The sequence below is a fragment of the Lissotriton vulgaris genome, chromosome 9 (assembly GCF_964263255.1).
Source record: "Lissotriton vulgaris chromosome 9, aLisVul1.2, whole genome shotgun sequence".
NCBI classification, from domain to species: domain Eukaryota; kingdom Metazoa; phylum Chordata; class Amphibia; order Caudata; family Salamandridae; genus Lissotriton; species Lissotriton vulgaris.
In genome coordinates, this window is record NC_141697.1 from 1,196,130,576 (window position 1) to 1,196,418,933 (window position 288,358).

The following is a 288,358-nucleotide window of genomic DNA, read 5'->3' on the forward strand; positions in this document are numbered from 1 at the left end:
TACTTGGTCTGACCACCACCTGATTTCCTTTGCTCTTTCCATTCACCCCCCGGTCAAGCCCTCACTCCCCAAAAACATCTGGGTTCGTGCTTGGGGTCGAGTGGACCCGGATAGTCTATCCTCCCTACTTACCACCTCCCTTCCTTCCCTGCAAGGCCTATCTACCCGTTCCCAGGTCACGGCCATTGAACAATGGCTCTCTTCAGGCTGTGACTCCATTGCCCCCTTGAAACGGGTCTCAACCAAACGAGAGAAGGACGCCAATCAGTGGTTCAATCAAGATCTTAAAGCCACTAAATTGGCGGTACGTCGAGCGGAGCGGGCCTGGAGGAGAAACTACTGCCCCTCTTTGCGTTTGGAGTTTATTAACATCCTGACTCTATATAAAAAAATATCCTGGAGGCAAAAACCATCTATTTCTCCTCCAAAATCCTCGCAGCCGAAAACAAATCGAAGGAAATCTTCTCGATCGTACACAATCTGGCGTTTTCGGACAGAACCTCCCTTAAACCCACCCCTTCCCAGGAACTTTGTCACTCCCTCAATAACTTTTTTATTCAAAAAATTGCTACTATTAAAGCTAACATCCCCCTTCCTTCCCCTACTTTTGTGGATCCCCAGTGTCCTCCCCCCAAGGAACATCTTACCGCCCTCCCACCTCTAACTAAGGAATCTCTGACTGCCATAATTCCACTCGTCAAATCTGGTTCCCCGCTAGATCCCTGCCCGGCCCATATTCTCCGTCACATCTTTTCTAGCTGTCCAGACCCCCCCCTTCACCTTCTCAACAGCTCTCTCTCCCAGGGCGTGGTACCTAACTCACTTAAATCCGCTGTCATCGTCCCCATTTTGAAAAAAACGGGCACCGATCCCTCAGTTCCAGCTAATTTTCGCCCCATATCCCATCTCCGTTCCTGGCGAAAGTACTCGAGCGCCACGTCACCTGCGCCTTGAGCTTTTTCGTGGAGAAGAACGGGGCTCTCGCCCCCCGCCAGGCCGGGTTCCGCCCCGCACGCTCTACGGAGTCCGTAGTGCTTTCGGTCCTTGATAACCTCAGGGAGGGAATGGATACCAGCCAACCTCAGGCCTTGGTCCTCCTCGATCTCTCAGCCGCTTTTGACACGGTGGATCATTCCATCTAGCTTTCCCGTGTCAGGGCGGCGGGGATCGGGGGCACTGCGTTGGTCTGGTTATCCTCCTTCCTGAGGGACCGCACCCAGGCAGTTCGCCTGGGCGATTTTACTGCGGACTTCCGCGATGTTCAGTGCGGGGTCCCCCAAGGTTCCTCCCTTTCCCCCCTCTTATTTAACCTTTATATCTCCCCTCTTATCTTTTCACTGCAACAAATGGAAGTCGCCGTATTTAATTATGCGGACGACCTCCAGCTTGTTTTCAATCTTTCCTCTTCCCCCGATTCTGCTCTTAATTTTCAAACCATCATGATCCACATCCGAGACTGGATGAACCACAACCATCTTAAACTCAACCCAGACAAGACTGAGCTGGTGTTGACGGGTGGTTCATCCAGCCCCTGGTCCCCCATTTTTTGGCCCCCTTCCCTTGGTCCCCCACCTGCTCCCTCTACCTCAGTTAAAACTCTAGGCATCAAGCTCAATTCCCAACTCACCCTTCACTCCCAGGTCAGCTCTGTGGTTTCTTCTTCTTTTCTGTCACTGCGTACTATACGCAAGGTGTCCCGTTTTTTTTCATTTGATGCCCTAAAACTGATCACCCTTGCCATAGTCGTATCCCGCCTGGATTATGGCAACGCCCTATATGCAGGTATACCTGCTTATAGTCTTCGGCGTTTGCAGCAGATCCAAAACCAGGCGGCGCGCCTGGTGTTCAAACTCCCAAAGTCCCACCATATCACTCCTCTCCTAAAGTCCCTACATTGGCTTCCTGTCTGTGCTCGTGTCCAGTTTAAGCTTGCTTCTATCACCTTTCAAGCACGACTGGGCACGGCACCGGCTTTCATCTCATCTGAGATTATCCCCTATGTTCCCTCCAGGGAACTGCGTTCATCTACCCAATCCCTTCTTATAGTTCCACGGTTCCGGAGAAAGAAATGGGGAGGCTCGAAATTTGCGACCCTCGCTCCGATTTTCTGGAACTCTTTGCCTCTGGAGCTCAGAGCTTCAACCTCGTACCTACTGTTCCGGAAACAGCTCAAGGCACATCTTTTTGCTAAATTTTTTAATTAATACATTAGTTGCTCATTTTCTTTTTCCAATTTTAGCTCCTGCTCTCTTGCCCAGTTCTCGGTCAGTTGTAGCGCCTTGAAATCGCTGGTGTACGTGCGCTGTATAAATAATTTTAAATAGAAATAGTTATTAAGAGCTCTGAAAGAGGTCAGCAAGATCTTATACAAGATCCTCTTATGTAAGGGTAGCCAGTGTAAGGTCTGGAGTGCAGCCGTGGTGGAAGATCTTCTTGGTAATTTGAGTACCAATCTTGCCGCCGCATGTTGCACACTCTGCAGTTTTTTTTAGCGTGGCTTTTTTTACTCCGACCATCAGGTCATTACAGTAGTCTAAACGCGATAATATCACCGCAACCGCTACCGACTTTCTAGAGTCAGTAGGCAGGAAGTCAAAAAACTTTTTTAGTGATTTAATAATACTGAAGCAGCTTGCCGTATTCCTTCCATGCTGGTCAAAGGAAAGAGCAGAATCAAATAGTACACCTAGATTTCTTGCAGTTTCCACTGAGCGGGGAGGAGCAGGTGAATCCTTGGGCCACCAGTCCTTGGGGCAAAAGTGGACATCTTTACCCAGAGGTAAGATTTCAGTTTTGTTGGTGTTACATTTTAGATGGTTATTGTCCATCCAACCGAAAACTTCAGTCAAGCAACTCTTGAACTTTTGTTCCTCATTCGTGGAATTTTTATCCATGGAGACAACAAGTTGTGTATCGTCGGCGTATGATGTTACCAGTATCCCGTGTGACTCTATCAATGTAATGAAGGGGACCATATAAACATTGAATAGCAGAGGGCTTAAAATGGAGCCCCCTGGTGGACCCCAGATAAGACCTTTTTTTAGTTGGATAGAAAAGGGCCCAGGGAGACCGTTTGAATTCTATTGGTCAGGAAAGACACTATCCAGGCCAGGGCAACTTCAGTTACACCTATATCTCTCAACCTATCGATTTGGATTTCATGAGAGATCGTGTCGAATGCTGCCATGAGGTCCACAGGATCAGGACAGCATTTCTGCCCTCGTCTTGTAAAAATTTGATGGAGTCAGTGAGCTCAATAAGGGCGGTTTCGGTAGAGTGCCTAGGTCAAAAGCCCGACTGTTGGGGATGTAGGATATTGTGAGTGTCAACTAAGTTTTTTAACTCTTGGAGTACCATCTGCTCGGTTATTTTACCCAAAACTGGGAGAAGTGATATTGGGGGGAGATTGGACAGGTCGGTGGTGAATTTATTGGGTTTTTTCATAAGAGGCTTAGCAATCGCCTTTTTCCACTCTGGGGGGACCACTCCTGAACATAGTGAAGCTTTGACAATCGCGTTGATGACGGTATTGACTACATCAATTAACTGATGGAGTATTAAAGGGGGACATGAGTCAGAGGGAGCTCCTGATTTACAGGCCAGGATGACTTCCCTGGTCTGTAAAAGAGAGGCCGGTTGAAAGGCACTCAGGGTATATGGCTTGTTTTCTCTCTGCTCTCGCTGGCTTGGGGAGGGGGGGGGGTGAGGTGATTAAAAAATGCCTCTGAATGATTACAATCTTCTCCTCAAAGAAGTCCGCAATTTCATTGCAAAAGGCTGCGGATGGAGGAATTACCGGCTGAAGAGCTTTAGGATGAGTGAAGGACTTTACTATTGAAAAGACCGTTCTTTGCTTCTGCTGTGCCTCATTGATGGCCTTGATGTAAAATTCTTTTTTTGCCAATTTAATGCTGGTCAAATAGGATTTTCTTTGTTGGGCATAGAGAATTTTGGCTGATTGATCGTAGGTTTTTCTCCATTTCTGTTCCATTTTCCTACAAAGTAGATGACTTTCTGCCAGCGCCTGAGAAAACCAGGGGGCATTTGGTTTTCCCTCTGAGCCTTTATATTGGCGTCCTTTGGGCGGGACGCATTCTTCAATGACTTGGTGCATCCAGGAATGGAAGCCTCTGGAGTCCTGGGTCACATCTCCCGACAGACTTGGGGCGTGCAACAGTTGGGGAGGGTTTGACTTAATATGGTCAGCCACCTTCTTCCAATTCATATCGTTGGTAGGCTGCCGTCCCTTCCTAGATGTTTTTACCTGTTCTTGAAGGCAGACATTGAAAGGAATCAGGCTATGATCTGTCCAAATTTGTGGGATCGGGGTAAGTGTATCCAAAGCCGGAAAATTGGAACAAACACCATCTAATGTATGCCCTGCAGAAGGGGGGGGGGGGGGTAGTTTCACAGATTGATGCAAGCCAAAGATATCCAAGGTCTGGTAGAAGCTAATAGCTTGCGCATCATTTTTGGATTCCAAAGGAAGATTAAAATCTCCCGTAAGAGTGAAATGGGGGTAACGTAGCAAAAATAGCCCTAAACTGTCCCCGAGAGAGTCCAAAAATGGGGTGGCATTTCCAGGGGGGGCGGTAGACCAAGCCTCCCGAAAATGAGGCAGAGGCATTCAGCGTGATGGAAAAGCCTATTCCCTCCACCCCTTTGAGAGGCTCTAGGTCAAATGTGTGACATTTAATGGAACTTCTAATAATTAAGGCCACCCCTCCCCCTCTTCCACTCGATCTGTCATGCCTAAAAATAGTAAAGTCGGAAGGAAGGGCGATCGCCAGGTCAGGATTGGAAGTATCATTGAGCCAAGTCTCGGTCACAAAGAGGAAATCCAGTCCGAGATCATGGATCAGATCTCTAAGGTCCTGACTGTGGCAGGACATAGAGCGTGCATTGATTAATCCACCCTTAAATTTAGACAAACTTGGCCTTGTGGAGACTGTGCTTGGTGGGGACTCAAATTGGGGCCATCGAGAGGTCCATTTACAAGATCTACACGAGAAAGGACCCCATATCTGCTCCATGGGAGGGCAGCATGAACATTTGCCAGTGGTTTTATATGCTAGCAAATCACTCACAGTATACTTGTGAGTGGATTGAGTTAGTCCAGCATGTCCTGCACCTGTCGCGGCCGTGGCGCGGCCGGGCTTGCCTTTGGTGCACCTTTGGCGTGCCGCCAGGCGCCCGCCCGCTGCGCCGCCGGGGCCAGATGTTAATTTTATGATGGAGGGGGGGTGGGAGTAAGCGAGCAACTAGTGCGCTGCCCAGGAGTCTACCTAAGATGGCAGGACCCTTTCAGAGAGCGTGTCAGCGCCGATTCTGCCTAGTGGAGAGCGGGTGTTTCGGTGCAAAAAGAGCGAAGTGCTATGAAATTTAAAAAACACTGAGGGAAGGGTCCAAATTGTAGCAACAAACAATTTAATCAAATAACAGTTTTAAAAGTTTTAAAAATAGCAAATAGCTGCCTAGAACCCCCGGCTCATGCCTCAGGGGAAAGTACAAACACACGATCTCTGGTGTAGCAGCCCAAGAGGCATGCGGTGTTGACTGACCGCAATCCCAAACTCAGGGATGAGAATACTTTCTTCCCGTACTGCTCATACCTCTTGGATTCCCGATCGGGGGAGCTGTCAGGAACGCGGTCTGGGAGATAGAGGCCTGGATGACCAGGCTCTCTGGGGTGGGGTGGGTGGACAGGAAAGCAGGGTCGCCCGGAGCCAAGCTGTGGCGTCTGGCCACGTTCCTATCTACAGGCTGACCTGTAGCGGGCCTGGACCAAGTGCTCAGAAGAACTTCAGACAAGGCCTCATTAAATGGCAGCAGAGGCTCGGCCGATCTTGCTTGCGGTTTAAGGACCTCAGTGAGGAGGTTAGTCCTCACGGCTGCCACGGGGAGCTCAAGGTGCAAGGCCTTGGCTGCCCGCGTCACCACCACACTATAAGAAGCCCCCTCCTCCGTAGCCACGGTAGGAGGGGAGACAAAACCAGTGTCTGGCGAGGTGTCCAGACCACTGGCGTCCCCTAGCTCACCTGACCAGTCCTGATAAGACTGGCACTCCCGTGCCAGATGGTCTTCAGACCCCTCCCAATACCCCTCACCACCCATCTCCTGAGACTTCAGACCAAAGGATGGGGCCGGGTCATAGAAGTATAAATTTCCTATCGGCGTCAGATACGGCGCCGAGCAGCGCCAGTCCGGCGCCTGACCTGAATCGAGGGAGGGATCGGGGACGGCATCCCCTGGAGGGGGAGACACCCTGGGGGCCGACGGTGTGAGGTCGTGCGGTCGACAGGCGGCGACCCGGATCCGGATCCTGCGGGAGCCTGCGCGCCGGGACCGAAGTCACCGGCGGAGTCGGACCGAAGCACCCAACGGCGTCTGGGCCAAAGCACCCAACCCGCTGGGACTCCCAGTCGGGGCCGCAGAGCCCGAAGGCGCCGCAGAGCCAGACGGAGGAGTGAGCAACCTCATGGCCGTGAGGAAGGCCTCGATCTCCTCCGGCGTCGCGTGCTGCCCAGGAACCGTCTGGTATGAAGCAGGCCACGACACCCGCAGCTCCAGCGGGGCCACGCGGGCAGTGTCGCCCGAAACCTCAGCGCGTCGGAAGAGCGATGACTTCTGTTAGGCTTCTTGTGCTTACCTGAGAAGCCCGAAGACTGTGGACGACTCCCAGAGCCATTGTGGCTCCGACCCTGCGACCGGTAACTCGACCTCCTCGCGGACCGGGACCTCGAGCGGTGTGGGGCCGACTGCCGGAGCTCGAGCCGCTTGCGGGACCGCTCCCGCCTAGCCTTAGACGTCAGGGCTCGACAGTCTGAGCAGGCCTTGTCGTCGTGGTCGAGGCCTAGGCAATGAAGACACCGGCGAAGGGGGTCAGTAACTGACATCAGTCGGGCGCAGTCAGAGCAGGGTTTGAACCCGGGCATCCCTACCAGCACCGTCTGAGTCTCACAGACTTTGAAGTAGATCAAAAAAGTTTAGTCAAAAATTGACTAAGGGTACCACTTAGTCTGGATCGGCGTTTGCTGGCGCGGAAAAAAGAAGAATTGACGTCAGTGCGCGAGGGCTGCGTCTAAGTACTCCGGCGACATCATTCAGGCACCGCCGACGACGGACGCGGAGCCGCAGACGGCACCTACCAAGGGTACTGCTACGCAAAAGTTTCCGGAACCAGTCTGACGCCTGGGGATATTCTAAGGTAAGGAATCTAATATTAACTTGTTTCTGTCAGATATGGACAAATACTGTATGTATGATTTATCTTACCTATCACGATGATGTCAATGATGATTATTGCACAATTCCTGGCATTTCTTTGAGTACTCTTTTCCTAATTGATTGCTCTTCCCATACATTTGGTCTCTTTCCATTACTCTTTTCACAACTAAACCGTCTGCATCTCCACACGCTTCCTGATCAACCGCACTCCTTTATTTCCACTGACAGTTGCCCCTCAAAAATAAAATCAACAACAAAAAATCCACACACCGTCACTTTCCTAACCCGATCTTTTCTTGCCCAAACCCTCTTTTTGTTTCTCTGATGTTTTTCCGCTTCTCCTTGGTTCTTCTCTAAATCTCTTCCCCCATATCCTTTGGTTCCACCTTGTTCCAACTCTGCCGGTCACTACCACGTTGTTTTCCATGTATTTTCACTCCTCGTGTGGAATATTTTGAAATTCCTCTAACCACCTCCTCCTGGATAATGACCTTTTTCATTATTGTTGTAATGATGTAATATTGTTTCTACTATTGACACCCGATTACCGCGTGTGTTGAATGTACAGACCTGAGGAAGCCCCAGGCCAATGTAGAGGGTGAAACAAGAGTTGGTCGTTTTCTTTTGTCGCTTCTGGGATCTCTGATCCATATCTGTTCTGTGTGACTTTAAACCATAACTGAGTCAAACTTTAAAACTAATACTACTGAAGTAATCAAACTGAATTATTTCCATTTCAAAGAATATATTAATTTCACTTGTTCTGGCCTTCTCTGAATTTTTGTACAGTGCTGTGGTGCAGAGTGCAGTAGAGTTGAGTGCAAGGATGTAGAGCGCAATGGTGTAAAGTGGAGTATAGTGCAGTGGTTCAGAGTAAAGTGACATGGAGTTCAGTGGCAAAGTGTGCAGTCTTGCAGAGTAGAGTGGTAGATTGTAGTGGTGTAGATTGTAGTGGTGTAGATTAGAGTGGCGTAGAGAGTAGCGACAGAGCACAATGGTGTAGAGGGGCGTAGCGTGCAGTGACAGTCTACACTGCACGAGTGGTGTAGAGTTCCACAGAGAGCAGTGATGAGAAGCAGAATGGTGTAGAGTACAGTGGCATAAAGTGTTCTAGACTATAATGGCATAGCGTACAATACAATAACGCAGAGTACATTGGTACAGTGGCGAAGAGTGCATTGGTTTTAAGTAAAGTGGTGTAGTGTGCAACAGTGCAGAGTGGAGTGCAGTAGAGTGCAGTGGCATAGAGTACATTGTAGAGGGGTGCATGGTAGAGTACAGTGGTGGAGTGGATTGGCATAGAGTGCGGTGCTGTAGAGTGGCATGGTGTGACATGGAGTGCAGTGGCGAAGAGCGCAGTAGTAATTTTCATACTTGTATATCTGCACAGTTAATTTACAGACATTTAAATTTAGTTGTGCTAGAAACCAAAACATTTTACAGCTTCCTCAAGCACATTCCCCCAGTACCCAGTATGATTGTCACAAATCTCACTTTGAAGTCAGACAAAGAAAAATAAACACCAAGCTGCCTAGAAAACGGAGCCTGAAATTTGAACTGTCTTTGAATGCACAGCAAATGTGACATACAAACAAGATTTAAAGGGCTGTTTACAGAAATCCAGTACTGGTGGAAAAATACAGTAAATACAGTTTGGCCCCCGGAAGGGGATGACTCAAGCTGAACAGCCTAAAACAAACAAGCATTTGCAATGCAATAGGTCTCGCATTTGTGAGATTTTGAGCTATTGGCATTGTAAATGGGAAAGTATTTTATTTAGGTGTTTAAAAAACATGCAATGATAAAAGACATTGTAATTTACAATACCAATAGGTCAAAATTTTGAAAATGCGAGACCTATTGCATTCGCTTGTTCCTGGTGTAATCTGGTGCCAGCTGCGGGGCTGGGCAGGTAGCATGCAATGCGCTGGACCGGGGCAGATTGGCAGATAATTATTTTTATAGAGTTTTTATAGGGTTGAGAAAGCTGAAGTCTTTTTGAAATAATACAGCCTGGCTGTGACCTATGTGTGTCTCATCCTTACTCTCTCCTGAGGGCTTATATGTTTTCCTAGTCTTCATTGCTTGGTTTTGCTCACGAGAAAGTGCCACTAAGTCATTGGATTGTTACTCAAGAGTACATTGAAATTATCAAAATGTCACCATAAGCAATCTGAAACCTTGGAAGCTATGATGGTTCTAGTTTTATACACGTAGCGCGCCTGCTTGTTGCCCATGTAACACTGTGCCCAGCAGAGCCTCTACTGCTTTTCGCTGGATCAGCACGCACACTGCTGAAGGGATCAAAACAATCGGCCCTATTCGAGGCAGAGCACAGCCAGCAGTATAGTACCCAGCTCTTAATTTGAGCTGGTGGTTAGAGGTGTGGCCCACCAGCACTTATGTTTGGGCACAGGCACATATTTTTCTTCATCAGAGAGAAAAAAACAAAAGGGTGAAAGGTGGAGGAAAAGAAAGACAGAAAAAGTGTGACAAAGGGAGAAAGTAGGGGCAAAAAAAAGAACGTGCAGGAGTCGGTTTAAGGGGCATGGAGTGTCTGGTGATGGATTCAGTATGCATGAGGGTAAATCATGACTATGCAGAATTCTTGATGCAGATTCTTGGCAAAACTATCTTAACCAACTTAACTTAAACTGCTACTTACTTACTCCTTCCCAAGTATTAGGCTTAGGTCAGGTACACCGGGGTAGGCGTAGTTAGAAGCACCAGTTGAGTACGTTAGTCAATGTTTTTATGTATGTATATATTTTATCCATTTTAAAGTACCAAATGGCTAAGAAAACGTATCAATGCTTTTACAGTATTATTTCGTAATACTACTTTTACTGTACGCACTTCACTTTATGATAAGTATTGCAATTGTGGCAATTCCTTTCTCTTGCATGAGAAAGAAGACTGCTCAATAAATAACACCTTTTTATTGAAAACTCCCGTCTCTCTATTTCTCTGCACTCTGGTGAAACTAAGTACGCACGATTGACTGAGTGAAATAGCTGCCTATTGTTTTCCCACGACTCTAGAGATACACTCTTATTCTGAGGGAGCAAAGTTGTCATGTTTATGCGGTTGTCAGAAACTGAATCCTTTCTTGTCTGAGTCAGGGAAGTTCACCCCTTCCTATTCATTCAAGAAAGTTTCTAGTGACCTCTGAGCTAGCTGGCGCAAACCTGAATTAAGTTTAACATAGTCAGTAGAGACCTAGATGACCTCAGTCCTACGTCTACACTGCTGTTTATGTTATTCCAATGCGCAGAGCCTATTGGGAAAACAGGAACTACACTACATGGCGCCCAACGTTTTGTAAGGCGATAATCTAACGCAAGACACTAGAGTAACTCAGTCGTGCTTTTTCACACAGACCCCTTTCTCCCGTAAAAACTCCAATAGACGTCTGGAGTGGGTGAAAGGTTAATATCCACTGGAACTTAGTAGGATGAGAATCCTATGTATTAGTTTTTGGTTTAGTCAACGTTGAAGGATACAGTGTTCCAAAAATATTGTGCACCTAATCTTTGTTTCCTTGAAACTTGATCTGCAACAAACCTTTGTCAGTAAAATGGGAGAAAGTGAAGACTAAAGAGAGAGAAGCCTTAGCAGCTCGACTCTTAGAGGAAGACACAAGTCTCCAGCAAGAAGACCTGAATGCTATAATCATTGCGGTCAATATAAGAAAAACTATAACTCTTAAACTCATGGAAAATGGACTATCACCATGAGGTGGTACGGTCATATTCGTGATAGAGTCCCATGAATATCAGCAGACAGAGGTATTCTATACCTGTGTTACGAATAGTCCTCAGGATCGGTTTGTTGAATGGTAAGCCCACCTCTAAATCGAGCCAATGTCTGAATAGCCGTGATGGCACAGAGCGTTGACAAGATTAAGTGAGGGGATAAATAAACAAGACCAGGGAAGGAAAGGAAGGGGACAGCAGGGAGGGAGATCTGGAAGACACAAACAGAACACACGCATAAGACCAGATTCCTGTACCTAATCAGCACATTGTTATGACAAAAGACTATAACGATCTATACCTGTAAAATAAGAATAAAGCCTTGTGGATGTGTAGAGGCGACGTAGGGGTCGATATGGTGTAACTACGTAAATGTACAAAATACAAGACAGATATGAAATACTTGGCAATGAAGAATCACATTCATATACCCCACGTACTATACATGACAATGTAACATACCCAAGTAATGAATCCACTAAACCTCACAGGGGCAGAGTGTAGCCACACCTCCAGAACCCCTGTTAATAGAAGATTCAAATACACAGTTACTACCTAAAACAAGGTTAAGCATAGAGTCTATCCACACAGTTCAATGGCACCCACAAAGCTCAACTGGAACTCTTGAAGTTCACAATACCAACTAATGCCTCTTAGCTGGATTAGGGTTATTATCCAAAAACAAACCAAATGAACCAATCCGCCTGTGATGCTATCCAAAGTCCGAAAGCACCCCAGTAAACCACCACCGTTGGCTGAAAATGCCAACCGAGACAAATCCCAGAATATCCCAAAAGCAAATGTAAGAGTAACACGAGCAAAAGTGTTACCACCGGCTTCCTTCAGCCAAACAGGACTATTAACCAGCGCACAGCAAAAGCTGCGAGTAATTAGCGGTGCAAGCACCCTTACCGCACAGGACCAAGAGTCTTAGGACAAGAACGAGCCACAGGACAGGAATTCCCGACACCGATCCCCGGCCGCCATTCTCTTTATGAATTCCTCACGAGAATGAGCGCGTCGGAGGATCACGGGATTTGTAGTTCTATCCCAGAGCATGCCGGGAAATGTAGTTCGCGAACATCGCGAAGCCGCGAACATGACAGTACATCCCTCTTTCAACAGCGGGGTCATGGGCCAGGCTTCGCAGGACATCTTTGAGGAAAGGCAGACACCAACCTGGGGGCATGAACTCGTAGAGCGGGCTCCCATGAGTTCTACTCCGGCCCGTATCCTTTCCATGACACCAAGTACCACAATTTACTCCTCCGATATCTGGAGTCCAGAATCCGACGGACCTCATACTCTGTCTCACCCTGCACCAGCACGGGGGGAGGACGATGTTGGACCTTGGATAACGATGGTTTCAATAAAGAGACATGAAACACCAAATGAATGCGGAGATGGGAAGGGAGTTTTACTGCCACCGGGTTAACGCGTTTCAGCACCCTATATGGCCCAATGAATCTAGGGTTGAACACACTGTTACTTGAAACGCATATTCCTAGTGGACAGCCACACCTCATCTCCTGCACAGTACAGTGGACCTTGTCTCCGGTGTTTATCCGCCGCAGCCTTGTACTTGAGTTTCACGGCCTGCAACTGTTCCTGCAACTGTTCCTGCGCTTTAACAAGTGTCTCCTTAATATGGGCCACCCTATGAGCTACCCCTGGAAGCAGGGAGTGTGGTGTCGGCTGCACAAAGGGAAGAAAACGAGGGTGTCTGCCATACACACAATAGAACGGAGTGTGCTTGGTGGAACTGTGCGTGGCGTTATTGTAAGCCACTTCCGCCAGCCATAAATAGTCAACCCAGTTCTCCTGGTCATTGTCCACATAGCATCGCAAATATTGCTTAAGGGTCTGATTTAACCGTTCGGTCTGGCCATCAGTTTGCGGGTGGAAACTGGTGGAAAGGGCGGAATCTATGTGCAACGAAGAACACCATTTCTTCCAAAACTGGGCAGTAAACTGTGACCCTCTGTCGGACACAATGACACTTGGCAGACCATGTAACCACACCACGTTGACCATCAGCAGTACTGCCAGCTGACCCACTGAAGGTACTTGTTTACAGGCCACAAAGTGTCCCATTTTGGACAGATAATCGACCACCACCATAATGGCCGTACAACCCTTGTCAGCTGGAAGACCCACAATGAAATCCACCGATATCCGATCCCAGGGGATCGTCGGGGTAGGGAGAGGCTGCAACAACCCCTGCGGGCGGGTGTGGTCTGATTTCATCCTCGCACATTGAGCACAGGCGGACACCCATCGCCCAACATCAGGCCTCACAGAGGGCCACCAGAACTGTCTCAGTACACGCTCCAGAGTCTTGGCAACGCCAAGATGTCCTGCACTAGGTGACTCATGGCACCATATGTAGACCTGCTTCCTCAAGGCCCAGGTAGGCACCAGTAACCTGTTACGAAACATTGGCAGGCCCCCATGCAACCTCCATTCCCGATGACAACCAAGCCAGGCCTTCCAGACGAATGAGTCCCCCCCCCTTTTCTGACATCTCTCAGGAAGGTATCGGGCTGCAACACACACCACTCTATCTGGAGCCACGATGCTAGCCTCTGACTTCTCCACACAAGGAGTACATGTCGACTGGCGGGTGAGAGCGTCTGCCTTTCTATTGTCAGCTCCAGGGCGGAACGTAATGATGAAATTGAATCCAGAGAAAAACATCATCCACCTGAGCTGTCTAGGTAACAGATGACGCGCAGCAGACATGAACTGTAAATTCCTGTGGTCAGAATTTACAGTGATCACATGCCGAGCACCCATGAGGAAGTGTCGCCATTCCTGAAAAGAGTCACGTATAGCCAGCAACTCCTTTTCAGCAATGTGATAGTTCAGTTGTGCTGGAATTCAGCTTGCGAGACATATACGCCACCGGGTGTAACTGACCCATGTCCGTATGGCATTGAGATAAGATCGCCCCAATCGCCACCTCCGAGGCATCCGCCTCCACTATATAGGGCTTATCCGGGTCTGGATGGGACAACACAGGAGCCGATACAAACGCATCCTTGAGGGCCGTGAAAGCGGATTGCGCTTCCTCCGACCACACAAATCCTTTCCCTTTCTTAAGCAGCTGAGTGATAGGCGCCACCAACCGAGAGAACTGATTAATAAAACGCCTATAGAAATTGGCGAAGCCTATGAAACATTGTACATCACGGACATTGTTTGGAACAGGCCAATTCCTGACTGCAGCCACCTTCCTTTCAGCCATCTCTTGACCCTCCGGACTCAACATTACCCCCAAAAACTCCACAACCTGAACATTGAAATCGCACTTACTAATTTTACAGTACAGATGGTTAGCCTGCAGAATAGCAAGTACGTTGGCTACATGTTGGCAGTGCAAATCCTCTGATTCTGAATAGACCAATAAATCGTCTATATAGACAATCACATATCGGTCCAAAATGTCACGGAACACATCGTTTAAGAAATATTGAAAGGCTGCAGGGGCGTTGCAGAGACCGAAGGGCATGACTCTGTATTCAAAGAGTCTGTATCTGGTTTTGAATGCCGTCTTTCATTCATCCCCACTACGCATACGAACCAGATGGTACGCCCCCTTCAAATCAAGTTTCGTGAAAATACTGGCCTTCACTTGCTCCAGTAGAACACTAATCAAGGGTAAAGGATACCTGTTTTTAATGGTAATGGCGTTCAATGCGCGAAAGTCAACACATGCGCGCAACTCTCCATTTGCCTTTGGAATGAAAAATAGAGGCGAGGCGGCTGGGGATTTGGATGGACGTATAAAGCCTAACTCTAACAATTTGTCCAGATACTCCCGCAGGTGTTGATTTTCGGGTTCCGTTAGAGCATAGATCCGCCCACACGGGATAGTCGCACCCGGGACCAGAGCGATTTGGCAGTCATACTGTCGATGCGGAGGTAGCCCCTCTGCCTGTTCTTCATTAAACACTTTGCCAAAAGACTGATACTCCGCAGGGAGTTGAACGTATTTTTCTGCAGCTGTAGCGATACAAGACCCACCTGATAAGGCATGAGCAGGTTTCATAGCACCCTGAAAACAATGTTGCAGACAATAATCGGAACCCATCTGCACAGTTCTGGTGTCCCAGTTTATGCTAGGGTTATGTTTCTCTAACCATGGCAACCCAAAAATGACCCCGTATTGAGGAGCCCTGATGACCCCAAAGGTAAGGAACTCAGAGTGTGTGTCTTCCAATATCACCTCAATTTCCTCAGTTTCATAGCTAATGGGACCCATGCTAAGCTTCTCCCATCCACAGCATAAACTTCTTCGGGCATATCTTTTTGTACCAGAGTTATGCCCATGCGTTGAGCCTCTTGCATATCAATGAACATGCCCGTTGCCCCTGAATCCACCATAGCTGATGTACCTACTGCTTCCCCTGCCAACATGAAGACTATGGACACAAATAGATTGTTCGTCACCTGTTTTGCTCTGCCACTCAATGAAGGGACATATTTAGGACTCCAAGAAACCCCTTCCTGTTTCCCAGAGACAATTAGTTTTCCGACACCTTTTCTGCATCCGCAGCAGCCACTCGATTACCCCGGAATCGGTTGGTTTTAGGTTTCACAGGGCATTCCCTCACAAAGTGGCCTTTTTTCCCACAATATAAACAAAGACCTTGTTTACGCCTTGATTCTCTTTCAGCTGGTGTCAACGCTGATCGTACTGCCCCCATCTCCATAGGCTCGGACGAGGGAGCCAGATTCCCTTGATTTGATTTGATTTGATTTGTCAATTTATACAGCGCAGCGATTGCCCATGGGCGTCTTGGCGCTAAGATAAATCCTTTCCAGCTAGATGGCAAAGTCTGATGTTTATTCGGAGAACAGCCATGTTTTTATTTCCTTCCTGAAAGTTTCTAAGGATGGACAGGTTTTTATATACAGAGGCAGTTGATTCCATGTGCGTGCTGCATGCAGCAGGAAGCTTCTTCCTCCCCAGTTCGCTCTTTTAAATCTAGGAACAGTAATTAATTTCATTTGGCCCGATCTTAGAGGTCTCATGGGTTCATACTGTTTCAAATGATCCCTTAGAAACTTTGCACCCTTTCCCTGAAGTGCCTTGTATGTTATACAGAGTGATTTGAATTTCACCCTTTTTTCAATTGGTAGCCAGTGTAGACTTTTCAGTCTGTGTCTGATCGGCTCAAACCTGGGTATGTCCAGTACCAGTCTTGCTGCTGTATTCTGTAGACGCTGTAGTTTATCTGTGATCTTTTTCCTGGCTCCGGCGTATAAACCATTTCCATAATCCAGTCTTGCTAGAGCAAGTGCTGTGACTACTGTTTTTCGAGACTCTTGTGGTAGATATGGAAATAGTTTTTTTATCATTTTTAAGATGTACCAGAGTGATGATGACAGCTTGAGCTTCGAATGATAGATTCACATCAAGAGTGAAGCCCAAATTCTTCACTTTCTCTGATGATCCAGGGCATCTGCCCATGTCCGTGGGTGACATGCGTCTCAACCCCTGGTTTCCTCCGATTGTCCCCTTTCCGCTCACCCAGACGATGGTCTAAACGCAAGGCCAAATTAATCAAGCCTTCACATGTGGTGGGCTGTGGATCTATTTGCGCGATTACATCCTTGAGTTAATCGGTTAAGCCTTGATAAAATATAGAAGCCTGTTTGTTTTCAGGCCAGGTAGTCTCTGTGACTAGACGCCTGAAAGCATTTAAGTAGGTAACCAGATCCTTTTTTCCTTGCCTTAATTCAAGCAATTCCCTGTCAGCAGTATAAGAATCGGCCCTTCTGTCAAACCCCCTTAGGAATTCTGTTTTAAATGCTTCCCAATCATGTAACAAAGGATTGTTGCGATTGACTAACGGGACCGCCCACTGTGCAGCATTGCCCGCCAGGTAAGAGATCAGAAAGGCCACCTTAGCTTGATTTGTGGGGGAAAGATCTAGGTTTACAGGAATAATGTAACGCTATCTGGGTGAGGCACACCTGAACTTTATCCGAATCCCCAGAAAAACGTTCAGGTGAAGCTAATGGCACAGACACTGGCATCTCTACCACCACAGGCTGAGGCGTGCCCCCCGCATCAAAATGATTGCGTTGGACAACATCCACACGTGCCCTTAAGTCCGCCGTCTCTAGCCGAGATGCTGCTACTTCTAACTGTAACGCACCCAGGGCCTCTATCACATCCTCCAAGGTGGCCATACCCGCACAACCCGACCGGGAGGACAATAATTTGTGGGTCGGAAATTGTTACGAATAGTCCTCAGGATTGGTTTGTTGAATGGTAAGCCCACCTCTAAATCGAGCCAATGTCTGAATAGCCATGATGGCACAGAGCGTTGACAAGATTAAGTGAGGGGATAAATAAACAAGACCAGGGAAGGAAAGGAAGGGGACAGCAGGGAGGGAGATCTGGAAGACACAAACAGAACACACGCATAAGACCAGATTCCTGTACCTAATCAGCACATTGTTATGACAAAAGACTACAACGATCTATACCTGTAAAATAAGAATAAAGCCTTGTGGATGTGTAGAGGCGACGTAGGGGTCGATATGGTGTAACTACGTAAATGTACAAAATACAAGACAGATATGAAATACTTGGCAATGAAGAATCACATTCATATACCCCACGTACTATACATGACAATGTAACATACCCAAGTAATGAATCCACTAAACCTCACAGGGGCAGAGTGTAGCCACACCTCCAGAACCCCTGTTAATAGAAGATTCAAATACACAGTTACTACCTAAAACAAGGTTAAGCATAGAGTCTATCCACACAGTTCAATGGCACCCACAAAACTCCACTGGAACTCTTGAAGTTCACAATACCAACTAATGCCTCTTAGCTGGATTAGGGTTATTATCCAAAAACAAACCAAATGAACCAATCCGCCTGTGATGCTTACCCAAAGTCCTAAAGCACCCCAGTAAACCACCACCGTTGGCCGAAAATGCCAACCAAGACAAATCCCAGAATATCCCAAAAGCAAATGTAAGAGTAACACGAGCAAAAGTGTTACCACCGGCTTCCTTCAGCCAAACAGGACTATTAACCAGCGCACAGCAAAAGCTGCGAGTAATTAGCGGTGCAAGCACCCTTACCGCACAGGACCAAGAGTCTTAGAACAAGAACGAGCCACAGGACAGGAATTCCCGACACCGATCCCCAGCCGCCATTCTCTTTATGAATTCCTCGCGAGAATGAGCGCGTCGCGGAGGATCACGGGATTTGTAGTTCTATCCCGGAGCATGCCAGGAAATATAGTTCGCGAACATTGCGAAGCCGCGAACATGACAACCTGGATACATTTTCCAGCAGCACACGCTGTGACAAAAGACTTCCACTATTACAAAATAGAGGAACCTCCGGGAGTATACACTCCTTTCGAGGAGATCGAAATCCCACTAAATTACCAAGAGCACCTGCTCTGGTTTGAAGGCACCCTAAAACATAATGATCACATCACCAGGCTCGGTCCACTAGATAGACCAGGAGCAACGTGGCCGGTTCTAGCCAACTACGCAACAGACCCCGACATTGAAACAATGTCGGGCGAAGAACTCCTAGTTAAACTAAAAGAATTAACAAAGGCATATCGAGAATTAGTTCAATTGGCAAGGGAAGATATAAAGTACCTCCCGAAATTGAAGGAGACAGATATAACAGACCAACCATTTGAGCTTGCTAAAATCATAGAAAAATCCTATGAAGAATTAGGAAGAGATAGTTTGGGTGGTAAACCGGCAAAACCCTAACTAATTGAAAATCCTGAAAAAACCTATATTAAAAATAATCTAAATACTCTAAAAAAGAGTTTGGATGGTGATAAACAATCCACTCTAAAGGAAAAACGTTTCCAGTCCAGAGGAAGGTCTCCTCAACGGAGAGAAAGATCTCCTGCTCGAGGAAGCAAGTCTCCCCAAAGGGAGCCCTCTGAGAAAAGATATATCCTTAGAAATAGGGATAATTTAAAAAAACCTGATTGATATCAAGACGTTGATACACGTCCCTCTCGATCTTTTCAGACTTCCTCACAGAAATCAGAAAGGGAAAGGAGAGGACGGCCAGAACACAGAGAAGAGCATGTCAAGTCCATAGACAAAGAACCTGCTCATCAAAGTAAGAAATCACAATTTCCCAGAAAGAAGGTAGCGAGTGGAGTGGTGTGGCTCACTGGTTAGAGGCGGCAGACCCGTAAGCAGAGAACGGCCCGGGACCAGGGTTCAATTCCCGACGCGGCAGGGTCATGGACCAGGGTCAAAACGGACTCGATATTTCTCGCCTTGGTGCCTACTCTAACCAGGGAACACACTCGGCAACTCTGGGCATTAAGCTTGCCTCATCTCTACAACGGCCCCCCACAGACGCCGGGGATGCCTGGTTTCACCTTGGAGATACCCAGAAAGGGACCATCTCACAGGGAAAACCAGGACGGGTTCCCCAGCGGTCTTCAGCGCCAGGATACTCCATGGAGTCGCAGTGCGCTTTACAAGTACACTTACAAGTATTAAAATTAATCATGCCGAGAATTCTGAGGACACAACTGAGAAACTGAGCGTGGGCCCAGACAATGCTAGACAGCGCAGCCGAAGTGAGCATAGCTCGCAAGATCCTGATGAATCTTCTGGAGACACTGGACACAAATGAATCCATTCAGGTGGAAACTGCAGACACACAAGTTAGTGTGCCCCATAAACTGTATGAAATAACATTACATATAGAGAGAGATAAAACTAGGAAAATAAAAGGTCTCTTTTGGGAAAAACTTTCTAAAGGCTATGACATCCTGTTAGCTGAAAAAGACTGGCCACCAGAGTTTGTCAGGGAGTGCCCTCATGGCGAAGAAATGATTATGCCTGCCTTCTCAAATCAAATTCCGATTTATAAAAAATACACATTGGCAAGAAAATGGGCAGTGGCCAAAGCTCCTGCTTTATACAAAAATCATGCAAGATGGGATGAGGACTCTCCTCACCACAAAATCCAGTTAAAAAAATCAGCCCACTGCACAAAGGCAGTACCCAATCAAACAAGAAGCTAAGAAGCAAGTCAGGGAGATCTTAGATCAACTTGAATATCAAGGGGTGATTGAAACATGCACCTCTCAAATGAACAATACTTTGTTTCCTGTCTCCAAGCCAGACGATTCATATCGTCTAGTCTTGGACTATAGACACCTTAACTCCTGTTGTAAAACATTTGCAGTACAAAACTCACATAGTGCAGCACTAATGAATAACATTGTGCGCAAAAAATATAAAACAACATTAGACATCTCTAATGGATTCTTCTGTCAAAACATTGCACCTGAAAGCAGGTATTTGACCGCTTTCTCAATAATGGGATCGCAAAAACAATTTTTCTGACTCCCACAGGGATTCAAGAATAGCCCAGGATTATTCTCAGCAAGGGTAATAGAGTTACTACAAATATATGACGATGAGGCATTATCATATGCCAATGACATCTATCTCACAGATGATGACCTGGAGACTCACTTAAAAAGAGTGAACACCATAATTCTTGGTTTCACATCAGAGGGTTACAAATTCAACTTTAAAAAGTCAAGAATTGCCCATCAAAAAGTCCTATTTTTAGGATATGAATTATCAAGTGAAGGCAAAAGCCTGGCAGACAATTTCTTAGAGAAATGTGCTGTACTCCAAGCACCAAAAACGCTGAAGAATTTACAATCAATTCTAGGTTTCCTGAATTTCGGAAGAACATACAGTCTAAATTATGGAGAGGGTTAAACCTCTCTATGAATTAATAAGACCTGATTTCAAACCAATCAATTGGACTCAAAAACACACAAAGATTTTGAGATCATTGCAAACAGACATGTTAACCAAAACAAAAATTGCAAACTCGCGACAACATACGCAATCTTGTAATCCGAGTTATCCCAGGAAAATGCGGATTCACATACCGGACCTCCAATGAGGGAGAAACGGTACCTATAGCTTACATGTCACATTTGTACACTCAAGCTGAAATGAAATTCAGTTCTACAGAAAAAATTCTGACAGCGGTTCAAACTGCTGTAGCAAAAGAAAGAGCCCTAGCCCAAGGAAAGAGAATATCTGTTTTTACAGCGGAATCAGACCTTGAAGCATTAACAAGTCCACGCAATCTGAATACAGTGGCATTAGATCCAAAATGAATACAATGGGAAAATTATTTTGCTACAGAAGACGTGAGATACTATTTTGACCCGAAACTGAAAAAACTAGATGATCTAGAATATGAAAAAGAATATCCTCTGCCAATCGAAATTCTGCCTCTGGAACAATATACCTGCGTAAACTATATGGACAGATTCGCACAACACTATGATGTAGATAAAAAATCCTACAATGCAGTGTGCGAGATTGTTAAAGGTCGCTGGCGCTCTGGTAAATTCAAACCGATGATTACCAAAACTGAATCACTCAGAAACTGTTTAGCTCAGCGAGCTGAAATAAGATCTTTAAAGATGGCGCTTGAAAATGCCGATCACGAATTCCCCACACTAATAGTGTGTAATTCGTAATTTTGCGTCAAGTCATACAACTGTGACATGCAGACATGGAGTGAAAATAGTTACAAAGATGACACAGGTGCCACAATAAAGCATAAATCGTTTAGGAAGAAGTAGTTCTTTAGCAGAAAGAACTACAAAAGACTCACGTGATACACGCACTGAGTCATCAACGTGATGGTGTTCACGTTGCAGGGAATTCATTGGCTAACACAGCCACAGCGGCAGCGGTTCAACCGGCTTCCGTAGCCACAAAAAAGCGTTCAGAAAAACACATAGATGGAGAAACCATGCTGGCGGTAAAAGCGTCATTAAAAGGCGATTTTGCAGCATTACGTCTCAATATTTTTGTCCACCCTAAGCGTGGAAGGGTATTCTCAGATGTGAGACCCTTGCTCATTGCACCATCAGGATTCAAGCAAACCGGGCCGAAGACGGCTGTAATGCCAGAAACCGGTCCCCGGGAGCTTGTTTCCTTCCCAGTGTAAGAATTGGCTTTTGTAGTTTGGTTTGCCCTGTTCCCATCATGCACTGGGACAGGAACAGACTAATTTGCATACAGCCAGGTTCTGATACTGGGATGGTGCAGTGAGCTAAAAAACGGTGTTGGATCTTGCCCTGATCTCTTGACTGGGTGAGAGCTTTCTGCTTAATTCAGAGACTCTGTCCCTCACCACCCCTTGTTGTAAATATTTTTGTCCACCCTAAGCGTGGAAGGGTATTCTCAGATGTGAGACCCTTGCTCATTGCACCATCAGGATTCAAGCAAACCGGGCCGAAGACGGCTGTAATGCCAGAAACCGGTCCCCGGGAGCTTGTTTCCTTCCCAGTGTAAGAATTGGCTTTTGTAGTTTGGTTTGCCCTGTTCCCATCATGCACTGGGACAGGAACAGACTAATTTGCATACAGCCAGGTTCTGAAACTGGGATGGTGCAGTGAGCTAAAAAACGGTGTTGGATCTAGCCCTGATCTCTTGACTGGGTGAGAGCTTTCTGCTTAATTCAGAGACTCTGTCCCTCACCACCCCTTGTTGTAAATATTTTTGTCCACCCTAAGCGTGGAAGGGTATTCTCAGATGTGAGACCCTTGCTCATTGCACCATCAGGATTCAAGCAAACCGGGCCGAAGACGGCTGTAATGCCAGAAACCGGTCCCCGGGAGCTTGTTTCCTTCCCAGTGTAAGAATTGGCTTTTGTAGTTTGGTTTGCCCTGTTCCCATCATGCACTGGGACAGGAACAGACTAATTTGCATACAGCCAGGTTCTGAAACTGGGATGGTGCAGTGAGCTAAAAAAACGGTGTTGGATCTAGCCCTGATCTCTTGACTGGGTGAGAGCTTTCTGCTTAATTCAGAGACTCTGTCCCTCACCACCCCTTGTTGTAAATAAGTCATACAACTGTGACATGCAGACATGGAGTGAAAATAGTTACAAAGATGACACAGGTGCCACAATAAAGCATAAATCGTTTAGGAAGAAGTAGTTCTTTAGCAGAAAGAACTACAAAAGACTCACGTGATACACGCACTGAGTCATCAACGTGATGGTGTTCACGTTGCAGGGAATTCATTGGCTAACACAGCCACAGCGGCAGCGGTTCAACCGGCTTCCGTAGCCACAAAAAAGCGTTCAGAAAAACACATAGATGGAGAAACCATGCTGGCGGTAAAAGAGTCATTAAAAGGCGATTTTGCAGCATTACGTCTCAACTATCCACTCAGTAATGCATACATAATTGATGCAAACTCCGTTCCGTTTGCTCGAATCCCTGGAGTGAGGGATAGAGTAATTCCAAACCCGAACCGGAGAGTCTTCTTACTTGAAGACGCACACATGGGATTCGGTCTGAGGCACCAAGAGATATTGAAATCTCTGATAGAATTACAATCACAATACTGGTGGCCGGGAATGAGCGTAGACATTTACAGTTTTGCAAAAAATTGTGAAGACTGCAACAGAGATCGCAGTTGTGAACCAGACCAGGCAACAGCCCGGATACCACTATTAGAGAGCATCAGGCTATCTATAGCGCAGAAATCCAGCCGGAAAAATGCGTCCCATAATTATTAAGACTTGATTCACTTAAAAATATAGACACCAGCGCTCGGCTGACGCCAGAACTGTTATAAAAGATGTGCGAGTCTTTATCAGCACATACGTAATTGGCATGCTACATTCTGATCAGGGTCCTGCGTTTAGCTCTCGAGCTTACAAAGAGGCCATGAACAGCATGGGCATTGCATTGCGGTATTCTTCTCCCTTCCATCCTGAGGGAAATGCGGTAGTGGAAAGAAAAAAACGGGACATAAAGCAATCTATAACGGCGAGGGTATTAGGTTCAGGTGTTGGGTGGGTCAAACATTTAACAAGTGTCCAACGTAGTCTTAATAATCTGCCAAGAAATTCTCTAGAAGGTCTCACTCCATACAAACTATTGTTCGGAACTAGAATGCTCAATCAGGATCTTGATAGTCACACTACAGTGGTAGAAGAAAAATCCTTTGATATCAAAGACCGTTTGGCTGTTTTACAGGATTTAAATGAAACAAGAAAAAAACCTGAGTAACAAAGTTGAAACAACAGCCGACAGCCACTAAAGAAAAACCACTTGTCCCAGCAAGACCTGTTTGGATTCCAAAGATTGGGGAGCTGGTCAGAGAGAAGAACGCGGTAAAGAAGGAATTTGGGCCTTCTTACAGAAAAGCAGTACCTGTCTTAGCTGTCAACGGAACAAGATCGGTTTTACTACTGCCCCTTGCTGGTAAAAGGGAGAACAGAGTTGTATCCATCGACCTGGTAAAACCGCAATCATGTGGCCAATAATAAGTAGTAGGCCCAGTGGACTCCCAAGAAATAGCAGAATACCAACATTTGCTACAATTCAAGAGGCTCATACTGAGAGACTAATCGGATTTGAGAAACCTGCAGTGAATAACAAAGGACTATGCAATAATGCCATGGAACTTGTGCCTCTTGAAACCCAAATTGCAACAGTTCGTCAAGAAACACCAGTCTACAATGATGTAGCCTCTGAATACGCTGATGAAACACATAAAAATGCAAAAGCAAGTGAAAATCCGGAAATAATTCCAAAAATTGACAGAACTGCATCTGGCTACTTCATCAACTTCGACGACTTTTCTGAAGATCCAAGCGAACATGAAGACACGCCTGCAACAAAAACTTTCAAAGACAAAGTAATTGAACTTTCTCACCAACTAAAAGAAACATATCTGATTTCAACATTTAATTGAATTTTGGATTGTGTTAGGGATACTTACTCTCCTGCTTTGGCTCATCATGGTTCTATGTTTGGGAAAATTCATAGATGGAAAGTATAGTACAATGGACACAGCAAGTCAGAACATCAACTTGGTCCTAAAGCCTCACAAATCATCCCACATCGTGAACAGAGAACTGTCATCAGTAAACATCTCTGCAAATCCAATACTCGGTGGGGTAGCATGGGACAGAACTGATTATGACACTTTTGGCCCGGTGGAACTCTTGAAATATCCACACCAGTTCAAGGTTTCATTAAGTGACTTTGTGACACCAAGTACCTTCTCTGTTGATTGGGACTTTGAAAGTATTAATAATATGATGTCAGATTTAGTAATGTCAGCCAAATTTACAGAACATGATTACTTACAGGGTTCATCGAACCATGAGGAGTTATACTGTTCTATTCATTATGGTGATCACTATTTGCATAAAACTGCTCAGCCCATAAATGTTTTTTCTTATAACCAATGGGAACACTGTCCAACTCCGCCAAAAGGCAGCTCGAAAACATATTATGATAAATTCCAGTACTTCTCAGGGTTTAATAACAGTGATCCAGAAACGTTTTACTTTAAAATGTTAAGTAGGACAGGAATGAAAACAATGTTGACAAATACTAAATTGATTTATTCTGAAAAATGTTATGACAAAATGTCTACATTTGGTTTCGAATTTTGGAAAAACACCATTGAAACAAAAACGATCTGGGGTTCCAAAGATTGGCAAGTACAAGGCCTAGAAGCATTATTTAGGGCCTGCATGATCCCAGAACAAATGATATGTTTGAATGACAATTCAACAAACTACTTGTCTTGGCCTAGCTAAGATAAAAGACTTAAATACACCGTCTATTCCGAAACCCATGACTGATAGTGACAACACTGCAGATGTGGAGATCGACGTATCCCATATTTTACACCAAAACAGAACACATCCTGATTAGAAAAAGTGGTTGATCTGGCCAACAGACACAAATAACTGTCAAGATAGATTCCTGACCAAAACACAGGGGTTCAAAATGACCAGACCAGACCCAAGATACTCCCGTGGACAACATCCAGGGATAGTTACAACATACAGTGTAGGGAAGCTATGCCTAGAGTGGCTAGAGAAATCCACACTGGCTGAAATTAAGCAACACTTGACTTTACTTAAAGACGGTGCTGACTTGGGTGATTTCATATTGGGACCACGCAAACAGCGTCAAAAACGTTTCATAGCGGCCGGTATATACGCTGCATACAACGAAGCTTGGAAAGTAATGCAAATTGAAACTGCAGAGAAAATATGAGAAATTGATCGTATAAATTTGGAAAAATCACTTTCTGTTGTGGACAATGGGTTAACGACTGTCTTTCAGATTATATTCATTGGACAGTTTGTATGCAAGTATTGTATCCACACAGCAATCCAGATATGGGGTCTGCGTTATGGCCTTCCTTGAATATCTCTTCTATTCGAATTGATACTTTAAGCAGAATGAAGTCTATTCTTTTACAGACAACTGTGCCTTTAACGTCATCCAAAGAAACGGATGTTCTGCAAATGGCAAGGACATCGGCAGAGAAACATTCCCTTTCATCAACAAATTGCCCCGTGCATTTCGTAGAAATGTTAAGTCAAATCTTAAAAATGTCTGATACCAGTGGCATCGCACATGTATTTAAGACAATTTTTTCGGGATGTTAGCACCCTTTGAAACAGTTCCGGGCATCTTCCCGAATTTTGTCCATTCTCTTTTTGGCGGCCTACCCTTGATCTTGGGACTCGTGGCAGGAATTTTATTTTTGCTCCTTCTGCACCGATATGGCAAGCCAATCCACAGACAAGACTGCAGCAACGATGGAAGAAACGATCCTAGCAATACGATTCGAGAACATATCACTAAGGTCCTCGGATTGACCCGGCTACGAGATCCGAGTACAACCTGGTTCCTTTCATTCAGACCGATCTGGCAGGATTGAATCTTACCTGTGCTTCGATGTCTGCTATGCGGAGAAGAATGCGTGTTGGATGTCTGTCTTACACTACCATCAGCAAGACCAATGGATATCGATACTTTGCTAGGTCCTGTAAAGACTCATGCATCGTGGTGTCCCCAGCGGCTACCCATTCTGATGACAGCATTCGTTGAGACTTCACCACTACGAGTAAGTGGCGGTGAGGTATGAGAGGAAAGCAGCACCAAACAGGTACAACCTTCTGTGAGCATTGCTGATCCTAACATCAATAATAGCAATCACGCAGAAAACTGCAGAGTTGCGGTATTTTGGAACTTGGTCGAACTTTCACCTGATGTGGTAGACCAATTCTTTGAGAGTCTGTCTGAAATAATGTTCTCCCCTGAGCAACGAGAATGAAAATTTTTTACAAGCACACAGCGTTCCCTGAACTCTGATTTCGGCCTTCATTTTTGATAAACAAAAGCAACCAAAAATACTTGGAACTATTTTTTCCCCTGAAAGGGAAATTATTTTGTCCATTGTACTCTGCTTAAAGTAGAACTATTCTTAGAGAACAGAGCTTCTATTTTTAAGATACTAGAGACAATATTTTACCTCAGCCTCTAGCACATATACAGTATTTTGTATAAATATGTGATGGAATGGTCTCGACCTTCTTTTCTGTATTCAGAGCAATTTCATGTGTAATTTTCGCAATTCATTCAGCTGATATATATATGCATTTAACTGAATGATGACACTGCTTGAAAAGCGTACAGTACCGACACTCATATCATGCATTTACCATATACCATTTCAACTACGAAATAATGTATTTTGGGGTGGGTTGGAAAACACACATGCATCGTTATAGGTTTACTATTGCTTCGTTTTTTAGTAATGATGGACATTAATCCGTGGAGTGGGTGTTCTGTTTATATCTAGTACCCTAATTCGATATTCCCGATTCATGCCCTTATGAGGTTATAATCAATAATGTCCTGATAAAGGCATAAGAATCAGATCAATATTCAGTAATAGCCAATGCAGTCCAAAGCACAGCACGGCTACTCCCATCGACTCCTAGAAAGCACAACACGTTCTTTAAACAAACCAAGCCTCCAGCAGCCCGGGAAATTCCCCGAACTTTTGTTTTGATTTGAGCAAGAACTCCTGGATTCCAGAAAGAACTGTTAGTTCTTAGTGACTTCTTATTTCCAACCTTACGTCAACCCGGCACCTTTCAGGTATAAATATACTAACGGTTGCCTTAAGCAAACACACGGTGGTACGGAGCAGAGCGGCCATCTACTTGCCCGAGAGCCCAGCTGATGCGAGAGCCCACGGAAAGCCACCCCTCCCGTTTGACACACAGAGAGACGCTGTCTTTTTCCAGCCGAGAAAAGACAGCTCCGGTGTTTCCAGCCTACTCTTGCGGGTGGCTGGGATATCGAGTCCTGAGGAAAGAGATACCAGACCTCCCACATTCTATTACCAAGGTACGGAGCCGACTAAACCCGTAAGAGAATTCTTGATGCAGATTCTTGTCAAAACTATCTTAACCAACTTAACCTAAACTACTACTTACTCCTTCCCAAGTGTTAGGCTTAGGTCAGGTACACCGGGGTAGGCGTGGTTAGAAGCACCAGTTGAGTACTTTAGTAAATGTTTTTATGCATGTATATATTTTATCCATTTGAAAGTACCATATGGCTAAGAAACGATATCAATGCTTTTACAGTATTATTTTGTAATACTACTTTTACTGTACGCACTTTACTTTATGATAAGTATTGCAATTGTGGCAATTCATTTCTCTTGCATGAGAAAGAAGACTGCTCAATAAATAACACCTTTTTATTGAAAACGCCCGTCTCTCTATTTCTCTGCACTCTGGTGAAACTAAGTGCGCACAATTGACTGAGTGAATAGCTGCCTATTGTTTTCACACGACTCTAGAGATACACTCATTCTGAGGGAGCAAAGTTGTCATGTTTATGCGGTTGTCAGAAACGGAATCCCTTCTTGTCTGAGTCAGGGAAGTTCACCCCTCCCTATTCATTCAAGAAAGTTTCTAGTGACCTCTGAGCTAGATGGCACAAACCTGAATTAAGTTTAGCATAGTCAGTAGAGACCTAGATGACCTTAGTCCTACGTCTACACGGCTGTTTATGTTATTCCAATGTGCAGAGCCTATTGGGAAAATAGGAACTACACTACAGCCTACAGGCCAGGTCCGAAGTTCTCTGCCCATGATGTCATGTTGAGCTTCTACAACCTGCACCTGTTTCACGTTATCAAGGACAGTTCTAAAGCATATGGCCATGTAATGCTGTACCCCTACACCACCAGCATCCCTAAAGCGCTTTAAGCTCCAGATCAGACAGAGCCAATGAATGCCCATACTGCTCCTGTGGACACGGTGTGAGCTGAGTAGAGTGCAGTGGTGCAGAGTAAAGTGACATGGAGTTCAGTGGCAAAGTGTGCAGTCTTGCAGAGTAGAGTGGTAGATTGCAGTGGTGTAGATTAGAGTGGCGTAGAGTGTAGGGACAGAGCACAATGGTGTAGAGGGGCGTAGCGTGCAGTGACAGTCTACACTGCACGAGTGGTGTAGAGTTGCACAGAGAGCAGTGATGTGAAGCAGAATGGTGTAGAGTACAGTGGCATAAAGTGTTGTAGACTATAGTGGCATAGCGTACAATACAATAGTGCAGAGTACATTGGTACAGTGGCGAAGAGTGCATTAGTTTTAAGTAAAGTGGTGTAGTGTGCAACAGAGTGGAGTGCAGTGGAGTGCAGTGGCATAGAGTACATTGTAGAGGGGTGCATGGTAGAGTACAGTGGTGGAGTGGATTTGCATAGAGTGCGGTGCTGTAGAGTGGCATGGTGTGACGTGGAGTGCAGTGGCGAAGAGCACAGTAGTGCATAGTATAGTGTGGGGTAGAGTGCATTGGCTTGGAGAACAGTGGGGTAGAGAGGCGCAGAGTTAAGTGGTGCAGAGTAGAGAATGCAGTAGTGTGGAGTGGGGTAAAGTGAAATATGCTTGGTAAAGTAGCGTACTGTCATTAAACACAACACATCTAAATTAAAATTACTATTACAATTAAAGAGACAGCCTTATTGCTAAAGTACACAGTGCATAAACATTGTGTGGAAATGTCATCACCTAGTGTATTGATTTTCTCAAATTAAAATGTTTACAGCAACTTCAGTTTCGTGCTTTTGTAATTCTCATACTTATATATCTGCACAGTTAATTTACAGACATTAAAATTTAGTTGTGCTAGAAAACAAAACATTTTACAGCTTCATCAAGCACATTCCCCCAGTAACCCAGCATGATTGTCACAAATCTCACTTTGAAGTCAGACAAAGAAAAATAAACACCAAGCTGCCTGGAAAACGGAGCCTGAAATTTGAACAGTCTTTGAATGCACAGCAATTGTGACATACAAACAAGATTTAAGGGGCTGTTTACAGAAATCCAGTACTGGTGGAAAAATACAGTAAATACAGTTTGGTCCCGGAAGGGGATGACTCAAGCTGGACAGCCTAAAACAAACAAGCATTTGCAATGCAATAGGTCTCGCATTTGTGAGATTTTGAGCTATTGGCATTGTAAATGGGAAAGTGTTTTATTTAGGTGTTTAAAAAACATGCAATGATAAAAGACATTGTAATTTACAATACCAATAGGTCAAAATTTTGAAAATGCAAGACCTATTGCATTGGCTTGTTCCTGGTGTAATCTGGTGCCAGCTGAGGGGCTGGGCAGGTAGCATGCAATGCGCTGGACCGGGGCAGATTGCCAGCTAATTATTTTTATAGAGTTTTTATAGGGTTGAGTGAGCTGAAGTCTTTTTGAAATAATACAGCCTGGCTGTGACCTATGTGTGTCTCATCCTTACTCTCTCCTGAGGGCTTATATGTTTTCCTCGTCTTCATTGCTTGGTTTTGCTCACGAGAAAGTGTCACTAAGTCATAGGATTGTTACTCAAGAGTACATTGAAATTATGAAAATGTCACCATAAGCAATCTGAAACCTTGGAAGCTATGGTGGTTCTAGTTTATTACACGGAGCGCGCCTGCTTGTTGCCCATGTAACTCTGTGCCCGGCAGAGCCTCTACTGCTCTTCGCTGGATCAGCACGCACACTGCTAAAGGGATCAAAACAATCGGCCCTATTCAAGCCAGAGCCCAGCCAGCAGTATAGTACCCAGCTCTTAATTTGAGCTGGTGGTTAGAGGTGTGGCCCACCAGCACTTATGTTTGGGCACCGGCACATATTTTTCTTCACTAAAAAACACACTACATAGAAGAGGGTCCAAGGGCTAGTTTAAAGACTCAGTACTAGATACGCGCCCCTAACACTAACATGAATTACACAAGAAGAATCTAGGAGTCAAAGAAAAACTCTAATCACAAACAACCATTGACATGACAGGAAACTAGTATTGTGAATTAAATTATTCAGTAACACCACATGATATAATATAACACAATCCACGTGATTACTTTACTGGGAGACACATACCCAAGGATAGGTGAGAATTTTCCCATCAGTTGCCGATCTGTTCCACCACTTTCACATTATATGGGTTCTCCTTACCCAGGAGTTAGTGCAAACACAGTCACAGGAGTATGAAAGGACTATGAGAGTAAGAAGACCCTGTGTTTTTATCTAGTGGGTGGTGTCCGTGTGGTATGACAACTGAAAAAAGCAGTGCAAATAAGTGATTAGTGATAGGATAAAATTAGGTAAGACTGAGTAGAAGTGGAAGTTTTAATGATTTCTCTCAGCTCCCCAAACATAAAAACAATCGAGAGTTAACAGATTTGACAGAATATCTGTTCAGCGAATAGTGGTCAACATGTTTCTGCATAAAAGGAAAGTACCAATGCATTCATCAGGACCTAGATGTTGCTACTGCTGTTAAGTTTAGTGTAAAAGGTAAAAAAGAATATGTGCATATATTGATGGCAATATCAACACCAACATGCAATAGGTTATTGTAATATATGGTTGTATGCACTCATACGGGTAGCCTTTTAATACATATACAATCGCTAGGGCAGTGAAATCAATATCTGCCAATAGAACCGATATAGCGATTAATGGGTGTTCCATTTATAATAAGATTCAAAACATAAACTGGTCACAACCTAGAACAGTGGGCTAACAAACATTCGATTAACAGTCAACTTGGTAGTCTAATAACAGAATTCCAAGTTGTGGGTCTAACTCGAAATGTATTAACAGCGGTCCAGGTCTGTCAAGACTTTGGTCTATTATCCATTACATGAATGCGTGAGATCATTTTGTGTCTCATTCAAAATAGTCAAATCGTTTGATTCTGAAATTCGCATTGTGGTTTTATTTCAGTCAATCTCTCTAAAAAACGTATCCGATATCCAGCTAAATCAGAGGGGATATGACAGAACTCCACTAGAAACCACATAGTCCAGCATCCCATGCGCGATCACGCGCACGCATGGAAAGACAAACTAACAAATAGTCCGCGCTCTATCCGCTCGGTGCCTCCCCAGTCAAGCGCAGAGGAACGCCTGGAGACACCGATGGATAGGTGAGCATAGCAACGGTTCCGTCTTTCTCCTGGGTGTGTTTGTTTGTTTTTTACAAGCGCTCCACGCAGAGTCTGAATGTTTGTATTGCGCGGTACAAAACGAGTGATGTTACAATATTTTACAAAAGGGAGATAATAGCCACTCGTGTGATTGTCGTTTACACGCGCTCCGCGCAGAGAGTCTGATTGCTATAATCGAGCGAGACAAGTGATGTTTTCAATATTTAACATAAGGGAGAACATAGCCGTTCGTTCGGACGGTGACCTACTTTAATATCCAACCACCTGGTCGAATACTAACCTTTATGTTTTCGCGCACCCATAAGATTGCAGCATTGCCTATTGACATATTTTGAGCTGCAACAATAATACCGCCTAAACTACCTTCCGTCCAAATCTTTGGAATGGAGGTGGTAGGGCTAAACTTTGAAGGGAAATAATGATAATATTCTATCATTCCATGATAAACAGAGTTCATGCATGTCATGATGTATTACAAGACACTATATACAGTCTGTGTCTTGGGAACTTGATCAGTAAGGCTGATTTTATTCCTCTATGGGATAAACGGTTGAATGCTTATGTATATATGTGTCTTTTCAAAACAGAGCGGTGCTCCTCATTACCTGAGCTGCAGCCAGGTGAGGCGCGATCCCCACACGAATTGGGTGAGTGATAACATGTTGATATATATGTGTTGACATGATTTGAAGCGGATTAATTAATACATGTCAAAAAATACAACTACTGATGAGTGTATTTTTCACAAAATGGTTTGTCTCTTTTCACTTTCTTTTCTTTTTGACGTGACTATATTTTAGATTGTGGCGGAGTTTCTGAACCTGAAAACAGTGATATGAGTCTTTTTTACCTTTTTCACTAAACTTAACAGCAGTAGCAACATCTATGTCCTGATGAATGCATTGGTACTTTCCTTTTATGCAGAAACATGTTGACCACTATTCGCTGAACAGATATTCGGTCAAATCTGTTAACTCACGATTGTTTTTATGTTTGGGGAGCTGAGAGAAATCATTAAAACTTCCACTTCTACTCAGTCGTACCTAATTTTATTCTATCACTAATCACTTATTTGCACTGCTTTTTTCAGTTGTCATACCACATTGACTCCACCCACTAGATAAAACACAGGGTCTTCTTACTCTCATAGTCCTTCCATACTCCTGTGACTGTGTTTGCACTAACTCCTGGGTAAGGAGAACCCATATGATGTGAAAGTGGTGGAACAGATCGGCAACTGATGGGAAAATTTTCACCTATCCTTGGGTATGTGTCTCCCAGTAGAGTAATCACGTGGATGGTGTTATATTATATCACGTGGTGTTGCTGAATAATTTAGTTCACAATACTCGTGTCCTGTCATGTCAATTGTTGTTTGTGATTAGAGTTTTTCTTTGACTCCTAGAATCTTCTTGTGTAATTCACATATTTTTCTTCAGAGAGAAAAAAACAAAAGGTGGAGGAAAAGAAAGACAGAAAAAGTGTGACAAAGGGAGAAAGTAGGGGCAAAAAAGAACGTGCAGGAGTGGGTTTAAGGGGAGTGTCTGGTGATAGATTCAGTATGCATGAGGGAAAATCATGACTATGCAGTTTTGATTTTCGGCACCACAACTGTCTGCATCGCTGGTAGCAGCATCCAAGCAAAAAGGTCTGGGCCCGGCACTTATTATTTCACAAATTAGGCACTGAATTACTCCCCTAGCAGCTTGCATGCACAGATAAAGCTTTCTACCCATTTAACTGGGAAAAGCGGAGTCTGTGCAGTCTCGCCATGGTCCCATGGCACTCGGTGCAACGCAGAGCCTCTGTAGCCTCCTCCTGTGCCTACAGGCCGGGTCCGAAGTTCTCTGCCCATGATGTCATGTTGAGCTTCTACCACCTGCACCTGTTACACGTTATCAAGGACAGTTCTAAAGCATATGGCCATGTAATGCTGTACCCCTACACCACCAGCATCCCTAAAGCGCTTTACCCTTTAAGCTCCAGATCAGACAGAGCCAATGAATGCCCATACTGCTCCTGTGTACACGGTGTAAGCGAATTTTGTGTATCTGCATGCCTCTTGCAAAACTGCCTGCCCTAACATCCTGGTGGAAATGAGACTATGAGGGCAGCTAAAGCCGTGCAGTGCACAACTTATGCAGCAAGAGACAGCTGTGTGCCTGAACCATTGCACACACAACTAATATCACACAGTAGTAAAATAAAAATTTGCATCCACATGTCCTCTACTATTCCTGGGGTGAGTAGTCCTCGTTTCTTGTCCTCCACAATCAGAATATTTAAACAGCATCCTTTCACACCTTCCTGAAGATCCTATAGACTTTTCAGCTGATTTACTTGAAATAAGTGCAGTACAACGAATGATGAAGCACCATTTCTTAAAAATCTACTTGACACCCTGCTGAAGAGGGTCATCCGCTTTACGCACAACTCGATGCATTGATTTTTATGAGGGCCCATAAGCATTCTGGAGGACTTCTATGATTTGAACCACATTTTCTTGAACTGATGGGTGAAATAGGCCATTTAGGCACATTGTTTTCAGAATTACAGGGTGGGGAGTATCCTCATTTACTTGGGTATATGGTCCAGAGTGAGCATATATCATTTTTCAGGCTACTCGCTGGAGTCCAGCCCTGGTCTCCTTTCACTTTTAGATACGAGACCATGCATATCAGAGGGAAAATCCAGAACACATTTCCTCCAGAGGGCACAGATATGCATTTTTAAAAACCAGGAATGGATTACCAACACTAGTCTCGGTCACTGGCCAGGCCAAATTAATTCCTCTTTGGGGGATTGACCAATGGGCCACTACACCTATACTCCAGAATATGCTTCCCACTTTGCCGTTTTAATTACAGTTCATTTGGCCGCTTCACAAATTCAAACTTCCAAACCACCCACAGTTAAACTGCGAAGAGGAACTGTGGTCCTTCATGGAGTAAGATTGAGAAAAACGGATACAACTGAATCATCCACTCCAGTTCTAGCAACTTCCCATTAGATTTTGTTTACAGGTGATCCAATGATGGGTGAACTAGGCTCATACAGAGCTTGATTGGTCAAACACCAAATGATGGAACTTGACTGAAGATAGATAGCCCAAGTAATTGCTTCTGAACTATCAATGTATTTAAGGGCTGGTAAAAGTCTATTCAGAATTCATTCAGATCATGTTTAACCATCATGAATTCCACTTTAAGTCTATATTACAACATTGGGGAATGCATTAAATCATTGGATTTTGCTTTTCTGCATATAACTTGAATACTGTTAAAATGGGCAACACTTTTCCTTAGTGGGTGGTCAAACTATCAAGTTCCCTTTTCTATTGGTCTTTTCTACTGTAAACCAATCAAATGAATTATGGTTAAATAGTTGTTTTTGTATTAACTCACTGACATTGAAAAAGGCCAGGAGGCTGAAACGTGTTAGTCAGTAGGATCGTGTTTGCGTTTATTTAAAAATACATCTTCTGAAGTACAGCCGGAGTGTGCAGGGGTCTCAAACTGTGTATACATTTATAAATGTTGGTCCTTGCCGACCGAAGGATGCGGCAAGTTAGCGTTGCCCATGGGCAGGGCATTAATTAAAAGCAGGTTCCACCTCTGCATAAAGGAAGGGGTACTCTAGGATACAGCAACTATAGTTTGGAGCAGGAGACCCCCTAAACTTTTCTTCAACTATTGCACGGTTCAGTTGGATATTTCAGACACGATTTGGTAAAATTTGATGGTGATTTATGGTTTCCCGGTATTTGTATTTTCCTTTTACTGGCTTTGCCTAATAAGGATTATCTATAGAGACAATAATTGGACTATTCGGATCTATTCCAATTTCTAATTACCAGTGGTCCATTCATTCTGGGACAGTTACTAGAAGCAAATCTTGCCCCATGCCTGCTAGGGTTTATTCATGCATGTATAGATTTTTTTGTCTCTTGAAACACTATTTTCACTTTATATTTCACTTCATGTCTATGTTCGATCTACGATCTTGGAGAAATGTGCCCTTCGATGTTCAGATATGCTGGACCGGAGTTTTATATTAATGCAATTTATGATGTACATCTGGAACTTAATCTATACATTTGGAGCATTGATATGGAGATAGAAATGCGAATTGTACGCTATTCTAGCGAGAAATGTTTGACTACATTACCCAACATGCAATTTTGAGGTTATATGTGGTCTGGCTGATAAATTAGAGAGATACGATTATTTTGATTACTCGGAATGTTATTCTATACTAGGCTAAACTGCATGTATTATCACATATTTTTGGGATTATTTTTCACAAGCAGTATATCAACCATGTAGTGTTCCAGCACTAGACCTGCTAACCACTGTCTGTAACGAACAGTTATTTTGAGACTTTTTGTAACACCACATGAAATTGCCCAAATTTATCTACTATTTTCTTGTTTTTTTGTACATCAGCACTGTGATTTGGCAGCTAGGTACATGCGAAAATAGGCCACAGCAGTAGCACAAACAAGTCCTGTTCGGAAGTAAATTTTTGCAGCAACAAGAGTCAGTGTGAGGGAGAGTTTTCCTTCCATCGTTGTTTTGGATTTTTGCTTCATATATTTGCCAGTGGGTTCGTTCAATACAACACTACCTCTCATGGGCCCTGGTAAAGTATCAAGCCGATGACTTTTGTGTGTGGGTGTATTGGATTTTTGCTTCATATATTGGCCAGTGGGCTCGTTCAATACAACACTACCTCTCATGGGCCCTGGTAAAGTATCAAGCCGCTGATACATGTGTGTGAATAAAAATTATATATATATATATATATATATATATATATATATATATACACATACACACAGACAAACATTTATACATACACACAAGTTTAAACCTTTTTGAGATCATGAGTAAGGGGCAGGATAAAGCGTGTGGTGTGCGGGAAAGAGTTAAATGAATAAACGCAATATCTGGACTCTCATTGCCTGTTGGTCCTTGCTGAACGAAGGATGCAGCAACTTAGCGTTGTCCATGGGCAGGGCATTAATTAAAGCAGGTCCCGCCTTTGCTCAAACCGAGCCTAATAAGGAGTCTGTCCTGTAACTCCAGTTCTGTAGTAGGGGTATCTCTGTTATAGTCATAATCTAGTGAATAGTCCCTCCCATGTGCGTGGACCCCGGAGCAATAAAAAAATAATCTCTTAAGTGGTCAAACAATGCAGACCTGCACAGACACTTGAGGGATTTAAAGACAGATAATGCAGCCTATATCTACAGGCTACACTGTCCAGTACTTCAACTAGAAATTCCACCAAACACCCACAAACAGCACAGTCTGTCCAGTGTTTTCCACAGAGAAAATCCTTCCCCTACCAGCAGAAGCCTCTGGAATGATCGAGAAAGTGGTGGACAGACAAGCCCCATAGGCTGCCATTATGTGGCTCAGAACAGGAAGTGCCTTTAAGAGAACTTTCCAGACTCTCAGTATCCCAGAATGCACATCAGGTCCCTTTTACTTTCAGTTCTTTTTGAAGGCGTAACACGCCAGACCAGTAGCATTCCTTAAATGAAAATCCTTCTCCACCGGGGAGGAGGGCAGGCGCTTATGATTATAACAGAGATACCCCTACTATAGAACTGGAGTTACAGGACAGAAACTACTCCTTCTGTAGTAGGGGATCTCTGTGTATAGTCATAATCAAGTGAATAGAATGGCAAGCCCATCCCCACACCAAAGCGGCGGTGGAGAGAAGAGAAACAATACCACTACTGTGCGAACAGATTTCGCAGCGAAGCCTGCCCAACCTGAGCATCTGTCCTGGCATCAGTGTCCAGACAGTAATGCTAGCAAAGGTATGGACCGACTTACAAGTGGCCGCCTTGCAGATTTCTGCAATTGGAACATTAGGCAGCAAAGCAGTCGTGGCAGCTTTGCCCCTGGTGCAATGAGTCTTCGGTTTTCCCCCCTAAAGTCTTATTAGCTTTTTAGTAACACAATTATATACAGGACACAATCCACCTAGAGATGGACTGTTTTGAGGTAGCAAGACCGGTCCAGACTGATCCATAATTGATAAACAATTAGTCTGACCTACGAATATCCTCGGTTTTATCCAGATAAAATTTCAACACCCTCCTCACATCCAGGGAATGTAGAGACTTTTCTGCTGGAGATGAAGGATTCTGAAAAAAGTAGGTAAAGTTATGGTCTGGTTAACATGGAAATCAGAGATAACCCTTGGAAGAAATTTAGGAGGGAGGGGGGAGTACGCATAACAACCGTAGCAGCATGAAATACAGTATAAGGTTCTCGGCAACACAACGCCTGAATTTCACTCACCCTGCAGGCCGATGTGAAGGCCACGAGGAACGCCACCATCCAGGACAGGTGCTGCAACGAAACCTTATGAAAAGGTTCAAAAGGCTCCTTCATCAATCTGGACAACACCACATTCAATTCCCATGTAGGCAAAGGAAGCCGGACAGGAGGGAACACTTTCTTCAAGCCTTCCAAAAAACCTTGATCACAGGGATCTGGCAGAAGGAAGTCTGTGAAGGGCATTTTCTGTAGGTAGTCAGCGCAGCCAGAAGGACCTTAATGGAATGGAAATTAAGCCCAGACTGCGCCAAGTGTAGAAGATACTGAAGGATGACATCTTCCTTACATGTTGTTGGATCATAGTTCTTGGACTTGCACCAGATGCAGTACCTCTTACACTTGTAAGCATAGGAAGTCCTAGTGGAAGGTCGCTTAGCCTCCTTTCAGTAGGTCCATACAATCTTCGGGTAGACTCAAATGGCCATATTGCACTCTCAGGAGCCATGCCGCCAAACTCAAAGACGAGAGGTTGGGGTGCACCATCTGCCCCCCGAACTTCGTGAGAAGGTCTGGCCGGCACGGCAGTCGTATGTGAGGAAGGAGAGACTGGTGAAGCAGGTCCGTGAACCACCACTGCCTGGGCCATTCCAGGGCAATCAGGATCATCCGCGCCCTGGACTGGACCAGCTTGATGAGCACCTCCAGAGTCAGGGGAATAGGTGGAAAAGCGTACAGAAAGCTGTTAGACCAGTTGATCCATAGCGCATTCCCCAGAGTCCCCTGCTGGTAGTACCTGGAGGCAAAGTCACGGCATTTGTACACTTTCGGCAGTGGCGAACAGATCTACGTCGGAAGGCCCCCACCTTGCGAAGACTTCTCCTAGTACTTTGTAGTTTATGACCCATTCGTGGTTTTCCTGAACCAGTCTGCTCAGTGCGTCCGCCTGAACATTCTGCACACCTGGTAGATGGGTAGCAGTTATCGTCAGTCCTCTGGCCAGAAGCCATCGCCAGATCGCCTGCGCCTCCTGCGACAGTGCGTGATCTCGAGTCCCCCTGCTTGTTGAGGTAATACATCGTGGTCATATTGTCCGTCTGTACAAGCAGAGAGTTGGTCTGGAAGGATGGACGAAAGGCCTTCAGTGCCAAGGGAACAGCTCTGAGTTCCAGGAAATTTATGTGATACGTGGACTTCGTTGGGGACTACATTACTTGAATCTGTAAGTCTCCGGAGGGCGCCCCCCCCAGCCGTGGAGAGACACATCCATCACGATAGTCTGTGTGGGAATGTCTTTGTGGCAGGGAACCCCTCTGAGGAGATTCTCCGCTGACCACCACTGCAGAGACTGAAGAGCATGCAGAGACAGTCGTATCTTGTCGTCCCAAAACCCTTTCCTCTGATCCCACTTATCCGCCAAGCACTCCTGCAATGGTCTCATGTGCAGCCGTGCGTGTGGCGTGAGAAAGATACAAGAGGCCATCGACCCCAGTAGAGAAGACACCGTCCTCACTGTTGTAGATAGAGTGGTCAGAAGAGCCTGAGCCTTCCGAAGGAGTGATAACCGTCTATCCTCCGAAGGAGACACGCTTGCTGACAGCATATTGATGGGAGGCTCCCAGGTACTGTATGCACTGGACCGGAGTCGGGACTGACTTGGACATATTGATGTGCAACCCCAGCTTGTTCAAGAGAACACACGTCTTCTGGAAGTGCGCTTGAGCTTCCGAGAAGGAGGAGGCCTTGATCAACCAATCGTCCAAGTACGGGTAGACAACCACCTTGTTCTTCCTCAGGTGTGCAGCTATCACTGCCATGCACTTCGATAACGTTCTGGGCGCAGACTTCAGCTCGAATGGCAGTACTGTGTACTGATGATTGGTGCCAACTTGGAATTGTAGGAACTTCCTGTGTTTGTGTGCAATGGGCACATGGAAGTAAGCATCCTGTAGGTCTATAGCGCACAACCAGTCTCCCTGTTGCAGCGGAGGATAAATCGGATGCAACGACAGCATGCAAAATTTCTCTGGAAATCTACTGGTTTGCTTGTCGCAAAGCCAGAATGGGCCTGAACTCGTTCTTGTCCTTCTTGCAAACCAGAAATAACAGTGAGTACAGACCTCTTCCTCTTTGAGACATAGGTAAGTCTTCTATCGCCCGTTTCCTTACCAAGGTATCAGCCTCCGCCTGCAGCTCACGCAGTTGAAACTGAGTTGACCGGTGGAATTGATGGAGGCGGGCTGCTGAACCGAAGACTGTATCCATTGCAAACAATATTCAGCACCCACTTGTCCTGAGTAATTTTTCTTCACTGCCAGAAAAAATTGAATGCTCCCCCCCCCACCCGAGTAGGTAACGGATGCAGGGGAAGTAACAGCTCAGGGACTAGACCGGGCCGGGCCGGGCCAGGCCTTTGTTCGCTGCTGTGGATGTTGCTGCTGTCCCGAAGCCTGTCCTCGCCCTCTGCCCCGAACCGTCTCTGGAACAGGCGGTAGGGCTTCTCCAACCAGACGGCAGTCAGGGTCTCGGCCTCAGCTTTCATGCGGGCCATTTCCTCATCCGCATGCTTGCCAAACAGGGTTTCCCCTGAGAAAGGCAGGTTGGCCACCCGCTGTTGAGCCTCTGGCTTGAGGGATGTAAGGCGAAGCCAAGCGTGGCGCCGTTGGTTGATACCATGGCAGTACCCATGCGCCGCCAGAAGAGACCTCAGCAGCCGCGCTGAGTTGGTTAGACACCAACATCCCCGCATTCAGGATCTCCTGAAAGTCTTCTTCTCTCAAGGAAGGAGCTCCACGAATTGCTAGAGGGGGGACTCCCATAGGGCTTGATCATATCGCCCTAGAAAAGCCCCGGCATTGGCCGCCTTCATCGTGATAGCTGTCCCACAGACCTTACTGCCAGCCGAATCAATCCAGCGGCTTTCCTTATCAGGAGGCACCGTAGATGACGGGGTGGTGGCGTGCTGCTTCCTAGCCGCCATCACAATGACAGAGTCTGGTGTAGGATCCATCCTAAGAAAGGCCGGGTCAGCCACCGGAGCCCGGTATTTGAGAAGTCTTGAGGGGTCCGCCTTTGTAACTGCCGAAGTGAGAAACAACTCCTCGGCGGGTTCCACCAATCCTGGCACTAGAGGCCGCAAAGGCAGAGACAGGTGCTTTTTATGCAGCGTCTCGAAAATCACAGACGTCGTGGGCGTAGGCACCGTCACTGCAATGCCCAACATAGCCACACCCCTCAGTAGTATATCTTGTAAGGAGACGATTTCTACCGGCGACACCCTCGTCCCCGGGGATTCCGACAAAGTCGGCGAATAATCCCTGGTCTCAGAAGAGTGCGTGCGGGATCTTGACCTGTGCCTCCTACGGCGTCGTCGCGATCTTGTTGACGACCGGTGGAGACTCCGCAACCTACCCCTCCTGTCGGAGCGAGAGCGTGGTATTATCGGTCTCGGACGTTCCACCGGCCTCACAGGAGCAGGAGACTGCAGCATGACCTGGCGCCGCGGTTGAGGGGTCCCCTTCGGAGGCGTCGGGTACCGAGGCAGCGAAGCGGTCGTAGGAAGTGGAGGCGGGGTGGGAGTCCACAGGGGAGGGCCCCTGGGCAACAAAGGCAGAGGAGTAGGCGTCCTCAGTTTTGGAGGTGTATATACACCTCGGAGTACACAGAGCCCTGTGACTCCCTTTTCTTAGGCGGCGAGGGTGAGGCAGAGCCTGTCGGCGCACGCCGCCAGCGAGTCCCAGCGGAACTCCTTCTGCGCTTCTTTGGCGTCGAAGAACGCCGCCTCGATGGCGACCGTCGTTCTCTCGACGCAAACGCCTCCTCAACGGCGAACGCCACCTGTACGACAAACGTCTCCTCAACGCCTAACGTCTGCGAGACTTCCACGCCCCTAGACGTCAAGGATCCCCCTCGAAGCAGACCTCTTCGGCGACGGCGAAATCGCCTTGACGGCGAGCGACGACACGCCTCGACGTCAATGACTCAACAACGATGCAGACGACGATGCCGACGACTACGATTAAGCTATCGTCAACTGTGATCGACCGCGGTCTAGTCAGGTCCCTTGACGTCGCCTCGACCCAGAGCCCTGGGGAGACGGGGAACAGACTGCAGTCATCCCTCTAGATGCCGTAGTCTGTGCAATCGACGCGGGCGGAGAACGGGGACGTTTGATGGACTTCCTGCCCTTGGGGAGCCCCCCCCAGAGGCCTCAGCATGGGCAGACCCACCTTGTGCCTTCAGTCTTCAGGCCTTGGAGCCTGATCTTCAATCTGTCCCTCAGGGTCCTGCTGGTAAAGGACTGGCAAATGTTGCATTCCTCAGGGGCATGAGATGAAGGAAGAGGATACACATCTCATGCGGGTCTGACTTGGCCTTCTTCCTCGAGCACTCCGGGCATTTATCGAATAATGCAGGCATATTTGACAGAAATAGAGTGCTCAGATGATAGAAAAAAAAGGAAGAGGGCACCAAAACACGTTGTGTGAAGACTCTAAAACACTTAAAAGTGCAAAAAATTCTTTAATAAACTCAAAAAAGGGAGAGGTCAATGCTCCAGGGTCCTGCTAGCAGGAGCCGGAAAAAAGAACTGAAAGTAAAAGAAACCTGCTGTGCATTCTGGAATACTGGGAGAGTTCTTAAAGGCACAGTATCCTGTGCCGAGCCACATAATGGCAGCCTATGGGGCTTGTCTGTCCACCACTTTCTCGATCATTCCAGAGGCTTCTGCTGGTAGGGGAAAGATTTTCTCTGTGGAAAACACTGGACAGGCTGTGCTGTTTGTGGGTGTTTGGTGGAATTTCTAGTTGAAGTACTGGACAGTGTAGCCTGTGGATATAGGCTGCATTATCGGTCTTTAAATTCCCCCAAGTGTCTGTGCAGGTCTGCATTTTTTGACAACTTTGGATTGCTCCGGGGTCCACGCACATGGGCGGGACTATTCACTAGATTATGACTATACACAGAGATCCCTACTACAGAAACTGACAATGAAATGGGCCAATATGACCCTTGTATAGTGCATACTGAACTGGCCCGCCTCTAGATGAGCGCAGAGTGAGGATGTGTTCATGACAGCAGAACACAGTTGAGAGCTCTAGATTTGGAGAAGGAAAGGAGATTTACCTATTGCACCAGTCAGTGGGTCAGCAAGGTATTAGATTACATGCTCAACCAAAACCTGGACTTTCTGCACAATAGAGCAATGGCTGCATTATGTGGCAATTACAATTTTTATGTCAATGTGTGTGAAGGAGCTATACAGAACTGTTGAAATGTGGACAACCAGTGAAAAGAAAATGCTGTGTTTACACATGTTATGAGACAGAAAAGTGGGGTATGTGGGAATGACGCAAGAAAGTTATTCTATTGGAAAACTGACTCACGAAACAGTGTACCCGGAAACGCCGCACTACGGTGCATTTACCGATATAACGGCATGGAAACAGTGGAGTAGAAACCAACCTATCCCCACCCTGAAACGCCGCACTATAGTGCATTTCCCGATATATCGTGTACACGGCTTGGAAACAGTGGACAAAAAACCAACATATCCCCACGCCGTCGTTCAACACGTTTAGACCAAACAACAAGCTCGCAGTTGGATCGTTATGGCATAACGCTACATAATTTAGATCAAATCTTTTCCGAAACCTGAATTTCAAGATATTGCGGCTTCGCTTCCCATGGAGCCATAATTTATATGAAAATTATCGTCCTAAATTTCAGGGCAGTCGCCGTGTAGTGGACTCTATTGATTCCATACTTTTAAAAAGAAAATCGAAACCTTTAGACAAAATATAGTTATCAAATTAAGATAACTGATTTTTTGAAATCGGAATATCCAACTATACACCAGGTCATATTGTCCTGCTAAATAATATTAGAAAGAATTAGGATGGTAAAAGTCCTGATGAAGGCATAGTTTGTATGTCGAAACGCGTCGACAGGAAACCATCTACCTTTTTAAGAATAACCTCTTTTATTGTGAAAACATATGTATTAATACAATGTTATTTTATCAATTTTGATCAATGTATTGATTTTTATCATATGTCTTTATCATATTAAAAATGTATTTTCTCATATTGAATTAGTTGTTTGTTTGCCTAGTCTAGTGTGCCATTGCCTTGGTTGTATGCCTGGGATTGTTACTTCGCATACAAGGACGCAAGAAAGTACATGTAGGGCAGGTGGAAACTGATGAAGTGCAAGAAAGGGGAGAGAAAAGGAGTGATCCAACCGTAAGGAACTGCAGAGGTAGTGGAGTGATTGACACTTAACACCACTACCCCTTTGCTGGCCTTAGTACTGTTAAATTCTGTCTCATTTTCATAACTGGAACATGTTCTATTCTAATCACTCAAAATATGGTGGTTATTTATCTGATACGGCTGAAAAGCACTGGCAAAGCCAATAGGAGTATGTTCATTTTATGTGATATGCATGGACACAAACACTCATAGTTGGCACATGGCACACTGCTTCAAGCACTGGATTCAAGTTCTTACCCACAATCTGGCCTCATGGCACAGTGAGCCAAGCACCAGATTCTTGTTTTTACCCACATACTGGCTAGCTGGCACGATGTGTTGAGCAACGGATTCTAGTTCTTATCCACATAATAGCCAGATAGCACGCTGCATCAAGCGCATGATTCTAGTTCAGACGTTTTAGGCCACAGTACTTGAAAAGGGAGTACAAATGCACTTTGTCCACACCACTTTTACAGACCCCACTTCATCTTTTATATTCCAATTCAAGAACGGTCTATGGGCATTGTGAACTGCACTGGTGGAGGTGTGCAGTTTCTTTTGAATCAATCAATAGAGGTTATTGTCTACTAAATTCTCTTTTTGTGGCTACTCCATGACATGTCATTACGCCCCCGCCCAGTAAGGCTACCTTCCTTTATTCATGATGGTCCCTGCCTGGAATTAGAAACTAGTCCATTGGTCTTTTGAGGTCAGCAATGACCCCCTTTCTAGTGTATGCTTAGTGATGTCATGTGAGGCCCTTGTGCTAATAGAAGTTTTGCATTTATTCTGAAATTAGTGTTCCCCTCGACATGTCCAAATGCACGGTGCAGACAGCGTACGCGCTCTTCCATGCATCAGGAAATTTGCATTCAGTGGTCTGGAATGGCTATTCTTTTCAAAAACACTGATACTAATTTCGTGACCCTTGGAACAGAATAAACAAGGTCAGATGAGGTGGTTTCACTGTCCATGGGCACTAAACTAGGCCACTGCTCTCCAGACCTAAAGGGCTGCAGAATAGTTGATGGTCTAAAGCGCTTGCCTGGCAAAAGTCATATCTGTATTTAGTGGGGTCTTTGCTTTTTTTTTTTTTAATGTTATTTCCAAGTTACAAAATACTAATACTAATACATGCATCAACAACTGCAATCAATACTAATGTAGAATGCATTATATATCAAACTATTTCAGTAACCACGACTCCATAGTTTGTGCTCGCTCTAAATAGTATACCAATGTATTAAGTAAGACTCTATACAATTTAACTTTTTTAGCACCAACATGTTAATCGCTTAAGTTGCTCAGTCATACTTCAACACCTTGTATGGGCCACTGATCATCAACGACAGACATTACACGTCAGCAGCATAAAACAATCACTTAAAAACCGTGACATCCTTCAACTAGGTTTTTATTTAAACTCCAAAAGAGGTAAACTGCAGATATAGTTACAAATATTTTAAGTCGGCATGTGATACAGTGCATTTATATACAATCCTCCGAAACATGGCATTGGACGAACAAATCCGGGACCATAATTTAGTGGATAAAACATACTTGGTTTATGGGCCGAAGTAACATGAAATTGAATAGATCATTTACATACACATGATAAGTATTCTGAATAAGAATGCTAACAGCTTCTTTCATTCACTTACTGTGAGGAGTTGAGCAATACACACATTTCAAGAACAGATGAAGTGAAACTTCAATGAAAAAAGTGTCGAGAAACTGTGAGGGGTATTTTTTCCCTTTACAGAAACCCCCATTAATGATTACCAATATACATTTTACTTAAGGATCCCTAAAACAAAGAAGCCACTGTTCAAGTATGCATAAACAGGGGACGGCTGTACAGTTCAAGAATACACTCGAGGTCACATTCTCTTGAAATTGCAGCATATTGTTCTCCGAGTAAGGTGCAGCTTAAAAGACAATCTGCTTTTGCAAATAAGATTAGTTTCAGGTATCCTTAAAGAAAAAGTATAGTTAATATGTACAGATGTTGTATTAAGTACTATTTGATTACATACACTGCCCCTTGCAATAAAAATGGGAGCAGCGGCAAACATTTTAAAATGCTTGCACAAAGCGGTCCAGAGACTGTTGCTATGTGGAGGCAGACAACTTGTTTGGACACGTTAAATGAGGTTTTCCTACGTAGCATTATACTACACTGCACACATCTGGCAAATATCAGCGATGGGATTAAACTGCACGAGTTTATGAAGTTTCTTTTGTAGAAGCGCAGTCAGAAAAGAGGATATTCCTTGATCCTGCAAGGTAGTCATCCATCAAAGCCCACCTCAAGAGGCTCCAAGCTAAGGACTTCAAAAACTAACTTTAATGCACCACCATGCATGTCAAGACAGCACATTCCAGGTTACCCTGCTGTTATAAGGTTCCCTTGCCGCATAATATGATCTTGTGTGAATAGTTTCAAACCATCTTGCACTTTCAACACCTCACTTATCAGGAGGGGTCTAGTTTTAACCTGAGTATATTAAGATAATTTGTAAACCATTCAGTAAGATAACGGTTTACGGGCGGGAAACATTTAACAGCAGGGCTTAACCTCAGCAGCCTTATTGGGCGATGTCTGCTCCAGAGTTTTTAGTAACCTCCATGGTGGTGAAGACCTGCAAAGAAAACACATTTGTTAAAAATTCGTTCATAATACATTTAGGAAATAAAATGCAGGATCTTGCATTTAGGTAAGGATCTTAAAAACACATCTAGACAGTACTTCGGTGTGGACTCCATGTAATAATATTGCTAAGACTACACTCGATGCCCCAAAAGGTTTAGGACTACACAAACGTAACATTGGTAAGTAGGCACCCAAAGGCTACAACCTTCATGTTTAAGAGCCACCAAACTTTGCCATTTTTTCTTTTTTGAGCATGACAAACATGTATGGCGCCTCCATCGGAGGAAGGTAGGGTCATATATGAATATAAAGCAGATACCATCTTGTTAACTGTTACAAGTGAGAAAACTTTCTCTCCAGCATTACTTTGTGTAGTATTTGCAGATAGTGCTCTGAGCCTCTAAGGCGCAGGAAAGTTTTCGGGCAAGACAACTAAACGGGTGCATGTTTAAACTGGTGTACCAAGATATGAACATCAAAAGGGAAATGATCAGTGGAATGAGATTTAAAAACTTCACGCTTTGACCCACAGCCTGAATTTGCCTGTCCACCTTAGTCTGTTACAAAGCTGGGGCCTGTACTTTTAAACATGACCAGATCTAGTGAAATAAAATGGTATGACGCACGACGATGCATAAATGGCTTTAAGGGATAAAAATGAAAATAAATCTCGAATTATAATGGAGCACAAATTGATTAAAATTTTACAAAGGCAGCAGGTACTGGGAACTCCACTGTAAGGAAAGTGTACTAAATTCCCATAATTGTGCGGTTCAGACCAAGGAAGGAACAAAGAGTGCTCAAGCTAAGGAAGTTTAACATTAGCAACATGTAGAGCTCCAGCAGTCAAGCTTCATCTCAAGATTCAAAGCATTCTCTGATGCACTTTCTTGTTGCTCCATGGCAAAGTAACAGGCAATTTTGGAAGAGAAGAGCCAAGCTATTTTGATCTTGATTTTCCGTTCTGTGTGGAAGCAAGTCAGTGGAGTCCTTCGGGTGGGAAGTTACTTATCTGCAGTAACATTCTTGCAGCATGGGACCAGTTTTGGATGTAGTGAATCATGCTGCCATCTAGATGTTGGGCTAAGAAGAGCCTTTTCTTTAGAGGAATGGTTTCTAGGCAGGCAGAGAAAAAAGCGACTTGCAATGTAGCCAACAATATCCCATACTGTAGGCACCAGCTTCAGATTATTTCCCCCTTACATCGTTCCTTGTGGGAAGACTTATACATATAGCGACAGTAAACAGTGTGAAATTACCCCTTTTTACCATAGTTGAGGACAAAAGAAGCAAATTTCCCACACCCACAGCATCAAATGGAACTACTGAGGGTGTGCAGAGAATGTGGAATGCCATTAAGGACCAACATGCGTATGTGGGACAATCAAACTCTGAATTTAGTCATAAGCAGTTTCCAATCCTACCACTAGGTACCAAGAGCAGCCACAAGCTGAGAATGGGAAAGTAACATTGAGTAGCTGCCCACACTATCCAGCTTTTTTCCATTGCCATGTGGAGGCACAGTCATACATGCCAGATAAGAGTTTGCATCCTTGTGATAGGTAGAATGAGCAAGTTGGAACGGAAAGCAACTTTTTATAGGCTGGATCCAGAACTAAGGTATTGATTCAAATAGGTACCACTCTTGAAGTAGCTAGCGTATTAATAGTCTAGAAAACAGTAACCTTCTTTATACGTTCATGTTATGCTTGCGCAGCCCTTCACACAAAAAAAGTCAGCTCATCAAGTTTTACTTTAGTTCTCGCATACCAGAGTTAGCTGACTGTATGCAAAAGCCTCGTGGGAACCATAACAAATAAATACATTCCTTTTTAAAACCACACACACTTAAGAGTGGGCTGAGTTCATCTGCTGTTTACCACAGGTTGGCTATGTCACTCCTCTGCATGCTTCGGATTCAAAGGTTTGCTTCCTCGCCTTGTGTTTGTCCCTTCCCTGGAGCATATCCTTTTAACCATCCTTCTGACTGGCTAACTTGCATCCTTTGCTCACATTTAGGGAACTACTTTATTTTTCGTTGAGCACTCCGACAGTGCATGCCTTGCCATGATCTCTCCCTTTTGGGCTGCTTTTTACTACTCCTGCCGTAACGGCTCCATGCTACTCCCTCCTCCTGGACTTTTCTTAATACGGGTTTAAAATTATTCTTTCAAACCACCCCATCCGTTGCACACCCTGCCTGTTGCTCATCCAGCCATATGTACATTTGCTGCCGGACCTCTGTTTTTTTAAAGGGCTTTCGTGTAAGTAAAAATGTATGTAAGGATGTTACCGATTAATTCTGTGACCATACGGCGGAAAGTGGACAAAGCTAGACTTCCATTAAATGGTCATGTAACTCAGAGGTGACTCATTTTCCCATGAACGCAAGGCACTGGGTATTTTATTCCATATAATACATGTTCACACGCATCGCCTTTTCTGTGGACAGCTTAAATGCTTGGTGTAAACTTACTCTACATGAAAGTGTGATTATGGACATGAATGAAAGCAAAATATGTAGTGAGAAATAACACTAAAAAGCCGTCAGTAATTATATAAGGTTAATGTAAGTCTGACTAATAAAAATGCTGTAGATCAGAATCCAGAATTATTCCTAAAATGACCTACAATGCACACAAAAAAAGTTACCAGGAGAATTAAAAGCCAGTTCACGATTTTACTGTACTTACGCTCGGACCAGCCTTTCACTTTAGTTGTTGGCTATTTAGGAGGCATTACATTATGTAATACGTTATTACTGTTCAGCTGCTACATTATTTCTTTATTACAGGTGAAGAGACTTCACAACTCAACTGTAAGACTAAATGCCCTGTATTACATGCATAAATATTTTGAACAATTCAAATCTGTATTTGACAATAGTTGCAAATGAATTTAATATGTTCTATGAAGAATGCTACAACCCCTATAGCAATAGGATGGTGAACGTTCCAATCTGCTCTAGAGTTTACATTTTTTTAACCCACTAGCCGAGTATTTTGTGAATGAAGCAGAGTAAAAATTCTTCCGAATACACTTCAGACCACCTGCTAGCATACAGAACAAACAGAGGCAAAGACAAGCATTCTCACCTAGTTTACCTATATGCTTTGCTAATGCTTTTAGTGGATACTGCACCGCATTTGCAAACAGCAAAATGATTTTGGTTTATTCTGTGAGGCATTGGGGGGAATACATGAATAAAATGTCACTGCGCAAGTGTACACCAGTGTCATTACACAGACAGACACAATTGTCTTCATTTACAGATCCAAGAAGGCACGCCCCATGGATTTGCAAAAATAAAAACAAGCTTAATGCACTGCGGAGCGGTCTGGCAGTCAATAGCAGCTGGTAGACTATCCTAAAACTAAAAAAAAAAAAAAAAAAAAAAGCCATGTTGGAGGGTGGAGAGGGGGCTTACAGGAGGAATTTAATAAAACTAAAGGTGGGTGGGTGGGAGTGGAAAGGAAGCAAAATAAAGAAAGCAACACCAATGGCGGGGATTGAAGCACGAGGGAGGAAAACGCAGGGGGGTTGGGGGAGGAGGTACACAAGTAGGGAATGCGAGGGATTGGGGAAAAGCATACTAATAAGAGCAACACAGACATGGGGAGAGAAGATCAGCACGAGAGGTAAATAGGTGGAACACACAAGCACTGATGGAAAGCAAAAGATTTTTTATAAAATCCCCAATAGTTCAGGAATGGAAGGACAGCGGCCAGTCAATTAGAGAGATGGTAATGAAGGGGTGTGGCAGGTGAAAGAATCACAATATGAACAAGCTAAGACAAGGAAAGTCATGGAGTGAGAAGCAAGCAGACGAGTGACAAAGCAAACAAATAGGCGGGCTGTAGGCACCTGAAGGCTCTTGGAAAACTAACATTTCTTTTTGAGACATCTGCCCTGCCTAGTAAACTCGACCTAAAAATGAACGGATCTCCCAATTCCCTACTTGTAACCTTAAAGGTTTTGAATCCATTCTCCATTTGTAGGAAAACCCAAGATAGTTTCATCATGTGCTGTTTAAAAACAGACCACGTACCTCTGCATTCGGAGGGTGAATACCAAAGGTCTCGTCAAGCAACTGCTTATTAAGTCCGCATTTCATTGCCACGCCAAAACCTTGAGTAACTTCACCAGCATTTTGTCCCAAAACATGAAATCCTACGACACGATCCTATAAAATGTTAACTGGGTAGTTATTATCCACAAGGAACATATGATGTTACACAGTAGAGTGCTACTTGCATTTAATACAAAAGTTCTCAACAAGGACAACTTAAAGGCATGACAGCATCCATCAATGGGAGAAGTTTATAAATATGCTAAATATGAAGCAGAATATATACACACACACACACACACACATATATATATATATAATAATCTGACACATGAACATGCATTTTAAACTTTAATTGAGCAACAGAGTAATACCTCAGCTGTCCAAACTCCAAGATAACCGGTGTGATGGGCCTACTGATTTACTTGGGATTTTGTAAAGCAATCCACGTCCTTACAGTCGCTTTAGGTTATCATCTTTAATCCTTTTACCATAGATTATCTTTCGAACCCAGTCTTCACATTCATAGCCCATTCCTTTGACTAACTTTATTCAAACTTCACCTTCTCTCCTAAACACCATTTATACCCCAGGCACATTTAGCTGTACATGAAAAACAAACCTAGTCTGGGCCCAGACAAACTAATTACTGGCCCCTGCCGGTTTGCTTGTCCTTAAGAAAATCTTGGGAAAAGTAGTAACACTTAAATTGCAGATCAATGTTAATTTGAGGTCGCACTAATTCAGCTTTATGCTTGCCCAACAAGTCCTACTAACCTCCCTTTCCAACATGGCTATAGGCGAGTTTTTATAAGCCATGACCAGGCTGCAGTCAGCTTGCATGGACAGCTATTTATATTTGCATAATAAAAGTGCACATTCATTTTTTGTAAGCCTTTCACTGCCTGTTTTTGCGGTTTTTCTTTTCTGGAAAATCAACAAAAATGAAATCTCAACTGCGGTGTCTTTTCGAAACATAAAATGGAATATTTGTGTTCAAGGAAGCAATGCTCAGGATGGTCCTTTATTTAGTAGCTTTCCAAAGTTACCTACTGAGGTCTTGTGTAGGTCATTCATTAGCTGACCAAACCATTGTCCTGCTGTTACTTAAAATGTCTACCCCAACTATTGAAATGCATTAGCATTAGAAAGTAGGTATCTCTAGAAGTACATTGTTTACTAAAATATATATAATTTATGTGTTTGCCACATTGCTAGTCCAGCCCTGTTATGCCATATCATACCATGCAATATGTGTGGCTTCTGCACCCTCAAACATTAAAAAGCGGTGTTATTAGTGCCTTATTTCTTTGGAGGCAGACGTTTTGCTTTTCTAGTGAAGTTGACTAGGTTTGCCTATTTGATTTCTACTTAGACTTCCTATGGCTTTCTAATTGAGCAGACTGTTAGTCTGTTACTTGATTTATACTTATAGTCTGCTCTCCAAACATGTATAAAAACCTCTACCAGTCTGATAACTGATTTTTACTTTCTTTCCTTAGGTTTCTTCAGCTGCTGACTTCAGGTTAGTCCTCTTGTATACATATATTTTGATTCCGCTAATCCCCCCCAATTACTTTTTGCTTTCTGTAAAGATCATGTTTTTTGTATAAACACATGAGCTTTTAACCTGGAACCTCGCCTCGCACTTGTGTATTAGCCTTGGACTACAGCAAGGCTCAGTCAAGCTCCCTTCATGCCACACAGTCAGTCTCATTACAGGGTTACGACATATCCTTTTCAGCTTATATATGGAAACATTATTGGTCCCGGCTGACACAAAAATCCAACAATATGCAGATATCTAATCTGCTCCTAGGAATTTCTGGTGTTTACCCTGCAAGATCATGGCTCACCTTCAATGATTCATGGATGTTTGCCTTACACCTAGGTAAACCTCACAATAACAGAATGTGTGCTGTACGGTACAACCCAGTGAGTCCAAATTAAATTAAGACTATCCCATAGTAACATATGTGGCTCTGGGTCTTCACACACTAGAAGAATCCTTTGGTTGTCAGTCTTGAAACCTGCATTTCAAAACTGTAAACAGGAAGATGCACTCCACCTGGCATCAACTAAATTCACTGCAATTCTTAAAACTATAACATCCTACTCCATTGTCAACATCTTGTACCATCGAGCATAGATGGATAGTACAAGATGTTGGTTCCCTTCGGCCGTTACACTTACTCGGGCTAAGTCAATTCCCGGGACTCAGGCGTAAAGGACCTTGTGAAGGCGGAGGCATACGAGGTGTCTAGTGTTCGACGCAGACCAGACTGCAGCTGGTGGTTGGTAATTTCCATCCATCAAAGTATGGTAACTTTTACATTCTTTAATTTGCACTAATAGCAGTGACGTGTTATGGTCCTGAAGAATGCCACAAACCTTTGTGGTCAATAAGGCAGAAACAGGTTGACCTAATAAGGAATATCAATACCCCTATTCTCACACTGTTTAGGTCTATCCTGTGAAGACACCGATTAAAGTTTTTGTCCTCACATGATGGTTTTAATTCACTTGTTAATAGGTTTTTCTTTCGCACTCTGCCCCTCACTCTGACCACCACTAGATAATTAAAACACCTCTTGCTCCTCTCCCACGGGAGAGGAGCAGCACACACTGCACCTTTCAGTCCCAGTGTGTAAGAGGGAACCCAATGATTAAGCCTGTAACCTTTGTGTGGGTGAGGGTTCTCGTCTTTAAAACAATAATTGTCCCCACCTTTAGAACTCAATCTAAATAATTGTATTTAATCAGTTACAGCCACATCACCGCCCACCTGAATAACCTGCACTGGCTTCCAGTCAACAAGAGGATCCCCTTAAAGTTCCTCACCCACGCTCATAAAGCACTCCACAACGTAGGACCAGCATACCTCAACAAGCGACTCACTTCCTACACCCCAACCACCAGCTCCGCTGACCTCGCACTCGCCACCGTTCCACACATCGACCGAACAACCGGCACCAAATCCTTCTCCCACCTTGCCACCAAGACATGAACTCCCTCCCGATCCAACTACAACAGACCCGGGACCTGCTGACCTTCAGGAGACTCGAGACCTGGCGGTATGATCAGTAGCTGCCCCCCCCCCCCTCCCCCCTCCCCACCCAGCCTCCTCCTCCTCCTCCTCCTCCTCCAGCACCATGAGACCCTCACGTGAGAGTAGCGTGCTTCACAAATGTTTGATTGAGAGGGTGTTAACAGCAATTCACTCAAATCATTGAAGGCTGCACTCTATCTGGTCGTCCACCTAGGCATTGGCCACAAACAATATTACCATGTTACTTACCTGAAACCCAACTGCTTCATCTGCAAAAGCCTTTAAACCAGACTAGTATCAGTAAGCTCGCCCAAGCAGTGGGACTAAGATTTATCCATGGTCTCCAATTTTGCCTTTACATTCAGGGTGCCCATCAGCCAAGGGTTCCTTAAGATTTTTCCTGCCTCACCCCTAACTTTTGAAATAAAATATGCCTCCTCATCCAAGTCTGCCCTAAAGTTTCAGAAGGACTAAAAGTACCTCTAGATAGAAAGGTCTGCTTGCAGTGCTCAGTCCCCATGCTCCTAGTAGTACTTTTAACATACTAAGATTACAGACACTGTACCCTTGCTCAGGAGTAAGCCATATTCCTCCTGTTTCAACTCTGTTCTACGTAATATGTGGTGTTTACTTTCACCATGTACACTGGTTCACCCATCCTATACTCCAGTCTCCTGCCAGAGAAGAATAATTGAATGGGAGTTAAAGTAATTGCTTCTCAATTAAGAAACGTACGTCATCTCTCTTGTCACAGATTATCTTTGCATAGCATGCGTTGTAGTCTCTTCCAAACACTCTCCATTCCAGAGGCGTGAACGATGTGTAGAATACCTAAAAAATAAATTTAAAAAGAGGTAAAATTAAACATCTCAACTCCAGGCAGTGTACCATGTTTGGCGGAGGAGATGCTCCATATTCAGCATCTGCCTTTCGCATCAATATAGTGTTCTAAAGTGAAAACAAAAAATACACCTGGATAGTGATCCAGTACAATTAAAGGACTCTGCCCAAAAATAGAACCAGCTAAGCTTAGTAAAAACACATTCCCTGGAGAATTGAAGGTGTAGGGAGTCATGTGGATGCCTTGCACAGCAATCAATAACCCCCCCGCCCCACTCACCGTACAGCAAAGGCAATGTAGTTCCTGCACAAATTTAGGTGTTAACTGGATGACGTCACGAAGATCAGAAGAGAGCCAACAGTACTGGAAAAGTAACCAAGGTGATTTTTATTTTTCATTCTTCAGACTCTCCTTCCCTACTGATTGGGAATTGAATTCTACTTCTGCTGGAAGTAGAAAACATTCTATAGCAAGATTCAAACAACCAGTTTGTACAGAAGTTGTCAAAATCTACATCTTCAATAGATGAATCATTCAATCAATTTCCTTTTATAAAGCGCTCCTATTAATAAGATTTCATATGCTTGCACGCACACTTAGGTGGAGTTAGTTTGTTAATGGTACAAGAGGAGGGGGGAGTGGGCTAATCCAATCGAAATTAGGGATTAACCGACTTACGTGGTACAAAGTTGTAAGAGCATAGAGTCTATAATGGCTGGCATCTGAACAAGCTGGGTGTAAGATAAGGACAGATATTGGAAATCTGCTGTGTTGAATGGCACGCCAACATCTCCGGTGCCAATGTGGCATAGGTAGCATAGTGCTTTTTGGGAAGAACTGTGCAGCTGCATTATTGCTAAAAACACAATATTACCAAACTGGTATAAAAAAACTGAGTGTAAACTAACTCCACATTAGGCTTCGGGATTTTGTCGAAGGCCTATTCTACCTCCATTGACTATTTTTCTGTAGGAATCTAAAGAATGCATGAATCAAATTTTGAGGTTCCTCAGCACTAGTACCTTCCTTACTAAAACCAGTGTGAGCTGGTCATCTGGTAATAAAGGACTACATGTCTTACAACCAAGTTCTGCGCTCTTAAGATAAGTGTGGCCCAGCAGAAAACTTCTTGAACCAGCAGTTGCGGGCCTTAAAACATGGGAAATGACATCCGATATGGATATGTGCTCCCGACTAAAATTGTAGCAAGTCCCACATTTTTTACTTACCCAAGACACCTTCCGTCTTGTGGCAGAGTGTAAGTCTCATTCAGTAGTGAAACCTTACTTGCTATAAAATTAAGGTGGTTTTAGTGTTGATTTGATTCCAGAATATACCTGGATGAGAGCTTTAAAACAAACTGCTGGTAAACCAAATGCAAGATACAGGGAGGAAATCTCTACTTAAGCTTGGATCGAATAAGTAGAAAGCCTGCCTCTTCCAAGAAGAGGAGACTGTATATGAATAAAAGGAACAAACAATAGGCGTCAACAGGAAACGGGGGCTCTAGTGCCAACGAAAACATTGCAAGTGATCCTCCCAACTGCTGAGAAAAATATTTATCAGTGATTGCTCTTTTTAATAAAGGGTCTTCAATACAGAGAGGCTAATATTAGGGATGAGTTAAGGAGACAAGGAAAAACTTTAAGCGGGGAAGGAACCAATTTCTACCCTTAGAACAGGGGTGTGGAATTTTCCAAATAATCTACTTGTCCAAGGGACAAAATGCCACCGAGATCTACATGTCCTGTAAAATTCACTTGTCCCACCTACTCCCGTCCCACATCAAACATAAGGGCTCCAGCTGACAGAGAAACATTAGTGCTTCCATACTTATGAATAGGGCTCCCGGTTTTATGTGGTATTTATTTTTTTGACATTTCTGTCTGTATATTATCCATATTTATTTTTGACAACTTTATCTGTATTTATCCATATTTATTATGAGTTTTATGAAGAAAAAAAGCTGAAACTGGTATATTTCCGCATTTAACCAATAAAACCAATAAAAATGCAGTCATGCTTGAATGCCTGCCACATGCAGAAGATAAATCAAGCACTTATGTGAAAATATGCACATTTCAGTATCAGCTTTGTGCATATCTACTGCTGTGTAAGCCTCTTTACTAAAGTTCCTTTTTTTAAACCCCTGACCTATCAATTCACACAGTTATTGGCCTGGCAATCATTAAAAAGGGTATTTAGAATCACTCAAAAAGCAGCCAATTTCAGTTTTTATCAATATTTAAAAATAAAAACAGATAAGAAAATAAATGGTTTTCTGTCTGTATTTATCTGTAAAAATCAGTAAAAATGGAAAGCAGGGAGTCTTATTCAAAAAGAAAAAGTTAGTTTGGTTGAAAAAAAATATTTGCCTAAGATCACACAATTTAAGCATGGAAGCTATTTTTTTTTTATTTATCAAGCCAGAACAGGTTCTCTTTCACAAAGAGTATCTAAATAGTTCCGGACTGTCAAGAATTCTGCCACATCACAAATAGCAGATAACTACTGTAAATAAACTCTGCACTCAAGCAGGATGTTGCATAATGTCACAACTAATTGCAACCAGTACTTACTTAACTCACTGCTTTAAAAAAAAAAACATGATCACTAATAATGAACATCTTTCGCCAACAAGCCACAGCTATCCAGAATACTGAACTATCCCAGAGCATGCAGACATATCACAAATAACGGACAGTCATCACAAACATATGATTCAAGTAAGACTGCAGGGATACAATCACCAAAAGAATCCTGGACTATGATTAAATAATATAACGTGAACGTGCATTTGCAGAGCTATTTGAGGCAGAACTGAAGTGCATTGCAGAGCTGTTAATAGAGGCCCAGCCCCCCTGTTTCACACAAGCACACACACACAGTCAGACTGATCTAGTTGTGTTCATTGGCAGAGCTCTGCATATCTATTTGTATAAAGTAGCACATATCAAATGAACACACCACCAGAATTGAACTCCTGCTAAGTGAAATCAGCATTTTCTCTTCTTCTTTAATGCTAGTACCCTTCATATCTTCCTCACCATTTCCCGATTTCACTTGTTTCTAATATTCTAGCCCGAGTTATTTTAAGACATGACTACACTTGCATATGACTCACTGAAAGAGCATTTCTAATAAAAGAATGACTTTTTTTGCAGTTTAATAGCGCAAACTCTACCTAAACATATTGGAGCGCTTAGATGAGCGCCAGTTACATTACTACAAGGACACTTATTTATTTCTGAGTGTATCACTGTTGGCAGCTGCACGAGAAATATCAAATGATATGTGAACTTATGCAGAGGGGACATTATTCTGGCAGACGCAAATACAATATTAAGGCGATCATTATAGTCTTCACAGAGAAAAACAAAGTGGCTGCTAGAGGTACATCAGGTGCCTCCCTGTGATCCGCCTTAGGCATTCTCTGCTACACTTGGCGCACGGTGCAGCTGAAGTTGGAAAATTAAGTAAAACAATGTGTGGCTCACTGTGACAGTTGCTCCCCTTATACTCAGTTAGGCAGCTCCCTTCCGACCACATAAGCACACGCCTGCAGATAACTTTATTCCACTGTAGATCACGCCTGATATCACTGCATGCTCTCCTTTTGTCTCCACCTTCACTTACTTTCTCCTTCTGAGGTTTTTAATCTGCTACTGTATTCGATCCTCCTTCTTACCCCCCACCCAGTGCAGCGCTGTCTCACTTTGTCACGCCGGAACATTAAGCTGATTAATTGCCCAGCCAAAACACAAGCGCCTACATTGCCTCCTTGGTGGTGGAATTGGAGAGCCTTTCATGACCTTTTGCGATGGAGGGAGCGTTCTTCAGTGGAAATACTAATCCCGGTCACAAAGAGCTTTTACACCGGCAGCATTAGAACAGTGAGGCGGCTACTTTCGTTTTCTAAAATCGATGTATTTTTAACCCCCGCATGAAGTCCTGGCACTGATGTGTCGATGTGTGCAGTGCTCATGCTGCACGCAATTAACTAGCTTTCAAAGGAACAGTTAAGTCTCCTTTTACAATTACTAAAGATACACTGCAGCGACGATGCTGAGGCATTTGCAGTTCAAAAAAAAAATGCACAACGGGCTAAATTAATCCAGAAAAATAGGCACTGGCAAATTGAGCATTTTCTCACAAATGGGAAAGATATCGCTCATTTGTGAGAGGAATTGCCCAATCCGTGTCAGACCTCTGGTATGAAATGGACTTCTAATCCACTCTGCATACCAAAAGAAACGTGTGCAGTCGGCAAGAGAAGTGAGGAGTCAGCCCGCGCTTTCTGCAGCCACAATGATGCTGCATTAGCGACGGGCCGTCAGCAGGCAGACATTAAAGTTCTAGTCCAATATTTCAGTGGAATCTGTATCCATGCAGGGAAAAATAACACTAGCAGTGCTATGGCGGGCGCCTTGGCAGTGCTTTAATTTTACCTCAAAAGGAATTTCCTCGCTCGCGGAGGTCCCGAAGTTCCAACTGCTTGCTGAGAGTAGTGACGTTTCACTCCCCAGCCAATCACTGGTTAGAGCCCAGTGAAGTCATGAGCTGCTAGCCAATCAGAGGGCTCCAAAGGCTCTCTGCAAGCCCACAGCCTATTTTCTTGACGTGGTTTAATGTCTACTTGTCCGTAGGACAAAATAGACATTAAATCTTCTTGCCCATCAATAAAAACCACATGGTTCGGGCGTCGGGCGATAGGATTCCCCCACCCCTGCCTTAGAACCTTGTTTACATAATCTAAGATGACTCCTACTTACGTAGATGATCCACCGATAGTCACACCAACAAAGAAAGCATTATAAAAAGTACTGTTAATGAGACTAGGACAGTGAGCATTGGGAGATTAGCAAAAATAAAATCATCAATCATAAAACACAGGTGAGTATGACCGCACAGAGTAATCCACAGAGCATGGCAAGTTTATACAAATATTTGTAAATTCACTAATGAATGATGCACTTGTGCGCACAACGAAAAGAAAAAGGTTAGTGGTTATTGTGGGAGGGGAGATCAGAGCTAAATTCCTGGAAAACGATGACAAGTTTGATGCAGGATACCTATATTGAAGAGCATAGATATTTTAGGAAACCAGAAAAAAATGCTATCAAAGTTCTTTAGATTCTTAACATATCTGATTTTCACCTCCAAATTCTCCTCTCCAAACTGCTCATTGGCTCGCTCCTCTGAATATCCACAACAACCATATTCAATTGGTGTAAAAACAGTAGTCGGAACATTGATATAGTCGCACTGAAATTGGGGGGGGGGGAAAAAAAGAATTAGTTTCATTCTTGGTCCGAAAATAATTATGTGCTCAAAAAGTTTCAGGTTACACCATATTACAGTGGACCTAAAGTACAACATGCCATGCAATTGCTACTACTGTGCTCAAGATGTTTTCTTAGCCAGGCATACCGGTATGACCCAGGTCTGTAAAACTCAGACACGCAAAGAAAAATCAGGAATTGTTTACAGAGTTCAACTGACAGAAAATTGGAGGGCAAAAGTAGGGTAGAAGCAGATCTCAATTTATAGGTCTCACTGACCAGATTAACAACCCAGTTTGCTGAATTAAAAAAAAAAATCTTTAGAACAAAATGCACCCAATGTGTACCACTGAGGAAAGGAATAACCGGCAGGAACAGATGCAAAGCTACAGGGTTATTGGGCTACAACAGAACAAACATACTGATTTAATCAGTACTAGTAGTTCAAAGGGAGTGGCTTAGTTTCGGTAATGCAAAGGATCAAGGTTTTTCACAGCAGACAGACTTGGGACCTTAGGTTTTCCAACAAACTAAATGTCACTTCTCACCATGAGGGAGTCAAGGCAAACAGATTATGGGGTTCGAACAAACTTTGGTGCACCCGAATTTGCAAAGGTACCAAAATTACTTTAGATCCGAGGGCTATCTTTGTTTGAATTCATAAACCTAGATTTATACCTATGTATAGGGTCCCTGTTAATATTTAACATAGGAAACATTTCTGCTCAACTACTTCTCCTGCACTGTCAGATATCCCAAGTAAATTTCATAGTTGAAGTAAACCTTCACTGTCTGTTCTGCTATTCAGTTTCCCTTAAACTGAGTGACTGGGACACCATTAAATAAAGTCAACCTGTCCTTAACTCCTGTGCAGCTACCCCCACTTTTCTTCTAGGCACTCAAACATCAAAGGGTCATGCATTTGGGACAATAGGTATACAAGCATCAAAGAGTAGGAGAAGATATCTATCCAACAGTTGGGTGAGGAACTGCTTGAAGCTGAAGACATTTCAAGAGTATAGAACAGCCCAACCTCAACCCTCTTGGGCAGACTTTTACACCCATAGATCATTACTTGCAAATGATGCGGATACAGACTTTCCACACTTTTATATTGACCCTCACATTGTGAGCAATCCCTCAAGTGGTCCACAAACCTGGGAGAATCTCCAGACTGGAATTCAGTCTGCTGGGTGCACATATCAAATACTCCTATTATAACTGACGGTAGATTCGTTCAAGCACCCACATCCTGAAAGTTTCCCCTTTTGATTCATTTATTTGCTCTCTTCAGGTCTAACATGGGTTGAAATGCTTCTATTTGGGATCACTTATGCTATATAGCAGCAGGAATAAGTGCCTGCACCTTTCGTGTTCCAGATCTTCTCAGATGTTCAGCCCAGCTACCTTAAAGTGACAGTTCCCTTTCTTCTCTTTTAGAGAGTCATTCCCACCAGCCCAATATTTTTCAGTCCTAAACCTTTTAAAAATAAATTCAAATTGAATAAAAAGATGGGAGTTTTACCTTTTTAGTGGAGCCATCAAACAGCCTTCGTGCCAGCAGTTTTCCTGCCTGAATAGCAACTGGTGTGAGCTCTAGCTGCCCATCCAAAATATCTCCGATAGCATACACATAGGGCACGTTTGTTTGCTCTTCATCATTAACAGGGACTTTACCATTCCTAGAAATAAAAATTAGAGGATTAAAAAGATAAGAATGGTGGTACATGGTGAAACAAAATCGCCCCTCTACGCCTATTGAGAATGCCTTCACTACTTAATCTCGGCACCCAACATGCAACCAGGACCACACATTGGCATTGGTAGGGCCACCAAATATTGGCCAAATGCAGTCAAAAATTCATTTGTAAACAAAACTGTGGTAATGGCTGCTGTGGATGTCAGAACTCAAGTCATTAGTTCTCTACACAAGAACTTAATGCAATAACACAAAATTAGAAAATCCAGTTGGACTACAGTCCTCTCACAGACGCTCAGCAATCTTGTCTGCAGGGGTTTCATAGTACCATTAGTCCGTCGAGCTTCAGTGACAGTGGCAATTCAGACAAAGCTTGCTTGTGAACATTATACACAAAGACAGCACTAAGAAACGGGGACATTAAGATTAAAATGTTTATTAAAATCCTTAGTCTAGCGCATAAAATATGAACAGGGACGTTCAACAAGGGAGGGCTGTTTCTAACATCCTAACACTATTTCTGAGCACTATGCTAAAAATTTTAGCCACAGCATTAAACATATCGTTTGAAGAGGGATGGGAAATCATTCCTTTCTACTGCTAGATCAGCCAGGGGAGCGAGAATTTGTACATTTAGTTAGGAACGCCTTCAGCACAGCTCCTGGAGACAAATCAGCTCTTGGATAGGAGTTTTTGGCCCGGAATTCTAGGGGAACCTCTGGGGATAATTGTAGCATGATGATCTCTCCTAATCAACAAATAAATTAGCGAGTTTATATCTGTTTTGACCACTGATTTGTTATCCCACTGAATGAAAAAAGGCTACCAATCTTCTACTTTTGAAAATAAAAAACACTTTGGATCCAACAGAAGAAAAGGATTACCGCCAGATAGCTAGACTTCCATTCCTAGCTTAAGTTCTAGAAAGACATCTTCACACCAGTCCTACTTTTTTTGGCTCTAGATGGCATTCTTGATAACTCCCAGTTGGGCTTTAGGAGAGCCCACGCTACCAGATCTGCACTGTCACAGTATCTGAAGAAGTTCAGGAAATCCTTGATAAGATGACAAGGTTGTGGTGTTCCATGTGGACCCATCACCCGCCTGTTACACGATAAGTCATGAGATTATGAAACAGCGATAAAAGGAGATGGGTGTTCAAACCTCTGCCCTCCATTTACTTTGCGTCTTCCTGGACAATAGGGAGCAAACAGTTAACTTTGGAGACTTCAGCTCTAAACAGTTCTCGCTGCCTTGCGGGGTTCCACAAAGCTCGTCTTCAAGCCCAACTTCATTTAATATTTATGTGGCTCCCTCTACAAGTCTCATTAGGTCATTCAATTTTTCGACAGTGTCTTACGCTGACGACACTCAAATTACTGCTAACATAAAAATGATATCGATGAGGCGGTGTCTTGTTTTAACAACTTCACAAATGCAATTTTTAACTGGAGGAGCTCCCATAGTATGAAATTGAATTCTGAAAAGAGATCTACTTTTCAGTTGATACCTCCTTTTGGAATAACTCCTGGTGGCCACAGGTCCTTGGACCCTTTCAATCCCTGTGGTCAAAACGTGAAATCTTGGAATACTTTTTTGACTCCAATCAGTCTTTTAGGGATCAAGCTAATCTCTTGACCTCCTCATATTTCCATTCTTGAAAAGTTTTGAAGAAAGTGTTCCCTTTTTTACCATTTGACCTATAGAAGACAGTGGTTACTTCCCTGGTGCATTCAAAGTTAGACACCTGTAATTCTGTAAAACCGAGTTTTTGGGGTAGATTCAAGCAATTGCAAAAAGGAGCAGTCCGGGTTCTGAAAAAGAAAATTCGTACCCCTTTGCAAGGCAAGAGCTACAATGGCTACCTATTTATAATAGAGTTGCCTTTAAGGCGCTCTGTATAGTGCAAAAATCACTTTACCACAATGGCCCAGTCGCTCTTGTAGTACATCCCAAACAGATCTCAAATCAGCCTCAATTAAAAAAGTGTCTGCTCCTTCATCTCCAAAGCCTCCCGGGAAGGTAGAAGCTTTCATATGCTACCACTCCTCTGTAATAGAATTTCAGATCTAAGGAATATATCCAACTATCTGGTTTTAAGAAAGTCACTAAAAATCTGGCTGTTCACCCTCACCTTCTAGCTTTCTTATCGGCTAGTCCGTTTCACTTTACAGGCAGCGCCAAGACTCCTTAGGGCAAATCAAATTTAATCTCATGTTTTCAATCTAAAACTGGTCTGGGAGTCACTGTATGCCTCACCAGACCTAAATAACAAAATGTATGTCCTATCTATCCACAATTAACTGAGTAAAGAGCATTGTTAATGACAAAACTTAAGCAGTGGCCAGCCATGATGAACTCAGCATTTTTTTTGTTGGCAGTTAGTAATGCCACACGTTCCATTACAGAGAACAGACTTCAGGCAGGGAAAGGAGCAGAAATAAGCTAACTAAAGACGAGACCATCGGTGTTCTCAAAATTATTTTATGGAACCTAAACACAAAAAGAAAACGAACAAAGTGTTAGTTATAGAATACAACTTGAAAATGGCCTTCCATGTGAACAAGGTCCTGCTATTTAGGCAGAGGGCTCAAAGACTGCGAATGTTTATCAATAATTCACAGTAACTGGCCAACATTATGCTGAACAGCTGGGCAAGAACAGATCTACTAAATTATACTTTAATTTGTAAAAGATTTAGTACTATAGGATGCATTCCTTAGGAAAGTGTTCTGTGCAGGTCTCTATTAATCTCATTGCATCACCTGCTGAGTCATTCACTGCACATTAGTAAAACTGCTGAATCACTAAGTTAAAGGAACATGATTCAATTTACAAGCACAATTAGTCTGGCAGAAACTTCCTCTCAGAGAGGCTCTTAACATAACCATACACAACGTGAGAATGGCGGCGGCATGCTCAGTCACTTCACAAGTTTACCCTTTCCAGTATTATTTTAGAAAATACAAAAAACCCACAATTTTATTTATACTCTATACTATTCCCAATGCCAATTCTATTCATCATATTACTGTATTAGATAATACCTTTGATGCATACCACTATTGACGGCCCTTGTCTACAGAAAGAAATGACCTAGCCGCTCAACTGTAATAACTTATTACAGCACAATAGAATCCGCGGGTTAAAAGATTCAAAACATGGCTATGCCTTCTGCTCTGTTTTTGTGGAACAGATATTTGGGGCAATAGGTTTATTTTATTCCACGCTTTAGGTACTTAAAGCAAAGATAGATCTGTGAGCCAGGTTTCTAAGCATTATGAGTAAGCATGGGCGAATTTTGCGAATTCGCGATCCGCGAATTCGCGATCCGCAAAATTCGCGAATTTGTTTTTTTGCGTGTTGGCGGGGTTTTTTGTGTCTTCGCAGGGCTTTTTGCGTCTTCGCGAGCCGCTTGCATAGCGAAGTTACCCATGCAGTAGTTTATGGGAGAGGGAGAGAGAGAGAGAGATAGATAGCTAGAGAGAGAAAGAGAGGGAAAGAGAGAGGGAGAGAGAACGAGAGAAAGAAAGAGAGGCCGGATCTCTGAAGGGCCAGATTCCTGAGTTGCCCCTACAGAACATACAGCTTTTTATTTTTAGCAAAATGCATATGAAAATTGTGCTGTAAAGGTCTCTTTTAGTTTAACCCCTCCTGACAACTCAAAATGGGTGTATTTGCCATCCTCTCCCTTCTTCCTGTTTTTTATATCTGTAAGTGCTTCCTGATGAGGTTTAATTCCTTGGACAGGTGCCTCGTTGCCTACTTGTAACTATTCTCTGACCCTGCTTCAAGGGTCAGAGCAGGGTCAGAGAATAGTTGCAAGTAGGCAACGAGGCGCCAGGAAGCAATTAGCAGCAGGTGTCCAAGTTGAAGTTAATTTGTTTGTAACCCTTTTGTAAAAGGTTACAAAGAAATTAGGTTCAACTTTTGCACCTGCTGCTGTAACCCTTGCTTGGCTGAAAATTCGTCCCCGCTGATTCGCGGATTTTACGTCGATTTCGCGAGATTCGCGGATCGCGAAATCGCGGAAAATCCGCAAGCGAAACGGATTTTACGCCCACCCTTAATTATGAGCAACAGGGTATTCTTTTTCTTCAAACATCTTACTTCTATTAAAGTGCTTCCAAGCAGACCTGAGACATGCTCTATAGAATAAGTCCAAGGTTGCAATACTGGTCACTTGGTATTTCATAAACAAAATGTGTACTCCTTTATTAGGTCTCGGACTAGCGAAGACTGCGCTTGCGCAGTCTCGCTCCGAGACTTTATGTCTCCAGTATGGGGGCTTAAACCCGCCCATCTTCTCCATTGGCTGGCCTCGTAAATGCTGGCCAGCCATTGGAGGAGAGTGGCGTCACTCCGTTTAAGCCCCGTCTTTTTCGGATTCGGGGCGTGTTTTCGCTTCTTTCGGTTTTCTTTCTCTCCTCTTCCCATTGGCTGGAATTTTACATTCCAGCCAATGGGAAGAGGAGAGAAAGAAAACACGCCCGAATCCGAAAATTACGCTGCGTTTCTCCGAGGCAATTCTGCTTCGCCTCGGAGAAACGTGGTGGTGCTGCTTGGTTTCCCGCCCGCCTCTCAGACAAATGGGCCGAGTTTTTTTAACAAAGCTGATATTTTCCGTCAATAGACCAGAAACGTGTTTTCCCTGCTTTGCACTTTCGAAATGGCCGCCGTCCCTGACTTAAGTCAGAAGAGTACTCGTTCACATCTACGCCCAATAAGAGCAAGCCCAAGGCAGCAAAACTGGTTGCCCTGCTCCAGCTGCCGCTTCCTCCCGGAGACCTCGCGTCTTTCTCTTTGCGGCCGGAAGTGGTCACTCAATCAATCACAGACATTTATAGAGCGCACTACTTACCCGGAGGGTCTCAAGGCGCTTCTGCTTTTCTCTCGGGCTCAGGGTGGCTGGTGCTGACGGAGGCGACTCGCTTTACCCCATTGCTGTGCTGATCAACGAGCTGCAGAATGAGGATGTGCAGGTAAATCTTCAGGGGGAAAGAGGTGGTCTGCTGAGGTTTAGGGGCATGGTAGAGAGTATGTCTATCTTGGTGGGGGAGAGGTGGTACCAGGGGTGTGGCCTGGCCTCACCTAGGATACCAGTGTTTGGCCTTGGTGTGAGGGAATGAATGGGGTCCGGTGTCTGTCCATTAGCTCAGTGAAGCCGTAAAAAAATAAATAAATAAATGTCTGTTTTTTGCGCCTTTTGTCCCTGCTTGTGATCCGGTTTTCGTGCCTTTGTTCCTTGCTTGTTTGAAGGGCAGGGAGAAAGAAAACCTTTCCCCACTTTAACGTTAAAGCACAATGTTATTTATAAAAATACATGTTCCTTGCAGCTATGCTGCACAGCACATTTCCTTTGAATAACATGAAATGTATTCATTTACTTTTGACAGGATAGTGCTATTCAAACCAAATTCATGGACAATCGTTGATAAAAACAATTGCCACGCTAGGATTGTTACTTCCTCGAATGCTTTAGTCGTTTGGCATTTAGAATCCTAAGTGATTTCTGGGCAACAAACAGGTTGAATTTGTATTGGCCATAGATAATTGCAGCCAACCCAGCTCTTCTGCTGCTGTATCGATATAGCTGCAAATACTTGCATGAAATACATTAAATATAATAAGATCTTCTGATCTATTATAGGCAGTAACTTTGACACATTCACCTGGCCTCTAGTTAGTGGCAACCATCTTTTTCATGAAAAAAATCCATTATTAGACTACTACGTTTCAAAGAAATAGGACTAACAGTCTATTTCAAAGTAAGAAGAAATCCAAACACACCAAAAGCTATTAATAACTTGGTAGGGATTTTCCTTGCCCACACATGCATATAGGTAGGTTAAGACATTTTCCACCGCTAATCAGCAAAATCAAAGATCCAATGGTTGAGCCAAACAGAAAAGGCTACTTACACGCAAATATGTCAGGAGGAAGGCAAGCCACAATTTCTTACATACCCTAAATAGAGGGTGTCTTTCCACACAGACTTGCACGAATATGGTTATTCTGGTAATCTAAAAATGTATGATATACATCATAACTGAAGTAAAAAAATCTGATTGCATTTCTATGCAAAACACAACTTTTACTTTAGAAATAGAACATAACTTTAACAAGAAACCTCACTTGATGTGGTCTAAAGAATTACTCCATAGCCCACAGTATTTGTGTGTGTATATATATGATTTCATCCACAACTAGAGTGCAAACCAAGATCCTGTCAAGCATTCCACAACATTTTGTGAGCTTAAAGTCCCAATGGAGATTACATGTGCAATGCTGGCAGTAGTAGGCAGAATGATTCTGGTTAGAATCTTATTGGACACTCATCCTCAGTCAATCCTTAAACGAGAAGTCAGAAATCAGGCAGACTACAGAGCAACAGGAGGTATGTTACATCAGTCTTTGCCATGGCAAACCGATAAGCTCTTCGGGTCCTCTACTGCCAATACTTTCACAGGTGATGTTTAGAACGAGGCACTAATACTTGTGATCGGGAGAGAACACACACAGGCAGCTTTGGGTAATGCAATGTCTGTTCTATGAAGCAGCTTCTGAACAACGCCAGTATTAACCAAATCTCACAGCTGTAAGGTATTAACTTAGAGTACTGGTGGTCTGGTAAGCAGATGGCTGTACTGTGGTTAATTGAACACTCCCAAACATACTATTTTTATTATGGACGAACCAGTGCTGTTAGAACAACTACCATTTTATGACTCTGTAGGTAATCGAAATCAAGCCTTTATTTTTAACCATTGGGGACCCAAAGCTCAGCAAAACACCACAACCATAATCAGCTTAGTGGTTTCCCTGCTTAGAGCAGGGTTTCCTAAACTGCGGTTTGCGACTCGCGAGCAGATTTTGGTGGGTCATTAAAGTCCAAGCAATTAATAAAGGTGCCTTTAAATTCTGCGCTTCAAAGACAGGTAAAACGTCAGACTAGGTCTTATGACAGATTGAGGTTTATTTTTTAATAAGGTAATTGGTCTTTACAATCTCCTCTCACTGTCCTAGTTCACTTTTCTTTCTCTGCAATTTTGCAGGGGTACAGAGTGTGTGAAAGTAAAGGCTGTAGGATGTCTTTTTTTGTATCATACAAGTGTAAATATCTGTAAATGAACAGAACACATACAGCAGCCAGGAAAGTAAAACATTAGCACAATTGCAATTCAGAAGTGTGATGGAAGCAAATATTTTAAGATATCAAAACAAATCTAGACACTTCAAATGTGAGCATTCGCTGAGATCAGATTTCTACATAATATCTATGGGCAAATTTAGAAGTGGCCACTTCAATGGAAAATGTGCTGTCTGCAAACAACAGCACTGCCATATAAAGCTTTTGTTCCATAAAAAAAAACTAAAAATTAAAGACTCACACCACTTAATGTCCACTAAAACTAGGTGGGCTGCTAAAAAATCTGATTGCATTTCTATGCAAAACACAACTTTTACTTTAGAAATAGAACATAACTTTAACAAGAAACCTCACTTGATGTGGTCTAAAGAATTACTCCATAGCCCACAGTATTTGTGTGTGTATATATATGATTTCATCCACAACTAGAGTGCAAACCAAGATCCTGTCAAGCATTCCACAACATTTTGTGAGCTTAAAGTCCCAATGGAGATTACATGTGCAATGCTGGCAGTAGTAGGCAGAATGATTCTGGTTAGAATCTTATTGGACACTCATCCTCAGTCAATCCTTAAACGAGAAGTCAGAAATCAGGCAGACTACAGAGCAACAGGAGGTATGTTACATCAGTCTTTGCCATGGCAAACCGATAAGCTCTTCGGGTCCTCTACTGCCAATACTTTCACAGGTGATGTTAAAAAGTAGGTAGTGGACCTAAAAGACAGAAGCACTGGCTTAGAGCTTTTTGGCATAAAGCTGAAGTAGGATCCCTAACACATCTAAGCAAACTCCTGAAGTTATTATCGGCTACTGCTTTCAGCCTTGATGCTCTGAAGATCCCAAAAAGTTTGTAATTCTGATGGTGGTAAAAAAGAAAAAAAAAGTCCCCTCTGAATGAAACATTAGTCACAGTCCATTGTGAGGCAGCGACAAAGGATGTGCAAGTCCCAGCCTACTAGTGCTGGTTTGATAGCTACTACAGATTTTAATGAAACATTAGTTTTTTTCTGTAACAAGTAAACTCTATTTCTGATGGTTTTCATTTTTGTGGCTTCTACTCAGCAAGATTTTCATTATTCAACATACTTTTGAAATGTAGAACAACTGCTTTTAACTTGATCTATATGTAACAGGCATCTCTTTGGGGAAAGCCTTGCAACGTATGCAAACTGTCAATAGAGCGCACAGATTTATCGCAGAAATCAGGATACTTTTGGGAGTCAGAGTGGTCAGTCGTTGGGAGGGACAAGTAAAGACTTAGGGAAACTTTGGCCTATTTCCCCATAGCTTATATTTTACACGTTTAAAGTCACCCTGTAGCTTCAATATTTTAAATAAGAAATGTTATTTCAAAGTTGGTTGCTATGATGGTGCAGTTAGTTTTTTTAGAAAACTATTTACTCAGAACACATTAATACCATAACAAGGAAAATGTACTCAGTAATGTTAAGGATGGAAAAACAAACTTACTTCTCATTGATTTCAACACCAATCTTGTCCAGGCCAATGTTCCTAGTGCAGGCATCACGACCAACAGCTATTAAAACCTAATTAATAAAAAAATATATACATGACACAAATAAAACGTTTTTTAACTTGGGGAAAGTGTATTAAGAGACCTGTTTAAGCTCAAGGCCCTTTTGATTTGGCACAGATAGTGAACATTTCAGTCAGAGTTTTATTTGAAATTATTCTCAATCTGCAACACAGAGTTATATGCATGAGGTTCCTACATAGACAACGTTTCATTTTTATGGCCTTTAGACATACAAGAAAAAGACGTTGGCACAAATAAGCTAAAAATGCCCTCCACAAAGACTTTCTAAAATGGAGAAATTCTGAGTAAAAAGGCATGTGTTGATTTTGGAAACTCCAAGTAAAAACAAGTTCATCGCAGGTACTTTTTTCTTATGAAAATGGATTGAAAAGTCAACCAGAGCCAGAGTGATGAAAACAAGGAAGAGTGCAGACAAACTGGCCTCCCCTCTGGGCCAAATACTTGCGAATCAAGGAACACTGAAAACATTGGCCACATGGTCAGGTTAGGATTTTCGGGTTTGCACAAAGTGGACATGCCGCATGAGCTAAGCCCAACTTTTAGTAGCTACTGCATCACAATAGGTCTGTAGTAATGTATTCTCCCCAATAGCAAAACAGGAGAGTATTCCATAACCAGCTCAAAAGGAAACAAAGTGAATTTATTGGGAGTTGGAAATTCACCAGAAAGTAGTAGATGTCCAATCTGCTGTACTTGGAATGACACGGATATCAATGTACTCCGAGTACAGCAGACATCCGTCAAACTCTAAATAAGGCTCCAAGTTCTGACTATGTGGCAAACAACCTAAAGCACAAGTTACTTACCTTCGGAAACTATATATCTGTAAGAAACATTAGTTAGTGTTAGATTCCTTAACGTAGAATATCCCCAGGCGTCAGACTGAATCTGGAAAGTTATCCAGTATTGGGGTATCTTTCATAGATTCACATGCCTGAATCATTCAGTTGTCGAAGCGGGAGTCCCACAGTAAAAATATATACAATAGCAGTGCCTAAAAACTTTCTTGTAGTAGGCTGGAAAAGCCCAAAGGCCTAGCTGGGCCTAAAAACGTAGCAGCCTATCTGCCTCATTATGTAAAAAGACCTGAAATAGCCTCAGCCAATCAGCTGTCCTCACTCTCTAGAACCTTCCCAGCTCAGGCAGTTCTCCTCAGATTTTCACCGCACTTCGTGTGCAAGGGTGTCTTCGAGTGCCTACTCAGTTTGTCTTTATCTTCAAAATGTCTGAAAAGAAGGCTCTTCAAGGCTTGAGGAATTTGAAATAAGAGGGCCCATGTGGACTACCAGCACTCTGACTGCATTTATTGTCTGCACCCCTCACATGTTGTGAAGGATTGTAGAATTTGCTGTACCTTCCCTTCAAAAACTATCAGGAATAGAGGTGCAAGGGTTCTTCTGTGGTTGAAATAATCTTCCACAGATGAGGACAAGGCCTCTAACTCCAGCAAGAGAGCCAGATCCAGAGAGTTCTTCTCCTGAGAGGAAGAAAAAACTTAAACCCTCTCAAAGAGTCTCAGAACCCTCAAAGAGTGCATCGTCTCCTTCAGGACCGTCCACTGTGAGTACAACCCAGACTAAGACTGTTTCTCTGGTGTCTATTCGTACTACTACTTTGACTTCTACCTCTTCAACTTCTTCTGCTACGGTCACCACTTCGGCTATTACTTCTCCTCTGGTGTCTGCTAAAATTTTGCCGTCGAAATCATAGTCGACTGTCCCGTCGTCGACGGCTCCGTCGACCGAGATCCATTCAGCCATGTCGACGAAGGCCCCGTCGACGAAGACATCAGTGGCCTTGTCGACGACGACACCATCGACTGCCTCGTCGACGAAGAGTTAGTCGATGAAGACATCATAGACTGTCTCGTCGACGGCAACATCAATACAGTCTATGACAGCTCAGTCGACGGAAATGTCATCTACAATTCCAATAACAGGTTTATAGTCATCGACTTATATGACAGCATTGACATCAGCTCATCTGCTGCACAGCACACCTCCGAAGAGGATGCAATACACCCATTTTCAGATGAAAACTTCGAGAGAATACCCTCACATTTCTCCACTCGTACCATCACATCTTTTGCAGACATATATGGACGAAGAAACGGATGACGGCGAAGAGGATGAGGGACCTTTTGGGGTTGCCCGTCACCCTTCACAATTGATCATCAAGTATCAGGAGGAGGAGGACAATGACCAGGAGCATTATGCGAATGAAGACTTGTCAATGCATTACCATTCGCCCCATACCAGACCCCCTTGTTCAGAGGACACAAGTCATCTACCACCTACTTAAATCCAAGATTTACAAGCTATGCTGGCAGACTATCGCCAGAGATTTACTCTAGCTCCAGTTACACCTTCTGTGCAGCCTATCCCAGTTGACATACCAAGGCCTCCTTCGCCGCAAGCTTCATGGTCACCAAGGCAGGACACTGGCCCTACACCCTAAGTTAACACGGATACCTCTTCTCAGGATGATGAGGGAAGAGGGCGCGTTGCCGGATCATACACCTACGGATCCGTGGGATGATTAGGTCATTACCATGCCTTCACCGCCTGTTCCACGCCCGGATTCTCCGCCTGAGGATATTGGCGGATTTCATAATATTATGCACCGTGCTGCTAATAGATTTGAATTGTCTGTCACAGTTGAGCAGTCTGACTGCTTTTTCCATTACTTTAAAGAGGGGTATCGCAGAGTCACCAGAGCTATCCCCATTATCGATTAGATATGGAAGGAGGGCCTCAACATCATGAAAACGCCTGCTTCCATTCCGGCACTCCTTCCAAGAATTGAGAAGTATCGAGCTCCGCCTGATACTCCATCTTGCTTAATAGGACACCCTCGACCGGACTCGGTCATATCTCAGGCAGCACAACAGAGGTCCAAGAACCCTTCAACTCCTATTTCGACGCCACCTGACAAGGAAGGCAGGAGACTGGATGCAATAGGGAAGAAGTTCTCTGCTAATGCAGCAGCCTCCGTTAAGGCAGCTAATTCGCTAGCAATTCTGGCCTGTTATGATACACAGATCTGACCACATTTGTCCGAGTTCCTTGATCTGATCCGAGGATAGTCAACAGGAGGTACGCAGAATCGTACTTGAGGGAGAAAAAGGCGGCATCGGAAATCATGGATGTGCCCTTGATATTTCCAAGACCAACTTAAGGCAATTGGCGGGAGCAGCAGTCTTTAGGCGCCAAGGTTGGCTCAAGGCTACCACCTTCAGACCTGAGGTCCAAACGAAGATCTTGGACATGGTGTACGATGGGGATTCACTATTTGGAAAACATATCGATGCCGCTTTACTGGCAATAAAAGCGGATACTGCCAAATCACTAGGTACCCTACAATACAAGAGAGGGTCCTTTAGAGAAGCAAGAGGCCAAGGTTACTCTTCCAGAGGAAACTATTCCAACCAACAAAATCGACAGTACCAGTCCCAGTACAAACAACCGTACTATCAGTCATCCTACAGACAACCTGCCTCTGGTAGTTTCTCGTCAGGGAGGGAAACGGCGCTCAAACAATCAAGGGCGTGATTCCAACAAGCGCCAATGAGCTTTGCTGGACGCCAGTCATTCATCCTCCCCTTCCAGTGGGCGCCAAAATTTCCGCTTTTTACCAACAGTGGCGAAAATAACTCTGGATCAGTGGGTCCTAGATCTTGTCAGGAATGGACACTCTGGAGTTTTTACAGAAACCACCAACAACTCCGCCCAGGGGTCCCCCTCGTCTTCATTTACTATTCAAAGAGGCCTTAAAGATGCTACACAAGAATGCGATAGAACGAGTTCCTGCCCCTCAGAAAGGGAAAGGATTTTATTCTCGCTTCTTCCTCATAGAGAAAAATTCAGGAGAGTGGCGTCCAATATTTGATCTGAGCAAACTCAAATATTTGAAGAAACAGAGTTTTCGCATGGTAACGCAACAAAGGGGACTTTATGGCTTCTCTGGATCTGGAAGACGCCTACTTCCACATTCCTATTCACCCAAAACACCGCACATACCTAAGATTTGCAGTGGCTGGCAGCCACTTTCAATTCAAAGTGCTTCCATTCGGCCTGAAATCGGCGCCAAGAATATTTACCAAATGTTTAGCCCCGGTGGCAGCCATGCTGAGGTCACAGGGAATACAAGTTTTCCCATACCTCGACGACTGGCTACTAAAAGGACCATCAAGAAATTTCATGATGAGGCGGTCAAGAGTTCCCTCTCCCCATTCTCAAATCTGGGACTGACCCTCAATTCGAGCAAATCTCAGCTTCAACCTCGCCAGGAGTTGACCTTTCTGGGAGCTGTGTTGGACACATGCCAGTGCAAAGCGTTCTTGACTCAGGAGCCGCAAAACAAACTGCTAAAGCTGGCAAAACAAATATTTGCAAGAAGGTCACTTTCGGTTCGAACATTTGCTTCCCTTCTAGGGATGTGCTTGTCTGCAATCAGCCTCATCTCTATGGCGAGACCCAGAATGAGGCCGCTGCAAAAGGAATTACTTCGACAGTGGAGAAAAGTCAACGGATCGTTCGACGATCGCATCAAAGTAACATCCAAGATGAAGCAAGCCCTTCTTTTGTGGTCGAAGGCGCACAATTTGTCGCCGGGCCTCACATTTCTCCACGACATACCAGAGTTCATCCTGACAACAGACGCTCCCATGGAAGGTTGGGGAGGTCACCTCCAGGACCTTCAGATTCAAGGGCGATGGTCTCCTCAGTACCGGCAGAAGAACATCAACAGCCTGGAGCTGAGAGACATTTTTCTATCCCTACAAGCCTTCCTTCCCAAGGATTTCGAATTAGTCAGTGCTGGTGCGCACGGACAATACCACCAGCATGTATTATATAAACAAACAAGGGGGAACGAAATCCCTCACCCGGTCGTTGGAAGCTCAAGAAATGTGGGAATGGGCCATACTCCATGGCATATCCCTCAGAGCAGAGCATGTACAAGGTGTCCAGAACTCTATCCAACAACCTCAGGAGGGCTTTCACAGGTTGTCACGAATGGGAACTCAACAACAAGTGGAGAGGATCTTTCAAACATGAGGAACACCAACACTGGATCTGTTTGCCACGCAACAGAACAGCAAATGCCTATTTTATGCCAGCAGGTTTCCTCAACAGGGATCAAGGGGAAATGCCCTTTTGATTAGATGGTCCGGGATATTTGCATACACTTATCCTCCGATCCCGCTCATACCGAAAGTACTACAAAAGATGGAGAGCATTGCACTCTCCTCATAGCTCCCCGTTGGCCAAGGCACTATTGGTTTCAGGAACTCCTACTCTCTCAGCAGCTTCCACTTTGTCTCAAATAGGCTATGTTAACAAGAGAGGGGGGCCAGATCCGACACCCGGATCCTCAGTCACTGCACTTGCACGACTGGCTCCTGACTTCTTAGAGTTCAAGGATCTTAACATCTCCTCAGACTGCAGGGCGATCTTATCACAGGCCCGTGCGAAAAGTACCATCAAGACATATCGTTTTAAGTGGAAACGATTCGGTTCCTGGTGTGGAGAAAATAATGTTCATCCACTCCAAGCTCCACCCAAGGACATCCTTCCTTATCTACTATCCTTAGCTAAGGCAGGACTGGTTCTCGTTCATTAAGGTACATCCGGCGGCAATATCCAGATTCAGAAAGAGTTCCAACAAACCATCTTTATGTTCATCATCTTTGATTAAACAATTTCTTAAAGGGCTATTCCGAGCTTTTCCTCCAGTTCGGCCTCGTCCTCCTGAGTGGGATCTCAATATTGTTTTGTCCCAACTTCTGAAAAGGCCTTTTCAACCTATTCATAAGGCGGAACTGAAGTTTCTAACTTGGAAAGTGGCGATCTTACTGGCTCTCACCTCAGCCCGCAGAGTCCGTGAGATACAGGCCTTCACGATTGCACACCCTTTCTTACAATTCTCTAGAGACTTTGTGACGCATAGAACCAACCCAAGATTCATCCCTAAGGTGCCGACCCAATTTCACTGTCAAGCTCAAGACTTTTTTCCCGGATCCTAAAACTCCGGCAGAGAAGGTTTTACATTCCCTAGATGTGAAACGGTGTCTGAAGTTTAATCTTCAAAAAACAAAAGGACATGCGCAAATCTAATCAGCTTTTTGTTGCTTATGGTCAAGCCACCTTGGGTCAGGCTGTAACAAAGGCAACTATAGCTAGATGGTTGTCATCTACGATTCTCTTCAGTCATGACAAAGCTAACAAACCTTTAGCTAGAAAGGTTAAAGCGCATTCCACCAGAACAATGTCAGAGTCGACGGCCCTTTTCGCTGGAGTGACGCTGGAGAACATTTGCAGAGCTGCTACGTGGAAAAGTGTGCACACTTTTACGAAGCATTACTGTCTGCAGTCGGCAACTCCGGATGATACCGCAGTTGGGGAAGCGGTGCTGCAGCATCTTCACTAAGGTTAGACTCTTTATAGTCTCTTATCCTCCTTTTGGCTGTTTTAAGCATATGTATTTCATTATGATGTTTTAATCTTTTCAAACGCTATCCTATTCTGTAATGTACTTTATGAAGGTTTTTTTGATGCATATGTTATGTAAACACATTTGTGCTCTACAACCTTCCAGGTTGTGTGGGGGTGTATACGATTTATTTTGTCTCCCACCTTCCTCTAACGACACATGATATCACTGCTTGCTACTCTGATTCAGGCATATGAATCTATGAAAGATACCCCAATACTGGATAAGAAAACCAGTTACTTACCTGTAAGTACGGTTATCCAGTATTGGTAGCTTTCATAGATTCACATGCACCCACCCTCCTCCCCGGCATATGGATACTTATTCTCACTTGTGCTGGGAAAATCTGAGGAGAACTGCCTGAGCTGGGAAGGTTCTAGAGGGCGAGGACAGCGGATTGGCTGAGGCTATTTCAGGTCTTTTTACATAATGAGGTAGATAGGCTGCTAAGTTTCTGGGCCTAGCTAGGCCTTTAGGCTTTTCCAGCCTACTACAAGAAAGTTTAGGCACTGCTATTGTATATATTTATACCGTGGGACTCTAGACGACGGGGAATGATTCAGGCATGTGAATCTATGAAAGAAACCAATACTGGATAAACGTAGTTACAGGTAAGTAACCGGTTTTCTTTGTCATCAGTACCCCTGCGCGTCGGTAGGCGTAGTCTGCGGCTCCGCGTCAGTCGTCGTGTTCGCCGGGATGACTGAGTACTTATCCGCCGCCCTCGCACCGACGTCAGTTCTGTACATAGCTTTCCGCGCCAGGAACGCAGAGCCATGCAAGATACAGACACTGGTACCATGAAACTAGGGCCCTCAAAGGGAGATACCTTGATGCTAGATATCGGTTCGCAGAACGGGGAGGATGGGTGGGGCGGTAAGGAATCTAATACTAACTACTGTTTCTTACAGATATATAGTTACCGAAGGTAAGTAACTTGTGAATCTGAAAGAAACAGGTTAGTATTCGATTCCTTACCGTAGAATAGATACCCCAGCAATACCAACCCCGGAGGTGGGGCTCCTAACCAAGATCACATCAGGAAGTCCTGGAGAAGGGAACGGCAAAAAAAGCCATCTCTCCGGACTTGGTAAACGTGTGCAGCGAGGCACACGTAGCTGCCTGAAAAATGTCCCGCAAAGGGACTCCCCGACTCAGGGCAGTAGTAGCTGCCGTGGCCCGAGTGGAGTGGGCATGCAGGCCCACAGAAGGCTCCTTCTTAGCCAATGAATAACAAATCTTGATGCACAAAATGACCCACCAAGAGATGGTCTGCTTGTGCACCGCCCGTCCCTTCTTAGCACCCACGTAGCGAACAAATAGTTGGTAATCCACCCAGAACTGTAGTGTGCGGTTCAGGTAAAAGGAGAGCGCATGTTTTGGGTCCAGAGGGTGGAGCCTCCGCTCCCCTTTCGAGGGATGCGGAGGCAGAAAGAAGGTGGGCAAGGTGATAGACTGGCCGATGTGAAAGGCAGTAACAACTTTGGGTCGAAAGGAAGGATGAGTCCTCAGAACAACTTTGTCCGGATGTACAGAGAGGAAAGGAGGCTTAGAGGAAAGAGCCTGGAGCTCACTCACTTCTAGCAGAGGTGATGGAACCCAGGAAAGCAGTTGAGAGTCAGAAGTAGAAGAAGGCAATTATGAAGTGTCTCAAAAGGAGCGCACATCAGATCGGTTAGAACAAGATTCAAGACCCACTGAGGCATCACGAAAGGATCAGGAGGGTACATGTGCATGATGCCTTTCAAGAATCTATTTACATCGGGGGACTTGAAAAGAGAAGGCTGATCAGGAAGCCACAAGAAGGCTGAAATGGGCGAGAGATAGCCTTTGATAGATAGTGCCCAGAGCAGAGCCCTGTTGGGCCAAGAAAGCAGAAATAGGAGAACCTCTGAAAGAGGGGCAGAAAGGGGATCCACAACCTTTGCTGTGCACCATGCCACAAATGTGTTCCACCTACAGGCATATACAGTCTTTGTGGAGGGGTGCATGGAAGCCAGAATGACATAATAGACATCAGGAGGCAAGTCAAATGGCATCAACAGCCGCTGCTCAATCTCCACGAATGGAGGTGGAGGATGGACAGGTTCGGGTGGAGGACCGTCCCCTGCTGCTGCGACAGAAGGTCCTCCTGAAGAGGCAGTCGAATCAGGGGATCGATTGACATACTGAGTAGCTCGGGATACCAGTATCTTCGTTCCCAGTCCGGAGCCACAAGGATGACTTGGGCCCGGTCCCGCTTGATATTCAGCACTCTGGGCAGAAGTGGTATAGGCGGAAAGGCGTACAACAGACCGCAACTCCGCTCGCGATGAAGAGCGCCGCCTAGCGAGTGCCGCCTTGTAAATTCCAACCCGCAGAACTGAGGACATTGCGCATTTGCTTCGGTGGCGAATAGATCTAACCAAGGCTCGCCCCACTGCAGAAAAAGACTTTGCGCCACGTCAGAGTTCAGACACCATTCGTGATCCATCATGCACCGAAGGCCGAGTTCATCCGCCCTGGCGTTCAGAGAACCTGCCAGGTGTTGAACCACCAAGGTAACTGCTTGATGTTCCAGCCATGTCCAGAGGCGCAGAGCCTCCAGACATAGGGTCCACAACCCTACCCCACCCTGTTTGTTGCAATACCACATGGCGATGGTGTTGTCCGTGAACACCTGCACTACACTTCCCCGGACAGAGGGAAGGAATGCCTTTAGTGCAAGTCTGATCACCCACAGCTCCAGAAGGTTGATATGGAGCTAGGACCTCTCCCATGTGGACGCCTCATCTCCAGGAGGCACGCATCCATCACCACTGTGTTCTGGTTGGGGAAGGGAGAGAGATCGGTCATTGACCCAATCGCGATTCATGAGCCACCACTGCAGCTGTAACGCATTGCCCTCGAGATCAGGATGTGGTAAGAAAGGTTGCCCTGATGCTGTGTCCACTGGAACTTCAGGTCCCACTGCAGAGCCCACATCCGCCACCTGGCGTGATGTACCAGCAGGATGCAGGAGGCCATCAGCCCCAGGAGCCATAAGGTCATCCTGACCGAAACTCGGGATAAAGGCTGAAAGATCGGAACCAGAGCCTGAATATCCCGAACCCGCTACTCGGGAGGATAAACCCGAAACTGCGCAGAGTCCAGAACCGCTCCGATGAAGATGAGCTTTTGAGAGGGAATCGGGTGAGACTTCGGCACGTTGATTGAGAACCCCAGCAAATGCAGGAGGTTAGCCGTAGTCTGGAGGTGGTTGGTTATTGAAGGCGGGCTCGCCCCAGACAGTAGTCAGTCGTCGAGAAAGGGAAAGACTGGAATCCCTGATCTGCGCAGATGAGCTGCGACCACCGCAATCACTTTCGTGAATACCCCCGAGGGGCACTGGTAAGGCCAAAGAGGAGCACGGTAAACTAAACAGGTAGCGCCGGCACCATCCAGTCTCCAGGGTCTATGGCAGCCAGAACCCGAGCCAAAGTTAGCATCTTGAACTTCACCTTCTGGAGGAAGCAGTTGACGCTCCTGAGGTCCAAGATGGGACGCAGGCCCCCTTTGTCATTCTTGGGAACCCGATAGGCCCAAGGAGTTGGCGGTAGCCCTGGAAACTCAAGCGCACCGCCTGCTTTGTCACCAAACAGGCGACAGCCATCAAAAGGCATGTGCATGAGCGTGTTCTGGACATCCCCCTGAAAAATTGGCAGGCCTCAGCCAGGCGTGGCGACGGATCGCCAGAGTCGTGGAAATAGCTCTGCCCAGCGAATCCGTGGTATCAAGTCCAAATCTGATGGAATACCGTGCTGCGTCTCGCCCCTCAGCAAGAGCCTGGGCGAGCCATGCCCGGGCCTCCTCCGGAAACTGAGGCAGCATGTCCGCTAACGTACCCCACAAAGAGTGGGTGTAACAGCCCAAAAGGCCTGCAGTGTCCATAGACCGCAACCCCAGGCTAACTGAGGAGAACAGTTTCTTACCAAACTGATCAAGCATTTTGGAATCCCGATCCGGGGGAGCGGTCGGGAATGCGGTCTGGGACGTAGAGGCCTGGCTCACCAGACTCTGGGGGTGGGGTGTAGGGACAGAAAGCAGGGGTCACCCAGAGCCGGGCAGTGGCGTCGGGCCACGTTCCGATCCACAGGAGAGCTTGGACCAAGTGCCCATCAGAACGTCCATGAGGGCCTCATTGAACAGCAGCATAGGCTCGGAACATCTTACTGGAGGTTGAAGCACCTCAGTGAGGAGGAGATTAGACCTCACGCTGCAGCAGGGAGTTCAAGAGCCAAGGCCTTGGCTGCCCTGCACAACACCACACCATATGTAGCACCCTCCTCCGTAGCCACGGAGGGAGGAGAGATGAAACCAGTGTCAGGCGATGTGTCAAGACCACTGGCCTCCCCCAGCTAGTCTGCCCAGTCCTGGTTCAACTGGCACTGTTGTGCCAGAGGGTCCTCAGACCCCTCCCAGTCATCCGTGTCCTGATAAACAGGCAGAAATGACGGAGCCGGGTCATAGATTAATTACTACCCACCGACACCGGAGTTGGCGCCGCTCCGTCGCCGGACCCAGACCGGGGCTGAAACCGGGGGCGGGGTCGTCAGAGGACGGCGCCGGGAGTGACACCATAGAGGTCAGCACCAGCGGAATCGTCGTGAGTTCAACTGGCGTCGACCGGGATCCAGGCCGCGGGCTCGTTAGCGCCGGCAGGCCTCGACCAAGGAAAGTGAGTCCTCATGGCCACAAAGAAAGTGAGTCCTCATGGCCACAAAGAAATCACGAACCTCCTCCGGCGTTCTATGCAGTCCAGGTACCGGATGAGACGCGACCGGTCTAGACGCCTGCGGTTCCGGCGGAGCAGCGCGGGTGGTGCCACCCAAACCCTCGGCAGAGTCGCACAACCGGCGAGGGGAGGCAGGAGAGCGATGTTGCTTCTTCGAGTGCCTCGACTTACCAGAATGCGAGGACTTGCGCCCGACGAACGGTGATGGCTCCGGCACCAGTCCTAAACTTCCTCCTCGACCGGGACCTTGAGCGCCACGTAGCTGACTGCCAGATCTCAAGGAGCTTACAGGACTGCTCCCGCATAGCCTTTGACGTCAAGGCCCGGCAGTTGGGGCACGACTTGTCGTGGTCAGTCCCTAGGCAGTAGAGACACCGGCGATGGGGGTCGGTAACGGACATCAGTCGGTGACCGGCGTCATATGGTTTAAAGTCGGGCATCCCTACCGGCACCAGGAGTCGAAGCTTGAAAAGTGATAGTCAAAAAGACTAAAACGTTTGTCAAAAAGTGACTAAGGGTACTAGCTCTTCCCGGATCATCGCATGCTGGCGCGGAAGAAGAACTGACGTCAGCGCACGAGTGTGGCGTCTAAGTACTCAGACAACGTCATACCGACAGACGCGGAGCCGCAGAAGACTCCTACAGACGCGCAGAGGTACTGCTGACGCAAACTTTCCGAAACCAGTCTGACACCTGGTCATATTCTACAGTAAGGAATCTAACACTAATGTGTTTTTCAGATACATTTTACAACTCCCAAAAACTAGGAAAAGGACAGCCAGTTTTAAATCAGTGTTTCCTTTAGTATAATTTTTTGTTTTAATATCTTCATTTACATTTTATAAACAAAATAATCGAACATTAAGCATCCAAAGCTGTGTTTCCAAAGGAATATGCTACTTACCAGCATGCATCTGTTCTTGGCCTTCGAAGTGTCACGAGATAGGTGGCTCCTCCCTTGGACTACAGTGCGCATGGGCATCCTCAGATTGTTTTTCGCCATTGCGGCAGAGATGGAGTATAGTAAAGTAGGAGATGTCCATGCAAGAAAGAAAGAATGCTACAGCTGAGACAGGCCCCGGGGAGGAGGGTGGGCGATATGAATGTCAGCAGCCCTACATGCCAAGAACGGATACATACTGGTAAGTAGCATATTCCGTTCGAGGCATGTGGGCTGCTGAATTCATATCGGTGCATAGAATGTATAGCGGTGGCTACCTGTGCCAGCCGCAGCAGTTTGAAAAAGTTTACAACAGCCTGTCCTAGCAGCTTGCTGTTTTGAATGTACATTTACACAGTAGTGTTTTGTGAAGGTATGTATGGTAGACCATGTGGCAGCTCTACATATTTCCTCTAGAGGAAGGTTTCCCAGGAAAGCCATAGATGCCCCTAGTTTGCGTGTAGAATGCGCTCTTGGGGGAACTGTTAAGGTGCGTTTTGCTTTTTGATAACATTTGAATGCACTTAACTATTCATCTGGCTAACCCGGATTTTGAAATTGGGTTGCCTTTGTGTTGTGGTGAAAAGCCAACAAACAGTTGTTCAGTTTTACTAAAATCCTTAGTTCTGTCAATGTAGTAAAGAGCTCTTTTGACATCTAGTGTATGTAGTGCTCTTTCAGGTACTGACTGGATGTTCTATTGTCTGATTGATATGAAAGTGGGATACCACCTTTGGCATGAATTTAGGGTTTTCTAAGCACCACCCTATTTGCATGTATTTGGATAAATGGCTCTTGAATAGTTCGGGCTTGCAGCTCGCTAACTCTTCTAAGCGAAGTAATCTCTACCAGAAAAGCCACCTTCCATGTTAGAAACTGTAATTCACATGAATGTAACAGCTCAAATGGTTGTCCCATAAGTCTGGTTAAAACAATGTTCAGGTTCCAGACTGGTGAAGGTGGTTGTTTGAGGAATGATTAGTTTGAGTCCCTCCATGAATGCTTTAATTGCTGGCACTCGAAACCGCGAAAGATCCAGCCTGTTTTGAAGATAAGCTGCTATGGCAGCTAAGTGTATTTGTATAGATGAATAAGCTACATTGCAACGATGTAAGTGCAAAGGATAGCAAATGAGGTTGTGTTGAAGCATCTAATGGGTTTATGTCGTCATTACAATAAATTACAAAACGCTTCCACTTTGAAGCGTAACATGCTCTGGTAGCAGGTTTTCTTGCCTCTTTGATAATATTCATGCAGTCTGGAGGTAAGTTTAGGTACCCAAACTCTAGGAGCCAGATTGCAAGGTTCAGCTGTTGCTGATCTGGGTGCTGTATGTCTCCATGGCTCTGCGTTAGAAGAGCGGATGTTAGATGCAGTCTTTGATGAGGCACCACGGAGAGTTCTAGAAGAACAAGTTACTTACCTTCGGTAACGATATATCTGTAAGAAACAGTAGTTAGTATTAGATTCCTTACCTTAGAATATCCCCAGGCGTCAGTCTGGATCCGGAAACTTTTGCGTAGCAGTACCCCTGCGCGTCGGTAGGAGTCGTCTGCAGGCGTCCCCTGCGGCTCCGCGTCCGTCGTCGGCGTCGTGCGCCGTGATGACGTCGCTGGAGTATATAGACGCCGTCTCCGCGCGCTGACGTCAGTTCTTTGTACACAGCTTTTCCGCGCCAGAACACGCAGAGCCATGTGAGAACCAACACTGGTGCCATTTGAAACTAGGGCCCTGAAAGGGATGTCCTTAACCCTAGGTATCAGTTCGCAGAACGGGGAGGATGGGTGGGGCGGTAAGGAATCTAATACTAACTACTGTTTCTTACAGATATATCGTTACCGAAGGTAAGTAACTTGTTCATCTGAAAGAAACAGGTTAGTATTCGATTCCTTACCTTAGAATAGATACCCCAGCAATACCAACCCCGGTGGTGGGTCTGCGAACCAATACAACCCTACACCAGAAAGTCCTGGAGGACAGAACGGCCAAAGAAGCCATCTCTCCGGACTTAACTGTCCAGGCAGTAGTGCCTCGCAAAGGTGTGCAGCGAGGCCCACGTAGCCGCCTGGCAAATGTCCTGCAAGGGGACTCCCCGGCCCAGGGCAGTAGTAGCCGCCGTGGCCCGAGTGGAATGGGCCCTCAGCCCAACTGAGGTAATTGAAATTTTTATGGTCAAGTATGTCCCCTACGTGTACCCCAACGTCTCCATGTGCGTGCTTAAAGTACATGTAATTTCCCTCCATGACCGAATATGAAGACGCAAATACATTTGCCTCCAACGTTAACATGTCCTCTTTCAGATCCACTATGAATGGATCGATAATTCAGTTCCTAACTATACCATGCCAACGTCTTTACATGGTACACTTTTACGTTTTTTCTGGCTCTGCCGAGCTAGGCCCTGATTTCTGCCTTCGAACCACTTCTGTCTCTGCCTCTGAAAGCTGCAGCATGAAGACGCATCCCTGACCTCTGCCTTACTTCCTGCCAAGCGAAGCGGTGCCTGGCTCAACCTGGCCTGCCTGCCAAGACAGTATTTTGCCTTCAAGTTATCTGTTCAGCCTCCTCGAAAACACATTCCAGTCTAGTGAAATAGTTAAACAAATCCCCGGCTGCAGAGCAAAGGGCCAAGCCTTCCTGTCTCCTTCATGTAATTCATAGCTCCCGTTACCATGGTAGGCCCATGGCCCCGTGCATTGCAGTTAGACATATATGCATTCAGTATAGAATAGCCTCTGCCCGAGAGACCTTTTACTTCAGATTAAACATTCCCCAAATACAAGATATCAGATATGTTACAGGAACAGGTCGATCTGACATGCCCGACTTTTGTCTCCTCTACTAGTACTAAAAGTCAGACCCTCAGCTTTCTCCAGATACACGTCAATCACACGTCATACTAATTGCGCGCGCACCCAGGTCATAGGTTTCAGCTGACTCTGCAGAATCCTCTATGCACCCACCCACTTATGACACTTTGTGACGTTTCCAGCGCACGCCTCTGTGCACACCCTTGTACACGCCTTTTTGCTACGCACATATGTTCTTATCATATACTTTTCACTTGTCACGCCTACTTTATCCATTGCCACTGTACAGTTTTACTATATATGCCATGTACTGTTAATAAATCGTTGACATCTTTCTGCCATCATTGCATATACCCCCGAACCCTTGTATTGATGGATCTGATTTCCATGGCTCGAGCCATCCCAATTAAAGCCAGTATGACTCAGATACCACGGACTCTGCCTCTCATTTGATTGAGCTATTCTTGTACTTGTTAGTAATTATACGGAAAAACTGTACGGTAAATTATATTTACCACATAATTTGGCGCCCGAATAGGGACCCCTCCCCCACCACACGCGCCGGCGATGCGTCGCAGGCCTTGCCCCCTGCCACAGCCGTGACGGACTCCTATGCGCATCTGCAGGTTTTCCTGTATCTCCCTCAGGCCTACGGAGGTGACTGAGACTGCGGTCGACATCCAGACGAGGCGGTGAGGAGTGCGGAGGATCCCGACCAGAGCCCAGCCGAGAGTAGCAGTGTCCGAGGTATCCAGAGGCCCACCTGTTCCGAAGCGTCGAGGCGCATGCGTAGTAGCAGTAGTGACCAGTCCAGTCTGAGGCCTTCAAGTTAGAGTATTGCTCCCGGTGAGTACCGTTGCTAGGGACGCATCTAGACGGGTGCATTAGTTTGTGTCCGGTCAAGACAGGTCTGGGTACACAGTCCTGGTCCGTACGTGTTCACTTAGGTGAGCGCGGTATGACGTGTCTCTTTATGGGACTGGTCTGTACTGTTTAGCAGTGCATCTAGTATTTCAGTAATTCAGTGATCCACAGTCCTGGTCCGTACGTGTTCACTTAGGTGAGCGCGGTATGACGTGTCTCTTTATGGGACTGGTCTGTACTGTTTAGCAGTGCATCTAGTATTTCAGTAATTCAGTGATCCAGTATTCGAGTCTTCTAGCATTAACTTACGTGATTCCAAGCATTGTGTTTTATGTACTAGACAGTATCTATTCGAAATGTTTTAATGTGTTTTATGTCGTGGTATGAATGACTGTTTGCTTTTCATTACTGTGTTTATTGTGTTCGAGTCAAAGTAAAAATGCCGCTGTTTCCAAAGTTGCGACAGATAGGAACTAGGAAAGGGATACTCGAAGAAGCAGTGCCTGTTCCGCCTAGGGACACCCCAGGGCACTTTATGTACCACAAGCACGGCTTAGATGCCATACTGTACTTAGACCTGTGGGTCGATTACACCAAGCACCTAGACGAGAAACAGAAATGGCCCGTTACAGGGACATGGGATGCAGAGTGCATCATGAGAGTAGAAGAAGCATTATGGAAAAAGAAAGCCAGACAATCACAGAAAGATGCCATAGAATTGTGGCGTAAAGAATCGCATAGACGGACAGAGAAAGAACTCAGAAAAGCAGAGAAAAGTAGAGAGGATTCCGAAAAAGCCAGAGAAAAAGAATTACTAGAAGTAGGAGAACGAGTCAGAATAGAACAACAAGACCGACAGAGAAATGCTCTCATTACAGGACTGTATCCAGTTCTGGCTGAGGGCCTGCCCAAGGCGACCCCGGAAATGCCAAGTGATCTACCGCCACCATTAGTTCCGACTAAAATCCGTCACAAACAGACTGCAGCAGACATATTCCTCTCTTCCTATTTAGATGGCGTAGCTCCAGCCTATACTGTACCCGTACCCGTACCACCCGTTAACAATGCACAGCAGCCTGTTCCGAATGCTCAAGCCACGACCCCTCCACGTCAACAACTTCCTGCACCTACCGGCCCCCCTGCTACTGTTCCCCCTGCTACTGGTCCTCTTAATCCTTTTATAGACACAGCCCAGGGTCCAACCCCATTACAGATACCTGCCACACAGTCAGGCCATGCTCACGCTTCCGCTTCAGGAGGTGCCGTAGGTAGCCATCCCCACACTCCGCCACAATTACATCGATTGACAATCAGAGAATTAGCAATGCAACGTACACCTAAAGCGAGCTCATCTGAGAAACTTAAACAAGCAATTGGAGATTGTAGATATGATCCCGTACCTGGCAAGCAAGGGGACAGGATGTTAGCATCATTACGTCTAAGACGTGTTACAGATTATTTGATGACATTACCAGAAATGCCAGACCATCTAGATAAAATATATCACTTTATTCGAACGGGGGAGGGTCCTGAATGTATTCTTGAGGCCATGGCATATCAGAAAGCTGAGACTCAAGGGTTAATATTGCGGTTTCTGGTTAATTGTTTGGTAAGGGAACAAGATCGGCCAGGTGTTTCTCAAGAAGAGATGGAGGTATTGACAAAATGGAGTCAGAATATTGCAGATTGTAAACATGATAAACAGAATTGTATAGATGCCATGTCCAGAAAGCTCCGTAAAGAAATAGTGGCAATACATGCCCGACGGAAGGCTGATAAGACACCAGAGTCAGACAAAAAAGATTCCTCAGAGGAGGAAGAACCAGAGAATCCAACAGTGACTCAAGACATGATAGCGTACGTAGGTAAAGCGAAACTCCCTAAACAGTATTCTTCTGATAGGCCTTTTGACAGACCGATACGCCTAGAAAATAAAAGACGTTTTCTTCCCCCCATACCAGAAAAATGTTCTCTTGAACACTTATTCCAAGCCACTGATAAAATCCTGAAAGATAGAATAGGTTACAATAGACTTAGTACAATGCGTGAACAAGAACTAGCACGGTCCGCAGTACAGTGGGCTGATAATGACAGCGTGTATAAAGATGATTCAGTAGCGCAAACATTTTTGAGTCTTACCCCAACTGAACAACGTTTAGTTGGTATGTATATGATCCAGCATATCATTATGCTATATGAAAGTCAGCATTCTGATCCAGGTCCCTTATACAATGTACTAGACGAATTACTCCTGAACAGATGGAGGCCTAGGTACTGATTTGATTAGTGTTATTCTTGAACAACGTCATAGATACAGAACGTTTTTGACTACACATTTTGTACCTGTTCCACCCCCAGTAAGCTATCCTTTTCACCTAGACAGAACCCTTTACGAGAAGTCCACCCCGTCCAGTCAACTCCAGGGGGTGAGCTTCAACGTGTATTTGTATACACGCCCATAACTAAAATGGAATTATTGGAAATGAAGAAAATAGTGCCAAGTCATGATAAAGATCCAGCAGGGTTTCACCGTGAAATAAAAGACATGTTACTCATGGGAGATTACACATATCCCGATATTATGAAAATATTGAAAGTATTATTGCCTGCCGGTATTTACGAGAAACTCAAAGAAAAAGAATGGGAGGTGGGAGATAAAAAGATTAATTGGACCGAATTAGAAAACGAAGAAACCGGACGAACCCCAGGTTTAGGTCTTGGGGAGAAAACTAAAGCATTACCAGGATTATTAGTACAGGTTTTGCCAAGACTGTTGACAACGAAAAAAGAGGACTGGGATGCAATCTCAGCCTGCAAACAGAAACACGACGAAGACACTAGTGATTTTTATTCTAGATTCGAGAAATGTTTTATTATTAATAGTGGCCTGAAAACAAGTAGCGAGTCTTACCCACATCTATTTGTGACCAAACTAGTCGAGAATTCCCTGCCCCAGGTTAAGAACCGTGTATTGAAAGTCGAGAGCACATGGCAAGCAAATAGGCCTTCCCAAATGTTGCAAATGTTACAGTACCACCAGAACAGAATTTGGGAGGAACATGATCACGAACAAAGACGTATGAAAGATACCAAAATGAAAGTGCTAGTTGCTCAATCAGTTCCAGCAGATGGTCAGAAAAGGGGTACGACACAGTCCAATAATACGGCAGCTCCTGTTAAAGGGACATGCAACTATTGTAAACAGCCAGGTCACTATGTAAACGAATGTACAGTTCTGAAACACAATATAGCTACAGTTAAAACGAAAGAGAGACCGCGTCCACCTAGACAGGACCAGGTCCAACAACATATTCCGCAGAACGTGCAGCCTATGCAGATTCCACAACAGACAGTAGCGGTACCACAGCCCCAGCCCATCGCCGCAACACAACATGTCACACAGCAGATGTACCAGTATGCACAGTCTGACTACCCCAATTATCAGTACACATGAAACAGCCGAGGGAGGTTGGCTTGCCTCTTATTGAGGTTCCTGTAGATCAAGAGGGTCCTTATGTACATAGTCAGGTACTAGGAAAGGATAGAAAATTTTTGATTGACACAGGGGCAAGCAGAACTACCATCAGTCATGACGAGGTTCCAGGGGCACCCCTCTCAGGCTCACAGAATGTTTCCCTTGGATTTTCAGGAAAGCCTATTGTTAATGAAGTATCGAAACCAGTTCCCCTTGCAGTTGGTCCATTATCCCGTACTACAGACTTGTTGCTCACGAAATCATGTCCAGAAAACTTGCTTGGTATTAAAACACTGAAAGCTCTAGGAGCTGTAATTGGTTGTTCTCCGGAAGGAGTAAGGCTATTCCTTCGTGATTTTAAGGGTCATTATGTATTGAGAGATTTTGATCCCAGGTTACAGAATGTTCCTGCACATTTATGGGCACAAGGCCCCACTGATGTAGGTTGTATACACATTACACCATACCGTGTCACACTCAAGCCAGGAGTTGTACTACCACGAATCCGACAATACAAGTTACCACCTGATGCTGTAGTGGCTTTACTGAAAATCATTGACGAGCTAATTGCACAAGGAGTGGTTGTAGAAACCGACTCAAATGTTTGTAATTCCCCTATCATTCCGATTCTTAAACGCACTGACCCGAATGCACCTCCAGTCTATCGGTTGGTGATCGATTTGCGAGAATTGAATAAATGTATTGTACCACAGTACCCAGTGGTTCCAGACATTTCGTCCCTATTGACAGCTATTGATTCGGAAGCGACGTTCTTCACTGTAATTGATCTTAACCCCTTCCAGGCTCATGACGAGCTGGGCTCGTCATGAAGTAGCCTCCTACCAGGCTGATGACGAGCCCAGCTCGTCATATATGATGGACTTTTGAAAAATCCAGCACAGGAGCAAAATATCACTAGCAGCGATGGTGTTAAGAACGCCTTCTTTAGTGTCCCCATTGATCCGGAAAGCCAGTACCTTTTCGGATTCTGTTTAAATGGCCGTAGCTTCAAATTTGCACGCGCCCCTCAAGGATTCACAGAAAGCCCCAGCATCTACAGCCAAGCATTGAAACGACAACTTGACAGTATTCACATGACTACTAACACTGCCCTACTTCAGTACGTCGATGATCTATTGATCACCGCCCGAAGTGACCAAGAATGTGAACACGCATCACTGACAGTCTTGTATTTTTTTGGCAGACAAGGGACACAAGGTGTCTCCTTCGAAGCTACAATTCTGTGCCCAGCAAGTGGTATACCTTGGGCACTTGCTGTCCAAGTGGGATAGGCAGCTGACACCTGATCGTATCCAGTTAATTGCACATCTACCACAACCCAAGACACAGAAGGAAGTACAAGCTTTTATTGGACTCACTTCTTATTGCAGACAATGGATTCCCCAATATGCATTTCTAGCCAAACCACTCATACAGTTGACAACACAAGAGGTAGCGTCTTCGACTGTCCTCCCTTGGACTCAGGAACATACACAAGCTTTTGATGAATTAAAGAAAGCCTTATGTCAAGCACCTGTTCTAGCAACACCATGTTACAGCAAACCTTTTACACTTTTTGTCACAGAACGCGATGGCACAGCGTTATCGGTCCTCACTCAGGTTCAAGCAGACAAACACAGACCGTGTGCTTATTTTTCAAGTACATTGGATCCAGTAGCCCAGGCCTTGCCTGCGTGCTTAAAATCAGTTGCAGCAACAGCTCTAGCAATCAGACAAAGTGATTCCATTGTATTGGGACATCAATTGACAGTACAGGTTCCACACTCTGTGGAAGTTCTCCTAAATAGAACACAAACCCAGCACTTGACTATAGCACGACTGACAGGTTATGAATTGACATTGTTTCAACCACACAGATCAGACGCTGCAATACACTAAATCCTGCTACACTTTTACCATCGAGCACAACAGATCCTACTCCACATGACTGTGTGGAAGTCATCAACACAATCACGAAACCCAGACAAGACTTGACAGATGTTGCATTACCCGAACCAGACCTGACACTTTATGTGGATGGTTCATGTATGAGAACAAGCACAGGAGAGTTAGTGGCCGCATATGCAGTGACCACTGAAACTGAAATCATAGAAACACATCGCATTGACACTCTGTCAGCACAGGCAGCAGAGCTCATTGCTCTGACCCAAGCCTGTATACGAGCCAGGAACCTTAAAGTAAACATATACACAGATTCACGTTATGCATTCGGAGTCGTACACGACTTCGGTGTCCTCTGGCAAGAAAGAGGTTTCTTGACCTCTCACGGAGCCAAGATCCAGCATGGTCCCCTCATTCAAGCTCTGTTGGAAGCAATACATTTGCCTACAGCAATAGCCATCATGAAGTGTAAAGCACATACCAAAGTCACAGACACTATTTCCCAGGGTAACGACCTGGCAGATCGAACAGCGAAACATACAGCTCAGACTCATACTCATGCAACTGATATGACAAAGACTGACGTAACTTCACTGACACATTGTATGACAGTCAGGGATCCCACACAAGATGTAATCGACATAGACACATGCTACTCCAGACGAAATCAAGAAATGGACTGAACAAGGAGGGATCCAGACAGAACAGGGATGGATGACGAAGGGAAAGACCACATGGTTTCTCCCCGACTCTATGGTTCAAGTTATCATCAATACAGCACACAGTCCGGCACATTTAGGAGAGAAAGCCATGTTAGACAGTCTACAGAACCTCTGGTTCAACAAACATTTACGAGCAGCAGCAAAACAGAAAGTGCGTACCTGCATGATCTGTTGTCAGTTCAATCCAGGAAAAGGTATTCCCGTGGAACGAGGTGGATTTCATCCTCCCGACCATCCTTTTGAAGTCCTCCAGATGGATTATATCCAGATGGACAGATGCCGAGGATTCAAGTATGTCCTCGTAGTTGTATGTGCCCTATCCAGATGGACAGAAGCATATCCCGTCCCAGATTACACTGCCCCGACCACTGCCAAGCAGTTGGTTCGTGAATTCTTCCCACGGTACGGTTTGCCCCGTGTCGTGTATTCAGATAACGGTCAGCCATTCTCGTCCGAACTCATGAAGCAGGTTTCACTTCTGTTAGGCTATCAATGGAAGTTCCACTGTGTCCGACATCCCGAGGCAGCAGGTCTCGTGGAGAGACACAACCAGACTTTGAAAACCCGTCTTGCCAAAGTGTGTAAAGAGAAAGGTGTAGATTGGATGGTAGCTTCACCGGTTGCCCTCTTTTATATGCGAATGGTAGCTCATTCTAGGACAGGGCTATCCCCGTATGAGGTGGTCTTTGGTAGGCCTCCTAATATGTGGGGGACGCCTATGCCACGTAAAATAACGGATGTTGACAGTACTATGCTGACAGATTACCTTGCCTCCTTGATGTCTGCACTACTATCATGTCGTTCACAGGTCGCGGCAGCCTTTCCAGACAACACCGAGGTGAAACCGCATGAACTGGTCCCGGGAGATGTCGTCGTAGTCCGCAATTTTGACCGAGCAAGCCCTCTGGAGCCCCGCTGGAAGGAGCCGAAGATCGTTTTGCTGACCACAAGGACCGCGGTGAAACTGGAAGGAAGAAAAGGCTGGCTGCATTCGAGCCATGTCAAAAAAATTTATGGACTTCCGCCAAAGACTGTTTCCCAGGACTGCCGCATTCCAGACACTGATACTAAACTCCCCCTGTTAGAGAAAACTCCTCAGCAGGAGTACAGATTGAAATTGAGGTCTAGTAAGTCAGACAGTTTAATTGTTTAAGTCCCCTCCTGGGTGAAGCGGTTAGACAGGTTCCTGACATGTATAAGATAGACCCCAATAGAGAGAGAGATAGACAGGAGATCAAGAAACGAAAATATTGTAAAAATCTCCGAAGCCGTTGCATCTGCACGTTACTTGTTATGTTTTTTCTGAGTCTTACGATTATCATCATAAGTTGGATATTACATATGTACTTTCCTATTGCACATTCTTTTTCTAATGACACTGCAGAGCACACGTTTAGTGCTCTGCCTCCACATGAATTGTCTTATCGACTTGCGCTGCGCAACAATACATTCATCCGTATGTTACATCATTCACACCAGATCAACAATGCTACTAATTGTTGGATATGTGTCCGACTCCCTCCCTACCAGAACTACAAGGGAGCTCTGCCCCTCTTTCCTTACCCGTTTAAACATAATGGTTCCTGTGGTGCATGGTTTAGTTTAATATCCTCTTTAGACACTGAATCCAGAGTTTCCCAAGGCAATTGGATATGGGGAAACCTGAACACAGTTATGAACAAAGCATATTTCCCAAACGAGGAAGGTCTTCCACAAATGACAGGGACCAATCTAGAAAATGAAGTGTATGGATTAGGCAATTTTACACTTAACCTCATGATTCTAAATGTTCAGTCCGAGACTAGTCCAGACTTCCCATCTATATCAGTTCTACCAGCAAAAGGTGTATTGTGTGTCAGAAAGAATGGTTCAGTACATCTAGGTCACAGTGACTGTACTACTGTGATCGAATTCAGTGATAAAGGCAAGTCTACATTCAAAGCTTCCCGACATTCCTATTTTATTTGTGGTCAGACAGCTTATGTACGTCTACCTCCAGACTGGGATGGTACCCGTTTCATTGCATTCCTATTGCCACCAGTTTTTCTAGCCCCATCTGACTATCACAGGAATTCCCGCCTCGATCTAGTTAGACACAAGAGAGGCCTCCCAATAGTTGATCAGACTGAAACCACATGGGAACAATATACAGATTTTAATAAAGGATTCTTTCCTTATCTAGGCACTGTCTCAAATAGTAAACTGATACGCAAATTAAAAAGAATCCTCGAAGCAGTAGTGAATGAGACTACTTCTGCTTTGGGCAACTTAACAGAGGAGCAGTCTGCTATGAGACTTGTTGTTCTTCAGAACCGCCTTGTCCTTGACGTCATCCTGGCCGATAGGGGCGGAGCTTGTAGAGTCATCGGATCCAGTTGTTGCGTGTTTATTCCTAATAACGCGCCATCAGTATACAAAGCTATCACCAGGCTTCATGAAATAGCTCATCAGATACACCAGAATCCAGGCTCCTGGACTTGGTCCGGTTGGCTCTGGAGTGTAATATCAGCCTGGGGATGGAAGCTACTGTCATTCCTAGGAATTATATTGGCCATAGTATTCAGTTGTTGTCTATGTTTACAATGTGGGCCAGCGATTTGCGGCTTGTGCGCCACATCTTGTATTCCCCATCCAAGTCCACGTTCTCGTGCCCGAATGAAAAAAGATGAACAAATGATGTTATATGAACAAATAGATGGACTCATGAAGATTGATATCCTGAAGGGAACCTAGGGGGACAAGGAGGGAATGAGGTAATTGAAATTTTTATGGTCAAGTATGTCCCCTACGTGTACCCCAACGTCTCCATGTGCGTGCTTAAAGTACATGTAATTTCCCTCCATGACCGAATATGAAGACGCAAATACATTTGCGTCCAACGTTAACATGTCCTCTTTCAGATCCACCATGAATGGATCGATAATTCAGTTCCTAACTATACCATGCCAACGTCTTTACATGGTACACTTTTACGTTATTTCTGGCTCTGCCGAGCTAGGCCCTGATTTCTGCCTTCGAACCACTTCTGTCTCTGCCTCTGAAAGCTGCAGCATGAAGACGCATCCCTGACCTCTGCCTTACTTCCTGCCAAGCGAAGCGGTGCCTGGCTCAACCTGGCCTGCCTGCCAAGACAGTATTTTGCCTTCAAGTTATCTGTTCAGCCTCCTCGAAAACACATTCCAGTCTAGTGAAATAGTTAAACAAATCCCCGGCTGCAGAGCAAAGGGCCAAGCCTTCCTGTCTCCTTCATGTAATTCATAGCTCCCGTTACCATGGTAGGCCCATGGCCCCGTGCATTGCAGTTAGACATATATGCATTCAGTATAGAATAGCCTCTGCCCGAGAGACCTTTTACTTCAGATTAAACATTCCCCAAATACAAGATATCAGATATGTTACAGGAACAGGTCGATCTGACATGCCCGACTTTTGTCTCCTCTACTAGTACAAAAAGTCAGACCCTCAGCTTTCTCCAGATACACGTCAAACTAATTGCGCGCGCACCCAGGTCATAGGTTTCAGCTGACTCTGCAGAATCCTCTATGCACCCGCCCACTTATGACACTTTGTGACGTTTCCAGCGCACGTCTCTGTGCACACCCTTGTACACGCCTTTTTGCTACGCACATATGTTCTTATCATATACTTTTCACTTGTCACGCCTACTGTATCCATTGCCACTGTACAGTTTTACTATATATGCCATGTACTGTTAATAAATCGTTGACATCTTTCTGCCATCATTGCATATACCCCCGAACCCTTGTATTGATGGATCTGATTTCCATGGCTCGAGCCATCCCAATTAAAGCCAGTAGGACTCAGATACCACGGACTCTGCCTCTCATTTGATTGAGCTATTCTTGTACTTGTTAGTAATTATACGGAAAAACTGTACGGTAAATTATATTTACCACACAACAGGAGGCTCCGTCCAAGCCAAAGAGTAGCACGCTTTGATGCACAGAACGACCCACCGAGAGATGGTCCGTTTATGTACCGCCCGTCCCTTCTTCGCACCCACGTAGCCAACAAACAGTTGGTCATCCACCCGGAACTGGCGTGTGCGATCCATATAAAATGAAAGCGCACGTTTTGGGTCCAGACGATGGAGCCACTCTTCATCCTTTGAAGGATGCGGAGGCGGGAAGAAGGAAGGGAGGGTGATGGACTGCCCGATGTGAAAAGCAGAGACAACTTTAGGCAGGAAAGAAGGTCTAGTCCTCAGAACCACCTTGTCTGGATGAATGGACAGGAAGGGAGGTTTGACAGAAAGAGCCTGGAGCTCACTCACTCACTCTCCTGGCAGAGGTGATGGCAACCAGGAAAGCCGTCTTTAAAGTCAGGAGACGGAGAGGACAGGTGAAGTGGCTCAAAGGGAGCACACATCAAGAAGGTCAGAACTAGGTTCAAGTCCCACTGAGGCATCACAAAAGGAACAGGTGGATACATGTGTGTGATGCCCTTCAAGAATCTCGTTACAACAGGGGACTTGAACAAAGAAGGCTGATCAGGAAGCCTTAGAAAGGCTGAAAGGGCCGAAAGGTAGCCCTTGATAGTGCCCAGAGCAGAGCCCTGCTGGGCAAGAGAGAAGAAAAAGAAGAACCTCGGAAAGAGGGGCAGAAAGAGGGTCCACAGCCTTTGCTGTGCACCATGCCACAAATCTGTTCCACCGACAGGAGTATACCGACTTTGTGGAGGGACGCCTGGCTGCCAGAATCACATCACAGACTTCAGGAGGCAAGTCAAATGGCCTCAACTGTCGCCGCTCAATCTCCAAGCATGGAGGTGGAGACTGGACAGGTTAGGGTGGAGGACCGTCCCCTGCTGCTGCGACAGAAGGTCCTCCTGAAGGGGCAGGCGGATCGGGGGACCGACTGACATGCTGAGTAGCTCGGGATACCAGTACCTTCGAGTCCAGTCCGGAGCCACAAGGATAACTTGGGCCCGGTCGCGCCTGATCTTCAGCACTCTGGGCAGAAGTGGTATAGGCGGAAAGGCGTATAACAGACCGCAAATCCACTCGTGCCGAAAGGCGTCGCCGTGCGAGTGCAGTCTTGGAAACTCCAACGCGCAGAACTGATGACATTGCGCATTCTCTTCTGTGGCGAATAGATCTAACCAAGGCTCTCCCCATTGCAGAAAGAGGCCTTGCGCCACGTCAGAGTTCAGACGCCATTCGTGATCCATCGAGCACCGACGGCTGAGTTTGTCCGCCCTGGCGTTCAGAGAACCTGCCAGGTGTTGAACAGTCAGTCACGCCCTGACGTTCCAGCCAGTGCCAGAGACGCAGAGCCTCCTGGCAAAGGGTCCACGACCCCACCCCGCCCTGCTTGTTGCAGTACCACATGGCGGTGGTGTTGTCCGTGAACACCTGCACTACACTCCCGTTGACAAAGGGGAGGAATGCCTTCAGTGCTAGACGAATCGCCCGTAGCTCCAACAGGTTTATATGGAGCCGGGACTCCGACGGAGACCAGATGCCTCTGATCTCCGCCTCTCCCAAGTGGCCTCTCCAGCCCTGGAGGGACGCGTCCGTCACGACAACGTGCTCCGGTTGGGGAAGGGAGAGGGATCTGCCTCTGACCCAATCGCGGTCCGTAAGCCACCACTGCAGTTGTCTCGCAGTGCCCTCCGAGATCAAGACGTGGTCGGACAAGTTGCCCTGATGCTGGGCTCACTGAAACTTCAGGTCCCACTGCAGAGCCCGCTTCCGCCTCCCGGCGTGATGCACCAGAAGGATGCAGGAAGCCATCAGCCCCAGCAGCCGCAGCGTCAACCTGACCGAAACCCGGGATAGCGGCTGAAAGATGGAAATCAAAGCCTGTATATCCCGGACCCGCCGTTCGAGGATAAACCCGAAACTGCGCCGAGTCCAGAACTGCTCCGATAAAAAGGAGCTTTTGAGAGGGACACAGGTGTGATTGCGGCACATTGATGGAGAACCCCAGCTCGTGCAAGAGGTCTGCCGTCATCTGAAGGTGGTGGACGACTGTCTGGGGCGAGCCCGCCTTCAACAACCAGTCGTCTAGGTAGGGGAAGACTGAAACCCCTAACCTGCGCAGATGGGCTGCGACCCCCACCAACACCTTTGTGAACATCCGTGGGGCGCTGGTAAGGCCGAAAGGGAGCACGATAAACTGAAAGTGCTCCTGGCCTACCGTGAACCGCAGGTAACGCCGGTGGGCCGGCAGGACGGGGATGTGAAAATACGCATCCTGCAAATCCAACGCTACCATCCAGTCTTGCGGGTCTAGAGCAGCCAAGACCTGAGCTAATGTCAACATCTTGAACTTCTCCTTCCGGAGGAAGCCGTTGACGTTCCGTAGATCCAAGATAGGACGTAGGCCCCCTTTGTCCTTCTTGGGCACCAGAAAGTAGTGGGAATAGCAACCACGCCCTACTTCTGGCCCAGGAACGCGCTCGATGGCCCCCCTTGGCCAAGAGGGCCGTAACTTCCTCCTGCAGAAGTGTCAAGTGGTCCCCCGACACACGGTGGTTCTGCGGTGGCATGGCTGGAGGATTGGTCTCGAAGGGGAGGGAGTAGCCCCTTCGGACGAGTTGCAGCACCCACCTGTCCGATGTGATTGCGCGCCAGTGGGCGTGGTGATGGCGAACCCTGCCACCCACCGGCGTCACATGGGCCTGAAAGCACGGACAAGGAGGATTTGGAGGCTGATGCTGCGGGGGGAGGTGTGGCCTGACCCCGCCGTTGACCCCGACCGCCTCCACGGCGGTTTCCACGGCCCCCACTGCGTTGATCAGATTGTTGGGGCGCGTGGCTGGCAGCACGTGTGGGGACGCCCCTTCCTTGGCCACGAAAGGAGCGAAACGAACCCGTTTGCTGGCGCTGGGTCGAGAGACCCAAGGACTTGGCCGTGACCCTGGAGTCCTTGAAGCGCTCCAGCGCGTGGTCCGCCTTGTCACCAAACAGGCGACAGCCATCAAACGGCATGTCCATCAAGGCATTCTGGACATCTGCCGAAAAGTTGGCGGATCTCAGCCAGGCGTGGCGACGAATCGCCACCGTCGTGGACATCGCTCTGCCCAGCGAGTCGGTCGTATCAAGACCACACCGTATGGAATATTTTGCTGCGTCTAGGCCCTCAGCCACAGCCTTGCCGAGCTTCGCCCGCACCTCCATGGGGCATTCTGGCAGCAGTTCCGCGACCGTATCCCACACAGAGTGGGTGTAGCGGCCCAAGAGGCAAGCGGTGTTGCAAGACTGCAGTCCCAAACTCAGGGACGAGAAGACCTTCTTGCCATACTGGTCGTACTCTTAGATTCCCGGTCGGGCGGGGCCGACGGGAATGCGGTCTGGGAAGTCGAGGCCTGGATCAGCAGACTCTCAGGGGTGGGATGGGTGGACAGGAACTTGGGGTCGACCGGGCACGGACGGTGGCGTCTGGCCACGTTCCTATCAACAGGCGAACCTGAAGAGGGCCTGGACCACGTGCCCAAAAGAACGTCTGACAAGGCTTTGTTGAACGGCAGCAGTGGCTCCTGTGGGCATGACTGCGGTTTGAAGACCTCAGTGAGGATGTTAGGCCTCACGGCCGCGACGGGGAGCTCAAGGTGTAAGGCCTTGGCAGCCCTCATCAACACCACTGAATAAGCAGCCCCCTCCTCCGATGCCACGGTAGGAGGCGAGATAAAGCCAGGGTTAGGAGAGTCGTCCAGACCACTGGCATCCCCCAAATCACCTGTCCAGTCCACGTCGTACTGACATTCACGTGACAGAGGGTCCTCAGACCCCTCCCAACCCTCTCCGCACTCTACATCATCTCCATATTCGGAGTCAACAATGTAGACTGGCTCCTCGGGGTTCACAGGCCCCATCGGCGTCGAGCGACGCCGGTCCGACTCCGCGTCCGGATTCGGGGAGGGCATGGGGACGACGCCGGCCGTAGCCGGCACCGGAGAACCGGCGCCGCGCGGGGACGGCGTCAGGGGTAACCCCGATGGAATCGGCGCCGGAGAGGCCGGTAGACCAGCCGGCGTCGACCCCGAAGGCCCCTGCGGCGCCGGGGCCGGAGCCGTCGGCGGCACCGGGGCCGGAGCACCCGACGGCGTTGAGGCAGGGACACCCGAACCGCTAGGGCCCCCGGACGGTAGCACTGGGCCCGAAGGCGCCGTAGGCCCCGTCGGAGGAGTGAGCGCCCTCATGGCCATGAGGAACGCCTCAATCTCCTCGGGCGTCGCGCCTAGCCCAGGGACCGGAGGGTATGGAGCAGGCCGCGCCGGCGACTCTCGCGGAGCCGCGGGGGTGGGGTCACCCCAACCCCCGGCCGCGTCGGGGGGGAGTCGGAGGTACGATGACGACGCCCCGACTTCTTGTGCTTCCTACCTGAGGAACCAGACGAATGGTGACGACTTCCGGAGCGCTCGGCACGGCTCCGCGACCGCTCTCGAACGCTCCCTGGACCTCCGGCCGGACCGGGACCGCTCGACGCGGGGCCGACACCCGGAGCTCGAGCAGCTTGCGGGACCGCTCCCGTCTAGCCTTATTTGTCAAGGCCCGGCAATCGACGCAGGCGTCCACGTCGTGGTCAGGGCCCAGGCACCGGAGGCAGAGTCGGTGATGGTCCGTGACCGACATCGTGCGGTCACAACCGTCACAATTCTTGAAACCGGGCATCCTACCGGCACCAAAAGTATAAAGAAGTTTACAAAACTTGGTCAATAGACCGGAGTACTGCTCATCGGATCTGCGCTTACTGGCGCGGAAAAAAAGAAGAACTGACGTCAGCGCGTGGAGGCGGCGTCTATATACTCCAGCGACGTCATCACGGCGCACGACGCCGACGACGGACGCGGAGCCGCAGGGGACGCCTGCAGACGACGCCTACCGACGCGCAGGGGTACTGCTACGCAAAAGTTTCCGGATCCAGACTGACGCCTGGGGATATTCTAAGGTAAGGAATCTAATACTAACCTGTTTCTTTCAGATATGTTGTGTACCACGGTTGCCTCGCCCATGTTGGAGCAACTAGGATTAGTGTCATTGGATGCTGGCGTAGTTTGCGTGCCACCAGTGGTATTCGTGGTGCTGGGGGAAAGGGTACACAAATTTGCCTGACCAGTTTATCCAGATCGCATTCCCCTGCGACTGCGGATGTGGGAACCTGGCGGCAAAGTACTGGCTTTTTGCGTTTTCCTTTGTGGCGAACAGGTCTATGTCTGGTTGTCCCCACTGTTGGAAGTATGGTTGTAGTACTTTGGGATGAATCTCCCACTCGTGCATCTGTTGGCTGTGTCTGCTGAGCAGATCCGCTATTTGATTGTCCTTGCCTGGGAGGTGTTCCGCCATGAGAAAAAGGTTTCTTTGAATGGCCCACTTCCACATGCTGTGAGCTAGGTGTGATAGTTGTGGAGTGTGTTCCTCGCTTCTGTATGTAATACATTGCAGTCATGTTGTCCGTCCGGACCAACACAGTCTTGTTGCTCAAATGTATTTTGAATGCTTTCAGTGCCAGAAAAACTGCCATCAGTTCTAGTAAGTTGATGTGCATTTTCTTTTGTTGTGTTGTCCATAGGCCTTTCACTTTGTACTGAAGGATATGGGCTCCCGATTCTAACAGGGATGCGTCCGCCGTCATGACTATCTGTGGTACAGGCTCTTGGAACACTACCTTTGCAAAGGTTTTGTGGTTTCCACCAATGCAGAGTTGTATGCACAACTGGTTACGAACACTAGGTCTTTCAATTGTCCTTGAGCCTGGTTCCATTGTTGTGCTAGGCACTATTGTAGCGGACGCATGTGTAGTCGTGCGTGAGGGACTATGTATATGCACGAAGCCATCATGCCTATGAGTTGCATAAACACTTGTGCAGAGAGCGAGTGTTGTGGCTTGAACTTTTGGATGAGCAGTTGCACACTGTTGATCCTTGCTGTGCTTGGGTATGCTTTTGCTGCTAGAGTATCTACTGTTGCTCCCAGGTACTGTTGTACATGTGACGGCTGTAGGAGAGATTTTGGGTAGTTCAGCGAGAAGCCTAGACTGTGTAGGAGATGAATGGTGTGAGACATGTGGCTGGCACATTGCTGGGCCGACTTTGCTTGCATTAGCCAGTCGTCCAAGTACGGGTAGACATGAATATGCTGTCTTCTTAGATGTGCAGCTACTGTCGCTAGGCATTTTGTGAACACCCGTGGGGCTGTTGTCACACCAAAAGGGAGGACTTTGAATTGGTAGTGTTGACCTTGTATTGTGAATCGGAGATACTTCCTGTGAGCCGGGTGTATAGGTATATGGAAGTATGCGTCATTGAGGTCTAAAGTTGAAAGGAAGTCTCCTTGCTGCAGCAGTGGTAAGACCTGTTGTAGAGTGAGCATATGGAAATGCTCTGAAAGAATGTATTGATTTAGGGGCCTGAGGTCCAATATTGGTCTGAGAGACCAGTCTTCTTTAGGGATTAGGAAGTATAGAGAGTATACCCCTGTACCCTGATGTTGTATCGGTACTGGTTCTATGGCTCCTTTTTGCAGCATACTGATAACCTCTTGCTGCAATAGGTTGAGATGTTTTGTGGACATAAAACTGTGTACGGGTGGTATGTTGGGCAGTGTGGAGATGAGCTCTAGGCAATAGCCATTTTGGATAATTTGTATTACCCACCTGTCCGTGGTGACGTTTTGCCAGGCAGGTAGGAACTGCTGTAGTCGTCCCCCGACCGGTGTTGTATGGTCTGGGGGTAGCGACAAGAAGTCACTGCTTGGTGTTGGTAGAGGATCTGGTGGTATTACCTCCTCTTCCCTCTGCCCTTGTTGCTATTGCCTCGGTAACCACCTCCATTGTTCTTGTTGTATGTGGTTTGAGTGTTCCCTTGTAGTTTGAGCTGTGTTGTGACGAGGTACTTCTTGCAGCTCCTCTGTAAGTGGAGCGACGAAAGGAGCCCCTATGTTGTTGGGATTGCAAGGCTCCCATTGACTTAGCAGTCTGTCCTTCATTTTGTCCAGAATGTTGTCTACAGCTGGACCAAACAAGAAATCTGGATTTAGTGGCTGATTTAATATAGTGGACTGAACTTCATTTCTGAAACCTGAGATGCGAAGCCACGCATGTCATCTGAGCATGACACTGGTGTTACTTGACCTGGTAGCTGTGTCTGCAACGTCTAAGGCACATTTAATGGAGGCATTAGTTATTAACTTTCCCTCCTGTACTAGTTCCTCAGCCTGTTCCTTGTAAGGTTCAGGTAAATGCTGGAGGAGTGTCTAAGGTGTCATAGTGTGCCCTGTCGTACCTAGCTAGCAGGGCTTTTGTATTTGCAATGCGCCATGTGTTTGCTGCTTTGGCAGCTACCCTTTTGCCTGAAGCCTCAAGAATTTTCGACTTTGTCTGGAGGAGGAGCTTCTCCTGTTTGATTAGTTTGTAAGTTTACGTGCATTGATACAACCAATGAATCTAGAGGCAGTTGCCCCTTAATATATGTGGGGTCTAATGGTGCTGGCCTGTATTTTTTCTCTATTCTAGGGTTAATTACCCGTGTCGTAGTGGTTTCCTTAAATATGTCTTCTGCATGTTTAAGTACCCCTTTCAACATAGGTAATGTTTTTACAGACCTTTCTGATGTAGCAAAAGTGTCAAAAAGGAAATCCTCCTCAACGGGGTCTGCATGCATCTCTACGTTGTGATGGAGGGCTGCTCCTCTGTCTATTAGTGCATTAAATGCAGCTGTATCCTCTGTAGGGGAAGGCTTAGTAGGGTATGCAGGTGTATCTGGAATGGGCTTTGAGCTATAAGGGTCCACTGAGTCCGCCCATGGTTGTGGCTGGGTGTCTGGGTCAGGGTCTACTGGGTAAATGTAATCCTCATTATCTTCATCAATCACCTCTTCCTCTGAGTGTGTGGGTGAATCTGTGTATGTGTTACGCATAGCTGGATGGATAGGCTAAAATAGAATAGGGGAAGTAGCACAGTCCCTTTTCTTCTTCAGTTGGATAGTATAGGAGTCTTTGCTGGATACTGGTCTGACTTTCCTTTTGTAGAGAGTAACTTTGCCAGTATTCGGGTCAATATAGAGTTTTGACTGTTCTTCTGCGGAGGGGTCTGGGTATAAGATCTCCTCTTTAGCAGTTTTTGACTTTATTGTTTCGCTCGAACACTACTCTTCGGGTCGACCAGTCTTGACGTTACAAGAGTTTTTTGCTTTTTGTTGAGGGAGTTGGAAGTCCAAATTTAATTGGTCGCAAAGGCTTCAGCAGTTCAACCGTGCTGGTTTCTTTTGAGCCGATGGTTTGATCGGTTCGACCTTTCTAGTCGGCTTGATCGACCCCTTTTGAACTGGAGGCGTCTTCGAAAGTTGTTTCGGAACGATGCCTTGAGTTTTCGGCTCGATGCCCCTCTGGATTGATAGTCTTCGGCTCGAGAGTTTGATGGAACTACTTTTGGCTTGTCAACTGTTTCGGTTCGACGACCCTTTTGGGATTGAGGCCTTCTCGAAGAACCCCTTTTGTTTTATTTGCAGTCTGAGCAGATTTTTTCAGGTCGACGGCCTTCGGTTTCGGAGTTTGTATAGGCACGTTGGCCTTCGGCTCGGTGACCTTTTTGTTCGACTCAGATGGGTCTACGTAGTTCGGTCTGAAGACTATATTGTCCATCAGTTTCAGTGCCACTGTTTTTGGTTTCGATACCAATTTTTGATGAGGTTTATGGCTCTTTTTGAATATTCTTATTGAATATTCTTAGCCGAGCTGGAGTGCGGGGCTATAGAATCGGTATTGAGATCTTGGCTAAGGCCTTCCGGTGATGCCGCGACCTGAGCCTTTGGAACCGACGTAATGTTTTTGTGTGGGGGGGGGGGGGGGGGGGGGTGTACTCCCGATTCACCCCGCTTCGTCACTGGAGTTGTCCTCAACAGCTCAAATCCCTTAATTGTCGTCTCCTACCTCGACGATGTCTTCTTAGTCGTCGACGTAGTAATTGGATTCATGCTCGGACCGTCTCTCCGATTCTTCGGCTTCAACAAGTTCTTCCTCGAAGATATTTTCTGGCTCCGGCGCGGATTGCTGTATTATTCACCTAGCAGCCCTTCGATTCCGGATCGTCTTTTTGGATCGAAACTGGGCACAGGCTAGGCAATCTTCTTCATTATGATCTGGGGATAGACATCTGTTTTTGTATGTGGGAATTTAGTGTTACATTGATGGCATCTTTTAAAAGGAGTCCGTTCCATCGACGACCAGTCACGTGGCGTCGAGAAGGCCCTGCGACAACTCTAAACAAAGTTTCTCTAGACCGATCGAAACAATACCGACAAACTCTAAGGCCTTTTGGCCTTTTAGAATAACTTTTTTCAATTTCGAACTTAAGAGTAAAGGAAAGTACATCCGAACCCAATGGCAGAAAAAAACTGAGGATGGAGAGAATGCCCATGCGCACTGTAGTCCGAGGGAGGGGCCACCTATCTCGTGATACTTCGAAGACTCTTCCAGGACAACAATATGCAGTCATCTGGACCCAACACTAGGCGGCGATCTATGCACAGATATGAATTCAGCAGCCCACATGCCTCGAACATGCATATTATAAACAGTAGAAAGCGCGCAACATCCAAGACATTAAAAGCAATAAAGGAATCAGGAAGGGGAGGAAGAACTCCAGCAATACACATCTAATCAATGACTACATTCCTCAACAAGGCAGATCAAGGAGCCCCTGGTACACCACGAGTGCCAGTTTATCCAAACATCTCAGGCACCGCATCCACAATTTATAGTACTGAGTCAACAACCTCAAGCAGCTCTTCGCCACACTCCCAAAGCCATCGGTGTCGCCGGCATCAGCCTACCTGAACACACACACACACACACACACACCCCCCAAAAGGAAGTGCATCTGGGTGCTTTAGAGCATGTAGGTTGGGTGATCCTGTGTCACAAACAGCCAGTCATTGATGGGTATCAGGTGTGATGCCCAATAATAAGCCAGAATATCCGATATGGATAACCACCACCCCCCGCTATTTTAAGAGTTCAGCTGGAGAGTCTGCAGTGCCAATCTGAGGTGCTTTCTATTCTATAGTACCAGCCGCACCACTATCAATTTTATTGAACATCTCCTTCGAGATAGTATATTATGTACTCTGCAGGCAATATATCCCTTTAGTAGAATCTCAAACTTGGGTTAGGGAGTCGGGCACTTACTGAAGCTTACCAGTGAAACCTAACTTCCAACAAATTTAATACACTTGCTTTACCCAATTACAGAATGGCAGAGATGCTTCTAGCTTGGCACTGTGCTATCGAGGATACATACCAAGAAGGCACTGCTAGACTAATATGAAGAGAATGTGGTTTTAGGAATAGTATTGAATCCCACATTAGGGATGCTTCAAAACACTGATAAGAATGACTGAAAAGATCTGGAAGGACATAACTATGGAACTTCATTAGTATTCGACCCTGAATGTCTGCAGGCATGGTCACCAGCCCTGAATAGATTACATGAAATAGGTTGTCACACTTAAAATGCCTCTTTCAGAACAGCTTATAAATAAAACATTAACTGGGTAAAACAGCAAGTCAATTCTCACCTTTATAGAAAAAAAAACCTCTTGATTTGGCCAGATACAGGAGCCTCAATTCACGAGTAAGCCGACACGCACTAAGGAAGTAAGCTACCCCAACATTCCGGTAATGCAATAGCGCTACATTAAGGATCAATCACTTGCCCACATGCACTTTATTTTTCTTTTTTTTGTCTAAAGCAATTTGTTTGCTTATTGTACTGAATTAGTGGACAGCAGACTTATGTTGGTTGGCTACTGGCTGACTTTCTGAAAACCAAGATACCATGGGGTGACATGTCCAGCTGCAATATCTTCACACTGAACGGATTTTTTAAACAAACATTTTGGACTAATCATGAAGAGGAAAAAAAGTTAATGACCATTGAATAGCTATTGTTTCAGACCTCCCTCAATCATTGAATGTGGTTCTCCACATTCTTGAATGGAACAACCGTAATAAAGATGCTGACGGCCCAACCGGCGGCCAGCCCCTCTTGCCAAATTCCATGCAGCATCACCATTGGATACAGGCTATGGTCCAACATAAGCTTTTCCACCTCATATGAACTGTTAGAGGTGAAAATAAGGCCCGTTTTCTGCCCTGCTCCTCAACTTCTGGAAAGTGGGCAGTTTGGCCAAAAGACAGGGGGGAATTTTGTATTTGTATTTACACGGCACAGGGACACAGTTCAGCACCAAATGAGCCAGATGCTGTTTAAAACCAGACAGCACCTGGACCCTCGGTACAGCGCAGACACATACACAACTGAGCCCCAACTAAGGTCCTGAAAGCAGTTTGTGATTAACCTTTGAAAAAATCTAAACCACATTAATCTCTGCGCTCGTGTGAAGACCGCTCTGCACTCCAGCAAGGAGCCCAGAAACGCATCCTGCTCCTTGCTGGAAAACAAACACATTCAAGGAAACAAATCAACCTGATATTTCTGAACACTAAACACCAAACAGTTTTAACTAGTGTGACTTGTTGATACCACCACTTATTTTTCAAAATGCCTTGCAGAGGTCAATGGGTAAAACCAGAATGTATTCATATTTCGGAGAGAGAAAGTTCTGAAACTTCCACCACTCAGTGTTTCCACACTTCTACCAATAAAAACAGTACCTCAAGTTGGAGGGCCTCTCGTAAAGGACACGAACAGGTTAAATATGTGACTTTGTTAATGAGGTTTTAATAGGGTCCCAATTTTTGACCTATGCACACGTGGGGTACCGTTTTTAACAGGAAAAATGTAGGAACATTACATCGTAGGACCTTTGCAGTTTTCCTGAAATTCTAGACTTCCAGCACCCTAAAATGAAAATTGCTGTTAAAGCCAAACGCTGACATTTGTAGGGAATTGATGAAAGCTACATCACTGAGGAGTCGAGGTCTTCAGTTGTCAAAAATGTATGAATTTGGAGGTGCTGGCAAACTCTCCTCCCAAATGCCACAGACCTCTCCTTACAAACTCTCCCATAAAAAAAATTCCCTCATGTCTCATGAGGGAATCCCTGCTAAAACCAATGGAGGCCAAGAATGCTACCACACAATCATGCAAGTTATAGGACAGTGAACATACAAGCATCTCCTTAGAGGAAACACCATGAGAAGAGGACAAACAAGGTGACGAGCCAAGTCATAAGGAAAATGCTACTTACCAGTATGCATCTGTTCTTGGCATGTAGAGCTGCAGAGTTGCACACTGTGCATAGATCGTCACCTAGTGTTGGGCCCGGATGTTTGCAGTTAGTTGTTGTCCTGAAAAGTTATTTGCAAGTCAGGGGGTAGGGGACTCCTCCTTTGGACCACATTGCGCATGGGCATCGGCTCCATCCCCAGATTTTTTCGCCATTCGGGAAATGGAGCTTTGCAAGAAAAAGTAAGGATGCCCATGTAATTTGTATAAAATTAAGATAATACTGGAAACAGACAAAGGGTAGCCGGGGAGGCGGGTGGGCGTGTGCAACTCTGCAGCTCTACATGCCAAGAACAGATGCAAACTGGTAAGTAGCATTTTCCGTTCGAGGCATATGAGCTTCAGATTGCACACTTTGCATAGATTGTATAGTAGTACCCACTCTTAGCGGCGACCACCACCCCTATCTGTTGCAGTAGTTTGGAATAATGTTTTGAGAACAGCCTGGCCCGCATTAGCTTGTTGCTTTGTTTGCACATCTACACAATAGTGTTTTGTGAATGTGTGCGGTGTAGACTATGTAGCTGCTCTGCAGATGTCATCTAGGGGAATGTTCACTAAAAATTCCATTGAAGCCCATATCTTTCTTGTAGAGTGGGCTTTAGGAGGAACAGATAGCATACGTTTAGCTATGTTGTAACACATCTGTATGCATTTGACAATCCATCTGGCTATCCCAGATTTTGAAATGGGATTACCCTGCTGTGGTGGCGAGAGACACAAAAAGTTGTTTTGTCTTTTGAAAGGGTTGGGTCCTTTCTATGTAGTATAGCAACGCTCTTTTGACATCGAATGTGTGAAGAGCTCTTTCTGCAAATGACTGGTTGCAAGAAGAAAACTGGCAGTTCCACAGATTGAGATGAAATGGAGAAATGACTTTGAGCAGGAATGTCGGATTAATATGCAGAACTACCTTATTTTGATGCATTTTCAAGAAGGGTTCTTGAATGGTTAGTGCTTGTAGTTCACTAACTCTCCACAGAGAAGTAATCGCTACTATGAACGCAACTTTCCATGTTAAAAATTGTAATTCACATCTATGTAAGGGTTCGAAGGGAGGTCGCATTAACCGTGTGAGAACGTTTAAATTCCACACAGGTGAAGGTGGTACTCTGGGAGTGATTATTCTTTTAAGGACTTCCATAAAGGCTTTAATGGCAGGCACTCTGAACAGAGATAGATGCTGTCTGTTTTGCAGATATGCTGCTATTGCAGCAAGATCTAGTCTAATATACGTGTAGGCTAAGTTAAATCTTTGGAGATGTAAGTATCCTATGATGTGTTGAATAGACACATTTAGCGGATTAATATTGGTTGTTGTGACAATATATTACAAATAGTTTCCACTTGGCTGCACGACATGCCCTAGTGGTAGGATGTCTAGCTTCTTTTATGACATTCATGCAGTCTAGAGGAAGGTTTAGATATCAAATTCTAGGAATTCAGGAGCCAGATCGCAAGGTTGAGCTGAGCTGGGTCCGGGTGTCTGATCTCTCCACGGTTCGGTGTGGAGACAGGTGCAATTTTTGGTGCAGTACTACAGACCGTTGTAGCAGTGTGGTGTACCACGGTTGTTAGGCCCACATTGGAGCAACTAGGATGAGGGTCAGAGAATGCCGCTGTAGTTTGCCTACTACTAGTGGCATGAGTGGTAAAGGTGGAAAAGCGTACGCAAGTCAGTTTGACCAATTCATCCATATCGCATTGCCTTTATACAGTGGGTGTGAATATCTGGCGGCGCAGCTTGGGCATTTTGCGTTTGTGGGTGGCAAACAGGTCTATCGGAGGTTGTCCCCACATCTGAAAGAATGGCTAAAGAACTTGCATATGAAGTTCCCACTCGTGGGTCTGTTGTGTTTGACGACGAAACAGATCAGCTATAGTATTTTGTACTCCCAGAACATGCTGGGCTAGAAGGAATAGGTTTTGGAGGTATAGCCCACCTCCATATGTCCTGTGCTAGTTGAGTTGCAGGGAGTGTGTATCTCCCGGTTTCTGTATGTAATACATTGCTGTCATGTTGTCTTTGCCGCCTAACACAGCTTTGTTTGATAATTGCTTCTGGAAAGCTTTTAGTGCTAGGAATATTGCTAGTAACTCCAGATGATTGATGTGGAGTAATTTTTGTTGCGGTGTCCACCTGTCTTGCATGGTGTGTTGCGGTGTCCACCTGTCTTGCATGGTGTGTTGCAGTAGGTGGGCTCCCCAGCCGGAGAGCGATGAGTCTGCAGTCAAGATTATCTGAGGAACTGGCTCTAGGAACGGTCGTCCCTTGGAAAGGTTTTTGGTGTTCCACTACTGCAGAGAGCGACGAGTCCGACCGTCTACCAACTCTAGGTCTGTTAAGTGACCTTGAGCCTGGTTCCAATGACGTGAGAAGCACTCTTGTAGCGACGCATTTGAAGTCTTGCATGGCGTACTATGAAGATGCAAGAGGCCATCATCCCTATGAGTTGCATGAACACTTGTGCTGGGAGGGAGTGTTGTAGCTGAAACTTTGTTAGGAGAGTTTGCATGCTGGCTATCCTTGCTGGAGTGGGATAAGCCAGCGCTGTTGAGGTGTTTATTTTGGCACCAAGGTACTGTTGTACTTTGGATGGCTGTAGATGAGACTTGGTGTGGTTTATTGTGAACCCCAAGTTGTGAAGCAGTTGGATGGTGGCATGAATGTGGTGGCATGAATGTGTTTTATGCATGGATTGGGTGAGCTGGCTTTTATGAGACAGTCGTCGAGGTACAGGAAGGCATGGATGTGCTGTCTTCGTAGATGCACGGCCATTACTGCTAAGCACTTGGTCAATACTCTTGGTGCTGTTGTGACTCCGAATAAAAGTACTTAGATTTGGTAGTGCTGCCCGTCTATTACAAATCTGAGATACTTCCTGTGAGCTTTGTGAATAGGAATGTGGAAGTATGCGTCCTTGAGATCTAGAGTAGCAAGGAAGTCGTTTTGTAGCAGGAGCAGAAGGACTTGTTGGAATGTAACCATGTGAAAATGGTCTGACTATGTAAATGTTTAGCGGTCGGAGGACTAAAATAGGCCTTAGAGAGCCGCCTTAGAGAGCCGTCCGTCTTTGGAATCAGAAAATATAGAGTAAACCCCCTTGTTTAGTTGGTGCAGAGGAACTAGTTCTATTGCACTTTTTTCTAGCAGAGATACTACTTCTTGCTTTAACAGGGATTGATGTTCTTGTGGCATTGGACGCTGTTTGGAATGGGGGGGGGGGGTGGAAAGTCATTGGGTAGGGGTAGAGTCAGAGCGGGAGGTGGTGTTTTTGCCTCTGCCTTTGTTGCTGTTACCCTGTAACCCCCTCTCTGGTAGCCCTTAGTGAATGTGATTTGGCCAGGGGTTTTGTAGAAAGTGGAGGGACTCTGAGGAGTAGCCTCTTGTGTTGCCTCTGTATGATGAGCGACGAAAAGAATGTCTGGGAGCTTGCTGCTGCAAGGCTCCCATAGATTTTGCTGTATCAGCGTCTTTCTTCTAAAGACACGTGAACATTTGCGCCAAATAAATGTATCAAATGGCTGATTAAGGATGGAGTTTTGTACCTCAGGTTTAAAACCTGAAATACGTAGCCTGGCAGGTCTATGAAGTAAGGTGCTGGTATGGATTGCCCTTGAGGCAATATCTGCGGCATCTAGGGCACAACAAATGGAAGTATTAGTAATATTTTGACCTTCCTGTATAAGTTAATTAGCCTTGTTTTTGTATTGGTCTGGTAGGTGCTGCATTATGGACTCTAGTTCATCATAATGTGCCCAGTCATATCTTGCCAGCAACGCTTGGGTGTTAGCAATGCGCCAGATGTTAGCGGCTTGTGCCGCTGTTCTCTTGCCGGAAGAATCAAGGAGCTTAGATTCTTTGTCTGGTGGTGAGGCCTCACCGGATTTCTGGGAATTAGCACATTTACATGCATTAGACACTACTAAAGAAATCTAATTGTGCTGGACCTTTAACAAACTGGATCTGCAGGGGCAGCGTTAGATTTCTCCTCAATGAGAGGATTGAGGACCCTAGCCCTGACTGGATCCTTAAAAACCCCTGTTGCGTGCTGGAGGACACCCTTAAGCATTGGCAAAATGGCAGTAGACCTTTGTGTGTTATCAAAAGTGTCTAATAGGAGGTCTTCCTCCACTACATCGGTGTGTAAGTCCACCCCATGATATTGTGCAGCCCTTTGGACTAGAAGGCTAAAACGTATAGTGTCCTCTGGTGGAGAAGGTCTGGAAGGGTTTACATCTTGTGGGACTATTGGTCCCTGCTGGGTCATGTGCACCCCCACCTGTGTCATCAGAATCTGTCTAAATCATTGTCTGGATTAGTAGATTGTGTAGGCGAGTGATGTGGTGGAGGAGGAGGAACAGTATGGGGAGGTGGTGGAGAGTTTGCAATGTCTCTTCTTTGGAGGAGGAGGTGCTGGCACCTCAAGTGGTCTCTTCTTGGAGCAGAGTCAATTGTCCGGTTTTAGGATCCTTTACAAGAATTTTTTGATGTGGATCCAGTGTAGAAAGTTCCTGAGTAGGGCAGAACCTTCGGCGAAGTTTTCGGCTTCGTAGGTCTTTTCATCATTGAGTCGGTAGCTGGCTTAGGAGTGTGCCCTTTTGAAATGTCTTTTACTGGAACCTGTTTTCGGTTCCGGGTGTTTTCGGCTCCGATGCGTGCGAATCTGGAGCTTTTTTACTCAGCTCAGAGTGCGGTTTAGGCATCGATGAGCCGCTGCCAGTCTTCGGCGCTGTGTGCTTAGGTGTCGGAGCAACGGTCGGCTTGGTAGAGGAAGAAGGCTTCTTCGGTGTCGGTATAGGATTGGCACCGGGAAGCCTAGAGCCTAAGCCACATGAAGGCTTAGTGGGCTTCTTTGCCGGGCCCGAAGGCGGGGCGTGGGAAGCAGTGTCTCTGTGCACCCGGGCCCGAAGGTGAGGGTGTGATCAAAGCCTTTTTTGTGGTTTTGTGGGTGTCGAGGAAGGGTTGGGGGAACTGTCTTACTTACGACCAGTTGAGCTGGAGTGATGTCCTTTATGTCGGAGTCTTCGGCATCTGAGGATCCGATACTCTCCTCGGCATGCTGGTGTTCTGGGACGTCAACGCCCTCTTCCAAAATGTAGTCTGAGATCGAAGCTGACGAGCAAGCCATAGTTCTTCGAGCTAGTTGGTCGCGAATAGTCTTCTTGGAGCGGAATGAGTCACACGCTGAACAGTCTTTGGCCTCGTGCTCCAGTGAAAGGCAAAGGTTGCACACCTCATGTAGGTCGGTGTGGGAAACTTCGACCCACATTGAGGACACTTCTTGAATGGCATCCTTTCCATGAGCCAGAAAGTAAGGCCTAGGTCGGCCCGAAGGTATCGAAGAGGTAGAGAATCTAGTCGATGTGGAGCGCGATCGAAACAATACAGTCGAAACGGGTGAGGATTGCACGCCAAAGGAAATTTGGTTCCAAACCAAAGCGAAGAAAACACATCCGAGCCCGATGGCGGAAAAAAATAAAATCTGGGGATGGAGCCGATGCCCATTCGCAATGTGGTCCAAAGGAGGAGTCACCTACCTCGCGACTTCCAAAGAACTTTTCAGGACAACAAACTGCAAACATCCGGGCCCAACACTAGGTGCCGATCTATCAATCTGCAGCTCAGATGCCTCGAATATAGCCTTATTAAAGCACAAGTAACTTACCTTCGGTAACTACATATCTGTAAGAAACAGTAGTTAGTATTAGATTCCTTACCTTAGAATATCCCCAGGCGTCAGACTGGATACGGAAATTTTTGCGTAGCAGTACCCTTGCATGTCGGTAGACGTAGTCTGCGGCTCCGCGTCAGTCGTCGGCGCCGGAATGTTGTCGCCAGAATACTTAGACGCCGTTCTCGCGCGCTGTCAGTTCTAATACATAGCTTTTCTGTGCCAGAAACGCTGAGCCATGATAAAAACCAACACTGGTGCCATGAAACTAGGGCCCTGAAAGGGGATGACCTTAACCCTAGATATCGGTTCGCAGAATGGGGAGGATGGGTGGGTCGGTAAGGAATCTAATACGAACTACTGTTTCTTACAGATATAGTTACCGAAGGTAAGTAACTTGTGCATCTGAAAGAAACAGGTTAGTATTAGATTCCTTACCTTAGAATAGATACCCCAGCAATACCAACCCCGGTGGTAGGTCTGCGAACCAATAATCACACCAGAAAGTCCTGGAGGACTGAACAGCCAAAGAAGCCATCCCTCCGGACTTGGCTGTCCAAGCAGTAGTGTCTTGCAAACGTTTGCAGCGAGGCCCACGTAGCTGCCTGACATGTCCTGCAAGGGGACTCCCCGGCCCAGTGCAGTAGTAGCCGCCGTGGCCAGAGTGGAATGGGCCCTCAGCCCAACAGGAGGCTCCTTTTTAGCCAAGGAGTAGCATACTTTGATGCACAAAACGACCCACCGAGAGATGGCCTGCTTGTGCACCGCCAGACCTTTCTTAGCGCCCACGTAACCAACAAAGAGTTTGTCATCCACCCAGAACTGGGGAGTTTGATCCAAACAGAAGGAGAGCGCACATTTTGGGTCCAGACGGTGGAGCCTCTCTTCCTCTTTCGAGGGATGCGGAGGTGGAAAAAAGGTGGGCAAAGTGATGGACTGCCCGATGTGGAAGGCTGTGACTACCTTGGGCAGGAGAGGGTCTCGTCCGCAACACAACTTTATCCGGATGGACAAAAAGGAAAGGAGGTTTTAGAGGAAAGAGCCTGGAGCTCACTCACCCTCCTGGGAGAGGTGATGGCAACCAGGAAAGCAGTCTTCAGAGTAAGAAGGCGGAGAGGACAGTTATGATGTGGCTCAAAAGGAGCGCACATCAAAAAAGTAAGTACAAGGTTCAAGTCCCACTGGGGCATCACAGAATGGAACAGGAGGAAACATGTGTGCGATGCCCTTCAAAAACCTATTTACAATGGGGGACTTGAACAAAGATGGCTGATCAGGTAGCCTCAAGAAGGCTGAAAGGGCAGAAAGGTAGCTCTTGATAGTGCCCAGAGCAGAGCCCTGCTTATACAGACTTTGTGGAGGGACACCTGCCTGCCAGAATCACAGTACAAACTTCAGGAGGCAAGTCAAATGGCCTCAACAGTTGCTGCTCAATCTCAAAGCATGGAGGTGGAGATTGGACAGGTTAGGGTGGAGGACCGTCCCCTGCTGCTGCAACAGAAGGTCCTCCTGAAGAGGCAGACGAATCAGGGGGATCGACAGACATACCGAGTAGCTCGGGATACCAGTACCTTCGTGCCCAGTCCAGAGCCACAAGGATAACTTGGGCCCGGTTGCACCTGATCTTCGGCACTCTGGGCAGAAGTGGTATAGGCGGAAAGGCGTACAACAGACCGCAGCTCCACTCACGACGAAAAGCGTCGCCGAGCGAGTGCCGCCTTAGAAATTCCAACGCGCAGAACTGATGACATTGCACGTTCTCTTCGGTGGCCAATAGATCTAACCAAGGCTCTCGCCACTGCTGAAAGAGGCCTTGCACAACGTCCGAGTTCAGATGCCATTCGTGATCCATCATGAACCGACGGCGGAGTTAGTCCGCCCTGGCATCCAGAGAACCTGCCAGGTGTTGAACCACCAGGGTCATGCCCTGATGTTCCAGCCACTACCAGAGGCGCAGAGCCTCCTGGCATAGGGTCCACGACCCCACCCTGTTTGTTGCAGTACCACATGGCGGCGGTGTTGTCCGTGAACACCTGCACTACACTGCCCCGGACAAAGGGGAGGAATGCCTTCAGTGCAAGCCAGATCGTGCGCAGCTCCAGAAGGTTGATATGGAGCTGGGACTCCGCCGGAGACCAGAGGCCTCTGATCTCAGCCTCTCCCATGTGGCCCCGCCAGCCCTGGAGGTACGCGTCCGTCACAACTACATGCTCCGGTTGGGGTAGGGAGAGGGATCTGCCGCTGAACCAATCGCGGTCCGTGAGCCACCACCACAACTGTTTTGCAGCGCCCTCCGAGATAAAGACATGGTCGGACAAGTTGCCCTGATGCTGGGCCCACTGAAACTTCAGGTCCCACTGCAGAGCCCGCATCCGCCACCTGTTGTGATACACCAGAAGGATGCAGGAGGCCATCAGCCCCAGGAGCTGCATCGTCAACCTGACCGAGACTCGGGATAACAGCTGAAAGATCGGAATCATAGCCTGAATATCCCGAACCCGCTGTTCGGGAGGATAAACCGGAAACTGCGCTGAGTCTAGAACCGCTCCGATGAAGATGAGCTTCTGAGAGGGACACAGGTGTGACTTCAGCACATTGATGGAGAACCCCAGCAGGTGCAGGAGGTCGGCTGTAGTCTGGAGGTGGCAGACTACTGTCTGGGGCGTGCCCGCCTTCAACAACCAGTCGTCTAGGTAGGGGAAGACTGAAACCCCTAACCTTTGCAGATGAGCTTCGACCACCGCCATCCCTTTCGTGAACACCCGTGGGTCGCTATTAAGGCCGAAGGGGAGCACGGTAAACTGAAAGTGCTCGTGGCCTACCGTGAACCGCAGGCAGGACTAGGAGATGAAAATAAGCGTCCTGCAAGTCCAACGCTACCATCCAGTCTCCCGGGTCCAGGGCAGCTAGGACCTGAGCTAGTGTCAGCATCTTGAACTTCCCCTGCCGGAGGAAGCAGTTGACGTTCCGTAGGTTCAAGATACGGCGTAGGCCCCCTTTGCCCTTCTTGGGTACCAGAAAGTAGTGGGAGTAACAACCATTTCCTACTTCTGGCCCAGAAAAGCGCTCGATGGCCCCCTTGGCCAAGAGGGCCGTAACTTCCTATCTGTGAAGTGTCAAGTGATCCCCCCCGACACACGGTGGTACTGCGGTGGCATGGCTGGAGGGGTCGCCTCGAAGGGGAGGGAGTAGCCCCTTCCGACGATTTGCAGCACCCACCTGTCCGATGTAACAGTGCGCCAGTGGAGGTGATGGCGAACCCTGCCTCCCACTGGCATCACATGTGCCTGAAAGCTCGGACTAGGAAGGTTGAGGCGGATGCTGCAGGGGCAGGTGTGGACTGGCCGCGCAGTTGTCCCCGACCGCCGCCACGGCGGATTCCACGGCCGCCACCGTGCTGGATGTTAAGACTGCGGTGCGTGGCTGGCAGCAGGTGTGGAGGCACCCCTTCCTTGGCCACGAAAGGAGCGAAAGGCACCCGTTTGCTGGCGCGGGGCAGAGACCCAAGGACTTGGCCGTAGCCCTGGAGTCCTTAAAGCGCTCAAGCGCATGGTCTGCCTTGTCGCCAAAGAGGTGACGGCCATCAAACGGCATGTCCATAAGAGTGTTCTGGACATCAGCCGTGAAGTTGGCGGACATCAACCAGGTGTGGCGACGAATCGCCACTGTTGCCATCGCTCAGCCCAGCGAGTCCGTGGTATCCAGCCCACACTGGATGGAGTACTGTGCTGCATCTCGACCCTCTGCAAGGGCTTGGGTGAGTTTAGACCGGACCTCCTCCGGACATTGTGGAAGCACGCCCACAACTGTGTCCCACAGAGAGTGGGTGTAGCGGCCCAAGAGGTCACAGAGAGTGGATGTAGCGGCCCATGAGGCATGCAGTGTTGACTGACCGCAATCCAAACTCAAAGATGAGAATACTTTCTTTCCGTACTGCTCATACCTCTTGGAATCCCGATCGGGGGAAGCCGTTGGGAATGCGGTCTGGGAGTTAGAGGCCTGGATGACCAGGCTCTCGGGGGTGGGTGGACAGGAAAGCAGGGTCGCCTGGAGCCGGGCGGTGGCGTTTGGCCACGTTCCTATCTACAGGCTGACCTGGACCAGGTGCCCAGAAGAACGTCAGACAAGGTCTCATTAAAACATTAGCAGAGGCTTGGCCGAGCTTGCCTTTGGTTTAAGGACCTCAGTGAGGAGGTTAGTCCTCACAGCCGCGACTGGGAGCTCAAGGTGTAAGGCCTTGGCTGCCCGCGTTACCACCACACTATAAGCAGCCCCCTCCTCCGTAGCCACGGTAGGAGGGGAGACAAAACCAGTGTCTGGCAAGGTATCCAGACCACTGGCGACCCCTAGCTCTCCTGACCAGTCCTGGTAAGACTGACACTCCCGTGCCAGAGGGTCTTCAGACCCCTCCCAATCCCCCTCACCACCCATCTTCTGATACTCCGGACCAAAGGATGGGGCTGGGTCATAGAAGTAGAAATCTCCCATACACGTCAGATACGGCGCCGGTCCAGAATAGAGGGAGGGAATCGTGGACGGCGCCGCTCGAAGGCGGCACCGGGGGAGACACCCTAGGGGCCGGCGCAGTCGACCGGCAGCGACCCGGATCCGGAACCAGATCCTGCGGCGCGAAGCACCTGACCCGCTGGGACTCCCAGTCGGGGCCGCAGAGCCCGAAGGCGCCACGGAGCCCGACGGAGGAGTGAGCAACCTCATGGCCGAGAGATGAGTGAGCAACCTCATGGCCGAGAGAGGAGTGAGCAACCTCATGGCCGAGAGAGGACTAGATCTCCTCCGGCGTCGCGTACTGCCCAGAGACTGTTGGGTATGGAGCAGGCTGCGACGTACACGGCTCCAGCGGAGCGGCGTGGGCGGCGTCGCGCGAGCGTCCAGGGGAGTCGGAAGCGCGATGACATCTGACTTCTTGTGCTTCCCTGGAGACTGTGGATGACTCCTGGAGCCATGGTGGCTCCGACCCCGCGACCAGTCCCTCGACCACCTCGCGGACTGGGAATTCGAGCGGCGCGGGGCGACTGCCGGAGCTAGAGCCACTTGCCGGACCGCTCCTGCCTAGCCTTAGACGTCAGGGCTCGACAGTCGGAACAGGCCGTTTTGTCGTGGTCGAGGCCTAGGCAATGAAGACACCGGCGATGGGGGTCGGTGGCCGACATTAGTTGGTCGCAGTCGGCGCAGGGTTTTAACCCAGGCATCCCTTCCGGCACCGTCTGAGTCATACAGACTTCGAAGTAGAACAAAAATGATCGAAAAAGTTTAGTCAAAAATTGACTAAGGGTACCACTTTTTCCGGATCAGTACCTGCTGGCGCGGAAAAAAGAAGAACGGACGTCAGCACGCCAGGTCGGCGTCTAAGTACTCCGGCGACGTCATTCCGGCGCCCACGACGGACACGGAGCCACAGACGACACCTACCGACGCGCAAGGGTACTGCTACGCAAAAATATCCGGATCCAGTCTTACACCTGGGGAATATTCTAAGGTAAGGAATCTAATACTAACCTGTTTTTTCAGATCATATTTTACAGAAAAGCTTTGCCTATTCATGCACGTGTTCTGTGGTAGCATTGTGAAGATGGACAATTAGCGGACTTTTTATGAACAGTTAAGATATATGGTTTCCATAACAAGCAGCAAAATTTGCAAAAAAGCTCACATCAGAACAAGTTTATTTTCAGTTAAGTTTTTGAAAATGTAATAAGAAATGGGGAGGAGAGCGCTCAAAATTGGGGAATCACAACATCACAGGAAAAAAAAAAAAAAAAAAAAAAAAAAAAAAAAATACACCAGTGCCATCAATGGTTCAAAAGTTGGCCTGAAGGCCTCATGGCACAGTGCAGGCTCTCTTTCCTACTTAATTTATTTTCTAAAGTGCACTCAAATATTAAGAAGCTGCTCCTCCTCTCCTAACTTTGGTTTATCGGTACCCTAAAAAAAAATAAAAGTGCTACAGACATAGAAAGACAAGGAGCTCATAAAGATCAGTGAACATTCTATAATGAAGAAAAGACACTCTATAGCAAGTTTAATATACATTTGTTTGATTACTAAACAGAACTTTACTTACCGTGTTATATTCTCCTTCAATTACGTCTGGGCCCTCTGTGGACTTTGCCACCACTTTGATTTTCCCTGGTGCCCCTTCTTCCAATCTTTCAATCTGTATAATGAAATTATCAGAGGGGTCATTCAAAACAAGCATACTTGCATGCACGGTTTTGTACACTTTGATCTGCTACTGTACTTTTAAACTTTGCAATTGCATAACAAAATGGCTCTATGCCAGTTGAAACTGCTTTCCTAATCAAAACTCGTGAAATCCTTGAATGCATTTCATCTGCACCTACACCTCTTCAGACCCACGTCTCAGAAATACATTCTTACCGCAGTTGGAACAAATTTCCGAATGAATTTCACACCATGCTCTTCCATGTAGGAACCTGCTCGTTCTGCCATTTCTTGGTCAAAGCCATGCAGAAGGATGGAGGGCACCATGACCGTTACATCTACACCAATTCCATCAAGAAAGCCTGCACACTCCAAAGCTAAGTAGGAAGCACCCACAACAAGTGTCTTGCCAGGACAGTAAGGAAGAGAGAATAGGTCATCACTGCAAAAGGAAGAGAGGAAAAGATGAGCTTATATAATATTCCAATTTACATTCCTGCGGAGGAAAAAAAAATTCTATTACGTTCATTTTTCTTAACATAAAAAGTGAAATTGCACATTTATATCAAATTCAATGAGAGTTCTAGAAATTCTCCTTTATATGGTAAAACACGCAGGTTGATAACTACCCACCACACCCCCCTGCTGATCTCCTTGGGGCACATTCCTACATCGCTAGATACATATTATATACACACACACACACACACACACCTATATACAGATACACACACAAACACCCCCAGACCCAGACTTTCACTAGGGGAAGAAAAAAAAAAAGTTACGGGGACATTATAGTTAGGCTAAGATTTTACTTGTACAAAACCCATGAAATTCAGCAGTTATAGTTGGCGAAGCTAATTCTAACGAACGCCCCTTGCAATGCACGGCTTATAACCTCACTTATTACATAACTCATGCCATGGTCAGTGACATCACTGATGACATCAAGTGATTAGCTGTTTAAGAGCTTATGGGTGTTAAATATTTATAGTAACCTACTACAAAATTTAAAATTAATATACTAGGTGAAACTACGGAACGATACTACTAGCATTATGAGTGTTGCTGTGTGACTGCATCCTTCTGTGTATGGGTGTTTAAGTATATGGGTGTACAAGGGTGTGAGAGTTGCTGTGCGGGTGAGTGAAATGCTGCGAGTGGCCGTATTGGTGAGTAGGTTAGTCAGTGGTTGTGTGGGGGTGTAAGTGGCTCTATGGGTAAGTAAACAGGTGTGTAGTGACTATGGGTGAGTGGATGAGTGTTCGGTTAAGTGAATTGGTGTGAGATTGGATGTACTGGAGAGTAAGGGTCTGTGTGAATGGCTGTATGGGTGAGTGAGCCAATGTGTGAGAGCTTGTAAGGATATATAGATGGGTGAGTGGGTGCGAGTGGCTGTATGGTTGTACGAGTGAGTGGGTGGCTCAGTGTGAGAGTGCCTCGATGGAGGAGGAAGTGGGTATGTGAGTCCTGGTATGGGTCTGTGAGTGGTGTAGTGGGATTACAAGAGGTTGTATGGGGGGTTTGAGTGGGTGTGCGAGGGGTTCAGTGGATGATTGAGTGTGATGTAATACGGAACCTCAGAAGCAGTAAAGTGTAGGGGCGTACGTTAGTTAGCTCAGGTTAGAACTGCTGAATTTCATGGTTTTGTGAAATCAGCCCCTTCCCAATTAATTTAAAAGAAAACGGTCCCAGGGAGGTGGTGGTCCATGGAGCGATCCCTAAAGGCCATTCCAATACAATTTCATTTTGGTGGTGGTCCCAGGGGAACAGGTCCAAGAGCCCTCCCCCACTTAAGATTTTTCAGGCATGTGGTCCCGGGAAGATTGTGGTCTTCAGGGCCTGGGGGCAGTCTGAGAGCCCCCCCCCCCCTCCCGCTTTTACATGTATAATTCCCCAGGTGGTCCCCAAGGCATTAATACGCCCCTGGAAGGGGCGGGGGCCTGTGCGCCCCCTACCTTATTATAAAAATGCACCCAGGACCTTGCCAATAACTATGAAGCGCATTTAAAAAACATCATGGGGATCTGCTGATCCTGCCAAAAATAGAAACCAAACGCTTTTTTGGACCTGCGGGCTGGACTAAAGGTCCTATGCGAATTAAATGGGAAACTGACGTTTGGCGCCACCCCCTTTTCTCGGCCCCCGCTTGAGTGATCACACCAAAGCTTACTGTGCGCATCCTTTATCACCAGGCCACTTTTTGGTGAAAAGTTTCATGAAGATTTGCCAAAGACAGGCAAGTCAGTACAACAAATTTTATTCAATCGTAAAGAGTACAGCATGCATTTCAGAACTGAAAGCAGATACACGAAAAAATAAACCAAATTGGCGCTGGAATGATGGACAGAATACAGTGTGCACGACCAAGAGATGGTTTGGTAGCAACTGACTCGTGTATTCGGGTAGAGGGATAAAACACCCAGATGGTATGAGTGCTTTAATTTTCTTCGGATGATCTGATCAAATGCAACATGCAGTGTAGTTCGTGTACAATGCTTGACATGATCTGTCTAATTTGAGAATGTTAACTAATGGGCAATGGCTGGTATACAAAGTTGCCCCACATAAGAAACCATGGGTGTAAAACTTTCTTCCCAGAAAGTGTTTCCCATTGGGGTGTGCTCTGCACATTTGACACGGCTTCCATACAGATGCATTGCACTTCTTACCGCCAACTGTGACACAAAGAGCCTTTCTATTACCGAAGCACTCCAATAGAATAGAAATAGATAAAATTGTAAAGATTACGATTCTGTGAGTCTCTAAAGCACTTTTAGGTGGCAAGTGCACCATAACTAGAAAAGAACAGTAATCAACAGCAGAAAGGAAACTGGGATACGTCCATGGTTCATATTGGGTACTTGGTAGGTAGAATTCCCCCTACACTCCAGTCTGACTTGTGGCTCACCTCCACTACTACATTGGTTCCCAGTAATACGGTACGCAACCTGGGAGTCGTGTTTGATAATAAACTGACACTTGAAAAACATGTTAACAAAAGAGTTGGGAGCTGCTTCACTTTGATAAGAGCATTTCGGAAAATCTTCCAGATACTCTAAAGAGGCTAGAACACTGAAAGTCCGAAGCACTATCCTCAGTAGATTGGACTTCTGTAACACTCTGCTAAAGGAATCACCAAAGTATTTGATCGAGAGACTACAGAGAATCCAGACCATGGCAGCCAAGATGGCATTACTGAGATCACACCGCTCTTCCGCCTTCCAGGCACTCTGAGTTGCCCTGGCTTCCAATCTCGCAGAGGATACAATTTAAGGCACTGTGTATTGTGTTCAAATCTCTGCAGGAGAAGTTTACATGGTATGTCCCTCCCCAAACACTGGAGTCCTCTTCGGCCAATCTGGTGAAGGTGCCCAGTCAGGAAAATTAAATCGAGAGGCAGGCTCATGCCTCTAGAACAAACTTCCACCGGTTATCAGATAGATGACCTCCTGTAGTTTAGAAAAAGGATAAAATCATGGCTTTATCTAGAGTATGCTCTCCGACATCTTGTTAATCTTTTTTCTGGCAAGGGTCATTCCACCTGTATCCACACTTCGCTAGACATTCGTATCACAGCGCCAGGGTACCCGTAGGGTGTTAGTTGCACTATACAAGTGCTGATAAGGATTATTATTTAGGTTCCCCTGTAGAAGTGTTCTTACGTTGTGATACAATATTCCTTGTCTCCAGGGATGCCCAAATATCGTGGTCTCTCGCCTGTTGATACCACAAATTTATCCGCAGTGAAGAATTTTTCCTTTTTGTTACTGCCGGTCGCCTGAAATACAGAAAAATGAGGTTTACAAGACATCTTCAATAAAGGAGATATTGCCTTTCACCACTTCTAATTATGCACGTCTTTTTCTGTTCATGAAGAAACCCTTTTAGTCAAACAATTGCCTTCAGGTCTGATTTTAATGTCAGATTTAATCTACATCCTTAGCAAGGTTCGTAGTCAGTGTAGTTTTCGGCTCGGAATCAGTAAGTGTTAAAAAGTCCATCATTAGAACAACACTACAATGTGGATTTCAGTGCAAACAACGCATGCAGGAAATTGAACAGAAGGACTTCCACACTCTGGCTTAGGAGCACAGAATGTATTATTTAAAGTGTGTAATATCTGGGGCAGCAGGATAACAAAGAATTTAGGCTTTTGATTATGTCGATTTAAATCTATGTTTAAACAATTTCGAAAATAGGACAGTTTGACAATTACAATGTATCGACAAAAAAACAAAAACAACATTTATACACATCAAATGTATATAATTACCTCCAAAGCAGGGAAAACGCAAGCGGGTAGAAAGCAATTAAACCGAGTCTAGTGGCAGTAATTGTTTGCATGTTACTGTCCTGCAAATCACTGTCATAATTTACGCAGTTACACTTTCTTCTGCCAAGGACTTCTCTAAACCACAAAGGTATGTTTTTTTTTTTAAAGAAGGAATTTTGCCATGCTCCTACATTTTGATAAACAAGAACCAAACACCACAAGAATATTAGTCTGAAACATTAAATTAGCAGCATCGTTAATGCTTTACATACCCTGATCTTGTGTGGTTCCACAAACTCTGCATAGGCGTTTTCATAAGTCACATACTCCTGAAGCAGAGAATAACTGGCCGAACGATTACGGGATTTGATGTATTTCTGAATTTCTCGGGTCATGGTTTGCCAATTGTGTTTAACTAAAAAAATAAAAAAATAAAAATAAAAAAAAGTAGTATTTGATGAGAAAAATAACTAGGCACTTGTTAAATACGGAGGAGAAATTACCTGAAAGAATGGTTTGTCTAGTTTTAAGGTACAGAATGTGGGGATAATCAGACAAGTTAGGACTATACTTTGTGACACTGCTTAAATTTTTAACAAACAGGAGCAGTTGGTTTGTTGGATGAATAAACATCAAATGCCATTAAAAACTTTCCAGCATAAACAGTTTCCCTATAGAGAAGAAAGCTTTTCACACAGAGGGTTGATTCAATGGACATGTTTTTGCCACAGTTTCTTCCAGTGCACTGCTACAGACCAAAATGGCTTTCGGGAGTAGTCTTCGACCTGCTCCATAGCTACTTCACATTATATACGATTGTCAAATAATAAAATGAAACCAAATGAGTTACCCTGCTCGTCATATTCCCATCCAAACTTCCTGGAGTCTCGCAGCGCTTGCCCCAGTAGTGCTGCTTGGTGCATTAACTTCTTTGGAATACAACCTACATTCACACAGGTACCTCCGAGACCTTGGAAAGAGGAATGAATTATGATTTATTTTTGTGTCCTTTGGGCACACTATTTGAATAAAGTAAACTCAAACGGTGAAAGATAAACTAAACAGATGAAACATTGTGGATACTGTATAAAACAAGCATTGGAAATGCAATAGGTCTCGCATTAGGAAAGTTTGAGCTATTGGTCTTTTAAATGACTTTATTTAATGTTTTGTTTTTTAAAATAGCCAAAATAGCTTTGTCATTTACAATGCCAATAGTTATAACTTTTGCAAATGTGACACCTATAGCATTTGTAATGCAACATGTTTTGTATTTACGTGACTTGGATGTATTGATATTACAAATAACAAAGGTTTTTGATTTATTTAAATACTTAATACTTTAATTTATTTAATTTGTAATGGCAATAGCTTAAACTTTTGTAATTAACTTTTGTGAAGATTATGTTCAGTGTTTTTTATTGTGACGAAAATTCAAGAACAAAAGTGAAATATTAACATTTTTGAAAACAGCTTGAAACATTGAAAGAACATATTCGAACCAGTGATGCTGTGGTTGCGCCGAGTGATGCTGTGGTTGCGCCGAGTGATGCTGTGGTTGCGCCGAGTGATGCTGTGGTTGCGCCGAGTGATGCTGTGGTTGCGCCGAGTGATGCTGTGGTTGCGCCGAGTGATGCTGTGGTTGCGCCGAGTGATGCTGTGGTTGCGCCGAGTGATGCTGTGGTTGCGCCGAGTGATGCTGCGGTTGCGCTGAGTGATGCTGCGGTTGCGCTGAGTGATGCTGCGGTTGCGCTGAGTGATGCTGTGGTTGCGCTGAGTGATGCTGTGGTTGCGCTGAGTGATGCTGCGGTTGCGCTGAGTGATGCTGCGGTTGCGCTGAGTGATGCTGCGGTTGCGCTGAGTGATGCTGTGGTTGCGCTGAGTGATGCTGTGGTTGCGCTGAGTGATGCTGTGGTTGCGCTGAGTGATTATGTGGTGATGGTGAGTGGTGGTGCCGATTGATGCTGTGGTGGTGCCGATTGATGCTGTGGTGGTGCAGAGTGATGCTGTGGTGGTGCAGAGTGATGCTGTGGTGGTGCAGAGTGATGCTGTGGTGGTGCAGAGTGATGCTGTGGTGGTGCAGAGTGATGCTGTGGTGGTGCAGAGTGATGCTGTGGTGGTGCAGAGTGATGCTGTGGTGGTGCAGAGTGATGCTGTGGTGGTGCAGAGTGGGAGATGGGGAGAGGGAGAAAAAGGAGAGCAGGGAGAGGGTAAAGAGAGGGAGACAGGGGGGAGAGAGAAGAGAGAGGGGGAGAGAGGAGAGGGAAGAGAGGGAAAGGGAGAGAGGGAGAGGGAAGTGAGGGAAAGGGAGAGAGAGAAAGGGAGGGAGGGTAAGAAGAGAGGGGGAGGACGAGAGCGAAGGACGGAGGGGAGAGAGAGGGGAGGGAGAGAGAGGAGAGCAGGCAGAGCGGGAGAACAAGCATTGGCATGGCCAATAGGGCTTGCTTTTGGGACCTTCTAAGTATTTATTTATGCAGTATAATATCCTTTGTGCAACTACATCAACTGTTGCGGGGCTAAACTCTTATAAGGTCCCAAATGGGAAACATATTGGTTATGCCAATGTTTTGTGTGGTTGTGTGGGTGGTTGTGTGCGTGTGGTTGTGTGCGTGTGGTTGTGTGCGTGTGGTTGTGGCCTGCGTGTGTGGTTGTATATGTGTTTGTGTGTGTTTGTGGGTGTGGTTGTGTTTGTGTGTGTGGTTGTGTGTGCTTTTGGTTGTGTGTGTGTGTGTGTGTGTGTGTGTGTGTGTGTGGTGTGTGTCTGATTGTGTGGTTGTGGTTGTGAGTCAGTGGCCGGCTCATCAGGAAAACGTTTTGTCCCTGAAATTAAAGACCGGATAAATCTATAAATCAAAATAAAATCAAGTGGCAAAAATGGGATTACATTGTTTAAATGTCACCACTTCATCATTGCCCCAACACACCTGAGAAATCTAAACTCAACAGAACATTTATTAAAATGAAGAGCTACCAATTTGCTTCAAACCATATTCAGCACTTATTGCACCAATTACATGCAAACTGTAGTTAGGAAAGTGAAAGGCATGCTAATGAAATTTAATGAAATATTTAGCAGGACCCGATCTTAACCCATTTGTGAGCAATACCACTGTTAACTAATCCAACATCAGACACCCGCTGTAGGGTAGAGAAGAATAGAAGCGTAATGCAGTAAAGGACTTTAAAATACTCTATAAATGCACGCAACTGTAACTGAAATAACCCAAATACCTGGCCTGACAACAATGACGGTACGGGGAAGTTAGCCTGGCACTGGTTAGGGATGGCAAAGGTCCGAGCAATGCTGGGACTGAAACCTGGTTGCATAGTTTCTAAGTCGGCAGTTCTAGCTTCTGGCAGGTCATAAAAACATGAAACTTCAAGCCTTGCATGACACTGAAGGTAACTAACTCTAATTAATCGCTCAAACACCACAGTCACAGGCATTGATTTTACAAGTGTATTGGGAGAGGAGACAATTAAACAAAATGATTTGGTTGCTTTTTAATTCAGGTAGCTTCCTGCTGCGCCTTCATCCATCGAATTTAGAAATTATTTCACAAAAATACAAATAAGACGGTAATGACTACCAAACAAGGAAAAGAGCTACGGATTTGAAGAGGGCGTCGTTGAAGCTGTGTTAATATTAGGCACACAAACCGCTATGTTCTTTTCACTCTGTTCTAATGTGTCAGTACAGGACTCTGACACCCCATTGACGTGGGTTCGTCTCGAACAAAACTACAATAAATACATTCCCATAGCCATAGCTACGCTTTCGTTTTCCTTTTTATTTGTAAACTCATTTTCTGGCTGAAAACCAGGGCTTTGCAAATCTTCTCTGCGAACATTGAGTGGTTTGTAGAACGTGACGCCTCGCAGGCCTTCACTGACTGTTGTTACTGGCCCTGACACAGGACCCTCTATCTAACGTGCGGTGCATAGTAAACTCTGTCAGGGAAAACGGCTCCCAGCAGGTCAGACGCCAAATGGAAGTGGAGGGACAAGGGAAGAAGTAAGAGAGGAGAGGGCATTGGAAGTCGTGGGAGTGGGACATCTGTTCGCATATGCCCTCTGCACAGCAACCCCACACAGGACAACGAGACAGTAAAACCGAGGGACTCTGCAGTGGCACCTACGCCTCTTAATCACTTCACAAGTGCTTACCTTAAACTGATTTGGAGGCAGGTTTGGGAGTTTGTTCAACCGCTGTGTAAGAGATGGGTCTGCACTGTAATAATGTCAGCTGTATCTGACCATATACGTAATTACACTAAGGATTTGGAAAGTACTTACCAATTTATTTTTGTATTTATTTAATAGCGCAGCGCTAGTACTAGTCCCACTGGAGTGTGTCGGAGCGGCAGCGCTATGCATCAAACACAGAGACAGAGAATGAATCATGCAACCAAACGCGGTTGCCGTGATAAAAAAAATCAAGCGCCGCCCGTTTTTTAAATATGAATGCGTGCAGCAATATCAACCCTCTGAAGCATATGGCAGGCTGGAAGTGCTTGGCAGCCTATAATAATGAGCATGACTGGAAAAGAAGAAAGTTTACCGACTAGAATGCTCTGAATTTCCAGCGGCTCACAAAGGCAGGTGATCGTCATCACAGGACGGTCCTGCAAAGCTGGCAACTGATCCCTTGTTGTCTTCCGCAGAAAATACGGGCAAGCCTTTTCAAGGTGTGCGTGCATGGCAGGGTGTAATGGAAATAAGCGGCGCCATGCTCAAACACAGCACAGACCCCGTGTATAACAAGCATGAAAACAAGAATATTGAGAAGAGGAGAGGACGGAGAGATGGGAAAAGAACAGAGAGAGAGGGATAGAGAGGAGGCGGTGAGGCAGCGAGGATTGGAAGTGTAGTTAGGACACTGATGGGGGTGGGGCACTGGGGAGATTAAGTGACAGCAGCCTGGCGGCAGTGAAAGAAGTGCAAGGGGGGAGGAGAAATGCGACAAGGCGGGCAGGGGAGGGGGCAGAGCGGGGAGAGGGTGTGAAAGCAGCAGGGGCCTGGAGTGCGGCTGAGGGAACTGATGTGCACGCGCTTTTAAGCTCAATGCGCATGCGCATTGAGATTAAAAGTCACGGGCACTGCAAGGAATCGCCACGATTCCTTGCAAGTTAGTTAAAGAGTGGTTAAGCCCCCATAGTCTCGCAAGCTCGATGCGCATGCGCATCGAATAGCGAGACCTAAAAAATGAGGGATCAACTGAGGGCGAGTTTGAGAGAGTCATGACAGCACAAACCTTATAGAAAACAAACAAAAAGCTTGCGCGCATCATCAAGTATTATTTCGACCACATTTTTAGCAAGCCATGTAGCATGGGGTAGTATATTGGTATGCAATGTAAACATTGAAATAACATTTTTTTTAAAGCATTTATGACACAGTCTACAGCACACTTAAGACCAAGCTAAATGGTAGAATCTTCAGATATGTAATGGTACTCCAGCTCAAACAAGTCCAGTATGGAACCAAGTGTGATAACTGCTGTTGGAGACGTGTGCTAAGGAGCAATGTTAGTTTTAATATTTAGACTACACGTCCTAAGCAGATGCAATTACTACAATGCCAAGGAACAGTCACTCCTCAAAGGTTTCCTACTAAACCAGAACATCCACGTCCAGCCATGAACTAGGCCCAAACAATCCAAAAGGTGGTAGTTTCTCGGAGTACTGTATGTGCACCTGTAACGTACGTGATGCCCACATCGCTCTCAGACTGCACGTCTGCTGTGTAATTGGTGCAGTCTCCTTTAACAGTGCACGCAGCGTGTGATGTGACAATATGTCGAGTGTGTACTCACATCGCCACAACAGAAAGATGCGTACTCACTTTGCCATCATCTGAAGGTTGTGCATTGTCCCCTGGCAGGAACATTAAAAAGCTCTCTGTAGAAAGGCGGAAACTGCAGCCGGTGTAGAAGTGTCCAGCCTGGACGTTAACAATATGAAATACAAGCTGTGCATAATACTGAAAACGCATTTTTTTCCTGTGGAGAGTTGAAAAGTGGGTTCTTCCCATGATATTTTCCAAAGTGGATTTTATGAATTTGATAATTAGAACAGCGCATATCCTTGGAGCGTGGAAGTGGGCATTCTTTGTATAAACACTGCTACATGCATGCTTTTCACGTTGGGGAGTGGCTGTGACGCCAAAACCAGAGCTGCCGACTCTGGAACTGGGAAACCAGGTTCCAGTCTTGGCATCAGCCAAATATACTATAATTATGGGCAAATCGCTTAATCTCTCCATGCACAAAGAACAAAAAAAAAAACAACATTACCCTTATAACGGTCTCTGAGGGTTTACAAAAAGCGATACACAACAGTTTTAAAACAAACCATTTCACACCGTTAATTAGGAAGTTAGGGCTCAAAATGTGTAATAAGGAATTCGTCCAGTTCCACCAAATGTCCCAAAAAAGTACTAACATTTTTTTAATGAATATACTTCCTATGTATATATTTGTTTCCATACCAACCATATGTAACCATCCTACTCGCATTATCAGCTCATTGGCCTAATCATTCGACCATTCATCCATGTGCTCATACAGGTATCCATCCATTCATGCAAACATCCATCATTTCACCAACCCATCCAACCTAAACACCACCTCTGTTCCTTAAAAGCTCACATTAGCTGAAGGGGAGGAATAAGGACATGAAGACGGTATAGACGAGTGCAAACGGATTCAGACTAAAGTGTATTTTCAATGCTGCGCCGGACGCCATTAAGAAGATCTCATATGAGCTTTTCCTGTGTAAAAAAGGGGCTGTACACAATCGGGTTGCTTTGTGTTTAAAATAATATTAGCTGAAAGTTGCTGTCATCTCCAGGAGCCGCATTACATAGGTTGCTTACATTTCCAGATTAAATACAGAGCACCAGCACAGTTGCAATTTTTGCTTTGACAACTGGATTAATGTACTGGTGCAAAATGTTATTTTTTTAATTGTTTAGTTTGTGCAAATGTACCTTTTTCCCCTTTACAGGGGGTCGCCAATGTTGATTTCAGGTTGCACCAACATCAGTGCAAGCTGTATATTAACTGAAAGTGTTACTGCACATATTACGTTCCTAGATGGTGAGGTCAATGATATAGCCATAACAATGCACTTTTTACATACATGTCCATAGGCTATCTAGGGAGCTTCCCACATAAATACTCTGTGTATACTCCATCATGGATATCAGCTGACAGTCAGACCCTAACACTGGCTAAGTATACAGATTCCAAGCTACAAGTCACATTCTAGACTCAGGCAGAGTAAAGCACAGCATTCCAAACCACCTAGCATAATTACACTACACAATTCTCTAATTACTACCACATAAATACATACTGCATAAACCCAATCTACACAACATAGCAACCATGCAAATAAACACTCCACACCATGCCATATCATTTCAACCAGCATAATCTCACTCACCACACAAATCGACCCAACACGTTTCAATTCCACACCACATAATTGAACAAGCATTTACAATGCAATGGTTTTGCCTTTGTTAAAGTTAGAGCTATTGGCATTGCTCGACATTATTTTTATTTAGGTTTTTTTTAACATAAATAAATGGCATTGTCATTTACAATGCCACTAGCTTTATCTCACAAATGACACACACAAACACCCACAGAGAGCCCCCCCCCCCCAAACACACAGACCCCCCCTCCCCCACACACGCACCCACACAGAGCCCCCCACACACACAGCCAAACATCGCATTATATTACACCATCTTTTCCCTTTTTTTTATTATACATTTTTTATTAAAAAATATAAGTGGAATATACATTGGCAATTTGTATTTCTTGTATACAGTACATTTGTGCTTGCTTTCTTTCTTGGCTTCCCCCGGTTAAGAGAAAGGAGAGAAAGACAGAGAGGGGGGGAGGGGGAGGTTGTTTATTTGCGTTGTCTTTAGGTGTTCGTCGAGTGGGCCCCACATGAGCACTTTGGGGGTGTGTTCTTTAGAGAAGATACCTGTGATGTTGTCTGCTCCTCTCAGGAAGGTGACCCAGTTAATCAATGTTTTGAAGTTTGCTTTGGCAGTGTTTTTCCAATTAGTTAGGATTATCTTTAGGGCCGCTGCGAGTAGCAGGTCTAGTAGGTCCCTCTCTTCTCTGTTTAGGTTCGCGGTCAGGTGCTCTGTCGCAAGGCTGGCATAGCTGATTGTTAGGTCTATTTTGAGCATGTCGTTTAGGAATGCGTTGATCTGCGCCCAGAACTTCTTGACTTTCACGCATTTGAAGATGAGGTGTTCGAGGGTGCCTTCCTCCTTTTGACAGTTCCAGCAGTTGCTTGATTCTGCGATGCCGACCTTGTGGAGCCTGGACGGGGTCCAGTAGGCTCTGGAGGAGCCAGTATTTCGTTTGTGCTAGTTGTGGGGTTATTTTGTTCGTTGTCGCTGAGCTCCACATTTGTGCCCGTTCTTTTTCCATTTAGCTGCCTGCCTAGAAGTGTTTCCCATGAGTTTGTCGTTTTGCGACAGAGTGGATGGGCTAAGTAGTTTATAGATCTTTGCGGTCTGGTGACCCGCTGAGTTTAGGGTTTGCACGTATTTGATGATGCCCGGTTCTTCTCTGTGTAGGTTAGCTCTGGTTATGGCAGTTTTGATCTTAAGAAAATTGTAGAGCTCTTTGTTTGGAAGGTCATGTAGTTGTTGTATGTTTTGAAATGTCAGCGTTTTTTGCTTGGTTTCCATCTGTTTGGGGAGGCCGATTCCCTTAATCCATGTGTCGTTATTAATTGTTGCCCCTTGGTATGTTACTTTTGTGTTGAACCAGATGGATTCCCATGTTGTGCCTCTCAGCTTCTGCATCATTCGCCTGTCTATTTTCATCAGCGCTTCTCCGGTGTGTTTCAGTATTGGGTTAGACCTTAGGGGGTGTTTGTTTGCCGTTAGCAGAGCTATCGGGTCTAGGCCTCCCAGGAGGTCTTTCTCCAACTCTAGCCAGACTGGTTTGTACGTTTGCGTGTCGTCAATCCATGCCATCCCTTGTCTTGTCAGGCATGCTGTTTGGTATGTTTTTAAAGTTTGCCAGGTTGAGGCCCCCCGAGTTCTTTGGTTAGTCTCAGTTTGAGTAGGCTGATTCTGGGTCTTTTGTTTCTCCATAGGAAGGTGTTGATCATGCTGTCCAGTCTCTTGTGGAAGCTTTCTGTCATTGGGAGTGGTAGCATGTTTAGCGTGTAGTTTATTGCCGGTGTTCTCATCATTTTGATAGTCTCTATCCTTCCCCACCAGCTGACGTATTTTGGCGACCATAGTTCAAGTCTTTCTTTTATTTTTTTCAGCAGTGAGTCCTCATTATGTTGTAGCGTGGATGTTAGGTCTCTCCCAAAGTGTAGTCCTAGGTACTTGAGCGGTTTGGTCTGCCAGGCTAGGCCTGAGTCCCCGAGTACTTCTCTTGTGGTGTGGACGTTCATTGGTTTGCACTCCGATTTGTCTTTGTTGAGTTTGTACCCTGATGCTTCTGCGTATTCTCCTATTGTATCCATGAGCGCTGTTATTGACGTTGATGGGTTTGTGGTTGTGATGGATATAGTCTGCGTATGCTGCCAGTTTAACTGTCTTCTCTTTGACCTTAACACCCGTTATCCTCATTGTCTCCAATTTTCGCTAGTAGGGGTTCTAGTGCCAGCAGGAAGAGGCCTGGTGACAGTGGGCACCCTTGCCTGGTGCCTCTTCCTAGTGTGAGCGTCTCAGATGTACTTCCATTCACCACTATTTTTGCTCTGGGTTTGTTGTATAGGGCCATCACCATTGCTATGCATTTCTCCCCTAGACCGAATTTTGCCATGCAGTTCCTAAGGAAAGGCCATGAGACTATCAAAAGCCTTCTCCGCGTCCAGCGCTATCATGACTGCCTGTTCGCTGTTCTGTGTTGTGTGGTTGATTAGGTGGCATAGTAACCTTGTGTTGTCTTGCGATAGTCTGTTTTTGATGTACCCTACTTGTGAGTTGTGGATGATGTCTGGTAGGACTCTGTTTAATCTATTGGCCAGTATCTTCGCATAGATTTTGCAATCGACATTTATTAGCGAAATAGGTCTGTAGTTATGCAGGTATTGAGGGTCTTTCCCCTCCTTGGGGATTATTGTGATGTTGGCTTCGCTCATGGTGTCTGTCATCTTGCCGCTGTGTATGCAGGCGGAGTAGGTTTCCGACAGTAGTTTTTTGATTTGTTGGCAGAATGTTTTGTAGAACACGGAGGAGTATCCGTCTGGTCCTGGCGCTTTGTTCCGTTTTAGCTGGCTGATTGCCGTTTCGATTTCTTCTTCCGTTATATCTGCTTCGAGGGGTATTCTCTCCTCCTCTTTGAGTTCCGGCAGGTTGATGTCTTTTAGGAGAGCGCAACCTCCATCTCTGCTCAGGTTCATATCTTCGGAATACAGTTCTTGGTAGAACTGTCTGAAGACTTATAGTATTCCTTTGTTTGTTGTTTGCGATTTATTTGTTTTGTCTGTTATTGCGGCTATTGTGTGTTGCCTTTGCTTTGCTTTGAGGTAGGATGCCAGCTGTTTCCCTGCTTTGTTGGCCCTGCACAGATTTACAGATTTGAATTTTGTTAGCCACGAGCCTGCTCGTTCGCTCAGAATTTTGTTCAGTTCGTATTTCTTTTTTGTGAGCGTGGTGAGTGTGTTCTTGTCTATGTTTGCGCAGTGACCTCTTTCCAGTGCTGCTATTTCGTCTTCTATCTCTGAGATTTTTTTGTTCCTGCTTCTGTTCATTCTTGATTTGATGTTGATCAGTTTGCCTCTTAGTGTCGCTTTGAGGGCATCCCAAATGGTACTTTCCCAACCTCCCCGTTGTCGTTGTGTTCAAGGTAGTCCTTTAGTGCTTCCTCTATCTCTTTCACGTTCTCTTTGTTCTGTAGGATGTCGTCATTCAGTCTCCATCTTCTCGTCGGGTTTTCGTTGTGTTTGCCGCTCAGGGCGAGTGATACGTGCGCGTGGTCAGAGATGGTTATTGGGGCTATCTCCGTGTTGTCTATTAGGTGCGTATGGTTGTTGGACATCAGTATATAATCGATCCTGCTGTAGGAATTGTGCGGGTGTGAGTAGAAGGTGTACTCACGCGCTGTTGGGTGCTGTAGTCTCCATGGGTCTGCTAGGTGGTGTTTGATGCACAGGTCTTTCAGGGTGTTGTTGCTTTGGGAGTTGTGGCTTGGTCTGATTGGGTGCCTATCCGTAGCCCGATCCATCGTCTTGTTCATGTCACCTGCTGCGATCAGGAGGTCTTCCTGCGGTAAGTCACTTAGCTTGCTGTCTACCATTTGCCAGAACTGTTTGTCTCCAGAATTTGGTCCATAGATGTTGGCTACGTGTATCCGATTGTTGCCTTTCTGGACGCTTGTTATCAGCAAGCGTCCGTCTTCGTCCGCGTTTGTCGTTTGGATGGTTAGGTTGGCCTTCTTGCTTAGGATGGTTTTACACCTCGTTTCTTCCCCTTCGCTGGCGAGCATAAGACGTCTCCTATCCATCTCGCTTTGAGTAGCTTTGCTTCTTCCTCTGAGAGTTTGGTCTCTTGCAGCGTGTATATGTCCCCTTTAAGTTTTGCCAAGTGCTCTAATATTTTCCTACGTTTAATTGGATGGTTCAGGCCTTTAACGTTCATGGACACCACCTTCAGGTTCGTGGCTAGGCTAGCCCTTGTTGGGTCTGTCATGGAGGTTTTGTGTTTTCGCTGGTGTTTGTCTTCTTTGTGATCTGGCTCTGTCATGCAAATCTCTGTTCCGTTGTGCGCCATGAGTACCCCCCCCAGGGGTCTGAGTGTGAAATGGGGTAATAGGAAAGGATATAGAAAGGAAATAATCGTTACACAAATGCCTGTTGTCTCGTTAGCCATCATGCCCACCTGTCCCGTCCGCCCCCCCGTCCTCCCCCCACCCCTCCTCCCCCCTCCTGTAGAAAATCGGGTGTGCGACAGCAAGGGTCTTCACACTCCTCCTCCTCCCCCCCCCCCCCCCCCCCAAGTCCTTCCATAGTCTTTCGCAGAGATGGTTTTCCCCGCCTAGAATATATAGGGAGAGAGAAAACGTGCAAAACCCATTCAAGGAAGAGGATATGGCTGTTGTGGTTGCTCCTTCTCTGTCGCTTTCGTCATTCCCGACGGTTGAGGTAGATGCGGTTGCTTTGTGTGCGCTTGTTTGAGGTAGGTATGTTCTTTTGAGTTCTAGTTCAAAGAGGCCGGGAGTAATAGATGTGGGCTCTCCGACCTCATCATATGTCCTCTTCTTCTACTCCGTCTGAGGAGGCTCTTCTCTTTGCTCCTGGGCTTTGGTGCTCCATGTCTTCCGGAGCCGGGCCTTGCAGGTATCTGTGCAGCTCGTTGGGATCGAATGTTTTGCTCCCATGCCTATCCATGATTCTCATTTTTGAGGGTCCTGCGAAGGAGAAAGTGATGTTTTTACGCAGAGTCTCTCGCTGGGCTAGGAAGCCTTTCCTCACCTCCACTGTTAGCCTGGCGAAGTCTTGGGTGATTGTTACCTTCTTTCCATTGATCACCATTGGCTTGCCCTTCCTGGCCACGGCGAAGATTGCGTCTGTGCGATTGTCCCTTAGTGGTTTGCATATTATTGGTCTGGGGGTGTTGCTGTTTGTTAGTTTTTTTGCTGGTATGCGGTAGGCTTTGACGATTGAGCGGTTTGTCGAAATTGAGACCGGTCAGGTTGGGGATTATGTTTTCCAGCATCAGGGCGCACGCTCCCGGGGGGAGCGGCTGCGTGGATTCTCTGCGTGCGGCGTATCTGGCTTCTGCCCTGAATCGCTCTTACTTGGTCGCTTGCGATCCGTGTCTCGGGTCCTCCCTCTAGGAGCTCGCCGCCATCTTGCGCTTCCCTCTTCCTTTCGCCTTGCCGATTTACTCTCGCTCCGGTCTGCCTTCCCGGTGGACGTAGTCAGTTACAGATGCTTCTGGCGGGTGCCCTTTACGTTTATGCACCTCTCCTTATGTTTTGTCGCGCTTGTTGGCGTTTCGCTTCTCCCGCTCGCCGTTCGTTTGACTTGGGGGTCGGGAGCTCCGGACTTAGGTCTGCTGCCTCCTTGCCATCCAAGCCTCGCCCCCCCCACCATCTTTTCCCTTTTGATCCGAAATAAAACTAAAACAAGAAACTAAAACGACACGTGTGAATGCTCAGGAAAGCACTAAATCCTCAAACTGCTTTGACATTCTCCTGGCACGTGAACCCACCGAGCTTATACGTGGACGCCCACAGGAGAAACTCACTTACACAAGAGCTTCCCAAAGTGGTACATGCATGACACATAGCTCTAAGATATTCATGGAGCCACGCAAAGCCACTTTGCCTGGATTTGAATGGCTTCACAAATATGGAGTAATGCAACGCAGAACAAATTGCTGCACTGCCTTACTCTGCGCAAGTTCCATTGACATTGCTTGGGTGTTCCCACAAAACTCCCATGGTTTTTGATGCATTCCCAGATTTACAAGGACTTGTACATCTGGGAATGCGTCAAATACTTACACCTCCCCAAGTGAGTTGTGACGAGGAGAAATATATTTATTTTTCCTTGTTTTTCTTCTTTCTACGTGTGCTGCATTCTGCAGCACGCCTGGAAAGAGGAGAAGGCCTCTATGGATTGTTTTTGTGCAGGAAGGTGCACCTTCTTGCACAAAAACAACCCTGCCTGTAATGCAGGCTCCCTTGCGCCATGGTGCAAGGGAGCCTGCGTTGGAGCTAGGCTGCTGAAATGACGCCTGCTCAAGGGTATCGGAAAGGAATGCACCGTATTGGATAAATACGGTGCATCCTTGCCCTTTCCCTATGACGCATGGCTGCACAGCAAGGGAACTGGCTGCGCTGCCCTGTGCCACCATTCTAATAACTATGCCCCCGAGTGTTCCTTCATGGGACCTCTCTCCACTGACTACAGCCCACATTCAAAAAGTGGAAGCTGACTCAGGGACAGTTCCACTTTGACAACGGATGCTTGTTGGGAGTTGTTAGCCATTCAATTGTTTACAATTACACTTACAATTTGAGAGGAGCAGAAGGGCGCCCCTTGTCTGCCCCATTTTGTTCCGAGTCACAATCAGACACATTTACGAATAGAAATGTACCTTTACTTTGCAACGCAACCTGTCTTTTCGCAGGTGCAAAGCTTACATCTTTGGGAATGGCAGGCTTTGCTAGCACAACAATCTGGAGCGAGCTTCTCGTTCAAGTCAAAGGCTGCCTTCTCCCAAGCAATTAGCAAGGACCTCACTCGCCATCAGAAATGCTGACGAGAACTAAGAAAATAGGACTGGGAGTACATGATGTCTCCTTTGCAAATCCGTGTCCCCAGACAGCCGCTGCTTGCAGAGCAGCGACTGCACAGACGTCGAGAGGTGTCAAGCTCCAGGCAGCGCGCCAAGGTACAGCGCAACAGCAGTTTAAAATTGGAAACACCGCTGGTTGCTGCATGTGCGACATATGCGGCATAGCGGCGAAGTAAATCAAATCCAATCCGCTCTTAGCGCGCAGCACTTCAGTATTCCTGACACTAAATAACTGTTGATTAAAAAGCTTACTGCGGACACGCATACGGAGCAGGGAAGGAGTAATCACTTTGTTGCACCTCGCAGGAAAGCAGTAGCACGTGTGAGGTTATTATTTTACAATGAGCGAATTTGGTGCAGGTTTCACGCGCTCAGTTAACTCCAGCAATGTCTTTTAGATAGCGTTTGCTTTTTCATGTGTAAATATATCTCAAAATGATTTGCAGCAGGATAATCAAACGGGTCTTTGCAGCAGTATTGCATTGATGAACATGAGGACAAAGACTGTCAGACACTCGGGGCCTGATGTGCAAAGCCTTTTTTCAGTCACTAAGCATGTGTGTGTGCCCAACATTACAGGCTTTGTAACTCAAACAGGCAAGACGCAATATTGCACGGCGAGTAGGAAATGGCTTTTCGACTTGCAATGTGTACATTGAGACTTCTTGCAATTTACCAGGATGAGATGGTATCTGTACATCCGGGTCTCTAATTTGAGCTCTCTGCAGCTTACAGTATAATGGGTGCGAGATCGCACTACGGGGGGAGGGGCGGACACCGACAATGTGTCCCGACGCCCCTCTCCCCTTGCAGGCACTCACCGGGTCCGGCGGCTGCTGGAGGAGAGCTCCCGCTCCTCGGGACTCTCAGGGGCCGCGGAGGGACGTTCTCTTTCCCCGGGGCTCCTCCTGTGCTCGGGAGCCTCGGGACGGTCGATGCAGGCTGCTTCCTCCTTCCGGCTCTCTCCTCCTCCTCCTGCGATGACGCGGAAGGGGGCTCGGCCGGCTGGGCCAATCCCAGCGCGGCCTTGAAGGCGGGCCCTGCTTCCTCCTCTCACTCGGAGCCGCGGCGGTGAATACATGGAGCAATGCCGGGTGGGCACCGGCCTAAAATCTAAATATTAAGCGAGGTGGGCACTCGCTCGGGGTACCACAACAGCGGCAAGGTCCCTGGCAGGGTGGGCACCTGCCAGCGGACAAAATACTCGAAAATCAGGAGCCGGCAATGCCGGACCAGATTCAGGGGCATTCCCGGCTTTTGGCTGACGTAGCGTTACGTAGCCAAAAGCCAAAAATTCTCGGGAACGCCCCCGAATCTGGTCCGGGATTGACGGACAGAGCCAACTCCCAATGGTTAGCCTCCATTTATGGAGCTAGCCAATGGGAGGAGGGGGCTGTTACCCGACTGCACACACAGATCATAAGATTTTTCCTAGCGCATGCGTACTTCGTACGCATGCATTCGCTAGGCAAAACCTAAAAATGGCGGTGCTCAGCACCGGCAGGACTCGGCCCACTTAAAGTCTTGCATAAACTTACCGCTTTTCGGAACTCACTGAGAACATGGTTTTTCTCTGGCTAGTGGTGTGTCTCTTCTTTACATGTTCTACCCCTGTTCCCTACTTTTGTTTAGTTTGTTTTTTTCTTGGTCTTGAATTTGTTTATCGCTTGGATATCCCTTTGGGGAAGAGTGAGAGCTTTAGAAAATTTCTAAATATAAAAATATTAACAAGGATAACGTAAGTGTTACATGAAACCCAACATGACATGCCATTTCGCCACATAAAGATGGCGCCCTTGGGCATCAAGGCTGCATACAGAAATACAGCTCAGTGGGATGAGCCCATGGCGTAGAGGAGTCGGCGAGTACCCTCCAGGTCTTAAATTACAATCCGGGCAGGACTATTCAAGCGTTCCATCCTTCAGTGGTGAAAAAATGTAGTGAGTGTTTATGGCGCCCATTATCACAGTGGCAAATGAGGTATGTCCTCATAAAAGGCTTTATTAAAATAACCACGTGTAACAGTGGTTTCTTCATCAACATCAGAAGTCTGAAAGGGCTGTCAGCACTGAACGCACTTGAACTTGTGACCTCCGGCTCACTGCACATTTCAGGAGCAAGCATGAAACTCACTGAGCCACTTTGCTGACCATTAGCCAATGTTGTATTACCGTTCTTGCGGTTGCCATCACAAGCAGCAGGCGGATTGTGAGCCAAGCAGCTGCCAGCAGGAACAATTCATAACAGATGCAAATAACTTCAAAATACTCCTGGGGTCAAAAATTCACATATGAAGTTTGAGCGAGAAAGGAAGAAAAGAGGAAGAGTCTGCACTTTTTGGTGTCTAAGGAAGCTTACTTGGTTAATGCACCTGCAGCAGAGATCTGCACAGCATGAATTTCTCGATTCGAATCGAATCCTTTCTCAGACTGGTTTACAGTATCGTCCTGTTAAAGTTATTGGATTGAGAATAAATGCTGGGATTTCCAAGTGCATTTCCCATTATAAATATAGGTCCACAGATCCCAGCATAGAGCGGCTAGCTTAAACACCACAACAAACTTTAACCTGTGAGTTCAGTTTGAGCCTGCACCTGGCTTGGTACGTTTAATTGAACTACGTATTCCAAAGTTGGACAGCTCAAAACTGTGGAAGTTTGTGTGATGTAGTCTCCCACCTGCTGACGTTGTTTATGCAATGGCTCCGGTGGATGAAAGGTCATTTCTACGACTGAGTACCTGACTGACCCACGCATTTACTTTCAGTGCTGCGTGGTGGCCAGTAGTACTATGCATTGTGGGACCTGTTATTTTGAATTATTCTATTAACAGCGTGGCCCTGGAATTCCTGGCATGCAAAAGTATATAACCTAAAAAGATAGACCTGAGCTTAATTCACGGGTGGGAAAACTGCCAGCGGACAGCTTGTACATTTCTCCTTAAACGCATGTTGTCGTTGGGCAAAGACCTTGGCACATGCTCTGCGGACAAGATGGCTCAGTGAGCTAATTTTACGCTTGCCTCTTTTGGGTACAGTCACCACACCACTGTGTGGAGCAGGCCCGGTCCTAGCAGTGACGTCTTGAAGGCCAGTAGTAAATGGCCACTTTCATTTAAAAAGTTCTTCTGAAGGTTGTTTTTCTTCCTCAGAGTTGCGTGATTGAGCCTGGGCTCTCTCTCACAGGCACCCCCAATCACACATCGCCTTTTAGAAAGATGGGCTGTGTCCTCGCCCACTCGTATAGGTACAATTGGGCAACCTTAACTGTAACCTTAACCGTTCTGCTGCCTGGATATTTCCTTTTCTATTCCACACTGGAGAAAAACAGTTGGTTTATCCTGATTCGTCTTTCCTGGCCCCGCAGCTGCTTATCACATCGGCTGTGACAATGATCCAGCAGGTAAGAGAATGTGAGGCTAATTGTTCTTTTTAAAATCAGGGAAGGCCCCCTCTGGGACGCTCTCTCCTCCCAGACATGAATGGCCACCAATGAGGCGCCCTTATTTCACCACCTGAGATGGCCGAACGCAGTAATTTAATTTGACGAAAGGCACTGTTGGAGTGTGACAATGAGGGAATCCGAGGAGGAGGGGCTTTGGAGACATGAGGGGCACTGGCAGAGGGGAGCAGTGAGGGAGTCCGAGGAGGAGGTCATGATGGGGAGGGGCTACAGAGAGATGAGGGGCACTGGCGGAGGGGGGCAGTAAGGGAGTCCCAGGAGGAGGTCATGAGGGGGAGGGGCTATGGAGAGATGAGGGGCACTGGCGGAGGGTGGCAGTGAGGGAGTCCGAGGAGGTCATGAAGGCGAGGGGCTATGGAGAGATGAGGGGCACTGGCGGAGGGTGGCAGTGAGGGAGTCCGAGGAGGTCATGAGGGGGAGGGGCTACAGAGAGATGAGGGGCACTGGCGGAGGGTGGCAGTGAGGGAGTCCGAGGAGGTCATGAGAGGGAGGGGCTACAGAAAGATGAGGGGCATTGGCAGAGGGTGGCAGCAAGGGAATCCGAGGAGGAGGTCATGAGGGAGAGCCTGAAAAGTGTCACGTGCCTAAAACTTCCACCTCAGTAACTACATTCAAATTCAACCTTTCCTTCCAGAACCCCGCTCTGGTATTGCTCTTTATATATTTGCTTCAATTTGCTTACCTAGGACTGCATCTTCTAAAGTACAGAATTCTAGAAGTTCTTAAATAAAAGCCTAGGACTGGAGCAAGATAAGCCTGATAACTCAGAGTCAGCATGTGTCACCTGGAGGTCACGAGTGCAAAACAAGTCTCTACTCAGATATTCGACCCTATAAAAGTGAAAAAGTGAGTAGAATTAGTGCAAGTAATGGCAACACCTTTCATATCGCTTAGAAACGCTAAAACTGTGTCATGAAGTTCTCTGTAAAAACAATGCCCTGTTATTATTACTCGGTTATTTGTGGTGCATAGGTGTCCTGGCAGCTGAAGTCCGTACTGGTTAACCTGTGGAGTTTAATGGAAGCAAGAGACATTAGCTATTCTAATCGTTCCTTCACCACTTCAACACGCTGAGTGATCTTGGGCGAATCACTTCATCACCCGTTGTCTTTATTCCTCATTTGGAACTAACAAGGATTGTATTTATAGTAAGGAGTTCAATCCATCAGTTGGGGGGTGCATATGGATAGTCCACAGGTTTTAGCGCCAACCTCCCACCCTAACACAAAAAAAGATGCTGGGGAGACCCTATCATAGTCACATCAGGGCCACATGAACACCCGCCCCACATGCCCAAACCCGCAAATAACACAAAGACACAAGTATTAGGTTTGGGTAAAAATTGCTGCAGGTTTATTACATACAACATATGTAATGACGGTGGGTTAACTTACGGGCGATCCTAGGGCAGGCCGCATTCTCGCCACCTGCCCGCCTGTTGAGCCAAACACAGTGGCGAACCACCCAACTGTTGTACAAATACCATAATTATACTGACACGCCCATTTGCTGGGCGTGACTAGGCAAACCCCCGGTTGCACAGGCCCACAACCGCCCGAAGGACTACTGGGGCGCCGACACGGATTCCTGCACCTCCCATGAGGTTACAGGTTAGGCTCTGAGGTTATGCTCTGGCACCCCTATGTGCCCGCTGACGTCCAGCGTTTGCACCTCTCTTCTTCCGGATCGCCCAGTAACTCCGCCACAGCCCAGTGCGGTGGTTCCCGCTGCCGCACGGGCCCCCCACCATTATTACTGCTCTTTACCTGCAACCTACCCCTAGAATTGCTACCTCCAGCAGAGGAGGAACAAGGCAACGCCCATAGGCGTGGGGTGCTACCATCGGGCACCAATAAACCCGTCCTCCAACCCCTCAGGGAAACAAAAGGGATAGGAAGGGGCCCCTACTACAGAGGCCCTAAGTAACATAAGATAGGCTGTCCAACGCAAGCCGCTGGGATGCCAACGTATCCCTTCACACTGAGCGGCAGAAAGACCTGTGCCAAGGGAATTCACAGCGGCAGCTGAATGCCGCCTTCTACACAATCAGTAGAAATTGTGCTTACTAAGACGCTGTCTTCTGAATTTTAGCAGAAAGTGTGCTTACATGACACTTGAGCTGCAACCTCAGTAAAGGACCGGGGGATTGGAGGGCACAAGACATACAATAGAGCTTGGGGGGTCCCAGGTAAGCAACATACAGGGTCCACAGGAAATGACAGCCGGCATCCCCTGCCCTCTTGCGCTTTTGGCTGGCAGCGACTTCCGCCAAGATACCGGTAAGTGAGCTAGACCGTAAGCCGACAAATGCCACCTCCCGGGGACAGCAGCGCCAGCAACGGAGAGCCCCCAAGCTCCTGACCTGCGCAGGGACATGTCTTGGACAAATACGACCCCTTTTGACACCAATAGGCATAACCACCCGGGAACAATCCCTCTACCACCAAAGTGAAGACTAACCCAGGCAAAAGACTGGGTGACTGGGAGGGCCCCCCCACAGAGAATGCCTCCATAGTATGCAGGCGCTGCCACAAAGTTCAAATCACACTGCAAGAATACGCTCGAACAACTAATCCCCCAAAGGATACAGGAGTCTATTGCAGTGCCCAAATGCATATATTGGTATAACTAGCGACGTGGTCATGAAAGTGAAAAACAGAAAACCACGTAATCAGGCCTCCCCATTCCAGCCTGCCGGCTGCAAGTCTATCCTACCACAGGGATAGCTTGTCCCAAGGATACCCAGGAAACTAGGACACCCCCCAAAGGGATGGAGAACTGACACGGGGGGGGGCACTGGATAAGAGACCAGATAGGATATTCTCCAGTCTGCTAGGGGCCCACCCAAAGTATAACGTTTTTTGCTTGTGCCTGGTGTGTATTGCGTGCCGCTCGTTCAGAGGAGTCTTCCAGTTTGAATCCAGATCGTGCTACAGGAGTAGCTAAGGCCATAACCAGTCTGTGCACACCGTCAGCGTGAGGAATAAACAGGCGCGAGGCCGCAGAGGAGGTGAGAGGTGCGGCCCCCGGGACTGCGAGGACCAGCCCAAAACATCCTCAGCTGTGTCCTCTTCCCGGGAGAGCCGCGCCCCCTCCCAGTGCCCGCCCCCATCAAAGTGCTCTTCACTCCTCGCGGCCCCCGCTCCGCGGGTGCCGCTCGTTCAGAGGAGTCTTCCAGTTTGAATCCAGATCGTGCTACAGGAGTAGCTAAGGCCATAACCAGTCTGTGCACACCGTCAGCGTGAGGAATAAACAGGCGCGAGGCCGCAGAGGAGGTGAGAGGTGCGGCCCCCGGGACTGCGAGGACCAGCCCAAAACATCCTCAGCTGTGTCCTCTTCCCGGGAGAGCCGCGCCCCCTCCCAGTGCCCGCCCCCATCAAAGTGCTCTTCACTCCTCGCGGCCCCCGCTCCGCGGGTGCCGCTCGTTCAGAGGAGTCTTCCAGTTTGAATCCAGATCGTGCTACAGGAGTAGCTAAGGCCATAACCAGTCTGTGCACACCGTCAGCGTGAGGAATAAACAGGCGCGAGGCCGCAGAGGAGGTGAGAGGTGCGGCCCCCGGGACTGCGAGGACCAGCCCAAAACATCCTCAGCTGTGTCCTCTTCCCGGGAGAGCCGCGCCCCCTCCCAGTGCCACGCCCCCTTTCTAATAAGGAGAATATCAGAAAGCCCAGTGACGCGCATCGCGGGACGCGCGCGGGTCGCAGCCCGGGGCTAAGCCCGGGCAAAGGGCGGGCCCTCTGTGGCCCTCAGTGGACCAAAGGAGACGGGACGGGCCACCCCCCTAACAACCGTACCGCTAATACCTCGACCAAAGGTGTTAAACGGGATCTATCAAAGTCGGAAGGCTATACACCCACCGACAGAGGATGACGAAAGTGCCAAAAACTCCAATGGCCACCAGATCAACCACGAGACTGAAACCTGTGAGTACCCCACTGCCAACTATAACTGCTATTGATAAAATGCTACAAAAAACCATCAGCGTAGTGGCGGACGCTATCCAGGACACAGAGAGGCGTCTCTCATTGACCCCAGATATGCGTTTCCCAAACCTTTCCTTACACACCACCAATAACTCATGCATTATGGATGATAGTTCTAACTCACAAGAATCTCTATTGATGCAATCGTTTACAGACTTACCATCCTCACACATGAAGGATACAACATCAAAACCTGTATTTACGAGTTCAACTACGCTTGCAAATGAGAGCAGCCCCCCAACCTTAAGCAATAGTGGAAATCACATAAATCACCTGCATATATCTTCTCCTGACCCCGAGGTCCAGTTGATAGAGAGCCAGTCACCAGCTAGCAAAATTGCCTTGATGCCTGCACTTGATCAATCAACCCAAAAAAAGAAGTGCGCAAAGAAAAAGCGTAAGACTAAACATCCTATGAAAAACATCCATCATCCTGTTGGCAAGTCTAAGCGATCAATTAAAGACCTATGGCAGAAACTCACCCGGGAGAAACCTGCTGACAACATCTCATCAGGGCCCCTCCATATTCTCCCTCTAGACTTGGTCCAGTCCGGTAATCATAATAACAACCCAGAGACCACCCAGGTCAACGAGCAGACAGGTCACATAATTGAAGCTCCCACATCGAATATGCCATCTCTATCCGATATTGAAATATTGATTAAATCTCTTTTACACCCCATCAATAACCGGATAGTTAACATAGAGAAGGCATTAGGGAAATTTGAAAGAGCACAGAATGAAGTTTCATCTAAAATTCTCACATTGCTCAAAGCTCCTATCACAACTTCAACCTTTGTGCCAGTGAGCACAAATCTCAATATTAGCAACCCGAAACCTAAAAATTCCTATGCTACTAAATCTGTGGCTAGCCCTGCTAACCTGGCTACAACACAGAAACGGGGTCCGCCCTCCACAACTATTCCTCCTATACCTCAACAAGTAATTCAAATCCCAGCGCAGATAGCATCCACAAATAATGTGCAGAATACTTTTGCCCCTGTGGATGCCGAAGACAGTGAATGGGCTGCGGAGAGTTCCCCCATAGCTACAACTAGTGTTAATAACGAAACATCCAAACATCTCAGCATCCCATCCAGTAATACCTCTTCTAATGTACCTGGGACAAACCAACTTAAACCCAGGCTACCCGGAACGTCCATACATATAAATCTCCCTCCCGAGTCTAACGCCCACACAATAGTTATGATTGGGGTACCCAAGCTAACTGAAAACATGAGGGAAACCTACACTGAACTAAAGAATAAGGTTATGCAGTGGCTAACCACCCATAGACCACTTCCCTCCCACATAATAGGGACAATCTCTCAAGTTAGGAGAGTAGATTGGGTGGGTACAAGATATAAATCAACTGAGGGAGATTGTATTGTTATTAACTTTAAAGAAAGGGGAGCTGCTAAATTTATTGCCAACTGGAGGAGCTCCTCTACAAGCAGCCTGATCCGTACAATGGGATTAAGTTATTTCTATCCACGCAACCCTGATGGCCGTAGATATAACACCAAACGTCCCAATGGTTACGATGGGCCCCCGGCGGTAGATACCTACTCCCAAACATGGGCCCCTGCCTTAGACCCCAATCAGGGGAGCACCAGAGATCAAGAAGCACAACGCTATGCTTACTCTTGGGAAGGTAGAACTTATAACTATCCAACACATCCCTTGTATGAGAATCCAGAACATGTCTACCAACCATACACAAGACCGCATTTAACCCATAATTTATTCCAGATCCCAATCTCTAATAGATATGACGCCCTATATAACTATGGCAATGACTACCTCGATGAGGTAGATTGACTGGTGTCTGTTTCACCCCCCAGTCTCTTAAGTAACCAGGTAAAACCCGTTGTTCTGCACAATATAATAAAATCTGTCGTCAGTGAAAACACTTACGCCACCCCTAGTGCTCACGTAGATATCTCTAACTTAGAGACGACAACATCTAGTCCTGAAAGTTTATCTCCTAAAGGTACACCTGCCGCTCTCCTTGCTGATACAGGCCCCCCTTATCTTAATATACACCCTATCCACTTAGATAGTGACAGATGTTCCCAGACAGATACAGTGAAAAGGCATGGTGAGTCGCACCTGCCCTTACCATCATATATGACCGTTGTGACAGGGAATCCCCACAATAGTCCTAGCTCCACTAAAATCTTATCATGGAACATTGCAGGTTTGGCCGCAAAAATCAAAGATCATTCTTGGATAGCCTTTGTTAAAAATTATGCCATACTGTGCTTCCAGGAAACCTGGCTTACTGACAACAATGTTTTTATTGAAGGATTCCAAAGCTTTTTTGTTCCCGGTCTTCCCTCACCTAGTGGAAGGGCAAAGGGGGGGCTGGCAATATTTATTAGCCTCTCTTTGGTGATACAGATAAAAAATAAACACCAGGACAACACTAATATACAGATCCTGGAGCTTAGAAAAGGCAAAAATGTACTAACCCTGGTAAACTTCTATAATGCTGTATCGCCATCAGGGGAATGTAACATCATCAAACTTCATGAGCACCTCCAGGACAATCTGGCAGCTCTACCACGGAATAAAATAATTGTAGGTGATTTTAACGTACATATCTGTGGTCACCCGATATCGGCATCTCTGGGCTCTCTGGGATGCGGTAAGAGGTCAGGCCTTCATTTCGTGCATTGTTCACGAGGCTCTAATATGAATAATCTAATAGACGGCCTGGATTTGAGAATTGCGATGACCCTGAAAGAGGATTCCTTTATTTATGAAACCCCTACCTATAAAGGTTCAGAACAAGGCTCCTTTATCGACCACATATTGCTATCCGTTGATATGGCAATCTCAGCTTCAAATTTTAATATTCATGAAAGTATCCACAGTGACCACAACCCGATCTCTGTGGAAGTTAAAAGTGGACTGTTTGAATTCAGCAAAAACCGTAAAGACCCGGGTGTTTTAAAATTAATTAATGGCAACCGACGACTAAAGTGGTCTTCAATAAACAGTGAAGCTTTACTTGATTCAGTTAAAACAAGTTGTGCCCAAGAACTTACCCTCTGCTCCACTGATACTACTCCCCCGGATCTTATACTATCTGCCTTTGCTGCACTGACTAATAGAGTAGATCAACTACTCTCAGTACCATTGAAGGGCCAAGTCAACCAACAGCCACGATGGTTTGATCATACCTGTTCAAAAGCCAGCCGACAACTAAAAATGGCTCTCAAGATCAAACCTAGGGATCCCACATTAATCAAAATATTACGCTCTGATTACAAGTCCGCTTTGGCTTCACGCAAAAAAGCAATAAAGGCGAACATCTGGGAATCCTTACTTGATCCATCCATACTGGGCAACAGCTCCAAGTTCTGGAGCCTGATTAATAAACCAATGTTTGACGATCCGAACGCTGCCTCCATTGGAACCTGTATACCTGAAAGTGAGTGGGTCTCTCACTTTAGTGCAATCTTTAAAAGCAACGATACACTGTATACGCAAGTTCCAATTTTTCCTGAAGAAACCCCGTTGCTATTCACAGACAAAGAAGTGGAAAGGGGGATTCGCTGTCTAACTAGCAACAAGGCCCCGGGCCCAGATGGCCTCCCCCCAGACTTATTTAAATCCAATGCCTCCTTTTGGGCTCCAATCCTCACGGCAGTGGTTAATGCTGGAGCTGCCACCAGGGCCCCCAAGTCCTGGGGAGCCTCAACTATTGTCCCCGTGTATAAAAAAGGAGACAGAAGCAACGCAGCTTGCTATAGGCCAATTTCATTGATTAATTCTGTCGCCAAGGTTGTTGGTGGGATCATCCTCAATAGGTTATCCACTTGGGCCAAAAATAACAACGTTATGTCACCAGTGCAATATGGCTTTAGATCAGGACATTCTACAATATCACAATGCCTGAATCTATACCTAATTAGCGGCAAATACACTCTGGCCAGAAACGGTATGCTTAATATGGCCTTTATGGACCTCTCATCGGCGTTCGATTGTGTCGACAGAAATAAACTTTGGGATGTCTTGATGAAAATGGGGGTTGAAAAAAACCTAATCAATTTCCTGGCTGATCTTCACAGCGATACAGAAGCGAACGTGCGATATACTAAAGACCTCAAAGTGACCAAAGACTTTAAAATAAATCGGGGGGTCAGACAGGGTTGTATTTTGGCGCCATTTCTTTTTAATTTATACATCATTGATTTAGAGGAGCATCTTTTAAGAACAAACACTGACTACCCTTACATAGGTAAAAGGGGCGTCCCTGTCCTTCTTTATGCTGACGATGCTGTCCTTATCTCAAGAACTGCACTTGGCCTTCAAACTCTACTGGACTCTTTTTTTCACTTTATGAACTCACGAGGCCTGAGTATTAACAATGCCAAGTCATACATCATGAAGGTAGGTCATGGGTCCAAGAAGACTTATCCTTTATCCGTCAACGGGGAAAAAATACCCTATACAACAACTTTTTCCTACCTCGGTGTACTGTTCGACAGTAAACTTACATGGGGACCAGCACTAAAGAAAAAGAAAGGAGACCTAATAAGGACCAACGCGGCAATAATTGACTTTGCTCGCAAGATGGGTAACACGCCTGTGGTCGCGATAATGAAATTATATCATGCCAAAAGCACATCTGTTGCCTGCTATGGGAGCGACCTCTGGGGGTTCTTACCAGTGCCTGAGTTAACTACTACAGAGAATAACTTTTTAAAACAAATTTTATGCTTGCCGAAGAGTACGGCCAACTTTTCCACCCATGAGGAACTGGGCACGCCGTTCTTAGAGGATAAAATCGCAGTAAACCCCCTCTTGTGTTGGCTAAATTGCTGGATAAATAAGGAAATACCTTTCACCCAGAATATCTTATCTGAAGCACTCACATGGGACGGGAAGCTAAAGATACCCTGGATAAAGTACATCCGAGACTGCCTTCAGGATCTGGGCAGGTTGGACCTCTTCTTAACACCACAGGTAGTAACAAAACACGACGTAACTTCTGTAAAGACTACTTTTCTAATGACCCGTCAGATGACGAGGGAAGAGACTGAACTGAAGAAGGGCAGTGTGTTGAGTCACACTTTATCCAAAACATGTATCCAAATAGAACCGTATTTATCCTGGGCCACCTCCAGATATGAGCGGTTTTTATTGACCAGATTTCGTTTTGACCTTTTCCATCTGATGCTAGCCGTGCCCAGTGGTGCCCATAGGGGACAAGTGCTGCCAGCTTGCGGCTGCGACAATAAGTCTCCGCAAGATCTGGCGCACTTTTTATTTATATGCTCCTACTACATCTTACCTCGAAAAATGTTTTTAAAACCTCTTCTTAAGAAATTGAATTTTGTTCAAATAAGGCCAGCACTAATTTATCTCAAAATGTTGCATTGTGAAAGCACTTTATACATAGTCAATTTTTTAAAGACAGCCCTGAGATTTAGGAAAAGTATGGAAGGCTAATAAGTTTCCTGATGATTTGTACCGCTGCTCCCGTATGAGATGTGATAGGCTATATTGTGACCCACTGTCCTTTTTTACTTAATGTTTTTAGTGATGAACTGTTTATATATGTGTTATTTTTTTTCTCTGTACTTTTATGACTGATTTTTCTTTCAGTCGAATAAAGAAACTTTGAACTTTGAATTGAATTGAAGCGTGCAATACCCATTGCACCACACACAGGTTGGCAAGTTTCCCAACCCAGCACGGCACAATCCTTGTGCTGCACCCCTTTCGCCTACCAAAGTACCAGGTGGTACTATCAACTCCCAGAGTTCTAAGCATATCAGATTACCCTAGTTCGTAATTCAACACCCAGGAATTCGCTTACAGGACCCGCTCAGAGGTAGCCTGGGAATAGCCACACCCTAAAGCCACTGGCATAAGAGAACATGCCTAACAGGGACGAATTTCTTGGAAAAAGGTTTAGTTTGACCGAGATAACATAGGGGGTGGAGTCCGAATGTGGATCCATTCAGAATTCTCTGGTAGGACACAGTACATAGCCTGGTGAGTGTTACGGAGAATACGAAAAGTGTGAGGAGGAAAATTCAGCCCACCCAAAAGTGCTGAGTACAGTCTGGGTAGCTGGTTAATCCCCGGAGGAAGAGTCTGCCCACGGTTTAGTAGCTTAATGCTGCAAGAAATTGGTTGGTTAGCAAGAAACCAAACATATGGGAACAATACACCTGTACTAGCGCCCACTTCGTCGACCGGGCATGCCCGGGCAGTACATATGGCATTGGCTTATTTGCCATGAACACTCACTTGTTTAGCATAACACTTAACCCCAGAGCTGGGGAGTTTCCGCCCGTCCGCATACAGCCAAACAGGTTGCTTAGGGGAGACATTTTAAAATTGGAGTGTAGATATGAGTGACAGTTCAATAGCTTAAGGAGACGCTTTCCTGTATGACGGGGGCAAATGCAATTGCCCCGCAAGGGATCGTAATATCAGATCGTTATGATTTGTGGCCTAGCGCATACCTGTTTGTAGACTTGTATACTCACACCTTATACCCACACATACATAATATTTATTGTAACTGTCGAACCCTAAAACCCCTAGTATTTCAATTAGCAAGCCTCCCTGTTAACTGGAGAAATTACGGGGGACCTATACATAGGTGACAAAGTTGAGACTATGTAAGAGTGGCATATCCAGTCTTTCACGTGTGGCATACGGGTGTCTTATGTCTAACACTTCGCTGCTTGCTAGAAAAGGGGCAGAAAGGAGGTCGGACGTCATGCCTATGTAGTAGTATGATGACCTTTTTATTGGTAACTGGGACCCAGTAATAGCGTAGGTACTTTAAAAATAATAATTAACATAAAACGATACTGGGTTGTCTTTGGAGATTACCTGCGTGTCAGATGCCAGGCAGAACTATAAATTAAAGTAGTCGTGCGTCGCTAAGACCCCATGTTACTTTCCGAAACATGGCCCGGGGTGCCAGCCCCAGGAAGGTGATAGATTGATAAAATTGCAGCCATGAAGAACTACGGCTATGAGAAGGACAAGTGTCCTTGGTGCCACTGCTCCCGCTGCAACTACGCTCCTGTTTATGTCTATCTCGGAAAGGGAGCGTCTTCATGTAAGAACAGGTGTAGGGTCTTATCCTCCAATTCTTGTCCAGCCTACAGCTATAATAATACATGTCAGTTCTATCCCATGCTATGCTGATGACATACTCCCCCCCCACACCATTGCTGATAACCTGCAATGCTGATCTATTGCTTGATGAGGGAGTACCAGTGCCACATTAGAGTAGAGCTATGAGCATAGTATTAAGCTATAAAAGAAAACCCGATACATGCACGACATGACGACCGGTGTCACTACCACTCCCAGAATTTACAAGGGCCAAAACAGTCATAAAACCTCTATTACTAGCCCAAAAGAGCAGGTCATACTTGGATCTCTTCGGCAGCTCATGCTAAAACCCAGGACGAAAGATCAGCTGAAAGATGGGTAGAAAGCGGGCGGGTCATCATGTCCTTATCGTGCCCGCATCAAGCCTCGGAGAAACAGCACCAGTGCTGCGTAGAAGAGACCTAATGCCTATACACTGCATGTATAAAACTAAGTATAACCAACTGATAATGGCCCTGCTTCTGTAAGCCAAAACATTAGCGCGACCGCCAGACACCCGTGGTGTTGATACTTCCTGCCCTTCTACACTCCGAGCAAGTCTAGTAAGATGGGTATGCTCGGCGAACACACTAGGGTTTGAGCGGGGAGCCGTGGAGAGAAGGGCACGTTGTAGGATAAATGGCCTGAAGGGCATTCCTAAAATATAACTCTCACGACCGGGGGTCTGGTCGTTGACCTTCTATCAAATGACTGGGTGTGGTATAGAGAACATCGCAGTACACACCGCCGCCACGACCAGTGGGAAACCAAGGGCATCAAATAGCGCGTGCCAGCACGTCTAATTAGGGGAAAGCGTGTCTCATCCCCTAGGGAAAACAACGTGCGTAGGATTTGTTTCCCTGGTAGAGCCAGAGACCCAGGGCAAATTGAAATCTTCTTACCAGCGCCTCCTAAAATGAATACTGGGGACGTATGGGCTTGCGCACTCGCCCTTGTACATGGAGACTTATAGGGAAGGCACAACAGATAAGAGGTAAAAATTATAACGACGTCACATGAATGAAGGTAGCACCGCACGGCTGATCCCCATTCAAGTCGTATAGTGCCCTTCCTTATGAATAGCTTATCAATTTCATAACAGGGGCCCATGTGAACAAACCCAGAATAGTTATTTTGGCCAACCAGAATTACCTGCATAAGTATCTATAAAACGCTTTCAGATTGGGGCTCGGGCCTCATGTTTTGTGCTTTCCTGCTAGGCTGCATGGCTACTCTACCCCCCTCATATACAAGGCTAGCGGCATCTTTAAAATTCTGATTTAGGTAAGAGGCCTAAATAATTGCTGCTAAAACCGGGAACTGAGCTACCTCATAAATGCGGACAATAGTGAGCCTTTCATATACGATGAACCACCTCATTCAAGAACATATCAAAGCAAGCCGCAGATTAACAACAACATAATATCCTCCCACCCACAACCAAAGCTTGATACAGCTACGGTGCACAAACACGTGCTTCGCGAAGGAATAAATAATTTAGCCAAGGACAATTAAAGTATGCGGCACAGGTAGGAGCTAGTGTTCACGATGTTATTTCCATCCACCGTACTGATATTGCAAGTAACTCCCTTTCAAGTCCCACGACGATAATGTATTCTGCACGAGACAATACCTACCCTTACTCACTGCAATATGTGACAATGTACTATAAATGTGGGAGACGTGATGCAACAGAAGTCGGATGACAAAATACGCGCGGTACTACAAAAGGGGGGAGACTAACATGACTAAGACCCCAAACTGCTGCAACGCATCGGATACCTGAGGCCCACACAGCCCCACGCCCCCCATTTGCCAGCGAACATCCTTCACAAGGAGTGATTGCAGGAGCTGTTGGGTCAGCGCGGCGCCAGGAGTACGCAAAGAGGGGGGGGGGGGGGGGGGGGGGGGAACAAAAGCAGCGTAAATTCTTGTGGCTCGATAAGAGGCTCGAAACAGGTCTCACAGCACCAAGTTGGCCGCGCTAACCGTCTGCCCACATCCTCTTCCCAATCTGAAAGGGTGGATGGCAAAATTAGGTGTAAAGGCCCACACCAGAAGTGCAGCATGGGGCGGTAGCAAAATCACATGCTTAAGAAGCTGACCCTCGTGACTAACACCGCGGGAGGTATACAAACCGGCTTTATCGCAAGCCAGGCGTCACATGAATTTCCCCAGCCTAGTGGACAACTAGTCATTGCCAAATTGCATTGTATGAACGGTCGCGGAGTGCACCAAACCCCCCACTGCAACACACAGACAAGGTCCGGCGGAAAGGCCCGCCCAACACCCCCGGCGCGGGGCAAGGGGGGGGGGGGAGGGGGGGCGGGTCGGCAGGATCCCGCCCGGCCCCCGGAAAAAAACACTGAATAAGCGATTAACGAATTCGGGGCAAAACACCCTTAATATCATAACGGCCGTCGAGGCCTGACCTAGGACTAGCATTTGGACTACATCGGTTTTGACGAAAAGCGTGACAAAACGCGATAATTTGCAGTCCCGAATCATCAATAAACAAATTGTACTCCTTAATCGACCTCAGCTGGATGAAAGGCCAGGAGTGGACTAGATGGGAATAGAACCATGACCCAGAGGTTGATCACAGTTCCCAATCGTGTACGAATTAGTCCATTGCGCGACCCGACCCGACATGGACTGAACAAGGCATGAGCACGCATCGGGTCATTACAGGCGTCCAGGCATGACCTAAGACTCTCGTCATAACCTCGAAAACTTGGCATACAGCTTGGGAAACGCACTGCATCCAAAGTGACCAAGAAACGCACCGCCACCAAGTGACCTAGTCGCCCTTGCCGCCCCACTCTGGGGCCCATATTAGAATGTGAGGCTAATTGTTCTTTTTAAAATCAGGGAAGGCCCCCTCTGGGACGCTCTCTCCTCCCAGACATGAATGGCCACCAATGAGGCGCCCTTATTTCACCACCTGAGATGGCCGAACGCGGTAATTTAATTTGACGAAAGGCACTGTTGGAGTGTGACAATGAGGGAATCCGAGGAGGAGGGGCTTTGGAGACATGAGGGGCACTGGCAGAGGGGAGCAGTGAGGGAGTCCGAGGAGGAGGTCATGATGGGGAGGGGCTACAGAGAGATGAGGGGCACTGGCGGAGGGGGGCAGTAAGGGAGTCCCAGGAGGAGGTCATGAGGGGGAGGGGCTATGGAGAGATGAGGGGCACTGGCGGAGGGTGGCAGTGAGGGAGTCCGAGGAGGTCATGAAGGCGAGGGGCTATGGAGAGATGAGGGGCACTGGCGGAGGGTGGCAGTGAGGGAGTCCGAGGAGGTCATGAGGGGGAGGGGCTACAGAGATGAGGGGCACTGGCGGAGGGTGGCAGTGAGGGAGTCCGAGGAGGTCATGAGAGGGAGGGGCTACAGAAAGGTGAGGGGCATTGGCAGAGGGTGGCAGCAAGGGAATCCGAGGAGGAGGTCATGAGGGAGAGCCTGAAAAGTGTCACGTGCCTAAAACTTCCACCTCAGTAACTACATTCAAATTCAACCTTTCCTTCCAGAACCCCGCTCTGGTATTGCTCTTTATATATTTGCTTCAATTTGCTTACCTAGGACTGCATCTTCTAAAGTACAGAATTCTAGAAGTTCTTAAATAAAAGCCTAGGACTGGAGCAAGATAAGCCTGATAACTCAGAGTCAGCATGTGTCACCTGGAGGTCACGAGTGCAAAACAAGTCTCTACTCAGATATTCGACCCTATAAAAGTGAAAAAGTGAGTAGAATTAGTGCAAGTAATGGCAACACCTTTCATATCGCTTAGAAACGCTAAAACTGTGTCATGAAGTTCTCTGTAAAAACAATGCCCTGTTATTATTACTCGGTTATTTGTGGTGCATAGGTGTCCTGGCAGCTGAAGTCCGTACTGGTTAACCTGTGGAGTTTAATGGAAGCAAGAGACATTAGCTATTCCAATCGTTCCTTCACCACTTCAACACGCTGAGTGATCTTGGGCGAATCACTTCATCACCCGTTGTCTTTATTCCTCATTTGGAACTAACAAGGATTGTATTTATAGTAAGGAGTTCAATCCATCAGTTGGGGGGTGCATATGGATAGTCCACAGGTTTTAGCGCCAACCTCCCACCCTAACACAAAAAAAGATGCTGGGGAGACCCTATCATGAGTGCGACTCAGACGTGCATCAGAGTTTAAGCAGCTGATATGAACCATACATTGTATGCATTTATGGCTCTGGACTCGAGCGCGCTACAAACCCAACCGCCTCAAGGCGCTTTGCACGAGTTTGCTTTCACTCAGAAACGAACTGGGAATCGTGCACGCTCGTTGTCTCGGGCGCTGCCAATGTCTAGGGTCGTGCTGCGCTCTAAGAAATAGCTGTGTCCTCTTCTCATCATTTTATCGACCCCTGAAAGAGGGGAGGCTCGTCCAGCACACCAGAATTACCACAGGTGGCATTTAGGTAGCGCATACATCGCTGCCAACTGATCTCTTGCCTCGAGGTTGGCGTGCAGCAGTCTTCGTTTTTCAGCCAACAGAACTTACTCGCCTCTGTGATAAGCATGTTTAGCACTGATGCGTGAAAAAAACACAAGACTGTCGAATAGTAAATGACAACCCTGCACGCACATTGTGGGAACCGACGCAGTACAACATCGCTTTATTGCTCTAAAACAACTTGGCCTCCCAGGCTAGAAGATCTTTGGGCAGCCTCTGGGATCAAGTAACCAATAATTCAGGGCATTCTGGGAGAAGTGACATTGTCTCACAATAAACCAATCAGATTAAAGTACCAGGATACAGTAGTTTGTGAAAGGAAAGCTCGGGATTTGGAGCATGCTTTCCTGGAGACATAAAATAAATTGGCCCCAAGTTACATTGTGTTTGCGGTGTTAGGAATAGAGTTATGTTTGACAAGGGGGTGGGTGGGGTGAGGGGGGCATTATTCTGAGGAGGGACATAGCCTGACTTGGACGTGTTGATACAAGCCTTACCTGCAATGACGGCAGGGTTGCCTTGCCCTCCTTCCGGCTTTACCCAGACTTCCACGGTGAACTCCTTTCTGGGCAGCTTCCTGTCCAGCACTTCCGGTCTCACCACTAGCACTTCCTCTCGGTTTCTGGAGAAGTAAAGAGCTGCCACCTCTTTACGGGCTGCATGTGAAGGGCCGGGCAGTGGCTCGTCCCACTCTTTAGGCCCGTGCCCAGGGTGCTGGTGCCAGGGGTGGAATACCTCAATGTGATCGTTGGCATGTGCCTCGGCATGCCTTGGCCGCCTCCCGCCATTTCCACCGTTCGAGGCCGGCCTGGCCAATGCCGCTGCCCAGTTTGCTGTGAGGACTGTGCTTGCTTCTTAGTCTGCCGTGGCCGTGCCGACTTGTTGCAGATGCGCCGTCCCCGCCACCAGGGGACCACATGGACGGGGCATTTCTCGTTACTCTCCTCAGGGCCTGGCTGGGAGCGTTTCCCACTGGAGACCCCTCTGTGGATGGCTGTCTCTGTAACCCCGTTGCATCTCCCTTCATGAGACCCCCAAGGGTCGACGGGGGGCTTCTAGGGTAAACTCCGAAAGGCTGGTGCTGGGGGGCCTGGGGAGGCCGGCGGTTTCCGCCCCCCAGGCGGCAGCGTTCCCCCTCCTTGGTCAGTAGGTTCCGGTCTGCCCGCATCTCCAGTGCCCGCTTGTGTTGCACCACGGGGCTGAGCTTGGCAGCTCTGGTTGCCACAGCGCGAGGACTGCCGTCACCAATAACAAGAGGCGTGTGTGCGGCATGGCATGAGCTGTGTGGTTGATGCTTGTGGACAAGTTTGATGCCAACCGCTACAAAGACTTGGGACGTCTTTCCCAGTCACTTCAGTGGCAACTATCCAGTGTTCAGTGGGCACGCCACAGCGTAAAAGTTGTGTTGCCTCTTATTCCCTTCTGCCCGTTTATTCTTCCTTTGAAATCCTTTGCTCCTTCACTTTGAGTAACACAAAGTCTTCTTTCTTCTAGGCGCTATTCTCGCTCCGTCTCCCACCTGTGCGCTATCCTCGTCGTAGCGCTTGACCCAGTGGTTATAAACCGAAGCAGCAGGCTTCAAGACGCTTGGCGTTATCCTGGTGTTGGAAACAAGCTGGCAAAGGCATCCAAGGATGCTTGACCTGCCCTCTGGAACACCTGATGGGTCCTCGGGACTCTCCGGGGCCGCGGAGGGACGTTCTTTCCCCGGGGCTCCTCCTGTGCTCGGGAGCCTCGATGCAGGCTGCTTCCTCCTTCCGGCTCTCTCCTCCTCCGATGATGCGGAAGGGGGCTTGGCCGATCCCAGCGCGGCCCGGGCTGGAAGGCGGGCACTGCTTCCTCCTCTCACTCGGGGCCGCGGCGGTGAATACACGGAGCAATGCCGGGTGGGCACCGGCCTAAAATCTAAATATTAAGCGAGGTGGGCACTCGCTCGGGGTACCACAACAGCGGCAAGGTCCCTGGCAGGGTGGGCACCTGCCAGCGGACAAAATACTCGAAAATCAGGTGCCGGCAATGCCGGACCAGATTCAGGGGCGTTCCCGGCTTTTGGCTGACGTAGCGTTACGTAGCCAAAAGCCAAAAATTCTCGGGAACGCCCCTGAATCAGGTCCGGGATTGACGGACAGAGCCAACTCCCAATGGTTAGCCTCCATTTATGGAGCTAGCCAATGGGAGGAGGGGGCTGTTACCCGACTGCACACACAGATAATAAGATTTTTCCTAGCGCATGCGTACTTCGTACGCATGCATTCGCTAGGCAAAACCTAAAAAACACATAATACATACCACAATTAGTTAATACCACATAAATGCACATCACATAATAAAAGCAACAGCATGGAATAGAATTAACTCCACCACATAACACCCCAAAACGCAAAATACCATACCACAATTCCTCTCCAGAACACTATCCCGCTCCACATAATTACTACCAACATAATTCCACTGCACACCACATACATCCGCCCCAAACACACAAGTAAAAAACATTTACACCAATAGCTCAAACTAGTTTTCTAAATAATTATTCTACTGCAAACATACATAAGTTAAAAACATTATCATTTACAATGCCAATAGCTCTAACTTTCACAAACGCAGGACCTATTGCATTTAAAATGCTTGTTTGGGGGTGGAGATAGTTTTAGTTAGCTTTTGGCTGTTTAATTTACTAAATGAGGTCCCGCAGTTTTTGGACCAAACAGTGTTCCAGTAATCTGATCAAGAAAACACAGTAGGAGCGCTCAGTTGAAACTATTTGCAATCAAACCGAAAATAAAAAGCAACCTCATTCAATACAGTATAGTATATTAGAAACTAAAAATGAGAAAATGCTTACCCCATGAAACACCTTGAGGTGTTGGGACAACAAAATCTAGCAGCAAGACCTTCTTACCCAACTCAGAAGCCTTCTGTAAAATAAAAACATGTATTTACTTTACTGGTGAGTACTGGCATATGCACTCCTAAGGTTAATTGTCACGTTTTGAAAACTCAGTAAATTGGGTTTCAGGCCCTAAATCAAAATATAGTTTTAATTCCCATAAGAACTTTAAAACATTGCAATATCAAACCAACGATCACACCCCTTCAGTGAGAGAAATATGTTAGGTTTGCTTTTTGCACATATACTTATAATAAGTGTGCACCATAAATTTGAAAACTCTCATGGGGTGTGAGAGCATAGTTAACATCCACTTTCTTTTTTGACAAGACAAGGGTTGGTTTCCTCTAAAAAAAACTAACAACTTCAAGGAAAAATTGCAAGACAGCAGTTTTAAGTCTATTTCCATTTTGTAGATAAGAATGGACTATCAAAGTTCGAGAAGAATGTTACAACTATAAATTAATTCAATGATGCAAAATTTTGGTATCAAAACAATCTTATTCATGGTGGTTAGTTCTTGTTATCACTGGAAATGTGAACAAAATACACTGATTTGTAGTTCGGAGCTCTCAAGTCAGTAACCCAACGAATGGTCAAAGCCAGGAAGCCTTTATAGAAGTTGAAAGCGCCATGTCAGAGGATTAGATGACATACAAACTACACCAACTTCGCATAAGATTTTATGCTTACAGAAAGTTTTTGGGAAAAATAAAAATGTTTTATTTGTCAAAATCAAAACTTCAACTTTTTAAAAGGATTTCAAAACCGCTGTGATCACACAAAAATATTATGAATTTACCACAATAAGCCGTAGCTGTGTGATCCAGCCATCATATGAGATATTACACCACATTGAATTTTAAATAAAATCTTCGCATTCTAATAAGTGATTTGCAATTGAAATTTTTTATGTATTTTAATTTAAAAGATGTCACATGGCAACCTTGGACAAGGTCATCCTAAGAGGGAAAGTGCTAGCAGTTATGTAGTACCCATTTACCACAGAGGACTAACTATATGAAAAAAATCAGTCCTGACTCATCGCTGAGGGACAGTACTGTTAAGACCCCACTGAATGAGAGTAAAAGCAAACTAAGCTATTTTTAGGCTTGTTCCATTCAAACAGATTTTCTACAGAACGTAGGAGTCATCTAGTGCAGGTTCATGGAATGATCAAAGACTTAAATGTGCCAATACAAATTTTGGAATTGGACTCCTCACAAAATGTTCATAATATTGAAGGTTTAAGCAGCACTTTTTCCACAACAACCTGAATGTTACAATCTCAGTCAACAGGATGCTACCCATTTCGAACACGAAAAAACATTTGGTTGGATCAGGTAAAATGAAACCCCTTCAATATTATATAGAAAAACAAAACCATTAACGGACCAGGAGTCTTCTCCATTACCATAGAACATGCAAGCCCTCCAGAACCACCACCAATGACAATCAGGTCATAATCATAAACCTCTTGGTCTTCATTCAAGAGTTTTTCTAAGGAACCATTTCGATGAGCCTAGAAGAAAAAACAAAAAAGAGACAGTCAATTTTAAGAGTGTTGTGCTCAACACTGAAAGTTGAGCATAATAAATGTCGAACACCGATTTAAGAGCTAAAATTTTTTCAACTGCAGATTATCAAAACATGTTTCACTCCTGAAAACAAGCAGCGGCAGAAGTTGTATTTTGTTAGCATATCACAAAGAAGGATTGAGGCAAACTGGATCTCTTCACTTCTTGAATTGTACTCGAGACCAGACAGTAGACTTTTAGTATACAAAACTGATATGGCAGGAGCGCGGCTGCATTCTGCAACAATTATTCCCTTACTCGATAAAGATCTGTCGAAACTTTTACTTGATGTGGACTCTGAATCATTTAGAACAAGACCCTACTCAAGTTAGCTCCATTGGAAATGTGGTTGTTTAATTTGGAAGAATAAAGAAACCGAACTGGATTGCAAATTTCTGCAGATATTTGAGGGGATTGGGGTCATGGGGTCAGTTTTGGTAGCAGCCCTTAACTAACCACACCTGCACAAGATTTCTATACTCCTACACACAGCAGTGTACTTTCATAGATACCTGGTGAGTTTAAGGTATATCACTAGAAAATGTGATTGTAGCTGGACATTGATCTCAACAGGTCTTCTTTCTGGTGCTGTTCTGCAACAGTTTTTGAATCCAGTAATGAAAGTGGTCAAAGCATTCCATGTTACAAGGATGGCTGCAAGGCAGCCTTTTGAGTTTGAATTGACAAAGCGAGCTGCAGATGTGTAGCTCATTTACATAACCCAGAATAAGTAAGAAAAGGAGAGAGAAATCCATCCCAAAATTTAAAGAATTTATGCAGCACCAAAAAAAAAAAAAAAAAAAAAACACAACTAAAGCTCAAAAGAATGGATGATCGCACATCTGCAGTTCTAGTGATATTAAGCCTAGGAGAGCCCAAGACGGAGAAAGAGGATTTTGACCAAGTAATCCAATTAGTCTGCAATCGATGTGAAAACTTCCCTGAAACACCTTTTATGTATTTCTGAGACAAGGAAAGAATAAACAATTTTAAGTTGAACAGGTGCATAAGGCAGGAAGAAAAATTGCTGTTGAATGCACTTTGATGAATGGGGGGAGAAGGAGTGCTACAGTTACCAAAGGGTCAACTGTCTTCAAGGTCTTCAGAATTGACAAGGTACAGGCTAAACATTTATTAGCAAAATGAAGCTGCACAAAAAGGGATTATAGCATGCAGCGGGGAGAGGGCGAGACTAGTGAGCTATTTAACAAGAGTGAATGCTCTAGATAGAAAATGGGAATCTCCTGGTCTTAGATTCTCTGCGGTTATGCAGATCTGGAGACGTTCTTTCCCTACATACTTATGGGTAAATGCAGTGTTATAGTAACCTTTAAGTTAGCCCACGTTCCATAACGTTTAAAAATAAAAAAGTAGAAATTTTAATTCCAGCTGCACTTTGCAGGGCAGAGGAAGACTCAGATCATGCCCATGAGAACAGTGGCAGGTTTGTGCATGGAAAAAGGATGTTGCACCACTGAAGCTGGACTATAATGTAGTTTGTGCAGTACTATACGTCACATTTCCAGAGGGTGCCTTTATCAGGGCCTATGCCACTTCATATTCTTTGAACGTCGACTACTTCACATTTCTGAAGTCCCCGTTTCATAATAAATCAAAAACCTTAATAGTCAAAATAGAGTAAAGAAGAAGTAGCTTTGATGGCCAGTTACCTCTTATGGTATTACATTATGGCTGCATTCATGTAGCATTACGCCGGGGACAATGGTTCATTGGGCTAATGCATACACTGCCAGGGTCATTTCATCCACAATATCAGATTTAGTGCCAAGAAATCCACAGGTCAGGTTAACATGCACATGTTAAGTTATACAACATTTTAGAACAACCATTGGCAAAGTCAATAGACCCATCTATCCTTAGGGACTTACAGGCTGCACAGCAGTAATCCGATTAGTGGGCATATTTTCGATTCTGCTCCAGTATCTTTTTGGAAATTACCAGGAGATTTAATGGGAAAACTACACAATAACCCATAACTATCCAGCATCCCCAGCAGATATATGCTGATAGAGTGGACCTGTAAAATGAAGATTACAGGTAAGGACATGTATGAATCCTCGGGGGAAGGAGAGAAGAGCACAACTGGTTCTTTATCAATTGCGTTAAAGTTAAATACTTTTGCCTAAAGCAAGCAGGAGAACGAAACCGCAAATGCTTATTGTATTGTTTGGATACATCAGCATGAGATCTTTTTGTTTCATAACGTAAGGAGCTCGCGGGGGTTCAAATAAGAGCAAGAGCAACAGGTCACAGGTTTGAATGTGGCAGGGGGGACTCCGCTTCTGAGGTTTTAAAGGTCAATAAAATAGATTGTGCTAGGCAAAAGCAGCACGTCTGTTAAATCACAGGGCTGATTAAAGTCAGGAGAAATTTCTACCAAAATATGCGATTGCTAGTTTGTCACGTTAGAAAGCTCCAATCTTTTAACCTAGTTGGAACATTATATTTATGTCTAAAACCAGGGTATGTGGTCACTTGGGATAATAAGGGTTCAATAGAAAGCTACTAAATTAAGGGCCAAAAAAATAAAATAAAAAATTAACGCATAGACAGAAGTGACTCACTTGAGGAACTTACCCTTTTGCAATCTTTCGGTCTCGTCATTTGCACGATGCATGCACTGTCTCACAACCAGTGTGGTCTAAAAGCTGCCAACTGTCACCTCACCCGTAATCTAACCCCAGAAATTACCCCAAAATAAGTCTTGTGTAATCCTAAACTTCAAGGCTCAAGGCTTTCCTCGATTTGGCTAGATGAAAATGAACGTAGTTTAATATTTGCTATGAAATATGTCCCTTCTAAACTAAATGGGGAGGTGGAAAAGGGAAGGCTGTGACCATATTGGAAATAGTGTTTATGCTTTATTATATGTATTAAGAAGCTGTCCACACAAAGGGCGCGGGAGGGAAAAAAGCACTAATATACTAACTTTGTCAGCAGTGACAATGGGGAGGAAGGAGATAAAATGACAATGATTCTTATACGCATCGCTGCTGAACTCCATTGTTTTTGAATGCTGCTGCTGCTGGGTATAGCTTCTAGATTGCTATACTTCCTACTAGCTGTTATACATGAAGAGTGAATGCTTACAACATCTTGCTCGTGTGTGTTTGTGTGAGGGGGGAGGGCAGTGAGGAGACTGTTGAGAACGTTGAATGCTTTTGCTGGATTTATGGCTAAGATCAATCAGCAAAAGTACTAGGTAATGGTTTGTGGACCAAAGAGAACTGAAACTGGGACATTCTTTATAGCGGGTGCCCCCGTCGCTACAGCAGAGTATCAGCTACTTGGGGTTGCCAGTTGACGAACAATTAAATTGGGAACCTCTGCTAGTGTTAAGAGTGCAGCAATTAACCAGATCAGTTGAAGCCATTTTGCCATCAAGTTAGATCATAGACCAGTGGCGCTCAATTGCTACCAATGGGGCGGGAGTGTGGGGTATCGAGACTACTCCAGACTCCAAGAAGTATAGCATTTGTTTCTGAGATTACTTATGGTTCCACAGGGAGTTCCCCCTTTCTTTTGTGATTCAGAAGTGGGCTTAAATAACGCAGAGGATGCTCTAAGGCTTGCTGCGTAGTGATTATGGCTGAAAATCTGGCAAACACCTGAGCTAGGACTCTCTAATAGTATCCCTTTGGAATGCCTAGCTCTGGACAATTCAGACCCATTCCTTGGTTGGGTATCTTAGGAGTAATTTTATGAGTTTGGGAATCCAAGATTTTTTCCAACTACCCTGACCGAATCCTCTGCATGACTAGAGCCTGGATAAAAATAAATAAAGGTTTTCTAGGATCAGGTGCGGCTTACCCATATGTACAAGGCAGACCAACTTTTCTCTCTGGTTCATTACCATGCTCTATCTCCTAGCCATGAGCTGAAACATAGCAAATGGATAATTTCGTTTTTATCTGACCAGGTTATGAATGGGGTCTTTGCCCTTTCTTTTAGCTTTTTGTAGGAAGCTGGCTCTGTATATGGTACACCACTGGGTGGTTATATTGTGCATAGAGTCCAGGAAATCCCCCAAAAATGTACAGGGCTCAGTGCAAACCCAAAGTGCTCTATTTGTTGTAGTGTGGGCGAGCAGTCTTAGACCCAACACAGGAGTGTAACACATTACTTGTAGACACAATGACCAATAAACGACACGACTCAAAAAGGAGATCATACCCATGTTATAAAAATAAGCTTCTCAAAATGTTATATTAAGAACAAGATCTTCGCAAAAGGGTAATTACGTTTTTTAACAAATTCTTTTAAGTTTCAAAAGTGGACACACTCCGAATACAAGAATATATTCACCCTTACAAGAAGCCAGTCAAGCCACTGGCACTTAAAATACAAGCTTTGGCAAAACAGGTCTGAATTTTCTATATAATAAAGGAGGCAAGCTCTGGCCAGATCAGACTTTAAAAAAAAAAAATTTAAAGCGGGTGTGTGGCAGGCATCATGGATCAGGAAGAAAGCTTATTAACACAAACCTAGGGAAAGGTGGGGTGGGGAAGACAATGCCAATGGGATAGAGAAACAAGGAAAATGGGAGTGGGAGAGGCAACAAACAATGAGAGGGACAGAGGGACAGGACAACGGGAGCAAGCCAACAGACAACAGAAATAAGGGTGGTGGAGGGCAGACAAACAGGAGAAACTGAGTGGAGAGAAGCACAGAAGGGAGACAACTTAAAACCAGATACACTACGTACAGCGCTTAAACGCAAAGAAGCACTTACGGGAGACAGCCTGCAAACACATGCATTTTTATAAGTTCAACAAAAACAAGGAGAAAAAAAAAATGAGCAGCCAAAACACGAGCGATGGAAAGGCACAAGTACTTGGATCATGTTCCAGGAGAGGGACAAACACAATAAAACGTAGTAACGGACAAATGAGAAGCAAGCAAGTACGCGACGATGAAGGCAACAAAAGGTAAGAATGGGCAGGCTGTAAGCCCACAGTATTGATGCAAAGGGTCTCGCAAGCATCCAAGAGCTAGAAAGGAGGCAGAATTTCTGCAACTCGCAGAGAAGCTCACAGCAGGTCGGAGGGGAAATTACAATTTTTCCAGTCTTACCAAGGCAACACCTAACCTTTAACTTTCTATTCAAGATAAGAACTGTGTTGAGTAAGACATTCGGCTGCACATACCAAGGGATAGCATATGCAAACGGAGAAAAGCCATTAAGCAAATAGCTTCTGCATGACCAAGAAAACCATGACTGCATAAAAAAAGTAACTGCACAAAAGACAAATAAATTAACTAGATGTTCTGTTGCCCTTAGAGAACATTTTCGCTTGAGGAACTCGTCAAAGTTCAAAACCGTGTTGCCCCATCCAAAGAGAATTTTCACATACAAGTAGTTTCCCATCTTTCCGTCACTTTCATCTAGATCATTTTTAGCTACAGGTATAACACAGGGCAGTAGAGGAGAGAAAATGATCTTACCCATTATCCTTTAAGGCCCTAAGCTAGTGTTAGGATGGTTAGTATCCAGTCCACATTCTGTGGGAAACCGAGAAATTGTCCGCTCTGTCCAACATACATTTGACAACAACCACCTTTACAGAATCCAAGCCGTTCTTTAGCAGAGAACAGTACTGTAGGAATGTTGAGAATTTATGTGGCAAGAAATACACCGAAACGCAAGGAAATGGTGCACAGACTACACTGCTTTTGTCAAGTTGTGCAGTGCAAGTCCGTAAGCAGTCCTGAACATAAGTGGTCTCATCAGCTTGCAATAACTCAGCCATTCAGAGTAACTATAAGGAATCTGCTTATTTGGTGTAATTCCTTTTAAAGCACCACCTGCCACCACAGACAGCACTATTAACCCCTTCACTGCGGCGGCTATTCCGCCGCAGTGCTATGGGAATAACTAATCGCCACTGGGTATGGGTTCCCAAGCAGTAAGGCCAAACCTGCCTTAACTAGTAATACAACACAAAATGCCAATACTGCCAAGGAATTCAAAATACTTGTTTCTTTCCATGCATCTGAATGAAACCGAATGCAAGAGAGTCTTATCATTGGATTAATCCATCTGAATTTGCAATTTATTTACAAGTTTTTTTCTTTTCTGTATTTTTCTCAGAATTTTTTATGTTACAAGAAGAATTTGTTGTGAAACACATTACAAAAAGACAAATACATGAATAATCAAAAATTACTTGCTTTTATACCTCATTCATACTAACAGACATTTCAGTCATACTCCAAATATACTCATACAACTACCAGTCTAAAAGGTCATACACTTTTTACAATTTATATACAATTCGTAGATCTGAAACCATAGATTCTTATTTGTGTTGTAATTCTCTGTAATCAAAAGGATTTGTTCAATTCTCTTATGGTTTCCACGTAAGAAACGTGATCTGGGAGGTCTACGCGTTTCGAACTCCTTGGTTCTGGAGTTCTCATCAGGACCATAAACTCTCCAAAGTGTGAGCTAGATGTGCCTCATCAATTCTTTACTTTCCGCGGAGCGGGACCACTAGGGGAGGTGTGTCTTTCTCCTTTGGTTCGTTTGTTTTATTTGTGCACGCCGTGAATTTGAGTTCCGCTTGTGTGTCGGCGAATGGTTCGCAATGCGTCTTCAGTTCACAATGTGTTCCGTGTGGGTCCCGTCTCACGTCAGACGGGACCCACACGGAACACATTGCGACCTGCACCGAATTGAATTTGATTTATCTTACTTTTTTTGATTCTGTATTTGGATATGCTAATCTCCTCGACTTGCTTGTCAAATAAAATTCTTTACAAAAAATAAAAATAAAAAAGTAAATATAATAAAATATACCATAATTTGTGTATTTGTTTGATGAATGTTTGTTTCTGTACTTTATGTATGGTTTTGTAACTCAAAGGATAGTAAATAAATGCTTAGGCCGGGGTTCCAGATTTTCAGTAATGTTTTGGTGGGGTCCCTGGATTCTAATTATTCAGTGGCGGTCCACAGGTTCTAGCAGTGATTAAGTGGGGTTCCACAGAAGTAAAACGGCTAAGAACCACTTATTAAGTAGAAAGAATCTGTGACATCTATAATTCATAAAGAGTCTGGTTACGCTTTATAATTTTCAATTTGACGGAAGGAAGAACTGGGGTGATAACACTAGACGTAAACATAAAACCCTCCAAGTACCCAGCAATGCTTTGCATGCAATCATAGTCTGCACATGTTCAACTGCACACAGGCTCATTTGTGAATCACTGGAGAGCGAGAGATCTGTAGTTGTGAGGAATTGAAAATGTGCATCACAATTCTCGCGGAGACGACTTCGACATGCAGAGGAGGCATAACCAGATCTATGGCAAGACAGTCAAGCAACCCCACAGAGATCACAAGAAAAACAAATCTTGTATGCCTGTGTGTAGGTTGCTTTGAGTTGCAGTACTGTTTAGCACTATGCACACACGGCCTTGCTCAAAACGTCTGAGAACTGTAGGAATTGCTTATTGGTACACATTCACAGAAACGTTTTTCAATGTCTGAAAACGCAATGTTTTCAGATAAGGTCAGTCATAGCAAATAGAAATTCACTTGGCCTGTAGGACTAGCTGTGGTTTAGAGGCACAACATGGAGCCCTGCCTCGAAGAGTCAAAGAAAACGACAGGATATCGGTGCCTGGAAAAAACAGATCACTATCACACTGTTTTACCATAAATGAGCGTATGGCCCATCTGTACCAAATGTGGAGGTCTTCTAAGTTTAACAACTTTCTCACCAGAAAATGATGTATTTACAAATATGCATTCACAAACAATAGGGTAAGTCACCCCATAAGAACACCAACCGTAGGATTGGATAAAAAAGATTTTACCTGCAAAGTTTTATCACATCCGCCCACATGTTCTTTATTTATAAACACGTTTGGGACGGTATTTTGTCCAGTCATTTCCATCAATATTTCCTGAATGGTCGTTCCATCCTCTGAAAGAAAATGAAATACTGTAAGCTATACTACAATAAAATCAAAAATCAAGCTATCATGCAACAAAACATGAAGATACACAATTTACCAATACTGCACATCATCCCTCCTCCGCTCTAAGCAGACCAACATCGAGAAGCAGCACTATTTCTTCACCACGGACACAATGACCATCTTCACCACGGACATAAAGTGTCAAAGCTAGATACATCTCCACATCACATTAAAAAAAAATTTTTTAAATAAAAAAAAACACGCAAAAATGGCTACAATATAACACACTCCTACAAAACAGTAGAACATGCTGTACAAGCAGCAGTAACACTTCTTCCAACAGCAGGTGGAGGGGTGTGGCTCAGTGGTTAGAGGGGCAGACCCTGATGCAGAGTTCTGGCCCAGGGTTCAATTCCAGCCTCGGCGGGTCTTGACTCAATTTCCTCGGACCTCACAATTCTCGCCTCGGTGCCTATTCTAATCATGGGCCCCACGCTGCAACTCTGGCAATAGCTTGCTTAACCTCCACACCGGCCACAACAGCGCTAGGATGCCTGGCTTCACCATGGGGGTGCCCAGGAGTAGACACTTAACCGGGAAAGCCAGGAAGGGTTCCACAGCGGTATGAGTAATAGCGCCAGGAAACCGCTTGGTGGCAGTGCGCTCTACAAATACCTTGACATTTACATACCCCTACCGCCCTTATGCTAGGCATACCAAACAGTTATAAAATCTTTAAAAGATAAAAAAGACACGCACACCACAACAACAAAAAGGCAAGCAAAATGTTTAACTATACCACAGCCACCATTGGCCAAATTCCATGAAAAGGTTCACGTTCAGTAAGCAATAACTAGTATAAAGATTAAACAAGAGACCAGTACAAAGAGCTACAGAGGAAAGAAAGTAATAGTCAAAGACACCATCATGATTTTAAAATAGGAATATAGGAATAATGTTGGGCCAGGTAAAATTATTTCTGAAGTATGCAAGGGTTGATGACATTTAAATAAAATCAACATGTACTCAGTGCTTGCTGGTCCACATGAATAATAAAAAAACCATGGAGGTCGTCCTAGTGTATTTTCAGAAAACAAAGTACCTTGCATCAAACCCAGGGAAGGAGGCCAAATCTAAAAGGACTAAGCATTCTTGCTTTTACGAAGTTCACTTCCGAAAAGGAGCTCTTATTCCATGAACGAAGAAAGATATGAGTTGGGCGGGGCAAGATGGCGGCTGTGTAGACAGCCGAAGCAGCTCGATCGAGGAGGTGCGCCATGAACAGCTAATAGACCCCGCGAGCATTTTACCGATCGGTAAAAAGACATGAAAACCTGTTACCGAGTGAAAACTGATGTAAATACGAGAATATGAGAATTTGACCAGTCGAGAACGCCGAGGGAAAGAAGCGAGCTAAGGCTGAAACGAACGCTGAAACCGAAGGAAGAAACACTGCATGAAACTGACCTGCATGAAATTGACCGACTGTCAGCCGCTGAAGCGGCTTCTGCTAGATGCTCTGCTGGTAACGCGGAGACTGAGAGGCGGGGCAGTAGCGGGTCTGCTGACGGATACTGAGGTGGAAGCAGTCGAGTTCGTGGTATCCGCCTTCAGCAGACGGGCGGTGTGGAGCAGCTGGCTCAAACGGAGCCGGCAGCAGTGCAGGAAGGTCCGCGGAGCCGATACGCAAGTGCGCTGTCAGGCGAGCCTGGCTCAAAGGGAAGTGGAGGTGCAGCGATACACCCTGGAGGATCCCCTGGGCTTGGGAGCGGAGGAAGATACTATCAACAGTATCTCTGGCGGTAAGGAGCAGTTTGGGCTGAAAGAAAAGGAGGAGGGAGATTATGGCCCCAAAAATGAGCGCCAGCGCCAAAGCGGCAGCCAGAAGGAAGGCTGCAGCTGAAGCAGCAGAATCATTAACAGACCTTGAGGGCAATACAAAGAAGAAACAAGGATCCCCCTCTATAAAAAAACCAATTCTACAGTAAGGGGCATGTAAACCAAACTCAGATTCTCAGGGTACAACCCCAATTTCTGATAAATTTCAGAGAGTGATTAAAAATAAAGACTCCAAGGATGTAAAGGGCGATTCAACGCAGACCCAGACCCAGACTCAGATTGTACAAAGGCTTGATATAGGGTCCCCTGGAGATATAGAAGGGGGTTTGTCTGAACAACATAACACAGCTAACACAGCTGGAATTATAGAGGGGGAAGAGCAGCAGGGGGAGACTCCTGGAAACGATTGTCTGGATAATGTTTCAGTAATACCCCAAGTTCCAGAAGAGACCCTGGAGGATGATACTGAGGGGTGTCATGGAGGTAAAAAAGAAGTCCAGAGTGAAGCATTCTTCTCGGTATCAGAGGGCGGAGAATGGTCAGATGACGAAGAGGATAGTCTGGAACAAGAAGGTAGTGAATTAGACTCTGGCAGTGATTTGGAACAAGATGAAGGTAGTCCTCCAAATACAGCGGTAAAAACTCTACTGAGATCAAGAAAGTATAGCCAGAAGAAGGAGCAACCGCTGGCTAATACGGCCACTGATGGGTTAGGTGGGGAATCTGCTCAAATGTCCCTTCTGGAGGTTATACATCAGGAGATTCTAGCCCATCGAGAGGAAGCAAGACAGGAGAGCCGCAAGTCTCAGGCAGCAGTCAGAAAAATACAAGGGGCAGTAAGGAAACTGACAAAGGCCTGTGTGAACCTGGGAGAACGGGTAACCAACTTAGAAGACCGAATTGTCTCTACCGAAGCTGATTCAGCTGCCGCTTCTGATAAAGTCGACACCCATGCAAAGCAACTAACTGATATGCAATGGAAGCTTGAGTCGTTGGAAAACAGATCGCGACAAAACAACCTACGTATTCTGGGAATCCCTGAAGGGTCTGAGGGGTCAGATATGAAAGCATTTGTCGTAAAACTTTTTGAACATGCTTTTTTGGATCTAAAAGACTGGGATTTTGATAGGGAGGTTCAGAGAGCTCATCGTACCCCTGCTAACATTCATAAAAACGCGAAACAAAATGACAAACCTAGAGCGATCCTAATCTTTTTAGGTAATTTCAATTTGAGGCAAGCAATATCTGAGCGGGCAAGACCGGATAAACAAAAGGCAGTCAACGGTTACACATTCTTTGTCCGCCCTGACTTATGTCATATTACGGTTGAGAGACGGTGGAGACTACGGCAGATGATCAAACCGTTTCAGGACAAGGGGATGCAGGCGTATCTGATAAACCCCGCTCAGTTGAAAATAATTAAAGATGGAAAAACATTTTATTTTTCTTCTGAGATCAAAGCAAAGGAATTTCTCATGTCATAAGTAGTATAGGAACACTGCAAATGGGTCAAAATGGTTAAATGGCCGAAAAATATGCTTAAAACTCTGGTTCCATACATCCGCGAGTTTTTGTTAGTGGTCACTGGTTATTAAGGCATTTGGTGTTTGAAGTGAAATCTACAAGGTAGGGGTCAAAATGTAAAAAAAAAAAAAAAAAAGTGTGAGTAAAATCTAGGAACAGGGAAAAAAATAAATAATAAATGTAATTAATTTCCTCCTCGATCTGAGCTGTAAACCATCACGTGCACAGACCATCAGTCTGAGCGCCTCTGGGCAAGGGGGGCTGAAGTCTAGCTCCAGGTTGGAGCTGGGGAAGGGGAGGGTGAAAGTGCAGAGGGAGGGAGGGGTGGGGGGAGGGGGAAGGGAAGAAAATTTTGAAAAAGCATGAGATGGAAAGGATATGTTCTATGATGGATATCAGACACGGGGTGAAATGTCAATTTAGGAATTGTAAATATTGTATCAATGTCAGACATTAGGATATGTACTATCAATGCAGGGGGGGCTAAATGATTGGAGGAAACGGCAGAGATTGAGTTATTTGGTAAGATCTAATAACAGATATAGTATGCTATGCTATTTACATTTATAGTGCGCACAGCTGCTCCAGCGAAGGAGCGTCCTGGCGCAGGGAAAGGTAAACACAACATAACACAAAGTCCAGCAACAAAAAAGCAGAACACTTAAAACAGGGTACATTTAAAACAAGAAGGTTTTCAGGGCCCTGCGAAAGGATATTAGATCATCCATGAGGCGGATTTCCAAGGGGAGCGCATTCCAGAGGGTAGCAGCTTTCACTCGGAAGGAGCGACCCCCCATCCGGCTAAGTCTAAAACGGGGGACAACCACCAAGGATTGTCCAAGGGATCGGAGTGAGCGGGTAGGAACGTAGGGAGAGAGCAGTTTGTTGAGTATCACAGGTGCCGACTCTCGAAGAATTTTAAAAACCAGGCAAAGAGCCTTGAATTGAATTCTCTTGTTTATCGGGAGCCAGTGCAGGGACCGCAGAGTATTAGAGGTGGGGCAGGTCCGGGGCAAACCGACCACCGCCCTAGCCGCAGCGTTCTGGACTCGCTGTAAACGAAGGATCTCAGCTTGGTTCGCTCCTAAAAGGAGTGAACTGGCGTAGTCCAGCCGAGAGATAATCATTGCTTGAATGACCAGCTGTCTAGTAGGAGCATCAAAAAATCTGAGCAGGGTTTTAGCCCGCGTAATACTCCAAAACAGCAGGCCGCCACTCTCTTCGTGTGAGTCACAAAGCTTAACGTGTGGTCGAGCCATACTCCCAGATTCCTGAGTTCCAGGACGGGGGCCGGCGCTGATCCCATCTCAGGAGGCCACCATCCGTCCCCCCAGTGGTCCGCATCCCTTCCAACGATCATCACCTCCGTTTTTGTTGCGTTCAGCTGGAGACAGTTGTTGTTCATCCAGCTGGCCACCTCTCTCAGTCCACTTCGGAACCTGAAGGCATCCTGCTTGGCATCCCTGCTGATCGTAACCGCCAACTGAGTGTCGTCGGCATAGGAGACCATGGTTAGGCCCCATTGCCTGGCGACCTCAGCCAGCGGCTGCACGTACAGGTTAAAAAGCGTGGGACTCAGTATGCATCCAAGAAACTCACATTCCCTGGAATAAAAGAAAGCTGTTGGAGATATATGGGTATACTTTGGTTGGGTGTTCATCGCAATCATCAATGATTAGAGGGGTGGCCATTTTGGTTAAAAATAATCTGTGTGGGGTGAAGCGTAGTAAAACGGATGGCTCTGGTCGATGGGTATTAGTTGAAATGAATATGGGCTTTACGCTCTGTACAATATATGGCCCGAATGAGGATGACCCAACGGTATTCAATAAGATAGAGGAAGAGTTGGCGAACTGGGCTAGCCCGATGATAGTATGCGGCGATATGAATATCTTCGCAGACTGGCAACTGGGGAGTAACTATACAGGTCGGAAACGAAAAGTCAATAGGGCTGTAAACGCTTTGATCCAGTCTCATGGTTTGGTGGAGGTATGGGGGGGAAAAAGTTCCCGGTGACCGTGGCTATACATATTTTTCCCATCCGGCACAGAAATATTCTAAGCTAGATTACTTTTTTGTTTCTGCGGGGGAAATCGGTAAGGTTAACATCGCTAAATTACCAAGAATAATATCCGACCATAACCCTATAATTTTGACGTATAAAATCCCTAAGGTACAGAGGAAAACTTCTAGTTGGACCTTTGAAAGGAAACTGTTAAATGATGAAAGGTTCGTAGTACACATTAAAAATTGGGCAAAAGAGTTTTTCGACTGTAACAGATATAGCGCTTCCAGAAATGGAGTTTGGGAATCCTTTAAAGCTGCATTAAGGGGGGGAGACGATCAGTTATGCTGCTAAATTAAGAAAAGAGGATAAAAGCAAGACAGAGAAACTCATCTTTGATCTAGCCGAAATAGAGAGGTGTCATATTGAGGAAATAGCACTTGGTAAGGATAGTGGAGAGACGGTTAATAATATGGCTCGAATTAAGGGTGAAATCTTAAAAATAATTACACAGAAAGAGATAGCTGAATATCAAACACAGAGAGTAAGGAGATACGAGACTGGAGAACAAGCGGGTAGAGCTTTAGCGCTTCGCATCAGGCAAGAATCAAATAGTAATAGAATCAGAAAGATTACATACAATGGGAGTGAATATACGGATCCAAAATCTATAATGGATGTCTTCCAAGACTTCTATCAAAAACTTTATGATCAAGAGCCAGGGGTAGAACCATATATCCAAGATCAGTCTCCGTCAACCCCAATTTTGAAAGATGACGATAGGGCTAGGCTAGAATCGGATATAACCGCAGAGGAGATAAAAGCCGCTCTGAATGAACTGGCAGTGGGTAAAGTGGCGGGACCAGACGGTCTACCATTAGAGGTATACAGGGCCCTGGAAGATGAAATCCTCCCTTTGTTTGAGGATCTTTTTAATGGAATAATATGGTCAGGCATTATCCCAGATACATGGAAACAGACCAACATCGTCATATTTCATAAAAAGGGCAAACCAGAAGAGAACCCAGGTTCGTACCGTCCGATATCTTTAATAAATACTGATGCCAAACTGTACTCTAAAGTTTGGGCAAACAGATTAGGACGGATCATTACCCAACTTGTCTCACCATGGCAGCATGGGTTTGTCCCTGGGAGAGGTACCACCGAACACACAGCAAGGGCAATTTCATTATTTGATGCAGTTAATGTTACGGGTGGAGATATGGCTATGATACTTTTAGATGCCGAGAAGGCTTTTGATCGTGTGGTCTGGGACTATATGTGGGAGGTATTGGCTAGAAGAGGCTTTGGTGAAAAGTGTAGGAAAGCCATCAAAGCAATGTACAGGGATCCAGTTGCTAGAATAACTACAATGGGTTTCCAATCAGATGAGGTAGTGATTAGAAGGGGCACCCGTCAGGGGTGTCCATGCTCACCCATACTATTCTCATTGTACATCGACCCGCTCATTAGGAAGATTCTTGCCTCTGAAAAAATACCCCCGGTTGTATCTCATGGTCACACCACCAAGCTATTGGCCTATGCGGATGACTTGGCAATTGTTACTACTAACCCGCAAGTGGCAATGCAGGAACTAAGCAGTTTGGCTCAGGAGTTTGGGAAATGTTCAGGGTACAAACTTAATACTGAAAAAACTATAATAATCTGTTCTACTAATATTCAGAAAAGAGATCAAAGGTATGTGGACTCCGCGGTCTATTTAGGAATTAAAATAAATGCAAACGTAGGAAAAATCAATCAAGAAAATTATGGGCCTTTATTAGCTACAATTGATAAAGAATTAAGAAGGATTGATGTACTACATTTGTCATTGATTGGGAGGGTTAATGTGCTGAAAATGTCAATGTTTCCCAAGCTATTGTATCTATTCCGTGCCATACCGCTTTTAATTGAGGAAGGTTTGATGAAAAAGATGGAAGCAGTGTTCTCACAATTTTTATGGCAATATGGCAAAGTCAGAAGATCTTTAGCCCGACTTTCTATACCGCTAGAGGGAGGTGGGTTATCTGCTCCTAACCTACGGTTATACCATTGGGTTTGTTTATTATTACGTATGAACCATCTATTGGATTATGATGTCCCTGAAGCATTACATGATACCTATAGAATCCCCACAATTTATGAGCTGGTAATGGGTCAAAAGGCCAGGGGGGTGCTAACACGTGAAATTAATGCCTTGCATTTTAAGAGGAGTAAAAGCAAAGTGCTGCTATCTGCATGGGGGACATGGAAGGCGGTGCTGAAATTTCTCAAGATCGCTAAAATCAATGGCACAATTGATCTTTGGAATGCAAGTCCATTTTTGCATCTTGGACAAAATAGGAATAGTACCTGTTGGAAGAGGCTGGGCATTAGACGCCATGGGGACGTCATGGAGAAAGATGACCTCCTGGGGTTTGAGGCCTTACAACAGAAATTTGGTATCCCCTCGAATCACTGGCTGCTATACAAACAGATAGAACAATCAGTGAAGGCATTAAGACCAAGGGTGTCTGTTCAGGAGCCAAGTCCATTGGTGCACTACATAATGAATGGGGGCAAAAAGATTAAAATAGGGTACAATCATCTGTTACAGGGATTGGAAGAGGATATTGGACAAGTAGAAAATGCCTGGGCTGTAAGATTAGGAGATCCCGACATCGATTTGGATTACGCTTTGGCATTAAATAGGAAAATATTAAGAGCGACTAATCTGAAAGCACAACACTATAAGATGATCTTCAATCTCTACTACACCCCGGCTAAGTTGTTTCAATGGGGTAAAAGGGATACAGATAGTTGTCCAAGGTGTAACCAAGGTCCTGCAGATCTAACCCATATGTTCTACTCATGCCAAAATCTCAACCCTGTTTTGAAAGAAATGGAGAAGTTTTTATCAGGGTTGTTAGAGTGTCAAATTTCTTTATCCCCAACATCTGTTCTGATCGGCAGGGATGAAAATCTTAAGGTTGCGCAGGAAGCCGAAGCCTTTATCTTTCTTTGTGTTGCTGTTTTTAGAATTCTAATTGCGGCGGCATGGAAAGATCCGATCGCTCCCACATTTCAAATGTGGCTTACAAGGTTGCTAGGGACCCATAATATTGAAGAATGTTTATATAAATTTAAGGTTAAGAAAAGTAAAGAACTCGGTAAAAAGTTATGGGCTCCGCTAAGCAACTGGAGGAAGATAAGATGATTGATGAGTGTCACTATACTACATATTATGATTTTTAATGTAAGATTATGCAATGCTGGCAATATATGTTTAAGGCTTCTGCTATGTGCTTTGTAAAGTGGCTGCATAAGAATTACCCCGTATTTCTGTGAAAAAAAAAAAAAAAAAACGAAGGAAGATATCTTTATCTGCGTGCAATTAGGAAGGGCAGAAAAACACGGTAGGTTCTAAGGAACTGAAGGGGCAAAGGTTCAGACAGCATTGAGTAATGGAGATGGTGTATTTAATCAAAGTCTTGTACGGCAGAGCGTATTTGGCAGATGGTCAGACTAACATTTTCGAATGGGTTTACAGAAAAAACGCTTTTTAAATACATCCATTTTTCTTTGAGGTCTGATTTTTCACAGCAGGAATAACACGCAAGTCGCATGTCAAATATTTTCTATTTGACAGAAGAAATACAAAAAATCACATGTATAAGGCAACAGCTGCAGCCAACTTTGTAACAGGTAAACATTTAAAAATTGGTGTAGGACTTTCCTAAGTGACTTCATTCTGTAAAGAAACACAAGACGGTTTCCACAATTTGCTTATGTGCTACTAACGTTTGCATTACTACAAGGCCACTTCAATTACTTTAAACTCGATATACCATCCCACAAACATCCACTTCACCAGGAGACAGTCTAAACGTAGCAACTCATTCATACACTTTTCCAAGCAGACCTGAACTTATGCCCAAATGACTTCTCCAAAACTACATCTAAAGTATTATACAATACATGGGCGCAGATTCTTCAGACTGCCTAAGTCAACTCACTCGCATCTTCTCCCTATATTTGTTTCCAGGGCTCCAGATGTTGAGCTCGCTGCAAGCCTATGTGCTGGTAAGATCAAACTGGAGTATATTTTCTTATCCCAGGAGAGAGGAGTCATAACGTACACAATGACAAGCCTGAACAAACAATCCTCAGTAAGAAGGCCTTGTAACTCTCCTAGTTATGTTAAAGATCTCTCATCCACTGATGACCTACTCACATTATAACCTAAAGTATTCTTAGCTCACCTGGAGAAAAGGGAGTACGTAGATGGATCAAAGACACCCTGAACAAGGGCAGGCCAAATGGGATAGAAGGATTCATAAAAAATGTTTCTCACATCCCCATCAACAGACCTCCGCTTGCCTCATCTATTTCATTTTAATTGTTCTTAGTAGAAGCTACAAACTTGTTCTGCATCTACAAACATGAAAATGGCAACAACCCTGCAGAGCGCACCAATTCTCATCACGTTTTGAGATAAAGTTCAAGCCAATTTCCGACATTTGTTGAGCATCTCTTTCCATTATAGCCATCCATGGTGTAACCCACTATGCCAGATAGGTTTTTATTATTGTTGTTTGTTTTTGTTTTTTATTATAAACAGCATCAATCTTTGGGACATACCCAGAAACCTCTATGCCTCAAATGCTCCCTCAAAAGCACAGCGCCTACAACCTACTTGTAATCAGATGGCTAACCTTAGTTGCATTACACTGGTCCTCAAGACCCGTGTATAGTGGGCATGGGTAACGAATGGCGCCAGACGCACTCCTCTGCTGTTTTCCAAAGGTCCAGGCAAACACTGGTGGAAAATGCCTGGCACTCAAAGTTGCCAAAACCCCAGCTGAGAATGGTTGACACCTCCTGCCTCGACCGACTCTGCGCCTTTTTTCTGACAATAGCCAAAGTCCTACTTAATCTTTTCTGTACACAAGCAATCATTGTATGCCCCGTAACCATTATTTATTTCCACAAAGAGTGTACTAAAATTCAACACTTAGTGCTGCTTGAGAGACTGTCAAGGCCACGCCATCTAACTAACTTGCACTGGCCATGATCCCACTCAATCTCAACAAAGCACCCATCTCCTACACCAATCTTTAAAAACATATTGTCCCTGTATTATGACCTCTACTTCACATAGTGCTCAGAGACAGCCAAAAGCAGAGCATAGTGGTGAACAAAAACCAAGAAATGCGCTCTGTAATCAGTAACAATGGAAGAAACACTTACACTTTCAAAAAGCGGCACTAAATCAACGCACACGGTATTTAAATAAGGTCAGGTGAGTAATACAATACTAAGTTGCAGATTTGAGTAATGTAGTGATAGCAAATGTTATGGGCGCACAGTATTTAACACACTAAGGGTTTTGTTATTTTCATCAATCACGATGAAACGTTTCATCGTCACACACCACAACATCCATGTATGCATATAAACTCTACTACCCATACCAGGTCCATGATAAACAATCCAAACCAGTTATTTCCTAGAATTGCATAAATCTCTTCTGAGGCAGAACGCAAGTAGCGCACATGGTTCACACGAAAATATCTTACCGCACTGATCAAGTTCCAAGGCATTATACTCCACGCAGAGTGAATCAAAGAGTTCCTTAACCTGTGGAAGATACAAAAGGTTCATTATACGTGAGTGGGAAATCTTAGACAATTATAAACATTGTTTAAGATCACCTCAATTTTACATTTGCCAAACAAGGTCATGCCCTCACTAATGTTATCTAAATGTCAACACTTGATCCCTAAAAAATATTTTGGTTTGCAAGGTTAAGGAAATTTTTCGCTAAAACTGGGCAGCATCTATTCCAAGACAGGTGTCTTTATTTGAATTATTACAACAAGCACTTACAAAGTCAATCAGTCTTTCCTGTAGTAACCAGCTCTGCCAATTCTCATTTGCAATGGTGTTATGAAAAAAAAAAAAAAACACGGCGCGCAGGAGGACTTTTTTTGAGAAACTTGCTAAGATTGCCACCCGTGTAAACATGATCTTAGACAAGTGGATTTCTTGGAATTCATTGGGAAAACCATTTCAAGATAGCTGTGCTGTGCATGCATGGGAGGATTTCTCACACAAAAAGCTTTCTAAGCAGGCATCAGGTGCGAGTGCATCCAGGAGTATTCCTTATTTATCTTGAACAGCACCTTCTGGCGAAGCTCTTTACAGTAATGTATATTAACTTTTCAACCCTTTTATAAAAAAAACCTAATTATTATGAAGTTTTTCAGAAGAAAACAAAGATGGCTAATGGTGCACCAGCACGCCGGAATCCTACTGAGTTCGTTGCAACCTCCAGGGAGCGTAAGGTTTCATGGATGCGCGGAATGTCCTAGAATGTTTGTGGAAAGTGGAACTGTACCCCCCAAAATAGTTCAGGAGGCTGATAAATTATTCTAACGTTACCCCTGTAATATTTTGAAAAGTCACATTTTCTGTTAAAGAGGGATAGAGCCATGTGCAAACTCAAGTTAAGAAATAAAATTCACTCAAGGATGCAGTATAAACAGAGTATCCCAGTAGATTTAAGCAGCAGCAGAGTCTCACAAATACAATTATAATCCCAGGTGAGGGAATAAGAGATGAAAGGTAAGCAAATGGAGCGTGAATGTGACATGTGTTGGGGGGGGGGGGGGGGGGGGGGGGGGGGGGGGGAGCGGGACAATGGAGAGTGAGATTCGTAGGCTATACTAAAGACCCCTCCACGTAGATCATCAACACGAGTGCTACATTGACAGACTAACAAGTGTGTGGAAACCAGTATGTGGGGGTTAAAGGCAAACATCTTCCACACACTAATACCAGGAGCTTTCCATCTTAGTGCCCCACAAAGTGCCACTTTATATATAGCACTACAGACACATTACCGACCCTCCCCCAATCGCCAATCTTCCGTTCCTTTACTCTAATGCGGACCTAAAGGATATGCAAAAGCATGGAAATATGAGGCAGTCACTTGCATAACCGGCATTACACGTTGTAGCAGCAGAGCCGGTTAACTCCTCATGCTTGTGACGAAACCGCTCTGTCACAAGCCTCGGGTGGGCTGTGCTGGTGACTGAGCGGTTCCGTCACGGCCCGCTCGACGCGGATTACGCTTCTGCGCGGCGCGTTCTATTGAGCGGGCGGGGCCGTGATGGAACCGCTCGGTCACAAGCACAGTCCACCCGAGGCTCGTGACGGAGCGGTCCCGTCACGAGCATGGGAGCACCGCGCGGCCCCCCCCCCCCCCCTCCGCCTAGCGCTGCGGCGGAATTGCCGCAGCAGCGAAGGGGTTAATATACTTCATTGGGAAGGTCCCAAAGAGGCTAGAAGTGTGATCAAGCACTGTTTAGCACACCAGAAGCAACTAGAGCAGTAGGGCCTTCAGAGTGTGACCTGGAGAACCAGAGCAAGCAACCAGGAGACCAGTACCCATGACAGCACACAGCCAGAATCAAAGTGGGTAAACGCATTAGTGTCGCCCGTGAGAGGACATAAAAAAGGAGGTATTCAGTTTTGGGAGGACATGCTCGAAACTGAGAAATTCAACTCGCCAGCTACATTTAATCCTCACCCTAAAAGGGATTAATGTGGCAAACAGTTCTTTTTCGCATTCCTCAATAAAGTCTCAGGGTATGCCGAGCACTACTTCAAGATGGACACAAACTTACAAGTCACCCACCTAAACAGATTCAATGGTTCCTCCCATGTTTTTAGTGAAGCAGCGGAGGACGAGACATGTATATCAAGTGGAATAAGTGCTGCGTTTGCACCAACGAGCTCTGTGGTACAACTACTAATATTTGGCTGCACAAAGTTTCACACACTATGTGCGTGCCTCACAGTACCCAACGCCTGTAATACCAATTGCTTTGTCCCGGATAGAAATAAAATAGGTTTTCTGTACTGTGTTATACATGAAATTAGCGTGTACGTGACTGGTTTCTCTGATTGCCAGCCTTTAAACCACTTTTGATCATTGTTACTTTTTAACTTATACCTCTTGCGAGAGCTTGCCCAGATTTATTCTAGTGATAAAAATAAGAAACGTAGTATGTAATCTCAAATTATCAATATACTATTTAAGTCAGAGCAGCTCCACTGATTACTTATCAGGCGCATATTAAACTCCAATGTCAAAACTAGCAACATCGCCAACCCACCAAAATCCTACAAGTGGCCCGCATATCCTGTAGCATATGCACAGTCATGCTGTTGCACACAGCTCTCAAATTACTTCAGTCTTACGTACCTAGTATTTATCTATTGCAAAATATCATTTCACGTCGCACAGCTGAGTTGCGACTAAGCCAGAGTCCAATATTTAAAGGGTGTTTAACAATCTTAACAATGCACTCATGGAATGACAGAGTAGACCAACTTTTTAGACTGACTAATACAAGAATATCAGCTCTCCCTGGTTCTAAAATAGGCACCCTGGTGTACTTTTAACCCATGGCCCTCTTCTCTAAAGGAAGTACTATCAGTGCAAACCCCCTCTGTTTTTAGATTTCCCCTTGACAATCAGAATCCGTATGAGTTCTTGGTTTGAGGGTTTCCTATCTCTTTAGCATCGGTTAAGAGCTCTGTTGCAGCGCAACAGGAGTGGTGCCGATGTGTCTTTAGGACTTCTAAGCTCAGTTTAAACAAGGCATTCAAAGGAAGCCATAACCAGCACAGGTTTCTTATTACCTAGTCTTTTCCCTGCATCCTCCAGCTCCAGATGATGCCCTGTTGTGTGCAGCATGACGTGCTATCTACAGGTGTCAAGCGACCAGGAAACATGTAGGCAGAAGAGCCAGGCTCCCTTAAAACATGTTAGAAAAATGTTAGAAAGCTCCGCCCTTTCTGCAAGAACTGCAGATGTATCTTTAGGAGGCATGGGAGAGGTCCCAGCATTACATTACACAGATGAAGCAGTGTTACTCACAGGAACCTTTAACAGCTTAAATATCCCGTTTAGGGAGTTTGTCAGTTCTATGGGGTCACTTGGACTGGTTACAAATCGCTCAAAAAAACTTGGTCTGCGGCCCAAAACACCACAAGATAAGGAGTGTATATATTCAGGCCCACCCTGTGGCTTCCACCACGAACTTCTTGTACACAGACATAGTCTTTGCTGCCAGGGGGGTACTGGGGAACCTGTAAACTCAAAGCTGGTCATGGATTGGCAAGTGCGCTTGCTAGATCTACAGCTTCGCATCCCGCAGCGGAAGAAAATCAGTTGCACCCCTGTTGGAGGTTTACAAGTAAATTCCTTCCCAATCTTACACATGGGGCTATTCGAATATCAACTCCCTACAGAGTGAACAGAACCGGGTGCCGAGGCGTCTCTTGGGAGTTCCCCTGGAATGTTCACCTTTCATTGTACACCAAGAGCTTGGGGTTGAGCATGTGGAGGACAGTATTAAACTGGCCCCTCCTGCCTTATGGTGGAGGTATGTGGGAATAGGTAGGCTGGTTTCAATAGGGAGGTTATTGTTGATTTCCTCTCGTGAAAGAAGCTTGAAAATGTCCTGGTTTCACTACAACAAGACAGAACTAACTAATCAGGGAAGGTCGTTACTCTTCTCCAGCCACTCTTTCAAGTCCAAATCCGACCTAGTTTCTGTCAAGAAGTCTTTTAAAGCTCTGAGCAAACAGCAAAGAGATGAAACTGAAATCCTAAGGATCACGGTCAGGGATTATGTGAAGCTCAAAACCTCCACAGTATTAGAGCCATGCTTAGTATAGGTTGACAGTACAAGGGATAGAGTACTTTTAACTAGATTTAGAATTGGCATCTGGGTTTCCCTGTTTGTCAATTGGACTCATGCAAAATGTTAAACTGCCTATGTGATAAGCCCCCCCCCCCCCATCCCTCCATGTAAATTACCCCCCAGTCTTATATGTTTACACCAAGAGGTTTTTAATACCTAGAATAAGGGAGTGGAATTAGAAGATGTGGTGATGCCCTTGTTTATCTACAACAGCTTAACTCTCCCATTCTGTTAGCATTTGCTCTTTTGCCAAAAGAAACGTTAAATGTAACTTATAAGCAGCATAGGGCTAACTTGCCGAATGGTCACCCTAGGTTACATCTTCAGGTGGGCTTGTCAAACCCTGTTCAATGTCATTTCACTTTATTTCAGCTACCAAAAGCATACGAATACGTGCAAATACTTTGAAATTCAGGAACACAAATAAAGTGGAAGCGTGACATTAAAATACGCAAAACAGTTCATAAAAGAAACATTACAAGATCAGGCAAACGCAGACATTTAGTACACGAGACATAAAAGTTTAAAAATCAAACGGTCATTTCAGGAAAGGCCTTCCTGCAATCAGCCACATAGTATCCAAATATCTGGCAACAGAAGCAGCATATAAAGGCCAGCAATTAGTTCTAAAAATAAAGAAAGCGGTGCAAGAGCTTCTGGTACCCAATTGTCTGCATACAGGCACCAGTCAAAATGTTCATACACGGGCATTTGCAGGTCAAGCAAGAAGAACACAGGGAACCTTGTTAATTTTTAAATTGTAGTGCCAGTGTTGCACGACCTACGAGGCTTTTTATCAATTATTTATTGAGCTGGTCACTTGAACGATCAAGGTGTACTTACCTACTTTCGCGTTGGGATGTATTAAGTATGTATGTAATGATTTGCTAATTTTTTTGCTGTACTTTTATGGTTGCTTTTGTAGCTGAAGTAAAGTTTAATAGGATATGTGTCTCACTTATGCTTAGTACAGAGAAAAACTCGACCTTTGGCCCTCATTACGAGTAGCCTAGTCAATTGTGAAGCGTGGTAACTGCACATATCGCAATTATGAGTTTTGTGATAGATATCATCATAACTCGCTGATGTTTATTGTGGTAAAAATGCCTAATATTTACAATAACACGAGAATTTTGGAGTAGTTTGCACCCAAATCTGCATGTTATTCATCAAAAACTTGTAATTGTAACCAATAAATTGCAACAGTCAGATTTTAGGAGGTGCATTAAATATTGAATTGTAATTGCACTTATATAGCATTTACTACCCCTGTAGAGGTGTCAAAGTGCTTTTTCCGCACGTAGCACGCTACTCCGGAATCCATAAAGGATTACTGGTGAATTAGTAAAGTGAAATCTAAACTAATTGGAGTGGTGGATATGTTAGTCAGTTATTAGGATTCAGAAGGATAGTGGAGGGATACAGGGAAACGGTTTGCATTTATATAAGGCTGCTACTCCTGATGGGATGTTGAAGCGCTTTTTCGGCAAGTAGCACGCTACTCCGGAACCCATAAAGGATTTGTGGTGAATTAGTACAGTGAAATATGAAATTATTTATTTGTATTCAAAAGGATATTGGACAGAGGGAAGGATTTCAACCTTTGCGTTTGAGGTCTTAGCAGTAAAAGGAGGCTTTGGATAAGTAAAAGATGTGATTGGGGGGGGGGGGGGGAATCATAGGGAAGGGTTTATAAAGGCTTCTTTTGGGGGATCGGAATAGTAAAGGCATGAGGTGATGCAAATAGGGGTAGAGTCGGGACGAGTTTAGAAAGGGTTATTTTGGGGATCATAGTAGTGGTATGGGATTTGGAATGAATGAGAAAGCAGAGGTATAGGGAAGTGCGTTGGAAAGAGTAGTAGAAAGGTTTGAGATTAGTCAGAGTTGAGGATATATTGAGAGGTATGGGTAGTGCATTGGATATGCTGAATTTGAAGAAAAGTAAAAAATATATAGATGCATATAGGAAGGATGTATATGTAGATTAAAGATGCATTAAATAAACTCCATCTTTCAAGTGTTGTACTTTAAAATTAATTGTATTTGTTTATAATTGAATAATGAAGCAATTGTAGATAAACACTACATTATACTAGAGATATCTCCTTAATCTGTATCGTGGTCAGACCAAAGATGGTGTAAACAAATACTTTGCTTTAGATCGGTTTATCACCGAAAGAGATATGCATAGACCTGTTCTGTGTGTGAAGGCTAGAGGAGATTATTGGGTCACTAATTTATGGGATGTGCAGGTTACTGCAAAAGGGTAAATTAAAAACACAGGTTAGCAAAGACAAGCGGAAGCCAACTCGGAATTACTGTGTCCAAGACAGTGACAAACTGTTAGTGACAGTCCTAACAAAAATGATAAGCATATAAGTCACTTCAGGAAGACATTGTTCCCCTCCATAGAAAGTGATGTCATCAATCAGTTCATTAACTGAAAACACCACATGTCCATACATCAAACTCAAGTAACTACTGCACTATTCCTCGGATTCCTTTACCTTCGAAAGAAACCTAGAGCAGTGCACTTTCAAAGTCTCAAAGAAAAACACATTCATGTATCAGCAGGGCAGGTGGAACACAAAGCCGTCTGGGCAATCTGAATAGATATCTTAGATGCAGCAGATGGAGGGTGCTTTTTGGACCCTAGGTCAAGTTCAAGGCAGTGGACTATGGAACTATGTTCTACTTGTTTATTCACAGCAAGTGTGGCAGGTGGTGTTCTTGAATGATTTACAGCCTCGTAGATAGTACTCCCCACATTCAGCGTAGTACTCCCCACATTAGGCGAGGTATGTCTGAATCAGCAGGAACCAGGCTTCAATGTGGAGTTACACAGGTATCACCACCGTTTGTTATTTATTAATGGTTATTCATTCATCAACTCCAGAATTAGATCAGTGCTAAACTGAAATCAAACATATCAACAAGCTAATCTCAAGTTAGTAGTGGGGGCACTTGTACTATGTATTAACAATTAGACAAAAATGTAAACTCCATTTCGTGCAGCTACACTCTTCTAAGCAAGAACTACGCTTCGCTTTAATCTACAATCCAGGTCTTTTATTGGGCACCACTATATTTTTTCACCAAAAACACGATAATGAAGTCTTGGCAATGGCCAGCAGCTGTCAATAGTAGATGCACTAGTAAATTCAGACCAAATAATTACAGATTACCAATTGCCATCAATCTTTGCTCAAGCTCCTAAAGGCAACGATCCTTACGTTGCCCCATGAATAGCAATTTACACCCCTTGCTTCACCACAAGCTTGACTCAAACCCCAATGCCACCACAAAATGTCTGATCTTCAACTTGCTTACTTTGGCCTGCCAGGTTCTTTCAAGTAGCTACATTTGTGAAATGCTTTGGCACTGTCAATTTTTACCTGTGTCCAATATAAAATAGAAATTGGATTCATTTGAGAGAAGTCAAGAAATGTGGTGGATTCAGAGGCAGTTGGCAGTGCAGGACATGTATGCAGACTTCGCTCAGTGAGGAGTGAGCTAATGCAGTATCCAAACAAGGTGAGAAGAGAAGCTGCCAATATGGGGCACAGCTAGACCCTTGAAACTTAGGGCAGATAAACACAGTAGACCCATGTGAATAGGTGAGAGTGAAGAATACAAAAATCAGCAAGAGGATGAATTAAGGGATATACAGACTGGACCTTAACAAGTGGCATGTATTAAGAAAAACAGAACTCCAGAGGGCTTTGTTATACTGAAGGCCCTCAAAGCAACTAATGGGCAGCTCATATCAGTTAAAAGCAAAGTACTATACCATCAATTAAGCCAACAGCAGCAGCAGAATGCTTTAAGACAATCTGCCACTCCATGAGTCCGCCTGCCAGGCTAGTCTATTCCTCACTCTATATAAAGTCCAATGCCATCAATCTCTTCATTTAAAAAAAAAAAATATATATATATATATATATATATATATATATATATATATATATATATAGACAGAAGATCCAACAGCACATTGACAATACCAAGCCTGCCTCATCTATCACCTTCACTCCTCCCAGTAGCATCAGCACTAGCCAGCCTTAAAAATCCTACCTCTCACATCTGGCCAACACGTTAGTACCTCAAAGCCATTTCCTAGGAAGATTGTCTTACCATTGTCTTTCACCAAAACACTCTGAGGATGCTCTTACCCCTACTTACCATTGTTAATGCCTCCCTCAAGGAATCTTTTCAGAAGCTCCCTCTCAAGGAATCTTTTCAGAAGCTTTCAAGAATTGCCAGATCATTCCACTCCTAAGAACCCTACACTAGACTGATGACTTCATGAACTGAAAGCCTATCACTCACCTACCGTTCCATCAGCAGGATCACTGAAAAAGCAGTCTATGGTAAACTCCAAGATCACAGCAACTCTAGCCATCTCCAGCATGGACTGCCAGTCTGGCTTCAGATCATGCCGCAGCACATGGACCGCTCCGTTACACATTGTAAACTATGCACTTTTGACCACAGATGAAGACGACCGCACATCTCCTTATATCTGTAAGTTGTCTTCAACAGTCTAGCATCCACCCCTCGAGTCGCAAATTAGATTCATCATCAATGTTTTTTACTGGTTCTCCTCCAACTGACACCAGTTTCTTCATGAAGACAACTCCGGGTCACAACTGAGGAGCGCCGCCTGCCATGGGCCTGAGGAGCATTTCCCGGCCCTCCCTGCCCGCTCCCCCACCCCGTACCCCGGCAGTTAGTTCAACCCCGCTCCGGCGCCCCCCACACAGGCCTGTGGCCCGAGTTACCTCAGACTCCGCTGAGGAAAGGCGCTCAATCCCCGGCACCTGTCACTTTCCTCCCCAGGTGGCCTCCTCCCTTTACCGGATCCCTGCCGCCCCTCCCCCGCCGGAGCCCGCGCACCTTGTGGCAGTAGGGGCAGCTGGTCTTGCTGAACACCACGACCCGCTGGGCCTCGATCATGTCCCGCACGCGGCTCCTCAGGTACACGGGCGGCATGGCGGCGACGGCTACCACCTGCTCTGCCTCTACCCGGCTGTGAAAAATGTGGCGGAAGGAACAGGCCGAGTGAGCTAGCGCAACGGAGGCCGCTTCCTTTATGAGCGCTCACGCCCGCCCTGCGCGGGGGCGGCTCCTCCTTCCAGGCCGCGGCCCTCCTCCGCAGCCCAGGCCGGGCCCTGCGCGGCGGCTCCTCCTTCCAGGCCGCGGCCCTCCTCCTCCGCCCAGGCCCGGCCCTGCGCGGCGGCGGCTCCTCCTTCCAGGCCGCGGCCCTCCTCCGCAGGCCAGCCGGGCCCTGCGCGGCTCTTCCTTCCAGGCCGCGGCCCTCCTCCTCCGCCCAGGCCCGGCCCTGCGCGGCTCTTCCTTCCAGGCCGCGGCCCTCCTCCTCCGCCTAGGCCAGGCCCTGCGCGGCGGCGGCTCCTCCTTCCAGGCCGCAGCCCTCCTTCCGAGTCCAGGCCCTGCCCTGTGCCCTGCGGCACACACAGGGTTACAATGTGGAACCCCCCTCCGTGAAACAGAAACATGGGGTTGACCACACAACCTAACATTCCTCCTTTGTCATGAATATGCAAAAGAAAAACAGCAACATCAAAAACGACTGACTGGGCAGAAAAAAGAAAAAGAGAGAGAGAAAATAACACTTAGTCCATGACAAAAGCTCTCAGTCGAGACGACACCGAAGGATTGGCCTGGAGATGATATCTGCGTCCTCCTCGACGTTCATCCCCATCTAGGCAGACTTCAGCTCTGGGTGTCCCCGGAGAGATGTCACAGGGCGCACTGGGTAGAGATGCCTCGAGGCCAGCTTGCGGCCGGTCGTTCTCGGTGTGGGATTCGCAGGTAGACTCGCCACCATCGGCATCTGACGTCACCACACTCGGAGGCACAGGACTTTGATACTTCTTGAAGTGCGAAATGTTTCTTGTGATTGTCTCACTGCCTTTCTGCGCGGTGACCATTGTCCCTTTTACTGTCTGGACGACCCAGGGGTCAAGTTCGAATGGAAGTGAGAACTTTCCTCGTGGATGTCGATTTTTTTACCACCACCATGTCACCTGCTATCAACGATCGACTCTTGGCATGTCGCCGTTTGAACATGTGATCATTCTTGGCACGCCGCTTCCGCAGTCGTTCAGCAACTTGATCACGTAAGTGAGAGGATGGTGTCACATGAGGGAAAACATCTTCCAGTACCCATTAGTTGCACAGCGACCCAGGGCTGACCATGGTCATAGAGTGAGGTGTTAGTCTGTACTCTTTCAGAAAAGTGTACAAGGCGCATTCCATGTTTTGTTCTCGGGCGACAGCTATTCTCAGGACTTTGTTCAGAGTGCGCATGAACGTTCTGCTTCCCCATTGGCCTGTGGCCACCGGGGTATGATTTTCTGGTGTCGAACACCTCAGGAGTGCAGGTATTCGGTGAATTCGTGGCTAGAGAATGGTGGTCCACTGTCTGTGCGCAGCTCCCTGATGAGCCCATAAGTGGCCATTATCTTTTCGATCTGAGGTATGATGTTGCTTGCCATGGTTGAGTCTAGTACCTCCACTTCGGGATATTTGGAAAAATCATCAATGACGACAAGCATGTGTCTGCCATCAGGTAGGCTGCCAAAATCAGCACTCGCCCTGTGCCAGGGGTGGGGAGGTATGTCTTCCGTCACAATCGGTGCAGGCGGTTCAGCTGGACCAACAGATTGACAGACGGAGCATGAGCGGACAGTCCACTCTACGATATTGTCCAAATCAGGAAAACATACCTTGCTGCGCAGACGTGATTTGGTTTTCACTTCTCCTTGGTGAGCGACGTGAGCTAAATCCACCACTCGCTGTTGCAGTGACCTGGGGATGACTAGACGAATACCTCTCAACAAACACCCTTCCGGAGACACAGCCAACTCCGAGCGGACGTTGTGCAGAGCCTTGAGCGCCGTTTGTGCCTCTTCAGTTCTGCATGCCAGGTTCTCAAGAATGAGATGCCACCTTCCCTATGCTACAGCCGAAACTGCCACCTCCCAGCACTCTTCCAGCTTGGTTGCTTCTATGATGTCGCTTAACAGTATGGGAAGCAGCCGAGAGTGTTCAACCACTAGTCTGACGTACTCCTCGGTCTCATGCGCTTCACTTTCTTCCTCTTGGGTTACTGGCTTGGCATGCCTGGACAGGTAGTCCGCTGAATTTTGGGTTTCTGGGCGATAGATCACTTTAACCCCTTCGATGCTCATGACGGAACGGTTCCGTCATGAGCATCAGCTGAGATGTGCTGATGACGGAACCGTTCCGTCATGACCACACCCAAGTTCAAAGCCTCCAGCACAGGAGAAAAATCTCCTTAGCAGCGATGAGGTTAAATTGGTATTCCTGAAGATGCAGGATCCATTTTTCAATCCTTGGTGGAGGTTTAGACGAGACGCCCATGAAGAGAGGAATCAATGGTTTGTGGTCGCTGTGGACCGTGAATGGCTGCCCATAGAGGTATAAATGGAAGTGGCGACACCCCCAATGAATTGCTATCGCCTCCTTTTCGATATGCGAGTATCTTTGCTCAGTGTCAGTTAGGGCTCGGCTTGCGTAGGCTACCGGGGCCCACTCCCCGTCCGGTTGCTTCTGAGACAATACTAATCCCAATCCGATGGGGCTTGCATCAACAGAGAGTTCTGACTCACAGGCTGGGTCAAAGTAGACTAGCGTGGTCTCCCCTGAGAGGGCGTTTTTGGTGTCCAGAAAAGCTTTTTCCTGCACAGGACCCCACTCCCACAGGGCGGTGTTTTTCATGAGTTCCCGTAATGGTTCAGTCAGTTCTGTTAAGTTGCGGATGAAACGGCCATAGTACGTGACCATGTCCAGGAAGCTTCTTATACCAGTCACAGTGGTTGGGGCTGGTACGGTCTGGATGTCACGAACCTTCGCTGGGACTGGCGACACGCCTTGTTGGGAGAAATGGTATCCGAAGAAAGCTACTTCCTTTTTGAGAAACTCACATTTCTCGCGATGTAAGGTGAGGCTGCTATCTTGTAGTATCTGGAAAACGCTCCGATGACGGTCCATGCGTTCCTCCAGGGTGTGCGCGTGTACCAAAATGTCATCGCTGACATTTATGACCCCTCTTAAGACGGGCAGTACTCCTCTGATGGTTTCTTGAAAAACTTCTGCCGCACTGGACACCCCAAAACGGAGGCGTTTATATCTGCGTAGGCCCATGTGGGTGGAGAACGTCGTTATGGCTCTTGACTCGGGATCTAGCAGGAGTTGATGATAGCCCGCCCGTAGATCCATCTTTGAAAACCAATGTGAACCATTGACTTCTGCAACGATATCGTCGACCGTGGGTGTTAGATGGCATTCCCTTTTTATGGCATGATTCGGCAGGCGCATGTTGATACAGATCCTGACCTCGCTGGTTGTTTTGGCTTTCGAGCTATCACAATGGGAGATACCTAGGGAGTTGGACCATCCACGCGCTCGATGATGTCAGCTGCTTCCAGCTTCCTCAGCTCTTCCTCGACTTTTGACCTTAAATGAAATGCCACTCTTCGATGTTTAAGAGCAACTGGCTGTACTGACTGATCCACATGGAGCCGTACCATATGGTTCTTGAGGCATCCTATGCCGTCAAATAAGGATTTGAACTCTTCCACCAGGGACTCACATCTTCTAGGTGTACAGCAAACCAGAAAGCCACCAGATGTAGATATCCGGCTGTACGGCAGCTCAGAAGCATCTCCGAACCTTCCTGGGTGACGTAGACCTTGGTGCGGATGGATCGTGATTCATGGGAAATGTCGGTGGTGAAAACACCGACCACTGTAATAGGCGTTGTGGAACCATAAGCAAACACTTGTATGGGCGTTGGCCGCAGGGTCGGCTGTGCTGGAATTGCCTTTAGCATGGATTGAGCCATTATGTTTATAGAAGCCCCCGTGTCGATGAGCGCTTTTGTTGGGTGCCCCGCAACACTTCGAGACTCTCCACCTCGGACACCCGTTGGGCTGCAGAGCATGAATGACATGGCCCGCACCTTCCACGTCATCATCATCCAGATCATCTTCCGCATCCTCCATCTGTGCGGAGTCCACAGCGTTGACTGTCGATTGCGTAATCGTTGTCGCCCAGCTGAGCGGCACACCTTTGCCAGGTGGTTTGAACAGCGGCACACCGAGCATCTTTTCAATTGAGCAAGGCATGGGCCTTGATGAGGGTAGGCTCCTCCACACATATAGCAAGACCGAGTTGTCGGTGATGGCTTGCTGCGTTCTGGTTTCCTTGCAGCAGTTTTCGTTGGAGATTCGGCTATCACTGCATTTACCGGTTCAGTCTTCACTTGTCGTTGGAGGGCTGCCTCCATGTGCGCAGTGTGCACCTTAGACAGCTCCTTGGAACGGCCAATGGTTAGAATGTCAGCCATGGAAGTTCCTGGTGTTTGAAATATGTTCTCTCGTAATTTGACATACTAACATCCCTAAATGAATTGCGCCCTTATTTAGTCGTCCGTGTCAGGCAACGTGCATGTGCTTGCGAATTCCTTCAAACAAGCGTAGAATGTATCGACCGATTCCTCTGGCAGTTGTCGAGCTTGGCATAGAAGAAAACGTTCGTAGTCTGGGTTGGCCAGAGGTTCGAAATACACGGTCAGGGCAGATTTGAGCGTGGCGTAGGTGTGTGGTGGACCGGCTTCCACCGCAGACTCTCCCAGTTTGTGGATCGCGGGACCGCCCAGATGTAGGAGCATGGGCCGATGACGTTCCGGCTTCAGGCCCACTGCCGCAAAATAGTTTTCCAAACGTTCCAACCAGTCCTTCCACTTGGCCACCTATGCAGACGGCGGACCATCCATCACAAAAGCCTCAACTGAGGGCACCGTCGCCATCCCTCACACCGGCAGATAGAGCAGAGTAGGACACAAACTCACAGGTGCACCAGACTGTGGATATCCTGTGGAGGTGCCAGCACGTGTGATTCTGTAGTAGTGTGGGGGGCTGACGTAATACCCCAAAGGAAGAGAACAGCGCTTGGCAGCAGGTAACACATGCACTGGACACTGCAGTGCCAACAGTTGTGCTCTAGGTATGGTGTAGTGTAGTTCCTATATTCCCAATAGGCTCTGCGCATTGGAATAACATAAACGATAGTTTAGACGTAGGACTGAGGTTGACTAGATCTCTATTGAATATGTTAGACTTAATTATGAATGTCAGCTAGCTCAGAGGTCACTAGAAACTTTCTCGAGTGAACAGGAACGAGTTAACTTTCCTGAATAGACAAGAAGGGATTAGTTTCTGACAACCGCATAAACATGACAACTTTGCTCCCTCCAGAATAAGCAGTATATCTCCAGAGTCGTGTGAAAACAATAGACAGCTATTTCACTCAGTCAATCGTGCATGCTTAGTTTCACCAGAGTGATGAGAAATAGAGAGACTGGCGTTTTCAATAAAAGTTGTTATTTATTGAGCAGTCCTCTTTCACATGCAAGCGAAGTGAATTGCCACAATTGCAATACTTGTTATAAAGTAAAGTGCGTACAGTAAAAGGAGTATTATGAAATAATACTGTAAAAGCATTGATATGGTTTCTGAGCCATATGATACTTAAAACGGCTAAAATATTTACATACATAAAATCATTGACTAAACATACTCAACTGGTGCTTCTAAGATACGCCTACCCCGGTGTACCTAACCTAAGCCTAGTACGTGGGAAGGAGTAAGTGAGCTGCAGTTTAAGTTAAGTTAGTTTTTGCCAAGAATCTGAATCAAGAATTCTCTAAGGATCTAATCAGCTCCGTACCTTGGTTTTAGAATGAGGGAGGTCTTGTATCTCTTTCTCAGGACTCGATCTCCCAGCAACCCGCAAGAGTGACTGGAAACACTGGAGCTGGATTTATCGGCAGGAGAAAAGACAGCGTCTTTCTCAGTGCGTCAATGGGAGGGTCGGCTTCCTTCAGCACTCGCATCAGCTGGGCGTCGGGCAAGTAGATAGCCGCTCTGCTCCAAACCACTGTGTGTTTGCTTAAGGCAACGCTGGTATATTTATACCTGGAATGTGCCGAGTTTGACGTAAGGTTGGACATAAGACGTCACTAAGAACTTACAGTTCTTTCTGGACTCCAGGAGTTCTTGGACAAATCAAAACAAAAGCAGGGGGAATTCCCAGGCTGCCGGAGGCTTGGTTTGTTTAAAGAACGCTTTGTACTTTCTAGGAGTCTATGGGAGTAGCCTTGCCGTATTTGGACTGCATTGGCTATGACTAAATATGGATATTGTGAGAAGTTGGCCTGGTATATAATGCTCACTAATTCTTAGTGATCACTTTGTACCATGCCAAGCAACCCTTATTATGATGGTTGTAATTCAACCTTGTAGACCAGTTATCCTAGTGGTAACGTGGACAAAGCAGTCTTAGGCTAAACTCTGAAAGGCATGTGAAGCCAGCTGTTATACCATACACAACCCCCTTGAATACCAAATGAAAGGGACACCACACAGATATATATTGAAAATATATATTGATTTATTAACTATAAAATCCCCTGGACTCTTTATGAGCACAGAAGCACAAGCGTTAAATCACAAGACAGTTTAAAATACACAAAAGTTGCACAATATGGATGAGCCCTAGGGGCCACCTAAACCATATACTAAAAAAGTGGTATAAGAGATACCAGGAGGAAAGTGAAGAGGCCTAGGGCCTTGGGAATCGCTGGAGCTATTCGAGACTAGCAGTGACTAAGTCGGGAGAGGCCCACGGGACTCGGGTGCAGTGTTCAAAGTGCACGCACTTTCCAATACAAAGTCTATGGTGCGTAAAAAGTACAAAGTTAGAAAGTTAGGAATCTTCCGAGTGACCTACGGAGTTAAAACTTAAGACACAGGCCCTTGAGATGTGTACCAATGCAGGAGCACTGGCGGAGCTGAGTTACCTCACCCACAGGAAGCGGGTGCACAGGGTCGAAGTAGTGTCGGGTTTCGTCACGCCGGTCGTTGGTGCTTGGAGCTGAAGATGCTGCAGGCGGCTCGATGAGAAGAGTTCCGGTGGATCCAAGGGTGGATCTGAAGATGTGAAGACCTGAAAGCAGAGGGGACAATGTTCAAAGTCACTAGCCAGTGACTACCGTGGAACCAGATTGGAACCAGGCGATGTCGGGTGCAAACAGGCGTTGTCGGGTAGCTTCTTTCTGCAGCCACGTGGATACCCGGGGTCGAGGACGTCCAGGAGTCGGTCACGAGCTGTCCCGCGTAGGCTTCTCGCTGTTGGCCGTGTCGGCGACCTGATCGGAGCAAACAGGCCTTGGCAAATGCAAGCCACGCAGAAGTTGAAGCTGTTCACTCAGACCAGCAAGGTCAGAGCGGGTGCTCCTTTTCACAGGAGCTTGGGTAGGTCTGGAGCAACCAGACCTGCTGTGTAAATCTTCGGGTTCGTCGCCAAGATGGCCGCTGACCACGTGGCTAGTGGCCGGGATGGCGCGTCGAGTGGCACAATGCAAAAGGGCCCCACGCAGATCGTGGAGATGCTGGAGGGCTGATCTTCGGTGCAAGGGCTGCTCGGTGGTGGGGGTTCTCAGTCCCCAAAGCACAACGTCGAGGATGCCTCAGAAGCTGCGCAGTCAGCTTTTCGAGTGTCTTCCAAGAGGTCCGGTCCCACGTCACTCGGTGCCTCCACGGGTCCCTTCTTTGCAGGGACTGTGGATCGGGCTCTGAGAGGTCTGGGAGTCTGGTTCTTGTCGGGCTCTGGGCTCGGTCTCCGGCGGGAGGCGGCGGCAAAGCAGACGTCGAGTTGCTGGTTGGTACCTGTGTTCACAGGGTGGCCACTCCTAGGCCACAAGGGAGATTCTCTTCAGTCTTCTGTGCAGCAGAATGTCGAAGTCCAGTCTTCTTCTTCGTGTAAAGTTGATTCAGGATGATCTGTTGTGCAATGGCACTGCTCCCGCTCTTATTCCCAATCTGAGGGGTGGATCACCTACTAGGTCCCTCCTCTGGGAGGAACCAGGAAGGGGGCGGTTACACCCCCTTTCCTTTGTCCAGTTCCGCGCCAGGCCTGGGTCTGGAAAGTCCCAGGACCGGTTTGGACTGGCCTATGCACGGGGACACCTTGTGTGCCCCGGGCATGTCTGATTCTATTCAGCCCTGTCCTACCCAATACACAAAATCCTGTCTGGGGTGGTGCTCGCACCTCCCAAGGCAGGAAACCCTTTGTCCAGGCCACCATCTGCCGAGTTTCGGTCAGCAGCAGGAGGCCAGACTTGTGTCTGTGGTGGCAGCGTCCATTTTGTGATGCTGAGGCTCTGTTTAACTTTAACCAGGGTTAAGGCTACACACATGTCGTGTCCCTCTAGAAGGGTGGAATGCTATCCCCGTCGCCAGAATTGGCGAGGGAATAGTATTCCAATGCGTATGACACCTTACTCGACATGTTTTGATAAAGCCAAACCAAAGATAGCATTTAACCGCGAGGATTATAATGCACTTAAGAGTATATGGTATGGCAATATCCCGGAACAGCTTAGGGAGTGGTTCCCGACAGCTGCAGACAGGCTCAGCTCATGCCAGAGCACCATCTCACATATTTCCACGCACTCTGCCTCCAGGATTGATGAGGCCTTCCATAGGAGTGGCTGATAGGAACATATGTGTCCAGTTTAGGGTTAGGCACAGACATACAGTACCTAAGTAAGAGGTGGTTACACCAACTTACCCCAGCTGAGTGATCAGCCAGTTGTGTCAAATATGGAGGCCAGGCCAGGGGTGGCACAATACATGCTGCAGCCCCTGGTAGGCCTTGGATACACCTATGCCCTGGGCACCTAGGGTGCACTAATACAGGGGCTCATAAGGTGAACCAGTTCCAATTCGTAATGCACCTAGAGTGCATTGGCAGTAATTTAGAGAGAGAACAGCAGGCTGTGGGTCTGATTAGCAGGCCCACAGCCACATTAAGTCAGAAACCAGTGAAGCAAAAAGCAAAAATTTGGGGTGACCATAGGATAGCAGACCCTACTCTCCTACATATATGATTCTTATGCCTTTATAAGGATATTTTTTGTTATAACCACATAAGGGCATGAATCGGGAATATTTAAATAGGGTCCAAGATACGTTTACAACACCCACTCCATGTATAATGTCCATCATTACTAAATTCTAAGCAATATATAAACATATAAGTATGCATGTGTTTTCCAGCCCACCGCAAAATACATCAAATGCATTTGAAATGGTATAGATGCACGAAAAATGAGTATTATACTGTACGTTATTTAAGCAGTGATATCATTCAGATAATGCATATATGAATATCGGCTGAATGAATTGCGAAAATGACATTTATGAAATGGCTCTTAATACTGAAGAGAAGGTCGAGACCATTTCATCACATATTTATACAATACTGTACATGTGCTAGAGGCTAAGTCAAAATAATTGTCTCTAGAGTCTCTAAAAATAGAAGTTCTGTTCTCTAAGAATAGTTCTACTTTAAGCAGAGTACCATGTGCCAAAAAAGTAAATATTTTGGAAATGGAAAAATAATTTCGCTTTCAGGGGAAAAAATAGTTCAAATGTTTTCAGTAGTGTTGTTTATCAAAAACTGAAGGCCGAATTCAGAGTTCAGGGAACGCTGTGTGCTCGCTTTTTAAAAAAAAGTTATTCTCGTTGTTAGGAGAGAACATCAAATCAGACAGGCTTTTGAAAAATTGGTCTACAACAGTAGGTGAAAGTTCGACCAAGTACGAAAAAGCTGAAATAGTGCATATGTGAGAATCATTGCCATCATTGATTTCTACATCAGCAATGCTTACAGAAGGTTGTACCTGTGTGGTGCCGCTTTCAGCTCGTACTTCACCGCCACCTAATCGTAATGGTTAAGTCTCAACGAATGCCGTCATCAGAATAGGTAGCCGCTGGGGACAACACGTTGCATGAGCCATCACCGAACCAAGCAAAGTATCGATATCCATTGGTACTGCTGATGGTAGTGTAAGACAGACGTCCAACACGCATTCTTCTCCGCATAGCAGACATCGAAGCACAGGTTAGATGCAATCTTGCCAGATTGGTCTGAATGAAAGAAACCAAGTAGTACTCTGATCTCTTAGCCGGGCAAAGCCGAGGACTTTAGTGATCCGTTCTCGGTATTGTATAGCCAGGATCATTTCTTCTATTGTAGCCTGAGTTTTGTGTGTGGCTTGGCTTGCCATATCGGAGCAGAAGGAACAAAAATAAGATTCCTGCTACGAGTCCCAAAAGAAGAGGCAGGCCGCCGAATATAGAGTGCACAAAATTCGGGAAGATGCCCAGAACTGTTTCAAAGGGTGCTAACAGTCCCAAAAAAATTGTCTTAAATACATGTGCAATGCCACTGGTATCAGACATGTTTAAGATTTGGCTTAACCTTCTCGCGGATAACATCAGGCTTGAGGCCAACCATCTGGCCTTCAAGAAGCGATTGAAGACATTCTTGTTCCATTGAGATTCCACCAGCTCTCAGGTCACACAGCGCTGGGATGCCTTAGGGTAGCCATGCGCTATAGAAGAATGTATTCATTTATTCATTCATTCATTCATTCATTAACATTTCTACGAAATGCACAGGGCAATTTGTCGATAATAGGGTATGTATCTCTGCCGCTGTCCTTGCAACTTGCAGATAAGTCTCTTTGGACGAGGTTAAAGCACAGTTGTCTGTAAAAGATAAGACTTCATTCTGCTTAAAGTATCAATTCGAATAGAAGAGATATTCAGAGAATGCCATGTTGCTGCCTCCTTGTCTGGTTTGCTGTTTGGATACAATACTTGCATACAGCAAATGACCCTGGAAGTAACGCTCACGAGATAGGCTATTCCTGGCACCATGTCACAACAGTTGTGGTCACTTATTAGAACGTAGCTGCCGTTGGAAAGCTGTCTGAAAAAAGGGTCTATCTGTGTTGCAGGGGTGCCGTGCAGGTGACATGAAAGGTTATTTGATGAACCTTCGCAGGCTCCATGCAGGTTAATACCTTGACACAGGAGTGTACCGCTTAGTGAATTTTTACAGTTGTTACCACTAAGAAATACCTATTTTTTCCCTTCACTATAGCATCTATGTGTATAAGGTAAATTCCAGGTTGACTTGATGTATCCTTTACCCAACCTTTTATACAGGCCTGCTGGTATATACTTTTGGCAATACTGAAACTGAAAAGTTGTTATCAGAATTGTAATTGTACCATGTATTATCTATTCAATGACAGGTCTCTCTGACATTGTCAATGGTAATCTCTCAAGTTTTTCAATGCTCAGTATCGCATAGTCTGCTCCTTTTTGTGCCAAACTGATTTGTTTATCAGTAATGTTAAAGATAGAAAATAATGACGTTATGTTGATTAGACGCCATGGCACATAGCCTGAACGCAGGTTTTGCAACGCCCAGCCTAGCTGTACAATAGAACGTAATTGGGACTGACCATGTTGTTACATTAGCAAGTCCTGCTCTATCATATCAATAGCAGATTATACAATGCTGTCCAGTGAATAAATTCTGGAGGACAGAGTCTTTAACCCATTGTCCACTACAGACAGTGATTTTTCCAAATTAATACAATCAATTTCTCGTATTTTTTCAGCAGTTTCAATTTGCGTCACTTTCCAAGTTTCGTTGTAAGCAGCGTATATACGGGCGTATATGAAACGTTTTTGATGCTGTTTGCGAGGTCCCAGTATGAAATCTCGCAAGTCAGCACCTTCTTTAAGTAAAGTCAAGTGTTGCTTAATTTCTGGCAGTGTGGATTTATGTAGCCACTCAAGGCATAGTTTTCCTACACTATATGTTGTTATTATCCCTGGATGTTGTCTCTGGGAATATCTAGGGTCTGGCCTGTTCTGTTTGAACCCCTGTGTTTTGTTCAGGAATCTATCTTGACAGTTATTAGTGTCTGTGGGCCAGATCAACCATTTTTTCCAATCAGGATTTGTTCTGTTTTGGTGTAAAATATGGGATACGTCTATCTCCACATCTGTAGTGCTATTACTATCAGGTATGGGCTTTGGAATAGACGGTTTGTTTAAGTCTTTTATCTTGGCTTAGCCAAGACAGGTTGTTTGTTGAATGGTGTCATTCAGGAATATTATCTGTTCTCGGATCATGCAGGCTCTAAATAATGATTCTAAACCTTGTACCTGCCAGTCTTTTGTACCCCAGATGGTTTTTGTCTCAATGTTGTTTTTCCAAAATTCAAAACCAAATGTAGACATTTTTCAGAATAAATCAATTTAGTATTTGTCAACATGTTTTTCATTCCTGTCTTATTTAACATTTTAAAATAAAACGTTTCTGGGTCACTGTTATTAAAACCAGAGAAGTATGGGAATTTCTCATAAAATGTTTTTGAGGTGCCTTTTGGCGGTGTTGGACAATGTTCCCATTGGTTATAAGTAAAAATATTTCTAGGATTAGCAGATTTATGCAAATAGTGATGCCCATAATGATTATAGAAATACATTTCTTCATAATTTGATGAACCCTGTAAATAATCATGTTCTGTGAATTTTGCTGATATTTGTAAATCTGACATCATAATATTAATATTTTCAAAGTCCCAATCATCAGAGAAAGTACTTGGTGTCACAAAGTCACTTAAGGAAACCTTGAACTGGTGTGGATATTTCAAGAGCTCAATCGGGCCATAGATTTTGTAATCAGTTTTGTCCCATGCTACACCCCCAGGTATAGGATTGGCTGTGATGTTCACTGATGACAGTTCTCTTTTTTCGATGTGAGAAGATCTGTGAGGCTTTAGGACCAAGTTGATGTTCTGACTTGCTGTGTCCATTGTACTATGTTTTCCATCAATAAATCTACCCAAACATAAAATCAAGATGAGCCATAGAAGGAGGAAAAGTACACCTAACACAATCCATAATTCAATCCATGGTGAAATCAGATATGTTTCTTTTAGTTGACGAAAGAGTTCAGTCATTTTTTCTTTGAAAGTTTTTGTTGCTGGCGTTTCTTCATGTTCACTTGGATCATCAGAAAAGTCATCGAAATTGATGAAGTAGCCAGATGCAGTTCTGTCAATTGCTGGAATAGCTTCCGGATTTTCATTAATCTTTGGATCTTTCTTTGTTTCATTAGCATAGTTTGAGGCTACATCATTGTAGACAGGTGTTTCTTGACGAACTTTTGCAATTTGGGTTTCAAGAGGCACAAGTTCCATGGCTTTGTTGCATAGTCCTTTTTTATTCACTGTAGGTTTATCAAATGTGATTAGTCTCTCAGTTTGAACCTCTTGGATTGTAGCAAGATTTGGTCTTCTGCTATTTCTTGGGAGTCCACTGGGCCTACTACTTATTATTGGCCACATGATTGTGGTTTTACCAGGTCGATTGATACAACTCTGTTCTCTTTTTTACCAGCAAGGGGCGGTAGTACTACTGATCTTGTTCCGCTGACAGCTAAGACAGGTACTGCTTTTCTGTAAGAAGGCCCAAATTCCTTCTTCACCGCGATCTTTTCTCTGACCAGATCCCCAATCTTTGGAATCCAGACAGTTCTTGCTGGGACAGGTGGTTTTTCTTCAGTGGTCGTTGGCTTTAGCTTTATGTTACTTAGACGACTTCTTGTTTCATTTAAGTCCTGTAAGACAGCCAAACGATCTTTGATATCAAAGGTTTTTTGTTTCACCACTGAAGTCTGACAATCTAGGTCCTGGATGATCATTCTAGTACCAAACAAAAGTTCCTACGGAGTGATACCTCCTAGAGAATTTCTTGGCAGATTATTAAGACTACGTTGGACACTTATTAGATGTTTGACCCACCCGTCACCCGAACCTAATACCCTCGCTGTTATAGATTGCTTTATGTCACGTTTCTTTCTCTCAACTATCGCATTTCCCTCGGGATGGAATGGACTAGAATACCGCAATGCAATGCCCATGCTGGTCATGGCCTCTTTGTAAGCTCGAGAGCTAAACGCAGGACCATGGTCAGAATGTAGCATGCCAATTGAGTATGTGCCGATAAAGACTCGCAAATGTTTTATAACAGTTCTGGCTTCAGCCGAGCGCTGGGGGCCACATTTAAATGAATCTCGTCTTAATAATTATGGGATCGCATTTCTCCGTCTGGATTTCTGCCTATAGATAGCTAATGCTTTCTAATAAAGGTGTCCTGGCAATTGTCTGGTCCGGTGCACAACTGCGATTCCTATTGCAGTTTTGACAATCCATTGCAAAGTTATATATTTGCACATTCATCCCCGGCCACCAGTACTGTGATTGTAATTCTATTAGAGATTTCAAGATCTCTTGGTGCCTCAGACCCATTACCATGTGTGCTTCTTGAATCAAGTAAGCTCTCCGGTTTGTGTTTGGAATTACTCTATCCCCCACTCCAGGGATTTGAGCAAGAGGAACGGAGTTCGCATCAATTATGCATTCATTTCCGAGTGGATAACTTAGAGGTAACGCCGCATAGTTGCCTTTCATTGAGGCTTTTACTGCTAGTAGCGTTTCACCGTCTATTTGTTTTCTAGTAGGCTTTTTTTGTAGCTACGGAAGCCGATTGAACAGCTGCCGCTGTGGCTCTGTAAGCCAATGAATTCCCCGCAACGTGAACGCCATCACGTTGATGACTCAGTGTATGTATCACGTGAGTCTTTCGTAGTTCTTTCTGCAAAAGAACTACCTGTTCCCAAAGTTTTTTATGCTTTATTGTGGCACCAGTCTCAACTTGTAACCGTTTTTGATCCATGTCTGCATGTCATTATTGTAAGACGGGAGGCAATAATGCGAATCGCACACTATTAGTGTGGGGAAATCGCGATCTGCATTTTCAAGCGCCATCTTTAAAGATCTTATTTTAGCTCGCTGAACTGTACAGTTTCTAAGTGATTCAGTTTTTGTTATTATCGGTCTGAATTTACCTAAGATCCAGCGACCTTTGACAATCGCGCACGCTGCATTGTAAGTTTGTTTTCCAACAACGTAGTGTTGTGCAAATCTGTCTGTGTAGCTTAAACAGGTGTATTGTTCTAGAGGCAGAATTTCGATCGGCAGAGGATATTCATGTTCGTATTCTAGATCTTCTAGTTTTTTTCATGTTCGGATCAAAAGCGTGTTTCACGTCTTCTGCAGCAAGAGAATTTTCCCATTGTATCCATTTTGGATCTAATGCCACAACATTTGGAATGCGTGGTCTTGTTACTGCCTCAAGGCTTGATACTGCTGTTAAAACAGATATGCTCTTCCCTTGGGCTAGGGCTCTTTCTTTTGCTACAGCAGTTTGAACCGCAGTCAGAATTTTTTCAGCAGAACTGAATTTCATTTCAGCTTGTGTGTACAAGTGTGATTTGTAAGCTATTGGTACCGTTTCTCTCTCATTAGAGGTCAGGTATGTGAATCTGCATTTTCCTGGGATGACTCGGATTACAAGGTTGCGTACGTTTACGCACGTTTGCAGTTTTATTTTAGTTAACGTCTGTTTGTAATGATCTTAAAATTTCTGTGTGTTTCTGAGTCCAATTTATTGGTTTGAAATCAGGTTTTATTAATTCGTAGAGAGGTTTAACCCTCTCTGCATAATTTAGAATGTATGTTCTTCCGAAATTCAGGAAACCTAGTATTGATTGTAAGTTCTTCAGCGTTTTTGGACTTTGAAGTACTTCACACTTCTCTAAGAAGTTGTCTGCTAGACTTTTGTCTTCACTTGATAATTAATATCCTAAAAACAGGACAGTTAGGTGGGCAATTCGTGACTTTTTAAAGTTGAATTTCTACCCTTCAGCTGCGAACCCAAGTATTATGGTGTTCACTCTTTTCAAGTGTGTCTCCGGGTCATCGTCTGTAAGAGAGATGTCATCGACATAAGATAATGCCTCATCATCGTACATTTGTAGTAACTCTGTTACCCTGACTGAGAATAATCCTGGGTTATTCTTGAATCCCTGTGGGAGACAGCAACATTGTTTTTGCGCCCCCATTGTTGAGAAAACGGTCAAATACCTGCTTTCAGGTGCAATGTTTTGACAAAAGAAACCATTTGAAATATCTAATGTCATGTTATATTTTTTGCGCACAATGTTATTCATTAGTGCTGCACTGTGTGAGTTTTGTACTGCAAATGTTTTGCAGCAGGAGTTTAGGTGTCTGTAGTCCAAAACTAGATGATATGAATCGTCTGGCTTGGAGACAGGAAACAAAGGTTTGTTCATTTGTGAGGTGCATGTTTCAATTACTCCCTGGTATTCAAGTTGATCTAAGATCTCCCTGACTTGCTTTTTAGCTTCTTGCTTAACAGGATACTGCCTCTGTGCAGTGGGTTGATTTTTAACTGGATTTTGTGGTGAGGAGAATCCTCATCCCATCCTACATGATTTTTATATAATGTAGGGGCTTGGGCCACTGCCCATATTCTAGCAAATGTGTATTTTTTATGAATTGGAATGTGATTTGAGAAGGCAGGCATAATAATTTCTTCTGCAAAGGTGTCTATGTAGAAACACAGAGGCAAAGACTGTGAAAAAGGACTATAGAAAGATACCCCCTTGTTGACACATTGGAAACCTTCAAGGGTTTTATGGGAAGCCCTCACTCACCAACCTGGTTGGTGACATGCTTCATCATCGGGCCCACCAGGAGAAGCAGAGTGCCTCCCTGGTGTGCTACAACGCCAGATTACTGCGGAGCTGGATTTCGTGACAGTGATGTGAAAAAGTGATGTTAAAAATGTCTAATACTGTACCAACCAAAATGATTTATTTACTGGTCAGTATAGACATGGTTAAAAAGGTTATGTGTGGAAGAACTACCACAGAATATGATGGGAGTTTCCACTTAAAGTGGGGTCAACATGTTTCTGCCCTTTATAAGTGTAAGAATTACGTGGGCATTCGTCAGGACCGTGTAGCGTGTACCTTGGCGGTATGGGCGCGCTAAGGCCCACCCTAACCAAAGGACGTGAAAGTTAAAAACTGTGCTATGTGTAAAAAAAGTGCAAAACAAAACACAAACCACAAGTTGTGGGATTTACCTCCACTCAGAGGAACCTGTATAGTCTGGAAAAGAAAGAAAGACAAACATACATGTAGGACAAAGCATATAGTTAATGTATGATAATTTATGGTTGTCAGGACAGTCTCTGCGTTAAAAACGCTGTAGATTGGTCTAGAGATAGACCTAGTGTCATAAATCTATTTTAGTGCCAGAAGCGCTGTATGATTGCCCAAGGGGCATTACAGGCGTGTGGGCATGCACTATGGCGAAAGAAATGCAGGCCGTAGGACAGAGTGGCTACATTACAGCACTCGTGGATAGCGATCAATTGGCCAATGATCTTGGCCTGAAGTGCTAACTCCAGAAGGAATTAGGGTGACACACAAGTTGTTGGGGTAAGAGATCTCACTTGTGTAGTAAAAGATCCACGCCCCATGGGTCTCGGGAGGGGGGTAGAGGCGAAAATGGCACACCCTGTAAGTAAAATAAATGAAAGAAAAGCCTCGTAAATATGCGCGGCTAAAGTGGTGACAGACAGGGAATTACTTAGCTCAAAGTTATTGATGCGAAGGATTCTTACGCCCGCAACGCCTAGCACCCTCTTGGCACCTAGCTTCTCCTGCTCCGGACCCCGTGGATGTGGGTCGTGGCGCCGGGGACGCTAATATGGAGTGCCGGTGGGTGTCGGGATAGGCGTGGCAACTGCAGCCAATCGGAGGCTGCCCTCAGAGAGACCAATCCTGGAACGCTCTCAGAGCGAGGCTTGGGAAGCAAGCTCGCTCGTTCTAATTGTTCTTTCTTTTTATTTTAATTATCTTCACCCCCCCTCTTTTCTTTCACTTTAGATGGCAATAATTAATAATTATTAATATTGTCCCCGATTCTTCCCCAATACGGAGGTGAGTCTCTGTCTCCCCAGCAACTAATAGACAATACTTAGTCAACTCGAATGTCTAAGAGAACGAGGGATTCAGCCGCTTTCCAACGTCGGCCCGGGACTGGTCCTCCGTCCCAAGCCTCTCTCTGAGTACAATTAGAACGAGCGAGCTTGCTTCCCAAGCCTCGCTCTGAGAGCGTTCCAGGATTGGTCCCTTCCGGACTCTCCCTCCAAGCCTCTCTCTGAGGGCAGCCTCCGATTGGCTGCAGTTGCCCCGCCTATCCTGACACCCACCGGCACTCCATATTAGCGTCCCCGGCGCCGCGACCCACATCCACGGGGTCCGGAGCAGGAGAAGCTAGGTGCCAAGAGGGTGCTAGGCGTTGCGGGCGTAAGAATCCTTCGCATCAATAACTTTGAGCTAAGTAATTTCCCTGTCTGTCACCACATTAGCTGCGCATATTTACGAGGCTTTTCTTTCATTTATTTTACTTACAGGTTGTGCCATTTTCGCCTCCACCCCCCTCCCGAGACCCATGGGGCGTGGATCTTTTACTACACAAGTGAGATCTCTTACCCCAACAACTTGTGTGTCACCCTAGTTCCTTCTGGAGTTAGCACTTCAGGCCAAGATCATTGGCCAATTGATCGCTATCCACGAGTGCTGTAATTTAGCCGCTCTGTCCTACGGCCTGCATTTCTTTTGCCATAGTGCATGCCCACACGCCTGTAATGCCCCTTGGGCAATCATACAGCGCTTCTGGCACTAAAATAGATTTATGGCACTAGGTCTATCTCTAGACCAATCTACAGCGTTTTTAACGCAGAGACTGTCCTGACAACCATAAATTATCATACATTAACTATATGTTTTGTCCTACATGTATGTTTGTCTTTCTTTATTTTCCAGACTATACAGGTTCCTCTGAGTGGAGGTAAATCCCACAACTTGTGGTTTTTGTTTTGCACTTTTTTTACACATAGCACAGTTTTTAACTTTCACGTCCTTTGGTTAGGGTGGGCCTTAGCGCGCCCATACCGCCAAGGTACACGGTACACGGTCCTGACTAATGCCCACGTAATTCCTACACTTATAAAGGGCAGAAACATGTTGACCTCACTTTAAGTGGAAACTCCCATCATAATCTGTGGTAGTTCTTCCACACATAACCTTTTTAACCATGTCTATACTGACCAGTAAATAAATCATTTTGGTTGGTACAGTATTAGACATTTTTAACATCACTTTTTCACATCACTGTCACGAAATCCAGCTCCGCAGTAATCTGGCGTTGTAGCACACCAGGGAGGCACTCGGCTTCTCCTGGTGGGCCCGATGTTGAAGCATGTCACCAACCAGGTTGGTGAGTGAGGGCTTCCCATAAAACCCTTGAAGGTTTCCAATGTGTCAACAAGGGGGTATCTTTCTATAGTCCTTTTTTACAGTCTTCACCTCTGTGTTTCTACATAGACACCTTTGCATATGACACTCTTCTTTTGTTTTGCATACATAACACGGGGGACTAGGAGTGCCTCCTACCCTCTCTCTCTCTGATTGTTTCATGATAATCATTTCTTCGCCATATGGGCACTCCCTGACAAACTCTGGTGGCCAGTCTTTTTCTGCTAGAAGGATATCATAGCCTTTTGATAGGTTCTCCCAAAAGAGACCCCTTATTTTCCTAGTTTTGTCCCCCTCTATATGCAATGTTATTTCATATAATTTGTGGGGCACGCTAACTCTGGTGTCTGCAGTTTCCACTTGAATGTATTAATTCGTGTCCACTGTCTCTAGAAGATTCATCAGGATCTTGTCACTTCTGCTGCGCTGTCTAGCACTGTCTGGGCCCATTCTCAGTTTTTCAGTTGTGTCCTCAGAATCCTCTGCATGTTTTATTTTAATACTAGCTACCTTCTTTTTTGGATATTGTAATTTTTTACTTTGATGAGCAGGTTCCTTGTCTTTGGACTTGACGTGCTCTTCTTTGTGTTCTGACCGTCCTCTTCTTTCCGATTTCTGTGAGGAAGTCTGAAAAGATCGAGAGGGACGTGTATCAATATCTTGATATCTATCAGGTTTTCTCAAATTGTCCCTATTTCTAAGGTTGTATCTTTTTTCAGAGGGCTCTCTGTGGGGAGACTTGCCTCCTCTTTCTGGAGATCTATCTCTCCGTTGAGGAGACCTTCTTCTGGACTGGAACCATTTTTCTCTGGGAGTGGTTTGTTTATTACCCTGCCAACTCTTTTTTGGAGTATTGAGATTATTTTTAATAAAGGTTTTTTCAGGATTTTCAGTTAGTTGTGGTTTTCCACCCAAACTATCTCTACCTAGTTCTTCATAGGATTTTTCTATGATTCTGGCAAGTTCAAAAGGTTGTTCTGCTATATCTGTTTCTTTCAATTTCTGGCGGATCGCCACAGATGCTGCTTCTCCTTTTATGTTGGCTAATAGTATAGCCGAGACTTGCTTAAAGTCTTTCAGTAGTTTCATACCTAGAGTTAAAGCAGGTTCTGGACCGTATTCATTTTGAATCTGTCTTAGTACATCTGGTATAACAGCCATAGATGGAACACCATGTGTTTTTGTGTAAATCGAAGCAAAGACTGTGCTCCAAGTGTCACAGACCTCCACAGGTGGTGCGATCCCCATTGGAAGACAGATAGTCAGAATTCTGTGTTTGTCATGAGGTGTAGTATCAGGAAATACTGCCTCTGAGTAATTTTTTGAGCTAACCATAATGGAATTTGTTCCCGTTTGCGGGTATTTTGCCAATGGCTGGTTGTATATTCTGTGGTGTAATTTTATTTGTGTTCCCCTGGAGAGGGGTGTGTTGTGGAATTGTTATTGCTTGTTGGACTGTTGAAGTCCGCATGACATATTGGAGTAATTGTCTATGTATTTTAATTAGTTGTTTTAGCTGAGCTAAAAGTTCTCGGTCTAACATTCTTTCAATGTCAGGATGTGGTGTGTAGCTGGCTAGAACCGGCCATGTGGCTCCTGGTCTACCTAGTGGACCGAGCCTGGTGATGTGATTTTGATGTTTTAGGGCGCCATTAAACCAGAGCAGGTGCTCTTGGTATGTTAGTGGAATTTCAACGTCCTCGAAGGGGGCGTATTCCTCTGGAGATTCCTCTATTTTGTAATAGTGGAAATCGTGTGTTTATTGGATTTGCTTCAGGAAAATGTATCCATGAATAGAATACCTCTGTCTGCCGGTATTCATGGGCCTCTACCACAACTATGACTGTACCACCTCTTGATGATACTCCAGTTTCTATAAGTTTCATAGTTAACGTTTTTCTTACATTTACCGGAATGATTATAACATTCGGGTCTTCATTTTGGAGACTTGTGTCATCCGCTAAAAGTTGAGCTGCTATTTTAGCTCTCTCCCTTTCATCTTCACTTCCCCCCATTTTACTGACAGAAAGTTTTTTGTTGCAGAGCAAGTTTCAAGGAAACAAAGATTAGGTGCACAATATTTTGTAACACTGTATCCTTCAACGTTGACTAAACCAAAAAGTAATACATAGGAATCTCTTCCTACTAAGTTCCGGCGGATATTAACCCTTTACCCTCGCCAGACGTCTATTGGAGTTTTTACGGGAAAAGGGGTCTGTGTGAAAAGCACGACTGAGTTACTCTAGTATCTTGCGTTAGATTATCGCCTTACCAAACGTTGGGCGCCATGTAGTGTAGTTCTTATATTCCCGAAAGGCTATGCGCATTGGAGTAACAAAAGATAGTTTAGACGTAAGACTGAGGTCGACTAGGTCTCTATTGAATATGTTAGACTTAATTATGAATGCCAGCTAGCTCAGAGGTCACTAGAAACTTTCTCGAGTGAACAGGAAGGAGTTAACTTTCCTGAATAGACAAGAAGGGATTAGTTTCTGACAACCGCATAAACATGACAACTTTGCTCCCTCCAGAATAAGGAGTATATCTCCAGAGTCGTGTGAAAACAGACAGCTATTTCACTCAGTCAATCATGCATGCTTAGTTTCACCAGAGTGCAGAGAAATAGAGAGACTGGCGTTTTCAATAAAAGTTGTTATTTATTGAGCAGTCCTCTTTCTCATGGAAGAGAAGTGAATTGCCACAATTGCAATACTTGTTATAAAGTAAAGTGTGTACAGTAAAAGGAGTATTATGAAATAATACTGTAAAAGCATTAATATGGTTTCTGAGCCATATAATACTTACAACGGATAAAATATATACATACATAAAATCATTGACTAAACATACTCAACTGGTGCTTCTAAGATACGCCTACCCCGGTGTACCCAACCTAAGCCTAGTATGTTGGAAGGAGTAAGTGAGCTTCAGTTTAAGTTAAGTTAGTTTTTGCCAAGAATCTGAATCAAGAGTTCTCTAAGGATCTAATCAGCTCCGTACCTTAGTTTTAGAATGAGGGAGGTCTTGTATCTCTTTCTCAGGACTCGATCTCCCAGCAACCCGCAAGGGTGACTGGAAACACTCGAGCTGGATTTCTCGGCAGGAGAAAAGACAGCGTCTCTCTCAGTGCGTCAATGGGAGGGTCGGCTTCCTTCAGCACTCGCATCAGCTGGGCGTCGGGCAAGTATGTAGCCGCTCTGGTTCAAACCACCGTGTGTTTGCTTAAGGCAACGCTGGTATATTAATACCTGGAAGGTGCCGGGTTTGACGTAAGGTTGGACATAAGCCGTCACTAAGAACTTACAGTTTTTTCTGGACTCCAGGAGTTCTTGGACAAATGAAAACAAAAGCAGGGGGAATTCCCGGGCTGCTGGAGGCTTGGTTTGTTTAAAGAACGCGTTGTACTTTATAGGAGTCTATGGGAGTAGCCTTGCCGTATTTGGACTACATTGGCTATGACTAAATATGGATATGATTCTTATGCCTTTATAAGGATATTATTTGTTATAACCACATAAGGGCATGAATTGGGAATATTTAACCCCTTGTATGCTTGTGACGGAACCGCTCCGTCACAAGCCACGGGTGAGCTGTGCTTTTGACGGAACAGTTCCGTCACGGCCCTCTCAGCGCGCCTGCGCGGCGCGTTCCATTGAGCGGGAGCGTTCGTGACGGAACCGTTCCGTCACAAGCACAGCTCACCCGCGTGCCGTGACGGAGCGGTTCCGTCACAAGCGCGCGACCACCGCGCGGCTAGCGCTGCGGCGGAATAGCCGCCGCAGCGAAGGGGTTAAATAGGGTCCTAGATACGTTTACAACAATGGCAGGAGCAAGGCAGGCCCCGCGGATCCACTGAAAACATGCACTGGACACAGCAGTGCTAATCGGTTTTCTCATGCGAGGAGCAAGGCAGGCTGCAGGCGCCGCAGATATGCTTCCACGCGGCGCCTCTGCTGGCAATGACGGTGCGTGCGCACAGTGGGACGTGCTCGGGGGAAAACCAGGCCGGAAAACACAGAATAGCGGGCCGGCGCAGCAAGTAACGCTGGCCCGCTCAGCTCAGCAACTCAGCAGTGGTGGGCAGGCGGGGATCACCGCAGACTCGGCGGGACCTGGCATGGGCACAGTGTTTGCCACGTTGTGGCCGCCACAGCAGGGCTCCGCACAACGCTCCAATGACGGGGCAGGCGAGACAAACAGCAGACACGGCCGCCGCGGTTCCTTGTACAGATGGACACCTTCGTCACCAGTTGTGTTGTGTTGTACGGTAAGCGGTAGGGGTTCTTTCACCGTCATTGCAGGACCAGTGTGCGAGGGCAGTAAAGTGGATAAATGATCACACTTGCATGCTGGTTGCTGTCTTGGTCTCTGACCTGGATCTTCCGGCGCAGACCACTTTTATTCTCTCTCCCCTTCCGGTGAGGCCCATACCACTACTGCAGAACACACAGGGTTACAGTGTGGGACCCCCTCCATGAAACACCAACATGGGGTGGCCCACACAACATAACAAAGAAGATCTTAAAACTGCTGCAAAGCACCAGAAATGGAAGAGCACTGTGGGACCCAACTGTACCTCACAGGATGTTAAGAAGATCTTAAAACTGCTGCAAAGCACACGAAATGGAAGGGCACTGTGGGACCCAACAGTACCAAACAGGATGTTAAGAAGATCTTAAAACTGCTTCAAAGCACAAGAAATAGACGAGTACTGTGGGACCCAACTGTACCACAAAGGATATTAGAGACCCCGTTGCAGAAGTTCTCAGGTGCCTGCTACTAAATTATAAAAATTGCTCAGTCACTACAGTTAGCTGACTCATGAACTGGGAGTGCTGCCCAATCGGCCGCATCACCGGGCAAGCCTCAGAAGAGTGCTAGGCTGAGGCACCGGATGTAATTTTTTCAAAAGACTTTAGCTCAGCTCCTAGCTCTCTAAAATATTCAAAATCAATTTAACTGTAGGTAATAGGCCTGATCAGTTTATTATGAAACACTATGCAAAAACATGAGGTTGGATTTATTTATTGTGAAAAGCATATGTTAAAAGTGATTGATTAAGGAAATAATATAGGTGGATTGCTATTACACTGCAATAAAGCAAGCAGAGAGGCATTTTATTTACCAGAATCTCACACATTACCACAGTACACTCATATTTGATCTAGTGATCAGCTTTGTAATACACAGCTTACAAGTTTTAAAATTGCTTATGTGTGACATTTGTAGGGTTTCAGTGAACTTATGAGTGACACTTTAGAGCCAAATGTGTGACATTTCGAGTGACACTTTCTTGTGAGTAAAACAAAGCCATGAAGTCCCTATAAAAGATGAGTATCAGCTATGACTCATTTTTGAGCTATGAGAATTTCTAAAAAGTTATTCAAAATACTGAGAAACCCCTATGAAAGAATGTCACTGGCCATGATTGGGGAGGGAGGATAGCTGTATCTGACAGTGTGGTGCGACTGTTTATAGGGTCACACTCCAGACAAACTTACTTCAGCCAGGTTAGCCTTTCAGAGCCACACACATGTGAGGACATTCCATCGTCTTCTTGCACTAATGTAACACTGGCCCTCTATAGAACAAGCTAATGCTTTATCCTTGCCCCGGAGGAGGGTCTTTGCTGGGTCTATATCAAATACTAATGAAAACTTCTTAACGAAAAGGCTGCCAGGAAAATGTTTGTCATTGATGGGAGTGTGTGTGGGCCACAATTGATCTATGTTGCTGTGCTGTCCTTCCTGTGGGGTCAAGGGACATGCATGACCGTGCTCGCTAGTCTGACAGCACAACTACACCACCTTAAATCTTGAAATCACGTCTTTAAGTGGGATGAAGAAAGTGGGTGGTCTCTAAAAGGGGCATACATGACCTATTTAATTAAGCGTATGGCTTAACCACATACACTTACAAAGAAAAGGGTGTTACCCCAATGCAAAGCAAAGGGACGGGGTAAATACAACACTACCAAAGAAAACAGTGTCCCTATCGTTTAAATGTCAGAAGAGGAATTATCCCACCATGGACCAAGTGTCTATATTAATATCCTATTTATTCTAAACTGTGTTATAGCCTGGTCTGTGGGTGAGGACTAAGTAAAGAATAATAAATAATTATAAAAATATCTCAAGACAATTTATTAACAATAAGCATATATTCAAAACATACAATCTAAGCTATTTCTAGCCTTGATGGACACCATAGCATTCCTCCTGTTTAGGGTTACAATCTAAAAAATATATCCCATGAATCAGTTAAAAACATTTGTTCAAAAACAGTTGACGCAGCATTTCGGTGACTCCTTGATGTTGGCACCTTCTTCAGGACTTACAAAGTTTTTATAAAAATCTGCATGGCAAAAGAATACTTATTTTTAGATGGTGTATTTATAAGTCAATTGCTCATTTTTACAGTACAGTTATTACTAAAGACTCACCCTCATATAAATACATTATCTCCTAGTTCAGGCACTTTTTCAAGATAGACAATAAACAGTACTAACTATTTGATTAACAACGCATTTTTTGACACTTGGTCCCCGTCATCCCATTGAAAAAACTGTGGCTATTGTTTTACATTAAAATTTCCTTCAAACGTGATCAGTAATGTATATGCACATTAAATGGGTTTGCCTAGATTGAGCCGCACATCCCAAAGCGTTATGCCAATTGTAATATAAACATGGATTAGTTACGCAAATGCAACTGTGGCTAGGGTGCTTATAAGGTATATGACACCTACCCACCAAAGTGTCATTCGGTCCCAGAATCAAAAAGACCCTGGGTCACACATATATGAACAGAATACCTAAGCACACCATTATCATTATTTCCAATATTAGTGATGCAGATATGGCTTCAAACAGTCTGTAAAGTCTCAGTGCCCTACGCAGTTCAGTCCAAAAAGGGTCTCAAGAGGAAATGAGTGAGTAATCCAAACAAATCTTCATGGGTCGACGTCTGTTTAATTTCACAAATCACAAGAAGAAGACAGCAGCCGACGCGCGTTTCGCCCACAGGGCTTTTTCAAGGCTTGTTATTTTAAATCTTCTAATATCTATGAATCCACGTAATTCCTTGACGTTAATGCTCATGCGCGAGTGGAAGATATTCCAAATGTTTATATTATAGTTTCCTGTCGATCATATGATATGAAAAAGCATGAGCTCTTATCTTTCACTCTAAACTGGGATGAGTATAAACCCAATGAATGGGATATATTTGTTTCCTTTCAGATTCTATTATTGCAATTTCGAGTTCCATTCCATCCATAAAAATGGGCTTAATGGTATCCACGAATCATGATAAATCTAATGGTGTACCTATTTCGTTTTCCGAAGAGCAGCGTTTCGCGCCCACGCGTATCCAATGCGTTTGAAGCCATATCTGCATCACTAATATTGGAAATAATGATAATGGTGTGCTTAGGTATTCTGTTCATATATGTGATCAGTAATGTTATGACTTCTAAAACTGATTGCTTGTCATAAGTATTTTATAGATAGTTGATAATGTTCTGTTTACTACAGGTTCATCATGCGTGTTTATTTACGTCTTGCCGTTTGCATTAATAAAACCTAATTGGCTCACTAGCTGAACTGCTGAGTTGGTTTTGTTAACATTGCCCCGCAATTAGTCAAGGTCTATATGTAAATATGCCACACCTTATTTCATATTGATGTTCTGGTGAATAGTATGAAGTATGCACTCGCTATACAAGTGTAAAATACTACCTGAAAAAAATACAGAAGAAGGAAAATGTGAAATATACACAGAAACGAAACCACTGACATCATGTATTATTACTTTAAACACTCTGTGATGCAGCCAGCCTGAGCAGCATGGCCACAGGCTTCCGCAGCAGGCACTTCAATAGCGTCACATAGTGCAGACGATTAGTCACACTTCTCTCCTCCTCACTTAGGAAAGTATGTCTGGCTGTCCAACGGCGCTGGACCATACATTCGTGCAAGTGAGCTTGACTGGAAGAATTACTCCCCGCCCAGTCTGACACATAAGGGGCAGATGTAATATGATAATTATTAAAAACATCAATCATTCCAGTGCAATCAGGGTGCTGGGTGGGCTGGTCATGTAAAGTTCAATCACATGGCTCTCCCGGTTGCAGTAAATATCATTCTATGGCCCGTTGTGGCTACCTGGTCTGACCACTGCCATCACCCTTCCAGGCTTGTTGTTTCCACCACTTATGGGTTGTCCGTGTCACCCAGTACCTCTTGTTTGGGCAGCCTGCAGAAAAGAGGTAAAACAATCCCACTAATGCACAGTGCTGCTCAGCAAGACCAATCCTCCGCAGTGCAAGTGAGTCCTGGAACACATCAGAAGACGCGGATCTCCGTAGGTCATGCTGGACCTGGCGCTTCTATTTTTATATTTCCTAAGTGGAAATTAATGTATCCAACTACAATTCAGGACTACTGGCTCACCACAGCAATGACTCACGAGTCTCATGTGACCCTCAGGCCTGCAGCAGTAGAACGTTAACTATTACATTGCATGGGCAAATTAAGCACTGCGGTAGTGCATGGGCTGCTTTCATAGAGCACAGCGCCACATGATCCTTGAGGAGATTTATGCGTGACTAATGCATTTTTGTGTGGTGATGCTAGACTAACCCCTGATGCGTGATACATGGCAGGGCTAGAGGTGGGCAAGCCACTGAAAGCTGGAGGCTGAAGCCTGGCTGTGGCTCAACTCCGAGCCCTGTTGAAACCTTGAGCCCAAAACAAGATAAGCTTTCGTGTGGCTTCTGCCTCCTCCACTCGTATGTGGTGTTATGGCCAGAACTGCTTACTACGGAACTCGGGAACTAGGTGTGAGTCAGCTCAACATCATGTGATTCTGGGCAAATCACTTAATCTCCCCTTGCCTATACAAAAATGCATTGGACATGTGTAATGTAGCTGGTGTAAAGCGTTCCAATACCTTCAGTTTGAGTTTGCACTATATTTTAAAAACAGCAGAAGAATGCACAAAGAGGTAAAAACAAAACCTTAACATAAGGAAAGACCTATAGATACTGTTGGAAAGGGCGCTCTGCAGGGCCATCCCCAAACGTTTTGCCTTCCTCCTCCTATTTTTGCTGAATTTAATTTTGTTGGCTTTGAGACTCTGGGCATTATCATTGCTAAACAGAGCTGAAGTGATTGCGCCCTCTCCTGAAAACATGGTAACATTGGCTTATACCCCACTGGCACATTTAGTTTACTTGTAAGGCCTATAAATTACATTCTTTTTTTTTATTATTCTTTTTATTGAGTTTCAGAAACAAATATAGTACAACCATTTGAAAATGGAGATACAACAAATACCAGTACATTTCTGCATTCTTCATCCCATCTTGTATGATACAGAGAGAAAATTTGTTATAGTCAGTACAGTTCATATATTAGCAGCATAATAGTGTACATGTGTCAGGTAATTAACCTATTCACGGTAATGCTCGGCATATTAGAGTTCACAGTGTGTCAGTGATATCATTGTCTTGCAAATAAGTTGTTAAATAAATCCAATAGTCTTTTGGCTTAGACCTAGCCGGTAGTTCCTCCTCGTATGTCAGCAACTGAGTTCTGCAGTGCGCCAAGTACTGTAGCCATTGTCTCGTGCTCGGCACCCTCGCACCCCCCCCAACACTGAGATATTTGCCTTTTAGCCAGAAGTAGAGAAACCACACAAAACTTACGCCTCCTGGCTTTGATCGTGGGGAGAAGACCCAGTATGCACACCTTTATAGAGCATTCAACCTCCACTCCTACCATTTTCTGAAGCATCGTAGTTACTTTCCCCCAGTATTCCTGTATTTTCGGACATAACCATGCCAGATGTACAAAGTCTGCTTCCTGTTCCCCACAACGCTTACATCTGGCATCCTCTCGTAACCCAAATCTATGAAGACGTGATGCAGTGTGGTATGTTTGATGTAGATATTTTAAATGAAGGATGCGCAAATTCCCATTGGAAGTGAGTAACCTAATTAGTGCTCAAGTCGTGTACCATTCTTTCTCAGATAGCAGGTCTGATAACGCCTCATTCCAGCGCGTCAACGCTTTAAGGGAGGTGAACGGAATCTCGCTTTGGGCTGTTTTATACAAGCGCGAAACTAGGTGTGATGTGTTGGAGGATGCAATGAGGTACTGTAGTGTTTCTAAGCAGGGTGGTTCCGTTGGGTAGTTCGGGTAGAGATCACGAATGGCTCTTTGCAACCTATAGTAGGTGAAACGGAACAGTGTGGTTTGGTTGCTGATGTAAGACAAATCATCTATGTGTCTGAAGGTGTTGTCATAGTAAAGATCTCCAAATGTGTCTATACCTGCCTGCTTCAGGAGATCCACGCCTACTTGTTCAGTAGTGACTGAGATCTGGGGATGATGGTGTAGGTGCAACGCTGGTGCATAAAGTGGCGATTTGTGTGACAACCTGGCCAGTGACCTCCATGCGGCAGTAGTTGTGTCGACCGTGTTAATATCCGCCGCATGCAGTGGCGGCCGTTTATGCGTAATTATAGCTGTTAGTGGTATCGGAAAGGCGTCCCCCCCTCAACCGCTGTATGCGTTAAATAAGGGACAGTATGGTACCAGTATGTTGCATACTGCGGCTGGGCACAAAGATAGTACAAATAGAAGTCTGGGACACAAAAGCCGCCTTTTTCATAAGGTAGTGTCAGCGTTCGTAGGTCTATGCGTGCTTGTTTAGCCGCCCATATGAGTTTTAGAACCAGCGTGGTTATGTTTTTGGACACTGCCTTCGGAGGTGTGATCAGTATATTGTTAAAGAGATACAGTAGTTTGGGCAGGATATTCATTTTTACTATGGCAATGCGATCTGCCAATGACAGTGGCAGTTGTATCCACCTATCAATTTTCTCTGCCATCTTATCTAATACTTTACCATAATTAGTGCGGATAATCTCCTCAGGGTCTCTACTGTACCACACTCCCAAATATCTGATCGGGTCGGTTTGCCAATCTAGTGGGAAGTCTGTATCGTGTTGTGTTGTGGTGTCGGTGAGTGGGATTATGGATGATTTATCCCAATTGATCTGTAAGCCCGAGTGTCTGCCGAATTTGATATATTCCCGCAGTAACGGGTTCCTATTCTGATCTGGGTCTCTAATATATAAAAGCATATCATCGGCGTACATGGATATGTGCAATAGCCGACCTGGGAAGTGGAGCGCTGAATGATTGTGCGTCTGTCTAATGATACAGTAAGCGGTTCTAGCGCCAGGGCAAATAGGGGTGATAAAGCGCACCCTTGCCTAGTGCCACGTTCAATGTGGAAGGAGCTCAAAATGTATCCATTTAGGGGCGTGGCCGAGAGAGCCATTATGGCGGACGCAGCCTGATAGAGCTCCGTCCTGCCAGACACTTATCCGTGGCATTATCCTGTTCCCCCCCCGCCCGTAGGAGCCCCCAAAGGAAGATTCTGGCATCGGCATTGTCCGCATCCCTCGTGAGAGATTCTGGCCAGCTGGGTGTGCGGGGGGCTACGAGCGGTGCGAGGCCTGTGTGGTGAACTGCCATCGGGGACCTCGAGTTTCGCGCTCCCGGCGAGGAGCGCGGCGCAAGTACAGACGGCGAGAGGTCCGCAGCGCCGGTCCCTGACAGGGTGGGACTTGTGCAGGCGGCCGTGAATACAGATCGTCTCCCTGGTGATCTCTGGAGACGGTGGGACCCCCCGGGCTGCGGCCTGAGCGCACTTCGGAGTGGAGACGGAGCAGTGCGGCCTAGCCCGGGGAGCAGAGCCGGGAGCTGGATTTTGGCGGGCCTTCCGGGAGCGGCTGCGGGCATCGGCCTGGTGTGACAGAGTTGGGGGATGCAGCAGGCCCCGGTGCGGCAGCTAGTAAGAAGGTGTGTGGCCTTTGGTTGGTGTGCTTCCGGGGGCCCAGGGACAGACATTGTGCTTTCATATTGGGCCAGTGGTGGCAGGGCGGCGGCCAGTTCGGGTCGCCTCAGCCGGCCGGAGGGGATCCACTGGTGCCCGCCCGGGGTGCATATGTGATCCTGGGATCTGCAGCCAGCGGGGGATGGCAGAGGACTGGACAGGCCGCATCGGACAGGCGAGAGTGGGCCGAACAGGAGACGACCATTGAGTAGGCGGCCCCAGGCAGTGTGGTCCACAGGAGGCAGAGGGGAGGTCAGGGCCCACCTCGCTACGAGAGCTCACGAGGCCGGTCCTGCCAGAATGGGTGATACGGGCCCGACCAAGCTTCTATTCGGCGGTTGATTCGGGCCGCGGTGGTGGGCCCCGGGATACTGGCGACCGGCCACTAGGAGGACTGCGCTGCCCCCAGCGAATGACTGACCGGTGGAGAACCAGGGTACTGGTTCGGCGTGTGGGATCTGTCCAGACGGGGTGCAGATATTGGAGGCGAGTAGAGGTGGCTGTGGGCCCCGGCTGTCCGCGTGGCTGCTGGTGGGGAAGTACTTTGAAGGGGACCACGCCGTAGAGGCCGGCCAGGACCCGTGGCCATAGTAGTGGAGTGCCCTTCCTGATGACTCGGCGGTCGGATCGGGCCGCGGGGGCCCATAGGTGGAGTAGTAGGCGGTGGCCCGGAGGATTTGTGACAGGCTTGGTCGCCGAAGCAGCTGGACAGCTATGACCCGTGGAGCTGGTGGTGGGGGAGGCCCTAAGCAGGGACCGATTGACAAGTTCACAGGGCCTGGGGGCAGTGCGGGAGCCTCTGGTGGACCTCAGGCGACTGGACCGGACAATGCGGCGCTAATGGCGGCCATTACCCAATCCCGGGATGTGTTGGACGCAAAGATTGGGGCGGTGGGGTCAGATGTAACACTGCTGCGCCAGGATTTGCGGAATGCGGTCTCACGCATCACTGAGGCTGAGACGCGCATCTCCGGAGCAGAAGATGACATTGTGACCCTTAAGCGTAAAGTGGCCAGCCTGGAATCGGTCCAAAAGGGGTTGGCGCTTCGGGTGGAGGATGCAGAGGGGCGCGCCCGGCGCAACAACCTCCGCTTTGTTGGACTGCCCGAGGGCTGTGAGAAGGGCGACATGGAGGGCTTCCTGGGGCGGTGGCTTGAGAGCTGGATGCCGCCAGATACTCTATCCCGTTGCTTTGTTATTGAAAGGGCGCACAGGGCTCTAATGCAAAAACCGCCGGAGGGGGCACGGCCGCGGCCAGTGATCGCTAAGCTTTTCAATTATCATGATAGGGATGTGATTCTGAAACAGGCCAGAGCGAAAGAACCACTGCGGTATGAAAATCACACTATCCTTATCTTCCCGGACTATACCCGTATGGTGCAACAACAACGCCAGTCTTTTACTGCGGCCAAGGCCCGGTTGCGTGACTTGAAAATACAATACGCCCTTGTATATCCGGCCCGATTGCGGGTTGTGTTTCAATCCCGCACCCACTTTTTTGACTCCCCGGAGGAGGTGTTTTCATGGACCGACGAAATCAGGCCGGTGAGGGTACACCCCCCCCCCCCCCCCCCCAGGGCGGGACTCTGACTCCTCGCATGATGAGGCACGGGCAAGGTCCTCCAGAGACTCTCGGAGCAAGGACAATTGGAGGTCCAGATCACGGCAACGATCAGTGTCGGGCACAGCCTCCGAGAAGGAGTTGGGGGCGGCCGAGAAACAGAAGAAGGGCACATGAGTGCTCTGCAAGACATTTGGTTAATGTATTGCTTTACGCCTTCTCTGATAGGGAGATCCGCACTGGAGTGTAATTGAGCCCTGCACAAGCGGGGAGCGGTACGGGTCTGCGAGAATGAGGGTTCCGGTGTGCGAATGGGGGTGACTGGGGATGGGGGGGATGTACATGGGCGGGGAAGGGTCCTCTAGTTGTGGGTAGGTGGGTGTAGGTGTTTTGAGTGTTGGTTAGGGTTATGGGGATCCGTTGGTGGGGAGGGTCGACGACCTCACGTTTGGGGTGGGGATCCTGCTACGCCGCGACAGGTACTTCATTGTTTCTTGAGGTATAGGGTGGGGGGAGAGATACGGGGGAACGTTTGATGTTGTGTTGAGGGGGGAATGCACGGTCCTGGCAATGTTACTGTGGAGGTGGAGGGTACATGCACGTGGCAAGCGTGATGGTCACTTGATACTATGGGGCCCTGATGACCAGTCCGGATGACGGGGCATGGGGGGCCCCGGGACACACTGCGTGTCCTTAGTTGGAACGTAAGGGGGGTACTGGATAAGATTAAGCGGGGGCGGTTCTGAAGTATGCTGAAAGGGCGGGGCAGATATAGTGATGCTGCAAGAAACACATTTTCTGGGGACTAAAACACTGTGCCTCCAGCGATATGGCTATACTCAGGTCTTCCATGCAGGCTTTGCCAGGGGTTCCAGGGGAGTGGCCATCCTGGTGCATCGCAGAGTCCCGTATGTCCACTCCACCCACTGGCTAGATGCGCAGGGCAGATACATTTTTGTTCAGGGTACATTGGGGGAGGAATCAGTTGTGTTTGGCAGCGTGTATGCGCCACCCCCGTTGCAGTGGTCGCTAGTAGAAAAGATATTGGCGATCTGGGCGGATGTCCCAAATGTGCTGGCTGTTGTAGGTGGGGACTGGAATGACGTGGTGGATCAGGCACGTGACAGGTGCAGGCTTGGGGGGGGGGACAGTGGCAGCTGGACATACTAAATTGAGTGATATGATTCAGAATCTGGGATGGATAGATACTTGGAGGCACATGCATGGCGCACGGCGAGAATACACCTTCCTCTCTGCAGTTCATAAATCCTTCTCCAGACTGGACTATATCTTTGTCCCCCTGGCAGCTCAGGGTAGAGTCGAGTCTGCGGCCATATTGCCGCGTGGGTTGTCGGACCACTCCCCGACGGCAGTGACTATAGGTTTAGATCGGCGGCAGCAGCCTTTTCGCTGGCGCCTCTCGGTCTGGCACTTGTAACTTGGGGACTACCAGGCACATATGAGGAAGGCCATAGCGCAGTACTTAGCCGAGAATATGGGGACAGTGGAGACTGCGGAAGCGCTTTGGGAGGCTATGAAGCCTACGCTGCGAGGCATAGACATTGCTTGGTGTGCGGCGGCTAGGAGGAGGCGTAGGGACGCCCTGGATCAGGCAGAGGCCGTAATTAGGGAACTGGAGCACCGCAGTGACCCTGGAGAGGGGGACCGGATGGTGGAGCAGTTGCTGCTTGCACAACAGTCTTATAACTCATTGCTACTAGATGAGGCGCGGCAGATGTGGTTAGCGACCTGCAGCAGGGTCTACCAATGGGGGGATAAAGCGGGGACGATGCTTCATTGTGTCAGGGTCAGTTTCAGGCTCAGACCCCCGATGATCTTAGACGATTCTGGTTCCCTGGTGACAGATCCCACATCACTGGCGGAGGGCTTTGCGGTGTCCTATGCTGATTTATATTCCCCACACGAATGCATCTCTGCGGACTTTGTTGCTAAGTTCATAGCTGATCTGCCGCCACGTGCAATTTCAGATGGAACCCCAAGATCGCCTGGATAATCCACTAACTGAGGACAATCTGGGTGTCGCCCTGGGAGAGTTGAACACTGGGAAGGCTCCTGGCCCTAATGGCTTCCCCAATGAGTTCTTTAAGAAATTCCATCTACAACGTGGGGCCCACTATAGAGCGGTAGTGGAGGAGGCAAGGGAGCAGGGCAGCTTACCCCTGGACTGGAGATACGCTGAGATGGTGGTGTTCCACAAACCTGGTCAACCCCCCGAGTAGTACGCTTCATATCGTCCTATCTCCCTGCTTAACGTGGAGGCCAAAGTCTTGGCCAAGGCGCTGGCCAATAGGTTATTGCCATATATCACTGAACTTGTGCACCTGACCAGGGCGGTTTTATGCCCCAGCGGGCAACACGGCACAATATTCGGCGGGCCCACGTCGCAGTGGCGGCTATTCGTTCCTCTAGAGCGCAGGCGGCGCTATTCCTGGCCGATATGGACAGGGCTTTCGATTCGCTCAGCTGGACATATCTGTTCTCGCTCCTGCCGCACCTGAATTTAGGGCCCGTTTTCTTATCCTATGTGAAGTTACTGTACACGGATCCGACGGCTTCTGTCAAGGTGGCAGGGACGGTGTATTCGAGCTTTGCCATACAGAAGGGAACTAGGCAGGGCTGCCCCCTCTCGCCCTATCTGTTCGCCGTGGCCATGGAGACTTAGCTGCTTGGGTCTGGGTGGACGCACAGTTGAAGGGGTTCGAGTGGACGAGGGACCTGTCAGACCGCATTGCGCTATACGCAGACGATGTCCTGTTTTTCCTCACAGATTTCAATCGGTCGGGGCCTCGCCTTCTACGCATTCTGCAGATCTTCGGCGAGACTTAGGGCCTCTACATGAACCCACGCAAATCTACGCTCTGGGTGCTGGGGAGTGGCCCGACGATTGGAGATTGGGCAGAGCTCCAGAGGGCAGCCGGGGCATCAGATACCTGGGTGTCCGAGATCCCCGCAGTCGCGTGGGAGCGGAATGTTGTACCTGTCTGGGAACGGACCCGGGCAGATATTAAAATATGGTCCCGCATGCAGCTGACCATCTATGGTAGATCGGCCATATTTAAAATGGTGGCCCTGCCCCGAATGCTCTATCAACTACAGAATCATCCGTATCCCATCCAGCCTTCCTGGTTCAAGCAAGTAGACTCCGTACTGGGGCTGTTCCTATGGGTGGGAGGTCCTGTTCGGGTGGCGCTACGCACGTGCTTTCGCTCAACGTACTGTGGGGGATTGGCGACTTCGGACGTTCTTTCCTATTATCAAGCGTCGCATCTCCTAGTATTGAATGAATGGTGGTATGGGGGCAGGGGAGACCCGGCCTATGCACTGGAGAGGCTTTTGATGGAACCCCATTCGCTCCACGAGCTGCTCTATGCGACGAGAGGGCATAGGGCCTTGCCGTCGGCAACCCAGGTGGTCTTTGATGTTTGGAGACGAGTGCTGCGGCGGATGGGATGGTGGCAGACCTTAACTGAAGAAACCCCCCTCTGGCGAAATGGCTGCTTCCCGGGACTGACGAACCTCTCTGGTTTTGCGGGGTGGGAGGCTATCGGTATATCTAGGCTGGGCGATGTAATGACCGTGACGTCGTTTAAGTCATTTCAAGATCTGAGTATTGGGTATGATATGCCCTGCACGCAGTTCTTTCGGTACCTACAACTTCGCCATGCCCTGGCTCCGGATCTAGAGGGCTTGACCTCGCTTCCTGAGTTTAGCCCATTGGAGGCGCGGGTCATCATGGGTGAGATCGAAAATAAAAAGATTTCCCGCATTTGCCAATCTCTAGTCATACACTGTTCCTCTGATCTACTCAAATTGAAGGAGACCTGGGAGGCTGAGGTCGGGACGCTGGAGGATGAAGACTGGAATGAGGTGCTGGCGGGTCCCAGGGGTGCGACCATTTCGGTCCGCCTGAGGTTGATTCAATTTAAATACCTTCACAGAGTGTACTACACACGGTGGAGGCTGTGGCGGGCGGGCCTTATTGCGTCCCCAGAGTGCACTAGGTGTGGCTGTGAGGAGGGCTCTTTCTTCCATACAGTGTGGAGTTATGGGCGCCTGGATCGGTTCTGGAATGGTGTCTGGAATGGTTTGGATGAAGCACTGGGGTGGGTGCTCCCGCGCACACTGCGATTGGGACTGTTGCATGTGATGGAAGGAGTGGGGGGCAATCTCTATAAGAGGCATCTGTTGCTCTTAGGACTCACAGTGGCCAAGCGAGATATTGCGAGGGCGTGGAGGGACCCGCGGGCCCCAGCCCTGGTAGCATGGAAAAGGGGCTTTGATTTTTGCATGGGATTGGAGAAACCCATATTTCTTGCCTGCGGTTGCCCCAGTAAACATTATAAGACCTGGAAGAGATGGGCCGACTACAGGGACATATGGTTAGAGCCTCCGCCGGAACAAGACCTTGACCTAGAGGTGTGAATGAGCTATGCCACAAGATGTGTGTACGCGGATGATTGGACTGGTCAGAAACCGTGCTAGGGGTGAGGGATCCGGGTGGGAGGGAGTTGGGGATAGTTGGGGAGGGGGACGGGGGAGGGAGGGAGGGGGATCAGCTGATTGCAATGATTCCGATGTCTTACAGATAAAATCGTGATGGATTGTATTATATTACATGTGCATTTATGTCTGGCAGACGTCTCTGGGTTACAGAGAGCTGCGATGATTTTCTATGTGATCTATCAATACAATTTGTATGTATCCATTTACACGCACCCTGGCCACTGGATTGGTGTAAAGGAGTGTAACCCATGTTATGAATCTAGAGGGAAAACCCATACGCCTGAGCATCGTGAGCAAGTAGGACCATTCGATTGAATCGAATGCCTTGGCGGCATCGAGTATGACAGCCACCGCCTTAGTGTTAGGTGTTAAGTAATGGGAGACAGCGAACAGCGTTCTGGTGTTGTGGGAGGTTGCCCTCGTGGGTATGAACCCCTCCTGGTCCGGCAATATGAGGTTAGTCATTAGAGGTTGTTATCTGACCGCTAGTAGTTTGGCTAGTATTTTGGAGTCGACATTCAGTAAAGATAGGGGTCGATAGGATTCACATAGATCTGGGTCTTTATTAGGCTTCAAGAGCGTTATCAGCATGGCCTCTCGCAGTGACGGGGTCAACGTGTCCTGATCGAAGGCGTTACCATACATGGCGCCTAGATGTGGAGCCAACATGTCTACGTATGTCTTGTAAAATTCACATGTATACCCATCTGGGCCGGGCGCTTTTCCATTGGGAAGTGATTTAATGATATCTGTTACTTCCTCTACTGTTATGGGCATTGCCAAATATTCACGTTGCTGATCAGAGAACCAGGCAATGGCAACATCACGCAGATATTCAAATGTTTCTTTGGGGAGTGGTGTTTGTTTGGATTTATACAATGCGCTATAATTGTCTACAAAACATTGGAGTATGTCCCCCGGTTGTGTCAATAGTGTGCCCCCAGCATCTCGTATTTGTGTGACAGTTTGTGGTTTCTTTCCCTCACAGATTTTCAATGCAAGTACCCTACCTGGCCTACCACCCTCCCCAAACTGCTTAGCTAGAGGTCGTTTAGTGATATATTTTAATTCATCAGTTGCATATGTCTGATATTCGGTGTATATCTGTCTAAGGTCACGCTGGATAGTAGCATTCTGCATCCTTTCATATTCCTTCTCAAGTGCTCTCATTTTAGCTTTGCATTTCGTGAACTGGCTTCTTATATCCTTCAGTATCCCAACTGTGGTGCTGATACAAACCCCACGCAAAGTCACTTTAAACGCCTCCCAAAGTATACCTGGGTCATCCACCGTGGCTACAATTAACTGGAAGTATTCTTTGATGGCGGTGGCAATGGTGTCCGCATATAGAGGGTCCAGAAGTGCTTTAGCTTTAAATCTCCAGCTAAATGGAGGGGGCGTGTAATGCGGTATCTGTAACTGTAATGTGATCAGGTTATGGTCAGATATAGTCCTAGGTAGTGTCGTTAGTGTTTTTGTCCATAAGAGTACATTATCAGACCCCAACCAGTAGTCTATCCTGGACCAACTACTGTGTTTCACATTAACGTGAGTGGCAACAGTTTCTACTGGATTCCTAACTCTCCAGATGTCCTTGAGGGAGACGCTATCCATTATGTCCGATATTTTCCCTCTGGCCCACTTGTGTGGTTCAAAGGAGGTTTCAGAAAGATCTAGTGAGTCACATAATGCCACGGTAAAATCTCCCCCCCATATAATTTTCGTATCAGCAAATTCCAGCATATGATTCCAAATCTCTTGAAAAAATTCAGGGGCATCTATATTTGGGCCATAAACATTTACTAACGTCAGGCGTTGACCGCTCAGCACACCAGAGACAATCACATATCTGCCATTAGGGTCTAGAATGGATCTGTTAATTTTGTAGTTAATACCTTTTCTGACTAACGTTATTACCCCCCTGAAGTAAGAGGAGTATGTGGAGGAGTGACAGGATTCGGCCCATTTCGTTCCAATCTTCCTGCACATAGTCGGGGCTACATGGGTTTCTTGCAGTTGCGCGATGTCTATGTGATGTCTGTCAAACCCCGCAAAAATCTGTCTGGTTTTTTTCGGATTAGTGATGCCCCGTACATTCCGAGACAATAGGTTTAAATTACTATTGCTAGCCATACCTTTGTGGTTGTGGGTAATATAACTGTAAGAGCTTCGCCAAAAGATCAATTGACACAGTACTCGTCACAAAAAGCCTGCATGTATACATATTCTGTACTTGATACTCAAATTGGGAATTAGCAATGCATCTTAAATGCCCTGGCACCGACTGTTGAACAAAACCCCAATTTGTCCCATACCCACCCACTTCAGCAACCCAACTATGCCGAAGCCATATTCCCCCAAAAACTCCTTTGATAACCATAACTTTGTGGGGAACTCCCATGTGGAGGACCGCCGGGGAAACACTTTCACCACCCTACTGAAAGGGCGGGGGCAGATCAATTACAAAAATGCAAAATGTAGGTTGAAAGGTGAACAGATGATCCAACAGCATGCGGACACAGAATCTCTGGTCCTCTATCTATAGCAAAAAATGCGACTACGTCTACGTGGAAACATCTCGTGACAGTTTCAGTTTACTTCCCTGCAATACGTGCTCCGGGATGTCCCCATGTTTACCCTCAAATCATGGCTATATGTAGTCTATAATGTACATTGTGATGGTGGTGTAACTTGAATCATAATAGCGCGATAATGCAGTGATGCGCCATATAAGCACTGCCCATGCAGGTATAGTCTATTTGCCAGCGATTGCATAATGTACATGATCCTGCATGTCTGCCATTTTGAAGCTAAGGAGATGGGAGACTTGTATCCGGGACGTCGCACACGGCATAGTTCAGATTAGTGGGTCGACACCTTACCGTTACTCAGATTCCTGTTGTCTCTTCCTGCCATTTGCCTTTCTACCCTTGGACGTTGCTCTTTTGATGAAATCCATGGATACTTTAGGTGTTGTTAGAAAGATCGTTTTCTCTTCCCATGTGATTCTTAGACGTGCTGGGTAGAGCATGGCATAGGGTATCTGTAGTTCTCGAAGCTTGGCCTTGGCAGTGTTGAATTCCCTTCTCGCCTGTTGAACCGCGTACGTGTAGTCCGGATAAAAGTCTAACTTATTACCTTTGTAGGTGATGTCGCCTTTTTCCCTCGCGAGTCGGAGGACGGTGTCTCTGGCTCTATAATTCAAGACACGGGCAATTATGGGTCGAAGAGTTGTGCCCACTGGAGGTTTTGGTGCCAGAGATCTGTGTGCACGTTCAATAATAAAAATAGGTGAAATGGCTTCTTCACTAAATACGTCCTTGCATAATTGTTCGACATATGTCTCCGTGCGCCCCGTGTTGGTTGTCTCAGATAGGCCCGCGATGCGTATGTTGTTCCGGCGCGATCGCGCTTCCAACTCCTCCACCTTCGCCTTGATGACCTCCAGTACTTTATCCATGCCCGTGCATTTGGTAGCGGTGGAGTGTGTGTCATCTTCCACCGTGGAGATGCGTTTCTCAGCTTCGTCCAATCTCTCCCCATGTTTCTCCATCTTGACAGACATTCTATCCATACGCCCCGTCAGGCTGTCTAGCTGTCCATTAATGTCTTGAAGGTTGGTTTTGATGGCCTTGAGGATGTCCACCATATTGCATTCCTCCGAGTCTCTCGTGGCAGTGTCCTCATCCATAGGTTCGGGCTGACCTTTTGGGGTTTGCGCGTTTCAAAGTTTATTTTGGATTGTTGTCTGTCCGGTTTACCCATGGCTGCCAGCAATAAAGCAGTCGGGTATCATGCAATTTCGGCTTTTCAGATGCAATATGGTGTATAAATTCGAGTCCGTTCGCTCACCGCTCACTGCCGCCCGAAGTATGTTGGGGGGAACGATTATGGCGCGAAACTCGAGCGACAGGCAGACGTGGATTAGGAGCCTGCCGGGGCCTTTGCTTAATCACGTTAGGTTCAGCAGTGGGGTCCGATCAATTCCCGAGGCATTGGTATTCGGTGCTCATGCTAGGACTTAGTTGCGTGTTGCAGGGCCACTTCGTGAGGCATGGGCGCCGCCATCTTGTGATTGCCGTATAGCCCATAGCTAGCACGAGCGCAAAAAACGCATACAAATCCTCTCCTGTGGTTGTCTTATGTCCATTCACTATATTATTGTAGAGACGGGCGAGTTTATATCGAGCCTCGTGTGTTTTTCCCCTGTAACAGATGCCAGGCAATAGCGATATTATAGGAGTGTGGGCGCCGCCATTTTACGCTGTGGAAAACATGACCATGGAGCTACCAACTCAGTCTCCTCATTGCCGCCGATACCGCGATTCCCAGGGTCGGGGTGGCTCACCTCATCTGCCGTTTGTTCGGTTGCTGCCAGCCATACCGCTCACGTCCTCATGTGGCTTGTTTAGGGTGTCGGCGCCTCAATGCTTGGGCGATCGGCAGGTTGCCATGTTGCTGCGGGGCCTCCGAGCGCTGTCCGGGGCTGTTTAGTCCCTGAGGAAAGCCCATAGCGGTTATTTAAACCTCCTCAGTTGTGCAGCAGGAGTTCCCATCCACAGCCAGGCGTTGTGGTCATGTCGGGATGATATTTTAACAACCTAAATCGCCGGTTTTGTATCTGCCCGGCGGAGCTGCTCGTTCAAGCAGCCATCCCGCTGTGCGGCCCCTAGCGCCTCCTCCCCTGTAAATTAAATTCTACCAGTCTACCTGCAGCACTGATTCTGCCACCCTACTTAAGTAGCCCTTTAAACATGTCTCAGGCCTGCTGTTGCAAAGCCTGTGTGTGCAGTTTAACCTGCCATTTCAACCTTTTGCCAAGCCCAAACTTTTCTTTTGAATACATATAAGTCACTCCTAGGGTAGGCCCTGGACAGACCAGGGGGCAGGGTGTAATGTATTTTAAAAGCAGGACATGTACTTTTATGTTCTATGTGTCGTGATAGTGAAAAACTCTTACCTTCGTTTTTCACTTCTGCAAGACCTATATCTCCTTTAGGTGAACATTTGGAATTACTTACTACATTTTATAAGTGCAGTCCTCGGATGCTTGATTCCGTTCTGGGAAGGACATGGCTTTTGTAGTTCGGACTGGACTGTTCCCATGGGGCAACAGGGTCAGAGCTGATTTGCATATCGCCATTGTCTAACCCAGGGTGGTGTGGAGTGCAAAAAAACGATGGACTTAGGCCCAGATCTTTTGACTGGGGGAATGTGTGACATTGATCCACATTCGGTCCATCACTTGTTGTTTTTGCAATTGCCGCCCTAAGTGCGCTGGGGATGCCCAGACGTGGGTCCCAGGCGCTCCACACCACTTGGAGTCAAGCTAGTCGGGCTGATGAGAGGTGTTACCTCGAAACCGGTCCGGTCCTCGGATGCTTGATTCCGTTCTGGGAAGGACATGGCTTTTGTAGTTCGGACTGGACTGTTCCCATGGGGCAACAGGGTCAGAGCTGATTTGCATATCGCCATTGTCTAACCCAGGGTGGTGTGGAGTGCAAAAAAACGATGGACTTAGGCCCAGATCTTTTGACTGGGGGAATGTGTGACATTGATCCACATTCGGTCCATCACTTGTTGTTTTTGCAATTGCCGCCCTAAGTGCGCTGGGGATGCCCAGACGTGGGTCCCAGGCGCTCCACACCACTTGGAGTCAAGCTAGTCGGGCTGATGAGAGGTGTTACCTCGAAACCGGTCCGGTCCTCGGATGCTTGATTCCGTTCTGGGAAGGACATGGCTTTTGTAGTTCGGACTGGACTGTTCCCATGGGGCAACAGGGTCAGAGCTGATTTGCATATCGCCATTGTCTAACCCAGGGTGGTGTGGAGTGCAAAAAAACGATGGACTTAGGCCCAGATCTTTTGACTGGGGGAATGTGTGACATTGATCCACATTCGGTCCATCACTTGTTGTTTTTGCAATTGCCGCCCTAAGTGCGCTGGGGATGCCCAGACGTGGGTCCCAGGCACTCCACACCACTTGGAGTCAAGCTAGTCGGGCTGATGAGAGGTGTTACCTCGAAACCGGTCCGGTCCTCGGATGCTTGATTCCGTTCTGGGAAGGACATGGCTTTTGTAGTTCGGACTGGACTGTTCCCATGGGGCAACAGGGTCAGAGCTGATTTGCATATCGCCATTGTCTAACCCAGGGTGGTGTGGAGTGCAAAAAAACGATGGACTTAGGCCCAGATCTTTTGACTGGGGGAATGTGTGACATTGATCCACATTCGGTCCATCACTTGTTGTTTTTGCAATTGCCGCCCTAAGTGCGCTGGGGATGCCCAGACGTGGGTCCCAGGCACTCCACACCACTTGGAGTCAAGCTAGTCGGGCTGATGAGAGGTGTTACCTCGAAACCGGTCCGGTCCTCGGATGCTTGATTCCGTTCTGGGAAGGACATGGCTTTTGTAGTTCGGACTGGACTGTTCCCATGGGGCAACAGGGTCAGAGCTGATTTGCATATCGCCATTGTCTAACCCAGGGTGGTGTGGAGTGCAAAAAAACGAGGGACTTAGGCCCAGATCTTTTGACTGGGGGAATGTGTGACATTGATCCACATTCGGTCCATCACTTGTTGTTTTTGCAATTGCCGCCCTAAGTGCGCTGGGGATGCCCAGACGTGGGTCCCAGGCACTCCACACCACTTGGAGTCAAGCTAGTCGGGCTGATGAGAGGTTTTACCTCGAAACCGGTCCGGTCCTCGGATGCTTGATTCCGTTCTGGGAAGGACATGGCTTTTGTAGTTCGGACTGGACTGTTCCCATGGGGCAACAGGGTCAGAGCTGATTTGCATATCGCCATTGTCTAACCCAGGGTGGTGTGGAGTGCAAAAAAACGATGGACTTAGGCCCAGATCTTTTGACTGGGGGAATGTGTGACATTGATCCACATTCGGTCCATCACTTGTTGTTTTTGCAATTGCTGCCCTAAGTGCGCTGGGGATGCCCAGACGTGGGTCCCAGGCACTCCACACCACTTGGAGTCAAGCTAGTCGGGCTGATGAGAGGTGTTACCTCGAAACCGGTCTGGTCCTCGGATGCTTGATTCCGTTCTGGGAAGGACATGGCTTTTGTAGTTCGGACTGGACTGTTCCCATGGGGCAACAGGGTCAGAGCTGATTTGCATATCGCCATTGTCTAACCCAGGGTGGTGTGGAGTGCAAAAAAACGATGGACTTAGGCCCAGATCTTTTGACTGGGGGAATGTGTGACATTGATCCACATTCGGTCCATCACTTGTTGTTTTTGCAATTGCCGCCCTAAGTGCGCTGGGGATGCCCAGACGTGGGTCCCAGGCACTCCACACCACTTGGAGTCAAGCTAGTCGGGCTGATGAGAGGTGTTACCTCGAAACCGGTCCGGTCCTCGGATGCTTGATTCCGTTCTGGGAAGGACATGGCTTTTGTAGTTCGGACTGGACTGTTCCCATGGGGCAACAGGGTCAGAGCTGATTTGCATATCGCCATTGTCTAACCCAGGGTGGTGTGGAGTGCAAAAAAACGATGGACTTAGGCCCAGATCTTTTGACTGGGGGAATGTGTGACATTGATCCACATTCGGTCCATCACTTGTTGTTTTTGCAATTGCCGCCCTAAGTGCGCTGGGGATGCCCAGACGTGGGTCCCAGGCACTCCACACCACTTGGAGTCAAGCTAGTCGGGCTGATGAGAGGTGTTACCTCGAAACCGGTCCGGTCCTCGGATGCTTGATTCCGTTCTGGGAAGGACATGGCTTTTGTAGTTCGGACTGGACTGTTCCCATGGGGCAACAGGGTCAGAGCTGATTTGCATATCGCCATTGTCTAACCCAGGGTGGTGTGGAGTGCAAAAAAACGATGGACTTAGGCCCAGATCTTTTGACTGGGGGAATGTGTGACATTGATCCACATTCGGTCCATCACTTGTTGTTTTTGCAATTGCCGCCCTAAGTGCGCTGGGGATGCCCAGACGTGGGTCCCAGGCACTCCACACCACTTGGAGTCAAGCTAGTCGGGCTGATGAGAGGTGTTACCTCGAAACCGGTCCGGTCCTTGGATGCTTGATTCCGTTCTGGGAAGGACATGGCTTTTGTAGTTCGGACTGGACTGTTCCCATGGGGCAACAGGGTCAGAGCTGATTTGCATATCGCCATTGTCTAACCCAGGGTGGTGTGGAGTGCAAAAAAACGATGGACTTAGGCCCAGATCTTTTGACTGGGGGAATGTGTGACATTGATCCACATTCGGTCCATCACTTGTTGTTTTTGCAATTGCCGCCCTAAGTGCGCTGGGGATGCCCAGACGTGGGTCCCAGGCACTCCACACCACTTGGAGTCAAGCTAGTCGGGCTGATGAGAGGTGTTACCTCGAAACCGGTCCGGTCCTCGGATGCTTGATTCCGTTCTGGGAAGGACATGGCTTTTGTAGTTCGGACTGGACTGTTCCCATGGGGCAACAGGGTCAGAGCTGATTTGCATATCGCCATTGTCTAACCCAGGGTGGTGTGGAGTGCAAAAAAACGATGGACTTAGGCCCAGATCTTTTGACTGGGGGAATGTGTGACATTGATCCACATTCGGTCCATCACTTGTTGTTTTTGCAATTGCCGCCCTAAGTGCGCTGGGGATGCCCAGACGTGGGTCCCAGGCACTCCACACCACTTGGAGTCAAGCTAGTCGGGCTGATGAAAGGTGTTACCTCGAAACCGGTCCGGTCCTCAGATGCTTGATTCCGTTCTGGGAAGGACATGGCTTTTGTAGTTCGGACTGGACTGTTCCCATGGGGCAACAGGGTCAGAGCTGATTTGCATATCGCCATTGTCTAACCCAGGGTGGTGTGGAGTGCAAAAAAACGATGGACTTAGGCCCAGATCTTTTGACTGGGGGAATGTGTGACATTGATCCACATTCGGTCCATCACTTGTTGTTTTTGCAATTGCCGCCCTAAGTGCGCTGGGGATGCCCAGGCGTGGGTCCCAGGCACTCCACACCACTTGGAGTCAAGCTAGTCGGGCTGATGAGAGGTGTTACCTCGAAACCGGTCCGGTCCTCGGATGCTTGATTCCGTTCTGGGAAGGACATGGCTTTTGTAGTTCGGACTGGACTGTTCCCATGGGGCAACAGGGTCAGAGCTGATTTGCATATCGCCATTGTCTAACCCAGGGTGGTGTGGAGTGCAAAAAAACGATGGACTTAGGCCCAGATCTTTTGACTGGGGGAATGTGTGACATTGATCCACATTCGGTCCATCACTTGTTGTTTTTGCAATTGCCGCCCTAAGTGCGCTGGGGATGCCCAGACGTGGGTCCCAGGCACTCCACACCACTTGGAGTCAAGCTAGTCGGGCTGATGAGAGGTGTTACCTCGAAACCGGTCCGGTCCTCGGATGCTTGATTCCGTTCTGGGAAGGACATGGCTTTTGTAGTTCGGACTGGACTGTTCCCATGGGGCAACAGGGTCAGAGCTGATTTGCATATCGCCATTGTCTAACCCAGGGTGGTGTGGAGTGCAAAAAAACGATGGACTTAGGCCCAGATCTTTTGACTGGGGGAATGTGTGACATTGATCCACATTCGGTCCATCACTTGTTGTTTTTGAAATTGCCGCCCTAAGTGCGCTGGGGATGCCCAGACGTGGGTCCCAGGCACTCCACACCACTTGGAGTCAAGCTAGTCGGGCTGATGAGAGGTGTTACCTCGAAACCGGTCCGGTCCTCGGATGCTTGATTCCGTTCTGGGAAGGACATGGCTTTTGTAGTTCGGACTGGACTGTTCCCATGGGGCAACAGGGTCAGAGCTGATTTGCATATCGCCATTGTCTAACCCAGGGTGGTGTGGAGTGCAAAAAAACGATGGACTTAGGCCCAGATCTTTTGACTGGGGGAATGTGTGACATTGATCCACATTCGGTCCATCACTTGTTGTTTTTGCAATTGCCGCCCTAAGTGCGCTGGGGATGCCCAGACGTGGGTCCCAGGCACTCCACACCACTTGGAGTCAAGCTAGTCGGGCTGATGAGAGGTGTTACCTCGAAACCGGTCCGGTCCTCGGATGCTTGATTCCGTTCTGGGAAGGACATGGCTTTTGTAGTTCGGACTGGACTGTTCCCATGGGGCAACAGGGTCAGAGCTGATTTGCATATCGCCATTGTCTAACCCAGGGTGGTGTGGAGTGCAAAAAAACGATGGACTTAGGCCCAGATCTTTTGACTGGGGGAATGTGTGACATTGATCCACATTCGGTCCATCACTTGTTGTTTTTGCAATTGCCGCCCTAAGTGCGCTGGGGATGCCCAGACGTGGGTCCCAGGCACTCCACACCACTTGGAGTCAAGCTAGTCGGGCTGATGAAAGGTGTTACCTCGAAACCGGTCCGGTCCTCAGATGCTTGATTCCGTTCTGGGAAGGACATGGCTTTTGTAGTTCGGACTGGACTGTTCCCATGGGGCAACAGGGTCAGAGCTGATTTGCATATCGCCATTGTCTAACCCAGGGTGGTGTGGAGTGCAAAAAAACGATGGACTTAGGCCCAGATCTTTTGACTGGGGGAATGTGTGACATTGATCCACATTCGGTCCATCACTTGTTGTTTTTGCAATTGCCGCCCTAAGTGCTCTGGGGATGCCCAGACGTGGGTCCCAGGCACTCCACACCACTTGGAGTCAAGCTAGTCGGGCTGATGAGAGGTGTTACCTCGAAACCGGTCCGGTCCTCGGATGCTTGATTCCGTTCTGGGAAGGACATGGCTTTTGTAGTTCGGACTGGACTGTTCCCATGGGGCAACAGGGTCAGAGCTGATTTGCATATCGCCATTGTCTAACCCAGGGTGGTGTGGAGTGCAAAAAAACGATGGACTTAGGCCCAGATCTTTTGACTGGGGGAATGTGTGACATTGATCCACATTCGGTCCATCACTTGTTGTTTTTGCAATTGCCGCCCTAAGTGCGCTGGGGATGCCCAGACGTGGGTCCCAGGCACTCCACACCACTTGGAGTCAAGCTAGTCGGGCTGATGAGAGGTGTTACCTCGAAACCGGTCCGGTCCTCGGATGCTTGATTCCGTTCTGGGAAGGACATGGCTTTTGTAGTTCGGACTGGACTGTTCCCATGGGGCAACAGGGTCAGAGCTGATTTGCATATCGCCATTGTCTAACCCAGGGTGGTGTGGAGTGCAAAAAAACGATGGACTTAGGCCCAGATCTTTTGACTGGGGGAATGTGTGACATTGATCCACATTCGGTCCATCACTTGTTGTTTTTGCAATTGCCGCCCTAAGTGCGCTGGGGATGCCCAGACGTGGGTCCCAGGCACTCCACACCACTTGGAGTCAAGCTAGTCGGGCTGATGAGAGGTGTTACCTCGAAACCGGTCCGGTCCTCGGATGCTTGATTCCGTTCTGGGAAGGACATGGCTTTTGTAGTTCGGACTGTGTTGTTCCCATGGGGCAACAGGGTCAGAGCTGATTTGCATATCGCCATTGTCTAACCCAGGGTGGTGTGGAGTGCAAAAAAACGATGGACTTAGGCCCAGATCTTTTGACTGGGGGAATGTGTGACATTGATCCACATTCGGTCCATCACTTGTTGTTTTTGCAATTGCCGCCCTAAGTGCGCTGGGGATGCCCAGACGTGGGTCCCAGGCACTCCACACCACTTGGAGTCAAGCTAGTCGGGCTGATGAGAGGTGTTACCTCGAAACCGGTCCGGTCCTCGGATGCTTGATTCCGTTCTGGGAAGGACATGGCTTTTGTAGTTCGGACTGGACTGTTCCCATGGGGCAACAGGGTCAGAGCTGATTTGCATATCGCCATTGTCTAACCCAGGGTGGTGTGGAGTGCAAAAAAACGATGGACTTAGGCCCAGATCTTTTGACTGGGGGAATGTGTGACATTGATCCACATTCGGTCCATCACTTGTTGTTTTTGCAATTGCCGCCCTAAGTGCGCTGGGGATGCCCAGACGTGGGTCCCAGGCACTCCACACCACTTGGAGTCAAGCTAGTCGGGCTGATGAGAGGTGTTACCTCGAAACCGGTCCGGTCCTCGGATGCTTGATTCCGTTCTGGGAAGGACATGGCTTTTGTAGTTCGGACTGGACTGTTCCCATGGGGCAACAGGGTCAGAGCTGATTTGCATATCGCCATTGTCTAACCCAGGGTGGTGTGGAGTGCAAAAAAACGATGGACTTAGGCCCAGATCTTTTGACTGGGGGAATGTGTGACATTGATCCACATTCGGTCCATCACTTGTTGTTTTTGCAATTGCCGCCCTAAGTGCGCTGGGGATGCCCAGACGTGGGTCCCAGGCTCTCCACACCACTTGGAGTCAAGCTAGTCGGGCTGATGAAAGGTGTTACCTCGAAACCGGTCCGGTCCTCAGATGCTTGATTCCGTTCTGGGAAGGACATGGCTTTTGTAGTTCGGACTGGACTGTTCCCATGGGGCAACAGGGTCAGAGCTGATTTGCATATCGCCATTGTCTAACCCAGGGTGGTGTGGAGTGCAAAAAAACGATGGACTTAGGCCCAGATCTTTTGACTGGGGGAATGTGTGACATTGATCCACATTCGGTCCATCACTTGTTGTTTTTGCAATTGCCGCCCTAAGTGCGCTGGGGATGCCCAGGCGTGGGTCCCAGGCACTCCACACCACTTGGAGTCAAGCTAGTCGGGCTGATGAGAGGTGTTACCTCGAAACCGGTCCGGTCCTCGGATGCTTGATTCCGTTCTGGGAAGGACATGGCTTTTGTAGTTCGGACTGGACTGTTCCCATGGGGCAACAGGGTCAGAGCTGATTTGCATATCGCCATTGTCTAACCCAGGGTGGTGTGGAGTGCAAAAAAACGATGGACTTAGGCCCAGATCTTTTGACTGGGGGAATGTGTGACATTGATCCACATTCGGTCCATCACTTGTTGTTTTTGCAATTGCCGCCCTAGGTGCGCTGGGGATGCCCAGACGTGGGTCCCAGGCACTCCACACCACTTGGAGTCAAGCTAGTCGGGCTGATGAGAGGTGTTACCTCGAAACCGGTCCGGTCCTCGGATGCTTGATTCCGTTCTGGGAAGGACATGGCTTTTGTAGTTCGGACTGGACTGTTCCCATGGGGCAACAGGGTCAGAGCTGATTTGCATATCGCCATTGTCTAACCCAGGGTGGTGTGGAGTGCAAAAAAACGATGGACTTAGGCCCAGATCTTTTGACTGGGGGAATGTGTGACATTGATCCACATTCGGTCCATCACTTGTTGTTTTTGCAATTGCCGCCCTAAGTGCGCTGGGGATGCCCAGACGTGGGTCCCAGGCACTCCACACCACTTGGAGTCAAGCTAGTCGGGCTGATGAGAGGTGTTACCTCGAAACCGGTCCGGTCCTCGGATGCTTGATTCCGTTCTGGGAAGGACATGGCTTTTGTAGTTCGGACTGGACTGTTCCCATGGGGCAACAGGGTCAGAGCTGATTTGCATATCGCCATTGTCTAACCCAGGGTGGTGTGGAGTGCAAAAAAACGATGGACTTAGGCCCAGATCTTTTGACTGGGGGAATGTGTGACATTGATCCACATTCGGTCCATCACTTGTTGTTTTTGCAATTGCCGCCCTAAGTGCGCTGGGGATGCCCAGACGTGGGTCCCAGGCACTCCACACCACTTGGAGTCAAGCTAGTCGGGCTGATGAGAGGTGTTACCTCGAAACCGGTCCGGTCCTCGGATGCTTGATTCCGTTCTGGGAAGGACATGGCTTTTGTAGTTCGGACTGGACTGTTCCCATGGGGCAACAGGGTCAGAGCTGATTTGCATATCTCCATTGTCTAACCCAGGGTGGTGTGGAGTGCAAAAAAACGATGGACTTAGGCCCAGATCTTTTGACTGGGGGAATGTGTGACATTGATCCACATTCGGTCCATCACTTGTTGTTTTTGCACCAGTCTACCTGCAGCACTGATTCTGCCACCCTACTTAAGTAGCCCTTTAAACATGTCTCAGGCCTGCTGTTGCAAAGCCTGTGTGTGCAGTTTAACCTGCCATTTCAACCTTTTGCCAAGCCCAAACTTTTCTTTTGAATACATATAAGTCACTCCTAGGGTAGGCCCTGGACAGACCAGGGGGCAGGGTGTAATGTATTTTAAAAGCAGGACATGTACTTTTATGTTCTATGTGTCGTGATAGTGAAAAACTCTTACCTTCGTTTTTCACTTCTGCAAGACCTATCTCTCCTTTAGGTGAACATTTGGAATTACTTACTACATTTTATAAGTGCAATTTTCAAATGGGAAGATATGACTGGTTCAAGTTTGGTGTCTATGGAATCTGAATTTAAAATCCTAACTTACGGTGAAGTTGGATTTTAAATTACAATTCTGTAAATGCCACTTGTTGGCTTTGTTTGCCTTAGCCATGTGGTGCCTGCAGCCTGACTCTGGTCACATGACGGGGTGTGTACTTGGACATTGTGTATTCCTCCCAGACAGCCACACACAGTGGTAGCTTTGGTGTGACTGCGCGAATCATCACTGGCAGGGTGGGATGGAGGAGCTAGGCTCAGATTAACTTACACCTGAAAAAGCTGTGTCCTGTCTCCACACAAAGGGCTCCATACCCATCTAGTTAGTCTGGAGACATGACAGGGAAGGTAGGGCATCAGTGCACTTCACAGGCATGCCTCTAAAACACAACTGTGTATAAAAGAAGGACCTCGGACGCCACCACTTCAGTACACTTGTGAATACTCTGCTAGGGAGACGGACTGCTTTGCTGCTGAAGGACTGCCTCTCTGCTGTACTGTACTCTGCTGGACCCCTGCTTTGCTGTGCTGTCTGCGGCCCTCTTGCCTGGGTGAGAAGTACTGGGGCTGAATCGCTTGAATACCGGGGCGAATAATGGAGGCTGCTGCACGACAAGGAGAGAGATTATTATCCTCCCTGGTCTGACAGCTGATTACATTCTCGCTGTACTATCTAAAATTTTATCATGGGCTTTAGCAAAATTATCAACTTTTTTCCAGAACATAGCTGTGAACCAAACTACTGAATAAAAATCCATTGGAAGTGCCACTTTTTGCAGCCTCAAAATATAAACCATGGATAATATACAGAAAAACAAGTGTGTTGTCCGGTATCCATGTGCATAATACACTGTACTGCACCAACCGAGTGTAATGTAGGAAAACTAAAGAATCCTTTGGAACCATGCTGTATGCAAGCGTGTAATCATATATGTGCAATAGACGGCTACCTGATGAAGGCACCTATGCCGAAACGTGCGTAGTTTGACACCTGCCGCACTGCCTCCATCATCTTTACGTCTATCATGTATATAGGACATACAATTATGAATGGATCTATATGATAAATATAAATTATAAAAAAAGAATAATATATATACAAAAGAATAATAATAAAAAGTATATGTTTTGATACTTATATCTGTGTATACCCATTTTATTCAAAAGGGTGATACTTTCATGGTCTTTGTCTTTTTCACTGTAACGTGATATAACATAAAATAGACAAAACTGTGAACTTAATATCTAGCTAACACTTTTCATAATGGCTGAATCTCTTGAAACCAGAACCCAGAGTGAACCCAAGGGATAGTTGGATGCTCTTCTGATCTGAAGCTTCAGGGACAATACAGACTTTCAACCCTCTTGCATCTGCAACAGGACTCGTCCATATGTGGCTCTGCCCTGCCAAGTGGTGCAACCACAGTCCTGGACCCTTGGAAGTTGTCCTAAGTTGCTTATCAGCAGAACTGATTCATCTCCTCTGCTGAGAAACGCATCCTGAGCAGATCTGGTGCTTCTTCTTGGCTGAGCGGCTCGTGCCAAGCATGGATTGGGTCCGTCGTACAGACCTGTACCGCCTCCACAAACCTCGGAACTGACGCATCGTCCCGACAGGGTGGCACATCCACAGTTCAGGTCGTCGTAACTCTCACCAATAGCAGCCTCAGCGACGATGACTGACTCCACATCACAGCTTTGCAGCACCTCGGAACCAACGCATCGCCAGCTGTGCGCTGCATCCCCAACTCTGGACTACGTATCGCAAGGCCCATCTACGGGATCCTCGACGATGATGCAAAAGGACCTTGGCTGCAACCCTGCCCCATTTTGGAACCGACTCTTCCTTCATCTGCACGGCTCATCTTCGAAGTAGACCCATGCATAGCTCCACAACCAGGATTTAAGGTACTCTGGTCAGCGGGCTTAACTGGGTTGCGGTAGCTGGCCTGCACTCCATCAGGGTTGGCTTGAACATGTGACTTTGTTCCGGTCAGGCATGACCGGATATCTCCAAATAGCGCTTTATGCTTTATGCTCACTACAAACTTTAAAATTCATTATCTCAGGTCCTACTCATTGGATTGGTTTGTCTTTTTCGTCCTGTTTCATTTATTAAAAATTACTCTCTGTTTCTAAATTTGTTGTGGGCTCCTTTTGTGGTGTGTTTTCACTGTTTTATTGTTTGAAGTGTTGCACAAACACCTTACACATTGCCTCTAAGTTAAGTCTGACTGCTCTCTACCAAGTTACCAAGGGGGTGAGCATAGGTTAATATGGGGTTTTCTTGTGCCTTACCCTGACATGGATTGTGGTTGCTGTTTGACCAGGGCTTAAACACCAGTCAACCAACAACCCAGTATCTTACAGATACCCATTTACTGGCTGATTTGCACAGAGTGAAACCAGAAATCCTGGATAAATCGCAGCTTCCCTGCTCAAACTGGTGATCTTAGGCAAATTATTTATTTCACCAAAACACTTTTTTCTTCATTATCGCGTATGAAAGCAGTTTTGAATATGCAGGTTCAGCTTACCAGTTGTACAAAACTATCACTTTTAAAAAGTACTTTTAAGCGCTATGTTACAATGTGCCCTATTGATATCAAAGCTTCCGTCTGTTAAAGAAATACATTTATTTGAAGTGTCTCCAGCTCAATGCCAGCAAGTCTGAGGTCCTGCTGGTTGGGAAAGACCGGGATCTGTGGAGTGAACAGTGGTGGCCCACCACCCTGGGACCCGCACCCACCCCTAAACAGGTGGTGAAGAACCTTGAGGTCTGGGCGGACTCTGCCTTAAGATTTGAAACCCAGACTAAGAAGGTAGCAGCGACATGCTTTGTCATTATGCGTGGGCTTAAACCCCTGCTGGGTTTCTTTGACCCTTCAATCCGACAGTTGATTGTCCAGGCATCTGTGCTGTCGGTACTGAACTATGCCAGCTCGCTATATTTGGGGGCCAACAAGACGGAGATTGTGAGGCTGCAGAGATTCCAAAATGTGGCCGGCAGAACTCTTCTAGGCCTGCCTCGCCGCTGTTCCACCTCCACTGCTATTCGTCAGCTTCACTGGATGCCAGTGGCAAAACGGGTGGAGTTTAAGTCTCTCTGTTTTGCGTTTAGGACCGTGAATTTCCCAGCTCCTGGCATTCTGGCTGACCTGCTCTCCGCCTATGCCCCCTCGTGTCACCTTCGTTCAGCAGGTCAACACCTTGCAGTTGTTTCCCGGGTTAGGAGGGCCCGCGCCGATGGACGCTCTTTTCGCATCCTAGCAGATAAGCTGTGGAATGCCCTGCCTGTTTACATCCGGAGTATGGAAAACGACCTCACATTCTGGAAGGCCCTGAAAACTCATCTTTTTCCAGCCCTCTAGGTGTGGTAGTTTCTCAGGCCTTTCTTTCCACTTGTTTTGATGGAGCTTTTGCTGTTAGTTGCCTTCTTTGCTCTTAGCTCCGGGACGCCCTTTTGCTGGGGCAGCTGCTGGCCTTTATAAAGCAGCCTAACCTAACCTGTATGATTTACATAACGGGCTCTAGTTGGTAGCTTACTGTCTTCCGAAGAGTAATTTGATTTTGAAAGGTATCTGTTTTATTAGGCAGTACAGAAGTATTCAGAAACGGTTGATGCATTGGTGGCAGGACTGAAAAATGTGTGAAGCACTGTGAGTTTGATAGTTACAACAGTGAGCAAGGACTACTGTCTCAAATCATAGCCGGCTGAGAGTCAGCAGTTTTTAGATAGAAACTTCTACAGAAGCGAAGAAAGCTAGACAACATATTAATCATGGCTAGAACCTTCTGTGCTTTCAAAAGCCAAGCAGAATACACACCTGTCAGAATGTTCACAATGTGATTTCCTTTTCCGGCACTCCAGCTCTTGACCAGTAGCTCAGGGAATATGTCTCGCCTGTGGCATGTAAGGTAGTTCCTGTTAGTGTGTCGGAGCAGGGGTGGTAAGCCAGGACTCCGAAGACAATTCACCGAGGTGAGACAAACCAAAACACATATATTGCCAGCATGATAGCCTAGGCGTATCTGGCTAAGAGATGTATGGGGTGGAACATCCCCCAAATATATACAAAGTTGGGTCAAAGGACTATTGTGCAAAGTGGCAGTCAAGTTCGCTATCAAGTTCTGCTTGTTTCTAATGGATGGGTGTTCACCGTGCCAGTGGCGAGACGATATGTGCAGGCAGGTCCAAAGTGGTCTGATTTATAATTGTGAAGCAGCCAACCAAGACTCTCACACTGTCACCACTATGACCCAGTGGCGACTGGCAGAGAACAGGGGTGGCGGCAAAAAAACAACAAAAGAATCGTAACCTTTGCCGGCCGCCGTCTCTCCTCTGCTTCGGTCCCTTCCCACGCTTCCTTCTCCTCAGCTTCTGCGGAAGCAATGAAGCGCTGTGATTGTTCAAAGTGTCATGGTTCTGCACTCAGAGAATGGGAGCCCGGGCATGTGCCTCACCATGCTGTGTAATGCAGCCTGTTGGGGAACATACAAAGTGTGCATAATTGTTTGGCCATCCCAAGACGGCCGGCCAAACAGTCATGCCCACTCAGAGTACTCCACCACTCCCCCATGACCTCAGCCCCGCCCTCCCCACCCTAACCTTGCCCCGTAGTGAAAAATAAAATGATACAATGGGGTTATCATTTAATTTTTCCTTTCTCCTGCTCTGAGAGCAGTGGGGCGACGCTCCTCCGCCTTAGCAGAGGACCCGCCCCTGCCATGACCCTGAACATCATGCAGAGATGGAATTCAATGCAGAGCGGCAGATGGGCTAGTGGTATCCTTGTGGTATTGCACCCAGCTTGGGGCAATGGAACAGTAAGAGATTCTAAGCAGTCAGGTCTCTCCCGTACTCCACACCACCTACGTTTATTGGTTTCTCAAGCTGCTGTGATGTCACCCTTCGGTCAATGCACTTGTTATTCTAGCAGTTGACTGTGATCGCTCAAGGTGCTGCCAGTGCCTAATATTTCATCAGTGCAACAGTCATCCGGAGCCCCGGAGACTGGTACTATTTGATCCCAAATTTGGTGGCATAAGACACTAATGTGTGGTTTTTATAGCTGCACTTCATGCCTCATTATGTTTACAAAGCACTAAACATAATGATTGATTATAGTGCCTAGTTGTGTTCAATGGCTCATGGGATTAATGTAGTCACTAGTTTGAATCCTCATGAAATAGTTTGTCGAGTTCAATGAGATCACCCTGTTCTCAACCCTTTGTCACCTTAAAAATATGTTCATGCACTTTCTTATTTTAAACTACAATGGTCCCTAGAGAGGTAGCAAATGAATACAGACCCAATCAGCCCTGTATTGGTTAAACTTATTCAGCCGGACAGAGGTTCAATATTTAATTTATCAGCAAATCTTTAAGATATATACAAACAAAGGTACTAAGAGTGGGACACACAAGCCTGCATCCTACTGCAGAAACATAGAAACAAACAATTGGGGGAACCTTTAAGCGAGGCTCAAGCAACGCTCACAGTTGTTTTGGGAAAATAATATCAGTTAGATAAACAAATCGCAAGGACCCTCCCACACTTTTGCATACTGCGATTACACTCAGCGCCGGGAAACCTACGGGTAGCTGTGCGCTTAAGAAATGTAATAATAAATAAATAAATAAATAAATAAATAAGGAATGCCTCTACATAGTCAATAGTAACATCACAGTTAATGCATGAGGCATTTTAAGGTGTCGACGGCGTTTCGATCCAAGTGAGCAATGCGTGGAAAGAGAAATTCTGGCTTCAAGTCATCCACTCAAACTTCAGTAATAGGAGTTTGTGAAGCTCTTGTTGCACACCTTCAACAAGAACTTGGGGATGGCCAACGCAAATCTCTGAGCAAGAGCCCCGCAATGACATCACACATCCCCCGCTGTCCTAAGGAATTAATCAAATGTAAATCCGCTCTTCACAGGGCCTTGGATGCTAGGAGAAGAGGCAGAAAATTAGCTGACGGCCATTCTCTCACCGCTCTTGGGACAGCCTACAAAAATAAAGTATGGGAGTTCAAAAGGGAGCACATTGAATTGGAGTGGCTCAAAGACTTCACTCTACTAAAGGAGAAGAGACACTCCCATCTGTGGAGGCATATAAATGAGCTTGGCAACCCAGGAATGACAAAGGAGTATGGCGTTGCCGAACAAGTCTGGATACAGTACGTCAAACAGCTATACTCAACTGATCTATTGGCTGTGGTAGCCACTTCAATGCACTGCTCAGAACTAGCCACCTGCACCCTTCAAGGTACTTCAATTAGCGAAGGAGCAGTAATAGCACCATTAAAAAAATTTGGAATGATGGGGGCCCAGGGCCAAACGGGATTCCTGCCCCTGTTTTTAAATTGGCACAATACTTTTGAGTGACAACTGTAATGCCCCTTTTTAATCATGCCTATGGTACTGCAATGGCGCTGTGTTCTTGGAGTGGTTCAATACTCTTTCCCATCCATAAAAATGGTGACCGCTCCAACCCGGCAAACAATAGGCTTGTTGCCCTGCTTGATTTTGAAACTAAGGCTTATGCACATATTCTCTTGAAGAAGCTGGAGACATGGGCAATGGAAACATTAATCCTTCTTTTTTTTCCGCCAGGATTCAGGTCTTACTGCTCAGCTATGGACAGTATCATAGCACTGGCCTAATTATCTATACAAGACATCAGGAGGAAGCAACCTCCTTTGTTTTGTTGCTCCATTGACTACAGCACTGCCTTTGATAGGGTGGTTCATGCCACATTATGGGATAAACTGTCTGCATGGGAATTCCGCCCATGCTCCTTACGGGCGATTACATCATTATACCAGGGGACATGGGTTCGGGTTACAACAAGCCCTACCACAGTAACTGCCGGAGTTGCCACAAACAACGGGCTGAAACAGGGCTGCGTATTGGCCCCACCTCCTCTTTAACCTCTATACTGCAGATCTGTGGGCGGCCCTGCAAGACGCAAGTATAGTCACCCCAAGGCTGGGTAGGGTGTGAGTTCCTATCCTGCAATATGCAGATGATACAGCAATTATAGACCATACCAGAGCTTGCCTACAAAGAGTCCTCAATGCACTCCATCGTTACCTTCAGGAGACCAATTAGCAGGTTAATCAGAGCAAAACCAAGGTAGTAGTGTTCATCAAATAACCCCATAAAAAGCTATCTCAATGGCAGCTGGGAGACCTGTCAATAGTGACAGCGCCAGCTTACAACTACCTTGGGGTTTGTCTTTCTGATGGGGCCAAACCAGCCGCTCACTTAAAACACCTCAGTATAAAGTCCAACCGTGTCATCTAGACATTGAAGCACCTAAGCAAACGCTTGCAAAGTTCAACTGCAGAACCCCTGCTGACATTCCTGAAAGCAAAATTCATCCCAGACATCAACTATAGCCATCTGGCTTTTCCAGGCGCCTTGGACAGGCTTTTAACAGTCGCCCAGATTAAGGCATAAAAGACAGTGTTATTATCCCCGTGGCATCCCTGAAGAACGAGACTGAGGCTGGAGTTAAGCCTTGGGAGTCCAGACCTGGTATGCCAGGGGGACTTAATAATAATTTTCAATACGGTCCTGCAAGCCCCAGAAGATTCACTCAAACGCCACCTGAGGACGATCTTTGAGGAAGAAGGCTCCCCCTGGCAAACTGGGCTTGGACGGGCAATCAGTAGCTTGAAGATCAAGGCAGAAAGTTTGCACTCCCTTGACATTCCCTTGTCTGCCTGGAAAAAAGCAGTGAACAGGTAGATGTTAGTAACCTTATCTGAAAAGGTTTATGCAAAACTTTGCGCTAGTCCCATCACATCACCATTGGATGCATCATACATTTTAGCGAAAGCATAACCTTACTTCTGTCATGCCCTGACAGTCCAGGCCTGTTGGAAAGGGGAGACAGCCTTGACAACGCAGGCTTTACACCGCGCTGCCATTACGACACTGCCATCACAACTTGTGCTGGAGGGCACTCTTGGTAAAGGAATAGTTTTATTTTCTATTCCAACACCTTCCCTACTGTTACGTGGGCTGGAGTTGGAATAGAAAATTAAACTATTCCACAATCCAGCGCCGACAGCGCAAGTCGTTGTAACGACTAGCGTTGTAATGGATGCGTCGTAATGGCAGCGCGGGGTAACGCCCGCGTTGTCATGACATACATCCATTGGAAAGTCCTCTGATCGCTCAACCAATCTCTGACTTTAATCCTGCCTAAGCACACAAGGTAGAGGCATTTTCATGCAGGCTATGCTGTTGATCCAAATTGACCAACAAGAAAGGCCGCCTTCTTTTCCCCATCTTCAGGGCAAGGGAAGTCAGGAACCGTAGGGAGGCTTTGGTTTTGTGCTTCTCTGAAAATAAAGCATGCACCCTGGCAAGACTGGGGGAAATTCACAAATTCCATCAATACTAGTCCCTGACTGGCCATCACATTGCACTTTATCCTTTTTAGGTTTTGACTGGCGATGCGCACGTAGTGCGCATGCGCCAAAAAACCTTATGATGTGTGTGTGGGGTCGGGTATACGCCCCCTCCTCCCATTGGCTAGCTCCATAAATGGAGGCTAGCCATTGGGAGAGGGCTCTGTCCGTCAATCTCGGACCAGATTCGGGGGCGTTCCCGAGAATTTTTGGCTTTTGGCGACGTCAGTCTCGGGAACGCCCCCGAATCTGGTCCGGCATTGAAGGCACACGCCTCCCTGCACAGGCCGTGCTTTGAACGGGTGCGCAACGTTTTGCTGTGTTTCCTCCACGCCTTTTGAATCGCCTCCAGCTGCACGAACATTGTTGGGTATCTACCGAAAGCATGCTCCATATTTTAATGTCCATTCAAAGGTACCTAGAACTTTGACCACTAACATGTTTTTCGTCTTTATTTCCACGCAATAGCCATTATTTCAGCAGAGGTATCATGACAATAGCTTTCCTCTAATCCGTCCACTCTGTGAAAGGATTTGTTTCACTGCCAGCGAGGCCGGGCCTCGTCGACAGTAGTGAGTTATGTGGAAGGTATTTTTCCACTGTTTGCTTGCTTGTGTTCTGGTTGCAAGGGCTTTTGTGAAGCACGGTGTGCCGAATGCTGACGGCATTGTTTTCAAAGCCCTGCATTGCTATTCGAGTTGCTATGAGCTGCTGTTTGGTGATCTCTGTTTGAGCTACTGATTCGACGCTGTAATTGAATCAGCAAAGTGCAGTGCGCTAATTTTACCAAACAGTTTGACGATCATATCAACGCTTTTACCAAACAGTTTGACGATCATATCAACGCTGCATTCTAGACCGTGAAACTGTCCCTAGTGGCGGAATGACAGACTGCACCCGCATTCAAAAATCCGTAAACTGTTCATCCATTGTCAGTGCCCTGGACGCATTCAAAGCGCTTCTCGCACAGTCATTTGCGCCCCAGTTGCATCACGTTTAGAAAAGCCCTCTCCTGTGCTGACCTTTGCTTTCCTACAATATGTGAACATCCCGTCATGTTCTTTTCTCTCCAAATCTAAACGAGCTGGATTTTTAGGAGCAGCCAGAGACGCTGACCACACTTGTGCCACAGGCACATTGAGCCGTGTGTATTTTGCATCACTCCTGTAAGCAAGAGCTGTAGTAGAACCTGCTCGAGCTGTGTAGGAAGAGGTTGACTCGGGTTGGCACCTGTTCCAATGAAACAGGCCATTCGTTGACGTTGTGAGATTCTGGAATGGCCAGAACCTATAATTGATTACATCTATGTTGGCACCTATGTGTTTAGGTCTCAACCTACTGGCAGTTTGTAGTGGTCTGTTGTCGAAAACCTGTTGTGGACTATAGTAATACTCAGTGGGCTTGGGGCCAGCCCATTCCTTACCATTCGTTGTCTTCCTTGTCACTCTCTTGCTTGTTCATTATACAATGGCTTTGCATCCAGTTCTTGAGTTAGGCCCTCCTTTTGGAGCACAGGTTCTTTACCATCCTTTGGATTAGATGACTTCTATCCATCCACTCTCACCAGGGAACTTCTTTTTTCTTTTGCCTTTATTCTTCATGGAATACGTGTTTTCTTACACCTCCCCCATGTGCCACTTTCCTACTTCACCTCTTCGTTCCTCTTAAGCTCTTTATTGAAGCTACATATTGCTTCCCTCTCACACCCGTCTCTTCCAGGCAGTTTGTAGTGGTCTGTTGTCGAAAACCTGTTGTGGACTATAGTAATACTCAGTGGGCTTGGGGCCAGCCCATTCCTTACCATTCGTTGTCTTCCTTGTCACTCTCTTGCTTGTTCATTATACTTGTGCCTCCGTGTGCCCCTGTTGCCTGCTTTTGCCTCCGTGTGCCCCTATTGCCTGCTTGTGCCTCCGTGTGCCCCTGTTGCCTGCTTGTGCCTCCGTGTGCCCCTGTTGCCTGCTTGTGCTGTGTGGGTGTGTGTGGAGGGCTCTGTGTGGCTGTGTGTGTGGGAAGCTTTGTGTGGCTGTGTGTGTAGGAAGCTTTGTGTGGCTGTGTGTGTGGGGGGCTTTGTGTGGCTGTGTGTGGGGGGGCTCTGTGTGGCTGTGTGTGTGGGGGCTCTGTGTGGGTGTGTGTGTGGGGGGGGGCTCTGTGTGTGTTTGTGTGTCATTTGCGAGAGATAAAGCTAGTGGCATTGTAAATAACAATGCCATTGATTTATGTTAAAAAAAACATAAATAAAAATAATGTCAAGAGCAATGCCAATAGCTCTAACTTTAACAAAGGCAAAACCATTGCATTGTAAATGCTTGTTTTTTAAAGCCATCGACAAGCTGGAAGGATTCTAATCCAGCATCTGTATGCAGTAAAATCAATAAATGGAAGAAAATAAGTCAGTACTCCGCAGTCTATCCCTTCTTTTTATATCATAGCATACTCGCTAACCTGTAGAAGGAGCTTACAGCAAGGCCCTTAATTGGCAATTTGTTCTAATTGGCCCTGATACCACATTTTTAATTATTTATTGGTTTTAGAATGTGACATGCTCCTTTCCATGACACACAACTGACTGTATTTGAGAACACGCCCATACTAAAAAAGGTTGGCATCCCCATTCGTTTCCTTGTTGCATCTGTAAGTGCAATGCACATCACCATAAAGGCTCATCTGAGGCAGTTTAGGTGCCCTAAGGTGAGGCAAAAACGCTTCGTGCAATAATGGTTGAAGATTCACCATTCGGGCATTGAAATTGTGAGGAAATGCTTTTACCTTAACAGAAATTATGATAATGGGTTTGAGCAAGAAATGGAAAGAGCCCTAGGGCGCCATAGAAAGCATTGTGCAACAATGGGCTATGTGCAATATTTACTGAAAGCTCACTTTTTGGTAACAATGAGTGCACTATTGGGATTGGTTCAATTATTACTGTCCGCTTAAATATGATATTACGGAGGCGTGATTGTTAAAGAAATGTGGAAAAGGGTTAATTATTGGATCTTGCTAGTATTTTACACTTTTTTTATCTGCAAGGGTGGGGGGTGCATGGATGTATATATATACATTTTACTGTATTAATTTGAATGAATTGAACATTTATTAAATAAACTAAACTCTTGCTTTGATCGTCATGTTTTTTACAAAACCTTATTATTGGAGAAGCTGCTGTTCCCTAATCAATCTAAAATAAATCAATTGGCTAAATGCAAAATTTGGTCTCAAAGTGCACATATTATCAGAGTATTTGCTAACACTGAATGAAACTACTTTTTGAGTGGATCTTCTCCTTGTGAAAAGACAGCATGCCATAATTCACAGTGAAGTCATCCAGTGGCTGAAGTGGCCTGTCCCATTGCCCCATGATACATGCAGTTGTGGGTGGGGAAATGTGGAATACACAATTACAAACTAATGGGTGAAGTCTGTTTGAAAGTTATATTATTCACAACATTTTAGTAAAATCAAAAGGTCTTGGCTAGCACCAGATCTAAAAAATCAAATAGTCTGGCGGTAGCGGACAGCCTCTTACCTTTGCTAATGCTTTTTTTGTAATGTTTTTGTAAATCTTTGCTACTAATAGATAGAAAGGGTTGGAAAAAATAGATATATAGAGAGGCTTGCAATGATAGATAGATAGATAGATAGATAGATAGATAGATAGATAGATAGATAGATAGATAGATAGATAGATAGATAGATAGATAGATAGATAGATAGATAGATAGATAGATAGATAGATAGATAGATAGATTGAAAGATACATAGATAGATAGATAGATAGATAGATAGATAGATAGATAGATAGATAGATAGATAGATAGATAGATAGATAGATAGATAGATAGATAGATAGATAGATAGATAGATAGATAGATAGATAGATAGATGGCATTTGAAAAAATAGCACCTTCAACTAGTAACATAACAGTTAAATGTCTATGTTAGAGCAACACACAGGAGCACTGAAAACAACAAGAAAGCCACACAAGCAGGAAAAACTGACTAAATTGGTTTACTTGTATAACTGTAGTCCCCAATTAAAATACATACCAGCCTGACATGTTTGAGTGCATTCATAAATGTATTTCATACATACTGAAAAGAGGATAACTTTACAAGTAACAATTTCAAATGGATACATTCTGGTATGCTGTGAAATGGCAGCAAGCAGATAAACAAAGCCCACTCCACAGGGAATTTACAACCAGGGGTGAAGTTTAGTCAATAATTTGACGGGGTGTGAGTCTGAGATTTGCCAACAAACAACAAGGTGTACTCAGCTAAAAAGAATAGGGCTGGCTGAACACACTGGAAGTGGTAACAGACAGAGTTAGTGTTTTCCATTATTTGGAAAATTAAGCTAGCCGGTTGAGGGCCGCCGTGGGATTGTCTACACAATGTCGTCCCCTCTGGTTTAGTGCTTTCTCAGAGCAATCTGAACGGAGGGGAAACATCCTTTACCCCGCAGTCTCAACAGTGGCCAGCCTTTACAACGCAGTCACTACCCCGACTGCGACGTTACCACACGTTACTTTTATCTGCAAGTCATTACAACGACTTGCTGTAGGGGTGCGTTGTTGGACTGGTGTTGGATTTTGAAGTTCAACACCTTCCCTGCAATTGCGTGGACTGGAGTTGGAATAGTAATTTCTACTATCCCAAAGTCCAGCACCCCCTAAAGCAAATCATTGTAATGATTTGCGTGGTAATGCAGGAGTGGGGGTAGTGACTGCATTGTAATGGCATGCACGTAAATACATGTTGGGCTCCATCATACAACCGAACAGAGAGGTCCAGGAGAGCCCACTAGCATTAGCTCATATCTAACAACAGTGGACCATGCTTAGATGAGCAGCGTGAGCAGTCCAGTGAGGCACCCAGGCCCAGCAAGGAAGAAAAGAGATATCTGGGACAGCAGGCTATGTGAAAGCTACAAAACAGTAGACAATGTTGTGAAGTACATAGTCGTGTGTAATGAGTACATAGCAGTGAAATGACACCAGCTACCCCAGACTAAAACTCCAGGAAAAGAAAGTTTGAAACTACTTGAAACATAAACCACTGTTACACTGTGGCAAGATACGCAGCAATGAACCAGTGATGTCCTCATTCTTTCTCCTTGTGAATAGATATAATATTGTAATGGGATCACAAGTTTAGAGATATGAAGATTGTGTGAGTGGAGGTTTGTGCTGAAGGACATTGCAATTGTTTCATTCTCCTGGGGTGTACAATAGTCCCTTGCTCAGCTTCAACTCGTTTGCTTCTGCCCTATCTTTCATAGTTATGCCTCTTTGATGCCATTATAAGGGTTCGTTGATGTAGTAGTTCAATATTGTGACTGCTTTATACCTCCTTCACACACTTTGCCATACGCTAAGGGCACTCTGCAGAGAGGCCAAGCATTGCATGAGATGTCTGAACACATTTATGGCACACTGACAGGCTACGTGAGAAATTCACACTTCCCTTAAACTTATCTACAGAGCGCTCATTGTGTCACGACATGAACACTTACTCACAACCGAAACTCACAGAGACGCCTAGAGGCAAACGAGTTTGCATAAAAAATCATATGTTTCATTAGAGAATTTCAGAAACCCTACATATGAAAACACCCTACTCTTATGAAATACAAGAGGAAGGTAAAATGTAATTTAAAAAGGGACTACATCGCTGTTGTGGATTACCTCAAGGCTTTCTACATTCAATGCTGGGAATTCCAGCATTGTTTTTTCAGTATAGGGCATGAATTTATGGCCTGATACGAACCCATTTCAAATGTTTTAATTATTGCTGCATCTGAGACCTGGCAGGACTCGACCCTCACAAAGCCCTGCAGGCAGCACACTGATGAGGAGGAAATGGCGGGCGGAGGCCCAATGAAATCTAGGCCCCCGATGCTGTCTGTGCATACATATCTTTCTAGGTCACTATGCAATATCAGGCCCAGCCTTAGACGTGGGCAACAACTGAATCCCTAGTCAGATGCCCGGCTCAGACTCATCTCAGGCTCATCCCAGGCTCATCCCAGGCTCTTCTCAGGTCCTCTTGGACTATGCAGCCCACAACAAGCCGAGCTTTCATGTGGTTTCTGCGTGCCCTTCAATTCTATTCCCATGCACCAAGAATTAATGACAAAGCATTCACCTCTGATATTAACCGCTCAAGAAAAAAAGGTACCCATCTAGTTGCTGAATTGCACAATGTGAAACCAGCTTCCTCACTTGAACACATCTCTAATCAAGGCAAATGCTGTATTTCACTGCGCCTCCTTTTACTTCATTATCACAAATAAGAATATCTTCAAATGCCTGAGTTCAGGAAGTGCGCTGTACAAAAAACGCGTGTGTTTGATTTAGCAGACTATAATGTTGCTCCATCTATAATAAGAATCTAGGACATATATGGGGTACAAGACAACGGAATTGCCTCTGATTTCACTAGTAGCATTGTTGTTTTAAATTTTATATTTCAAAACACCACTATTAATAAATGCCTCCCAATGAAGTGATATAATTTAAGGTACTAGGGTGAAACACATCCATATGTATGCTAAAGAAATGCTTTTGAAAGCGACTTTATCATATTTTTATGCGATGTTTGCTGCTTGATTTACATGCCAAATATTTTCATGTCTGAGCTTGTGCACCGTCTTTTAGAGTCCGGCTCAGCCTTTGGCTCAGTTCTGACTCGACTCTCCCTGTTAATATGTTCGTGGCCCAACTTTACCCATTCTCCTGTAACAATGACCTAATGTCCCTGTTGTTGAAGACTGCCATCCCCACTGATATTATCAGGCCAAGAAATTATTGGGAGAGTCCCACTCAATAATCCCTGTTTTACAACAGCATAAGCAGGAGACAGAAACTGATACAGCTGGAATGTTCTCTCTGCTCACTTCACAAACAACATGAAGAGCTGGTAAACAGCATCCTGCTATCACATCAGGCCCTGAACACAAAGGTAACCCTCAAGGAATAATAAAGTAAAAACTAAAACAATGGAACTGAAGGGGACTATCTTGTTTGAGGATGTCCTCCATGCGAAAGAGCAAAATGCAGACACTCAAAATGGTTAGCCATTGGCTCAAGTAGGTTGACCCATTGCTGCATGCTATGATTAACACAATAACAGACCAATGAATGAAGAAAGGTGGCTGAAAGTCCCTTAAAGAATGTATATTATGTATATCATTTTAGTAACATCAAAGGGTCTCTAGGCTAACATCATATCTAATATCTCTAGTAACATTTGAATGTGTAGGCTAACGCCAGACGAACACATTCTGGTGTGTCATGAGATGAAGCGTTGCTGCCACCACGTGGTTATTTATCAGACTGCACTTAAACACCGAATATCAAGCGTTTCTCCCAATCAATTGACGATGAGTGCGGCCTTTGATATGGACGATAATACCGTGGGCTGGGGCTTGAGGGGACTCTTGGCTATACTTTTTGACATTCTTCACTTCACACATTCCGCCCGTCCTGCAAAGAAAGACTATAAGCAGGGAATTGGGCAGGTTCGGGATGATCAGAACAGGCAGAAAAGAGCTACTACTACGTCTTCTCGCAGGGCGATCACAACAGCCGACAGTGCTGAATGGATCAACATCCTACCACCGTCTAGCCACACTTTGCTTGCTGAACTGCGGTAAGTAAATATTGTCCATGAACCAAAACAAGCTTATTCGCCAAGCCTTACAAAATCTGCCCCCCCTTACTGAATTAAAGAGCTAAAAATGTGGCCCACATTTACACATTGGGGCAGTGTTTAACTTCTAAAGTCACATGGTATAGATGTTTTGCAATGTGTGCGAGACTGTATACATTTGTGCTTACTGCAAAAATAAGAATTGATGGGCAGAATGCAGAACAATGTCATACATTCACCCCAGTTAAGAGATCTGGGACTAAATCAATCGTTTGTTTGCTCCCCATCCCATTCCAGTTTGGACCCAGCCATATGCAAATCAGTCTTGAACCTGCGCCCAATGGGAACAATCCAGCCCAAACTGCCAGGCCAGGTCCTCCCTCGACTGGAAACAAGCATCCTAGGACAGGTTTCGGTGTTTCACCCCACATCAGCCAGGATTGCTTCACTCCAGTGGCATAGAGAGCACAGGACCCACTTCTGGGCATACCCGTCCCACATTTGTGCTTACTGCAGACGATTTTTGTAATGATACCAAAGACATCAAGAGTAAAATCCAGCCCAGCAGAACATAAAACAGTCCCACCACTCAATGCCTAAAACCAGCCAAGACACTGACCTGTCAGACCAGCACTTCTGGCTCAGAAACACTGCTCTATTGGCTAGTCTGACCATCTCAAACACCAAACCCCACTGCTTCCAATCACAGAGAGAAGCCCTCACAATTCTGCGGGGTTGCACCCTCTTTGTTTATATCTCTATAGCCACTCATCACAGATCACAAACCCCTTGTCCACATTATTTGTGGGGCAGTGCTTAATTTGTAAACAAATAAGAGTTGGGCCCTTGTCAGAAGGCCACTGCAGCTGCACCCTTGCCAGCATTGCCAATGACGTGACCTACACAACTATTGACCATCACACTCCCTCAAGTGTAACAATTTAGACTATTCCAGGCCACCTAAAGCTATAAGAATGGCTTGGTTGGCAAGTATTACTGCTCAATTCAAAATTAGGCAAACAGCGCCACTATGTGGTGGACTGTAACTAGTGCCGGTCTTGATAATTAAATGTCGGTGCCGAGCAACAGAAACCACTTGTCCAAATTAAGCACTGTTGTGGGGTCATCGCAACATCTCCGCCTGCCTACCGATAAATGGGTGGTGAAACTCCAAAAAGATCATATATAATTTGCCTACCGTCCAGATGTTCACAGCCCACCGACTACCTCTCCAGATGCCCTGCAGTCCACGATGTGAATGCACTGTGACATAACCGTAGCATGGAAGAACACTTTTGCAATGAAAATTGAGGCATCAGCGGCAACAATGAGTGTCCACAGAAACACACTGAAAGTTGTCAAAGTTTATCCTGACAAATCTAAGCTCAAGTGCCTGCATAATGCTAAGGCATTTTGGATCCAAATTGAGCACGGAGCATGTTGGACAGGTATTAAGAGGACTCAAAACACTGGGGATTATAGCTAACGCCAAAACACCCAAAAGAACTGTTGATATTGCTACCTCGGTTATGGCTAACCAAGTACCCTTTACTGAAACCGATAATCAGGCTTCAGTGGACCTGGACATTTTGGTCAACAAAATACTCCCTGAAATTAACTCAGTTCTTGATATAAATAATGCATCCACTGTCTCTGAATTCGAGGATACTGCTAATAATATAATGTCACAGGGGGTTAGGGAAGGGGCCACTTCTAAACGTAAAAGGTCGTATAACAAGAAAGCCGGTAGAAAATCGAAAACTGCTAAGTTGCAACACGATCCTGTACCCCCTCCTATAAACCGATCCCAATCCCCGCCTAGCAGCGAGGTTTCTATTGAAAGCTTGGGTGCCCTTCTTAAATCGATCGTATTCCCCTTTTTTTTTTGGAAATCTTTTTATTAGCATAGTGGTTCGAGCAACAATACAGAGTTAACATTTAGAGTCACCATTAGAAGGAGGCGTGCTCTCGCGAACATAATATCAGCAAGTACATCGTACATTTTGTATTTTGTGGCATACTTAATAAGGTAACATTCCCTTGAACCAACCGGAACAAAAACCCACCCTCCACCCGCAGGAACCCCCCTCCCTCGACACTCGTAATACATGTATGTGTAAGCCAGTTCGTGCTTGGTGGCACCCGTGAGTCCATTTCACCCAGTAGTACTGATTAATACAGATAGTCATGAGCAGCAACATGAACAGCGCAGGGTATCCCGTGCCATTAGCTAGTGCACCATAGGTAGATGCGTCACATGAGATTCTGAGTTCGTAGGACACAGTGCAGTGCTAAGGCATTGAATCAACAGATTCCCCATCCCCCTCTGCTTCGAACATCCCCAATATGGCAAACCAATCCAAGGAGATCGGCGTTTTCCTAAGGCCCCTGTGTTCTTCGCGTTGCAGCGCTTCACCTTCCGCTTTGCCCCACCTTGTCACTTCCGCCTTCCACAGCTCGGGGTCAGGTGGTTTGGGTGACTTCCACCTCATCGTTATTGCCCACTTCGCCAAGAGTATGGCCAAGTCAGCAAAGCATGTTGCTACACTTCTAGTGCGCGCTGCGGGACCCAACCCCAGTAGTGCGTATTCCAGTGTGGGAGTGCGTGTCAAGGCGCCTGCACTGGTGAGCGATCCGGCGACCGTGGACCAGTAGTAGCCCAGCTTGGGGCAGTCCCACAGCATGTGTACCAATGATGCGTCATCCGCAGAGCATCGGGGGCATGTGTCAACTGCAGTAGGGAACATGGTGTGTATGCGGTGAGGTGTTAAGTAAGCCCTATGTAGAAGCATGAGCTGAATGAACTTGAATTTGGGGTTTCTGGCCACTTTTTTGGGGAACTGGAGGATGCGCTCCCATTCCTTGTCCCTTAGCGGTCTTCCCATATCACCCTCCCATTTTGCCCTGAGAAGCGATAGTGGGATTGCCCTCCCTGACCTGATACTAGCAGCTAACCATTTAGTTAGGTGGCTCCCCGTCCCCATAAGATAAAGTATCGTTGGTAAGGGGTTTGTGGGAGGTTCCATTCCCCCGGGCGCCCACCTAGTAGCCACGTAATGGCGAAGGCCGGCATGCATGAGGAACGATCCCCCGGGGACACCGTGTGCAGTCCTAAAGTCCTCGAAGGACAGTATTCGCCCCTCGGCAAAGAGGTCCCCTATGGCTGCCACTCCAGTGTCATGCCAAGGCGTGAGTATGTGAGCAGTAAGTGGGCCCGCCTCCAGTGGGATACCCAGAAGTGGGATCGTGGGGGCATAGGACGTCGTCGGGGTGGTGTATCTTAGGGCCTTCCGCCAGTATTGGATAGCAAGCCGGAGCAGCGGCGGGGTATTTCCTGGTAAGTTTGAGCGGGGCAATAGCAGGGCATGGATCTTCCCCTTAGAGTGGTCCTCCTCTGTTATATCAACCTCGTGCAGGTTCCGACCCGCTAACCAGTAGGCTAGCCATTGCAGCTGGCATGCAAAGTTGTAGGCCCGGAAGTCTGGTACTCCCATGCCCCCTGCTCCGGCAGGGAGCTGCAACTTGGCAAGGCCTATGCGTCTCCGCCCTGGGCCCCATATGAGTTCCGTGAGGAGAGTATCCAGCGACTTAAACGTCGAGGCGGGAATCAGAAATGGCAAGTTGGTAAAATAGTAAAGGAGGCGGGGAAGCATCACCATCTTAGAGATGGCAACCCTTCCGGCTACTGATAAGGGTAAGGACAACCAAAATTGTATTTGGGATTTGAGCGCTCTCATAGCCCGGCCGAGGTTGCCGTCGATCATCAAATCTGCATCTCTGTAGATTTGTATCCCGAGATAGCGGAAGGTGGAGTCCGCCATTTGAAACGTGTGTGGTGCGAAGGGTAATGGTGTGGGCTGGCCAGGGGCTGCAAACATGAACCCGTAGGACTTGGACTCGCTGATGGTGAGGCCAGATAAAAGTCTGAAGTCCTCGAATATTTTAGACACAGAAGCAAGGTCTTCCCTCAAATCACGAAAGTATAGGATAATGTCATCCGCGTATGCGGAGACCACATGGGTGGTTGTGCCCCTCCGGATCCCATAGTGGGGAGCTGCCGCTCTGAGTTTACAGAGCAGTGGTTCAAGGGCCAGGATAAACAGGAGTGGGGAGAGCGAGCAGCCCTGTCTGGTGCCCCTTGCTATATCCACTGGACCAGAGATGTATCTGGATGTGCGCACTCGGGCCGTAGGGCGGGTATAGAGCAGTTTGACCCATGCAATATACTCGGGCGGGATCCCAAATTTTGCGAGCGCAGTGAACATGAAATCCCATCTAAGGGAATCGAAGGCCTGTTTCAGGTCCAACGAGATGCAGCCTTCCGAACCCAGTTCCGCCGGGTCCCGGAGCATTAGCTGAGCAAGCCGTCTAAGGTTCATGGCCGTGCTCCTCCCCGGCACAAACCCGCATTGGTCGGGGTGTATCAGGTGTGGGATGTATTGCGCCAAACGCATCGCTAATATCTTGCTCAAAATCTTGCAGTCGGTGTTGAGGAGGGATAATGGCCTGTAGTTAGCCATGTGCATGCCATCTTTACCTGGCTTTAAAAGGGAGGTTATTAAAGCTTGGAGGGAGGACTGGGGTAGTGAGGTAGTGCGCAACGCTTCTAGGTAAACAGTGTGGAGGCGCGGAGCCAGCAGGTTCACGTACGCAGCGTAGAACTCAGCCGGTAGTCCATCCGTTCCGGGGGTTTTGCTCTTCGGGAGAGCATGTATTGCCTGCCTAATTTCCGCGATAGTAATATCACGCTTCAGGTCTTTGGCTTGCCTGTCTGTGAGTTGGGGTAATTCAAGGCCCCTCACAAAGTCCTCCAATGCAGTCTCGGAGAGGCACTGGTGGGGACCATAAAGCGTGGCATAATAGTCCCGGAATGCGGCATTGATGCCCACTTGGGACGAGACAAGCAATCCGTCCTGGTCTAATATTTCCAAGATCGGGTGATTCACCGGGGAGTCTCTTATAATACGGGCCAGCAGTGGGCCCGACCTATCCGCCTGTGTGTGTTGTCTGACAGTGTATGCTCTGTAATCTAGGAGCCTTAAGTCTTCCAGCAATTCTGCGTGTTTAATGTGCGCCTCTTGCAATGGAGTGAAGTGTGTGCTTGTACCCGCAGCTTCGCTTTCCAGCATCGCCAGTGTACCTTCCACCTCTTTTAGGGCACCTATTACCTCCCTCCTCCTGCCTACCCGGGAGGCCATCGCCTCTCCCCTAATGTAGACCTTGAAAGCGTCCCACTCTATCTGTCTGGAGCTGGCAGTGTTTGCGTTGGAAGCAAAGTAGGTCTCAATAGCGTCCGCCATGGATGACTTGAAGACAGAGTCTTCAAGTAGTTCTGTGGGTAACCTCCAGGTCGGGACAGGGGCCTGCATCCGGCCCCATTGCCAGGAGAGCTCCACAGAGCTATGATCCGAGAGGGTCTTCCCCATATGTTGGGCTCGGACGACCGATCCCAGTAGAGAGCGGGAACAGAATATGTGGTCTATCCTAGTATGTAGCTGGTGTGGGGGGGAGAAAAAGGTGTATTCCCTTTCCAGGGGGTGTGTGCTGCGCCATGCATCTGCCAAGTCCCATCCCACCGCCCACTGCGCCAGCGCATCCGCCTGCCTCCTGCTTTCTGTGGCATGTAGGGGGGGGTGAGACCTATCTAGAGTAACATCCAAGACAGCATTAAAATCTCCTCCAATCACCCACTGGTGATCTGCCAAATCCGCAAGGATCCTATTGACATGCACCAGAAAATCTGATTGGCCAGAATTTGGTGAATACACACAGCCAATCACAATCGTGTCCCCATCCAACAGGCCCTTCACAAACACATATCTGCCCTCATTATCAATTTGTTGTTCAATCGGCTTAAAAGGAACAGAGTTGCGGAACCAAATTGCAGCCCCCCTAGAGAACGCTGAGTAGGATGTGGCAAAAAGTTGACCTCTCCACTTCTTTCTGAGCTTCAAGCCTTCAGCGCAGTTCAAGTGTGTCTCTTGCAGGCAGGCTATCATGATGCCCCTGCGATTTAGTTGGGCCAGTATTCTGTGTCTCTTGTGGATCGAGCCCATGCCCCGCACATTCCAGGTGCACAAGTCATAAACATTAAGCGGTCCCATGACAAAACCTGCAATGCGACCATGGTGGGACCGTGGGTGACCATGCCAAGCACATCATGTCGTATAATAAGAGTGTCTTGTAAACAGTTAGTCCCTCAACATTAAGGTCCTCGGGCTAACGGGCCCGCGATCCAAACCAGGGTGCCCAACATGGGCAGAAAGTAAACAGTTCCAAGTGCATACGGTGGGGGAGAGTGGACCTCTCGCGCCTAACGTGTACTGGCCTGCGGTGGTGCGGCAGCCCTCCGTGAAACCAAACCTGCTAGTTACCCCCCATCATGTAAGGAAATGCACTGTTCATACATTACCACCCGGGCTTCGTTCAGGGTGCAAGCCGTCAGTGTTAGTAGTCCTCCGCTGTCTGCGCCGTGATCTTGGGGAACAATTGTAGGCTGTCCGCAGACCCCGACACCTCAGTGTGTGTGCCGGAGACGCTGGCCTGACCTCCGTTAGTGTCCGCATCGTGAGCGGCGAGGGCTTCCTCTGTTAGGTGCACCACCGATGATCTGCCGGTCAAGCGGTCCCCAGTGGGCCGTCCACGTGAGGAAGATTTTTGTGAAGGGGCTCGCCCTTTATTAGAAGCCTGGTGACTCCGGCCCGATGGACTCTGGTGTCTCGTACTCCCAGATGCCAGAAGTGGGTCTTGTGAGGTCGGCGGCGTCAGCGTAACCTCCATCCACTCCTCCGCCTCCTCCGGTGAGTCAAAGAAGTGGGATTTGTTCTCATAAAGAATCTTGAGGCGAGCGGGGAACAGGAGGGCATATTTCAAGTCTCTTTCCCGCAGTCTGCGCTTCACCTCCAAGAAGGTGGACCTAGTTCTCTGTACCGTGGGCGTGAAGTCAGGATATATGGAGATGTTCTTGTCTTCGTAGCGAATTGGCGCCTTCTCCCGGGCCATTCTCAGCACAGTGTTGCGGTCCTTGTAGTGAAGGAGTCGTGCGATCAAGGGGCGTGGGGGTGCCCCTGGTTGCGGAGGTCTTGACGGCATTCTATGCGCTCGCTCTACGCTGTATAGCGCCGTGAGATCTTCCGGGTCCACCATCTTCGTGATCCAGTCCTCCACGAATTGGGTGGGATTCCTCCCCTCGCTGCGCTCCGGAATGCCTAGGATGCGTACGTTGTTGCGGCGGGCCCTCCCTTCCGCATCATCCACCTTGTCCCACAGCTGCTTGAGTTGTTTCTCCATGCCTTCCAGCTTTGCCGAGTGCTCCGTCTGCTGAGGAATGAGGTCATTCAGCGCAAGTTTCTGTTCCGACACCCTTTCCGCAAGTTTGTTATGGTCGGCTCGGAGTAGTGAGAGGCCCGTCGCCATGCTGTCAATGCGTGACTCTAGTGCTTCCCGTGTGGCTCGTATTTCATTTAGTATGAGATCCAGCTTGGCATCCTGCGAGCCTTTTCCAGTCGGGGGGATAATGTCCACAGTAGATGAAGCTAGAGGGTCCTCCGAGCCGGTGGACTGCATGTCCGCCGGTGCGTTGTGTTCCTGGGTCCTGCCTCGGTGTTTCCCCATTGACCTGGTGTGCAGGGTGGCGGAGCAGTAGACGTACTCCCCGCTTTCGGCTTGCGCTGCCTGATAGTACTCAGGCCAATGTACAGAGGTGTCCGTGCAGTCACCAGTGATACCACGGAGAGAAGAATAAAGGGTCCCACCCTAGAGCTGCGCCAGGCCCACAGCACAGGATCCTTGACAGCGTAGTGGCGCTCAGTGGGTGGTCCTCCTCCCAGTCGCGGTTCCGGCCACCCCGGGGCGATGTGTAGGGGCAATGGGCCACCAATGGGGGATCTGGTGGAGGTCAGCAGGAAAGAGAGCGTGGCACCACAGTCTAGCCGGAGGAGCTATGCAGCCCGGAGACCTCCACGGGCGTCTCGGGTAGTCGGGCCCCGCAGCAATGTTCAGGCTCCCCCTCTTCACTGTGCAGGGGGGGGCCGTGCTGATGATATGCGGATTTGTCAGGGCTGTGACAGTCTCACCGCCGCAATGCGCCCGGTGCAACGCAGTGTTCCGCGCTGGGTGTTGGGAGGGCCTGGGGTGCTGGGTGGAAGCAAAATGGTGGCTATGACCCCGCGGCGGCGGGAGGCCGTTGCGAGTGATCCCCGTGTTCACCACGGTAAAAATGAATTGGGCAGCAGTGTCCTTTGCGGGTCAATCCCAGGCCCCAACTCCTCACCGGTGTCAGTCAGGCGCGGTAGTCTCCTCACTGTCCGGGCGGGCGCCGGGGCGGCTGCGGTGACGGAGAGCCGTGATCCGGGCAGACTGGCCAGGAACGGGCCCCCAGGCTCGCTGGTGGAAAAGTAGACAGTGCGGTGGCAGAAGGGACCGCATCCGCCGCCGATCTGGGCAGCGCCCCCGGGCTCCGTAGACTCGCTCCCCTCCGGGGTACGCCAGTAGTCCGCCAATGCAGCGCAGCAGCCCGGCCCCCAGGCTAATCGGGTCCGCGGCTTGCCACGAGGAATCAGGCCTCCGGGATCGCCTCAGGTCCGCAGTGCCTCGGCGGCGCCCAAGAGGGGTGGTACGCTGCAAAGGTACGCCGCTCTCTCCCTGGAACTTCGGGCGTGAAGATGGGGGAGGTAACGGTGCAGGATGTCAGGATAATCCGCGTGTGTTCAGGGCTCAGGACGGAGCTCCTCAGCTACACGTCCGCCATAGTCGGCTCTCGGCCACGCCCCCCATCGATCGTATTCCCCTTAGAGGCCAAATTGGAAAGGATAGAACTGAGATTGTCTATTATAGAGAAAGCCACAGCTACTATTTTAGCCAACTCTAACAAAACTAATAGCCCGAGTATCAAGCAAATCACCCCTACCATTTCTGGCCCCTTACAAATTAAGGAGGCTCAAAATCCATCCACTGTACCCATAGGCCCCCCTGTAGCCCACCAAGATTCCAACCAGGGTAGTAATGCACCCCCGCAACATACATCTGGGCCGCCCATATGTAGTCAAGTCAAGTCAAGTCAAAAAGATTTATATAGCGCACTACATACCCATAGGGTCTCAAGGCGCTTGAGGAGGGGTGGGGAATTACTTGTCGAATATCCAAGTTTTAAGTTGCTTTCTGAATGCTAGGTGGTTCTGAGTAAGGCGAAGGTGAGTAGGAAGAGAGTTCCAAGTTTTAGCTGCCAGGTAGGAGAAGGATCTGCCTCCCATGGTGGTTTTGTTGATGCGAGGTACAGTGGCAAGAGCTTGTTTGGAGGATCGTAGCTGACGGGAGGGGGTGTAGAAGGACAGTCGTGTGTTGAGGCATTCAGGTCCAAGTTCGTAAAGTGCTTTGTGTGCGTGGGTTAGGAGGCGGAAAGTAATCCTCTTATTTACGGGGAGCCAGTGGAGGGTTTTCAGATGACCAGAGATGTGTTCTTTGCGCGGGATGTCTAGTATGAGCCTGGCAGAGGCGTTCTGGATGCGTTGGAGTTTTTTCTGGAGTTTTGCGGTTGTACCGGCGTAGAGGGTGTTTCCGTAGTCCAGGCGGCTAGTGACCAATGCGTGGGTGACCGTTTTACGAGTTTCGGTGGGGATCCAGCGAAATGTTTTTTTGAGCATGCGAAGAATGTTGAAACAGGAAGATGAAACGGCGTTGACTTGTCTGGTCATCGAGAGTGAGGAGTCCAGGATGACGCCCAGGTTCCGTGCGTGGTCTCTCGGGATGGGTGCCTTTCCAAGGGCCTCTGGCCACCAAGACTCATCCCAGGCGGAGGGGGAGGTGCCTAAGATGAAGACTTCTGTTTTGTCGGAGTTCAGTTTCAGACGGCTGTGCTTCATCCACTCGGCTACTTCTTTCATTCCTTCATGTAAGTTGGTTTTGGCGGTGTTGGGGTCTTTTGTGAGTGAGAGGATCAGTTGAGTGTCGTCAGCATAGGAGATGATGTTGAGGTTGTGTTGGCGAGCGATGGTCGCAAGGGGGCTCATGTATACGTTGAAGAGGGTGGGGCTGAGAGAAGATCCTTGTGGCACGCCACAAATGACTTCAGTGGACTCTGACTTGAATGGTGGGAGGCGGACTCTCTGTGTTCTTCCGGTGAGGAACGAAGTGATTCATTCCAGTGCTTTTCCTTGGATTCCGACGTTTCTGAGGCGCTGTAGAAGGGTGCTATGACAGACTGTGTCGAAGGCAGCGGAGAGGTCGAGGAGGATGAGGGCGGCTGTGTCTCCGTTGTCCAGTAGAGCTCGAATGTCGTCTGTTGCAGCGATGAGTGCGGTCTCAGTGCTGTGTTTGGCTCGGAAGCCGGACTGTGAGGAGTCTAAGGATTTGTTGGTTTCGAGGAAGGCGGCGAGTTGATTGTTGACAGCTTTCTCGATGACTTTGGCAGGGAATGGAAGAAGCGAGATGGGGCGGTAGTTTTTGAGTTCGGTGGGGTCCGCTGTGGGTTTTTTCAGAAGGGCGCTGAGTTCTGCGTGTTTCCAGCTTTCCGGGAAGGTGGCGGAGTTGAAGGAGCAGCTGATGACATCTCGGAGGTGTGGTGCTATGATGGAGTCTGCTTTGTTGAAGATGTGATGAGGGCATGGGTCAGTTGGGGATCCTGAGTGGATGGAGTTCATCAGGCGGATGGTGTCCTCAGTGGAGATTGGGTTCCAGTCGTTGAGGGTGTTCAGGGGGGGGTGAAGGTCCTGCAGAAGGTTGGGTGGGTTGGTTTCCGGGTCGGTTGTCGAAGCTGTTGTGGATGTCTGCGATTTTGTTGTGGAAGAAGGAAGCTAGGGAGTCGCATAGAGCTTGTGAAGGGGTGATGTCGTTGGAGTTGGCTGATGGGTTGGTGAATTCTTTGACGATGTTGAATAGTTCCTTACTGTTGTGGGCGTTGTTGTCTAGTCGGTCTTTGAATGGGGCTTTCTTGGCAGACCAGATTAGTTGGTGGTGTATGCGGGTGGCGTTTTTGAAGGCGTCCCTGGTGCTGGTGTTTGGGTCTTTTTTCCAGGTCTTCTCGAGGGAGCGACAGATTTTCTTCGATTTCTCAAGATCATCGTTGAACCAGGAGGCGTTTTTGCTGCCAGGTTTGCTTTGACGTTTTTACAACGGGGCTAGAATGTCGGCGCTGTTGGATATCCATTGGGTAAGGTTAGTGGCTGCTTGGTCGGGGTTTGAGGAGTGGACAGGCGGGTTTTGAAGAAGCGAAGAGGAGATCTGGTTGATGGTGATTTTGTTCCAGTTTCTTCGCATGGTGGGTTGAGGATGGTTGTAGATTGTGGACTTGTTGTATGTGAAGTGAACGCAGCTGTGGTCCGTCCAGTGGAGAGCTGTGGTATGACTGAAGGAGACATGTTTGCTGGAAGTGAAGATAGGGTCTAGTGTGTGGCCAGCAATGTGGGTGGGGGTAGTGACCAGTTGTTTGAGTCCGAGGTTGGCAAGATTGTCCAGAAGGGTGGTGGTGCTGCCGTCGTTGCTCTTTTCCAGGTGAAAGTTGAGGTCTCCCAATAGAATGTAATCCTCGGAGGGGAGGGCGTGTGGGGTGATAAAGTCAGTGATGTCGTCACTGAATTGTGCACGGGGTCCTGGACGCCGGTAGAGGAGGGTGCCTCTGAGTGTGGTTTTGGGGTCGATGTGGATCTGGAAGTGGAGGTGTTCGGCGTTGGCGAGGTGGGCGTCAGAGCTGGTTGAGATGCGCATGGAGTTCTTATGGACGATAGCGATGCCTCCTCCTGTTTGTTCGAAGCGGTCCTTACGGATGATCTTGTATCCTTCCGCGATGGCAATGGCGATGTCTGGGGCTGAAGAGGCATTCATCCATGTTTCTGTAAGGAAGGCGACGTCCGGTGAGATGGTGTCGAGTAGATTCCAGAGTTCAATGGCGTGTCTGTGGACCGAGCGGGTGTTGAGCAGGATGCATTTTAGGTGGTTGGTGTCAGGTCTCTGAGTGGTGTTGGCGGATGAGGAGCTGGATTTGGTGCCGTCAAACTTGCAGGAGTTGCAGGAGAAGGGTCCATGGGTGAGTCCAGGAGCGGCTTGGACGCAGTTGGAGGGACGGCCGGGGTTAAGGGCTAGGAGAGTGGAGGCGTCGTAAGTAATGCGGAAGGGCTGGGCATAGCGTGGACCAGGGGGTCTGGCACTGGGCGCGGTCCAGGCGCGGACGGGCTTACGGTTGATGGCACACAAAGCTCCCCATCTAAAGAACTCAGACCCCCTAGACCACGTTTGCCTGACCTTCCACCTGAAACAAATCGCTATATGGTAGTTTTAGCGGGAGTACCCACCCTGGAGACAGGAGAGACAGAAACCTTTAGTTCCCTGAAAGGTAAAGTTGTCAAGTGGCTGAACTGGAATAGACCACTCCCGGCCCACCTCCACAACGAAATTATTATGGTAAGAAGGGTGCCCTGGCTAGGTAAGACGGTTAAGACCATAAATGGGGATTGTATAAGGGTCAGTTTCAGAGATCCCAGAACTGTGTCACATATCTGTGCGGGTTTTAATAGGTCCTTTGACTCCACCATCCAAACACTTCCAGTATCCTTCTTTTTTCCACCGAATTTTATAACCCATGGCAGAGGTAGGGACGACTGGACAAGGGTTGAACGGAGGGGGAGACAAAGGAGATATGATGCTAGACCGGTTATGCTGCCGCAATACACTCCCTTCTGTGATACTAACCGGTACAGCTGCCTAGATGGTTTAGAGGGAGTTGACTGACTAACCCCTACACTTGATTCAAGGTCCTCCCTAACTGAGATGGTTAATGGCCTATTAGATAAAGAAGCTGTGACTAATGTAGTGTGCCCAGATAAGTGCCTGCTAATCACTTCAACATCTAAAAGGTTGCTAATGGAGCCTTCCTTGCATGATGGCTTAGCTGACACCGACCATCCACCTATTGCTTTGGATATGTCAGGGGAGCCGCTACCCACTCCTATTAACCACGCGTTGGTAGAGCCTGTACCTGAACCTAGTCCCCCAGGTTTTAAAATCGTGAGCTGGAATATTGCCGGTTGGCGACAGAGGATGTCATCCCTGGGCTGGAGAGAATCCATCTCCGGGTTTGACATCCTCTGCTTACAGGAGACCTGGTCCACGTTAGATATCCATTTTGATGGTTTTGTGTCATACAACTGCTTAGCACAAGAATCCACCAAGGGTAGGGCAAAAGGAGGGTTGGTAATTCTTCTATCTGTGCACTTCCCAGTTTGCGTGAGATCCCATTCCATCGTAGGTTCACACTCCCAAATACTTAGGTTGGAACATAGAAGGGGTCAGGACATTTTGTTAATCAATCACTATAATAATATGTTCGAGCCTACGAGTACCCTTGTTGTGGATGAACTCGAGTCAGCTGTAAACAAAATTTGTAGAGACTCTCACAAGCCATGTGACATCATCTGGGGGGGGCAATTTTAACATTCGAACCTGTCCATATTCATATAGTAATGTATGCGGGTTTGATGGGGATAATGGGGAGAACCGGGCTCATTTTACCCACACTGCTTATGGCGACTCCCTTAACACCCTCCTGTTAAATTTTGACCTGGTCATCCACCAACCTGATTTGGATAATGAGGGTAATATCGTCCCGACGTTCCCTGGGAGAAATACAGCCTCAGTCATTGACCATCTGCTGATAACGGCACATATTGCCCCCCTTTGTACGATCCCTATCATCGTGGATTTTGGAATTAGCGATCATAATGCCATCACTCTCTCAATACTCATCTGGGGTCCTGTGACCCGCCTTAATGGTAGGATTGTTGATGAGATTATTCCTTGCAGGCAAAATGGTATTCGAATTAAATGGTGTGGGGATAACTCTGATAAACTGTTACGGAAAATTGTGGGAGCAGGTTCTGTGGTGCTACTACGTTGTCTCGAAGTCGATGCCGCCCCAAGTTGCATTATTGCCGATTTCGAGGAACTTGGCGATATAATTAAAATGTCCCTTACCATTTCTAAGGGTAAATCCAAGCGGGCATCGCTAGGTTGGTTTGACAGAGCTTGTACGTCCTCACTACAAGATCTTAAGAGGGCACTGTCCAGCCACCCTAGAGACAGGGATGCTGTAGCTCTCCACAGGACTGCTTATAAATCCCAGCTGAACCGTAGGAAAACGGAACTCAGGGAACAAGCCTGGGAGGATCTGACAAAGGCGGCAGAACTGCGGGACAGCAAGTTATTCTGGTGCACTGTCAACAGCCCATTCCTCCAAAAAGAGGAATTCCCAGTCTTAACCGCCCAGGTTAGTGAGGACAGTTGGGTCCAATACTTTACAGGAATCTTCGACCCAAATGGTGAGGTTCAGGATAATCTTTGTGCCTACACTACCAGACCTATTCAACCCCTGGGGATTACACTCCTAGAAGTAGATAATGCCATCCGAAACAGCAAAGGGGGGAAGGCTCCAGGACCGGACGGCGTACCAGTAGATCTATATAAAACTGATCTGGCCCTCTGGAGCCTCCTTCTGAGCCAGGTGTTTAATGCTGCTGCCACCGATACTACTCCCTCCACCTGGAGTGAATCTGTAATCCTGCCAATTTATAAGAAGGGAGATAGAGGAGAGGCTAATAACTACCGCCCCATCTCCCTCCTGGATTCCTCGCTAAAAATCATGAGCAGGGTTTTATTGCTACGTCTAGAGGAATGGGCTGAAACCAACAATATCCTTGCGGTATCCCAATACGGTTTTAGGAAGGGCCTTGGCACTATTGAGCAGTGTATTAATTTAGATCTTCTTATAGGAAAATACACTAAAGCTAAACAGGGCTCTCTGTTCCTTTGTTTTGCAGACCTCTCTAGTGCCTTCGATCTGGTCGACCATAATTTGCTGTGGTCAACCCTACTAGATATGGGAGCACCGGCCGCGATAATCCACTTCCTGGCTAGACTTTGTAGCAAGCTATCTGCACAAATCCACTACGGAAATGAGGGTGAATGTACAAGGAAGATCAGGGTTAAATCTGGCATTAGACAAGGTTGTGTCTTGTCCCCACTACTCTTCTCCCTTTTTATAAACTCCATGGAGTCCGTTTTGAAGAAAGTCCAAGCCGAAGCTCCCCAAGTCGAGGGACAACCTATCCCGGTACTGCTTTATGCTAATGACACGGTTTTACTCTCTAGAACACCCATAGGTCTCCAGAAACTTATGAATCATTTTTACGATTTTATACAGGGGAAGAAACTAAAAATTAACAACTCTAAAACCTTCATCATGGCTTGCGGAAAAAAGGTGAATAAACTTAAAACTTTTTATTTTAAGGAAAATCAAATAGAGGTTGTGAACAATTTCTGTTATCTGGGTATAACCTTTAGCAAAAGCGGGTCTTGGGCCCCGGAATTACTTAATGTCAAGGCTAAGATGGGCAAGAGCGCTTCAGGGGTATTCCGATTTGCTGCTAAACTAGGCAGCCGTCGCATCCCCAACATGTTGAATGTCTATCGGCACAGATGTGTTTCAAATGCCCTTTACGGCTCAGGAGTTTGGGGACACTGGATCCAGGGCGATCTGCAAGTTGCTGAAAACATATTTTTAAAGAGACTCCTTTGCCTTCCACCTTCGGCATCTACCGAACTGATCCACAACGAGGTAGGGCTGGATTACTTAACCGACCTAACAGGATTGATACCCCTTATGGTCTGGAGGTCTATCTGGTCCAAAGATGAAACTGGCTTTACCAGGCGAATAATTCAAGACTGTTTACGCCTGGACAATGCCCGTCAGATCCCGTGGTTGAACTATGTCTCAACATCTTTTAAGGATCTTTTTGACCTGGATGTCCATGGTGATCCCTTATGTGCCATCGACTTATCGAAGCAGGAGATTAAAAGAGTTTTCCTGGGGCATAAATATAACAGGCGTAAAGAACAATGCAGCCACTACTCAACTCATGTTTTCTATCATTCTAACAAGCAGGAAGAGTATGGCATGCCCATGTATTTAAAAGTTATCACCAGACAGTCTCATCAATACGTACTTACAAGGTTGAGACTAGGCATTGTACATAACCTGGTGGCATTCCCGAGGATGGGAATCTATACTTCCACTCCCTGTCCGTGTGATGGAATTACTAAACAAAGCACGCTGCACTTTATTCTAATATGCCCACTGTTTAAGCATCTGCGCATTTGTTACCTCAAACCACTGTTTAAGATCAACTCTGTGTTCAGTACTGTCAATGCTATGAGATTTCTTTTTGCTCTTGCCACCCCAGATATTTGTTTTTTTATCGCAACCTTCATATTAAAATCTATATTTGTTAGAAAAAGTCTGGTCTTTTAATACTGTACTAGTCCAATCTAGTTGCTGCTAAGCTCTTGATATTGCCCCTTTGAGTTGTATCTACCTCTTTGTATCGTAATTCTCTTGTTCTGTGACATCTTTTAATGTGTCCTTCCTTTTAAACTGTATGCTTTTATGATTGTTTTTTATGAATAATCGAATAAAGTTTAAGAACTGAACTGACTCAAAACACTCATTCTCAAAACTCTCCAAGCCCAAGTGACATTGCTGGCACAGAAAGAACACCATTGACAGCACACACTGCAGCAAGGTTATGAGAAAAACAGTTTTCAAAATGTGGATAGGCTAGTCCAGACCCATTTCCAAGAATGCCACCTTGCCAACTCATGGTGGAGCAGAATGCTGGGTGATGGATGCGAGCAGCTGTGGTGCAAGGTTGATGCTGATTTCTGCATACTCCTGGATGGGAGCCAACTACTATTCTTGATCAACTCATGCACTAGGTCACAGAGGTTGTTCCATCTAAGGCTTTTGAGTACATAAAGACCAAGCTAGAAAAGATCATCATGCTTTTCGGCACACCAGTTGAAGCCAAAATAAACAACGTTGTACTGATCCAAGGTAGCAAGTTTCAGAATTACCTTCAGTGTCTACGCATTCCATTGGAAAATGACCTCCTGCTGGCATCAAGTGAACGGGGAAGTGGAGAGGTTTGTGAGAGCTGTAAACAAGGCCCTGCACAAAAAGGTTGAACAGAGATGGCCAGCCAGCCAAACTCGGACCCACACCCAGCGCCCACGCCAGGAACACTGGAATCATCATCAACAGGAAACTAAACATGATTGCACAAATCAGAGGCGTCACTACATCCTGGTTCCACACCCTGAAGATCCTGAGAATCATCTTCAAATGACATCCATGCACACTAGAAAACCCATCACTCATGGTCTAGTTAACAGCAAGTTGGTTTACGGAACCCCCCTCTATGCCAGAATGACCAAGCAACTCACCAGAAGGCTACGAATCCCTCAGAACTCAGCAGCCACACTCATCCTCAACCATCACATCACACCTCAGGAAGCCCCTTTGCTCTTGACAAACAAAAGCTCTCATTCCAAACTACACACACACACACACACACAATCTCTCTCTCTCACACACATTAACACACATTCTCTCTCTCTCTCTCTTTCTCTCTCTCTCTCTCTTTTTCTCTCTCTCTCTCTGTCTCTTTCTCACTCTCTCTTTCTCTCTCTCTCTCTCTCCCTACCAGAACAATTGCATCCCCTTCCAACAACCACCTTTGCTTTACAAGAGACCACCTCAAACTCATCCCACGCATGCACAGATACAGATCAGGAGGATGGACATCCTCTTACATCGCTCCTAAAAAATGGAACAGCCTCCCATTCTACATCAGACCATCCTCCTCTCTCCTTGAATTCTGCAAGAACCTGAAGACCTGGCTTGTGCATCAGCCAATGTACCATAAGCAGGGCTATGCACACCCACCTGCTCAGCGCCAAGATACCCTAGCTGGTGATAGTGCGCTTCACAAATATACAGAACATAATACATCCAGAGGATATGGAGTGGTCCTCCGTACACAACTTCCTCAGAGTGTATAACACTCCTCTCTTCGTAACTCAATGCGCTAACAGGGAGTTTGCTGTTTGGGAGACCCCTCAAAGAAATGTTCCCAAATGCACCCTATTGGGCTCCTGCCCCGCTGCACCAGAAGCATGTCAAAGGTAGAGAGAGAACATAACCAACCCAGTAAAAAGAGACAGGCCGCACCACCCACCATCCGGGAGGAGAACATTGTGTTTGAAATACACTGTTTTCCCCCACACCCCAACACCCTGTGGAGAAGTGTGGCTCAATGGTTAGAGCAGCAGACCCTGATGCAGAGGTCTGGCTGGGGACCAGGGTTCAATTCCCCACCTCGGCGGGTCTTGGGCTCAAAATTCCACGGACCTGATAATTCTCGCCTCAGTGCCTATTCCAATCATGAAGTACCACTCTGCAACTCTGGGCAATAGCTTGCTTAATCTCCACAACGGCCCCCACAACGCTAAGGATGCCTGGCCTCCACCTTGGGGGTGCCCAGGAGTGGACGCCTCACAGGGAAAGCCAGGATGGGTTCCACAGCGGTATTCGTACAAGTGCCTTGAGACCCTTGCGGGTGTGTAGTGCGCTATACAAGTATCAATTTACAATTTACAATTTCTTCAAAATGTCCAGGAGGAAGAAATCCTATCAATCCTTAAAGCCTCCTAAAAATATCTCTTCCCTTTGCTTGCTGGAATACAAGGTAGTGTTGCTTCCCGCCAGTTTCATGTGCCACGAGCTACCACTGGTGACCAGAAGTATTGGGGAGCAGAAAGGACGGAGTAAGAGCAGAGGGGCAGTGTGCTTGCAAAGTGGACAGGAGCAGAAATTAAATTAACAGCATTGCCCACTCTTCAAATGGACACAATTGTTACCTTTTCTCAAGCGGATAAGATATGCTATTTGTAATTCTTTCCAATTTAACTTCAAAATAGGGTCGTGAAACTGGGTCCCCTCCAATCATTTGGTGAACTTGGTCCTTATGGCCACAGTGCTGCATTGTGGGAGTTGTAGCCTTTTACACGAGACAGCCTAGGGCTTGAAAACATTTCGCTTTGATATCAAACGTGGAAACTGATTTTCTAATCTTTTGGGCTCGTTTTTGCAGAATTACAGTTTCGAATTCGTGCCATAACCTGCTGCTTGAGAAATCGAGGTGCATTTATACTCCGGACCGTAGTGCGCCCTCCTACACTCCCCAGACAGTGGCCAGGCAGAGAGGTATGTGCAGTAGTAAATGCACTCTTTTCCTCTCAGCCTGGCACTACGAAGGAGGAAGGGAATTCTTAAACCCATGTGATCTTCGAGCCCTGAAAAGCTGCATGGCCCCGCACTCAAAGCCGCATGACCCGATCACCCACAAGCTACCTGACCCCAGCACTCCAAAGCCGCACGACTCCGACAGGAGCTCAGTTGAGCAGTGGGAGGGTGAGTGATGTGTGAAAGGCGGTCTCAGCAAAGCGAAGCAAAAGAGCCTTTGTTGTTGACAGGAATCTGATAATTCGCTGGATCAGGAGAGCAACACAGTGTAAACATTTATTGAAAGCTGCCCCCTGCAGGTTGGAAATAATCGGTGGCTTAAAATGGTCCATCTTTTCAAGAATGATCTTGCTTGACGATAAATATTTGTAAAAGCACTTCCGCTATGAAAACAAGCACTGGCAAAGCCAATAGATCTGGGCAATAGAGTTCAGGCAGGGCTTGAACTGGGCTTGGTCCTGTCAGTGCTCAGCACTAAAACTTCAAAAAAACAGGGGGCGTATTTACAAGTGCACAGAGCCACCAGAGTGTCATTTATTTTGATGCTCTGGTGGCGCTGTGCCCTGCTTCATATTTACAAGGCGGCGCTAAGTCACTTTGCATGGCTTAATGCCACCTTGTAAATATACCCCCCTCAACGCAGTTTTTGTGGCAAAGGAGCGTGTAATGGGTGTTGCTGTGATCGTACACAGGATCTGTAAATCGGAGGCAGCACCAAAAACGCCTTTGAAAAGGGGGTGTTAGAGTGGGACAACAAGGAAAAATACTTTTATTTCTCCTCGTTTTTTTTTCTCTTTCTAGGTGCAGCACATATATAACCTCATAAGTGCTGCGCCAGTCCAACGGCTGACGGCATCACTACCTCGGGAGTGCTGCCGTCGGCCGTTGGACGTTCCAACTGCACCTGCGCAATGGAACGTTCAGCACTGGAGCTGGACGTTCCATAGCTGCTAAGGTGATAAGGAGCACATTGCCTTTAATGATTGTTTTTGTGCAGGAAGGTGACCCTCACTTCACAATCACAATCATCCATACAACGAACACACCCTTGCACCATGGCTGGCACTTGGCAGCTTTTTTAGCACAGGGACAGCACAGGGATGTGCATACTACTTGTTAATAAAGTGCATCACTGTATTTGTGAAATGACACAGCTCGGCACAACTAAATTTCTTGCTGCACCATTTCATTGTAAATATCCCATCTGCTGGTGAGACTGGTCCCTGTTGGGCTCTCCATTTTTACCCTCACTCTCAGGTGAGGGTAAAAATGGCCTTTGATGGAATTCGGGAGAGGCTCCTTTGTTATGCATGCTGCCACCATCAGTAGCTAATCGGAAGATATGATCACCTGATACTGATCTGAAGGTGCATGCCGCAATGATTACCTGCTGAACACAAATGAAGCTGCTGCCAAGTAGAAGTAGCTTCTAACCCACAATAAATAAAAATACAATTTTTCACACATAGTTTGATCTAATGCTCCTAATGGAGAATTACAGTTATTTCAGTCTCATCATTTCAGAACTGAAGCAATTTCAATATTATTTACAACAAACTCACTGTTGTTACTCATTTATCTCATGCAGCTAACAACCATTGACAAATCCAATAGTCCTGGCTTGTTTTAGGTGTAATGTCAGTTGTTGTATTGTATCTGGATGCAATAATACAAAGAGGCAGCAAAATACTTGTCGGGTGGCACACTATGCTAAGCACAGATCTTTAGCTTACATGTTTAAGCCACATCCTTAAGTACAGAGGCAACGCCTACTTTGAGAGATTCCCCCCCCCCCCGTTATTTCGTCCCGCTAAAAGCCCTGTGTACGGGAAGAGTGCTGGTGCGGGAGACAGCAGACGGGGAGCAGGAACGAGGCAGTTGTGCTTGTGGATAGTGTAGGAGTGGAATTGGAGGTGGGGAGCCAGAATTGATGGCAGGGTAGAGGGCTTATGAGAAAGGCAGAGGAAATATCAGTGGAGAACAACCTTGGAGACAACAAAGCACAGCATGGAGCAGTCGTTCACCACACTGCTGGCTGCTGGAGTTGCTTCTGTTCTTCGTGCTGGCACTCTGTAAGAGACCGCCCTTTAAGGTGGCACAGCTGTACGTAAGCTAGTGCTATGGTGTCATTTTAGGTTTGAATATACGCAGTACTTTATCTAATAGTCGATGTGCTAGTTTTATGTAAAGATAAAGAATATGAAAGGAAAAGTTTAATACAGTACAAAAACGGGAAACATCTTTACGCCTCAGTCTGAACAATGACAGGCCTTTAAAACGCAGTCTCTACCCCGACTACAACGTTACCACGCAATACTTAAACCCACAAGTAGTTACTGTGACTAGTTTTAGGGGGGGCGCGTTATTCAATGGGTGTTAAAGTCCAACACCTTCCCTACTGTTGCGTAGACTGGAGTTGAAATAGTAATTTATACTATTCCAAAGTCCAGCGCCCTCTAAAGCAAGTCACTGTAACAACTTGTGTGGTAAAGTAACGTGTGGTAACGTCGCAGTCAGGGTAGTGACTGCGCTGTAAAGGCATCCAGGGTAAATGCATGCGGGGTTCCGTCATACCACCTACAAAAACTAAACATAGAGGGCGGCTAGGATGAGTGTTGTAGATTGGATTCGTCTGGGGGCTCATGTGCATGCAGAGGTCAACAATGAGCAGACACAAAAGTAGAAGGTGACAGAAAGCAAGAAGAATCAAACTGAAGGGGAAGTACATTAGCAACACTGCGGGGACAGTAGTGAAGAAGGCTACTGGAGTGGTGTGTGGGATACTGGGCACACGGGTACCAATGAAGATTGCTCGCACCAGTGGGAGGAGGTGATGGAGATCACTATAGAGAGACATAAATTAATCCCTCATGCTTTGCAAAGCAGTCAATTGGTTCTTTCTCTTGTTTTTGTAGCTTAATTACATCAGTTTCCAAATTTTTTGCACGTACTTCCACCGAGGCCATTCTATCTGAGATTTCAGTACAGATATTGCCCACCTTTTTAATTGCCCCTTGCAGTTTTTCAATGGCAACATGATTCCTTTGGGCATCTTTTTTTATGTCCTTATGAAAGTTCTTAATGGAGCTCAGTACTTCGCTCAGCGAGGGCTCGGCCATTGTTCCCGAGCTCCGTCTATTTCCAGTTTGTTTTTGATTTCTCCCTGCTGCCTCATCCAGGCTGTGCTGATTAAAGAGTTCTACTTCTCCTGGTGATTTTAAGATCGGGCTTTTTCGAATGGGTTTAAGTCTTGCTCTTGCCTGGTCAGTATTGCTACTGGGATCTGTAGTCTCTTCATTTGTTGCGTTACTTTGGAAACTGATGTAATTAAGCTACAAAAACAAGAGAAAGAACATGATGGAATTATAAAGGACCTCATGATGAAAGTTGAAGATCACGAAAACAGATCGAGAAGAAACAACCTGAGGTTCCTTGGAATACCCGAAGGCTTTGAGGGGAACGACCCAAGGGGCTCGATGATCAATCTACTAAAATCAGCCTTCCCGGAACTTGACACCTGGGACATGGATAGAGAAATCCAGCGGGCCCATTGATTTCCTTTAACACTACCCAAACACTCTCAGAAAACACGCCAATATCCTCGGGCTATGCTGGTCCATTTTGGGAACTTCCTCCTACGAGAAGCCATCTATGATCTGGCAAGGCCTACAAAGCAGAGGCCACACAAAGACTTTATGTTCTTTGCCAGACCAGATTTTGCCCACGCCACCGTTGAGAGAAGGTGGAGAATGAGACAATTATTTACGCCCTTTGAGAAAATTGGAGCAACAGTCTTCCTACAAAATCCGGCCAGATTGAAAATAGTATACAAGGGATCAACAAGAAGCTTTTTAAGCGAAATCCAAGCCGAAGCCTACCTGAGGGAAATTTCAGAGACTGGGAAAGGAAATTTGAAAAAATAATAACAAAAAAAACCAAAACAGATAAATAAAAGAGGGGAATTGACAATTCAGCAACTAGCATGGGGAGCAATCAGAATGGGTGGGGGAGGGGAAAAAACCTTAAATAACGGAGAATTAAAATATGTTATATATAATTTGTTTTCTCATAAAACCTCAGGGTTAATGTCTAATTTCATAATTGACCCCACCCACTCGAATCAAGTATATAGGGCCAGCTCACGGGGTGCGCTGAGGTGCTCAGACCACACAGACGCCCACACCTGGGTACCCGGGGACCCAGGAAGCCTCATAGGATGGTAAGGGGGGGGCAAGGGAGAATGGGGGGGGGAGGGCCAGGGAGGGGAAAGTGGGGGGAAAAAACTTCATCACATCAGGATACAGAGGAAACTAAAGAAGCCAGTTTAACAAAAACAAAATGGGGGAGAGTGAAAATGAAACAGAAATGCCTATGCGGATAGTTTCGCTGAATGTTTGTGGACTAAATGATGGTAAAAAACGAAGAGCTATGAGGGAATATTTAAGAACATTGCACGCTGAGCTGATCTGCCTGCAAGAAACACATATAGAGGCTTCTCAAAAGGGCCTCCTTGAACAGCTGGGATACCAATTAGTATCATATACGACGCAAGGAACAAGAACAAGAGGGGTAGCGATCTTAGCAAGACATGGATGTGTGGTTGTAAATAAGCAAAAATCAGACCGCTATGGCAGATGGGTTTTGGTGGAGTGCCAGGTACAGAGCTTTAATTTCACACTATGCTCACTGTATGCTCCCACTGTAGATGACCCGGCAGTTATGGACTCTGTTAACTTAGAAATAGCCAACTGGCCTCTGCCATTAATAGTTTGCGGAGACTTAAATGTTAATGGCCTGAATGGTTTGTGGAAGAACGACCCGGGGAAATTCACTGTTCGGAAGAAGAGAAGTCACAGAGCATTGATTCAATTGATGTGTGATAATGGTCTAGTAGATATATGGGAGTTTCAAAATAACTTAGGGAGCGGCAGTACATACTATTCTGCCCCCCATAAGGCCGTAGCAAGGTTAGACTATTTTCTGGTATCACCAGTAGTAGCATCCAATGCAAAGATTAGCATACTACCCCGGGTAATGTCCGACCATAACCCGCTTATCTTAGATATAATAACTGCTGCCCAACAAAAGAAGGTGACTAATTGGACATTTGAGAGAGCCCTGTTACAGGATTCAGAATATATCACCCTCATGAAAGAATGGATTAGAAATTTTCTGGTACTAAACAAAGGCTCTGCTCCCCCTGCAGTAGTGTGGGATACCCTGAAAGCAGGTATAAGGGGGGAGACAATCAGGTACTCAATTAGGCGGAATAAGGTAGAGAGGGAGGAAGTAGAAACAAGAATAAGGGCAGCTGCTAGACTAGAACACGAACTTAGTAGTGCAATCAGGGCAAATCAGGATATTGTTAGTATAACATATGAGCTTGCAATTGCTAAGGCAGCGATTGGGGAGCTATTTGCGTCTAAGGCAGCAGGGAAGTATTTAGCATGGAGAAAGGATCAATATGAGTATAGCGAGCAGATAGGCCGCACATTAGCTGCTCGAACAAGGCAGGCTGCTACTAAGGGGGATATTTCTGAGATTAGAACTGAGAATGGAAATGTCACAACAACACCGAGAGTATATGTTCTAGCTTTCGGGATTACTACCAGAAGCTATATGAAGCTGACTATATGGCACCTAGCGAGGATATAGAGAGCTATTTTGGGAGTGTCAGACTAGAGAAATTAACGACAGAGGATAGGGGGGCCTTGGAGATGGGATTTAATAAAACAGAAATACAGAGGGCAATCCGTGACCTACCATCTGGTAAAGCGGTAGGCCCAGACTCTATACCCTTGGAGTTTTATAAAACATTTTTGGCCGAGATAGAAGAAGAACTTTATGAGATGGTTGTAAATATACAAAATGGCGCGATACCTCCGGAGTCATGGGGAGAGGCAACTATGATAGTCTTTCTGAAAAAAGATAAGCCCGCAACTAATCCTGGATCTTATAGGCCAATAAGCCTAATGAACAGCGATGTGAAAATCTATTCAAAGATGCTGGCAAATAGGCTAGGAGCAGTAATTGGTAAGATCGTCTCTCCATGGCAGCACGAGTTTATCCCCGGGAGAGGAACAGCGGAGCATGTCAGAAGAGTGCTCACGTTATTTGATGGCACGGCATCCTCACGAGACCCTATGGCGCTGATCCTTTTAGATGCTGAGAAGGCATTTGATAGGGTCTCGTGGGGATTCCTCTGGGCTGCATTGGAGAAGCTAAATCTGGGGGAGGGCTATGTGGGGGCTCTGAAAGCCTTATACCACAATCCAAAAATAAGGGTTAGAACCATGGGGGAGCTAAGTGGTATAATAAATATTGGACGAGGAACCAGGCAAGGGTGTCCCTGCTCCCCGCTACTTTTCGCTCTATATATAGATACATTTATTAGGAGGATAGAGCAGAACAGAAACATCTTGCCTATAGTATTGAACAGGCATGAAACTAAAATACTAGGATATGCGGATGACCTGGCCATAACATCAAGTGAACCAGTGTCAGCCATAATAGAAATAGAACAGGAGGCGGCTGTATATGGAAGACTGTCTGGGTACAAATTAAATGCAAACAAGACCCAAGTAGTAATAAATCAGAAAATATCTTTAGTTGATCCAAGAGTGGTAGAGACAGCAGTATATTTGGGGGTTCGTATAACCTCAGAACTTTCTAAAGTGGTGTCGAAGAATCTTAGCCCCATTATAGATAAGGCCAAAATTGATTTTGACAAACTGGACAACCTACACCTAACAACAATTGGTCGCTGTAATGTTATTAAAATGGTGTTTATGCCAAAGGTGCTTTACTTATTTAGGACCATACCGCTAATCTTTAACAATAGCTGGTTCAGGGAGCTAGAGAAGGTGACAAATAGATTCATTTGGGCTAAGGGCAAAACACGCCGCAGTCAAAAAATGTTGTCACTCCCAAGAGAGAGAAGTGGGCTGGCGCTACCAGACTTTAAGGCATATTATTGGGCAACAGTCTTGCAATACATCAGAGGTATGCTGGGGGGAGTGTTATAGACAGATGGAGAGGTAGAGATGGTGTCCCAGACGTATATGAACTCGTAGTGAAGAACTCTAATCAATGGTTACTTACATATGAGGAGAGGAGCTATCACAAAAAATTAAGGTTTAAGACCTTGGTGGCCTCAAGGTCAGTCTGGGATAAGGAAAAAATTAAAACTTGGGAGAATAAACTATTATACCCCCCTGTATGGGAACCCATCACTGCCGGAGGTATTTCATGACCCAGTTATGAGAGGTTGGGATGCATCAGGAGTCAAAACTATCGGGGACCTCATAGGGGTAACCAGTCTGATCTCTTTTGAGCAGGCACAACGTTTATATAACCTAGGGCGCAGAGACTTCTTTAAGTACCTACAAGTGAGGTCAGTTCTGTCAAAGAAACAGGGAGGAGATATGAATTTTCAAAGAATCGAACTGTTGGAATGTGTAAGGGATGAAGGGGGATCCTCCATCTCGCAACTATACGAAGAAATTTGTAAATATAAAAAGGATGATTGTGATAGAATGTATGAGAAGTGGAGAGTCAAACTAGGTCTTACAGGAAATGAGGCAGAGAAGTCATTAAAATTGTCAAATTCAGTCCTAAGAGTGGCAAATTTACAATCTCAACAATATAAAACTATGTTTGAACTTTATTACACTCCTCATAAAATAGCGCAGTGGGGGGGAAGCAGCGGGGGCATCTGTCCAAGATGCCAATCCACGCAAGCAGATACAATTCATATGTTTGCATCATGCCCCTCTCTGGATATATATAAAAAATCTTTGGAACAATTCTTTGCCGATTCTCTGGGGACACAGTTAACTTTGACAGATGAAGTTATGATTTTGGGTGTAGTGAGGGATGGTGTAGATGTTCGTCACCATGAGTTTTTGTATTTAGCAATGACCCTGAGTAGACTATGCATAGCCACACTCTGGAAGGATCCTAACCCCCCAACATTACAGCAATGGATCTCTCGTGTACTGGCCATATACATTTTAGAAATGGCCTTATGTGAAAAAAGAGGGAGGGAAAAAAAAGAGGCCGGACGGAGGATATGGGCCCCAATAATTGAATGGAAAAGGAGGCTGGGAGAGATTTAAGATGAAAGGGGGGAAAGCTCGACGGAATTAATGAAATATGATATTTCTTAAATGATTGTTTTCTATTGTTTCCGAGATTATTTTTTTCTATTCTTTAACTCACTCTCCCCAGTCCAAAGCTCTTTGTGTTTTTGAAAAAATGCTTTATTTGTTTTAAAGCTGATGATAATAATAATAATGCTTTCTGAATTGTAAAAAAAAATGTGTGTGTTTTGTTTCTGTTTTTCTGGCAATATATTACTATGAATTTGTAATTCTGATGTTGATGAAAAATAAAATTTATTAAAAAAAAAAAAAAAGAACATTTACTAAAAAAAAAAAAAGCAAAGCAGTCAATTGGAGGTAAAAGGATACACTGGGTCGAACCAAGCTCGGATGAATAAAGCCTCGTCAGTGGCTGAAAGGGGCTGGACAAAAAAGCCAATGCCTGATGAAGGAAGGCCTAAAAGTATTTTATTAGAAACATTAGGCTTTGTTGTCAGTACCCAGGCCTAATCAGAACACATCCATTTTTCATCAAAGAATTACATGAATTTTGTTTAACTCGCCTTGCTTTTCTGCCTGATAATTGGAAAAGTTAATAATATTGTTATCATCGGTTTGCTCCAATGTAAAATTCATTGTATTTACATTTATACAGGAACATTTAATGCATGAATTAAGTATTGGTGGAAATGTATACCGAACTGACAAAACAAAGCAATTAGGTGACGTCTTACGGAAAATAAAGCTGCTGCACAAACAGAGGCATTTGAATTCCATCTTAAGATGAATCAGAGCACTTGTTTCAGGATCTCGGCTCCATCCTCAATTTTGCACTTTCCTCAACCCTCCTCCTGGTCCTCGGTGACTTTGACCTTGACCTGTAGGATCATCAACAGGCTGAGCTCTTTACTCAACTCTTCCATGATCACTCCCTAGGACATGTTCTCCCATGGTGGTCTCTTAGACCTAATCAATGTATCAATGTCACTCCCTTCCCCGGATATCACTCCGTGACAGTACTCGGGCATCTGCACTCACCCAAACTGCAAACAAATCCCTTTATTGATTAGTCCTGGGTGCAAAGGCTTATATTTTTTTCACAAAATACAAATTGAACTGTCTTTTTTGCTGTCTTCTCCTTCCTTCCTGGCTCGTTGTGCTTCATCTATTTGAAGACACGGTTAAAAAGCCAAGAACACCACAGAATACCATAGAAATGAGCAACATCCTGCACAGCAGATACAATTCACGAAGGAAAGTGAGAAGCAGATTCTGTGTTTCAGTGAAGGGTTTTGCTCAGCTCTAAGCGAAAGTCAAGATAACACCCAACCGTTTTCCACCCTCCCTCTACAAATGCACATTAAATCTGCTCCCCGCATTTACCCCACCTCCTTCATATCTACAACTACACACAACAGAATATTCCACACTCAGCATTTTTGGGCCCAGGAAGGTCACTTTTTTGATGTTCTGGTGGCCCAATGTGCCAGCGCATATTTAAAAGGCCATGTAAAGCTACTTTACATGGCCTTATAAATATGTGCCCATTTCACGCAAAAAACTGCTTAAAAGGGGCGTTCCATAGGTGTTGCTGTGGGAGTTCCCATGCAACACCCATGGAAACTGACATTCTGAGATTTACGAGCAATTGTAAACCTGGAAATGCATCAGAAACTAACGCCACCCCAGGGTTGGCGTCAGGCAGGCGTAACAAAGAGAAATGAAAATTTGTCTCCTTGTGCTTTCCTTTTTTAGGTCTCGCCTGGTGTTAGCAGCACGCATGCGGTGCCCTCGGCATGCGAGAGATTCTTGGAATCAATACTGTTCCAGAAGTCGTGTGTCCGCTCCGCCTTCAATTTTCATTGGTGTGCGTCGTTTCTCATCAGTAATTATGTTGAACATAGTGTAATGATTGCTCCGGAGGCATTTTAATCCCTACTGGTTGCCACCTGTCCGCTTTTGGCCCCACCCACCGGGATTATTATTATTATTAAAAAAAATTATAAAGCGCGTAGTCACCCGTGAGTATCCCAGCGCTAAGATCAGTACAGCTGCGGATCAGAGTGTGGGGGGGGGGGGGGGGGGGGGGAGGACGGGGTCAAAGTTTAAGGAAAGAGATGGGTTTTCAACCGCTTTCTGAATTGTAGATAGCTGGGTTCTATCCTAAGGTCGTGGG

At 46.3% G+C, this 288,358-nt stretch overlaps 1 protein-coding gene across 2 annotated transcripts; it reads right to left on the minus strand.

Annotated features, from left to right (window-relative positions):
- Positions 1-46,287: 46,287 nt before the first annotated feature.
- Positions 46,288-191,458, minus strand: LOC147693028 (thioredoxin reductase 3-like). 2 transcript variants are annotated; one of them, XM_086939272.1, is made up of 16 exons: positions 191,296-191,458; positions 182,200-182,260; positions 171,169-171,278; positions 163,164-163,271; positions 161,705-161,777; positions 126,349-126,468; positions 125,771-125,913; positions 124,888-125,003; positions 121,439-121,664; positions 121,122-121,214; positions 71,108-71,184; positions 62,314-62,470; positions 60,664-60,771; positions 55,401-55,496; positions 51,596-51,730; positions 46,288-47,536 (listed from the first exon to the last, which is right to left on the minus strand). In XM_086939272.1, the coding sequence occupies exons 1-16, from the start codon at positions 191,389-191,391 to the stop codon at positions 47,483-47,485; spliced, it is 1,773 nt and encodes a 590-aa protein (XP_086795398.1). In that variant the 5' UTR covers positions 191,392-191,458; the 3' UTR covers positions 46,288-47,482. The 2 variants fall into 2 exon arrangements, with proteins under 2 accessions (XP_086795398.1, XP_086795399.1); XM_086939273.1 differs by lacking the exon at positions 60,664-60,771 and having other exon boundaries at positions 46,289-47,536.
- Between the last annotated feature and the right edge of the window lie 96,900 nt (positions 191,459-288,358).

Excerpts from the sequence above, each read along its gene's own strand:
- LOC147693028 (XM_086939272.1), bottom strand. The coding sequence starts at position 191,391 with ATGCCGCCCGTGTACCTGAGGAGCCGCGTGCGGGACATGATCGAGGCC. Across the intron at positions 163,272-171,168 it reads GATGTGATAAAACTTTGCAG|GCTCATCGAAATGGTTCCTT; the intron begins GTAAAATCTTTT and ends TTTTTCTTCTAG. Across the intron at positions 121,665-124,887 it reads AAGGAATATTGTATCACAAC|TGATGACCTATTCTCTCTTC; the intron begins GTAAGAACACTT and ends TTCCTTTTGCAG.